Below are 206,791 nucleotides of genomic sequence, written 5' to 3'. Positions count from 1 at the left end.
CCACCTGGTCATCCAGGAACTGGCGCAATAAGGAGTCTTTCTTTCACGGGGCCGCGTGAGGCTTCCTTAGGGTTTGGGTGTGACGCTCCTGGAAATCTTCTGATGAAAGGCATCAGCGGAGGAAAAAAAAGGGAGTGCCAGAGGAGAACCACGTCTTGTGCGGGGCTCAAAGTCCCTTCCTGGTCTCTTACGGGAAGGACCAAGAGACACAAACCCCCAGGCTTTTGGGAGCGAGTTTCTGCTGAATATCCCCGGCCACTGCCGATGGCCGCGCTGTGTGTCAGCCGCCCCAGATCTGCCTGGCCAGGCTGGGCATGCGTCAGCAATGCAGTGAGCTGCGGAGAGTTAAACTGAGCCGATCCGGCGAGCACGGGGGAGGGCAGTCCGAGGGGACTGGCATGGGGAGCAGCAGCAGCCTGACGTGGCAGTTAGTTTCTGTGCATCCATGGGGTGACTGGCACCGTTCTTTGGCCTGGTCTATATGACAGAGCAGCCCTGCTGATGAGGGGACATAAAAGGGGGCAGGTGCCCGGGGGCTCGGTGATTTAAAGGCCTGGGTGTCTACGTCACGGCTGGAGCGCTGGGACCTTTACATCGCTGCCAAAGCTGAAGGGCTGGGGGAGGCCAACCTCCAGCCCTGCCTCTTCCAGGGGCCTGGAGCCAGCTTCCCCCAACCTTGCCCAGGGCCCGGTGAAGTCTGTTGGCAGCCTGCACCGACCTATCTCTGAACGTAGCGGTGCCGTAGCGGGGGGGTCTGCTCTGCGCCCGGGGTCCCCCTGCGCTGGGATGGGAGATTCTCACTGACTCCCCCAAACGTGGATTAACCCAGACACCCAGGCTCAGCCCCCCAGGGAGAGACAAAGGGAGGAGGGCGGAGACCAGCACCTGGCTGGGGGGCAGGGCTGGAAGAGAGTTTTAGTTTCTGGCTGGTATCATGGAGGAAGCAGCCTAGGCAAGGGGCTGGGAGTTAGGGGCCCAGGCTCCCCCATCTCACGGGGGCTGAGGCATCCTAGGCCTGCCCTGTAACTGGATGACATCTGTGCTGTGCTGTATCCTGGTGGAGCAATAAACTCCCGCTATTCTACTGGCTGGTGGAGTCTGTTTGTGCCATTGCGGGGGTGCAGGAGGCGGGGGAACCCCGACGTGCCGTCACAGTAACCCCCACGGATATCACCCGCCTGCTAGGTCGATGTGGTTGGCTCGGCGCAGTTGTCAACCAGAACTGAAAAGAAGCAATCTCTGGCTATCCAGTCCCAACCTTCGCAGGATTCTGCTCTGCACCAAACTGACCTGCCGAGGGCACCTGGAAAGAAGCAGATCTAGCAGCAAACGCATCCTCAGCCTGCCGTTACCCACCTCGCAGAAATCACCGTCCACATGGAATGTCCCTGCCCCCAATTCATTCAAATGAACGTTTGTGACCCTGATCCAGAGCGTTTAACGTTGCTCTGGAAAACCAGTGTGGTGGAGCCGCCTGGGGATTATTTCCCCAGGACATTTGACCAGCTTTGCTCCATTTTCACGTAAGACGATTTTCCAAAGTGCCAACCCTGCAAATGCATCCTGGACGCTGGACGTGACACTTCCATCGAAAGCAGCGGTGGGCAACTTCTGGGAGCCCATCGGGCTCTCGGTGCGGCCCCTGAGACGTGTTATTTTCCGTTGCTCACACGCAGGGTGGCCAGATTCCACTGGTTTCCTTCTGCTTCGTTTTTTTCCTATCGGTGTCACTAAAGTGACATGCACGTAGAGCCAGGGCCAACTGTGAGTCATGTGCTCTCTCTGCGTCCAATCACAGCGCTGCTACGGGTCAATCAGCACAGCCCACACATTCCAGGCAGGCCAGCGCAGGGAGCAAACTGCCCTCGCCCGGGAGACTGTCTTGTTTGGGACAATCTTGCAACCCCAGAGATGAAGGAGGCTGCGCGTGCGGCCCCCTTACTAGCCCAGGTTGCCCAGGGCTGGTCAAGCAAAGAAAAGAAACCGGGCCTGGCTACAAGAGGCTGATCGAAACCCTGTATCTGAAAGAGCAGAGAAGAGATGGCAGCTTGCTCAACAGCCCTGCTCCTCCAGACAAGTGGGAGCGACCTGTGACCAGGGCGATGGTGACGGGCTCTCTGAAGGTTTGCCAGGGACAGTATTTGTTGATGAGCATTTCAGCAACCGGTTCAATGCCAAAAGTACAGTGCTAGAGTAACACTCCCCGTAGCCAGGGACACGATTGTGGCTTGTTCCTGCCCCTTTCTGGTCTCCATGTCTTCGTCAGAATTGTTTAATTTTCTGATAAAAAATACCATCCCGGTTTGCGTCGGTAGCAACGGCAGGGCCAACGTGCGATCATTTTGGGTTCCATTTTGTTTCCAGAGATTTCTCCTCCATTTTAACCTAAGTTCTGAAATCTCAGCACTTTTGGGCTCTGACGGGGGCTGCAGCGAGGGAACATTTGCTCTGGTTTTCAAACTGCTCCGATCGCAGGTGGACATCTCTGAGGGAGACACGGCCACCATGAGAGGACCTGGGTCTGGCCGTCACCATGGCTTGGCTCCTGGAGAAGAGGTGCGGGGGGTGGGCGTTTCTCAGCGCTGGAAAAGGACTCGCATGGCTGTTGTCTGGTTGTGGGCCACAGGTTTGCTATGCTGGCATGTACTTGCATGTACTGTAGTCTGGCAGCTTTTGAAACTGACAGGAAGGAAGACCAAGCCAGACGCACAGCACAGGAAGAGGTGAGGAGTAAAACTGAAAGAGAGAAAGAAAGCTGCTCAGCTGGAACTGCGAGCGCGAGGCGAGGGAGGGAGCCGAGTAACGGCGCACGGCCGAGAGTGGCTCTTGCATTGGCATCACTGTGGCATAGGAAGAACCCGGCTTTCCCTACCGCCCGCTGAGTCCTCTGAAAAACTCTCGCGAGGCCCTGCAGGTGCGGCGGAGGCGCCCTCGGAAATGGAGGCAAGCCTCCTGCACTTGCTTTGGTGAACTTGGACTTCCTGGCAAAGGCGCTCAAGGTGCCATGATGGGCTTGGCTGAGAGAGCGCCTCGGAGCTGATGGGCAAGCTTGGATATTGAAGCGATTGCTGGGTGTGGGGAAGGCTGCAGCAGGCTGGGTAAGTTCGGGAGGCTTCCCTCGGAGCCCTTTTCCTTCCTGGGGTTGATGGAAAGGGGAAGGTTGGCAGGGGATAGGAGACGGGCGGAGGCTGTGGGCACTGTGACCCCGTAGCCCATATGGACTGTCTAACTGCCGTGCCCTGGGGGAATTGCCCGGGCGTGGGTTGAATGTCACGGCTGAGGTGACACAAAGCGCCATCCTGGTGTGGGAGGCTGGCTCAGGTCTGAGATCTGTTGCTCTGGCTGGCCTGGACGGGGTGGAGCGGCCTCAGAAAGTTACAGCCCCACTGACCTAGGACTTGTAGTGTCTGTAGCATGGACAGAAACTAAATGGCGGGCAAGGCCTGAGCGAACCTTGACAGGCCAGGCCAGCCCCCAGTGTCACTCGGCCCTACCTGCGCCATTTCGTGTCTGTGGAGTTACAGATGGAGCCCGAATTGTTTTATCTGAGCTCCCGGTTTTGTAAATCGCCGCCAAGTGCCTACGATTTGGCCGCCCAGAGCCCGTATTGTAAGGTCCCTTGGATCATTTCGTCCTGCTCATCTGATCAGTAAGGGAAACCCCAGTAACAAGGAAGGAAACCGGCCTCTCCGGTACGGCGCTCAAGTCCCAAGCTGACGGCCCCCGCCTCTCGCAGCCGTTCGAACCCTTCTGTGGTTTGGTACATTGAGGCGCGTAAGCGGCAGACGGAGTTCCTTTTCAAAAACAGTCCAAAATGCTTTCCTGTGCTGCAGCCCCAGAGCTGCTGAAATGTTTAACGCACCAGTAACCCTACCATGTGCTTTGGTAGGGCCTTCCCACCCGCAGGGTCCTGGGACACTTTCCATGTAACCGTAGACCTAGGAATCAGGACCAAAAATGCTGAGGACATTAGAGAGGAACAGGGCAGCTGTTTGCCTGCTCCCAGTGATGCAGCACAGCAGTTGAGGGCATGAAGTCAATGCTGAACCCCTGCGCGGGGATTGAGGTATGAAGTTGCTCCTGCTGGAATCTACCTAGGGCACCAGTGTCAGAGAATGGCTCAGGCATGAGATTCGGACAGGCATGTGCATGTCTCTTACTGAGAGCATCACGGGGTCTTTAAAGATCCCAAGCGACCTTGTACTGGGGTGGGGGTGTTGGTTCGTTAGTGCCACCTCCTCGTGGCAACACTTGGGTATTCCGGTGTCCCAAGCACAGAATTGTCCCTGGTTCTAAACCCACGTCCCTTGTGGGAATCCTTGGAGCTCCGACACAAGGACGTCTCCTCAGAAGCCACCTGGCGAGCTTCCTCCTTGAGAAGTTGTAATTGGCCTGCTGAGCTGTGGCTGCCAACAGGCTCTGGCTAATTGAAATGCCCGGAAAGGAGCTGACAGGCCATTACCATGGGTGGCCCAGCTGGTTGCCGTGACAGTTCCGTATTAATATGTCCCCACATCATTTTCCGGGGGGCAGACAGCTGGGATGTGGCTGACAGACGGGCTGACTCGCGTTGCGTGCGGAACGTTCGGCAGAGTTCGCCTGCAAGCACGGGAGAAAAGTGCAGGACAGATGAGGCGGAAAGTAGATTTGCCACTAAATTAAATGCTTTTTGCAGAGCTTTGGCCTAGGGCCAGCAGCCGCTAACTCAGTAAATCCACAGTTTGAACACTCACGATTATTTGTGCTGTAAACGCAGAAGCCCGTAGCTTTCCCTCCGAGGTGAGCCTCTGTTTCCTATTTGGAATGAGCCATAGACTACAGCCTGATTTCCCTGAGTAGATTTGTTCTTTGCATGAACGGTTTTCAGCCTCCGGGTTGTTCGGGAACCGTTCTCCTCCAGTGCTTGCCCTTTGCTCTTTCTGTGGTGTGATCGGGCACCTCAGTCCAATGACGGGAGTTCCGCTCACTGACCGGATGAAACGGGAGTAGCAATCCGTGCGCATGGCGGGACACGACTTTGGGAAGAATAGTCATCCCTGGAAAGCTTGTGAACCTTTTGGACTCACGACCATTTTCACCAGGGCCCATGTAGTGTCCAAATCCTCAGGGCTGAGGAGAATAGGAACCTACGAACAGCAGCAGAGCTCAGCCCAGAGGGCCACGGAAACCGCCGGCTCCCCTGTGCGTTAATGGAGGTGAGCGTGGGGTAGTGTTTGCTGAAGGGGGGGACCCATCCTCGTGCGAGGGGCTGGCTTCTCCCCACACAGAGCTGGCCTCTGCCTTCTCCTCTGCGGTTCTCCACACCCCGCGCCCCCAACCCAGGGCCTCCAACCACACCCCGCGCCCTGCCTAGCGCTAGCTCCTCGGCGGGATCGGTCGGACCGAGCCCAGTGTCCGGGGGACTCCCAGGCATCTGAGTTTGTCTCCTCTGTAACAAAATACAGGACTATGTAGCACTTTAAAGACTAACAAGATGGTTTATTAGATGATGAGCTTTCGTGGGCCAGACCCACTTCCTCAGATCAAATAGTGGAAGAAAGTAGTCACAACCATATATACCAAAGGATACAATTAAAAAAATGAACACATATCAAAAGGACAAATCACATTGCAGAACAGGAGGGGGATGCGGGGGGGGGGGGGGGGGAGGAAGGAAGGTAAGTGTCTGTGAATTGATGATATTAGAGGTAGGGAGAGTGGGATGTTTGTGAGTCAATGGTATTAGAGGTGATAATTGGGGAAACTGTCTTGGTAATGGGTGAGATAGTTCAAATGTTTGTTAAGTCCTTGTTGGCAAGTGTCGAATTTTAACATGAATGACAGTTCAGAGGATTCCCTTTCAAGTGCAGATGTAAAAGGTCTTTGTAGCAGAATGCAGGTGGTCAAGTCATTGAGAGAGTGTCCTTTCTGGTTAAAATGGCAAGAAACTGTTTTCTCTTTGTGATCTTGTCTGATATCTGTTTTGTGGGCATTAATCCTTTGGCGAAGTGTCTGAGATGTTTGTCCAATGTACATAGCATTTATAAATCTCAACTACCCACCCAGAGAAATAAAAAAGCAAATTGAAAGAGCCAGACGAATACCTAGAAACATCTACTTCAAGACAGACCCAAGAAAACCAACAATAGAACACCACTTGTCATCACCTACAACCCCCAACTTAAACCTGTCCAACACATTATCAATAAACTACAGCCTATATTGGAACAGGATACCATACTCAAAGAGGCTCTGGGAGACAGACCCATAGTCTCCTATAGACAACCACCTAACCTCAAGATGATTCTTACCAACCACCACAGGACATACCACACTAATACCAACCCTGGTACCTTCCCTTGCAACAAACCCCGTTGCCAGCTTTGTCCACATATTCATTCTGCTGATACCATTATTGGACCTAACCAAGTGAGTTATAAGATCAAGAACACATATTCCTGCGCATCCAGAAATATAATCTATGCTATCATGTGCCAAAAGTGTCCGTCTGCTATGTATATTGGACAAACATCTCAGACACTTCGCCAAAGGATTAATGCCCACAAAACATATCAGACAAGATCACAAAGAGAAAACAGTTTCTTGCCATTTTAACCAGAAAGGACACTCTCTAAATGACTTAGCCACCTGCATTCTGCTACAAAGACCTTTTACATCTGCACTTGAAAGGGAATCCTCTGAACTGTCATTCATGTTAAAATTCGACACTTGCCAACAAGGACTTAACAAACATTTGAACTATCTCACCCATTACCAAGACAGTTTCCCCAATTATCACCTCTAATACCATTAACTCACAAACATCCCACTCTCCCTACCTCTAATATCATCAATTCACAGACACTTACCTTCCTTCCTCCCCCCTCCCCCGCATCCCCCTCCTGTTCTGCAATGTGATTTGTCCTTTTCATATGTGTTCATTTTTTTAATTGTATCCTGTGGTATATATGGTTGTGACTACTTTCTTCCACTATTTGATCTGAGGAAGTGGGTCTGGCCCACGAAAGCTCATCATCTAATAAACCATCTTGTTAGTCTTTAAAGTGATACATAGTCCTGTATTTTGTTTCAGCTACACCAGACTAACACGGCTACATCTCTATCACTGTCTCCTCTGTGTGAGTCTGAGTCCCGCCTGCTCCGGGTGCCCCAACTCCTTTCCCTCACTGGCTTGCAGTTTCCTGCCGTCAGGCTGCCCTGGAGCGTTGGCCTCTCCCCATTGGCCCTGGGCATTGTCTGTCCCCTCCAGAGCCTCTCTTTTGGAGCCCGTCGCCCTCTCCGGCGGGAAGTTCCATAAAGCAGCAGCCGTTTGGGAAGCCCAGGGACGCAAGGGCTCCAGGGAGCCACTGAAAGAGCCGGGGAAGCCCCACAACAAGCAGCCCGGAGAATCGGAAGCCAAACCCGTGTGAAGCAAGCAGAAGTGGGCTTGTCATAAGCCACATTGGCAGCTTTCCTGGGTCAAAAGTGTTCAGCATCCAATCAAGGCCCAGAAACAAGACCACATGACTTAAGTGACCAGACACACCCCCTGCGTAGGGTTTGGGCAGGATGGTCCCTACATCTAGGGGCTGGTCCCAAGTTCCTCAGCCCCGCGAGCTGGGCCTGGCAGGAGAAGGTGCCCTGGGTCTGAAGGTGCCCTGGCCTCCCGTCTTCTGAGCGATTCTTCAGGGAACCCCCAGTCCTCCTGCTTCGGAGGCAGGCGAGCAGCCGGCCTGTGTTTTGCAGATAAGTCACCAGCAAGGTTGCACAAGGTCATTTCTAGCAGAGGCGGGTCTCTGCTACCACAGGCGTCCAGTTAGACACGTCGCCTTTCAGGGCTGAGTTGGCAGTTCTCTGAGCTCGGGGTTTCTATCCATAACCCACGGCTCTAAGTACTAGGCCATGCTCCCTTTCCAGAGCCAGGAACAGCACCCAGCATTTTCCCATTCTCCTGCAATAGCTGCGAGCCCCCCGGCCCTTTCTAGGGCCGTGTGTGTGTTAATGGCTGCCTTTCCTCGCAGGCTGACTGCTTTTGCTCAAGGGCTTGAGGTCTGTGCTGTGACTCTCAAGGGCTGGTCTAGGCCACCAGCTGAGCCACGATCCAGGTTGGCTGGGATCGTGAGCTGCTGCCATCGGATGGATGTTTGATGTCTTCTATTTGAGAGGGGTTTTGGGGGTCTGTGTTGTCAGTGGCGTGTAACGGAGGCAGGGAGAGGCTCCCCCCGCCTCCGCAAATGCTCCCTGGGCTGTCATTGGGGGGTCTCCAGACTCCTCTGTCCTCGGGAGGCACGCGTGTATGGGGGCGGGGCCTCCGGCAGAAGGGGCGGGGCTCGGATCTAGCTTCCCTGAATGGGGGAGGAGTCATGCACCTCACAGGACTAATTAGCAGATTCATCAGAGGCTAACTACTGGGTGGGCCATAGAGCTGGCCTGCTCCTGTCACCCCTCGAGCACAGCCCCCTCCCCAGCTCAGGGTTGTGGCACGTTGGCAGGGTGACGTGTGTTGGATCTGGGCTGTGCGGCCGGCTTGTAGATAAAGAGAGGGCTTGATTCGCCGGCCGGCCCTTTTCCCCAGCGGGAAACCCCTCTGGCAACTGCCAAGCTGAAATTGAGGGATCCAGGCGGATTCTTTGCAGACACGCAGACTCCTTAAATAACGTGCATAAAATGTTCCCGTTCCGGCGAATGGGTCCTGACAAAAGGGGGCAGCCCGAGGCAGGAATTGCGGGCAGCCCGACGGGGAACACGGAATGGGAAGGGGATTTGCTTCCACAAGCGACTCGGGGCACGTCCGTTCTTAAATGATTCGCAAGCAGGACAACGGCAACTTGTGCCCACTAATGTCTCGGCAGGGAAGATGTCGATCCTCTCCGATCCAGCAGGCAGGGCCGCCCCTGGGCACCCGCAGGATCCACAGCGGCGTCGGGCACCATGGCATTTGGGGCACCACTGCCCCATTTTTGGTGGTGTCCTAGGCAGTGCTGCGTGTGGGGGGCAGCAAGCCCCAGCCCCTGGCCGGCTCTGTCCCACGGACTGCCCTTACTGGCCGTTCACCAGCTGATTCCCCTCCGGCCTGCAGCTTGAACTGCACCGCCCGCTGCCTGGCCCCCACTTGCTCCTCCGCCAGCCAACCTGTCCTGCCCCTGCCCCCATGGCCCTCGGGGTGCAGGGGCTCGGGCTGCATAGGCCACCCCGATTTGTAAGGACAGCCCTGCCAGCAGGCAGCACTTTACAGTAGGGCTGGGGAACCCTTTGTGGGTCGGGGGCGGCTGACCCACAGAAAAACCAGTCGGGGGCTGCACACAAGTGAGAAGCAAAATAAACCAAAAGAACCCGGCGCTGACGTGGCCCCCAGCTGAGAAGGAGAACGCCCCTCCCCATGTTCGCACACCGGGGGGAGGGGGAGGCTAGTAGATTTTGTGATGGTGGGGGGAGGGGCTGGAGCACCAGCATGGGCTCCCCAGTATTGGGTGGGGAGCCTGTGTCTCAGGGGCCGGATCTAGGCAAGCTGGGGGCCACACCTAGCCCCTGGGTCTTAGGTTCCCCACCCTGCTGTACAGCAATGAGAGGTGAGCAGCAGACTCTCTGTATCTTCTGAGTCAGATCTACTGACGTTAGCCGTGCTGCTTTGGGGGACGTCTACCCGGGGGGGTGTTAGCGAATCCAGGTTAAGAACACATCTTAGAATAGCAGTGAGGAAGGAGCAACTGGGCCTCCCTAGAGGCTTGAACAGCAGCGAAAGTAACTTCACATTCTTACAGGTGCTGCCCCATTGCAACGTGGGCCCCTGCCGGCTCTGTAAATAGCTCCCTGCCGGCTTTCGCTGCAGCTCAGCCAGCCCTTGCCGGAGCCACGCACCAGGGCGCCCCCCCGCTGACTGTCACCTCTGGGCTAGAATGAGTAAAAGCTGAACTGCTGAGCCACCTCTGCTGGTCTGACCCGATTTAGCTCCCGGAGCTAAGCACCCGTCTTTTGTGGTGTAGACAGACCCTGTCGCTCCAGTTCACTTTGGAGAACCAGAGCGGCTCTGGGAGCAGCAGCCTGGCTTCCCCATCCAATCGCTAACTGATTCTGAAGCTAAAGATCCCAGGCTGGTTTCTGCTCCGGGGGGAGGGAGGAGGGCTGCCCGGGGGTGGGAGTTTGGCGCAGGCTGTCATGGGGAGAGCAGCAGACTCAGGAGAACTTGTTCCCGGGTCCCTCCTGATGTCGGCGCTTGGCTCTGGCGCCAGAGACACGTTGGGAGAGGATCGCCATGGGCCCCTGCAATGCCCTGTCTGAGCATGACGGAGGACACCATCTGATTCCTATTAATAGGACTTAAAGGACAAGAATTAGACACTGATATGGGCACTCCATGGGATGCTGATACAATCTCTCGTTCCCTAGAATATAAAGGCTCTGGAGAACGCTGAGTTCAGCAGGGTGAATAGTTCACGGGGCTACGGAATACTCCGGTTTATCCCAAATCCAAACCTCCACGCTGTCCAGATCCCGTCCTTGTCCCAGCCGGAGACACACGGTGCACAGGGCATGTCTGATCTGGGGACAAGGACAAGGACACAGCGTTGCAGTGCAGACATAGCCTGACTGGCCCATGTCAGAGGCAAGGCACGGGCCATAGAAGTCCTGGGTTCCTGACTTAGAGACAAACGTACTTACCTGGGCTGGTGTCTGGCCAGGACATTAACTCGGGCCACGGCTGCTCTAGGGATGTAACACCTCCAGGTGGTCACGTCCTCCGTTTTACATGACAGGTGGAAAACGCAACAGCTACTGTGGCATGTCTAGAGCCTCCAGGCTCTGCTGATGTCCATCAGAGCTTGGTTCCAATCAATTCACTTCCATTGGACAGGCGTAGGGAATGGCTCCCGGTGCTGTGAGCTAAGCTAGTCTAGTGCTACTGCGTGGATAGAGGAGCTGCAAAGAAGGGAGATCGTGTTATCTTGGGTGTTGCAAGTGAGAGCCCCCGGTGGAAATGTTTGGTGCATGGTTCAACCAGCAGGCACACGACTCAGCTCCTTGCACTGGTGTTGAGAACAGCCCAGGCATGTGGATGCTGATTGGCCGTGAGAAACCCCTGGAAATGTCCGTGTCCTGGGTGGAGTGGTGGTTTAATCCCTCATCGGCGGCCTGTGTAGTCCATGGTCACCTGAGCCTGAATTATTCCTGCGTCTTCCTTTAGAAATGTCTTTGAGCCAGTCCCGCTGAGCAGGAACGCTGATTCCACTGGGGCTCCTGGCAGTGTCCTCTCTAATCTCTTCCATCCAGGTGCAGAATAATTTTATGTGCACTGAGACGTGGTAGCTGTGTGGATGGAAGAATTCTTCTCTCGACTGTGCACTGTCTACACAGGGACTTCATAGCCTAGTTAAGCCAGTGCAATGTTGTTGTGCTGTCACTGCCTGGAGTGGACCTGCCTGGCCAAGAGATGCACAAGTGTGGAACGGCAGCTGGAGATGCACAGCTCTTGACTTAGCACCTGATAGCGTCTCTGCCTTTCTTGGAAGGGTGCCACTGACCTTTGATGATTAACGGTGTCGCTATCTTTAGCCTGGCTGCTTGTGTGCCACGCTGGCTTCCTTGTGGCGTGCCGGAGGGCTGCAGGGCATGGAGTGAGCACTGCCTCCTCCATGGAGCAGATGGAGTTTGCTTGGGGGGGGGGGGGGGCCCATACCTCTACCTGAAATCCATCACTTGTTTGGCGCGATGCAGCACCCCACTCCAGGCTCTGCTGGAACTGCATGAGCTGTGACCTGGTTGGAAAGACACTTTCTGTCTCCCCCTTTGCTTCTCTCCCGCAGCCAGTCACTGCACGTGGCTGGTGACGGATGGGGAACCATGCAGCTCTACAACGTTTCTGACTTTTCCCAAAGAGCCTATCGCTGCTTAAGCACATAGAGCGGCCATACTGGATCGGACCAATGGCCCATCTCACCCAGGATCCTGTCTCTGACCATGACCAATACCAGGTGTTTCAAAAGGCAGTTACTGAATGATCCACCTCTGTCATCCCTTCTAACCGCCAGAAGCTAACGGCTCAGGACACCCAGAACATGGGGTAACATCCCTGCCCAGCTTGGCTTTGAGGGCCCTGTCCTCCGGGAACTTACCTTGGTCTGTTTTTAATCCCATTATGCGTATGGCCTTCACAGCGTCCCCTGGCAACGAGTTCCATAGGTGGTCTGTGCGTCATGGGAAGAAATGCTTCCCTTGGCCTGTTAATTTCATCGGTGACCCCTGGTGTTCTGTGATGTGAAGGGGCAAATAACACTTCCTCGTTCCTTGTCTCAACACCAGTCATGATTGTACAGACCCCTGCCACATCCCTCCCCACCTTGTCATCTCTTGTCCACGCTGAGTAGTCCCACTCATAGAGCGGTCCGTGTTACTCTGTAACTTTAAAAACAAGTAGTCCTGTGACACCTTCAGGGCTACTCGCTGGCCACATGCAGCCCGCGGCCTGTTTGTTTGTGGCCCTCAGTGTGGTTTGGGTTTACGTGGGGCTCAGCACGTGGCCCGGGGGCGGGATCCTTGGAACGTGGCCTCCACTGGGAACACGCTCCACAATGGCGGGGTGAGCACTGAAAGATACAAGCAGACGGGCTGGCTGGCGCAGCTGGGTTCAGGGTGTCAGAGTTTCTAGCCCCCAGGGAGGAGGTGCCAGGAGTGCCGGGGCATTGTGGGAAGCACTGGATACAGAGCCTGAGAGGTGCTGACTGTCTCCCACGGGCCACGTTTGGGTCCGGCGCTGCAGCTTAAGGGTTAATCTTTGTATTCATGCCCATCAGTGTGAAAGAAGCTATTTGCATATATTTGCATATATATTTGCATGTAATAGCAGGGGAAATTGGCTTTGTAGTGCATTAACCAGTGAATGTCTTTGTTCAAGCCCAGGGTAACGGAGTCAGATTTGTAGATGAATTCCAGTTCTGCAGAGTCTCTCTGTAGCTGGCTGGTGACATCCCTTTGTAGAAGAAGGGCTGCTTTGAAACCCATGACTGAGTGCCCGGGCAGGTTTCGGTGTGTTGGCGTTTCTGGGGTCTGACTTGTGTCCATTTCTCCTTTGTTCATCTCTCCTCACGTAGAAGCTGTTCCATCCCTCCCCCCCCCCCCAGCATTTGTTGCTTTTCTCTGTACCTCATCCAGTTCTGAGCAACCTTTTTTGAGATGGGGTAACCACAACAGTGCACAGTATTCACGGTGTGTGCCTCTGTGGTGTCTCAGCTCTGCAGCCACGAACGAGGGCACCGACCCCACCCCACACGGTCATCGTATCACAGCCGCTGCCGCTCCCACGTACGCCTCGGGGCGGGGGGGGGAGGGGGTTGCTTTGTTTCTTCCTCCTGCTCTTTTACCCGGCTTCCAGCCCCCCGTCCCCGGGGATGGTCCTGGGAAGGCCTCTCCTGGCTCAGCGTCTCATCGGCGTGGGCCGTGCTGTCGGCCTGACCTGAGGGTTGGACTTGGCTGGTAGTTGTCACACGCACTTCCACTGCCCAGGAGCAGTCCCGTGCCTCCCCAGAGAGGGCTGCAGTGACGCGCTCGGGAGGCAGAGATGGTGTCACTTCCTGGCCGACCAACAGTGGCCGACAAGCAGCCACGGCGCCGTGTGCGCGGCCGGGAGCAGCCAACATGCTCAGCAGGAAGTCCCATCATGAGCGCTGACGTCCCGGGCCAAGCATCAGCCGGTTATCAGCCTTCGCCATCCGCCCGTGATGAGCGTCCCGCAGCCACGGGGTCTCGCCAATTCAGTAGGCTTGGGCCAGAAGAGGCGGAATCGGAGAGTCATCAGAGGAGGCCTGTAGTTGTGTAGGCCCTCACGCTCCCCTCTGAGCCAGGGCTGCCAGGTGTCCGGTGTCGACCCGGACACTCCAGTATTTTCTGATTTTTTCCCAGCCAGGAGGCAAAAATCCCAGGTGCTTATTGGTTCTGCAGGGGAGCTGTCTGGCCCGGAGCAGGGAGACAAGATTGCTGATGACTGACAGCAGCCTGTTAGGACCAAAAAGCCTCAAAGTCATTTCTTAAAGGGGCCATGCTGGGAGATTTTTTAATTGATTAATTAATTAATCAAGTAATTAATTAATTTGCTTAATAACTCTCAGGGTCCTTTTTTTTCTCAACAGTTTTGGTCTCCCCCCTTTTTTTCTCAACAGAATTTTTCCCCAGTGGGGTTTTTTTTGGGTGGGGGTTCGGTATTTTTGGTTAAACCATCTGGAAACTCTGCTTTGAGCAGCTGTCGATGAAGCGGCATAGCTAGGGATGGAAATGGGACTGGGCCCCAACCAATGGTCCCTCTCCTTTTTGCCATCCATGTGCAGAATAAAATGTGTTACATGCACCGCGGCGTGTGTGGATGTGCACCACCAATAGAAACACATGCTGCCACCTGTGGGTGCTCTGCTGATCAGTGGAGCAGCATTTGAGTCTCTCCTGGGCGGCCGCCCAAGCACTCTGCTTACAGGGACCACAGCCCCCAACTTACGGAGGGCAGGTAGCTCTGACAACACCACAAATCATTTACATTCCACGTGAAGAAACTGACTTCGACGTGGCCTACACAAAGGCTCTCATCTGGGTGCTGGTTGGATGGGCCCTGCCAACCGTAGCTACACCCCGTGCTGGACCAATGCCCCAGCATGGTGGAAAAGGATACCGTGCCCCGGAGGAGTTGCAATGAAATGCTTCTACCTGGGGCTTTGGAGAAAGTAGGTCTGGCGAGGGCCACGGCACCCCTCCGCCACGCAGCAGGCAGTGCTGGTGAGAAGGTTCCCGTGTGCTTCCGGGGGAGAGACGACATCTCGGCAGCTATTTCTTTCCTGTCTTGTGGCTTCTGCCACATTTAGCTTTACAGAAGCTCTCCAGTGCGCGGGTCTTAGGAGACATGCTGCAGCCGCCACAGCGCGTTCGAGGCCCCCGGCGGCGCCCTGACGCGCAGCCTGTGATACTGTGTGCGCTCGGTGAGCTGCGCTGGGTACAAATGTGCCACTTCAGCTCTTGGCACAGCCCGCGGCCCGGCGTAAGGGCGCAGTCGCGCTGGCGGGGCAGTCGCGTGCCTGGGCAGCCTGCTAATCTCCCTGCTGGGGCTGGGGCTGGCGCGAGCTGTGGTATTTGCAGGAACTCCTGACTCAGAGGCAGAGAAGATCGGGGCGTCTTCTCTGGTCGTCCTGGCAATGTGCAGAGTTCAAAACCGAGCAAGACATGCTGGGCCCTGGGGAACGAGCAGAAGGAGCAAATCTGTGCTGCTACCTTTTGCAGATGGATCCACAGGCCGGGGGTGGCCACGCACATGGACCTTCCCAGCTGCATACGACAGGCCTTAGGGGTTCAAGAGACAGGAGGCACCTGATGGGGTTCGGGACATCAGCCCTACTCCTGCTGAATCTCTGGCCCTGGCGGGTGCAACCCACAGGGCTGAAACCCCAAGGCCCCCCCCTCCCCGTCCTGATGGCTAGAAGTCCCTACCCCCCACTACTGCAAGGCAGCGATCCTGAGCTCCCCCTCCCCTGCAGTCTGGTGGCTGGAGGATGGGGGAGATGGACTCTGTGAGCCAGACTTTAATGGCCAAAGAGCCACCCCTGCCACAGACCAGTTGATGCTCTGGGCTGCCCCAGGTGCTGTGTTGACTGGGGGTGTTTTTCAGTTTGTGGGCGGGTGGCCTACACGTGCAATTGCATGTGACATGGATGCTGCAGTCTGGGTGCTGGAAGAGCCTCCGGACCGTGCATCACACACTGGCCACCACACAGCCAGAAGGAAGAACCGATTCCTTGGTGGGTCGGATCCCAGTGGCTGGGTTAACACGGGACTGATGCGTCTCTGCCCTGGCACCAAACCGCACTGGAGCTCTTCCTCGGGTTCAGACGCTCCCCAGGTGTCTGACGTGGAAATGGGCTCAAGTAGCACAGTCTGATCTGGAATTGGGTGCACATCTGCAGTCTCTTGAGGTCAGGGCGTTCTGATGCAAGCTCCGAGGCCTGGGCCATGAATTGGAGCTGAATTTGAAATTCCTAACGGCAAAGGAGAATGTAAGAACGGCCACACTGGGTGAGATCAAAGGTCCGTCTAGCCCGGTATCCTGTCTGCTAATAGCCAATGCCAGGTGCCCCAGAGGGAAAGAACAGAACAGGTGATCGGTGGACTTAAACTGCAGCAAGAGAGGTTTATGTTGGACATTAGGAAAAACGTCCTGCCTGTCAGGGTGGTGAAACACTGGAATAAATTGCCTTGGGGGGTTGTGGAAACTCCATCCCTGGAGATATTTCAGAGCACGTTGGACAGACACCTGTCAGGGATGCTCTAGATGGTGCTTGGTCCTGCTGTGAGGGCAGGGGACTGGACTGGATGGCCTCTCGAGGCTCCCTCCAGTTACATAAGAACATAAGAACGGCCATACTGGGTCAGACCAAAGGTCCATCTAGCCCAGTATCCTGTCTGCCCACAGTGGCCAGCACCAGGTGCCCCAGAGAGGGTGGACCGAAGACAATGATCAAGAGATTTGTCTCCTGCCATCCCTCTCCAGCCTCTGGTAAACAGAGGCCAAGGACACCATTTTATCCCCTGGCTAATAGCCTTTTATGGACCTAACCTCCATGAAATTATCTAGCTTCTCTTTAAACTCTTTTATAGTCCTAGCCTTCACAGCCTCCTCTGGCAAGGAGTTCCACAGGTTGACTACACGCTGTGTGAAGAAGAACTTTCTTGTATTAGTTTTAAACCTGCTACCCATTAATTTCATTTGGTGTCTTCTAGTTCTTCTATTATGGGAACTAATAAATAACTTTTCTTTATCGGCCCTCTCCACACCACTCATGATTTCTAGATTCTAAGTGCTCCATCACAGACACTTGTATCCGCGGGTGTGTGCCCATGTATGTATTGGCATGGACAGGCCTTGGATCCAGCATTGCAGGTGGGCCTGTCTTGAAGCACTGGAATGCCAAGGTAGGGCTGCCAGTGGTGTTTAGCCTCAGTCGCCGTTAATGTTCAAATAGTCTCATTCACGACCATTATTTATTTAATTGTGACGTGGAGCCAAAGCCCCACTCGGGGATGGGCATTAGAGTGGGCAGGAATTTTTGGCGGGAACACGTTTTCGTTGGAAAAGGGCGATTTGTCCAAGTTCTGCGGGAATGTTTTATCCTGCACGTGGATGGAAAAGCTTAGCGGGAACATTGCCCCACCCATCAGTTTTCACCTCTTTCTGGAGGAGGGATCTGTGCAGAGAGACCTCCACTCGCGATCAAAAGGGGCCTAAAGGTTTTCTTTTGGCGTCTCAAAGGAGACGTTTCTCTCTGCTAAGTGACTTTCCTCCCATCTCCCGCTGCACGGGAAGTTCCTGAGTTTCACACAAAGCCAGGCGACTCGGCGGCGATGCTGTAGCACTGAAGGGGAAGGCGTGCGCTAGCAGGAGCAGGAGTCAGTTGCGGAGTTGAAAATAGAACGAGTACAGAGCTCTGACGGGGCTGGCGGCTAATCCACAAAGGGGACAGCAGGCTTTGATCTGACCTGCTCAAAACGGAGCGAGGCCCTTTGCAGCTCGGTTCCAGGTTTTTGGCTTTGCATCTTTTCCATAAAAGAGGCAAATCCCCACGAAGGAGCAAGGGATTGCTTTGCTCTCCTCAGGCCACAGTGCCTAGGGAGCTAGGGTTCCATAGCACTGCGTGCGGAGTGGGTGGGCGGGCGGGCACTCTGCAGACGGCACTGGGAACGGGGCTGGCAACACCATCGCTTTTCCCAAGGTCTGGCCAAGGCAGGCACTGTAGTCTTGGCACTGGGGCGATGGCATAGGCACTGAAAGCTGGCTTGGGGGGTCCAGTGTAAGCTTTCAGCAGAACACGGCACTTGCAAGAGCAGCCTCACTGGTTCTCGGCTGCACAAGCTGGTCTCCGCCAGAAGCAGCTCATGCACCATGACAGGGCAACCTCTCGGGTCGCGAAATGTTTCCCGGTTTCTCGGGTCGTCCCCTCGTGGTTTCCCAGCAGGCTGCGAGGAAAAGCCCCGGGGCCGGGTGTGGAGCGGTGATGGCCACCGCCCTGCTGCTGATGCCTTTCTTCTCCCTCCCTCAGAGCCATGGAGAAGGGCTAGCGGCCGCAGAGGGAGCCGTGCGTGATGTGCCCTCGCTGGGGCCTGGCCTGAGAGGACAACGCCGGGCAGAGTCAATGGGCAGCCAGAGGCGTCTGCCCGCCAGCCGTCACACTGCAGACGGAAGGAAGGCCCGATCCCGAGGCCTCTAATGCCAGCGGAAAGCCCCCGATGGAAGGTGAGCAGGGGCGAAGGGCGAGCGTGTGTAACGATTCGGGGTCTCTCGCAGGCCGGGCCGGGGGGCAGCGCTGGTGGCAGCTGCCGGGGATTGCCGTGGTGAGCCACAGTGTAACAATTCTGAACCCCTCCCAGGCTGGACCAGAGTCGCAGCCTCTGTTCCGCTCTGGCCTGCGTGGTATCGGGCAGTGCTTAGCCCGGGGGAGCGGGGTTACTGGCCACGGACACGAGGACGCTGCTTTAAAGTCTTCTCGTGTTGACGCTGGCAGCTGCAGAGCCCCTTTCTATTAGGCTGGTCCCCCGGGACTTAGCGTGGGTGCCATCTCCTCCCCTAGCCAAATGCCCAGCGAGCCCCGTGTTCCTTACCCCCCGTGCAGCTGAAATAAGGAGGAGGCGTTCGCAGCGCGGCCAGAGAGGTGAAGACCCCTTGACTGTCCAGCGTAACCACCCGGAAACGTGGTGACCGCTGGGCCTGGCATGTCCTTCCTTTCCCAGACCTGAAGAGGAGCCCCAATTGCCTCTTGCCACCTGTCCAATACACTCTTGCCCCTCCCACCTTGTCTCTAGGCAACGGTAAAGCTAGGCAGGACTACCCACTCCGTCTATGGGGGTGGCAGTCAGACTGGGCGACGTGTCTCCAGTTGATCAGGTTTTTTAAACGAGTTGGAAATCCCAGGCAGATGAGACTTCCTAGCAAGATTTCTGGTGCTTCGCGTCGTCACTGGGGAGGAAATCTTTGCGGAATGCTCCTCGCGGTGCTCTCTTTGGAGTGAAAGGGGGCAGGGCTTACCAAGCCATTTACTGTCATAACTGATGTGCCGGGGCTCTCCCCGCGCACATCACGCACTGGTATGTTGGCTTTTGGCCCAATCCAGGCCATGCACAGGTGCCCAGAAAGGGCTTGAGTGCGATGTGAGTATTTGGTGAAAGCTGACATTGGCTGAAACTGATTTGCCCAGATCCGATGGGCAGAATTTGCATCTCTCAAGATTTTCTGCTCAACCTTTCTCCTTCCAGGGAGGGGCTGGCTTGTCTCCCATGCATTTGTCCCTGGAATGTGTCTTCTAATGGAGGAAGCAGAAACAGTGGGGCAGGAGCGTGGTAGCTCAGCTGGTCCTGGACTTGGTTTGGGGTTCTCCCGCTGGCGCCCGATGGCTTCAGCCTAGTGCCTGGTTTGGACAGAGCTTGTCAGGCCCAGTGTTATCTCCCTGCGTATTCCCTTCCTGGGCAGCTCGTTCTGTCCGTTATAGTCTGTACAGAGACGGCCTTGCCCCAGCCGCGTGATCTCCGAGAAACTCGCCTCTCACCCTTCTGAGCAACATGTCCGGAGCACGTGGCAGGCCCGGTTCCCGTCAGGGACTCCTCATGCTCATTGCTCCCCCCTTCTCTCCCTCCCAGGGGTCTGGATCAACCGCTACCGGAAGCAGCTGGTGAGGTGCATCTCGCCGCAGCTCCTGGGGGAAATCATCTGCTACATGCGGAAGCTGGACCTGCTGAGCGCTGAGGAGGCAGGCCAGGTGCAGGAGGCGAGCTCCCTGTCGGAGCAGGTCAAGGCGGTGATGGATCTCCTGGCTGGGAAGGGCAGCCACGCCTCCCAGTCCCTGCAGACCTACCTAGAGACAACCAACTCCCAGCTGTATCTCCACATCACCGTCTATGGTAGGAGATGCTCTTCTCGGTCTCCTGGCTGAGAGCAGGTGTGCCATGAAAAGTCTGCGTGTGGGCCCACCCGTCAGCACGGGAGGGTGTACCCGTACCATCCACTGAGCCAGGGGCACCCTGGGGACCCCCTTGGAGGAAGGCAGCTAGCCAGGGACACTGAGATACTCCCAGTCCCAGGTTCCACGACCTCTCCAGGCGCTGCGAGGAAGTGACTTGCCTGAGATGTACGTTAGATCAGCTGCGCTCTAGTGTGAACCCCTGGCCTCCTGGCGCACACCCCAGTTTGTCTCCTCGTTTCTCCAGCCGCCTCAGCAGGATAAATAAGTATGAAAGGCTGCTTAATAATGGCCACTCTGAAATGCAGCTTCCTGTGGGAGAGCTTGGACAATGCGACCAGGGTCTGCTGCCTGGCCGATAGCGGATAGCAGCCCTCGGGAACATTCCGGGGAAGGGGCCGCGAGTGAAAGGCAGCCTCACGCAGCCTCCACACACGAAGGCTTGTGCTAGAGTGAAAAAGTAACGGCCGTGTCCTGAGCGCCACAGCCCCCAACCCCAGGCTTCCCGACCGAAATCCAGCATGGGGCGACCAGTGCACACATGGGGCTGCTCCTGTGAGCCACGCAATGGCAAACCGGAGTCATTGTCAGCTGAGGCTAAACAAGTCTGCGAAAGTCTTATCTGGTGCAAGGTGCATCTTCCAGCCCCGTTAATGTTTCATCACCACGGACTAGGTGCCACTAAACTCCCTTATGGTCCACACGCATATGAATTTAAACTGTTAACCGGTATCACCCGAGCATAGGTCTGAATGCAAACACTCCTCCTGCAGTAAAAGGACGGCTTTTGTCTGTTTCATGTTCCTTGCTTGGGAAGCAGTTGAAGTCAAATCTAGAAAAGCCACGAGGAGTAACGGTAGTTCGGATTAGAGATCCTAATTCGAACTACCTGCTCCGTGTCACGTGTAGCTGCGGGCACGGAGTTCGGACTAAGGGACATTTAAAAATGGCGGCGCCTGGGAAGATGCAAATGAAGCCCGGGATATTTAAATCCCGGGCTTCATTTGCAACTTCGAATGCCTACATTAGCCTCCCTAGTTCGAACTAGGGGGCTAGTGTAGACAGACCCTCAGATCCTAATAGATGTCTTAGGTCATGAGCTTTCATGGGTAAAACCCACTTCATCAGATGAGCTGGAGTGGAGATTACAGAATCTGGGGTCTATATAACAGCAACAGCAATTACCTGTCAATTTTAGGACCAATGTTAAGGAACCTAATTAATCAGGGTAGACTTGTGTCTCATTCACAGCATTTGATGTGGAGATTTGAATATCAAAGCTAAGGAAACTGTCTTTGTAATGAGTTGACCAGTTAAGATCTTTATTCTAGCCTAAAAGATAGTGTTGAGCTTGTAAATGAACTCTAGTTCAGCTGTCTCCCTCTGTAATCGGGTGATAAAATTCTGTTGTAGAAGGACGGCTACTTTTAAATCCATTACTGAAGAGAGGTTAAAATGTTCCCCTACCAGTTTATGTGTGTTACCCTTCCCGATGTCTGAAGTGTGTCCATCTAGCCTTTGCCATAACTAGTCAACCCTTTCCAGTGTAGACAAAGTCTTCAAACGACTGAGCGATCCATTCGCTGCCCTGTCGTTTGCAGCCCTCTCCCCTGAATTTGGCCAAGATTTTCTAGCAAGGAAGCAGCTAAGAGGAAAGGGTGTACGACGAGGTACATTAATTCCCTTCTACTTCAATGAGCACGTCCGTCTGTAGGCTCGGTCACACTCCTAAGGGCGTTCCAGCGTACCCACCCCTGGGCCCAGCCGTTAGTGGAACTGCACTCCTACAAACCCAGGCTCACGTGGACGCCTCCAAGTGGCATCTGTCTGGGGAGGAGACTGAGTGGGGACCTTGTGCAGAGGTTGGTAGCTGAACGTGGGCTGGCCCGTGTCTCACGCGAGCGACACTGTGAGCAACTGGCCTGCAGAGCGAGGGGCTAGCGTGGCTACCAGAGCCCTTCCCTGGCGAACGAACGTCTTGCTAATGGACACAGATTTGCCACTTCGGGCTTTTTCAGCTTCATTAGGAAACGTGTAAAACTAGCCTGGACGAAGTCCGACAGCACCTGCCGGGGGACAGTCATACTCAGGGGCGGCTCTAAGTACCGTGAGTCAATGGTAGGTGCTGTCTCCTGCCCTGACATTCAGTCAAAACGTTATTCGACCAAGTGGGGCCAGCCAGCCGCCAGAGCAGTTCCAGCCCCTCCTTTTGGGCAGCTGGTGGCATGTCTGACTGCACGTCAGGGCAGGAGACTGCACCCTCGCCGTCCCGTCCACAGCCCCTACCACCCTCCCCCTTGGTAGCAGGTTTTCATACTCACTTTCCTGGCCTCCAGAAATGCCAGCAAAAACGAGAAAAAGTCCGGCTGTGCCCGTTGTTGATGCTGGTGGTCGTTGTCTCTCTTGACCAGTTTTGCTTCTCTCTCCACAGACCCGATGGTGCAAAGGCATTTGGAGAGTCTCCAGAATCGCTACGGAGCGGGCGTGGAACCTGGCCGGCTGGAGAGGCTCACCAACCTTCTGCTGGTGGAAGGCTTGACCGATATTCAGCAGAAAGAGCATGATGTCGTGCAGATCGAGGCCACCAAAGGCATGAGAAACGTCTCCAAGCAAATCCCTCTGGAGAAACTCTTCCTGCCACTGACTAAGGTCAGCATTCCTCCCCGCATCTCTGTGACTGTGGGCGTGGCCGGGATTGGCAAAAGCACCTTGGTGAAACTGTTTGTCTGCATGTGGGCCAAAGGGGAGCTCAACCAGGATATCGTCTTTGTGCTGCCTCTCGCCTTCCGGGAACTGAACGCTTACGAGAAACTCTCTGCTGAGCGGCTCATCCGGTCGGTGTTCCCTCACATCACAGAACCCAGCTTCATTTTTAGTGGCACGGTCCGGACGTTACTGATTCTGGACGGCTTGGACGAGTTTAAGACTCCTTTAGATTTTTCCAACACAGTCGTTTGCACGGACCCCAAAAAGGAGATTCAAGTGGATAGCCTGATCACCAATATTATCCGTGGCAACCTGTTCCAGGAAGCTTCAATTTGGGTCACTTCACGGCCCACAGCCGCCAGCCAGATTCCAGGTGGCCTCGTTGACCGGATGACAGAAATACGAGGTTTTGGAGCGGTGGAGATCAAGGACTTCTTGGACCAGATGTTTCTTGAGAACAAAGACTTATCCAGTCAAGTCTTGGCTCATCTCAAGGCGAACAGATCTTTGTACACAATGTGTACAGTTCCTGCCTTTTGCTGGATATCGGGCTTCTCCCTGGGCTATTTCCTAAAGAACAGCACTGATCAATCCCAGGAAATGCCAGCTGCTCCTAAGACCTTGTCCGAAGTCTACTCCTATTACTTTAAAATGGCACTGAGCAGTGATTGGCAGGAGAAGCAGAAAGAGACTCCCAGGATAGAGCAAGCTACAAACAGCAGCAAGAAACTTGTCGGTAACTTGGGTCGCTTGGCATTTTATGGTCTGCTCAAGAGAAAGTACGTGTTTTCTGAACAGGACATGAAAGCCTACGGCCTAGACCTCTCGTCACTACAAAGCAGCCCGGGCAATCGGCTGTTACTCAAGGAAGAGACGCAGGTCTCCTCCGTCTACTACTTCTCCCACTTGACCCTCCAGGAGTTTTTGGCCGCCACTTATTACTACGTGTCGGCCAAGCGAGCCATGTTTGACCTCTTCACGGAGAGCGGCATGTCCTGGCCCAAGTTTGGCTTCCTCAATCACTTTAAGAACGCCGTCCAGAGATCGCTGCAGGTGGAGCAGGGGCAGCTGGATCTCTTTGTGCGCTTTCTCTCTGGCCTTCTCTCGCCACAGGTGAACCGATTGCTGGCCGGGTGGCTCGTGGTGAAGGATGAGCACACCAGCTTCCGAGGCCACGTGGTCAGCTTCCTGCAGAGCTGCCTGAACACCGACTACGTCATCTCCTCCAGGACTGTGAACATCATGCAGTGCCTGTATGAAGTGCAGCACATGGAGCTGGCCAAGTCTGTGGAGGAAGCGCTGAAAACCGAGAGTTTAGCCGGGATGCTAACCCCAGTGAATTGCTCGGCCTTGGCTTATCTCCTGCAGGTCTCAGAGGTGTGCATGGAGGAGACCAACCTCTCCAACTGCCTCACCTACAATATCTGCAAAAGTCTGCTCTCCCAGCTCCTCTTCTGCAGCAACCTCCGGTAAGTCAGACTAACGTCTCGGGGAGGCAAGTGGAGTGTGTCCACTCACCTGGGATGCACAGTGGAAAGCGGCTGAGTGGATGGCTGTCCTGCAAAGTGAAATCTACTCAGAGGTTGGCCGTGGGATAGTCACGCAATGTGTGTCGTGTTCAGAGCTGGGGGCTGAAAGTCAAAACTCTTGGGGCTTCTAGTCCTGGGGACAGCAGTAGAAGGCCTATCAAGGTCCCTCCCAGTCCAGTGAGTCTACAGTTCTATTTTCACCTCTGCCACTGTCCTTGGGCAAGTCAGTCCAGCTCTGTGCCTCACTTTCTCCACTTGTAAAGGGGACAGTATACTACCCGTTTCACAGGCATGGTGGGAGGGTTGATTAATCCAGGGTCTCCTGCAGGAGTGGGTGGGTGAGGGGCTGTGTTCTATAATGTGCAGGAGGTCCGACTAGAGGGTCGTGATGGTTCCTTTTGGTCTGTAAGCTCAATAGATTCAAAGTGCCTTGTGCTCTCTGGGTGAGAGGGCTGGAGAAGGGAAAGTGGCAGCGATGAGATGCCAAACATCACGCTGTGATTGCTCTTCTCTCTGTATCAGTGGCTGATGAGCTTTCTGAGGCCATGTCTCCACTACCGGGAAGATTGATGCTGTGGTGGTTGATTTTCTGGAGTTTGATTTAGCGGGTCTAGTAAAGACCTGCTCAATCGAATGCTGAAGGTGCCCCCGTTGATGCCATGCTCCTCCATTCGCAAGGAGGAAGGGAAGTCGGCGGGAATGTTTGCTCCTGTCAACCTCCCGCTGTGGAAAGTTGAATTAGGGAATGTCGACTCCAGCTATGCAACAAAGGTAGCTGGAGTTGCGTATCTTAATTCAACCTTCCAGGTAAGTATAAAAAAGGTCTGAGATCTGCCAGTATTGATTTGTGGGGGCCTCTCAAGAGACTAGAGAGCCTGGAGTTGGGGTTTTTGCTTTCTGGGCTGGTAGAGAGGAGAAGGCGGGTTTACCTGGGCTACTCTCACGCTGGTACCTTCAGCTCTGAGGAGCAGCGGCTAAGTCAGTCGCTTTCACTTTACAGTGCTTGGCCTCTCTGCCGACGTTATCGGAACGGTGTCAATGTGATGGGCTGAGGGGTGAGAGAATAGACTCAGGGGACTGGCAGGGACCTGGAGAGGGCATCTAGTCCCCACCCCTGCCTCCTGGCAGGACTCAGCATTGTATTACACTTCTCCCCTAGGGCGTGGACTTGGGACCCCTCTCCTTTCCCACTGGCCAACTGGACAGGCCTTGAAAGACGGTCGGGTATTGCTGGGCTGGCTGGGGCAGCTCATGGGTAGAAGATTTTGCCTTCCACTCACAGTCCCTGGAGCGATCTAGCCCCGCCTTGGATAGACCTCCCCAGTCGCTGCCCCTAATGTCAGACTTAGTACGTCCAGCTGGCCAGGACTGGCCTGGCTCCAGCACAGTGCCTGGGAGGGTTGGGCATACCTGGCCCGTGGGAGCGATAACCTGGTGCCAGCCTCCACGACTCGTCCAGGAGGCCGCGCAGAGACTGGTCTCGCTGTACGGGAACAGGCTTCGTGCTCCGATAGTGCCCTTCCCGGGAGGAGCCCAGGGCGCTGAAATGTGGTGTTGGTGCAAGGGAAGAGGAAGAGCGGCGCCTCCTGCAGGAATCCCGGGAGGCTGGTGTGATGAGGTTATCCCGGGAGAGCAGCCCCCTCGCGCGTTCCCAGCCAGGGGCAGCAGCGCCCTGGCGCTCATTGCTGGGGGGTGGGTGGAGGTAGCATCTCCGGGGGCATCCTGCCCCTGGCGGAGGCCGCTCTGTGAGCTCCTGCACATGGACGCGCCACCGCTCAGGTTCTTCTGCGAGCTCTCGCGCGGGCCGCTCGCAAGGAGCGTTTTCTCCTGCGCTGCCCACGAGCAACGCGCCTTGTTCTCAGCCACCTCTTCTGCTTCCCTGCTGGCCAGGCTGGACAACAACAAGTTTAAGGACAATGTGATGGAGCTGCTGGGGAGCGTGCTGAGCGTGAAGGATTGTCAGATTCAAAAGATGAGGTACGGGCTGGCAGACGCGAGGGCGAGGGGCCTGGTGTCTGGGGCCGAGGGGCCTGGCGTGTGGGGGCCGAGGGGCCTGGTGTGTGGGGGGCGGGGGGCCTGGTGTCGGGGGGCGAACGGCCTGGTGTCTGGGGCCGAGGGGCCTGGTGCCTTTGGGGGGCGAGGGGCCTGGTGTCGGGGGCCGAGGGGCCTGGTGTCGGGGGCCGAGGGGGCTGGTGTGTGGGGGCCGAGGGGGCTGGTGTGTGGGGGGTGAGGGGCCTCGTGTCTGGGGGGCGAGGGGCCTCGTGTCTGGGGGGCGAGGGGCCTGGTGTCAGGGGCCGAGGGGCCTGGTGCATTTGGGGGGCGAGGGGCCTGGTGCCTTTGGGGGGCGAGGGGCCTGGTGTCGGGGGGTGAGGGTCTTGGTGTCTGGGGGATGAAGGTCCTAGTGTCTGGGGAGCGAGGGGCCTGGTGTCGGGGGGCGAGGTGCCTGGTGTGTGGGGGGCGAGGGGCCTGGTGTGTCGGGGGGCAAGGGGCCTGGTGTGTGGGGGGCGAGGGGCCTGGTGCCGGGGGGCGAGGGGCCTGGTGTGTGGGGGGCGAGGGGCCTGGTGTCGGGGGGTGAGGGTCTTGGTGTCTGGGGGATGAAGGTCCTAGTGTCTGGGGAGCGAGGGACCTGGTGTCGGGGGGCGAGGTGCCTGGTGTGTGGGGGGCGAGGGGCCTGGTGTCGGGGGGCGAGGGGCCTGGTGTGTGGGGGGCGAGGGGCCTGGTGTGTCGGGGGGCAAGGGGCCTGGTGTGTGGGGGGCGAGGGGCCTGGTGTCGGGGGGCGAGGGGCCTGGTGTGTGGGGGGCGAGGGGCCTGGTGTCGGGGGGTGAGGGTCTTGGTGTCTGGGGGATGAAGGTCCTAGTGTCTGGGGAGCGAGGGACCTGGTGTCGGGGGGCGAGGTGCCTGGTGTGTGGGGGGCGAGGGGCCTGGTGTCGGGGGGCGAGGGGCCTGGTGTGTGGGGGGCGAGGGGCCTGGTGTCGGGGGGCGAGGGGCCTGGTGTCGGGGGCGATTGTTGAGGACCTCAGTGATACAGCCTGAGCCGAGGGGTCTGTTGCCGGCGGGGGCAGGGGGTCTGTGGCCTGTGACGGGCAGGAGGTCAGACTGGTGGCTCACGATGGACTCTTTGGAACGATGCCGTCGGGCCCAGGTAGTGGCCGTGTCTGAGCCTGTGACATGTCACTGCCGGTCCCGGCGCGGTGCGGCACCTTCCCGCTGCCCTCCTCGGGCCCAGCAGAGCAGCTGTGGACAGGCTGGGCCGTGGGATCCCCGTCCAGGCAGGTCTCCGAGCAGTGAGCACTCTGCCTGGCTAAGCCCTCAGGCTGCAAAGGACTCAAGGATTGAGTGGAGTTGTACTTGAGCAGGGGCTTGGAGGGAGGCAGCAGGCCAGGGGCTCGGTTTGCTCTTTGGCTCACGGCTAACTCCGGTTTCTCTTCCTGGGCAGCCTGGCTGAGAACCAGATCGGTAACAAAGGGGCCAAAGCCCTCGCCCGATCCCTGATGGTCAACAGGAGCCTGATGGTACTCGAGTAAGTTCCGGGTGTTTCTCGTCTGACGCCGTGTGGCCTGTGGGCACCCGTGGGCGCCTGTAGAGCACTCGCGCGCCGGCCGCGGTTTCCGTCCCGAAAATGGCTGAAACCAAACGGGTGACGCCCACTGACCCGAATTTCTCCGCACTGGAAGATGGCTGCTACCGTGCGTGGTCACTTCCAAAGGGGAGGAATGTCCCCGTTGTAGGGTTCCAGATGGAAATGTCCATCCGCAGGCCCCTTTCCGCTTTCTCAGATCTGCTGTCACCAGATTTCAACGATTCCAACCCCAAAGCGCCTGAGCGGCTGACGTGCAGTGAGTGAGGCTCATGCCATGGCCGCTGGTGGGAAAACCCCCAGGCGAAATCCCTTCCCTGCTTCCCTCGTGTCCGAATGAGCGAGCAGACCAGATTTCAAGAGTCTTCGTAGCGTGGCCTCTGCACGTTCCCATCAGAGCCGCTCTGCGGCCCCCCAAAGCATCCCATAGTGAGTGTGACAGGCAGAGCAGAGTCCACCCCAAAAACGCCTGGGTGTACGTAGGCAAAACTGGTTCCTGGTTTGCTGGTGGCCTGACCCGCTGTCTGGGGAAGGCAATGCGCATCTTGCAGTTGCCTTCAGTGGCCCCGCGAGCAGGCCCTGGTGACGTGGGAATGCATGTGGCAGCCTGGAGCGTCTAGCAATCGGCTAGTGTATTACATGTGCCGGGGACGCCTTGTCACCTGCCCTGGCCCCGGCGTGGAGAACGACCCGTGACAGAGTCCAAATGAGGGACCCCAACAAGTTACTTATGGAGCCAATGTCAGGGGCTGGCTGGTTCCTTCCTTGGCATGAAGAACCCTCGCTGCTCCAACCCCGGCTCCAGAGCCGCTGGGATGCAGAATAGCCGGGGGATCCCAAACGTGGGTGACATGGCCTCAGCTGTTCCCTGCAAAGCTCCACGCCGAGGCACACGGGGCGCAGGGTGCCCTACCAGCGGGGGATCCAGCCTGGGAGCAGTGACCTGACCCAGCCTGGGCCGCGTGGTGGGTGGTCAGCTGCCGTGGCCGGAAGGGCTAATGGGTCTGTAGACACAGACAGGCCACGGGTGCTCCCAGTGCTGGAAGAGAGCCCAGCTCTGGGCTCCCCAGCCCAAGAAGGGAGGGGATAAGTTGGAGAGGGCTCCGAGACGAGCCACAGAGAGGATTGTAGGCCTGGCAAAACTGCCTCCCTGGGACAGACGAAGCTCCTGGCTCTGATTAGCTTAACGAGGAGAAGGCAAAGGGGTGACCTGGTCAGGCAGTAATACCGACCTGGGAAACTGAGCTGACAGTCGGCTCCCGAGCGGAGCAAGGTCCCCCGCCAGGATCGGACGGGGTAATTAACCATTGGCACGACCTGCCACGCGGTGGGTGGATTCTCCCTCACGGGCAAGTTTCCAGCCAAGGCAGGCTGGTTTCCACAAGCTGAGCTCTGGTCAGCGAGGGACTCTGGCCCATGCTCTGCAGGAGGTCGCTACACGATCACAGGGGTGGGGCCCGTCTGCCCTTCGCTGTCTGTCTGTGGCCCGGGGGCAGGTGGCTTTGTCCTCCCAGGAGGATCTAGCAAGCCTCTCGAAAGGCACCTGCCTTCCGGTTCCAGAGGCTGCGCCCCCCCGGTGGGGAGGATCAAGGTTCACAATGAACGTTCGCCCGTAACGCTCTCGTCAGACCAGTGTTGTTCTTGTCTCGATTTTCTAACGTTAGCGTTTCTATCTCTCCCTGTCCCCGCTGGCCCTCCCCCAGCCTTCGCAGTAACGCCATCGGGCCCAAGGGGGCCAAGGCCCTGGCCGACGCGCTGAAAATCAACCAAGTCCTGCTGTCTCTCACGTAAGTGCTGTGGGTTTCCCTGCTCCTGACAGCAGATTGCTTACGGGCCCAATTCCAGGTGGGAGAGACGGCCGAGGGGGGCTGACCCGGCTTCTTCTCCCTGGGCAGCCGATGCTAAAACGACTCGAGCAGAAGGATCGTGGGCAGTAACCCGCTGCCTGTATCCCAGGTCAGGCAGTCAGACAACACCCGACACTCCATCTTCATTTGACCGGGGACCCGAGACAGGGCCGGGGTCAGTTCTCTCCCGGTGCCCAGCCGAGGCGGCTCGCCCTTTGCAGCGATGCCGTGGTTCATGGCGTCCTGTCCAAAGGCCTCTCCCGCCGTTAGAAACACCCGTCCCGCACTGGGCTGGAAGGGCAGAGATCGCTGGCGGCCTTTGCTGAGTGCTACTTGGAGGCTCTCCCGCGGGGAGGGGCACGGCAGCGTCTGCGTTGTCTCTCGGGTTTTCTCCACTACCTCTCTTCTCTGTGAATCGGCCCCGGGAAGGGTCAGATCGGTGACGGGCGGAGGATGTCGGCGTTTCTATGGGGGCACTGCTGGATCTGGGGCAGGCTGAGCCCTGCAGGGGCTGGTAGGCGTGTGGAGGAGACTGGGGGGTGTACACAACCCGGCCCTTTACACGGGGAAAGGGCAAGAGGCTCCGGAAAGAGGCAGGCTGCTCATGGGGGCAGGAGACAGCCCCAAAAGGCAGAGCCAGAGGGGAGACAAGATCCAGCCAGGAAGCTCAGGTGCAGGGGGGTTGTTTTACACCGTTGCCTCTGCCTTCCAGGAGCCGGCTCGTCTAATGCGAGACACTGGTCTGGCCTGTGCCCGCCTCCTGCTCGCTCCCAGTAATTGCGGTGTTTATCTCTGCAGCCTCCAGAACAACGCGATCAAGGAAGAAGGGGTTAAATTCCTGGCAGAGGCCCTGTTGACCAACCACAAGCTGGCGACTCTGCAGTGAGTGATTCTGCACCCTGGTGGTGTCCTGTCTGCTCCTGTGCACAGCCGCCCGCCAAGGGGCAGTCTGCTGCTCGCCCCTTCAGCTGAGAGCGCAGGCCGAAGGAGCCGTTGTCCTCGGCCCCGTCTGACCCTTTTCCGCGTCTGCTCGGACGCTGAGGGCAGGTCGACACGCAGGGCTGAAGTCGAACGGCGTTCGCAACTTCGGCAGCGTCAGTCACGTGGCTGAAGTAGAAGTAGCTTCGCTCGCCTTTGGGTGCTGCCTACACAGCAGGACTCTGGGTGCTGCCTACACAGCAGGCCTGGGGTTCGGGCCAGGCCCAAGAGGCGCGTCCCAGAGAGTGATGTCGGGCGAGGCCTGAGCTGTCGACATGGTAACGGCTCCTAACGTCAGCCAGCCGGCCTCCGCGCCGATGGACCCCCCTGCCCGGGGCAGCCACCCGCTGAGACGTGGAGCACCGGGGCTAGAGCATGACAGGAGACGGGGCGGAGGGGTGCCCGGAGCTGGCCGCGTGAAGGGGGCCGGGCCGCGGTGCCCGCCAGCAGAGGCAGGGATGCTCAGGGGGAAGCCAGGGAGCGCGTTATGGGTGCCGGCTGACCCTGTCTCAGCTCAGGGGTGGTTGTGTCTCCGCACAGCCTGCAGAAGAACGCCATTGGGCCCCCCGGTGCGCGGCACATCGCAGAGGCGCTGAAGCAGAACAGGAGTCTCCGGGAGCTGATGTAAGGGCTGAGGGGCGGTCACATGCTCGGCGGGTAGGAGGCCAGGGGGTCCCTCCCGAGCCCCCTGGGGACTGACACACACAAAGGGCAGACCTCGCCCGGGCCCGTCCCGCTGACACCAGCGGGGTTTCTCCTGGAGGAACAGGCTGGTGGCTCAGAATGGCAGAAGCTGCCCCACATGCCCGGGCTCGGAGGCTGCTGTATGTGCTGGGGGGCAGGGATCCTTCCGTGAGCGGGGGGAGCGCTTTGTCCTCGGCAGCGTCTCCGTGCGACGTGCCCTCTGGCGGATCCGCAGGGACGTTGGAGTCATGCCGACCTCACTCCCTGTGGGGGGGGCAAGGCCTGTGCTTCGCGTGCGGCTGGGGTCCTGGGAACAGCCAGTCGGGACGGGAAACCCTACGGGGCGCCCTGGGCATTGTCCATCGGGAGGCCAGGGGCTGAGCCCCGCTCGCGGCCGACCGCCCTGGCTTCCCTGAGGCTGCGTGTCTGGGCTGGACACGGGCGCGGGCGCAGGGCATCTGGCTGTGGCTCTGCGGCCTGAGCCTGGCTTCCTGCGTGTCGGGGGGCTCCCACTGCAGAGGGGGCAGCTGCCTGCATTGCAGTTCCGGGGGGATCTCTATGGGGCCCATGGCGGGGAAGATCTGCCCCCCCGCAGAGGTGCCTGTCTGGAACTGGGCCTAAACCAGGCGTGGTTTGCTCCAGTACTGGATGGGAGATGCTGCTCAGCACCCCCGGCATTTAAAAATGGCCCCGCCCGGGCAGTGTGACATCACACGCCCCATCTTGTCAGCAGGGGCGGGGCGGGGTCACAGCTCCTGGAAGGACCAGGATTTCTGGTATTCCAGGGTCAGGTGAGTAGCCACCCTACTCCAGAGAACCCAGGGCCTGCCCCATCCTCCCGCGTGCCTCAGTGGGCCTGTGGGAGCCAGGTCTGCGGGGGAGAGGGGGAGATCTGTGTGAAGGGGACCCTCCGAATGCCCATTGGACGGGCACAGTCCGGCCACGTTCACTGTGATGTTAATACCGTGGGCTGGACGTCACCGCACCGCAGCCGTGCCCCCAGACATACCGCTCAGCCGTGGGACGGCGCCGCCGGACACTCGCTTTGCCCACTGGGAGGACACCGCACGGCCCCCCACAAAGGGTGTACAGGGGGGCGATCGGGATCTGCTGCTGCTAGGATGCTGGCTGCGATTTCGCACCTGCCGGCGGCTGATCTTCCTTTCCTTGGCCGCAGACTCTCCAGTAACTGCGTGGGGGACACCGGCTCCGTAGCCTTGGCCGAAGCGCTGCAAGTGAACCACAGCCTCACCACCCTGGAGTAAGTCCCGAGCATTGTCCTTCGCTCCCAGGGGCGTGTGTGCAGAATACACAAAAGCAGCGTGATGTGATCCAGGGGGATCCTCCTGCCCCATCCTTGTCTGTCCCTCCAACTCATGTCCATGGAAAGCAGGAGGGGCTGGTAGGGAAAGTTCCCATTGATGATGTGCAGGGCTGAGGGTAATGACCAGGGACGTGAGGCTCTGCTACTGCACAGCAGCATTTCCAGCAGGGAGTCCATTCTGGGAGGCCTCCCTGGGAATCTCCTTCAAGGTATCTTGGTAGCTTCAGAGGAGGGTCAAGCAGGAAGATTAATCAAACAAGACACGGGGGAGGGGGAGAGAAGGGCATGGGGGGAGAAGGGCATGGGGGGAGAAGGGCTGTTTCCCCACTTGCAAGCCACCTGCGCCCACAGTGCCCAAAGTTATTACCCTGCTTGAGGCTTGGCGGCCTGTGAGTCGCCGTCCGCTCCCTCGTGGGGCTCAGCAGAGGGGCTGCAGACTGACCAGCCCTCCAGCCCCACAGACGCCTCCCTTCCAGTGCAGGCCGGGGGCAGGGTAACCTGGCACGGGGGCAGGGCGCAAGCTGCTCTCGCCTGTCCCGGGGCAAACAGGGGTCTTCCACCTTCGTGGTCTGGCACCTTTCACTGAGAGCTCAGGCCCTCACCCACCTCCCTCCAGTGCCCAGGGAGAACCCCTCCCCCTGCCCCCGTCTGCCTGTTGGGGCTCTGGCTGGATTTCCTGAGCTTTTCCTTTGTGCACCCCACACACATGGCCCCGCCCCCTTCCCAGCTGCCTCCTGGCGCGGCCTTGGCGGTACCCACCAGCCCCAGAAGAGGAAGCTGGACAGGCGTGTGCCCTGCATTTCTGGTGCTTGGATTTTAGCCTCTTCCTGCCTCCCATCTCAGCACGGCTCCTCTGAGAGGCGTCCACGGGCCCTTGGGCGCCCTCCGGGGCTCTCTGCTTGGTGTCCCCAGCTGCCGCCTTCCGAACCTGTGACCCTCCCTCCTGCTCCATCGTTACTGGCAGCTGATTCCTGCTTTGTGGCCCCGCCCCCATGGAGGGCGGGGCTTTCTGTCTCGGCGGGCTCCGCCCACCCAGCCAGGCGGTCCTGTAGGCTGGCCCATTTTGCCGTGGTGCATTCAGCTCTTACACATGCCAGGCAGTCACGGTGACCCCCCCGGGCTGGGCTGGTCCGAGCGCCCCCCCCCCGCATCCTTCCCGTTGTGACCCCACGGTGTCTGTCTGTGTCGTAGCCTCCAGAGCAATTCCATCAGCAACGCGGGGGTCACGGCGCTGATCGGAGCCCTGCGCGCCAACCGGGGCCTCGTCAGCCTCAAGTAAGTCCTGCCCCCGTCCCGCCGGGCCTCTGGCCAGTGCTGCGGCCACAGAACGGCGCCATTCGGTGCCGCGCCGTCTGGGCCGGGAGGTTGTGGCTTTGCACCAGCTTCGGCGTGAGGGCCTTGCTGCTGATACGGCCCCCGCCCGGCAGCTCCTGGGAGACTCAACCGGTGGGGGCAGGCCCCGGGGAAGGCATCTGCCCCCACTGGCTGGTCTGGGTCCCAGCTTGGTGGGTGTCGCCACTTCAGAGTCCATCTAACTCGGGTCAGATTTCCCTGTGGAATGTACCAGCTCAGCTGGGCCTGTCCTAGCCCTGCCGCAGCAGCGGCCCCTGCCAGCCACAGGGGGGAATGTCTCCTTGGCTTAGGCTGGTGATGGGCAGGTTCCCCAAAAGCAGACACTGCTGGGGAGGGGTTATTTGGGGGTGTGCTGGAGGGGGTATTGAGGGGTGTGATGGGGTATGTATGTGCACTGGGATGAGGGAAGGTATTGGGGTTTTTTGAAGGGAGTATATGGGGTTGGTGTGTACTGGGAGGAGGTATATGGAGATGCAGGAGGGATGTGTGTGTGTGTACTGGGACAGGAGAGTGCACTTTGTGTGTGAACTGGGAGAGGGTATTTGGAGGTGCTGGGGGGTTGTGTATGAACTGGGACAGGAGAGTGTACATTGAGGGTGCTGGAAGGTGTGTTTGGGGTCCTGGAGGGGTGTGTGTACTGAGAAGAGGTATTTGGGGGTGCTGGAGGTGTGTGTGAGAACTGGGAGAATTTGGGGGTGCTGGAAGGGTGTGTGTGAACTGGGAGGGGCATTTGGGGGTGCTGGAGGGGTGTGCTGTTCCCACTCCTCAACTAAGAGGAGGGACTCCATACCCAGCGACCAGTCCTGGCTCTTGTCTTTCCCTAGCCTGCGGGAGAATTCCATCGGCCAGGAGGGGGCACCAGAGATCGCCAATGCTCTGTGCACTAACCGCACACTGAGGAACCTAGAGTAAGTCAGCTGGCTTTCCTCTGCCCCAGCTTATGCCGTCCGTTCAGCACTAGCACAGCCCTCAGGCAGGGGCTGGTGTCAGTGCAGGCACTCGTCTTGTTCCTAGAATTGTTCATTCCATTTTAAAATTTTTGAAGCTGTTTGCTTCCATATCCTGCAGCAGTGAGTTCCATTGATTAACCACCCATTACACTGTAAAAACCAATGTTTCCTGTTAATTGCCTTTTAACTCCCTCCCTCCCTTTGCTCTTGTCTCACTGCCAGAGGCAGGTGTGAGACATCCCACTGTGATTAACTCTTTTCTCTACACTCTGTCTCCAGCCTCGCTGCGAATCTGCTGCATGATGAAGGAGTCATGGCCATTGCGCTGGCAATGAAGGAGAATCAGGCGCTCATGTCCCTGCAGTGAGTTTCACCTTGGCCTTGATTTGTGGTTCCTTCTCTTTAGCTGCCTTCTCCGGGCTGTTCTTTTCTGATTTTGCAGCATCAGTCCCAGAAGATTAGAGAGACAGGGTGGGGGAGGTGGTCGCTTTAATGGGTCCAACTTCTGGTAGTGAGAGTGACAAGCCTTGAAGCCACCCAGAGCTGGTCTACAGGGCTGGGAGAGCTGCACAGTGTCACCGCTAATGAGGTGGGACAGATGGTTTAGCATAGTAGTTACCATATGTATTCCGAGACCATGAAAGGAAAAGTGGCCTGTTATCACTGTTGCAATCAAAGGACAAAAATGGGGGAATTACTGGGTTACAGATTTTTGTAATGAGCTATAAATCCATTAACGACTCTTCTTGGAACAGCTAATCCTGGAACCTACAAGGGGAGAGGCAATTCTTGATTTACTCCTAAGTGGAGCACAAAATCTGGTCCAAGGGGGGAATATAGCTGGACTGCTTGGTGGTAGGGGCCGTAATGTGATTGTATTTAGCATTCTTGTGGTGGGGGGAATACCAAAGAAACCCTCCACAGTAGTTCTGAACTTCAAAAAGGTGAGCTGTACGGAAGTGAGGAAGCTAATGAAATGGAAGTTAAAGGAACAGTCACAAGAGTGAAATGCCTGCAAACTGCATGAAAACTTTTAAAAAGCCATCATAATAGAGGTGCAAACCAAATGTCTGTCCCAAACTTAAAACCAACAAAACGGCAAAAGGAACAAAATGTTGGCCACTGTGACCAAACAGAGCAAGAGGTGTGATCAGAGGTGATATCCTTTACAAATGAGAAGTCAAATTCTACTGAGGAAAATAGACACTCAAATTTGACTTGCCCGAGTTTAATCAGGCAGCCCAAAAACCAGTTTGAGGAGCAACAGGCAAAAGGCACAAATGCTAACAGCACAAAACCTGTGTGCATCAGAAGTAGGGAGCTGAACAGTCCACGAGGCCGCTGGACCATCTAGGCCCTACAGGAGCAGTGAAGGAAAAGGAGACTGTTGTGGAGAAGCTACGTGACTTCGTTGCCTCGCCTTCGCCGCACAGGGCGTGAGGGAGCGCCCCGCGCCTGAGCCGTTCCTGGTGGGTGACACGTCTGAGGAGTGGCCCCAAGGGAGGTGCCACTGAGGACACTTCGGAACAAACCTGTAACTGAAGAGTAAAGTCGCCAGGGCCAGCTGGTAGGCGGAGGAGTTCTGACGGAACTCAAATGCGACCCTGCGAAACTGCTAGCTGTGGTACCAGTTAACCTGTCAGGACACCAGCCTGAACCAGGGACTCACCACACGTGAAAGGAACAGGCGGCGGGTCTGACGCAACAGGAAGCACCTCGAGGCAACCCCCAGTCAGCCTGGGGAACGCCTCGCCAGGGGGCTGGGATGGCACACGCAGGCTGACCGGGCTCAGGATGGAGCTAGGAACGCTCCCAGAGGACAGGCCCAGCAACGGCTGGGAGCCGAAGGGGGCAGGGATGCAGCCCCGTGCCCTGGGTGTCTCTTAACCTGCAATTGCCAGATGCTGGGGCTGGACGGAGGGGAGAGATGACGATTATTGCCTGTTCCCTTCATTCCCGTCGCAGCATCTGGCCTGGGCCACTGTCGGCAGACAGGACACTGGGCCGCATGGACCACTGGTCTGACCCAGGCTGGCCGCTCTGCTGTTCCTATGAACCCTCCCTCCCCCAGACATATCCCTGCTGCTGCCATGGTCGGTACCCCCCTGACATATCCCTTCTGCTGCACTGGTCGGTACCCCCCCCCGACATATCCCTGCTGCTGCCATGGTCGGTACCCCCCCAGACATATCCCTGCTGCTGCACTGGTTGGTACCCCCCCCCAGAAATATCCCTGCTGCTGCACTGGTCGGTACCCCCCCCAGACATATCCCTGCTGCTGCCATGGTCGGTACCCCCCCCCGACATATCCCTGCTGCTGCACTGGTTGGTACCCCCCCCCAGAAATATCCCTGCTGCTGCCATGGTCGGTACCCCCCCCAGAAATATCCCTGCTGCTGCCATGGTCGGTACCCCCCCCAGACATATCCCTGCTGCTGCCATGGTCGGTACCCCCCCCCCGACATATCCCTGCTGCTGCACCGGTCGGTACCCCCCCCCAGAAATATCCCTGCTGCTGCCATGGTCGGTACCCCCCCCCGACAAATCCCTGCTGCTGCCATGGTCGGTACCCCCCCCGACAAATCCCTGCTGCTGCCATGGTCGGTACCCCCCCCAGACATATCCCTGCTGCTGCCATGGTCGGTACCCCCCCCCAGAAATATCCCTGCTGCTGCCATGGTCGGTACCCCCCCCAGACATATCCCTGCTGCTACCATGGTCGGTACCCCCCCCAGACATATCCCTGCTGCTGCCATGGTCGGTACCCCCCCCCCAGACATATCCCTGCTGCTGCCATGGTCGGTACCCCCCCCCCCAGACATATCCCTGCTGCTGCCATGGTCGGTACCCCCCCCAGACATATCCCTGCTGCTTCACTGGTCGGTACCCCCCCCCGCAGACATATCCCTGCTGCTGCCATGGTCGGTACCCCCCCAGACATATCCCTGCTGCTGCCATGGTCGGTACCCCCCCAGACATATCCCTGCTGCTGCCATGGTCGGTACCCCCCCCAACATATCCCTGCTGCTGCCATGGTCGGTACCCCCCCAGACATATCCCTGCTGCTTCACTGGTCGGTACCCCCCCCCCCCGCAGACATATCCCTGCTGCTGCCATGGTCGGTACCCCCCCAACATATCCCTGCTGCTGCCATGGTCGGTACCCCCCCAGACATATCCCTGCTGCTTCACTGGTCGGTACCCCCCCCCAACATATCCCTGCTGCTGCCATGGTCGGTACCCCCCCCAGACATATCCCTGCTGCTTCACTGGTCGGTACCCCCCCCCGCAGACATATCCCTGCTGCTGCCATGGTCGGTACCCCCCCCAGACATATCCCTGCTGCTGCCATGGTCGGTACCCCCCCCCCCAGACATATCCCTGCTGCTGCCATGGTCGGTACCCCCCCCAGACATATCCCTGCTGCTGCCATGGTCGGTACCCCCCCCCGACATATCCCTGCTGCTGCACCGGTCGGTACCCCCCCCCAGAAATATCCCTGCTGCTGCCATGGTCGGTACCCCCCCCCGACAAATCCCTGCTGCTGCCATGGTCGGTACCCCCCCCAGACATATCCCTGCTGCTGCCATGGTCGGTACCCCCCCCCAGACATATCCCTGCTGCTGCCATGGTCGGTACCCCCCCCCCCCAGACATATCCCTGCTGCTGCCATGGTCGGTACCCCCCCCAGACATATCCCTGCTGCTGCCATGGTCGGTACCCCCCCCAGACATATCCCTGCTGCTGCACTGGTCGGTCCCCCCCCAGACATATCCCTGCTGCTGCACTGGTCGGTCCCCCCCCAGACATATCCCTGCTGCTGCACTGGTCGGTCCCCCCCCAGACATATCCCTGCTGCTGCACTGGTCGGTACCCCCTCCAGACATATCCCTGCTGCTGCCATGGTCGGTACCCCCCCCCCAGACATATCCCTGCTGCTGCCATGGTCGGTACCCCCCCCCAGACATATCCCTGCTGCTGCCATGGTCGGTACCCCCCCCAGACATATCCCTGCTGCTGCCATGGTCGGTACCCCCCCCCCAGACATATCCCTGCTGCTGCCATGGTCGGTACCCCCCCCAGACATATCGCTGCTGCTGCCATGGTCGGTACCCCCCCCCAGACATATCCCTGCTGCTGCCATGGTCGGTACCCCCCCCCCCCCAGACATATCCCTGCTGCTGCCATGGTCGGTACCCCCCCCAGACATATCCCTGCTGCTGCACTGGTCGGTACCCCCCCCAGACATATCCCTGCTGCTGCCATGGTCGGTACCCCCCCCCCCAGACATATCCCTGCTGCTGCCCTGGTCGGTACCCCCCCGACATATCCCTGTCACGTGTCTGGTACCAACGGGACGGGGGATTCCATTGGGCGGGATGCAGCTAAACCTCGCTGGCCTCCCCTTGCAACATCCCCTCTTCCAGCGGGTCCCCCCATGGCAAGGGCCCCTCCCTGGGCTGGGCTTCCCCTGTTCGCGGAGCCCCCAGGGTTTAACCCTCTGCGCCCGCTTCTCTTGGCACAGCCTGCAGTGGAACTTCATCCAGGCGAAGGCGGCCCAGGCGCTGGCCCAAGCACTACACTCCAACACCAGCCTGACCAGCCTCGAGTGAGTCTGCCTGGCCGGCTGTGGGGGGCCCCAGGGGGCTGGGCGGGCGGGCGGAAGCAGCTGGTGCTGGAGGGCCCCTCCTCAGGGACCGTGTCCTGCCTGCCTGGCTGTCCCCGGCAGGGCCGGCGTGCGGCAGGTGGGCCAGAGCTGTGGCCCGGGCCCCGCTGTCTGGTGAGGGAGAGTCTGGGGGCTCTTGCGCCTTCGCTCCCCCCAGCAAAAATGTTTCCATCCGGGAAAGGCGCCGGGCGCACTGTCCCCAGCCACTGGGCTCTGACCGGCTGGAGTCAGCGGGGGGCCCTGCCGTGCACCCCCCAGCTGAGCTCATCCTGCAGGGGCCTGCCCCCCCCCAGCCAGCTGCCCTGCCGGAGCATCCCCCAATACACCACTCGCTGACCCAATAGCTACCCGTCTGCTCAGGGGTTCAGCTGGGGGGCGTCCTGTGGGTGGTGGCGGAAGGAGAGGGCCATAAAGCCACAGCACTGCAGCCGAGGGGGGGGGGGATTATGAACACAGCCTCCCCCCCGGGATGGCTGGTCACCCCGCGTTAGGTAACTTTGTTGCCTGAATTCCCCTGTACTGAGCGAGGGTCACTGCCTTCGGGGCTGCATCGACTCTGCTCCGAAGGCCAGACGGGAGGGGCCCAGGCCAACCTCCTGGATCCCACAGGCCGGGCGGCTGCCCCCCCCAATTCCTAGAGCCGATCTTTCAGCAAGACAGCTGATCTGGGCACGAACTGGCGGGTGACAGCGACTGTACTGCGGCCTCTGGTCAGTAGTTCCAGTGGCTCGGCCCTCGGAGTTGCTTCACCTTATTTCCAAGCGGCTGGGCTCCGTCCCTGGGCAGCTCCCCGGGCTCTGAGAGCTCCCCGTCCCCGTGGTGCCTGGCAGCCGCAGGATTTCGGGGTGCCCTGATCAGGGAGCCGGCTTGCATTGGGAGCCATTAACCGCCCTCCCAGAGCGCCTGTTCCTGCGTGGCCAGTTCCCCCGCGGGGCCGAGGACGCTGTCCAGGGTGGGACGGGGACGGGGCTGTCACAGGCACACGCCGTTTCAGTTTGCAGGAGAACGCGATTGGCGACGAAGGCATGGCTGCCCTGGCTGCTGCTCTGAAGGTGAACACCACCCTCACCACCCTCTGGTAGGTGTCCCACTAGCGAGCCAGCAGGAACGGCGGTGGTTCCCTAAAAGTGCAGACAGGCCACGAGCACCTGGACTGTGGCCCAGTCCTTGTGCTGCCCCGTTCTCCCCAAGGCCCCCTCCACTGCTGCCCCCCAGCTCCACGTCCCCCCACGCGCCTTTGCAGCTGGCACAAAGTGATGGGGCCGTGCCCCTTGGGGGTGCGTGGTGGGTGGAGGCCGGAGCGAGGTGAGCTGGGCAGTAAGGAGTGGGCCGGAGCAAGGTGATTTGCAAGGAGCCTGGTGGCCACAGGGCATGGCCGGGAGCGACTGCCTGGGGAGCTGTGTGGCCAGGTCTCCTGGGGGATGCGTCTCCGGTTGCTGTTGGCCTGTCACAGGCCAAGTGACCCAGGTGACATGCCAGCCCCTGCGGCTGCTGCAAGTTGGCTCCGGCAGGCTGGTACTCAGAGGGAACAGGCCCTTCGCTGCCAGGCCATGGCGGTAGGTACCCGCCGCACTCCTGCCTGGCGGCCGTGACGGGTGCACAGCTCGCAGAGCCGCGGTCAGTGCTGGCTGCCCCGCAGCCTCCGTCTGTTTCCTGGCGAGTCGCTCAGCGGAGAATGGGCTGCGGGTACCCAGCTCAGAACTCAGCCCCCGGCTGGGTGGGTGCCCTCACTGCAGGCCCCGTCCCTGCTGCTCTGCGGGGGGGAACGTGCCAGGCGGGGACCGACTTTGGCCGCCATCCCCGGCAGCCTGGGCGCTCGGGGCAGCTCGCCATGAACAGCCGTGAACCGGCCTTGTTCTCTTGCAGCCTCCAGGTGGCTTCCATCGGTGTGAGCGGGGCCAAAGCCCTGGCAGAGGCCTTACTTGTGAACAGAACGCTCACCACTCTGGAGTAAGTACCCCTGCGCCCCTGCAGCGCACTTCTCCCCAGCCCCTGCGGGAGACAATCGTCCGCTCACGCAGGAGGCTGGGACCCGTTGGGAGTCCTCAGTTCCAGCACGTCTGAGCCCCAGGCCAGCTGGCATGTGCTCGGTCTCCCCTCCCCCACACCTTAACCTTCCTTCGGCGGGCACTGTGGGCGCCCTTTGTCCTAATGGCCTTTGTGTCTCCTGCGTCCCCGGCAGCTTGCGAGGGAACTCCATCGGTGTGGCTGGAGCCAAAGCCATGGCCAGCGCCCTGAAGGTCAACCGCAGCCTCCGCGTTCTCAAGTGAGTCCCTGCCACGCTCAGGCAAAGGCTACACATCCCGCCAACGGCCGGCCGGCAGGCAGTGCCGGAGGGAAGGTTCCCTGGGCGGTCTGCACTCGGCTCCCTTGGGCGCATGCGTGCGATCCAGGCTCTGATGCTGTTCCCCCACCGGACCCATGTCCTTCTGTGCAGAGGTTTCCCTCTAATCCCCTCGATCTGTTTCGGAAATGGCTGAACGGCCTTTGCTGAACGGCGCCCAACAAGTTCAGCCCGAGGCAGGCGCCTCCCATGGGAAATTTCAACCCAAATGGTCACAGCTCGAACTGATAACGGGGGGGGGGGAGGAGGGGTCTGGTGGTGGAAATCTTAGCGAGGCGCCTTCACCAGCCCGCTCTGAGTCTCCAAACGCTCCCACACTGTCCTGTTTCTTTGCTGAATGTGAACAGCAGCTTTTGCCCCAACCTGGTGGCCTCTGACCTGCCGGCTAGAGAGAGAGCTGTCAGCAAAGGAGCCCTGTGACTGGATTGGGATGTCACTGTTACTGACCCTCTTGTGTGACATGGAGCAAATCGGGCAGCACCGGCAGCACACTATGAAGGAAGAAATTTGAGCCAATACGCAGAGCCCAGAATGGATAAAAGTAGAGGGGGTAAAAGATAAAAGCAATGAATTCAAACCAGGTTTATTTTGACCAATAAGCCTGTTTAAAATGAAATTTGAAATCGCCAGTGTTAAGGCCTAAACGTACTCTATTAAGTTAAAATAATTTTACATTAAAAAAAAATAGCCGAAGCCATATGTGTTTGTAAGAAAGCCAAGGCACTGACCTGGGGGAAGCCCGTGGCTAAGCAGCCAAAACCAGAGGCTGCGGCAGTGTTAAAGCAGCTTTGGAGAACAGTCACTTTTCAGGTGCAGAGAGAACACTTTCCTCCATTCACTTATTCAGCTAGCTCAGTGATTAGCACTCAAGCGAAGCAATGTTTGGGCACTAGAGAAGCGGGACGGGGCGTGTTTCTTTTCCAATCTACGACTAAGAATCACAGGCTCCACTAGTTCTAAAATCTTGTAGGACTGACCCGAATCAATCAGTTCAGTTCATACCTAGGGAGAATCGTTCTGAGGTTTTGATAACTCAATTGGTTTTAGTTACAAAACAGGGATAGTTTTTTCTTATGTCTCTAGCACATTCGGCCAGCTGTAATGGTACCGACCAACACAACTCAAAACTTCCTGTAAAAGGCACAACTGCCAAACAAGCTTAGAACCGATGCTTTGATCGAAATCAGTCCAACCTGACCAGTCTGCAGCGGAGGGGATGAGGGGCTGGATTTGCTTCGTAGTCAGCCTGACAGAAATGTGGTTGGCAGGTTTCCTTTGGGGACCTGCAAATACGAACAGCCTGTTAGAACAGCCGCCAGCCTGTGCCACTGGGCCAGAGGCTGCCGCGTTCGGTTTCTTGCCCCCAGCTGCCAGGCATGCTCCCGCCCATGCCGAGTTCTCCGCCCAGACCTCACTGGGACAGAAAAAGGGGCCCGTGTCCCAGGATTTCTCCCGGCCTCTCTTCTTAACGAGCCTTTGTCTCCTCGCCAGCCTCCAGGAGAACTCCTTAGGCATGGACGGGGCTATCTGCATCGCCACGGCTCTGACCGGCAACCACGGCCTCACCTACGTCAAGTGAGTTGCTGCCGGGTGTGGAGTCGCGTGTGTGGCTGGCAGAGGGATGGAGACGTGGGGGCAGGGCGTGACCTCCCCTGCCTCTGGGAACGCGGCGGCCATGCTAGTGTCCTTGCAGGACTGGCTGACCTCGCCTGCCCCGGGAGGCCCCAGCCATCGGCCCTTCACCCCTGCTTTGCTAAGCTGTCCTGCGTGGGCCCAGCCAAAGCCAGACGTGGGCGTGGCTTGGAGGAGGGAGCAGCTTGGCCCGTGTGGTGTGAGCTTGCGCCAGCCCCGGTTATGGTGTAGTGTGGGCTGTGGACGTCCCACAGCCCCGTGCGCAGTGGGGCAGGACCCGGGCAGCCTGCTCTGCAGCACTGCTGCACTCATGCCTGTCCCGTGTGCTCTCCCAGCCTGCAGGGCAATCGCATCGGCCAGTCCGGCGCCAAGGTGATCGCCGACGCCATCCGGACCAACGCCCCCTGCTGCGTCGTGGAGATGTAGGGCCGTGGCCCCGGGAAGCGCCAGGCGAGCGAGCGGAGGCGGGGACGGGGCAGAGACTGGCTCCAAGGACCCCGTCCCGGCTCACTGCCCCATGTCGGAGCGTGGCAGCTCCGCCCTCGTGGCCAGCGGAGGCCGCAGCACCGGGACCGGCTCTGTGACGCTGAGTCGCTCAGAGTCCACGGGGGTGGGGGTGATGGAGGCCTCGCTCCAGCAATGAAAGCTGCTGCCGTGGCTGCTCCTGCCGGTGAAGGACGCGCCTCTCAGCAGAGCAGGGGAAGGATGCAGCCGGCTGAGGAGCGAGCTCGTGGCAGGGCCTGGGAGGGGCCCGCGGGACGGGTGCAAGTGGGCGGGAGGCAAGGTGCAGGGCACAAGTGCTAAGCCTGTGACCTGGCCCCGGGGACAGAAAGTCCCACTGCCAGCCGGGGTGCCTGGGGCCCAGTGCGGTGAGCAGGGCTGCGAGCACAGGGCACTCAGCGCACCCAGCACAGGGAGCCTGGCACGTAGCCTGCTATGCCCGGACAGCACGGAAACTCGCCAGCCAGCATCTTCCCCTCACGCCTGCCCAGCCCCGCAGGCCTTCGCGCTAGGTAATCCCCGGGGGGTTGCACACGGCCGGCCCACGCAAATCTCTGCTCCCAAGGCTTGTCATGGTCCCTGGAGCAAGCTCCAGGACTGTCCGTGTGTCCTGCTTTAGGGGGTCCAACAGGAAACCTCTTCCCTCGGCTCGCATGGCGCTCCCTGGACACTGAGCTCTAGGGCAGCCACCCAGGAGAGTCCAATGCTGCCAAGCTGAAGCGCCAGCAGCACGTGTTTGTGTGGGTGGAGCACATCCTCTTGGACCTTGGTGCACCTAACAAAATGTGTTCCCCACATGGATGGGGACAATGAGGGCACAGTGCTTGTGAGTACGGCAGGGCCTGCACCATGAACAAGCCACCAAGCCCATGCTGCACCCAACAGCAAGCGGCCCAGCCCCCGGCAGGCGGGGGGGGCTGGGCCCACCGAAGGCCAGCCAGCCTGTGGGCGAAGGGGCGGAGTCGGGCTGCTCTGCGGAGCTGCAGGTGGCAGGGAGAGGGCCTGGCCCCTGCCCAGTTCTCTACTTCCAGGAGCAGTCAGGCAGCTCCTAGTCCCAGAGTCCCGCCAAGCGCGAGGCCGAGCCCATGTTCTGAGGGCGTCCCCTTGTGGCTGGGAGCGACGTGGGGGGTCCATGTCCGCTGCCCTAGGCCAGGCTGGCGCTGCTCAGCTGCCCGCTCTGAACGGGCTCAGGGCAAGCGACCCGCCGCACGGCCCAGCTGCCAGGGCTGAGCTGCAAGGTCAGGCGTGAGGGGAGAGATCTGGCGAGCTGCTCACGGAGTTCAGGTGCCTAAAGGGCATTGAGGGGCTGTGGCGCCCGGCCGTGGCCGTTGCTGTGGGCACTCAGTGCTGTTTGAGAGGGGGAGGTGACACCGGTACCCGGGGAAGAGCCAAGCCGCAGGGCCTTCCTCTGCAGGTGCTGTCGCTCCCACAGGGACAGCGGCTCTCCTGCCGGCGCAACAGCAGACTGGCTCCACCACGGCCCCTCTGCAGGGGCTGGCTGGGGCTGGGAGGAGGTGCCAAGCTCTGGAATAAAGACTCTGGAATAAAGCAGTGGCGGCCCGGCATTCTCCTCTGCCCTCGGCAGCTGCCGTTTGGGACTTTCCAGGGGGAAGCGACAGTCAGTTCCATCGCTGAGGTGTGGACGCCATGTCGGGGCCGTGCTCCCGGCCGGGCGCAGCCTGTGCCAAGCTGCTGCCCCAGTGCAAAGGCTCCAGCCAGGAGGGGCTTTGGGTGTGGGTGCAGTGGGGCAGCGCGGAGCTGGGCGGCAGCACCAGCCCTGCCAGACCCTCTCCTGGAGCAGTGGCACCCAGCACATTTAGTGCACTCGTACCAGCAGCAGGCCAGCTGCTTGTGTGCTGGGGCCCTGCTCAGCCTTGCTGGTGCCAAGCCAGGGGGCGGGCTTAAAAAATGGAGAGCAAATTTGCAGCTTGGGCTAACCCACCCTGCCCAAGACTTGGAACGTGGCTGGCTCCCCAGAGATGGCCCTGTCCCCAGCCAGGTCAGGTCAGTGCGGTTGGAGGCGTGTGGGAGTTGGGCTGGATGGCCCAGCCAGCTGGAAAGACGCAGGCCGGAGAGAGGGACAGTGAAGCAGCAGAGCCAAGCTGGTTCTAGCCATCGCTGTGACCAGCCCAAGCGCCCCACGGGGTTTGTTTGTAAAGGGCTGCACCCAGATTCCCAGCCTGGAATGGGACCCCCCCGCTCCCCGAACGGCCTGTCTCAGCGCCACCAGTTGGTACGCAGGTTCCCAGGCTGGAATGGGACCCAACTCCCCCCCGCTCCCCAAACGGCCTGTCTCAGCGCCATCAGTTGGTACGCAGGTTCCCAGGCTGGAATGGGTCCCCCTCCGCTCCCCGAACGGCCTGTCTCAGCTCCACCAGCTGGTACGCAGGTTCCCAGGCTGGAATGGGTCCCCCTCCGCACCCCGAACGGCCTGTCTCAGCTCCACCAGCTGGTACGCAGGTTCCCAGGCTGGAATGGGTCCCCCTCCGCACCCCGAACGGCCTGACTCAGCTCCACCAGCTGGTCCCCAGGTTCCCAGGCTGGAATGGGTCCCCCTCCGCACCCCGAACGGCCTGTCTCAGCTCCACCAGCTGGTACGCAGGTTCCCAGGCTGGAATGGGTCCCCCTCCGCACCCCGAACGGCCTGACTCAGCTCCACCAGCTGGTCCCCAGGTTCCCAGGCTGGAATGGGTCCCCCTCCGCACCCCGAATGGCCTGTCTCAGCTCCACCAGCTGGTCCCCAGGTTCCCAGGCTGGAATGGGTCCCCCTCCGCACCCCGAACGGCCTGACTCAGCTCCACCAGCTGGTCCCCAGGTTCCCAGGCTGGAATGGGTCCCCCTCCGCACCCCGAATGGCCTGTCTCAGCTCCACCAGCTGGTCCCCAGGTTCCCAGGCTGGAATGGGTCCCCCTCCGCGCCCCGAACGGCCTGTCTCAGCTCCACCAGCTGGTACGCAGGTTCCCAGGCTGGAATGGGTCCCCCTCCGCACCCCGAATGGCCTGTCTCAGCTCCACCAGCTGGTACGCAGGTTCCCAGGCTGGAATGGGTCCCCCTCCGCGCCCCGAACGGCCTGTCTCAGCTCCACCAGCTGGTACGCAGGTTCCCAGGCTGGAATGGGTCCCCCTCCGCACCCCGAACGGCCTGTCTCAGCTCCACCAGCTGGTACGCAGGTTCCCAGGCTGGAATGGGTCCCCCTCCGCACCCCGAACGGCCTGACTCAGCTCCACCAGCTGGTCCCCAGGTTCCCAGGCTGGAATGGGTCCCCCTCCGCACCCCGAATGGCCTGTCTCAGCTCCACCAGCTGGTCCCCAGGTTCCCAGGCTGGAATGGGTCCCCCTCCGCACCCCGAACGGCCTGACTCAGCTCCACCAGCTGGTCCCCAGGTTCCCAGGCTGGAATGGGTCCCCCTCCGCACCCCGAATGGCCTGTCTCAGCTCCACCAGCTGGTCCCCAGGTTCCCAGGCTGGAATGGGTCCCCCTCCGCACCCCGAACGGCCTGACTCAGCTCCACCAGCTGGTCCCCAGGTTCCCAGGCTGGAATGGGTCCCCCTCCGCACCCCGAATGGCCTGTCTCAGCTCCACCAGCTGGTCCCCAGGTTCCCAGGCTGGAATGGGTCCCCCTCCGCACCCCGAACGGCCTGTCTCAGCTCCACCAGCTGGTCCCCAGGTTCCCAGGCTGGAATGGGTCCCCCTCCGCACCCCGAACGGCCTGACTCAGCTCCACCAGCTGGTCCCCAGGTTCCCAGGCTGGAATGGGTCCCCCTCCGCACCCCGAACGGCCTGACTCAGCACCACCAGCTGGGGGTCGCCAGCTTCCAAAAGGGCAGAAGGCTCTCATGGCCGCTTGTCCCGTCGGGCTGGCCTCACCCAGCTGGGCTCATAACTCAGCAGAGGAGGCCGCTGCCCCTGCCAAGTGACATACCGGGTGGGCCCCTCCCGGCAGCAGGACTGGTGTAAACACGGGCAGCAAGGGCGTCAGGAGCCACCTTCCCGCAGGTGAAAGGAGCGAATATTTAGCGGCACATCACCCTGAGTTATCGCTAGGCACCCAGCTTTACTAGGGACTGCTCTGAATGCCAGTCCTGTGTAACCCCGCACAGGGTGCCCCACGCCCCCCCACCCTGCCGCGGGTTTGCTCCAGGCTGTGGGTCGCTCCCACCTTGGCCCGCGTCAGAAGTCGTTATCGCTCTCCTCCAGGGGCTCTGGCTTCCTGGCCCGGCGATTGGCCTTGCTGGGAGCGAGCTCCACACTGTCGTCTTCCAGGTCGTCCTCATCGTCGTCTTCGTCATCGTCCAGGCCAATCTCGCTATCCTCCGACTCCTGGAAGAAAGCAGGGGCCACGTGGCCCGTCCCTTCTCAGCCCAGCACTAGCCTCCATGTCCGGGGCTTCTGCCTGCCCAGAAACTGGCCGGGGCGCCCGGCGCCCCAGGAAGTGCAGGCGGGTTCCCGGGCTGAGCTTAGCCCCGCTGAGCTGTGCCAAGGGGCACCCGGTGGGCAGGATCCCCTTGTGGACCTGGCCTCACGAGCAGGAAGAGGGATTCTGTTTGTGGCCGTACCACGGAGCCAGCGGCCCAGCCTGGAGGTGCTGGGAGCCGGCAGCCCTCCCCCCGGTGGGCACTAACAACACTACCCCTCTGGCGGCAGGAAACCACCTTTCCAGGCCCAGTGAATCTAGGGGGTGGCAGGCCCATGGAGAGAGGCCGAGAGCCCTGGGGGTGGAAATGAACCGCAGGGGACAAACCCACCTGTGCCGTGGAGCTGGAGGTCTTGGGTTTACCTGGTGGGGCTTGGGCAGCTCCCCCCTTGGCGAGCGCGAATGGAGAGAACAAGGCGAGATGGAGAACGGAGACATTACAAAGAAGAGCGAGGGGAGGAGACAGCAGCCGGCGCTGCTGGTGGGGGGAGGGTCTGGACTGGCCGCAAAGCTCCACGCTACAGGACGGGTGCTGGGAACACGGCCCACCCAGGTGGGCCCCAGTCTGGCCGAGGGAGGCCAGGTGGGGGTAAGGAAAGCTGCCCTGGCTCCACTTTGCCTCCCACTGCCAATGTGCTGGCCTGTGCCCCCCTTCCTTCTGTACCCCTGCAGCAACCCACTGCACGCCTGCCCCCAGCCTGCCTGCTGGGCCCTACCCTAACGCTACACAAGCAAAGCAGGCAGGGAGGCCACCGGGCGCAGCACCGGCTGCCACGTATGGCTCTGCCCAGCTGCTGCTCGCTCGGCCCCCTGCCTGCCCTGCTCCCCGGGTGGGTCTAGCCCTTCCCTCCCTGGGGTCCCCTGCTCTCTCTGACCCGTCTTGCCGAACTAGGGTGGTTAATGTAGGCAACCGAAGTTGCAAATGAAGCCCGGGATTTGAATTTCCCGAGCTTCATTTGCATCTTGCCGGGCGCCGCCATTTTTAAATGTCCGCTAGTTCGGACTCCGTGCCCGCGGCTACACGCGGCACAGACTAGGTAGTTCGGACTAGGCTTCCTATTCCGAACTACCGGTACTCCTCGTTCCACGCCTTGCGCCTGAAGGTACCCCCCGCCCCCGGCCCTGGCTACTGCTGCCACAGCACAGTTTGTTCTCCGCGGCCGGGTGGGGCCGGGCAGGGAACGTGCCCCCGTCAGCCTGCACAGGGACGCGGGGCTCTCCACCCTAGCACAAAGTGGACGCATGAGGCAGAAACACAAAGCCCAAGCAATGTGAGCCGGAAACGAATGGCAGAGCAAGGCCTGGAAGTGAGGCTAGTGGCTGGAACTCACGCCGGCCCTGAGCACAGGCCACTGGGAGCTGGCCTGCCCAGCGAGGGCCTCAGTATCTGAGATCTCAAAGCTAGCAAACCCTCCCGGATGGGGCAGCCCTTCTCTCTGCACACCCTCGTGCCATCTCAGGCTCCATGGCTGGACAAAGGAGTGGGAGGGGCGAGGGGTTCTAGGAAAGGCAGGAGTCTGCCATTGCTAAGGAGGTACCGGAGGTAGGGCATGGGGGAAGGAGCGGGCTAAAGAGGTGAATGGGGAAGGAGCGGGCTAAAGAGGTGAATGGGGAAGGAGTGGGCTAAAGAGGTGAATGGGGAAGGAGTGGGCTAAAGAGGTGAATGGGGAAGGAGCGGGCTAAAGAGGTGAATGGGGGAAGGAGAAGGCTAAGGAGGTGAAGGGGGAATGAGCGGGCTAAGGAGGTGAATGGGGGAAGGAGCGGGCTAAGGAGGTGAAGGGGGGAAGGAGCGGGCTAAGGAGGTGAATGGGGGAAGGAGCGGGCTAAGGAGGTGAAGGGGGAAGGAGCGGGCTAAAGAGGTGAATGGGGAAGGAGCAGGCTAAGGAGCTGAATGGGGAAGGAGCGGGCTAAGGAGGTGAATGGGGAAGGAGCAGGCTAAGGAGGTGAATGGGGAAGGAGCAGGCTAAGGAGCAGAATGGGGAAGGAGCAGGCTAAGGAGGTGAATGGGGAAGGAGCAGGCTAAGGAGCTGAATGGGGAAGGAGCGGGCTAAGGAGGTGAATGGGGAAGGAGCAGGCTAAGGAGGTGAATGGGGAAGGAGCAGGCTAAGGAGGTGAATGGGGAAGGAGCAGGCTAAGGAGGTGAATGGGGAAGGAGCGGGCTAAAGAGGTGAATGGGGAAGGAGCAGGCTAAGGAGGTGAATGGGGAAGGAGCAGGCTAAGGAGGTGAATGGGGAAGGAGCAGGCTAAGGAGCAGAATGGGGAAGGAGCAGGCTAAGGAGGTGAATGGCGAAGGAGCGGGCTACAGAGGATAAAGGAAGAAATCAGGGCAGGAGAGGGAGGGGTGGGGCTGAGGCTGGGAAGGGGAATGGGCAGCGAATGCTCGTGTGTTGGGGACACTGCCAGCTAGTGCTGGGGGACAGGTCTGTTGCTGCGAAGCGCCCTTGGAGATGCCCGGCAGCCCACAGATCCTTCCTACTTACATCATCCTCTGTGTCTCCTCCTTGCATTGTCCCCACGATCCGCTTGTTGGGTCTCCCTGCAGCCGAGAGAGAAACAAGATGAGAAAAATGCTCGTTCCTCTACTTGGTTAAAAGAGCAACTAAGAAGCGGCTCGGTGAATGAACCCGCTCTGGGGAGAGAAAGCTCCTGGTTTGCTCTCCAGGGACATAATCATGTGCCCTCATCAAGGCGAATGACAGCAGGGTTGGACCCCAATGCTCCTTCAATGCCATGGGGCTCTGAAAAAAGTGTGGGGGGGATTATCTGCTTACTCATCTTGTTGGCTGGATTTACGGTTAATAGAGCCCTACCCCACCCGCTCCACCACCACCACCGCGCGCCCCTTGATGGCTTCAGACACATTGTTTCTCTCGCTCTAGATTTTTACACCATAGCCCTCATTGGGCTGCTCCTTGGTTTAGACCCCGGTGTGCTACCGGGTCTCTTGGGGTGTGTCTAGACTACCTAGTTTTGTCGACAAAAGTGGACTTTTGTCGACAAAACTATACCAGCGTCTACACTACCGCTGAGAACTCAGCAGTTTTGTCAACGCTGGTAAACCTCATTTTACGAGGCATAACACCTTCTGTCAACAGAACTCTGTCAACAGAAGGTGTTATTGCCTGTAACGTTGCGTCCAGACTACGGAGTTCTGTCGACAAAGCGACTTGCTTTGTCGACAGAACTCAATGTAGTCTAGACGCTCTTTGTCGACAGAAGCCTGTAGTCTAGACGTACCCTTGGAAATCTGCCAGCGGAGGGGCCATCAGCACCAGTCTAGCGCCTCGTCCTGGCTTTCGCTGCTGTTTGCAGCTCCAGTGGCCCCTGCTTTTGCTAAGTGCCTGTGCACGCACTGGTGCTGAGATAGAGCATCCGGTGTGCCCGGAGCTTTGAAGACAAAATGATGCTCCAGCTGTTCACAGCTACCCAGAGCACGTGGCACAGCACCGCTGAGGAGATGGACATGCAAGGAGCATGCTTTGGCCCAGGTCACTGCACCGAGCCAGGCCGTGCGCACACGTATGTCTGTAGTGAGCCTTGGCGGCAGAGTCCGGCTTTTCTCCCACACTGGTGAGACTGGAGTGATGCCACTGAAGGGACGTTACGCCGGCGAGTCAGGCCCTGAGTTTCCATGGCTACCTCCTACCAGTACGCCAGTGCCACAGGCCGGGCCGCACAGCCCACGAGAGAATGGCTGTTCCCGCCACAGTAATCTCCCGCCTGCTGACAGACTTGCCATCAAGGAGCCGCTCAAGTAACACAGCACAATCGGTTTAGTTGACTGAGAGGTACCTGATTGCAGTGCCAGTATCTGCCGGGGGAGGGAATCCTGGCCATTACGGCTCTTCAGCCTCCAGAGAAAGGCAGAGCAAGAGCCCAGGGCTGGACGCTGAAGCCAGACAACTCCAACTTACAAAGCGAGGCGGTAGATTTTCCAACTGCCTCTCTGGGAGATACGCTTAGTGAAACACAAGTCCCTGGCCCTGGGACGGGCTGAAGGTTACACTAGCTGAGCTAACTATCTCAAACATGCTATAGATGCTTATCGGACAGTATTTGGACCAGTCGATATCCCCTCCCCCCTTGCTGCCTCTATGAGCTGGGCAGTGGCGGCCCCCTTTAAAATGCCGCCTGTGAGCCTTTCCAAGGGTCAGCTGTGGAGCTGTCTGACCCCAGACTCCCCACGTCATTTCTCCAGAACCCAGGACTCCCCAGCTGCCCCTGGGCTCCACAGCTGCCCCTCTGAAAGGCGCGGAGGTGGCAGTTCCAAGGGGAAGCCGCTGCACAGCTGACTAGGTGTGTGGCAGCTTCCCCTTTGAAACTGTCGCCTCTGCCTGTTTTAAAGGGGCAGTGGAGCCCGGGGTCACTCCACTGGAAGGGCTGCCAGGGGCACAATCCTGGGAAAGTCCTGGACCAGCAGCGAGGATGGCGAGGAAAGGCAGAGGCAATCCACAAGAGCCTGCTCCACAGATGCAGCTGACACAGTGGGGACCAGGACTGCCCTTGTTGGAACTGGGTCAGCACGGCGGGGTTTCTGCCCTCCCCACTTGGTACCAGAGGCGGGTCAGAGATGCCATGGCTGTCCTGCGCTCTGGAACTGCTCTGTGCCACTCTGTGCTTTTCCTGGGCGAGGCAGAGGCGGCCCGTGATCTGGAGGGATCCCAGTCGGTCTTGAGACTGAGGCGACTGGAACGAGAGGTGTTGGGCTGGCCATGCCCGAGGAGGTTCTGTGGCCTGAAGAGGGCCTCAGCGCCGGTTCAGGCCGGCCGGACCGAGCAGGCGCTGCGGGAGGCAAAGGCGCCACGCCACCTGGCTCCTCTTCCCGGTGGATTTACAAACCGAGCAGCAGTCCCCAGGCTGGGCTGCACCGAGAGGAAGGCAGAATCGTTTAAATAGGGTGAGGGCAGCACGACGGCCTCTCTCTGCTAACTAGCGACACAGTGCGCCAGGCGAAGAGTAAACGAGGCCACAACCACCTGGAGTTCAAACTCCAGCCATGGGCAGTGGAGGGGAGTCAAGCTCACGTCACCTCCCATAGCCGGGGGGAAGGGGGGGTCCAGTCTGTGTAACATGACCCAAGCTAACCTCTGTGGCTCTGCAAGAGCCACCTCAGACTTGTCCTCCCAAGTGTATTCTAAACTGATGGCCAGTCGCGGGCACCTAGCCCAAGGGCGCTGGGGGCAGAAAGCAGAGGGAAAGCCTGGGGGGTGGGGGGTGATTTTTGCTCTTCCTTTCAGCCATGTAAACCAGAAGTAGCTCCATGAAGTCAAGGGACTTGCATTGCTGAGGTGGGATGAGAATCAGGCCCGTGACACAGCCCTCGGGGGACTGTCTGAGCCTGAAGCGGGGAGGGCGAGGGGCACAAGACACCCTCGCGGGTTTTGCCTTCCTCTGCAGCACAGGGCGCAGGTCCCTTGCTGGTCTGAACAAGCGTTCCTGGCGGGCTCGCTGCAACTTGATGTCTTTAAATCATGATTTGAGGACTTCAGTAACGCAGCCAAAGATGATGGGCCTGTTACAGGAGTGGCTGGGTGAGGTTCTGAGGCCTGCAGCGTGCAAGAGGCCAGACTAGCAGCATGATTACCTACAGTCTGTAATCTCATACACCGTCTCGGATTTAACTGGCTGACACAGGGCGCAGGAGGCCCAGGGGACGGACCCGAACATGATTCTACGGAGAGCAGAGTGATGGCTGAAAGGAGAAAATTAAATCCCCACCCGAGGAGCGTTGGTTTGTGTCTGGTTTCTGGGGGTATGTCTACACTACCCTGCTAGTTCGAACTAGCGGGGGTAACGTAGTCATCCGCAGTTGCAAATGAAGCCTGGGATTTGAATTTCCCGGGCTTCATTTGCATGAAGCCGGCCGGCGCCATTTTTAAATGCCGGCTAGTTCGAACCCCGTGCCGCGCGGCTACACGTGGAACAAGGTGTACAGCTAGTTTAGATTAGAAGCCTAATCTGAACTAGCTAGTCCGTGCCGCGTGTAGCCGCGCAGCACGGGGTTCGAATTAGCCAGCATTTAAAAATGGCGCCGGCCGGCTTCATGCAAATGAAGCCCGGGAAATTCAAATCCCGGGCTTCATTTGCAACTGCGGATGACTACGTTACCCCCGCTAGTTCGAGCTAGGGGGGTAGTGTAGACATACCCTGGGTTACTAGAAGAGTCTCGACAGCGAAGGCAGAACATTTGAAAATGCAGCTATTCAAACTCAGCTGTGTGAGCGCCTCTGGGGGGAGGCTAGCAGAGGAAAGGCTGCAAATAGAGGGTGTGTGTCTGCAGCCGAGGAGAGCTGGCACGGAGGGCGGCACATGGCACTTGCAGTTACTCAGTTCAGCTCAGCTTCGCTTGGGCTTTCAGGGCCTGCTGCGGAGTTCAGCGCCACAGAGGTTTCCAGGGCTTCCAAGCGAAGGGAACTTTGCTGTGTTTCCTCACAGACGTGGGTCCAGCGGGGTGATAATTGGGCATAATGCTAGGCATGACCGAGCTGTTACGCTGGATTCCGATTGACTTGCTCTGTGAAGCATGGAGCCGCTGAGCTAGAGAAGATCAGCAGTGAATGTGTTTCCAGGGTTTCACCCAGCAAGCCTTTGCAGGTTTCCCTGTGTGGCTTGCTGCAGCTGGCAGCGTACTAGCTGTGCACAGCCGACCTTGGGGGCCACAAGCCAGCAGTGGACATGGATTAACTCCCATGCCTGAGAACCGATGGCTATAAAATGGCCATCAACAAGTGCAGGCTGGGAATGAGAGGGGTTCTAGCCACCCGGGGAGCGAAGTTCTAGAGCAGCCTTCCACAGGCACTAGTGGGGGCAAAAAACTTCACTTGTTTCAACCCTGAGCTTCAGCAGTTTGTGGAAGGGGAGGGAGAACAGTTGCTTACGCTGGCATGTGACTGCTAGGGGATGGGACACTCGAAGGGGAGGGCTCTGAGTTACTATGGAGAGTTCTTTCCCAGGTGTCTGCCGGTGGGTTTTGCCCACAGGCTCTGGGTCTATCTGATCACCATATTTGAGATCAGGAAGGAATTTCCCCCCAGGGCAGACTGGCAGGGACCCTCGGGGGTTTTCCTCTTCCTCTGCAGCATGGTCCCTTGCTGGTCTGAACAAACGTTCCTGGCAGACTCTCTGCAACTTGATGTCTTTAAATCATGATTTGAGGACTTCAGGAACGCAGCCAAAGATTATGGGCCTGTTACAGGAGTGGCTGGGTGGGGTTCTGAGACCTGCAACATGCGTCTCACACGTTGTCTCGGATTTAACTCGGCTGATACAGGGTGCGAGAGGCCCAGGGGACGGACCCGAACGTGATTCTACTTGAGAGCAGAGTGATGGCTGAAAGGAGAAAATTAAATCCCTATTTCAGGAGAGTTGATCTGTGTCTGATTTCAACATGCAGCCCTTTTCGAGGGCACAGCTCTTTCACTGCCAGCAAGTCTCCTCAAAGACACTTGGCCTCTTGCCACCTGCACTTCATTACCGCTCGACTCAGTAGATCAGCCTCCAGTGGCCAGTGGTACAATTCAATCTGGAGAAGCGGGTTTCAGCCTTCGTTCATTTGTGGATCCCTAAAGAAATTTCCAATGGCGGTGCAGACCCCTTTGGAACGGCTAGATGTAATATTAGTGGATAAAACCACTGCTTTAGAGGGCTCCCAATTCTTCTCCAACAGTCTGTCAAGGCCAGGGAGCTGCAAAGTTCAGATTTTAAAGGGGGCTTCTATGAAGGGTGAGTGTATCAAAATGGCACCTCCTTCCCCTACAGAAGTGGTCTCCAGACTTTTCAGGGTCATGCCCCCCATCCCCTGTGGCCCTTCTCTGGTCCCCCAGAGCCAGGGCTGGGAGCGGGGCTGTGGCTTGGGGGGAGACACAGACAAGGGAAAGGGGGCTGGAACCCTGGCTGTGGGTGGGGCTGGGAGCAGGAGCGGAGCCCTGGTCTGGGGCTGAGGCTGGAGGTGAAGCTAGGAGCAGAGCTGGGGGCGGAGTAGGACGGGGTGGCCTTCTCTCCAGGTCCTGCCAGGCTTCCCAAATCTTTCCCCATGCCCCCCAGAGGTGCCCCACGGTTGGGGGAGCTCTGCTGTACAGGGATACACCTTAGGGGTAATCAGAGTCACACCTGGGGCTTCAAGGAAACAAATGTGACAATGGGCAACTCTGCTGAACCCCAAATTACTACAGTGTCCCTGGGGGTGGAGTTTGAAGACACTGGAATCGGACACCGAAGGCAGAATTTGTCCGGCAGAACCCTTGTTACTGGTAATGATGCGCAAGATGGAGAGAAGAGCCCAACCCCGGGGGCATCGGCAGGGTTTGCTGTGAGACAGGCATCCTACGTCACAGCTAACAGACCGGGGTGCTTTGATATGCAGCACGTTTTCATGTTCTCTGCACTGTGGACCAGCACCACAGGCTAAATCCCCTGGCTCTAGAACCAGAGAGACAACGGCAGGGAATCCCTGGCTGCCAAGCTGTGGTGGTGCATCGGGGTTCCCCCGCCTCCTGCACCCCCGTAGTGGCACAAACCGACTCCGCCAGCCAGTAGAGCAGAGGGAGTTTATTGCTTCTCCAGGATACAGCACAGCACAGATGTCATCTGGTTACAGGGCAGGCCTAGGATGCCTCAGGCCCCCTTGAGATGGGGGAGCCTGGGCCCCTAACTCCCAGCCCCTTGCCTAGGCTGCTTCCTCCATGATACCAGACAGAAACTAAAACTCTCTTCCAGCCCTGCCCCCCTGCCAGGTGCTGGTCTCCCCCTCCTCCCTTTGTCTCTCCCTGGGAGGCTGAGCCTGGGTGTCTGGGTTAATCCACGTTTGGGAGAGTCAGTGAGAATCTCCCGTCCCAGCGCAGGGGGACCCAGGTCACAGAGCAGACAGCCCCCCACTACGCCACACAAGTCAGAAGAACATAGGCCGTAATGGGTCAGACCAAAGGTCCTTCTAGCCCCGTATCCTCTTCCGCCAGTGGCAGGCGTCCCAGAGGGAATGAACAGAACAGGGCAAATATCAAGTGACCCCTCCCCTGATGTCCATCCCCAGAATCCATTTGCAGAGTAAAACTGCATTGAAGATGTTCATTAGGGGCAACTTCGGGTGACTGAGTCCCAGAGGTCAATGCCGGCTCTAGGCTGTGGCTGCTCTGAACACGGGTGTGATGGGACAGAGCTATCCTGTGCTTCATCCACTAAGAACCAGCTGGAGGGGTTCTGCCTCTTAGGCAAGAGCCAAACAGCTGCTCGGCGTCAGTCAGGATCTCCAGACCTCGCCCACGGCAGCCAGTGAGACTCCCTGTAATCGAGGCCTATGTCCATGACCATGGGATGGGAGGCCAAAGTGCGGCAAGATACACAAGGGGCAAAGAGAACAACCGGCACTACCAGGGTCAGGTGTGCGTGGGGGGGTATTTCTAGGGCTCAAACCCACTTCTGTTCGGAAAGACTTGCCCAGGATCTAGGCTGTGCTTTGTAGAGAAGTTGACGGTAGGAGCCCAAATCACACTAACAGGGAAGCTGCCCACTTCACTCCTTGGCGCCCTTTGAAGGCCCAGCCTCAGTCTCTATTGCTCGTGTTTCTGGCCCTCGGGAGAACTGGGCTGTTGTGACTGACAGCACACGTTTGTGTTTTCTAGGCACTGGGTGCAAACAGGATTAGATGCCCTTGAATGAAGGAGCCTTCCTAGTCCTCAGTAAATAAAGGGATGAATATGTAAATGTGTGATCAGCTGGAACAGGTCCACTGGCTCCATGCTGTGGACTTTAACAAACTGCTTTATCAAATATTTATAGGGCCCTTCTGGCCTCTCTGCAAACACTGCCATTTAAACCACCAGCTCGAGGCGGCGTTTGCCAAGGGGTGACTGGAAAGGCTCCAAGGAGCTCTCTGTGTGTCTCGCGCAGGACACTTAGGTTCTGTGGCTATAAAACCAGTAACTGCCACCCCCTCCCTGCACGTGTGAAAACAGCCAGATGAGGCTCAGCAGAGTCCGAGTGACGGGCCATTTTGTCTCTCACGCAGGCTGTTTGCTCACGTCACCCCAAGACAGGGCGGCGGTTCCGCCCTGGTGCATTTTCATAGTACATTCTGTTCTAGGGGTCTGCGTCTGCACACACCAACCCTGCGAGGATGGCTTGGGAATATTAAGGAGGAAGATGCGATCCTGCAATAGGCTACCTGCAGGTAAAAGGGGTCTGTTCACAGGGAGCAAGCTGCAGGACTGGGCCCTAGAGCGCTATATGGCATTTACATCCCAAGCAGATTTCAAGGAGTTACACAAGGGTCTCACAAAACTGGGCGACTGACACAATATGGCAGAAGCAATTCAATGTTGCACAGGAATGCACGTTAGAAACAGAGTCCTAGCTATACACGTACAGTGATGAATTCTAAACCAGCTGTCACCACCCAAGAGGTCTTGGCGCCTGCAAGGATAGTTCTCTAAACATGTCAGTTCGACGGGCAGCAGTAGGCAAGGAACATATGACAGGCAATATCATAACGCTACGATATAAACCCATGGTGAGCCCTCAGCTCGAATACTGCGTCCACGTCTATTCACTCCATCTCAAAGGGATGTAATGGAACTGGAAAAGGTTCAGAGAAGGGCAACAGAGATGATCCATGGCATGGAACGGTTTCCATGAGGCGAGATTCGAAAGCCTGGGATTGTGCATTTTAGAACAGAGATGCCGAAGGGGTCTGGAAATTCACAAATGGCGTGGAAAGAAGGGAATAGCGACGTATTCCTGAGCCTTCTCACAGTGCCCAAAACAAGGCTCACACAAAGAGGTGAAAAGGCTGCAGGTTTAATGCAAACAAAAGTACTTTCCACACAGTGCACAGACTGCCTGAAGATGCTGAGCTCCAAAGAGGATAAACTCCTGGAGGACAGGTCTGCCTGTGGCTATTAGCCAAGATGGTCAGGGATGCAGCCCTGTGCCCGGAGAAATCCCAAAGCTTAACCCTCTGACTATCAGGTGCTACAAGTGGAAGACTGGTGGATCATTCCACACTGCCCTGTTCTGTGTACTCGCCCTGAAGCGCTGGCACCGGCCTGTCAGAGACAGGACACTGGACAAGATGGCCAAGGTGTCACTCTCACGTGCTGACCTTCTGCACAGGAGTGAACTTCAGGAAAGCGCCCACAGTGTAGTGCAGTTGTATAAGGAGAACGCTTTGATCCGCATGTGTTGCTAATGCACACGCATGTCCAGATTCTCCCTTGGGAGGGCGTGGCTTTGGTTTCAGAGCTAGATATTTCTAGAAAATCTAGATGGTTAGCAAGAACCGGAGTATTAATTACCGGATTTTTTTCATATTTTGAAAAGCACAATACCCGTCAGCTCCAGGGGACTGAGCTAGGTGCAAGCTCGTGAACCTAACAGCCAAGTGTCCCACAAAAACTGCGCTGAGCAGCCGGGAGGAGCAGTCAGTACGTCCCGTGGAAGAGGGGGAGTTCAGGGGAGGTGACGGTACCTTGCATCAGGATCTCCATGGCTGTGCGCTGCTTTATTAGCTGCCTGTCTTCCACTTCGCTATCAGAGCCTTCGTCCTCTTGGATCTCTATGTCTGAGTCGTCATTATCTGTTAAACAAAACCACCACAGCAGGGAGTTAATGTAATCAGACGCAAGGCAGCGGTTGGGTGTAAGGCCATGCTAGTGCTCTCTGCTTGCTCAGGGATTCCTGGCACTCCGGGGCCTCAGGGGATATGTCTACACTGCTATTAAAAGCTGGAGGGCTTGGGCTAAGGGGCAGTTTAACTGAAGTGTAGCCAGGCGTTCCAACAGGGGAGGGAGGGATAAAGGGAGCAGCTGCCCTGGGCTCCTGGCCACCGCTACTGCTACAATGGCAACGGCAGCAGCCAAAGCTCCAGGCCCTTTAAATCAGTCAGATCACAGGTGGCGTGGAAGTGGTGGCTGGGGAAGGCCAAGCCCCAGCCCTGCCCCTTCTGCCAGAGGCCTCCACCCCTTCTAGGGGCCTGGAGCTCCCCTCTCCTCCCCCCAGTTTGTCTCCTTGTTCATTGCAATTCATGGCCAAACCCTTAGCTGGTATAAACTGATGTGGCTCTGCTGACTTAAATGGAGCTCTACCATTGACACCAGCTGATCATCTGGCCCTGTATTTTAAAACTGTTCTTTTATCAACAAAGGTTACGTGCGGGCCGAAGAGGATACTGATTACGCTAACCTTCTTGGTCTATGTCCCCCCGGCGCGTGCAGAAAAGGGGCTTTACCCTGTGCACTGTGCACTGTAGAAACAAACACAAAAGATGCGCTGGGGGGAAGATAAGCAATCCTTTTCCAGGTAGATTTAATTACCAAAATGTCATTCTAGAAAATGGATACATCTTCCTTTAATTATGATTAGCGGTAAGCTGACATTCCCTTACAGCGACTAATTACAGATAAATGCTAGCCTGGTTTTTTCCACAGTCATATGATCACAATACCAAGTGACTGAGAAAACAAAGGAAGAGAGGGACCCGAGACATGGGCTGGTGAGGTTATGGAACTAACTGCCAATATTTTCTGTACCAGCCACGTGAGGCAAACCTTTACTGCCCTGTCTATTACTCAGCATGCACCAAATACCATTTCCAGCGAGTCAATATTCACGAGTCCAATTTTATTCAGTCTTTGCTCATGCAACCCCCTCAGTGAGGGCTTGGTATGAAGGAAGGCAGGGCCGTGGAATCTGGTGCTCTACATACAATGCAGGATGCGACCGGCTCACGCAGCTGCTATTAAAGGCCAGTTGTTTGCTTCTTGTTTGCTTTTTCAAGAAGCAATTTTTATCTTTCAATTTCTGAAAACACTGTGTTAATCCGGTGCGCCGAAGGCTAGCAGCGCTGGCCAGAGCCAAGGGCACTCCAGACATCTCCGTGTATGTCCTACCAAAGCCCCACCGTGGGACCTCCATCAGCACACCCCAGGCTTCACATCCAGCACTCCTCTCAGCAGGGACTGCACTGAGCAACGGGCTAATCTGACCTTGCACACAAGCACTTGACGAGAAGGGCGAACTCTAGCCGGGGTACCTCTGGGTGCAGTGACACCTCCAGTGTTAACTCTTCAAGTGCCTCTGGGCCACAGCCAACAAAAAAGCAAAGAAACAACCCACTGATGCCCTGCCTGGCACCTTCACTTTACATTTCATTGTTTGAAAAGCCTTTTAAACGGTCTGTGGCAATGTATGCCATGTATCCTTCCCGTAGGGAAAACCAGCTCCTGGGGAAGTGGGTCTTTGCCCACAAACGCTTATGCTCCTACACTTCAGTTAGTCTATAAGGTGCCACAGGACTCCTCGCCGCTTTTGCAGATTCAGACTAACATGGCTACCCCTCTGATATTTTCAAACCATCCACCTTTTCTAGGCTACCAAACCCAGTTTGCCCCCCTCTTCCTCCAGCACTGGCGGGTGGCCTAACCGCCTCTCCCAACTCATTTTCATTTGTAGAAATGAAATCAATCATTTCCTAGAGGTTTTCTGCTAGGAAGTGGGTTGGTCTTTGAACCTCAGGCTGAATTCTGCTGCAGGAACAGCTAAGATAGCGACTGCAGAGATAGTAAATGGCTAGAGATCTCTATCCTGCTTCTGACAAAATAAGTTCTTTGTGGGGTGGAAAGAGTTTAAATCTTGCTTTTTTCACCTCCAGCTCCTTCCTTTCTTCAGTGCTGGCTGCCGTCCTTAGCCTCCTCAACCCCCCCATACACGCGCTGGCTCTCTTAGCCTTGTCCCCCGTTCACTTTTCCTCCCCCACTCACTTAACTGGGCGCCGGGGTCTTTAAAATGTTTTCAGTGATGAAATCGCAGTGCTCTGCCAGGGAGGGCCAGTTAGCGTGTGGCTTACAAACGGCTCCACCAGCTGGTCCGAATGTGGTTTGGATCATACTCCAGTGAATTTTTCAAAGTCTGCTAGACACTGAAAGTCAGTGGGAGGAGAGCAGTAGCTTTCATTTGTGTCTTTAAAAATCTCACCGCCGATTCCAATAGCAATGAAAGGTGAACCCATTCGCCAGAGGAACGCGCACTGAGCTGCAACTCGGACACAGTTGTTCCCTAGGTACCTAGCAGGCTGGCGACATGTTTCTGGTAACTGTCTGACTGGCACACGTGGGCTAGCCCAGCAAACCGAGGGGCATGCTAAAACCAAAGGATCCTTGTAGAGGAGCTCTCTCCCTGTATTTGAGCAAGTGCCTGATGAACAGGAAAATGGGGCTTACAAAGGAGGAACCCAGCGTGGAGCCGGTGCCTCCAAAGCTCTTGCCACCCCTCGGAAAGCAAGCCCAGCATGTTTTTCCTTTAATTAAAAAACTTCCACTGGCATCTCTGCCATGCAGCTCATTCTCGCCAAAATGAAATCAACTATCACACCTCCGCTCTGTCTTTTGCACATAATCCCCAGAGTTATTAACAACAAACCAGAACTTGTACTCGACTGTGATACTAAGGAATCAAAAGTAGAGACGTGCCTTATTATTGCAAATTACATTTTTAAAATACATGGTGGAAGCCAGCTGTGTAAGCATTCCTTGTGGGACTGAGGCAACACACTTCTGCCACCCTTGCAAAGGGCGACCTTTTTTATCGCCTGTTCCACACGTGCTGGACTATGTAGCACTTTAAAGACTAACAAGATGGTTTATTAGATGATGAGCTTTCGTGGACCAGACCCACTTTTAAGCCTTTTAAGACTGCACTTGAAAGAGAATCCTCTGAACTGATATGCTAAAATTCAAGAAACACTGGAGATATTCCACAGAGATTTCAACAATCTACACCCCACCATCAACCTCAGCCTGGACCATTCTACACGAGAGGTCCACTTCCTGGACACCACAGTACAAATCAACAATGGAAAATTAGACACGACTCTCTACAGAAAACCCACTGACTCATACAGTTACCTACATGCTTCCAGCTCCCATCCAGAACACACCATACGATCCATCGTCTATAGCCAAGCCCTTCGATACAACCGCATCTGCTCTAATCCCACTGACAGAGACCAGAAGCTTCAGGATCGCTACCAAGCATTTATAAATCTCAACTACCCACCCGGAGAAATAAAAAAGCAAATTGAAAGAGCCAGACGAATACCTAGAAACATCTACTTCAAGACAGACCCAAGAAAACCAACAATAGAACACCACTTGTCATCACCTACAACCCCCAACTTAAACCTGTCCAACACATTATCAATAAACTACAGCCTATACTGGAACAGGATACCATACTCCAAGAGGCTCTGGGAGACAGACCCATAGTCTCCTATAGACAACTACCTAACCTCAAGATGATTCTTACCAACAACCACAGGACATACCACACTAATACCAACCCTGGTACCTTCCCTTGCAACAAACCCCGTTGCCAGCTTTGTCCACATATTCATTCTGCCGATATCATTATTGGACCTAACCAAGTGAGTTATAAGATCAAGAACACATATTCCTGTGCATCCAGAAATATAATTTATGCTATCATGTGCCGAAAGTGTCCGTCTGCTATGTACATTGGACAAACGTCTCAGACACTTCGCCAAAGGATTAATGCCCACAAAACAGATATCAGACAAGATCACAAAGAAAAAACAGTTTCTTGCCATTTCAACCAGAAAGGACACTGTCTCAACGACTTAACCACCTGCATTCTGCTACAAAGACCTTTTACATCTGCACTTGAAAGGGAATCCTCTGAACTGTCATTCATGTTAAAATTCGACACTCTCTGGGGGGGGACGGACTGAACAAAGACCCCCAACTACCTTACCCATTACCAAGATAGCTTCCCCAATTATCACCTCTAATACCATTAGCTCACAGACATCTAACTTTCCCCACCTCTAATATCATTAACTCACAGACACTTACCTTCCTTCCTCTCCCCCCCGCATCCCCCTTCTGTTCTGAAATGTGATTTGTCCTTTTCATATGTGTTCATTTTTTTTAATTGTATCCTTTGGTATATATGGTTGTGACTATTTTCTTCCACTATTCGATCTGAGGAAATGGGTCTGGCCCACGAAAGCTCATCATCTAATAAACCATCTTGTTAGTCTTTAAAGTGCTACATAGTCCTGTATTTTGTTGAAGTGAGGAGTTACTGTATCAACCTGATTCTCTGACTAGGACATAATTTAACACAATTCCAATTTTTCACAAAGTTGTGACATGCACCTCCACAAAAATACTGTGTGAAAAATCAGGGCTATTCTAAGTTATACCAAATACTGCTATAAGTCACTTAATACCTGAGCTCCAGATACAGACTGGAGTTTTATTGGTTTACAAGATGAAAGTATTGGAAACCAGGTGCTACAAAGATGATGGTTGTTATTACAAGAGTGATGATACTTACATTGACTGGCACCTTTGATTTCCACACAAAGATCCCACTGACAGACGATTATGTAACAGGATTATTTCGGGCCAACTGTACTTGTTTTGTAGCAAGCAGGGGTTGAAGAGAGAAGGCAAATGCCCATTTATTGAAATTCAGAGCTTGGATGAGTTGAGAACAGCAGCATAAAGACATTTCAAATACCGTGTGACGTACTACACTGATGGGCACGTTAAAAGCCACGGCTAGAACTTAGGACAGATACTGGTTATATATACACAAAGAACTGAGACAGTGTCTAGTTTTGCCATTAGACTGCTCAGTCTGTAAAATGAATGAGTGTCCAAGTCACGGAGAAGCACAGGATTAGTTAAACTATATTCTTTGTCCATCCAGACAGGCATCTGGATTATATCAGGATGATAAGCCTGATGCTAAAATTATTTTGCCAGGCTGATTTTTTGACAGGCAAGCAAAACACCCTTTGGGTATGTCTACACTACCACCCTACGAGGAGTAACGGTAGTCCGAATTAGAAAGCCTAATTCGAACTACCTACCCCGTGCCGCGTGTAGCCGCGGGCACGGAGTCTGAACTACCAGGGTTTTAAAAATGGTGGCGCCCGGCAAGATGCAAATGAAGCCCGGGATATTTAAATCCCAGGCTTCATTTGCAACTTCGATTGACTACATTAACCACCCTAGTTTGAACTAGGGTGGTAGTGTAGACATACCCTTAGTTCTAACATTATGGTGTATTAGAGCTAGCAAACGGACGTGGTCCTTGGGTTTGTACATTTTCATGACTGTTTTGCAAGGATATATATGTACCTGGACAACTGTTTTCCCCAGCCTCTTGTCTGCAGTGATCCCCAGGGATCCGATAACAGTCTTCAGCTGTGCGAAGGGCTTTATAAAGAGGATAGTGATCAGTTGTTCTCTGTGTCCAATGAAGTTAGGATGAGAAGTAATTTTTTTGCTGTTAGTTTGTGTGTCTTTTCCTAATTGATTTTCAAAAACTTTTTTGGCTTGCTTGACTTGTCAGAGTTTATCCTCCTCTCTATTTTCCCCAGTAGGATTTTACTTCCAATGTTTAATGCCGTGGTGTCCAACTGCTAGCCTCTAGCCATGTGCGGGTATTTGACCGGGTGAGTGTGGCTAGTTGGCTTGAACAATATGGCCATTTGGTCGGTTGAGTGTGGCTAGTTCAGGACTGCTTGGACACCCTGGGATGTCTTTTTGTCTGTGCCATCTCTTAATCTGTTGTCAGCTATGGTGGTGATGGTTTGGCCTATTTTTTTAAAACCCTGGGATATACATTTAGTTTGCACCTCTCGTATGGTTTTTTTAAAAAGTTTCCATGCTACTTGCAGGCTTTTCACTCTTGTGACTGTTCCTTTTAATTTCCATTTTACTAGCTTCCTCCTGTTCCTTTTAATTTCCATTTTACTAGCTTCCTCACTGTATGTAGTTTGAAGTTACATGCTGCTATGGTGGGTTTCTTTGATATCTCTCCCTACAAGGATGTTACATTTAATTACATTCTGTCCGCTATTACCGATGGTTTCAACTATATTCACCTCTTGGATCAAATTCTGTGTACAGGCAGTCCCCGACTTACGCGGATCCGACTTACGTCGGGGCTTTCTCGCCCGGAGGTCGAGGTAGCGGATTGCTACCTGCGAGCTCCGGGGCGAGAAAGCCCCGTTCGTAAGCTGCTCCGGTGCCCCTGGTCTGCTGGAGACCGTCTCCAGAAGACCAGGGGCACCGGGCGGGTTCCCGCGCTTCTGAGGCTTTGCCAAAGCCTCAGAAGCGGGGGAACCCGCCCGCTGCTGCCGCTTCAGTCCCCGTGCCTGTGGTCTGCTGGGGACGGTCCCCAGCAGACCACAGGCACGGGGACTGAAGCGGCAGCAGCTGCGGTTCCCCGCGCTTCTGAGACTTTGCTTTGGCAAAGCTGCCGCTGCGGCTCTGCTCCCGTATCCCTGGTCTGCTGGGGGGGGGGGGGGGGGGCGCGGCTAGTGTCCCCGCCCCCCAGCAGACCAGGCTTTTGTTTTGGACCCTGGAGCAGAGCAGCTGGGGCGCTGCCGATTGGTCCTGCAGCGCCCTCTGGGCACTACTAGACCAACCCGGCAGCACCCCAGCTGCTCTGCCCCAGGTCCTGATTCAGCCGCTGCTGGTCAGTTTCAGCAGTGGCTGAATCAGGACGCCTGGGGCAGAGCAGCTGGGGTGCTGCTGGGTTGGTCCAGTAGCGCCGAGGAGCGGTGCTACTGGAGCAACCCAGCAGCACCCCAGCTGCTCTGCCCCAGGCGTCCCCAAGTCAGCCGCTGCTGAAACTGACCAGCGATGACTACAGGAAGCCCGAGGCAGAGTTGCTCTGCCCCAGGCTTCCTGGAATCAGCTGCTGATCAGTTTCAGCAGCAGCTGACTTGGGGAAGCTTGGGGTTCTTAAGTTGAATCTGTATGTAAGTCAGAACTGGCGGTCAGTTTCAGCAGCGGCTGAATCTGGACGCCAGTTCCGACTTACATACAGATTCAACTTAAGAACAAACCTACAGTCCCTATCTTGTACGTAACCCGGGGACTGCCTGTACTATTTAGGACTGTATCATGTACTGTCTCTCCTGTGGGTTCCAAGAAGCAATCATTAATGGTGTCTAGAAATGTTGTCTCTACATTTTGTCTATACAACATTGCCAGGTAATATATCTCAGAATGATAGCCTTCTTTACAACTACATCACTTTCTTGACTAATATTCAATTTGTGATCCACTATAACTCTCAGATCCTTCTTGGCAATTCTACCACCTTCCCAAGTAGCACCCATTTTATGATTTGGCTTTCCTTTCCTAAGAGAAGGCCTTTGCACTTATCTTTATCAAATTGCATCTTAATGTATTCTCAGAAGAACTGTCAAAAAGATTATACGTTATTCTAATATGTTATATCCTGTACTTCCAGTGCTAAAGAGTGTATAGAAAAAATGTACAGCTTGAAGTATATGCTATATGGAGGTGGTAGCAGTGGAGAGAATGAATGAATGAATTCTCTTTCTCTCTTGTGGGCTGGGAGAACAACTGCTGAAAATTAAATTTGTCAAATGCAACTTTTACACTTTCTGTCAATTTTACTTTTAATGGATTTTTATTAATCTGAGCCAGAGGATTAATCCTCATCTATTTTTCCTGCTATTTGCCAATGCATATACTGCAATATTAAAGTTGTGATGGTAATTTACGCAAGAGGGTTCGACTGATGACTAATTACTGAAACAGCAAAATCTTACATGTTCACATTGCTGACAAAACCTCAGGAGGAAAATATTCCTGTCTGATCCGCTGCTAGTTTTCTATTTAATAAAAGTAAAATGTAACAAGCTAGGCCCAGGTTCTGACTTTACTCCCACCCCTGTAGCCCCACTACAATCAAGGAAGATGCATAGATGTAGCTGAGAGCAGACCATGTCATTAGTGACTCACTCATGATTTTCTGAGGAAAGGTTATTACTTCAACCATATGCCATAAAGCAGGGCTGGGCAAAATACAGCCGGGGGGCCAGATCCGCCCTACCAAGCCACCGGATCCAGCCCACCGGCCACCCTGCCGGGATCCTTGGGCACGCAGCTGCCACAGATTAAAGCGCAGTCTGGCAGCTCTCTGCTCTGCAGGGAAGGGGAGGCTCGTGTGATCTCCCACTCCCAGCCCAATCCTCAGCTCCTATCAGCTGGAAACAACCGGCCAATAGGAACTGAGAGATTGGCCTGGGGGATGCGGGCAGCGCAAGCCTCTTCCCCCTCCTGGAGCAGAGAGCCAGGTGGAGGGAGCAGCCTGCAGCTCTAAGTGATCTGGGGTTGCAGCAGGCAGGGAGCCCAGCCTGCCTTGGAGGTGCTGCAGGGTCCCTGGCTTAGGTAAGCGCCTCCCAGTCAGAGCCTGCCTCTGGCACTCCTGCCCCTCCCGAACCCCAACTCCCTCCCCCAGGTCACCATCCAAACCCTCTACACCCTCCTGCCCCAGGTCACGACCCCCTCCTAGACCCTGTACCCCTTCCCAGACCAGAGTCCTCTCCTGCACCCAAACACCCGCCCAGACCCTGCCCCAGGTCACCACCCAAACCCTCTGCAGTCTGCACCCCCTTTTCCCCTTCTCCCAGGTCACAATTCCCCTCAGACTTTGCACCCTCCTGCCCCAGGTCACAACTCCCTCTCTCGTCCAAACTCCCTCCCAGACCTCACACTGTCTCCTGTACCCCACTCTCTTACCCCATGCACCCTTCTGCACCCAGCCTCCATCCTAGACCCCGCACATCCTCCACAAAATGTGCGGCCCTTGGCTACTTTCCAAAATCTTGTAGTGCCCCCCCAAAAAATTATTGCCCACCCCTGCCATAAAGCATTAATATCAATCCACAACCAAATTCCACAACAGTTAAGTGTCATGCAAGCTAATGAAATCAGAGCTGAAACTCCAATTCGGCAAAGTACACAAGCAGGTATGTAACATTAAGCAACCACACAGACCAGGCCTGGGTAAAATACGGTCCATGGGCCGCATATAGCCCGCCAAGCCACTGGATCTGGCCTGTGAACACTGGGGAGCCCCAGGCAGGCTCCCTGCTTGCCCCGTCCCACCCACACTCCGCTCAGAGAAGTGGCTGATGGGCTGTTTCTCTTTAAAAACTGTGAGCCTGGAAGGGAGGAGGGGAAGGCTTCAGGCGCTGCTCCCACCCCCAACACAATCCCACTGGCTGGTTTCTGGCCAGAAACTGGCCAATGGGAGCTGCCTGTTTAAATAACAGGCAGCACACAAAGCAGGCCCACACCCACCTCCAGCTCATAGTCAGTCACACATGTGCAGGGCAGGCTCCCAGTCTGTCTGAGAAACGTGGTGGGCTGCTGGTCAGGAGTCACTCAGGAAAGTCTACTGGCCAGAGCCTGCCTCTGCCACTCCAGCCCCTCTCTTCCCCAACCCTCTGCCCCCCTCTGCTTCAAATACCCAAATGCTCTGCCCCCTTCCTGCATCCATATATGCAACAGCTCTGAGTGGTCAGACACCTTCAGAACCTTATTTGTCCACTCAGCCACACCTGTGAATTAAAGTTACTTTAAATCATCTAATGAGTAGTTGGCTGGTCCCATGACCCAGGTCACAACTGCCTCCTTCACCCAAACTCCCTTCCAGACCCTGCTCTCCCTCCTGCTCCCCAATCCATTACCCCAAGCTCTCTTCTGTACCCAGCCTCCATCCCACACCCTGCACTTCCATTGATATCATGGAAGTGTGTGGCCTTGAGCCAGGGCTGGATTAAGGGGCGCCTGATTGCAGCTCTAAGGAGCGCCGTGCGCCCGACCGCGCAGGGCCCCTTAAGAGTTGCAATCAGGCGCGGTGCGCCTGGGACCGTGCGGCTCCCCTTAGAGCTGCAATCAGGCGCCACGTGCCCGACTGCAGCTATAAGGTGCGCAGTGCGCCGGGGGGAGGGGCACATGCGTTGTGCGCCCGCTGCCCGGGGCACAAGAGTGGCTCGAGCTGGCCCTGCCTCCACCATATTCCAACATCAAAAATGATTGCCCATCCCTGTCCTAGATCCATAAACTAGTGGGCTTAAAGTTACACATATGCTTAAATACCTACCTGGATTGGCGTTTAACCCATGTCACAACACTGATCTTTCTTCAGCAACGCCTGCCCTCAGGAGGGCTGCACAGAGCCTCTGCAGCACACCCAGTCCCTGCTGGCTGCAGAATAACAACTGGAGATTGGGAATGAGGCTCAGAGGGCCTCCTTCATGCTGTTGCAGAGCATGTTACTAGGTGACCACTATCCTCAGCACTGCAGGTCAGACTTCTAGGCTGCAGTCGCACACAGGGGAGGTCAGTGGCTTTGGTAGTCTCTTTTAAACTAATGGGATTTCACTTTTTCTATTCTTCAGCCTACCCAGTAGGCAGCTGATGAAATTCCCCATAGCTTCCACAGGATCTTAATATGCAAAGCTGCTGGCAACGTACAGTTTATTCTTCTAACCCACTCAGTTAAAAAATACAACTTACTTCCAGTCTTGAGGATACGTTTTTCCTCCTCCTTCAGCCTGTTCTGCATCAGGCGTAGGGAGTTCTCTGCTTCCTGCAAAGAGTGAATATTTCAGAATCAGAACTGCTGCCATATTCCCAGGCCAAGTGGCTAATAAGATGCTTCTGTCTTAGCAGATAAGGGCACACAGGAGCAGACTGAGACGAGAGAATTTCAGCCTGAGAAGTGTTTCAGAAAGAAACGGTCTTCATATAAATTGGGGAGTTCATGCCTGCTTTGATCCCAGGGCAAGGATGGAAGGAAGACACAGCGGTAAAGCAGTGCACAGCCAGTCAGCCAGAGTCCTGTGACAAAACCTTCACTCACTGCACTGAAAATGAGCCCAACTGTCTCAATCCCATGTGCAGTAACTGCCCTTACTATGTGAAAGGCTCTTCCTGCGGAAAGGAAAAAGCTGGAAGGTAAGTATGGTACAATGGGACGTGAAGGCAAAGGACAGGTGACTAGAACAGTGGCTGCTGAACTGATGGACAGTGATGAGTTTCTGGGAGCAGGATTCCCCCCAAAACCAGTGATTCACAATTCATTAAAAGGCCTGAGTCTAAGGAGCAAGAACAACACAGAAGGAACTATAACGTGGCCTTTGGGCACTGCCCAACCCTGAAGGCAGGTGTAAATGGCTAGCTAGGAATGGCTCTGTTACACAGTACAGGCAGTCCCCGACTTACGCGGATCCGACTTATGTCGGATCCGCACTTACGAACGGAGCTTTCTCGCCCCGGAAGTCGGGGCGAGAAAGCCCCGTTCGTAAGCTGCTCCGGTGCCCCTGGTCTGCTGGAGACTGTCTCCAGCAGACCAGGGGCACCGGGCGGGTTCCCGCGCTTCTGAGGCTTTGCCAGAGCAAAGCCTCAGAAGCGCGGGAACCGCTGCTGCTGCCCCTTGAGACCCGGTGCCTGTGGTCTGCTGGGGACGGTCCCCAGCAGACCACAGGCACCCGGACTGAAGCCGCAGCCGTGGGGGGTCCCGCGCCTCTGAGGCTTTGCCAGAGCAAAGCCTCAGAGGTGCGGGGAACCGCCGCTGCTGCCGCTCCAGTCTGGGTGCCTGTGGTCTGCTGGGGACGGTCCCCAGCAGACCACAGGCACCCTGACTGAAGCCGCAGCCGCGGGGGGGTCCCGCGCCTCTGAGGCTTTGCCTGAGCAAAGTCTCAGAGGTGCGGGGAACCGCCGCTGCTGCCGCTTCAGTCAAAGCAGCAGCAGCGGCGGTTCCCCGCGCCTCTGAGGCTTTGCTCTGGCAAAGCCTCAGAGGCGCGGGACCCCCCCGCGGCTGCGGCTTCAGTCAGGGTGCCTGTGGTCTGCTGGGGACCGTCCACAGCAGACCACAGGCACCAAGACTGGAGCGGCAGCAGCGGCGGTTCCCCGCGCCTCTGAGGCTTTGCTCTGGCAAAGCCTCAGAGGCGCGGGACCCCCCGTGGCTGCGGCTTCAGTCCGGGTGCCTGTGGTCTGCTGGGGGCCGTCCCCAGCAGATCACAGGCACCCAGACTGAAGCCGCAGCCGTGGCGGGGTCCCTGCCTCTGAGGCTTTGCCAGAGCAAAGCCTCAGAGGCGCGGCACCCCGCTGCCGCTGCGGCTCTGCTCCCCGTGTCCCTGGTCTGCTGGGGGGGGGGGGGGGGGCGCAGCTAGTGTGCTCCCCCCCCCCCAGCAGACCAGGCTTTTGTTTTGGACTCTGGGGCAGAGCAGCTGGGGCGCTGCCGATTGGTCCTGCAGCGCCCGTGGGCACTACTGGACCAACCCGGCAGCACCCCAGCTGCTCTGCCCCAGGTCCTGATTCAGCCGCTGCTGGTCAGTTTCAGCAGCGGCTGAATCAGGACGTCTGGGGCAGAGCAGATGGGGTGCTGCTGGGTTGGTCCAGTAGCACCCCAGCTGCTCTGCCCCAGGCGTCCCCAAGTCAGCTGCTGCTGAAACTGACCAGCGCTGACTACAGGAAGCCCGAGGCAGAGTTGCTCTGCCCCGGGCTTCCTGGAATCAGCTGCTGATCAGTTTCAGCAGCAGCTGACTTGGGGACGCCTGGGGTTCTTAAGTTGATTCTGTATGTAAGTCAGAACTGGCGGTCAGTTTCAGCAGTGTCTGAATCTGGACGCCAGTTCCGACTTACATACAGATTCAACTTAAGAACAAACCTACAGTCCCTATCTTGTACGTAACCTGGGGACTGCCTGTAAATGCAGAAGTGTTGTGTGCTATCTGAGATTCAGGAGAGTGGGGAAAGCTGGAATACAGGAAATTTAGCTGGAGCACTGGTGTTTTCAAGGGTAGCAGTAGTTAGGCCTGGGAAGTGGTACATTCCTCCCAGCCCGACATTCTGAGGAAGGAAACACGCCTGCCCTTGCAAAAAGCATCGAGGATGAGGGCAGATGTGCAGAGCGAGTACCACAGAAAGACAACTGCTTGAGAGCAGTTAGCAGACCCGTTAGCCTGAGTTCGCCACAAAACAGCTGCAGGCAGCAGAGGGCAAAGAGCGCAGTTGAGTTTATGAAGTTTGCTATGCTTTGGGACTACAACAGACCCAAGCCACTAAAGTGCATGCCAGTGTGGTGAGGTTCATGGACACAAGTGGGGTGAAAGAATACAAGCTTATTCTGTGAGGATCGACTAGCTCGTGAGTAAATCGCTGTACACGTCAGAGCAGGACAGCGAGACGCACAGTGCAGACCTTTAGGTAAGGGGGTTACAAATGAATGTAAGTTTAGATGAGGTGGGTGCAGAGTGCAGCAGACAGAGTAGAGCTAAACTAGACTGGATAAACTTGTCAAGGTGTCTAAGAGTTCCCTAAAAGCCTGGTGGTTGTGGTGGTAACGGACTAACATCAGCCCCTTTTATTAAAAAAAATATATGGAAAGTAAAACGAGAGGTGAAAAAAGTCCAGGAGTCAGCTCCTGCTCCATGCTCTAGCTCCTTTTTGCCACTCTGACAATGTTAAGGAGCCATAAAACCACCCTAACTGGGCACCTGAAGGCATGGGAGACTCTCTGGATAGGGCGGACCCAGTGTAACAACCGTATGTCATCCTCCACTGGCCTATATGGTGGTTGAGCCATGTCAGAGGTAAGCCCTGTAGGAGGGGCCAGGCCTGGCTGGAGTGCTCTGCTGTTACAAAGTATCAGAGGGGTAGCCATGTTAATCTGGATCTGCACAGACTCCTTGTTGCTTTCTGCTGCTATAGTGATCCCTGGCTGACAGAACGGCCCTTGGGGGGCTCTGACCAGCTGGGGGAAGTTAGAGCAGCCTCAGTGATGAGAGGCATCTTAGAAACATGATGCATTAGCTAGGATAAGGTAAATAAAATAAGACACAGTGTCACACAACCCTCATCAGTTTGCCAACAATTAATCCAATGATTTAGCTATTCCTCCTGCCAAAAATATAATGGATGTGCAGTCTCTGCGACAGCCCCACAAAAGCAAGAAAGGCAGACAACAGCTTTAATGTACTCTTGGACTGGGTTCTGTCTTTTCTGGGGCTTTGATTTTCCAGGCAGTAACCCACCCGCCTTTAGCAGGAGAGCTAGTGTGCATGTAATTAAAAATTATAAACACAACAAGTGCTTTGATGGAAGCCTATGCTCTGTCAAGCTGCATATTAATATTCATATGTAGCATGAAAAAAGTGTGTGACACAGGGAGCAAGATTAGAAGGGAAGATGAAAGGGCCACTGATCTCAGGAGGAAATTGTCCCTCCTAGAACATATGCGGAGCTACACAGTAAGCGCTTAATGACTAGAACACCAACATATTAAACCTGCTCTATTTCCAAATGTACTGCAAGTATACATCTGAAAAGGACACACTTTGGTTGCATGGTTTGTAATACAACCCTCTCTACACTTTCAGTGAGAACAGTGTAACTTTAACAGCTGTGGCACAGATATGCTATTGAGGGAAGAGCACTTCCTCTCTCCAAATCTCACGGAGCAGCAAAGGAGGACTTCTAGCCAGCGCTTGTGAAAACTGCTGGGAAGGTGGATGGGCTACTGGACGAGTGCAGTGCGTATGGACCCCTTTTAATCCATTACAACGTTATGGACACACCTGCAAATACAGCTATTTTCAAACATTCCATTACTTGATAATCATTTGATGTATTCACGTAACATGATCACAGAACTAAATATTCAATATATATTTATAATTACACAATATACGAATATTTATTAAAGTGCATAAGTGTTTTTATACACTGTACATTTATTTTCATTTCTATTTTATACTTTCCCTGGAAACCCTACAGTACCATCGTGGATCACCAGGAGTCTGCAGACCATACGCTGGGAACCACTGGACCAGAAGAAGCACCTTAGCCCCTCGGGGGCAGCGCCAGGTCACCAGACAAGGCATAAGCTGTGCTTGGCAGGGAGGGCTAGCTGTGTGCACCCCTCATGGAATGTGGGTGTTCGGCTCGCACCCGCGAGGCATTATCTACACTTAAAAGGGTTTGATCAATGGGCAAAACTCTACAGGAAACCCCTTGAGGAATCATACCATACACCAGGAGATAAGTACAGTTCAAATCAGTTCCCGACTCCTGCCGCAGCCCCAAGCCCCAGCAGTCACGCCTGGAAGGCCTGAAGCTCTGAGCTCTGGCAGGCATGCCCATGGGGCTGAGTCCCTTCCCTACTGGGCAGAAGCCAGAGGCAGCACACTGGGGGCACATGGGGTCACACGCCCTCCCAGATTTTTTCCAGGGCTTGCTGGCTCTGCTCTGTCGCACTCCATCATCCCCCCTGTAGCGATCAAGGTGGTATCTGCGACCCTGGGGAGCGGCAGCAGCAAACAGCTGGGAGCTGCAGGGACAGCCACTGCTTTTACTGCCTCCTTTCCTCACAGAGCTAAAGCAGTGGCCCCTCCCTGCAGCTCCCAGCTTGTTGCCATTGCCACGCCAGGAGCCACTGAAGTTTAGAGGGGGGGTGCCTTGGGAGGCATGACACAGGCCAATGACTCAAATTCATTTGCTCAGCACAGCCCTACTGTGGGAACGGAGTGCAGTGCAAGCTGGGTATGGAGGGTCCACGGACAATGGTCCCTGTCCCTGGAGGTGCCAGGAAGAAATAATCCCCTAAAACAGGGAGAACACAGAACTGCAACTGTTCTCCTAGCCAGGCAGCACAAGGAAGGGACCCCTGCACGCTTCTGCTTTGCTTCCTTACAAAAATAACCAAATCACACGGAACGAATGGTATGTTTCAGACGCCCATGGAAATGGCCATAAGGAAGTTTTCAGAGTTTTTAAAAGGCATTATGACTAGGAGAGCTAACAGCTCCACGGAAAGCTGGTAATGATCACTTAGAATTGTGGATACAATACTGCTAAGCCTCGGTGGGCATTATGCGCTCCTGGGGTACAGCAAGAAAATAAAGGTCACAGCACCAAGTCTGAACAGAGCACAATACACTCTGTGGGACACGAAAAAACAGCCAGGTACCGACCTTGCCAATAACTGAAACAAGTGAAGTCACTGGGCCAATACCAACAGGGGCTCCAACTCTGTGAATGCCAATTTTCATGCCTATGTTTTGGTGTGTGCAAATCCTTGCCTACACACCTGCAAATCCAGCAGCGAAGCCTCTAATTGCCCGGCCTGCACACACACGTGCAAAAAGGCTAACTACTGAGCCCATCTGGTACAAGTAAATCTGAGATTCTGTGCAAGAAAACCTGCCGATTTAGAGGCTGCTTTTGGAATAAGTATTTTGAGCGCTGAAAATTCCAGTGTAGGCAACTGAAACACCACTCCATACTCCATGCTCCATACCCATCTTTTCAGTGAGTTGAAGCTTAATTATTATAACATGATTCAGCTAGGAGACATCTGTTTTCTTGTTCACTGAACACAGTTCTTTACATTTACTGTGCATCAGATAGCCAGGCTGAGCACACGCCTAAGTCCCAGAATCCTCCAGCCGCCCACACGCAGAACTCCTACTGTTCCTAGCCTCTGTTCCATGTTAGCCATCGCCCAGTGGGACGCCCAAGAGTCTCCAAGGCAACACAAGTTAGAGCACAGGAGTTCTGAAAGTTAAAAAAAAAAAAGCACTCGAGCTGCTCACAGCAGCTGCCATTAAGTTTCTATGTGAGGTTGGGCTTTTAGCATTTGTCTGCAGTTCAATATACACTTGAACCTCTGTAATCCGGCAACCTGCGGAAATAGGCTATACTGGATTATGGAATTTTCCGGACCATGGGTGTTTTCCACAATGAAGTGTGCTGGGGTGGAAGTGCAGGATCTGGGAGTGAGGGAGGCTGCAGGAAAGTGCAGGGGGTGGGAGTGTGAGATCTGGCTGTAAGGAGGATTGGGGTGGGGCGCTTATCTGCTGCCTCGCTCCCAGGGGCACATGTGGCTCTGTGCCCCCCACCACACCCAGGCAGCGCCCCGATGCTATGGGAGTGGTGGGGGAAAGCCTCCAGACCAAAGCTTCGCTGCACTGCCATTCCCCCAGCTGGGGGGGAGGGAGAGTGGCAGCATATAGAGCTGCTTCCTCCTCCCCCTGCCAGGGTCCAAACCATGGGTATTCCAGGCTCAGGGACACCCAGTTTACTAAGGTTCAAGTATACTCTGCCCCCTCCTCTAGCAAGCCCTATGGTACATTCCAAAGTACCTGAAACACTGATCACTTCAGAGAGACACATGCATTTAGTCGTTTGTTTCTACAGCCAAGGCAGTCGGAGATCCCCAGCAGAGGCAGTACTTCATTTCTTGGGTGCATTTTCATGCCCCTGAGGTTTCTACAACACACCTTTCTCTTTCTGGCTTCCCTTCCTGAGGAATAACAGTTCAGGCATTCTCCAGCGAGAGAGACTGGAGGAATTGTTATTGCAAGGGTGATGAGATCCCTGGAACCAAACCGCAAGACATGTATATAAGAGAAACCACTTCAAATCGGGAGGGTCCTAATTGCAGCACCTTTAGCACCAGTGGGATGCAGCCTCTTTTGGGATGAAGCGAAACCACCAGTACGGAGTCTCAGTCCTGCTAAGACAGTTGGATGAGTGTAAGGAAGCCAGCAGCTGTCCCAACTATGGGGAACCAGCCAGTAATCTTCAAAGTCTGTCCTCTGGGCTGGGAGACTCTTTATGTAAATTTAATGGGGTGCAGAGGTGACGTTCCCAATGGTTTCTGATTGCCTGACAGTTCTGGATGTCCCCGCTGCCGGCTCAAACAGAGGCCTTTAACTAATCGCAGTTGTAATCTACAGAGAACACCCATAGTCTGTACCAGAGACTTTTAAAAAACCAAACCCCAAAATGATAATGACTCAGAGAGACAAGGCAGGTGAGGTAATATCACTCTCTCGCTAATATCCTGGGACTAACCCAGCTACCATACAGCAGATAACGAACCAAGCTATCGCCGGGCCTCTAAAGTGTTAGCTGTCATCTAAGGACACTTCTGACTGTTCTACCGTAACTTCCTGCTATTCCACACGAGCCAGAACACAATTACCTTTCATGGTCTGGGCTATGCCTAGAAGGAACAGAATGACAAATTAGCCTGCGTATCAGCAGTCTGCTAGGAGTCTATAAGGCAAGATGCAAAATGTCAGAGTCTGGGGAGCTGAGTACAATCTATCATGAGCCAAATGGCCAAGTGTTAGAAACTGAGAGAATGAGGGGGGTTATGGAACAGAGGGAAAGCTTCATTAGAGATTTCAAGTGTGAATGAGAGAAAGAATCAGCGAGAGAGAGTGTGTGGAGAGTGAGCGGGGGGGAGGGGGATATCATAGCCCATAATGAGGATTTTCTATCTGTCTTTTTAGATTTACAATTACAGTCCCAAAAACAAAACAAAGAGCCCAAGTTCCTACTGACTGGTGGCAGCTTACTCCCACGAGTGCTGCATGTGAGGGTGAAACACCGGTCGGAGTACTGCACATTGCTCATCTTTTCAACTGCACCAAGCATCTGATCTCATGGGCATTAATATGATGATGGATAATAGAACACTTAGAAACCTGCCCATCTCCTTCTGGGAATGTGCACAAGGTTCTGAGAACAAATAATAAAAGGAATCTTACTGCACGATGGAAATGGAGGCTTCTCCTTCCAAGAATGTAAACCAAGAGATGGTCGTGTCATTACTATTCTGCACCAGGGGGTTAAAACTAACAGAGGCAGCTAAACATTGGGAGGGGACCTGTGAAAGAATGAAACAAAGGCTGCCAAAGCACAGAGAGGGGCCAGGGACCAGCGCATTTGCATAACAACTTAGTTCCCCAGAACTCAATCCATGCGAAACACTCCATCCAAGAAACTGCTTTTGGGGTGAGGGCTCTGCCTAGATGGGCAGGTTCTGGGTGGTGCCAGGGATGAGGGGTTTGAGGTTCAGGAGGGTTCTCTGGGCTGCAACCAAGGGGTTTGGTGGGCAGGAGGGAGGATCAGGGCAGGGGCAGAGGGTTGGGGTGAGGAGTGCGAGGGCTCTGGCAGGGGATGTGGGCTCTGGGATGGGGTTGGGGATGAGGGGCTTGAGGTGAAGGAGGTTGCTCCAGGTAGGAGCAGACTCAGCCTGTTTGCATCTGTATGGCACACTGGTGCTTCCTCCAGAGATCCCGGCTGGCTCAGTAAAACAAGCGACAAAGGGAAATGAAGTAGCTAGGGGCTGGAGGGAAGGGCTGAATGGGAAATGAGAACGACTCTGGGCATAGCAAGTGAACTGTCAGTAACATGTAGCTGCACATGGAGCTCCACCATAGGAAATTCAGTGGGAGACTTGCTGAGCTCTAGCGTAAGTCACAGAAGCATTCACGCAAGCCGTAGATCTGGACATCACAGCTGCAGATTTATAGGACTCTCCCCACCTAATTACATTCCCTTCTCCAAATTAACAAACCTATTTTATGGTCTAATCAGATTTTCTCTAAAATTCTCCCCCCTTAACATCAGAGAGTTCCAAATGCTTTCAAACACTCCAATAAAAGCAAGCTCTACCCTGCATGTGTATTTGTACATTTTTTAGTTCAGTAGAAACGAGGCCTTGCTAGTCTGCAATGTTCCTTTCAGTATTACCCTCGCCATTTTCATGAGATTTGGTACTTCTGAAATGGCAGGAGCTATATGAAAAGACATGATAAAATATAATGGCATGGACTGCTCTTTAACACCCACTGAGACTGCAATGCTATGGTCTTCAATAAGAGATAATTTCACACACAGGACAACAGCAGTTGTGGTGATGACAGTTCTCTAGCAAAGGATCTGGCCTGGCCCTGGTTGAGCAGACATAAGTGACTGACTGAACATCTCAATTAGCAGTAAAAGCAGACTCAGTATTTTCGCTCCATGCTCAGTTTGCCCAGGGAGCAGGAATGACAGTGAAAAACCGAGGCAAGCTAGCACACAATCTTTCTTCTACAAGCTGATTCTGACTAATTCTAAGTGGTATGAACTGTGGAACTACCATGTTGTGTTAATGCCAATTAGTACAAAATTAGGGCTGTGCCTTCAGGGCCTGGACCCCAGCTCTGAGTGGCCCCAGAGGATCCGCAGTTTGGGGATTGAAATCTCTGCCTGCTTCAGAGAGGGCAACCGTCACTGAGAGGAAAAGATCTGGGGAAAATCTCTCGTTTTCTGTCATATATGGTCTGTGTATTTTTCGATACAGTGACATGATCTGCTTCTTAAACTATAACCATATTGATCCTTTTACAAAAACAAAGTAGATATTTGATAGAAAAGGACAGTAAATATGTACACATATTATCTAAGACACTAACAATGTGTCCAGGTCCTCTGGCCTATGCTGAACTAGTCTCATTTATGTGCCTGTCACCTCTTCTGGGCATGTATCTTATCGTGTTTTCTAATGTGCCATATACCTTCCAAGTGCTCTATACATATGGGCTGTGTCTACACTGGCATGAATTTCCGGAAATGCTTAAAACAGAATAGTTTTCGTTATAAGTATTTCCGGAAAAGGAGCGTCTACATTGGCAGGCTGCTTTTCCGGAAAAGCCCTTTTTCCGGAAAAGCGTCTGTGGCCAATGTAGACGCGCTTTTCCGGAAAAGAGCCCCGAGCGTCATTTTCGCAATCGGGGCTTTTTTCCGGAAAAGACTACAGGGCAGTCTACACTGGCCCTTTTCCAGAACAGTGTTCCGGAATAAGGACTTATGCCTGAGCGGGAGCAGAATAGTTTTTCCGGAATAGCGGCTGATTTTGTACAGTAGAGCATCGTTGCTTTTCCGGAAATTCAAGGGCCAATGTAGACAGCTCGCAGCTTATTCCGGAAAAGCGGCTGATTTTCCAGAATAAGTGGCGCAGTGTAGACACAGCCATGCAGTAACAACAGAGATGACATAGGAATATTTGTCTTGCCCTATTAGCACATATACAAATCATCTCACGCACTTCAGTTGGACATGTGCATGCCAACCACACAGTCTGCCCAAATCAGCCAGAATTACATCCATCTGAGGACTTTCGAAGCAGGCAGATTTCAAGCCAGATGTATTTTTCCCCCACTGAACATGGCACGATGGATCATAATATAGACATTTCTATGTATCCCGTGCCCGCTTTAATTGGCACAACAGATGGCCTTGCAGCCCACATCTGTTTGAGAAGGTCTTTAGAAACCAGGAATAAGACACAGTATTTAGAGGAGTTCGGCAACACACTGTCACACAAACTAACCTATCGCTCGACACAAGACCCAAATATTGCCTGCAAACTCCGGAGACAGTGTGAATGGGAAGGGATCTGAAAAGCTATACAAGTTTAGCATCTCCATAGTGATTTTTCACTGACCGTTTGTACCACATTTCCTAAAGAAAACGGCTCTCAAACAACAAATGCATCAGTCTTGGTAAAAGCCAGTGAGTAGACAGGCTGTCATCTAACAATCAGAGAAGGAGGCTGAGCATCAGGCTGGTTCTGCCATGTGACTTTGGACAAGCCATTTATGGCTCAGTTTGCAAAGCTGCCAAGCCCAGGCACTTCCCAGCGACTTCAAGGAGAGCTATGGGTGCTCACGATCTCTGATCTGGCTATGGTTCCCGGCCAATGGGAGTTGCAGAACCAGCTGCTGGCGCAAGGGCAGTGTATGGAGCCCCGTGGTCGCCCTTATGCATCAGAGCCAGAGGAGGGATATGCTGCTGCTTCCAGAGACAGGGAACACATGGAGCAGGCAAGCCCCTGACCCTGCTCCCTGTCGCGAGCTCAAGGGATGGATTCAATGGTCTGATGGAGTGGATGCGGCCCAGGGGCCATAGTCTGCCCATCCCTAATTTATAAGGCAGCTGAGGAGGGCCTGCAAGCCGCTCCAGGCCTTTGAGGCTCCAGTAACTACCGTACACCTGGTTCCCACCCAGGGATCCCAGCAAGTCTGTTCCAGACCCTCCAGGATTTCCTGCAATATGCAAGTGTCAAGTAGTCAGAACAGGTGCAGTGCAGACAATAGAGACCTCTGTAAACTATATAAAACTACATACTGCTCTGCTTCCTGTAAGGTTGTTTCAGCAGAGGTATACACAGAGCCCCTTTATAATAAGTGTCTGTAGGTTGTGACAGCAACTCCGGGAACACTTATACATATCTGAAGTTCAAGGTCCATCAAGCTGGCTTTTCATGCCTATGCTGACAAGCAGTTAGATGAATCTGTCTTCACTGAGACAAAGGCGCTGCTTTACCCTGGGCTTGCAAGTAGGCATGCGGAGGAGATCACAATTCATTTGTCAATCCCCCCATGAAGGTCATGTTCAAATCAAAGGGTTATGGTTCTTAAGACACAATTAGGCAGCAGAATCTAAATAAAATGTCTTTGGGGAACAGTCTGGGGACATAAGCCAGTTCTTTCTTCATTTATCTTCTAATCCTGATTCAATATGCTCCCAACTTGTCTATTTTTTAAATCATTTCCCCCTTCAGGCGTTTCCTAAATGACAGCCTGTACATTTTGTTGTTTGAATCTACTCTGAACATGTCCTTTCCAATGAGACTCACATCTTACATTACAAAGCAATTGAAATGTTCAGATGTCCAGGAGTATAGGATTGGCAACACAAATGTGTGCAGGTTCATTTCTGTCTTTGATTTATCTCCTGATTTGTACTAATATTGAAAGGGCACATTTCCCTTCACTGACAGTCTGGTATTGAAAATACTAGTCAACATTTACATATTTTTTTAAAAATGATTCAATATGTAACAAGTCTAATAAAGAAAGAACATTAAAGCATCTGTTTTCAGCCCGTCAGCAGGTATGTATAAATCAGCACAGTAAACCCTCGCCATTTGCGGTAGATGTGTTCCTTGCAATGGTGTTCACCGCCAATGGTAAAATCCACAAAAACTGGGGGCAGCAGCTCTCGGCCCCTGAGATGAGCTCACTGCGGTTCCCCATCACAGAGGTGAGTGCAGGTGAGAGAGACCATGACCCCCCCTCCCCCCCAGGCTGCATCTTCCTCCCTTCCCAGACCCGGAGACTAGGTGCAATGGGAGGGTGGAGACCTGTAAATACGCGAAATTGTGAATAGCAATTTCACCAATCACATGAATCTCCTGTATAGCTCCACTGATTCTGATGGAGGTAAGCCAATTTATACCAGCTAGGGAGAAGAGCCTCCACTCTTAAAATATGGCCTGTCACAACTTGTGTCCTGTTATTACTGGGTCCCTGTATATCTTTGTGTGTGATCCTCTTTTAAAAACATGACCATAAATATTTTTAAAAAAAAAGGATGGAGGGAATTTGACCATAAATGTTTCTAGTCACATTACTCTTTTTCCATCTGGCTCACCTCCTTTGTTCACTTTGTTGATTTATCAAATCATTTTTATTAGATTTTTATTTTTGGTTAATAATAAATAATTATAAATATTAGTACAATTCAGTCAGCATTTTGTGGGGCACATTCCGGACCTGAGAACAAAGCCATTTTTGGAACGTCTTTGAATCACTGCTCTATGCACAACCAACTTTCAGTTATTCCAGAAAACAAGACTGTTTTTCTGCATGCTCAGTAGAAGTCTGTCTACAATTTGGGAGTTAGTTGAGAAGACTAGTTAAAGTAATGTGACAGGGCAATTTACATGAAGATTTCAATCCATTAGGTAAAATCATGCTGAAGTCAAGGAGATGAATTTCATTTTGATTCCAAACTAAGTATCTGACAAAATTCTAACAACACCCGCAGAGCACCATTTAAACAAAAAATCACCAAGAGGGAGGCAACTTTCCGAAAGCTGGAATAATTTATATTTCTAAGTAACACCTGGTGGGTAATAAGGGGCCTGAGTTTGACTTATATTTTTACTCCACCAACAAAATCTTAAAAAGGAAATTTACCGGGGGGGGGGGGGGGGGGGGGGGGACACAAAACTGTAGCATGCCTTAGATCCTACACTGCTGGGATACATCACATCATCTATCCATCCATGACCTCCCTCCCCCTCCCCTGCCAGTGACCTTTTCTTTATACGTGCTATAGAAGCTCTGAAGCAACATCTTCGTCCCAAAATACTTTCTCACTGTTGGCACGTTGGACCAGAACTGAAGCTGGAAACAGAGCAAGCGCCTCCAGTTCTTTCTCTCTGCGTATGTCCTTTAACAGCTGGCAACTGTCTATCTCTATGACCCACGTCACCAAAGTCTCTGGGCAAAATCACATGCTTTAGTGCAGGGGTCTTCAACCTTTTTAACCACAAGATTACTTTTTCAATTTAGGTGCAATGAAAGATCTACCTCAAACCCAAATACCTTTGCCCCACTTCTACTGACCACTGTTCCCCATTACTGATCAATGGGAGCTGTAGGAACAGTGTCTGTAGGCAAGGACACATGTGGAGACCCCCTGCTCTGCCTCTCTCAGGGGCTGCTGGGACATGCCAGCCACCTCCAGGAGCAATAATTACCATGGGGATAATGACTCCAGCCATGACCAGTCAGGCATTTTAGAACTCACTACTCAAAGAATTACATTTAAGTGTAAGAGAAATGAAAATTATGCAGTGCACAGACCAGCCAAAAACCCAAAATAACAGAAGTAACAACTACCCCCCTTGTACGTGTTGGGTCAGTAGATGAGAGGGAAGGACAGTGTATGTTTGTGAGAATGACACACAAACACACAATATGTGAATGTGCCAGAGGTTTGCATTGCCAAGCTCCCTGCACCCCCTTCTCTTCTGTGTGGAGACAGGGTATAGAAGTGGGGGGAGGCGGGGCACCCTGACATCAGCACCCCCCTCTTCTCCCTCCCACGCCATGCACAGCAAGCAGGAGGCTCCCTGGGGGGCAGCTCCAAGGCAGAGGGCAGGAGCAGCAAGACAGTGGGTGGAGGGGCAACTGAAGTGCCAGCACTTGATAGCTTCCTGGCCAAACCAGCCAGGGTCACCTGTCAGAGGCTCCAAGATCTACCGGTAGATCCTGATCTACTGATTGGTGACCACTGCTTTAGTGTATTGAACCCCGCAACGTCCCACGAGGCAGGGCAGTGCTACTGTCCCCGTTACAATTGGGAACTGAGCCCAGAGAATAAGTGACTTGCAAAGCTCACACAGAAAGTCTGTGAAACTGCAGAGAACTGAAGCTGGGTCTCCCAAGTGCTAAACTAATGTGTGCATGGACTGAGGCTTGCGACAACAAAACTAGTGTCTTTTTATGGACAACAGCTCTGGGGACTTCCCAGCACTGGACTGTCTGTGCTAATCCTTCTGGTTCGTAATCTGAATCATGCCCCAGATCAGCCTCTGTATTTCTCAGTGGTGCTCGTCTAGTCAATAGAAATCTTACATGGTATAATCAGGATTCTCTGAGACATCTAACTTTAGCCCATTTTTCTAGAACTGGATGCAACTGTCTGCTTCTATCCCTTCACATTTTCTAGTTCTAAGTTCCTGGTTTTAGAATCATTACCAGTAAAGCCTGCAAGCAACGGGACTGTGTGAGCCACCTTCTCTCCCTGGGGATCGCAGCATTTACTGCTTTCATATCCCACCGCATCTCGTCTCCCGCAATCCTCGCGAGCACATTCAGTGCGCGCGCACGCACACACACGATTCCTTTGCAGCTCTGTACAGAGTTGGAATTGTTACTGGTAAGTCTGGAGGACTCAGTTTGATTCCACAGCTGTGGCTGTCAATCAAGTGTCTGTAGCCCCCAAAAGAGAGAATACCACCAGGCAGCTTGGCTTGATGCATCCTTGAGAGAAGTCCAGCCAAGAGCGTTTAAGTTTGCTGGGTCTGGGGCATGGTCTGCTTCTCCAAAACAAGCTCCAGGCTGGCAGGCACATTTTAGGGAGCATCTCCCTCCATGTCGAACTGTAAATGGTGTATTCCTGGTTTTCTAAAACAGAGTTCAACTCTAGGCACCTGCTTTTTTAGCAGATCGGCTCCACCTGGGCCTCTCATTTTCATGTGAAAGCAAGTTGAATCACTGCAATAAGAGGTTTCCAAATATTGGCATCTGATGCTCAGCCTGGTACAGCAAAGGCTGTTTTAGGCAGCACTTGACTGGAAAGCTCTACAAACTGGCATTTCTGACCGTAGGGAGTCCGGTTTTATAATGTGGCTGGCATGAGGCAAGCAGACTCCCTGCCTGGCTCTACATGGCTCCCTGGAAGCGGCAACATGTACCTGAAGTTCTTAGGCAGAGGAACAGCCACAGGGTAGAGCCATGCACTACCCCACCCCACCCGAGTGCTGGCTTCACAGCTCCCAGAAACCCCCCAGCTAGCACCTTCATCCTCTCCCCCACTTACTCTGGTTAACTCTTAGTGAACCAGTATATCTGACTGACTAGCACCCTCCCCCCGTCTCCTCCACATGCCAGATAACAAATATTGTATTGTCTTTTGCAATTACCAAGCAGGTCACAGGCAGAAAATGAGTAACAGCTACTTTGGACTATGTCTGCCTTATCAACAGTGGCTTTCTACTCCAGGAGCCTGTCAGTTTCAGCTCGCCATTCTCTTATCTCAGCCCACAACAAGGGACAGAACAGGCGGCTTCATGGCAGGAGCAGCATGACTCAGAGAGAAGACTGAGGCCATCTGATGGAGCTACACTCCAGAAGCCCATGCTTAAAATTGGTGGCTACAGAAGAGGTCTAGCCAGCCAGTTCTTGTGATTTTAGCACAAATCTCAGGGCATTTTTCTTAACGCCTCAGCTGCTGGAAGCAACTGATTGCAGGAGCAGATCAGCTTTCATTAAAAGAAATTTCTTACAAATGAGGTGTCTAGCTCTCGCGTGTGCAAATACAAGCATGAGCATGAAAAGCAAGTGTGACCAAAAGGGTCAGTAACAAGAAGGAAAATAAAAAGAATCCCACATTGTCCCCCGCAAAAAACATCTCATGATTTTGCAAAGGGGCGGGGGGACTGACGTGACTGTTGAATGCTTGGAACACTTAAACTTTGTACCTTTGGATCACATCCCCGAGAGTTTGGTCTGCAGGAACCGGCCAGCTGGCCAGCGGACACGTTTCCCCTTCCCCACAGTGGAAGGGAGAGAAAGAGATATGGGGACATCAGGGAGGATGAGGAAGGGGAGAAGACTGGGTAAGAGTTGGAGAGATAGCAGAGCAGGGGTGGGCAATAACCAGAGTTAGCCCCTAGCAGGCTGCCAGACACTTCATTTACCTGTGTGTCCTGCAGCTCATAACAACATAAGAACGGCGATAATGGGTCAGACCAAAGGTCCGTCCAGCCCAGTGTCCTGTCTGCCGACAGTGGCCAATGCCAGGTGCCCCAGAGGGAGTGGATCGAACAGGTAATGATCAAGCCATCTCTCTCCTGCCATCCATCTCCACCCTCTGACAAACAGAGGCCAGGGACACCGTTCCTTACCCATCCTAATCTTCATGAATTTATCTAGTTCTTTTTTAAACCCTGTTATAGTCCTAGCCTTCAGAACCTCCTCCGGCAAGGGGTTCCACAGGTTGACTCTGCGCTGTGTGAAGAACTTCCTTTTATTTGTTTTAAACCTGCTGCCCATTAATTTCATTCGGTGGCCTCTAGTTCTTATATTATGGGAACAAGTAAATAACTTTTCCTTATTCACTTTCTTCACACCACTCATGGTTTTATAGACCTCTATCATATCATAGCTCCAGCTGGCTGTGGATCGCTGTTCCTGACCAATGAGAGCTGCAGGAATCCACGTCCCAGTCCAGCTCCTATTGGCTGGGAACAGAAATCACAGTCACTGGGAGTGGGGAGCGGCTGTACCTGCAGATGCACAGGTAAATAAAGTGTCCGGCGGTCCGCCTGCGAACCACAGACACCCCACGGGTTCCCTATTGCCTCCTGAAGTAGAGGAACAGAACCTGCTTTCTTAACTTAGTTGTTAGGGCAAGTGCCTAGAATTTCTATATGCCTAGGAACAGGCCACTCCCTTTCATTACTCCCTCGGATTTCCTCATTATCCCCGTACTGTCCCAGGGATGTGTTTCCCTACCTGTGCACTTGCTAACCTCTACACAGGAACACAATTATCCCTGTTTCTTCTTATGATTAGCTGAAGAATGGCAATAATTTCTCCTGCTTTGTAGTATACTCAAAATAAACAGCTTTGAAGAGGGATTTAAATGCCTCAGCTCCACTTCGACTATTAATCAATCCCAGCAGCTGTTTATTGCTTTGTATAGAACAAAGCAATAAAGATCATCCCATAATATATGCACAGGATGAGATTTCTTTCATAATAGAGTGCTGCCACTCATTCAGCAAGGGAGACCGAAGCAGCACTGAGATGAAAAAGGAAAACTGGGTGGCACCTGACTCCAGAATGTGCTACGTACGTTTAGGTAACATGCAAGAGAATGCAATATTAAGGATGTACGCCTCTGGGTTTGAAAGGAACTGTAATGGGTTAGTTCTCAGAGATGGCCAGCCACCATAAGTCTTATACAAATTAACAGCAGCTGCATATGTTCAGCACCTCTAGAAAAAAATAAACCCCTCAACCCCACAGCATCTATTGTGCTCTGAGGGACTGAGATTATTCCATTACAGAATAACATTTACATTATAAATACTAAGTCAAATAAAAGCAAGGAAACTAAGATGGATTTAGAGTGTGAAGATGAATCCATTAATCATAGGGAATGAGGTGACAAATTACTAACAAATCGAAGCTCTGTGGTGAGCTAACAGATTACTGATAGGAGATTTGCATACTCTTCCTTCAGCTGTCATTTTGCTTCTTTCAGTAGCGTCCGTTACTTGCACATTACAAGATGAGAAGCCCCAAATGAGCATGCTCATGACAGTTTGAGAAAGGATGATTTCCAATCAAATGCACAGAGGAAACAAATATGGGGAGTCCAGTGATTCATAACACAGTGTCTTCTGTGGACAGAGGCACTAGCTGAGGGTAAGTCTACACTACCCCCCTAGCTCGAACTAGGGGGGGGTAATGTAGTCATACGGAGTTGCAAATGAAGCCCGGGATTTGAATTTCCCGGGCTTCATTTGCATGAAGCCGGCCGGCGCCATTTTTAAATGCCGGCTAGTTCGGACTGCGTGCCACGCGGCTACACACGGCACGAACTAGCTAGATTGGATTAGGCTTCCTAATCCGAACTAGCTAGTTCGTGCCGCGTGTAGCCGCGCGGCACGCAGTCCGAACTAGCCGGCATTTAAAAATGGCGCCGGCCGGCTTTATGCAAATGAAGCCCGGGAAATTCAAATCCCGGGCTTCATTTGCAACTCCGTATGACTACATTACCCCCCCTAGTTCGAGCTAGGGGGGTAGTGTAGACATACCCTGAAGGAACAGTGTTTTCAGGGGAGTGCTAGCATTAACAGAGATGTGGTAGCAGGTTAAAATTTGTACAGCTCACGTAGTTAAATAATGGCCATTAATTAACTGCCACTCTGGAGATAGATGAGCACTTGACAGCATGTTCTTTTATCATGACTTCTAGGCTTTTAAAAATATTTTGAATCATATTCTCAACAGGTCATATCGCCTCAGGAAACAGCAAGCTAGGCACTGCTTGCATACAGCATGGCATTTCTGCATTACTACTGTGCTTTCCTCTCTCGTGCAAACCAATTTGTAACAGCTTTCACTTTCCTGGAAATGTTTGTTGAAACTGTACATGAAAAAAGCTCTGTTTCCATATCAAATGTGGCTGCATTGTGTAGATACTGCGGAACAATCAGCAAATCAGCTTAATACTGCTTGGTAGAATTAGTCAGGACTTTTAGGTAAAAAATACACCAGAAAGTATATCTCATGAACGCTACGGAGGCATCAGCAGTCAAAACACTGCTATCACGATGACATGGCTTCCTGATGAGTTTATGTACAGAAAAAAAAAATCTCTGAAATTAAGTTAAACTCTTGGGCTGTGTCTAGACTGGCAAGTTTTGCGGAAAAACTTGCCAGCTGTCTACACTGGCCGCTTGAATTTCCGGAAAAGCACTGACGATCTCCTGTAAAATCATCAGTGCTTTTCCGAAAATACTATGCTGCTCCCATTCGGGCAAAAGTCTTTTTCTGAAAGACTTTTGCGTGAAAGGGCCAGTGTAGACAGCATAGTACTGTTTTCCGCAAAAAAGCCCCGATTGCAAAAATGGCGATCGGGGCTTTTTTGTGGAAAACCGCGTCTAGATTGGCCACGGACGCTTTTCTGCAAAAAGTGCTTTTGCGGAAAAGCATCCTGCCAATCTAGACGTGCTTTTCCAAAAATGCTTTTAATGGAAAACTTTTCCGTTAAAAGCATTTTCGGAAATTCATGCCGGTGTAGACGTAGCCTTGTAGTTTGGAGAATGTGATTTCAAATGAATGAGCATCTGCCACAAATGCAAAGCTCAGTTACAGTCACCTCTCCAAAGCTTATGCAAGTTGTTCCAGCAGGTTCTCTGGATCCATCAGTAAGGATTATTATAAACATTCAACATACATTTGTAGTAGGGATATGAATGGTTAACCAGTAAGCCTCAACCTTAATGGACGAGGCTTACCAGTTTCTCCCCACCCACTGCGAACAGGGAGATGCTCTAGCCACATAAGGCCCATCATAGGCAAAGCCTGCTCCAACCAGCCCCCCCTTTAATCGGTGAACTGGTTAAACAATGTTTAACCGGTTTAACCAATTAACCAGGATTTTAAATCTCTACGTAGTAGATCAACACCACTCTAGGCGGAGGAGCATCTGAAAATGACCAGCTTTTGCTTTTCTTATTTTCTTGAAGTTCTGTTTTTCCTATATGGGGGGCATCAAGATTCGGCCCTTAACATTCACAGTCCATGTACTGCATCCAAGCTATAATTATTGAGGGAACCCATACCTATGAATTTCCACACTTTTGTGCATTTAGAGTAACCGCTCAGTGGCTGCATTAATTGGCATTTATTCCCCCTCCCACCAGGACAAAAGCAGAGAGACAGAAAATGGAAAAGCACTAGTGCATATGACCGTGTGATTGTCAGATTGCATTTAGATAAATTCATGTTTAAAATGTGGAGCCATGAGACAAGACATTCGAAAACAAATTCAAGCAACCCAAAAAGGATGCTCAATGTAAATGTGAGCACTGGAGCTCAGTGTTAAACTTAACCATCGCTTACACTACCAGCCAGGCCAGAGAGATTTAGTCTGTACAGCCAATGAATGAGCAAACTTGGACTTTTCACTGCAGCCAAAGTAGCTCATGTTTTGAGATGCAGAGGGGCCAGGTGTGATCCGCACTGCTAATGACCCACACAGGACATTGAGTTCCATGTCTACCAACCGGAGAGCATCTTGCCCTGCCATAGAAAATAGTGTAGAACTGATTCTATTTGTAGAAACTATTTATAGCGTTCTTCTGTGGAGTGAAGCACACTGAATCATCCCAAGCTGTGTAATCCTGCTTCATTTCAGTATGTTTCATGGAGGAATTTATACAGTCCAGACCACCACTCCAGCTCACCCACACAAATCCAAGATCAGACTTCGGACTCTACTGATGTGCCTATGACATTTCACAATAAAGGAGCTTTTAAAAACAGGGCAAAAATGGCAGTCAGAGACTGTCTGAACACGCGAATTAACTATGCAGCTGGCTCAGCAAATGTGCCTCTTTTCAGAACTCAGATAATATACCTGGAACAGGACCTGCACCCACACATCTGCTGCTTTTCCTTTAGAACAGGCCTACAGTCCTACTGCCTCTCCACTCCCTGGCGTGCACTGAGCATGGGCTCATTCTATTCAGCGGCTGGGGCAGACAGCAGCTCTAAGGCTGGGCCCATAGCTTCTTTGGCTGAGGACTTGTGCTGCTGCTGCAGTAGCTCAGGCTGATCTAAAGATTCTCTGTTGCCCTCTGAGCTGAAGATGCGCCTCCATGTCTCAATGCTAGTTCGCATCGAGCGAGACAAGCAAAAGCTCCTGCTGGTATGTTCTAACTGGGCCGCAGGGGCCCAAATACAGGTATTTCCTCAGGCTGCAAGGGAAAGCATCTGGCCAGTATTGCCTATGAGGGAAAATAAGTATTTTTTGCACTAGGCATCCAATGCAGGTGGTGAGCTCAGAGGAAGAAATGATCTCTCGCATTGCCAGGGACTGAGAAGCTCGCAGGGCCAAGACCTGGCACCCAACCACAGCTAGCAAAGGAAAAGTAAAACCCCAAGACCGATATTTTCACAAGCACCTAACAGTCTTGTCACACATGGGACCACAGCTCTTTAAAAGTCACTCCTCAAGTCAGTGCAATCCCGATGGTCTGACCTACTGTGTGAAATAATAGGAGAGATCAGGAACCTTCACAATAGCTTACTACAACTTACCTGCTTATTTACTTTCTTTTCTCTCCAGTTCTGGGGAAGGTATGAATTGTAATAACTCAATAACAGCTCATTTGCTGTTCCCTTGATGTATTACAGCATTACTGTGCTAGTTTTCAAGTTATATTGGCTTGATGTGTGACATTTATATGAATGAAGTTATGATTCTGGAGTGTAAACCTCAGGTCAGTTTGCACTGTTTAAAGAAATGTTATCATTCAAATTAATATTGACGGGAAATTACTAGTCACAGCTGTACTTCCCATAGCCCCATGAAACATTCACCACCACAGCTAGCATTTAAAGTTAACATTATTATGTCTCTGTCAGAGACAACGCAAACATTTAAAAGCACTCTACCTGGAGTCAGGGTTATTCACTCTTGCAGGTACAGTAGAACTGGTTTATCTGAGCTTCCATTATCTGTATTGACCGGACAGGGTGGCATAGCTCAAGCTGTCAGCCCCACTGCCTGGGATGGACAACCCAAACCCCACCACCCCTGGAACTGACAGCCCAAACCTCACCCATTCTCCTGATTATCCAATTTGGTAATTATCTGAGCTGGCTGACTCATTGGGGATGGGGTGTAGTTATTGGCCCCGAGCCACAAGGATTGAGAAGCACACGGGGTAGAGCACTCTTTGGTAGGCCTTCGAGTCCTAGTACCCTGCTCCTGAGAGGGGACTGGATGGACCCACCCCGTGACACTGAGTCTTTGAACATTTTTAAGAATGAATCGCAACTACAATCAAACATCTGGCTACACCTTTGAATCAACGTGTGTGTGTGTGGAGCTCAATAGTCACAGAGGCTCTGTGTAACCACTCCTGGGCAGAGATGGGGGACTCTTCCCGCTCAAGATTTTTTTCTCTCCTTAAACCCAGTGCCTGACCTCACTCTGGTGGCTTTGAAAGTGCATGACTCAGAATTTGGCCCACTGGTGTCTGGATGTTAGAATGCCTCATTAAAGGACCATGAGGCTCTTCATGCATTATTCAGAAAAATACAAAACAAAGTATGGTAATTCATACTAATAAACAACGTACCATATGTTTGCAAAACAGGACTCAGAGAATGGCTTGTACGTAAGAACTTAAACTTGTAGTTCACATTCACAGAAGAATTATAATATAAAAATTGTTATTTCTATACAACCAATAATCTGAGGATTATTTAGCCACTAGAAACTCAAGTCCCTGTTTTCTTTTATGGACTCACTCCTGTGAAAAGTCTATGTGAAATGAAATTAAATGAAAAGTTACTATTTATAGCCACTTTGGTAGGATGTTACAGAGGCACAGCTGTACCACTGGTGCTGTATCAATGGTGCTGTACCGCTGTTAGGTCTCCTGAGTAGCTGCTCTAAGAGCTCTCTCACTGGCATAATTAAACCATAATTTTTCACACCCCTGACTGACAACAATTTTGCCAAATAAAGTGCCAGAGTATGCAAAGATTCGGATGCCAAATACATCATTATAACACAACCTATTGCTGTCATTCTGTGCCATATAGTTCCATCAACCAGGGACCAGAAGTATGTAAGATTTAACTACGACTTTTTCTTTTAATGAGTTTTCTTGGTTTTTATATCACTTACACTACAATGGTTTCGCTGAGTGATTTCTGATTCCATAATGACTTCTGACTCGGAATTTTTGATCTGCTTGATCGATGCTTCTTGAAATTACATATGGTTGTTCTTTAGTTTTAATGAATTCTAGGCTAGCCTGATTTCTGTTTCACAATTCGAACATTAATAGTACTTTAAAAGAATATTAATAGTGTGCACAAATCAGTAAATATAGGGAAAGTAAGAGCAGACTGAAAACCAATCAGCCCTTTCATCATACTTCTTCTATAACAGTATCAAGAACAAGATACTTCATGAAGTGAAAGGGCAGTATATCTGGAACTTACTAAGTGGACATACTGTTTTAATTAGTGTATGGATGCTACTGCTGCAGGAAGTCAAAAAGTCAATCTGTGGCTGGGTTTTTTAAAACGGCTGAATAACTGTATTACTACTAACAGAATTTGCAGCTCTGCAAGCTAAGTTAATAATAAGGGTAATTCAATCTCATGCTTCAAAGAAGCAAACTAATTGTTTGTGGGGTTCAGGATAAATTCTCCCCCATCTCTTATCCCTATGCAGTATTGCACAATTGACCAAGAGACAAACATGCCCTCCAACTCCCACCCCTTCCACAGCAAGGGAGGGCCGTGGATATCGTGAATTCCGAGTGGCTCTGCTACAATGGGAGGAGGGGAACTGGATTTGGTGAGCTATGAAGGAGTTTGCACTCTGGATATTGCAGAGTACAGAGCTGCAGGGACTAAATCCATCTGCATCCCTGTACAGTGGGGTGTATGGGTTGGCAGCAGAGAAGCAGGGGTGGAGCCAGTGAGTCTGCTGCTACACAGATCCACCAGCCATTGGTGCCTCCCACACAACTTTCCCAAGCTCTACAGCTGCAGGAACCATAGAACAGTTCAGCTGCCACTTGGCAGATTCCTCTCCTCTCAGCCACTGTGGAATCCTGCCCTCTCCCAGAACTTCTCAGGTTTGATACAGGAGCAAGCTCTGAGTGCATCTTCCTCCACTGCACCTCTCCGGAAGGATGGGCACTGGACCAGATGAACAAATGCTTTGATGTGGAATAGCAACTCCTATATTCTATGACCACTTACTTTGAAATGTGCTGTATAGCTAGGCTCAGCAGGACACTGTCTACATGGGTTCCTTGTTACGAAAGGTCATGAAAATGGCAAGTTTTCCTATTAACTTAGATATTTTAACATCGCAGCCTGAACATCAAAAAGCTCAAGTTTCTGAGTTAAACCCAGAAAAGCAAGGGAAGGGTGCACTGTGAAACCATAAACCTCCAGCCCTACTCCCTTCCAAGAGGAAGATTCTTCATCCTGGACCCTTGTCTCCATCGATACTCTATCTGGGGCACCCACTGCTACTTTCAACCTGAGTTCTTTTCTAGTTCCTTTATTACCTACCTCTGCCTATCTTGACTTTGTTAGCTTCTGGCTACCCCAGTAGTGAGTGCTTCAGACACCGGAGTCTTACTTCTGGATCCTACATCTCTGACTTAGTTATCATTCTCCTGTATTCAGATTTTTACTTCTAGGCAGAAATCTTGTAATCGTCCTTTCCCTTCCACCATTTCTGTCTGTAGCATCCCCTGAATCCCTGCCAGGATACATCTCCACCGTGCTCCTGCCGCTGTGGAAGTATCCATGTACTACAAAACTCCGCCCTTGGCTGCTGCACTCTTTCTAAATCTCTGTTTTGTAAACTTCAGTCACATGCAGACAGGATTCAATCACCCCAGCAAGGTGACCATGACCTTCACGAGTTGCCTCTCCATTTTTGATGTAATTCAAAGCTCTTTGGGGGGCTCTCTGACCTACAGTGTGTATGAGAGTCCTCCTACCAGCTCCATCAGTCTTGGTTCCCACCTCTGTCTGCTCCCCCAAACCAGTGCTCCTCTCTCTGTCCTACCCTGCCATCCTTGAGTCACTTTAAATTAGGGCTGTCAAGCAATTAAACATGAATCGTGATTAATTGCAGTTTTAATTGCACTGTTAATCAATATTCGCCTACCATGGATTTCAGTTGGAGGTTTTCTATATTTTCAAATACAGGTTCAGGGGTCGGGGCTCTGGGATAAAGACCTCTTGGGTCACAGGGCTCAGGGTTTCAGATGCTTGCAGGGCCTGGAATTCTGGAATTGATCCGACATGGCGTTCAAAAGCAACCATGTTACAGACAGACATAGAGAACTGCCATGGAATTGAGTGTAAGACCTTGCTTCATTCAGACATTTGCAGCATGTATTCATATTCATGGTTGATTGTGTGCTGACCTGTATGGTAAAGGGTTAAACTCCGAAATATCTTTCCCATGGGACAAGAAAATGAGGAGCTGCACTCCAAGGCCATCGTACTCGCACACCAGACTAAGCACTGCCAACATAGAAGCCATTCATAATTAAGATTCTGTGTCTATGTTTAAATCAGATATTTAGTAACATTCAGCTACACTGGACTGAAGTGGTCTCCTGGTGCCTGTAAGAATGCTACTAAATACGCGTGATTTAAATGTGCTTAGCTAGAGAATTGAAGACAATGACCAAATGCTTTTCATATTAACCTTGTGTCTGACTGCTATAATAAGGAGCCTGTGTGGTGGGGATTTACAGATTAAATCTTTCTAATAGGACAGGTAGGTCAGTGCAAAATGTATCAAAAGCACAAAATGAACAGCACTGACTCAAGGCCAGAGCTAGCACTCAGACTACAGGGACAGCTGCACTGAAAATAGTGGAATGTATTTTAAGTGAGCACTGATGAAGAATCAATGGTTTAATGAACAGTGGTGGAACAGAAATGTACTCCAGATATTTGTGGTTTCCTAGTAAGGGTGATCTCAGGTTCAACTGTATATGATTAAAAGCTTTTATTAAAGCTTAGCACTTGCAGGGTTTTCTGCCATTGATCTCAAACACTTTGCCAAGGTCAGTAAAACCCCTCTTCTATAAAAGATAAAGTGAGACGCACTCTGGGTTTAGCCAGACTTGGAGCTAGGGATGTGATTCCAGCGGTACAGACATACTCACACTAGCGCACTATAAACAGTGGGGTAGCCATTCAGGAAGGTAGGGTGCTGCCAGCAAACTAAAATATTTGCTTAAATCAGAACAAAAGTTTCAGGATCCAGACGATGAGTTTTTAAATGCTTTGGGAAGTTCAATCCCCAGGATTTGCACTTGAGAAACACGTTCTTACACGGTGGGGACGATTACTGGTGCAATCAAGTTAAACTGCCAGCGCTACTGGATGTTATTACACACACTGTCGGGGGGGAGATGAACAGGAGGCTGGGGACTAGTATAATTAAAGCTACAACATACTCCTCTTTATAAAACTGCATCCTTTTGAAATGAGTCGATAACAGCACCGTGGTTTGAATGGGATGATGCGTGTCATCTGCTCAGTGCCACTTTAATTAAAAAACCTGCACTTGGGTGCAATCTTTAAAACACTTTTCTAATTAGGAAACATCAGTACAGTACATGTAACTGCTTTGTGTCTAACTGCACTAGAAATTACTGTCTCATTATTCAACCAGTGCCTAGGCTGGAGTGAGATTACACCCTACAAACCATTCATTTGTTCGAGGAAGGTCAAGTAGGAAACAGTTCTCAATATTGAATGGCTCCTGGGGGTGCTGAGTTAATCTAATTATACAACAGTTGCTCATTTTGCTAGCAAGCTATTTAACAAAACACGCAGGCAAACATAACAAGAGAACTGACTAGCATTTCTCCTCCAAAAGATCGTTAAGTTCTGTCTGGAAGAACAAAAGGCAAATAAAGCTGGAAAATCAATGCAGTGTTTAGGAAGAAGTTGAGACAGTTCAGAGGAATGGGGATTGCAAGGGATTCAATGCAATTATCTAGCACTTCAGTCATTTTTCTTCTTTTGATTCTGAAAAGGATACAATAATGAAGTCCAGAAAACACATTCCACATTAGGTGTGCAGGCTTGCCATGTACACCAGTGTTAGAAGTTACTCCCCTAGCACAGGGGTGAGGAATCTCAGGACTGGATACAGCGCACCTCTCCCCTCCCCCCCATTGCCCCGCCGTAGGGCTGGAGCATGGGTGTGGGTTTGAGTGTTTTTTTGCTTCTCACATGTGTGCGGCCCTTGACTGGTTTTCCTGTGGGTCAGCGGCCCATGACCCAAAAAAGGTTCCCCACCCCTGCCCTAGCAGCAACTGTAGGGGAGCAGCTCTGGAAACCCGTGGAGTGGCACCACTATGGCGTGGAATAAGGGGCGCTGGGCGTTCCTCCCACCTTTCTTGTCGGAAACTCTGACAGCACTCCACACATTGCCAAGCAAACGAGAAAGGGACTTTCAACATTCCCAAGGAATGTAAAGAGCAGGTCTGAGAGCTGGTCACCTGAAGGCAGGGCAGTAGAGTTCAAGCCAATAACCAGAGAGGCAAGAACAGGCATTGTGGGACAGGCAGTGGGGGCCAGTCACAGAGCTGTAGTACACCAGGGTGTCTGTCCACATCGGTACCCCAGTGCTGTAACCACTGTGCAGCAAGATCAATGCTTCTTGTCAAGGTGGTTTACCTAGAATGCAGCAACTGTGGAGTTAGTGCGTATTAAGTGCCTTACCGGGATGGACTCCTGGGAGCTGATTTACTGCCCTGTAATTTGCCAGTATAGACAAGGTCTTAGACACACTCACTGACAAAGCACTGAGAAAACAGTAAGCGTATGTCTACATGACAGGTTTCTGCACTGCAAGCCGGGGTGTGACTCTACAGCGCACCAGCTGGCTGCACACCAACATGCTGTGTGGACACAAACAGTGCCCAGGAAAGTGAGCTTGCAAAGTGGAATATGCTCAGCCACACTCTGGCACTTCCAGTGCACTGTGGCAGTGTCCACACAAGATGTTATCTTTATGAAACAAGCTGGGGAGCTGGAGAATAACCTGGTATGCCATGTAGAGATGCCTTAAGGATATAGAAAGTACCTCCTAAGTGTAAATACACCCACTGTCAAGCTGCAAGCTGCGCCCACTGGCTTTAAAAGAACTAGACAGTGGGAGTTCAGAACTGCTGAAAATTAGTTTTCCATGAACCATGGCAAATATGTGGGATACAAATGGAGAAATAAAAGACGCAAGGGGAAGAGTTGCAGTGATTGGAAAAGGCAGCAGTTGCCTGCTGCTGATCTAATTTATGCATATTTTACAACAGCTTAACTCCATTAACTCAGGAGTTACAGTGTGTTCTCTTGTCGGCTCGAGATCCCTCAATTCAAAACTAGACAACACGAAGCCAATGACCTTATCACTGGAGACACAGCTCTGAGGGTCTGCATTCAGGGACAGCATGTTGTTGTCGGAAGCAGCAAGAGGCAAGGAAAGTCCTTTTGGCTATTGCTAGGTAATAGACAGTGGTATGCATCATGGGGCAGAGGATAAAAAACACATTTAGTTAAATGACTGTATTGTCCAGAAATACAAAACTTTCTCACCTCAAACCTCTCCTGCTCCAGCCTGTGATGATCATCCAGTTGCTGTTCCAGATAGGCCAGATTACGGAATTTTTCCAGATAACTGCTGTACTGTTTCTGCAGCTCCTCCTCAATCTTCTCGTACTCATCCATAAAGGCCGGTCTGGAGAGCCCACAGAAAGGAAAATGACTGGAAGCTGCAGAATGCTGCATTATATACGTTCATTTTCTCAGGTCTCTCTGTGTTTCTACACTATTAGCCCTTACGGTACTTCTACACTGCGGAGCTATTTTGGGATACCGGAAGTATCCCAAAATAGCTATTCCACGTCTATTGAAGCAGCCCGTTACTTCGAAATACAGGCAGTCCCCGAGTTACGCGGATCCGACTTATGTCGGATCCGCAGTTATGAACGGGGCCCTCCTTCTCCCTGGTCTCCAGCAGACCAGGGAGAGGAAGCAAAGCGGCGGAACACGCGGGCAGCCCAGACGTGTCTGGGCTGTCCGCTGCCCGCGTGCTCCGCGGCTTTGCTCTGCTTTTCTACCCTGGACTGCACAGGTGTGCAAGGACAAAGGAGAATGGCAGGCAGCCTTCTACCACACCCGCCCACATAAGCAGAAGGGTGGCATTTTACCCTGGCAGCGAGGACAACACTAGCAAGAAATTTGTTTTCCTGCTGATCAGTGCTCCATGCCTCAAAGCAGGCATCGTCCAGGCCCCAGCAGGCTTGCTATCTGTGCCTGCCAAGATATGTTAATTCTCTGCAACAGAATTGTCCTAATAATGTGGCTGGCTGAGTGCCTGTCCTCCACCAGCAATGAGCCTTCAGGCAAACCTGTGCTAGAAGGATGCTCTTGTACCACGCACACCAGTTCTGCTCGGCTGCCCACGCCCACCCCAGACACTTCCATCTTGTAAAGTCAGGGTTTTTAACCACGAGATTTACATACAAACAACACAGGCACTTCCCCCACCCCAACTTCCTTATTTTATCTCATCAGTGAGCTCACAGATGAAGGAAGTGCTTATGCTCAACACAAGATCTCTGAGGGTATGTCTACACTAGCCCCCTAGTTCAAACTAGGGAGGCTAACGAAGGCATTCGAAGTTGCAAATGAAGCCCGGGATTTAAATATCCCAGGCTTTATTTGTAACTTCCCGTCCGGGCGCCATTTTAAAATCCCCTTAGTCCGAACTAACTGCCCACGGCTACACGGAGGACTTAGTTCGAGTTAACGTTTGACTGCCGCGTGACCTGTTTCTTCATCTACTACCCAACAGCAGCTGTAAAGTTGGAGACATCTTAGAACTCAACAGCTGGGGTGTGTGAGCAGAACGTTTCACCATTATTTCTCTTGGGAGCTTCCATGCGCAGAGATACCATTTGGGTTGAATGACTTTTTTAAAGGCTCATCATTTTGAAAACCTGGAGTGACAATTTAGAAATAAAGTAACATTTTGGCCACCTTAACAATGACAAAATGTTTGTTAGTTTCCAAACCCAATGACTGGAAAACTAATCATTACAGCCTAGCTTGGGCATTTTTGCAATGGCAAATCATCTTATTTGTTGCACTCCTCAGAGGCTATCACATTGATTGGAAAAACAACAAGTAGTCCTGTAGCGCCTTAAAGACTAACAAATATAAATATAACTACAGCATCAAGAGCTTTCATGGGCAAAACCCTCTTCCTCAGGTGAGCAGAAGCATGTTTCTTGGAGTCCTAACAGCTTAGTCAATCCCCATTACACTGGGCATTAAGAATATGCTTTGACACCATTTTTACCAATTCTGCAAGGATAAATGGTACAGTCTTTACCGGACACTCTGTAAGGTTTGTAGTCGCTTCTGGTTTCTTTCCAGTTCCAGTTTTCTCTTTTCAATCTTGGCTTCCAAGTTGGCTTCATCCGAGGCCACGTTATTCAACATGTCCCTTGTCTTCTGGACTTGCTCCTGGAAGAGAGAATGAGTGGCTGAGCCGTGGCTTGTAGCAGTGTAGCTCCAATCATCTTTCAGACTCCGGGTCCAATTATGCATTATCTTGCACCTTGTGTCATCACAGAGTTTTGTAACTTTGAGCCACGTCTTGTGATCGGGCTCAGGCAAGATCAGTCTCCCACCAGGTCTCCCGTGTGTCACATTCTTATTACAATCATATGCCATAGGTCTCACTGACAGCATCAGAAAGATCATTATTCTGCACAGCTGAGCACTGACACAACATGAAAGTAAGCCAATGCCATTGTCTTGGGATCAAACATGCATGCATGCATTCTGCATTTACAACTGGCTAGTGTGTTCTTCAGTTCCTGTCCTAAACCGTTGCATGGTACTGCAATGCACTTTTGAATAGCTGTCATACTCCACTCCATGCCCCACCTCTGGCCCAGCTCCCTCCCCAACTCCTAACCCCACCCTATTAAGTCTTCTAATATGAAGTACAATGGACCATAAAAATGAGAGGGCTGGTGCTATAAATCACTACCAGGCATTCAGATTCTTGGGCCCAGGTGCAGTGGATAGGAGTGAGCAGAGAATCTTCTCTCTATTGCACGGCCCACACCCAGGAACTAGCTAAATTCATGGAAGATCAATGGCTGTTGGCCAGGAAGGGCAGGGATGAGGTCTCCAACCCCTGTTTGCTAGAAGCTGGCAGTGATCGACAGGATCACTGCTACTTCCTGACAACTACCACAGCAAAAAAGAACATAATCGGTCTTGAGCGCTTTGGTTTTTCATAGCCCTGCCATGGCCATCTTTTCCAAAATAAACTGCAGTCAGAATAGTGCTATGTACTCAACTGCAATCAGGAAAAGAGAAAGTAAAAAAAAAATCCCCTTCAAGCATGTTAAAATGTGCTGGGTATGTTCAAGGCATTTACATCTTTGAAACTTGGATCGTTTGAGAGTGGCTTAATTGAGAAAGAACGATGTGTTTGCTAAAATGCCAGCAGTGAAGGTTATATGCTGTTCAGCTACCCTAGATCATTTCATTAATTGGTCTGCAACTAACCAGCTGAGGTGGGATTGCATTATTGATATTTGCCATGAACTATCCACTCTAATATGCCGAGACTGGCTTATAAGAGTCACTGCCCCAGATATCAATCCATATTAACAGCACGTGGGATGCACAGAGACTGCAAACAGCAGAAAAAGCAAATGGAGGGATCACCTAGTGTATCTATTGATTTGGCATGGTAGTTAAACCTGGAGCTCTGCTTCCTCTCATTATACACACAGGTGTTGGATACAGTTGGCAGTTCAATAATTTAATTTGTTTGGCCTTGAGTCCTTTACAAACCAGCTGGGAGGGCAGCTATGCTTCTGGATGGGTGTAACCCCAGAGCAGCATGGGCAGTGTCTGCCTACACTAGCCATGTCAAACTTGAAGCCTACTGAGGGCCGCACTAACGAAAATGGATAGCTTTCAGGGCCCCCAAAGAAAATGTACTTCTATCAGAAAGTCGTAATTATTTATTATTATAGATTATGTTTTAGGTATACTTTATCATATTTTTCAGGTCTTGTTTGACTATAATACAATAATTTGATGTGTAAATGTGTTATTTGCATCCACAAAGACTTTGAGTTTAAGGTGCTTTAACCCCCTTGCTCTAACCCAATGCCCTCCCCTCCTCCTGCAGAGCTAGGCACTCAGCCTCGCTGCTCTAACCCAATTCTCCCCCCCCCGCCCCAGAGCCAGGCACCCCCAGCCCACCGCTCTAACCCAATCCCCCTCCTCTCCCGCAGAGCCAGGTGCCCCTATACCTCCATTCTAACCCAATCCCCCTCCTCTCCCGCAGAGCCGGGCACCCCCATACCTCCATTCTAACCCAATCCCCCTCCACTCCCCCAGAGCCGGGCACCCCCATACCTCCATTCTAACCCAATCCCCCTCCTCTCCCCCAGAGCCAGGCGCCCCCATACCTCCATTCTAACCCAATCCCCGTCCTCTCCCCCAGAGCCAGGTGCCCCCATACCTCCATTCTAACTCTATCCCCTTCCTCTCCCCCAGAGCCAGGCGCCCCCATACCCCCGTTCTAACCCTATCCCCCTCCTCTCCCCCAGAGCCAGGCGCCCCCATACCTCCATTCTAACTCTATCCCCCTCCTCTCCCTCAGAGCCAGGCGCTCCCATACCCCCGTTCTAACCCAATCCCCCTCCTCTCCCCCAGAGCCAGGCGCCCCCATACCTCCATTCTAACCCAATCCCCCACCTCTCCCCCAGAGCCAGGCGCCCCCATGCCCCCGTTCTAACCCAATCCCCCACCTCTCCCTCAGAGCCAGGCACCCCCATACCTCCATTCTAACCCAATCCCCCTCCGCTCCCCCAGAGCCAGGCGCCCCCATACCTCCATTCTAACCCAATCCCCCACCTCTCCCCCAGAGCCAGGCGCCCCCATACCTCCATTCTAACCCAATCCCCCTCCGCTCCCCCAGAGCCAGGCGCCCCCATACCTCCATTCTAACCCAATCCCCCACCTCTCCCCCAGAGCCAGGCGCCCCCATACCCCCGTTCTAACCCAATCCCCCACCTCTCCCCCAGAGCCAGGCGCCCCCATACCTCCATTCTAACCCAATCCCCCACCTCTCCCCCAGAGCCAGGCGCCCCCATACCTCCATTCTAACCCAATCCCCCACCTCTCCCCCAGAGCCAGGCGCCCCCATACCCCCGTTCTAACCCTATCCCCCTCCTCTCCCCCAGAGCCAGGCGCCCCCATACCTCCATTCTAACCCAATCCCCCTCCTCTCCCTCAGAGCCAGGCGCCCCCATACCTCCATTCTAACCCAACTCCCTCCGCTCCCGCAGAGCCAGGCGCCCCCATAACTCCATTCTAACCCAACCCCCCTCCTCTCCCTCAGAGCCAGGCGCCCCCATACCTCCATTCTAACCCAATCCCCCTCCTCTCCCCCAGAGCCAGGCGCCCCCATACCTCCATTCTAACCCAATCCCCCTCCTCTCCCTCAGAGCCAGGCACTCCCAGCTCCCCGCTCTAACCCAATCCCCCTCCTCTTCTGCAGAGCCGGGCACCCCCATACCTCCATTCTAATCCTCAGGTTCGGTCACTTTGAAATCCTACCGATCTAAAGCTAAATGCTCCCCCAGTTACAATGTAGGGTCAGCACCACCGCCAGCTTGGAAACAGACCTCTTCTCTTCCAAGTGGAGTAGTGTGGGAGAATTTAAAATGTGTGTGTCCACCCTGCAACGTAAGTCAGTTAGTGAGACTCCAGTCAGCTGATCAATGGTAGGGCTGGACCTAAGCATCTGCACTGTATTGTAACCCTAAATTAATATTATTCTGTTCAGTGCTCAAACCAGAGGCTCTGGCATCTGCATGGCACAGACTTGAGTCAAAGTAACCATCTCCCAGAGACCCCAGTGCCATTCCAGCCCTAGGAAATATGGGAAAGCTTTACTGCCTGCCCTGTGCATTACCAGGAAGCAGCTGGCTTACAAAAGGCAAACGCAGGAGGCTACTCTGCGAGGGTATGTCTACACTACCACCCTAGTTCGAACTAGGGTGGTAATGTAGGCAACCGGAGTTGCAAATGAAGCCCGGGATATGAATTTCCCGGGCTTCATTTGCATCTCGCCGGGCGCTGCCATTTTTAAATGTCCGCTAGTGCGGACTCCGTGCCGCGCGGCTACATGCGGCACGGACTAGGTAGTTCAGACTAGGCTTCACGTGAAACGAGGAGTAACGGTAGTTCGGAATAGGAAGCTTAGTTCGAACTACGTAGTCCGTGCCGCGTGTAGCTGCGCGGCACAGAGTCTGCACTAGCAGACATTTAAAAATGGCGGCGCCCGGCGAGATGCAAATGAAGCCCGGGAAATTCATATCCCGGGCTTCATTTGCAACTCCGGTTGCCTACATTACCACCCTAGTTGGTACTAGGGTGGTAGTGTAGACATACCCCGAGTGTACTTGCAGATTGCTGACCAAAACAGAATGGCTTAACGCTGACCTGAGCTGCTGCCATTTGCAAAGGGGGAAGGGGCTTCTGTTTTCAACAGAGGAGGTTGCAGACAGCTGGGAGAGAGAGGACTAAGGAAGTTGTCCTCTGGAATTGTGGGATACTACCTACTGACTTGGGGTTGAATCAAGCAGGGCTGTGGCTGCACTGCAATGCAATAGGACTCAGATCCTGGGTCCCTCCAGCCCTGCAGGGCCCTAGGGCCCTGGGTCAGGACAACTGCAGTGTATAGATGCAAGGGGAGTTAGCCTTGTGCCAGGGATCAAGTACAAGCTTATGCTGCAGGGCAGACCTACCATAAGAGACCTGCCCCGCTCAGCTATCTCCTGGCCATTCAGAGACACAAGGGAGTGGCAGAGGTGGGACACGCAGCGTTCGGATGGGGCGGGAGTGCTCTGTGCTCTGGCACTTCAGCTGCCCCTCTACCCACTGTCATGCTCCTCCTGCCCTCTGCCTTGGAGCTGCCCCCTGGGAGCCTCCTGCTTGCTGTGCACGGTGTGGGAGGGAGTGAGGGGGGTGCTGATGTCAGGGTGTCCCTCCTCCCCCCACTTCTGTACCTTGTCTCCACACAGAGAGAAGGGGACGGAGCGAGCTTGGCAATGCAAATCTCTGTCGCTCTCACACAGTGTGTGTGTGTCTGTCATTCTCACAAACACAGTCTGTCCCTCCCTCTCATCTCCTGACCCAACACACGTGTGGGGGGTTGTTGTTACCTCTTTCACTGCTTGCAAAGTGGGTCATGTTTTGGTTTTGACTAGTCTGTGCATTTCATCATTTTGATTTCTCTCTTACGCTTACATTTAATTCTTTGAGTCGTGAGCTCTAAAGTACCGAGCCAGTCGTAGCTGAAGTCATTATCCCTGTGGTATTTGCTGTTCTCCAGACACCACTCCTGCAGCTCCAATTGATCAATAATGGGGAACCGTGGCCAGTAGAAGCTGTGGGCTCAGTGCCTGGAGATGAAGGGCAGCACATGAAGCCATTGCTGTACATGCCAGCTGCTTCCTGGAGTGGTGCCAGGGCAGGAGTGAGCCTGCCTTAACCCCACTGCTCCATCATCAAGAAGCCGTCTCAGTTAAACGGTGTCCAGCCAGTCTGCTTGCTGAACCGCTGTCCCAGCTCTGAACCTCCTCCTACACCCAACTGCCTGCCCCAGAAATGAGTCCCCCTGCACCCAAACACTTCTGAGAGCTTGCACCCTGAAATCCCTCCTGGACCCCAATCCCGCACTCCAAACCCCTTTGTCCAAGCCCAGAGCCTGCATCCCAACGCCCTACTCCAGCCTGGTGAAAGTGAGGGAGGATTTGGAGGCAGGGGGGATGGAGTGAGCAGGGTGAGGCCTCGGAGAAGGGGTGGAGGAGGGGCAGGGCCTCAGAGAAGGGGTGGGAAGGAAGTGGGCAAGGGTATCTGGGTTTGAGGTAGATCTTACATTGCACTGAAATTCAAAAAGTGACCTGGTGGTTAGAAAGGTGAGAGACCGCTGGTCTACTGGCTCTTTCCAGTGGAGGATTGGAAAAGCACTGCCAGGCTTCTGTGGACACTTCATCAGCCAACCCGGACAGGGAAAAACGTCCATGGAGGATGGAAAACCGAAGGGGGTAACTGAAGAGATCTGCCAGATCTCTTCTCCCCAAAACACAGTTATTCAAAAGGCTCTCGGCCTTTCGGCAAAGATCATGTATTTTAACACACGTGCTCTGGTTTTCGTTACACTATCAATAGACAATAGCCAGCCAAGCATGCATGCTTGCCCTATGCAGCACAATCCCATCCTTGTTTAGCCAGTATTCAAAGGTATACAAAGTCCAAAGGGTGTGGGAAAGAGATCTGCTCTCTTCCACAGTGGCAGACAAGATGCTACTTCAGGGGAAGCGTGAGTATAGGCAGTGCTTTGCTAAAGGGGGTGAAAGATCCCCCAGATCACGGAAGCATTGATTTGCCCACTGCCTTTAAGGCACTTCTGTAAATTTGAGCAAATGATGGGAGCTGCTGCTGGCACAGTGCAGCACTATAGACAGACTGTGGCTTTTGAAAACCAGCCAGGAGTCAATAGGACACATATACCTGGGCCTACACAAAGTCAGCTGTTTCAATTCAAGGGTTGAGTTTGTCTTAAAACCAACAGATTTCCCAAGGAAAAATACGTTATTAAGGGTCACACTTTATTTACATGGAGAGAGAGGTGAACACAAATGAACCTCCCTGTTGGAGAACTTGTATTTATTCATTTGCCAGGAGCAAAGATGTGGTGGATTATCTGAGCTATCAACTGCAGTTCAATATTACTTGTTGACGCTGCTCTTGGAGTGGGATACAAGCCATACATACATATGTTTTCCAATTCCTATTCACTGGTAAAAATGAATCTTGTTCTACCTACACAAATGACAGCTGGAATGGAAATTCTGTACAATAAAAATTAATAATAAAGCAAATTAATGAACAGCAATATGCTTACCAGAACATCTTTGATGGCAATTTTCATCACCTTTTCAGTCTCGTTTATCTCCAGAGGTCTCGCAATGGATTCCGTTCTCAACTCCTAGGAAATAAAAACCCACCAATGTATTCAAGCAGCCTGCAAAGGCATTAACAGTCACAGAACTGGAGCCGGTCAAGCAACTCTGACAAAGGCGTGTGCGTAGTAAATGGAGTGGGATTGAATATGGATGCCTCACTGCTTAGAAAGCATCATAGCATGGGAAGCACTGAAAAAGGACAGAGTTAATGGAGGCCAGTGTTAAGAATCAGCAATGCAGACATCATTTCAAAGTGGGATAAGACTTACTGCCCTAACTTGGGCACACCTTTAAGGGCACAATTTCAGCCTTGTCATTAATATGAAATTGCAAAGGTTAAAACCCCACAGACCTTCCTCAAAATGTACCCTTGAAGGTTAATTTCATTATCTTGAATAAAAACTGAAAGGCTCACAAACGACGATCATACGTCATATCTACTTCAGCACTACGAGCCAAATGCCTCGGTTAACCAGACTAAGGGCTTGTCTGTGCAACTGGGGCTGAAGCTGGTCGCCAGAGTGTGGAGCTATGACACCAAACACTCCATAGTGTAGACGCAGATTATAGTGACACAAGAGGGTTTCCGCCGCTGTGGGAACTCCACCTTCCCAAGCAACAGTGGCCACCCTGAGGGAAGGGTTCTTCTTTTGCCCCACAGATTAGGCCTAAGGAGCATTCAGAACCACTACCATTAACTTGGCTAGCAGGAGCAATCAGTAGATGTCATGTTCTGTCCAGTTCCCTCTTCCTAATTCAGCTAAGGCCCATGCCAGAGGGAAAAGAGGTGCTGACTGGAATTCAACAGCCCTCACCAAAAATGGTGCTCTGAGGTGAACAGCAGAGGCTACTGAAAGCCTTGTGAGCCTGGTCAGTTTGCGGGTGGAGGAGGGTTCAACGCTCATCTGTACGGGCAGATGTATGCTGGTCCCAGGAGAGTTGAGAGAGACGGTGGGGGAGATATTTGCTTTCATTAGATCCACTTCTGCCGGTGAAAGGAAACAAGTTTTCAAGCTACAGGAAGCTATTCTTCAGGTCTGGGAAAGGCAATCTGAGCGAAACAGCTCAATGCAAGGTGGAACAAATTGTGAAGCTTGAGGAGTTGAAAGAAACCATTCAAGGTTATGTGCAGAGGTCACATCTCTGTGGTCAGAGGACAAAGGAGGGTTTGTGGGTTACACATTGTTGTAATGAGTCAGTGTCCAGTGTCTTTTTTGCATCCAGGATTTGTAGTGTCTATCAAAGTTAGACATTTAAGCTCCCAGAGTCTTCTTTTGAAGGTATCATGCAGGTTTCTATTGAGAGTGAGGACTGACAGGTCAGATATGAAGTGAGTGACTGCTTTGTGAAACATGTTTGCCCGTACACAATACAGTGGTTTTGTTTTTCGTCTTTTTCATTCAAGGGAGCACACATAGGGACCAGGTGGTGGGTTGTCATGCCTAATGGTAAGAGTCAGGAGCCCCTGATGCCATGCTATCCTTACTTGTGCAGTGTTGCTGGTGGTGGCAGGTTTCAAACATCTATGAAAACGTAATGTGCTCTTCTCTCCTGTCTCCCTTAATGCCCGTGGCTGCATGAAGTTTCACTCATCCCCTCACTGAGGAAATCCATGCAAATCTCTGCAGTGAGGCTCAATACTGCAGTCAGAGCCACGCACACAGCCTCTCATGCTGAACAGAGTCTGCATTTGTAGATCTGACTACAGGACTGGAAACAAGAGCATCACTGAAGTTGTTTAAAAAGTCATTTAGAGGAGAAAGGAAGGAAGACCTGAGAATTCTAGTGGACTTTTACTGCTTCTTTATCGGGGAAAAAAGAAACCAAGACCCCAGATCCCACATACTCTTGTGTAATTGCTTTATTTTACTACCACTACTAATACCACTGTCTTCAATTGGGATTTACTCGCAGCAGTACATTTAGTTATATAAGTGCTTGAAGATTGGGAGGGGACAAATCTTATCAGAAATGTCCAGCAATTATATTTGCTAAATGACAAACCCACTGATATATTTTTAAAAATAGATTTTCAGAACAATCTTTATACTTGCCACAGTGCCACTTAACTCCCAAGAGCTACGCATGGTCTTGCACAAGAACTTAGCTTTGAGGAGAAAGATCTAGCTTGGTAGTGCAAACTAGGTCTGAAAAAAGAGAAGATCTGACCGATTTGTCTGGGACTGCCTGAACTGTTGTAAGGTAAATTTCATTTAACAAACCAAACAGGCTAATTTAACGTTATTAAGTTATTATGAAATTAAGCAAAGCTTTTTACGTGACTATAACTCCTGTGCCCGCCCGTTTTCCCATGAACGTTGACAGCTTGTACTTTCTTTCAGTCTTCCTCCAAATCATGACGGCAGCTGCTTCTTTTATGGTTAATTGTTTCTTTATGACTTGGTGTTTATGACATTTAGGGCCTGAGTCTTAAAACACAAGCTACCTTCTTGTGCTGGTAATTTGCAGATGCATGTAACTGCACTTTTAATTGTCTGCAGGCACAACTAATGTCATTGCCCAATTCTGTGTACATCCCAAGTAGTCACACACCACAATGACATCAGCTGTGCCAACATTTATTCGTGCTTACAAAAAGGTAGGCCAGGCTAAAAATCAGGCTTTGAACATTTTCTTTTAAAGTGATTTGCTCTTTGCAATTAGATGTGCTGATCAGGGTATATTTCAAAATACACAAGAGTTTTCTTTTAAACGAACTCTTAAAAGGAAAGCTCTCAAGAGGGATGAGAATTATAGAAAAAAATATTAAGCTGAGATGGGAACAATTTAGACATGTATCTGATTAGTAGAACCGTTAATGAAAAGAAAACACAAACATTCTGAACCAGAGGGGTATTCATGAGCACATTGATTGTTTGCCAGTTATCCATGCTCCCTGTTCAAGTGCCCAAAAGCTCAATGCTGCTCAATAAATAAACACTAATTGGAAATCAGGGAAGCCAAGTATAAAAGTAATTTTGATTAACTAAAGCTGACAGTCATTAAAAAGGACACTACAAAAACCACATGAGACACCATTTACAGGTGCCTTTAGTCCTCTTTGCTTTGACTCAACTTTGGAACTATCTGGTGAAAGCAGAAATTTTAATTCAAATTTTAATTCAAAGAAATTTTAATTTGGCTATAATTTATGAATAAAGTTGGGAAAGATTTCAAACTCCATGGGCCAGATTCTTATTCTACTACTGTAGTTGGAACAGGCATCCCAGAAGAACTGACTAAGCCACTTTTGGGTTCCCCATATTCTGGGGTTGTACATGGTCTGCATGACACTCACACATAGATTAGGATAATCCCAGGCCTGCTCCATTTTATGTTCTGCATCTGGTGGCTCCACAGCAAACAGCAGTAGTGCAGTGTTTCAGCCATATCCCAGACACGCTTGTCTCCATTTACCCTGTTCCACAGATCAGAAGCAGGACCAGGGCAAAGCCTTTGGACTAGCTCTATACTGAGCTGAGAACTTCCCTGAGCTGGAGGGCTGGGAGGTGCCCTGCCCAGAAGCCTATTTCTGCTCAATTCAAGACTTTATCAATCTTTCAGGGTGGCGTAAAAAGGCACCAGCAGAGCTCAGAATGAGGCTCTTTATGCTTTAAGGCCTTTTGATTCAGCTTGGTTAAGCTTAGGTATTGCAGCTCACCAGACCTCAACCGTGCCTGTGCTCGGAACATAAGGCTGATAGAGACCTGGGAGGCACTTTACCAATCGACAATAGCAGAGCAGACAAGACTGCCAGCCATTGCCATCCGATTGGGATTCCAGCAATTCTGAGGAGGTTTCAACTTATCCAATGGAAACATGATGAAAGGCGCCAACCCACAAATGTTCCCTTCAGAATGTCCATTATGTCCTACAACTGTCAAAGAGGCTGAATGAAGCCAGAAAGATGCTGCCATTTACCTTGTGTTTGTTTGAAACCTTCACCAAGCAATGCTTATAGGCAAAATGGGCACCACTCTGTGGTTCAGGGGAATAAGTGGGGCACATGGGCTGTGAGAAGCAGCAGAGACATGGCGAAAGGGAGATGGGGAGAGGGAAGGAACACCATGAATTGCAGGGAAATGGAGGAGAAGAGGGTGGGCTCTGGAGCCCAGGGAGTCAGAGCCAGGACAGCAGGTATGAGTTGGGGTTGGTCCTGCTTTGCACAGGGAGCTGGACTGAATGACTCCTGAGGACTCTTCCAGCCCTTAGATTCTCTGATTCTATGGTATAGAGTGTGGGGAGGCAGGGATGGGATGGGAAGGGAGGAGGCAGGAGGAGGGGAATGAGGTTCTGGAGCACGAAGCAGAGCAGAAGAGGAGCAATGCTGCCCACTCTCGGGCAGAGAAATGGGTGGGAGTCAGAGAATTTATCCCTTGCACAAGGCTAAACCAATACGTATTATTTTTAAAAATGTATCTAATGTGTCTATGACATTACTGCTGATATGAGTGATGAGAGAATTTCTTTATTATGAGTAGCTGTAATCATCAACCTTACCAAGTAATATAAGTTCTACCGGGGAGTGTAAATCATGGTGCATTAATTAGGTCAGAAGCTCTCAAACTATTTATCATCCAGCTCTCCTTTTAGCAAAGGAAATGAAATAGGAGGGGGGAAAGTCAAGATGGTAACAGGAAATGGATGGTAGCTCCCCGTCTTAAGAATGAGGAGGCTAAATGGCATCTCTAAGCTGCCAGAGAGAAGTATGCGTTCTGTGGACATTAACGAGTCACTTTTTAATCTGATATTCTCACACACACTGGCTGAGGACAGATGGAATCTAAAAAGTCAAGACATAGAATAAAAAAAATATCCCATGGGTTTTTTTTATATTCCTGATGTTTGGGGCCAATGGGATGATTTCTGTGGGCCTGATACATGACTTTCAATCTACTGAGATTCGCAGTAAACACTACCATTCGTAAATACAGGGAACTGGTACAGTCAGATGCACAGGCTCAGTTTCTACCAGCACCACCCCGGAGTCCCCAAAAGGGGTCATCTGGATCAAGAGGGAAGCCCGGCCAAGCCAAAGGGATGCTCTGAGCGCTGGTGAAGAGGAGAGCTGCCTTTTCTTGCTCGCAGCTGCAGAAGAGGGGGGCAGTGAAAATACTGCCTGTCCTCCTTTGTGATGGAACCCCACACAAAGCCCTCGCTGGCACAAAGAGGGACTGCGTTCCCCTTTCTAGCAGCATAGATGAATCTGACACACTCACAGCAGAAACAGGACGTAAGCAATCAGAAATCAGCCAAGCTAGAAGAATTGCTCTTGCCCAAGTACAAATGGCCTAACAAATAAGAAAGTGTTTCAGCCAAAGGTCTAAATTCTCACTTTGGGATCTAGAACAAGCTATGTCTGGTTGCTGTGCTCCAAGTATAGACACCTGGCATGCAGACAAATTTAGGCACAATTCTGTTTTCATTTTATCACTGCAAAACTCCTGCATTTCAGTTGCTTCAGAGAATATTGTTGATAATGAAGCTATTAAAATTCCAGTGTGTCCCGAGTGTACCCATCTCAAACTTGCATCACACTGACAGACGTTTCCAAGGGTCAAGAAAGCCAGTCAGGAAGACTCAGCCACAGTTGATCTCCACATCATATCAGGGTGAGAGCTGAGGCCGTGCCCACAAGAATCAAATCAGCAGCAAGCCTTCTGCAAGAGACAAAGTACTAAGGTCCTGACCACTTGGGGCACTTTTTGCAGAAGCCAGGTTGCTAACCCTGGTCACATTATAATTAACTCTTGTCTACCTAAAATCTCCCCTAAAGTTAAATTAGATACAAGCTGCTCCACTTTCTGTCCTAAACTGTTGTGTAGTGTGGTATGCAGTGTTCACCAGTTTGCTGCCTTTCTCCCTAGAGCTGGCTGCACTTCAGTGGTGCGTGGAAGCAATGCAAACTAAAACGCAGGAAACGCACTGTGGGATCCTTTTGCCTAAAAGGTGCAATACAAACAAAAGTCATAAAGCAGTGACAGCCCAACATTAGCCAGCTATTTTGAGACCAAACAGGGCAGCTAATAACCCTTCCATTTTCTCTGCAAACGCTAAAAGCAACAAACTTGCTCTTAGTGTTGAAATGGCCAATTCATTGACACAATACAGACTTAAGGAAAAGGGGTAGTAAAGCCAACAGACCCAGCCAACGGGGAATCCCTTGCTCCCCTCAGCCCCAACCCCCCCGCTTAGTTTAAGGAAAGTCCCTGAAAGCCATAGTACTGAAGTGAGAGTTTTACACCATTTCCTCTCTCAGCTCCCGCCTCTCCCCCCCATACAAAAGGTGTACAGCTGGGAGAAAGCAGACAGTGCTAAAACAGAGAAGGGTCGAAATGGCGTGATGCCATCATTGGGTCCTAGATGAAGCAGAGCTTAGCCACACCTGAGAATGAGCCTGTGCTGTGTTCTCCAGAGGATGTTTATAATTGATATTCTGGCTTTATGTCACTCAGCAGCTTTGCCTGCTCCCTGAAGGCTTTTGGAGAACATCTGCTTTTTATTTTTAGAATGCCATCTACTCAATTATGCACCAATAGCAAACAGTTCTAAAAAGCTTGTGTTAGTTCCTGCAAGTCCAAACGCAGGGTGAGAATGAAGGAAAAGAAATGCTACTGTCATCTTCCTGAGTAAGCAGCTAAAAGGGCTCTCTGGCACTAAGGAACATGTCAAAACAACCACAGTTACAGCAGTGTGAGAACTGGTCAGATTAGCTTACCATAATGGCCTTTTCTGGCCTTAAAGTGAAAATGTCTGGCCCAATCTGGTTTTCCTTTATAATTTCATTGTTTGTGTTTTAGAACAACAGTGCATGGCTGTGAGATTCACACTGGGTCCTATGAGAGCACCTGCCAGCAGTCTCAGAAGGATACACCCTAGAAAATGGGAGAAAGAGCAGCCCAGCTTTATTCCCATGTTCAAGGCAGAGTCCGGGGTTGGAGGCAGTTCTCAAAATACTGAATATCAGGCTAGTCAAGGGCCCAGAAGAGATCCATAATCTGCCTCCAAACTAACATGACCCATACCACCTTCTCAGACAGCAGCCCTCCTCTCTCTCCTGCTTTTCTAGTGCGCCCCCAGCAATACTTTCCCACTGAGCCATGTGAAGCTTTCCACTCACTCATGCTGTCCGCACTAAACCACACAGCAGCCAGGACAAGAGATTCTGGGATGATCTAGGACTGGAAGACTTGGGGCTGTCTCATGAAAGACTCTGCAGATAGAATAAAAAAGAATCAGATCTGCTAAGCTAGGTAAGGGACTGTGTAAAACAATGGTCCCCCAAACTGAGGGACACGCACCCTAGAATGTCCAGACAGTGTAAGGGGGTGGGGCCAAAGTCAGCCCCCAGGGAGTACAGGGGCTCCGCACCCAGCTTTGCTCCCACTCCATCCCCAGCTGCAGCCCTGGCTCTGGCCATGATTCCCAGCCCCAGCCGCCGCAAGCAACACCCAGCCCTTGGCCCTGACCACAGCCCCTGGCTCCCAGGGAGGCACAGACAATTTCCAGGACAGGAACAGGCGGCATGCCACAATATGTCTGAGGACCACTGGTGCAAACTGATGCTTCCAAAGGGGAGATTCCCTCATGGATACCAGCACAACTGGGGAACAGAATGATTAGACTGGCAGACAAACAGGAGAAGAGAATTTAAACAAATGTGTGACAAGTAGGGATGTGAAAGGTTAACCGGTGGGGGCAGGAGCAGCTTCTTATCCCCGCGGACCCAGGCACGTCACAGGCAGGGGCTGCTCTGGCTGTCCAGAGCAGTCCCTGTCCACAGTGGAACCGGGTGTGTCATAGGCAGGGGACGCTCCGGCTAGGCTGCTCCAGCCCAGCCAGGCTGGAGCAACCCGCCCTCCCCCACAGCGAGCAATCAACCAATTAAACAGAATTTTACATCACTAGTGACGAGCCTATGAAGTTCTACTGCATCCTCCTGTGTGCAGCACCCAATCGCAGCCTATATTTCCAGAGCTAGTCAATTTCATTGGGAGAGTACAATTGCTTTCAGTGCCAAAATCTCAGCAGGATTCCTAGAGGTACCTTCACGAACCTGACAAGAGGGGAGATGTTCATAGTTTATACATACTACCAATGCTCTGCAAGCCACGTTCAGGCTCCAGAATTGTACAGGGTTTTTGACTTTACTGTCAAGACTACAAAAATAGGAGTCCTGTGACATGTTAAAGACTAACAGATCTATTTGGGCAGGAGCTTTTGTGGACAAAAACCCCTTTGGCAGGTGCAAGGGTTTTTGCCCATGAAAACAGATGCCCAACTAGATCTGTTGGTCTTTAAGGGTATGTCTAGACTACATGCCTCTGTTGGCAAAGGCATGTAAAATAGGCTACCCAACACAGTCAGTGAAGTGGGGATTTAAATATTCCTGGCTTCATTAAAATAAAAATGGTTGCCGCACTGTGCCGGCTCAGCTGATTGCTGGCACAGCGCAGCAGTCAAGACGTTGATCGGTCGACAGGGGAAGCCTTTGTAAACCTTGTTCCACGAGGCATAAGGAAGCCTTGTTCCATGACCGCTCCTGTAAACCTTGTTCCACGAGGCATAAGGAAGCAGTCGACAAAGGCTTCCCCTGTCGACCAATCCGCGTCTTGACTGCCGCGCTGTGCCAACAATTAGCTGAGCTGGCACAGCGCGGCGGCCATGTTTATTTTAATGAAGCCAGGGATATTTAAATCCCCGCTTCACTGACTATGTCAGGTAGCCTATTCTACATGCCTCTGCCAACAGAGGCACGTAGTGGAGACATACCCTAAGAGGACACAGCACTCATTGTTTTGCAGATACAGATTCTCATGGCTCCCTCTCTGATCCTTGTCATGATTAGTTTCTTTAGCAGGCTGCCATCTGCTTGGTCTGTTCCACAGTGTGACAGAAGGGCAGAGCCTTATTTCTTCTAGCCCATGGAAAGACATATCTGTTATAATGTCTGAATTCTCTACTGAGTACACATGCTAAAGCCACTGGGCAGAGGTTCCTCTTTGGAATTACAAGCGGAGGGTGACTTTAAAAGAGGAGAAATGTCTGGGGAACCTTACGAAGACAAACCGCCCAGCTAGACAATGAAACAAAATTGCTTTCAATATCATAGAATCATAGAACTGGAAGAGACCTCAGAAGGTCATCAAGTCCAGCCCCCTGCTCTAGGCAGGACCAATCCCAACTAAATCAACCCGACCAGGGCTTTGTCAAGCCGAGACTTAAACACCTCTAGGGATGGAGACTCGACTACTTTCCTAGGTAACCCATTCCAGTGCTTCACCACCCTCCTAGTGAAATAGTTTTTCCTAATATCCAACCTGGACCTCTCCCACCACAACTTGAGACCATTGCTCCTTGTTCTGCCATCTGTCACTACTGAGAACAGCCTCTCTCCAGCCTCTTTGGAACCTCCCTTCAGGAAGTTGAAGGCTGCTCTCACATCCCCCCTCACTCTTCGCTTCTGCAGACTAAACAGACTTAACTCCCTCAGCCTCTCCTCATAAGTCATATGCTCCAGCCCCCTAATCATTTTGGTTACCCTCCGCTGGACCCTCTCCAATGCGTCCACATCCTTTTTGTAGTGGGGGGCCCAGAACTGGACACAATACTCCAGATGTGGCCTCACCAAAGCTGAATAAAGGGGAATAATGACATCTCTGGATCTGCTGGCAATGCTCCTCTTAATGCAACCTAATATGCCATTAGCCTTCTTGACTACAAGGGCACACTGTTGACTCATATCCAGCTTCTCATCCACTGTAACCCCCAGGTCCTTTTCTGCAGAACTGCTACTTAACTGGTTGGTCCCCAGCTTGTAACTATGCGGAGAAACTAAATGATTTCTTTGCTTCAGTCTTCACGGCTGAGGACGTTGGGGAGATTCCCGAATCTGCACCGTCCTTTGTGGGTGGTGAATCTGAGGAACTGTCCCGGACTGAAGTGTCATTAGAGGAGGTTTTGGAACAAACAGAAAAACTTAATGTTAACAAATCTCCGGGACTGGATGGCATTCATCCAAGGGTTCTAAAAGAACTCAAATGGGAAATTAGTGAGCTATTATCTGTGGTTTGTAACCTATCCTTTAAATCGGCTTCTGTACCTAATGACTGGAAGGTAGCCAATGTGACACCAATATTTAAAAAGGGCTCTAGAGGCGATCCTGGCAATTACAGACCGGTAAGTCTAACTTCAGTACTGGGCAAATTAGTCGAAACAATAGTGAAGAATAAAATTGTGAAGCATGTAGAAGAACATAATTTGTTGGACAAAAGTCAACATGGTTTCTGTAAAGAGAAATCCTGTCTTACTAATCTATTAGGGTATGTCTACACTACCCCGCTAGTTCGAACTAGCGGGGTAATGTAGGCATACCGCACTTGCAAATGAAGCCCGGGATTTGAATTTCCTGGGCTTCATTTGCATAAGCGGGGAGCCGCCATTTTTAAATCCCCGCTGCTTCGAACCCTGTGCAGCGCGGCTACACGGGGCTCGAACTAGGTAGTTCGGACTAGGGTGCCTATTCCGAACTACCAGTACACCTCATTTCACGAGGAGTAACGGTAGTTCGGAATAGGAACCTAGTCCGAACTACCTAGTTCGAGTCCCGTGTAGCTGCGCTGCACAGGGTTCGAAGCAGCGGGGATTTAAAAATGGCGGCTCCCCGCTTATGCAAATGAAGCCCGGGAAATTCAAATCCCGGGCTTCATTTGCAAGTGCGGTATGCCTACATTACCCTCCTAGTTCGAACTAGGAGGGTAGTGTAGACATACCCTCAGAGTTCTTTGAAGGGGTTAACAAACATGCGGACAAGGGGGATCCAGTAGATATAGTATACTTGGATTTTCAGAAAGCCTTTGACAAGGTCCCTCACCAAAGGCTCTTGTGTAAGTTACATGGCCATGGGATAAGAGGGAAGGTCCTTTCTTGGATTGAGAACTGGTTAAAAGACAGGAAACAAAGGGTAAGAATAAATGGTAAATTTTCAGATTGGAGAGGGGTAATAGTGGTGTCCCCCAAGGGTCAGTCCTGGGACCAATCCTTTTCAACTTATTCATAAATGATCTGGAGAAAGGGGTAAGCAGTGAGGTAGTAAAGTTTGCAGATGATACAAAACTGTTTAGGATAGTCAAGACAGAAGCAGACTGTGAGGGACTCCAAGAAGATCTCACCAAACTGAGTGATTGGGCAACAAAATGGCAAATGAAATTTAATGTGGATAAGCACATCGGGAAAAATAACCCCAACTATACGTACAGTATGATGGGGGCTAATTTGGCTATGACAAATCAGGAAAGAGATCTTGGAGTTATCGTGGACAGTTCTCTGAAAACTTCCACACAGTGTGCAGCGGTGGTCAAAAAGGCAAATAGGATGCTAGGAATTATTAGGAAAGGGATAGAAAATAAGACCCAGAATATGTTACTGCCCCTGTATAAAACTATGGTACGCCCACATCTTGAATACTGTGTACAGATGTGGTCTCCTCACCTCAAAAAAGATATTTTGGCCTTGGAAAGGGTTCAGAAAAGGGCAACTAAAATGATTAGGGGTTTGGAACGGGTCCCATATGAGGAGAGGTTAAAGCGACTGGGATTTTTCAGTTTAGAAAAGAGGAGACTGAGGGTGGATGTGATAGAGGTCTATAAAATCATGAGTGGTGTGGAGAGGGCCGATAAAGAAAAGTTATTTATTAGTTCCCTAAGTAGAAGAACTAGAGGACACCAAATGAAATTAATGGGTAGCAGGTTTAAAACTAATAAAAGAAAGTTCTTCTTCACACAGCGTGTAGTCAACCTGTGGAACTCCTTGCCAGAGGAGGCTGTGAAGGCTAGGACTATAATAGAGTTTAAAGAGAAGCTAGATAATTTCATGGAGATTAGGTCCATAAAAGGCTGTTAGCCAGGGGATAAAATGGTGTCCTTGGCTTCTGTTTGTCAGAGACTGGAGAGGGATGGCAGGAGACAAATCGCTTGATCATTGTCTTCGGTCCACCCTCTCTGGGGCACCTGGTGTTGGCCACTGTCAGCAGACAGGATACTGGGCTAGATGGACCTTTGGTTGACCCAGTACGGCCGTTCTTATGGGATTCTTCCGTCCTAAGTGCAGGACTCTACACTTGCCCTTGTTGAGCCTCATCAGATTTCTTGTGGCCCAATCTTCCAATTTGTCTAAGTCACTCTGGACCATATCTCTGTCCTCAAGTGTATCTACCTCTTCCCCTAGCTTAGTGTCATCCGCAAACTTGCTGAGGGTGCAATCCATCCCCTCATCCAGGTCATTAATAAAGATATTGAACAAAACCGGTCCTAGAACTGAACCTTGGGGCACTCCGCTAGAAACCGACCGCCATCCTGACATCGAGCCATTGATCACTACCCGCTGGGCCTGGTCTTCTAGCCGGCTTTCTATCCATCTTACCGCCCGTTTATCCAATCCACATTCCCTTAACTTGCTGGCAAGAATATTGTGGGAGATCGTATCAAAAGCCTTGCTAAAGTCAAGGTATAAAACATCCACTGACTTACCCACGTCCACGGAGCCAGTTACCTCATCATAGAAGCTAATCAGATTGGTCAGGCACGACTTGCCCTTTGTGAATCCATGCTGACTATTCCTAATCACTTTCCTCTCTTCCAAGTGCCTCAAAATGGATTCGTTAAGGATCCCTTCCATGATTTTTCCAGGAACCGAGGTAAGACTGACAGGCCTATAGTTCCTTGGCTCGTCCTTCTTCCATTTTTTGAAGATGGGCACTACATTTGCCTTTTTCCAATCATCCGGGATTTCTCCCGATCTCCACGACTTTTCAAAGATAATAGCCAAAGGCTCCTCAATGACATTTGCCAACTCCCTCAGTACCCTTGGATGCATTAAGTCCGGACCCATGGATTTGTGTACGTTTAGCTTTTCTAAATAGTTTCTAACCTGTTCTTTACCCACTACGGGCTGTCCATCTTCATCCCATCTTGCGTCACTTAGTGCAGAAGTCCAGGGGCCGACCTTGTCCGTGAATACAGAGGCAAAGAAAGCATTGAGTACTTCAGCTTTCCGCACATCATCTGTCACTAGGTTACCTCCTTCATCCATTAGGGGCCGCACACCCTCTCTGATCACCTTCTTCTTGTTAGCATGCCTGTAGAAACCTTTCTTGTTATCCTTCACATCCTTAGCCAGTCGCAATTCCATTTGCGCTTTCGCCTTCCTGATAACCCCCCTCCTATTCTAAGACCTCTGGTTAATATTAGAAATAGCATTTTCTTTTCTTGGTTAATATAACAGAGAGAGTTTTATGAAAGCTTAAGATCCCCTCAGAATAGTGGATGATAAAAAATAATGGATTTTTCTAGAGCGCCGTTCAGACTGGAAGCATTCAGAAGCACAGTGTGGAGCTATGGTAGGAATGTAAGCAGATATTGTGCATGGGACAATAGCTCAAACAGGCACAGTTTAATTTTTTTCTCTCTCACTAGTTGATTCAGGCCTCAGACTTGAGAACAGGGTCATCAGACTGATCACAGTTTTCATTCTCAGCAACGCTTCACCTGCGGCAGGTGGAGCAGACGCAATATTCAAGCAACAGGAACATTGTACAGCTCTTTGCACAAAGAAGTCAAAAGCAGTTTGTGTGAACATGTTTTGTCACAATTTACTCACAATTTGACACAGCCTTGTTTTACACCTGTGGTCTGATGTGGAAAACTGGATAATAAGCAAAAGAAACCTCATTCAATAGGTACAGGACAGGGTATATTATTTAGTGCTGTTAGAATCTTGTGCACAGTCATACAACTTTAGACAAATATTGTGGAAGACAACAGATGACTGTGAAGACAGCTCCCATTAAAAGTGAGACAGCACGTGTTTAATTGCAGAATCTTTGTAAAATTCTCTTTCTAGCCAAGCTAGATGAGTTTTCTAGATAAATCTGTAATATTAGACTATAAGCATTCAGATGTCTCAGCTAGCTGACAAAACTGTCAGATGCGCTGCTGCAACTAGTCCCCAATCAGCAACAGAAATGCCTCTTATTTGTCTGCTCCCAAGACAGGAGGAGGTTGGGGAGTTGCATTTCCTAGCCAACTAGCCAAAGCATTAAATAAAAGGTTGCTCTGAAACTCATCAAGAGGTAAAATGGATCCATATGGAATTTGAATATATATGTTGAACTTCTCTAGTCTAGCACCCCGGGACCTGACTGGTGCCGAACCGGGGAATTTGCCAACCCATGGGAGGTCAATATTGTCTAGCAGCATTACCGACTCTTTCACTGCTTGCTAGGTTTTTAGAAGACACTGAGGGGTAAATTAGAGCTAAATAACAGCACAGACATGGAGAACCAGGACTGATGGTTGTAAACAAACTTTATAGGACTGCAGGATATTTGGCCACACCCATGATATAAGTGGACATCAGGCTAACTAAAATAATGCGGGACCACCGATGCTGCTGGTTCTTGGACATTGCAGGAGCAGAGAGTGCTGGACTAGGTATTCATAAGAATGTAAGATTATGGTACAATAACTGTCTGCCTGCAAGTTGCAAGTGAGTTTTTATTACATGCTAGATTCTGGCCTCCCACGCTAAAAATCTACCAAAAATATTTTTGCTTCAAAACTGGGACTAGATAGAATATTTCTGCAGAATTTGAAGTGAAGTAGAAATGGTGCCTGAAGTATGACATCCTAAAAATCAGAACACAAGTGTTTGCCAGAGGTCACATTTATTTTTATTTTTCTCTTGGTCATTTTGCAGCCAACGCAGCCAAGAGTGAAATAAATTCTTGATTTACTGGACTCCCATGAGTAGGATGTAGAGCCAGAACAGATATTTAGTGGCTTGAAGACTAACTGAAAAAGTTATTAATTTTTGAATTTGTAATGTAGCTTACATACACTGTAGGACTGGGGAAACTTTAAGATTTCACTTCAAAAAACCCAATCTCTAGCTATTGCAGAGACTGACGCCAAAACACAAGAGCACCAATCAATAGGGGCAAAAAAGAACTCATCAGCCAAAAGGTATGAGAGAAGGGGGCCAAAAAGTCTCCTAAGACATGCAGGTGGCATTCTCCCCAATTAAGACCTCACAAGAATCCTTCAGAAGGGGACGTTGCCCCATATCCCTGAAGCCTCATGTTCTCACCTAACTCCCACAAAGATAACTAATACCTGGTACAAAGTCTGGCTCAATGAAAGTCACTGGGTTTGAGACCCGACTAAGGGAACATTGATAGCAACCATAGTCACCGTCACTGATGCCCTTTCAATGCTGCAGCATGCTCTAACTTCCACTGATTTTTATGGGCGGATGATTGGGTTCTTGCCATGCTAAAGTCAGCAGACCGACTCCCACGGACTCCAACCATTTTTGGATTAGGCCCCCACTGTGTGCATTCAGTATTATTTTAGCAACACTTTTCATTTATTTAGCACTTTCCATCCAAGGATTTCAAAGCACGTTAAAAACATTAATGGATTAAAGTTCCCAGCACCCCTGGGATGCATGGTAGTTATTGGTAGTTATTATACTCACACCAGGAGAGGCTCAAAGCCAAGCTCACAGGGGGAGTAAGTATTAGAGGTGGGAGAACACACACACACACACACACACACACACACACACACACACACACACACTCACTCACTCACTCACTTCTTCTCTTCATAGCTATACATGTATTAGAAGAAAGATTAAGAAAGATTATTTTCACCTTTTCTGGCTTTATAAATTGTTTATAACTAATTGAGATGTGGCTAAAATGAAAGCCTTGTAAGGCTGGCAATTTTGGCCTGCCATCAGCATGGAAGTGGTTTATTTTTGGCTTTTTTGTTTTGTTATCCTGTTGTGTGTAATAATTCAGCATGTCCAAGCAAGGTGGTTTCTTGACAGGCTCCTGCTAGCACATCCACAAGACTTCTGACAGATGTCGAGATGGCAAGCACTCTTGAAGTCAATCTGTTCAAATGAGTTGTTACAAAGGGCCTGGACTTCTCCTTTTGGCAGCTCAGGGGCCCAACCCATGAGAAGTTGGGGCTTCCCTTACTCCACTGACTACAGCAAGCATGTCTACCAAGAGAACTCATTATATTCCAAAAGGAGCTATTCGTCCCTGCATTCAGCACCCTCTAATTTGCTGTATAATTTCATCACTTCTCCTGCTATAGGCACTGTTACCGCAATGCTCCTTCTGTGCATGGAAACAATGGCAGTCTCCAAAATGCTACTGTGTGGTTAGCTGTTACGTGAAACTGAAGGACACCTGTTTCTGAAACACATTGTGGCCCAGCATCGTAAACAGCCAAAGCCATTAGGGCACCTCAGTGCTGATCACTAACGAACTTCTATCAATAGGCACCCCCGTCCCCAGCTCCATACACATACTGAAAAAAAAAGCACACTGAAGGTATAGCCTCATTTTGCCCAGGTACTAAATGTCTGGTCATTAGCTTTATGTGACTGTATTTTGTTTGGTCAAGATCTTGAAAGATTGAATTGTGAAATGGGAAGTTTAATCTTCTAGCAGTCTGTGCAGTTACTCATACAAATCTGGCTGTTGTGCATTAAAATTCAAGACACTATAGTTGTACTAAAAGAATTTCTAAAATGTCCCAAAAGCAGCAAAAATAAAATAGCCAAGATAAGTACAAATAATAATACTTTGTACATCCATAATACATCATCTGGGGATCTCCAAGTGTTTTACCAAGAGTCAGCCATTAATCCTCAGCATACCCGCATAAAACAGATCAGTATTATTACTATTGTTTTGCATGGAAGTAAAATGAGGCACAGAGTGGTAGGTGACAGGGCCAAGTAGACACGGTAAGCAGAATCCAATACAGAACCTAGGCGTTCTAACATCCCCTTCTAGTTCTACCCTTAGATCACACATATGTGATCTAAGACCAACCAGAATGGGATCTGAAGAACAAACTGTAAGAGGCAATGCGTAAATGCATTTTGTAACAAAATTACTTGCTTATCACATTTCATTTTCACGGGACATGCACACCCCACCCTCAGCTCATCTACAATCACTTCAAGCACATGCAGCCATGTACCACCAACGTCTAGGCAATTCCATTTTTCACTTGAGTTAGCCTCTCTCCAAAGCAGGCTCTTCAGCTGTTTCCCTGTTAGTGCTGAATCCCCTCCCATAGTTAATGGTGGCCCAGGGCTCACATCTATTTAACAGTTACCTAGCCCTGCAGTTGACACGGTCCTAGCAGACGAGCCTATGCTACAACAGTATCGCTTTCCCCCAGTACTGCACAGCACATGTGAGAGCTTCATTGGCATAGACCCTCTTGCCAGTCATGTCTGGTTGAACTGCATTTACTGGGGCTCAAGAGCAAAGGTAAATTAAAAGGTACTTTCCTTGCTGCAGGTTTAAGAACTGTAGGATACTCTTCAAACAGTTTCTAGGTGGCAGCCTTGTACCCCCTGGGTTTGTTCATTATATGTTTCAAAAAATGCGTCACTCTGTCCTAAAATCAGGGCTGGTGTTTTTAAGATAAGAGATGTCAACTGTGATTCTCCCTTCATGCAAAAAAATGTAGATTTGCGCAATTTTTCTGACTGTTAACATTAAGATTTTAATCCAGACAATCCAGATTCTTCTTACTGTAATTCTATATATTCTTTAAGTGACAAAATATATTCTCTTTAAAGAAGAAGGGACTCCAAATAATAACCAGCTGCTGTGATGCTGCTTTTATCCCACAGAAGTTAAAATGGTGCAGACCACTCAAATGAATAGGACATCCCAGGAAGTCAAAATGCACTGGCATTCTGTAAACATTCCCTGAATGTATCCCAGGCATTTTGCAGCTCTAACGAAAGTAACAAATGTGTATTTTGTTTTTAGTGCCTTCACACCTAATTTTAATACCCACAGCCTTTATAAAAGGAAGTAAAAAAATACCATGCACCCAACCAAGTGTATAATTGGAGCAAAAGAAAAGATGGCAAAAACAAGGAAATACAATGGAAAGTTGGCCACATCCGTTTGTATCAACAGAAGTCAGCTTTTAATTGGGAAAATATTTGCTTGGCTATATTCAATGTCAAAGAGTCTAAAACGAGCCGTGTATTTATGTACAAGACTTCGGATGGAAGCAGCGCTCCTTAGTTTGGAAGGATTCCTCAAAAGGTCGGAACCAGTCCAAATCATTAGTAACAAAACACACAAGGGCATTTCTAGTGCTACTGGGAAGTTTTCACTGGCTGTCACTGTGAAGTATCACGCCTTTAGGATATAAACTCATTGCTAATGAGGTACAGGTCATTTCTCACCTGACAGGATTTCTTAAGGACATGTTCAATCTGTTAGACATCTGTGCAGAGCATAAGCCCTGCATTTATATTAAATTGACTAGTCTCAGCTAGAGCAATGAGTCATTATGCCATTGGGAACATATGGTCTCTACGGGATGTAATAATTCACACCCTTCTGGAAATTGCACCTTTAAAGAGGCTTCCAATGAAGAGAGCTCTTGATGGGCCCAAGGAGAAGTGGTTGCACTGGAACACTCACTCATCCCGGATTTTCACTTCACACGTTCATCACTCTACTCTCGGACATGTTCCTCATTAAGTGCCCAACCCTGAAGTCAAATAGACTCCTAAAAGCTGTAATTTGGCCAAAATGGTTAAATGACGCCCAATTTCAAAGCAACAACCAAGTGCTCTTTTCAAATCTCCCTAAAATTGACATATTCTTGAATTTTAAACTGGCTTGAGTTGTGCAGAGATGTGTGTATGCAGACCAAACCCGGTCACCAATTCATTAATCAGGTGCCTTGTGATATATGCTTCCGTAGCCAAGGGATTAGACAAATACACAAAGGGAAAGGAGATACATAAAAAATTGTTTTGTTTCATTAACATTTTTGGGATTAAAATGAGTTCTGTTTTGCAGCATGTTCAGATGGAAATTAAAAGAGCTTCAGGGGGTAGCCGAGTTAGTCTGTTACAGAAAAAAACAGCAAGCAAATAGTCTGGTAGTACTATGGGGTATGTCTACACTACCACCCTAGTTCAAACTAGGGTGGTTAATGTAGGCAACCGAAGTTGCAAATGAAGCCCGGGATTTGAATTTCCCGAGCTTCATTTGCATCTTGCCGGGCGCCGCCATTTTTAAATGTCCGCTAGTTCGGACTCCGTGCCCGCGGCTACACGCAGCACGGACTAGGTAGTTCGGATTAGGCTTCCTATTCCGAACTACCGTAGGTGTAACGGTAAAAATGGTGGTAAAAATTCAAATCCCGGGCTTCATTTGCAACTTCGGTTGCCTACATTAACCACCCTAGTTCGAACTAGGGTGGTAGTGTAGACATACCCTTACAGACTAACAAAACATGTAGATGGTATCATGAGCTTTCGTGGGCACAGCCCACTTCTTCAGATGACCGAAGTTATGACTAGGGGATAAGAAAACTCAAAATAAATAGGAGAAGGGAAGGGGGAAGAAGAGAAAGATGTTCTGTAGCCCACCCCCCACCTCTATACATAAAGTATCAGGAAAAAGGATGCTAAATCTGAGTAGATAAAGATCAAAGTCAGTGGATAGATTGGTAAGGCAGGAAGGATACCATTCAGAAAGCTGTTAGCACCTTCAGTGATAAAGGGTCCACCATCTTGATTAAGTTCGGTAGGGATCTGGAATCCTATTTTCGCCGCCTCCGCCTGAAGGAATATTTCCAACATACCGATATACAACATACTGACCTCACTGCTCCCCCCCGGCAACCCCACAAGAAGGCGGCTTCTATGTGGACCCCCACCAATGGACGTAATGAAAATCTGGACTTCTACATCGACTGCTTCCGCAAACATGCTCGAGCTGACATTATCAGCAAACAACAACATATTACATACAACCTCAGTCATGCAGAACACAATGCTACAATTTATTTCCAGTTTTCTTATCCCCTACTCATAACTCCAGTCATCTGAAGAAGAGGGCTGTGCCCACGAAAGCTCAGGATCCCCTCTACATGTTTTGTTAGTCTAGAAAGTGCTACCAGACCATGGAAATTAAAGACACTTTGAAAAATGGTAGAAATTTGCGTAGATTCACTACAGCCCCAGCCTCCAATGCAATGCTGTGTTATTACCTCTTACAGCAATTCTTCCCCTAGACTTCCTTGGCTACCACGCATTCCAACTCGTACCACACAACCTCTGTCAGAGGGTGATTCATGCATCACTGTCTCTTCAGCTGAGGAAAATGATATATGAATGGGCATCTGCTGCACTTCCTCCTAGAGTCCTCATCTGAAGAAGCCAAGTTGGTGCCAGGCTTGGCAGCTACAGGTGGAGGAGGATGAAGTCGAAAACCTGGGCCTAGAGGAGTTGGTTCTAGGGATGTTAAAATACATTTACACGCGGTGGGGGGGAGGGGCTCCACGGGAACTGGTGTGTGCAGGGAGCCGGTTTTTAAGAGGCAGCAGTAGGGGGAGGGGGAAGGCAGAGGCCAGTACTTAAAAGGCTGGCTCCCCACAAGCACCAGCTCCCATATGCCCCCCACCTCGCTCTGCTGCCTCTGATACAGCATGGGGGGGAGGAGGCTGTGTGTAACCGTAAAGGTTAACACATCTAGTAAACACATTTGTAGCCAGTCGTATTGGATGCCAGAAGATAACATGGCATGGGGTATGAACCCCACACCTCCATACGTACACATAGGCATGTGCAGCACATTTCATTAGGGTGTGCACCCAAAGAATTTTTTCTAAATGTACTCTTTGACCCCCATTAGCCACGCCTCTGGATGTAAAACTTTTGGGGCAATATGGACACTTGACCAGAAATAAAAGGTGTCAGGTGGACCCCTTCCCCCAAGACTTTTCCCACCATCCTCTTACCAATAGGGATTAGTTTGGCCCTCACCAAACCCCCCTCATGCAACTATCCTGCAATTGCATGAACCCAATGTGTGGGACATTAACTCAGGGGGTGGAGAGGCTGGGGGAAGTGTTCCCTCTTAAGAGTTTCCTCCCATGAACAGAATAAATTTTGTGTTGTGCACCAGTACTGAGTTTGTGGCTTGTTTGGATGTGCCACTGTGGCACCCAAGTTATTAATAAATATCTTATGAACCTCTACCTTTCCCCTCTGCTGCCATGTCTCCTCCCCTTGCTCCATCAGCTCCCCTGGTGCCTGCTGCACCCCCAACCCCTCACCCACCTCTGCTGTCCTGACTCCTGCCCTTCTCACTGCCCTCAGCCTTCCTGAGACCTGACCCCCTCCACCAGCCTCTCTCCCCCCTGTGCACACTCCTCCAGTAGCCCCACTCTGATCATATGAGCTCCCCCTCCTTCTCCCCTCTCCTAACACCTCCCTCTACACACCTGCCCTGCCTCTCTCCTCTGGTGCTGGTCCCTCCCCTGCAGGTGTCTGCCCTTCTGCTTCACCACCCGGAATCCCCTGGCACCTGCACCTTTCCTTACCCCTGCACCCTCCTGGTGCCTTCCCTCTTCCCTCACTGCCCCTACCCCCTTTGCCTTCTTTTTCCCTGATGCCCACCCCCTCACCACCCTCTGCCCCCATTCCCCTCCTGCCCCTCTGTGCTCTCACACGTACCTTGCTCCATCCCCGCGTTCCTCATGCCCACCCCTTCTTTCAAGCCTTCTCCCAGCACCTCCCCTTCTCCCCTTTAGCCCCCAAAGCCCTTCTCCTCTCTTCTCCTAGCATCATCCTGTCCCCCCCCACTGACACCTCCCCTCCTGCCCTTTTCCTCATTGTCTCAACTTGGCCCCCTGGCATTTGTCTCTCTCCTACACCCTGTCCCTTGGTGCCTTCCCCTTTCTTCTCCTGACCTGCCCCCCTCCCCTCAGCACAAGCCCCTTCCTCTCTGACCCTTTTCCCCTATTTTTCCCTCCTCTTCCAGCAGCCGCCAACTGGTCTGTAACAGAGTTCTAGGGTCGCCCTGACTGTCACCCTTCTGGTGCTCCCCCTACTCTGTCTTTCTTAGGTTTCTCAGCCCCCTTTTTGGGCCACAAACTCTCACCCTGCAGTCTCTGGTTCCCAAAGTTCTGGCAGTCCCTGTCACTTGGTGCCTGCACCAGGTCCGACTCATAGGGTTGCCAGGTAGACCCTCCCCAAAAAAACCGGACACACTTGATCTTGGGTGGGGGGGGGAAGGGGAGGAAGAGGGACTGGCTGGGGGCCAGGGACTAGCCGGGGGGAAGAGGGGATCCGGGGGGAAGAGGAGGTGGGAAGTAGATCTGGGGGGGGCAGTCATGCTGCCCCGGCCCCCCCGGGGCCAGCCGCGCTGCCCCCAACCCCAGCACCTTCTCCTCCCCAAGGCCAGCCGCGCTGCCCCCGACCCCCTCCTCAAGGCCAGCCATGCTGCCCCCGAGGCCAGCCCCCTTCCTCCCCGAGGCCAGCCGCGCTGCCCCTGACCCCAGCCCCTTCCCCTCCCCGAGGCCAGCCGCGCTGCCCCCGACCCCGGCCACCCCCCAGGCCAGCCGCGCTGCCCCCGACCCCGGCCACCCCCTGGGCCAGCCGCGCTGCACCCGATCCCCTGCCCGGGGCACCCCGCAGCCTTCCCGCCCAGGGTTTAAACTCACCTCGCTTGATGGGGCGGCCGGGTGACATTGCTGCGTCCCTGCCGCCTCTTTCCATGGGACCCTAAGACCTGCTGGTTTTGGCCATGCATGCGTGGCAAACCCAGCACGGTATCCGTTCCCCAGAGTGCCGAAGCGGCGCTCCTTCGCTCACGCCCCCTTTGAAACATTAGGGTGTGCCTGGGCACAGCTGGCACACCCCGTGTGCACACCTATGTATGTACACTAGAATCGCAATCAACATCCCATGAAATTAAAGATGACATTAAGATGTAAGTGGATGCAGTGGATGCATACTCACCAGAGCCAGAAAAGAGAATACGCCACTACAAAAAAAAACCATCGTGACAGCTATGCAACTTCAGGACATACTAAGTTACTTTAGAGGGGCCCAAATAGCTAAAGGACACTAAAGAAGTGACAAGAAACTACTTTGCAGTGCCCGGATAAATACACAAGTCAAAAGACTCATGATTAAAGGCAACTGCAGCACAATTCCAAACAAAATGAGAGACAAAATCCTAACCCTCATCCATGAAGGACATCAAGAATTAACTAAATGCCATGAATGGGCCAAGCAGTCATTTTGGTGGCCAGGCATCAGCATGGACATAAAGAGTAAAGTATATGTGTGAACACTGCAAGACTAACAGACAAATGCATCACAAAGAACCTTTCATAACACCACCCCTAACAGACAGACCTTGGAAGAGACTAGATAAATATTTGTGCAAATTCAGGAGACATCATTACCTGGCCATCATGGACTGTTTTTCCAGATATACAGAAACCATCTCTTTAAAAGACATAATACTGAAGTATTACTGAAAAACTGAAGTGTACTTTTGCTCACTTCAGTATTCCAGAACAACTAACGATGGACAACAGACTACAATTCACGGCAGCAGAACTGAATTCATTCTGAACAAAATACGATTTTGACCATATTACTAGAAAACTGCATTGCCCACAGACAGCAGATGCAGAACAAAATGACTCAAAGATTCTGAACTGACCACAGACAACTGTTGCAACTAACAGACAGCCTGATGACCAAGTTGTCATGCTTTGGGTCATGTAATTAGGAAACCAGTATAATTCAGGGACTCTTAGCAGACTGACACATGCTGAACCTCAAAGACAGTGCGATACTGTACATACTGCATAGGGTAGGAATGTAGATCTTAAAGGGGGAGATGTAATGGAATGCTGAACAGACCTGGCAGAGCAGTAAAGGATCTTATTATGAACACAGCTGGTGTGTATAAGCAAGCTCCTTAGCCAGTCTGTATCTGGTACAGGAACATGACAAAGTATATATACGCGCTGTTACTGACAAGCTCTCAAGCAGTTCTTTACAAAGCATTTCAAATCACCTCTAAATGCAAACTGTTATTCTTTTGTACTTATGAGAAATAATTATATGAATGAGATGCTGGGTAACCCATCTGACCTCGCTCCATTCACACATGGAATCTACATCCCATACATTCATTGCAGCTGTTGGAATCACTCATCCATACTTGTTTTCCTCTCTATATTTGCATCATGTGACAAGCCCAAGTTCCCTTCCTGCCGAGCATATTTACCCTCAACTCCACCTCTTTGCCAAGTAAATCATACAGCGATGCTCCTCGGGATGTGATTTCTGAAGCAAGTTGCCTGGCTGCCTTCAAATCAGCAATCTAGAAAAACAGCATCAAAAATCAAACAACAGAAGAATCTCTTTGCCATCACGGACAAAAGTTGTGACAGGTGTTGTCCCCTTTCAAATTAAAACCATACGTGTGACGAGCACAGTGCCTGAATCTCTCCTAGGCTACATCTACACTACACACCGCTGGCCACATCATGCAGAGTTATATGTAGTTACACACGGCAATGTTATTTGTGAAGCAATTTCCATTTTAAGTGCTTCTATGGGTCCTGGTGCACTGCCCAATAAACTTAAGGGAAAGACTTTGATTGACTTCAACGGGCACTGATCCAGACCCATCTTGTAGTAAGTACTCCCCACGCTTCTCAAACACAATTACCCAAAACACTTCAGTTCTCCCATACCACACTCCCTCCTATTCCAGGCTTGCTCCGAAGCAGAGGTAACTGATTCTGTACTAAACTTCAATACCGTTATGAGCCAAGTTTTTCTCATATGTATCGCAGGAGATACATTCAGAAAGGGAGAGTTTGAAAAGAGCACACCATCAAGTACATTCTGTGTATAGGCTTATGAGGCAAATGGATTTGATTTCTATGACTACAAAAAAAATCATATTTTCCTTACTTTTGAACCAAGGTCAAACTTGAATTTGCTGCTTTCTTCTTCAGCCACTGCGGTGGTCTCCATTCCTTTGGTTTTCATTGCATTGTAAAGAACAGAAGTTATTTTTAACAGCTCCTTCACTGCATAGCCGTCTGCTTGGTAAAGCTTTTTTGTGTTGAGCTTTATATGAGCTTTGGTAGCCTGTTGGAAGAAGACACAAAGAAATATTTCAGTCTCATATGGAAGATAGGTTGTCAATTCTCTCGTCAGACATCTTCCTAAAAGTGCTTATTTTGGAACCACCATGCTCTTCTATATGTAATTGAAATTTTCTGCTCAGGAACATGGGATTTTCAGACAAGGATGACATACACACGCTTTTTGTGAGTCATTACATTTTTAGACACATATACAAGAAAAAGCTCAAACCACCCCTAATTCTCTGAAGGTGAAATTCATCCCTGTGCAGAGGGCCAACAAAACGCCTGTGTACCACTCACTTCTCCTGTAAAGTTAATTGGGACTTAAGCAGGTATGAACTTTTCAGACAGAAATGTGATTAAGTTGACAGTGTCCCTTTAACACCTATTCCATAAGGGAGCTAGAGTACCACATTACAAAGAGCACTGCTCTGAACAGGAATTCCCATTTCAGTCCATTCAAAGCATATGGGGGAAAATGAATGTCTAGTAAAAGGAAAAACATCTTTTTCACTTGGCAACTGTTCTCTCGCTTTCCATCAAACACATACACAGTCACAGCCCATGTGAGCAGGAAAACACAACTGGCACAAAAAAATCATCTGCATTCCACAGCTTTTCCTGATCCTGGATCCCTGCCAGAGCATCCCCTATCTACGGGGCCTGCTACAGAGGCTGCTCTTGCCAGGACGCTGGAGCAGCCCCTGTTTGTGACAGGCCACCTGTGGGACTGAGGCAGCCGCCTGCCTGTAGCAGGCAGGAAGCTGCTCCAGCCCCCACAGGTTAACCAGTTAACCATTCACATCCATATTGCTTATGATCATTACAATCCACACTCAACAACATAACTGAATGCAAGATGTGTGATCCCAACAAGGAAAGAGAACTCCACTGAAGCAAAGCAGAGAAGAGTAATTGTGCCATAGTATAAAGATCACCTGGTGAACCACCCAAATATTTGAGGCACTCAGATACTGTGGTGATAAGTACCAATGAAAAACCTCCAAATCTACTAAAGGTCAAGGCATATTGTCACCTGCCAGGACTTCAGGAATTCTATTGCGGTTGCTACACTTCGAAGGTGAAAGCGCTGCGTGAGCTCAGGGTCAGCTGACCTTGGGCTCCATGCAGTGCTGCCGCTTTGAAACACCATGGGGATCCCAGCGTCAGGCTCCTCACAGCGTTTCAAAGTGGCAGTATTTCATGGAGCCCATGGTGAGTGCGGGAGTCCCCAGATGATCCCAGGTTCCATGCGGCACTGCCGCTTTGAAATGCCACGAGGAGCCTGACGCCGGGCTCCCAAAGCAGCAGCCCCACACAGAGCCTGGGGTCAGTGGAGGACTGCCCCGCTGACTCTGGGCTCCACGTGGTACTGCCGTTTTGAAATGTGGCGTGCAGCCTGGGGACACCCCAGCTGGCCCTGGACTGAACATGGCGTTTCAAAGCAGCAGCGCCGCTGGGAGCCCAGGATCTGGCCCCAGGCTTCAAGCGGTGCTGCCACTTTGAAGTACCCCTTCCACTTCCCCCCACTTGCTGCCTCTATTTAATAGAGGCAGCAAGGGGGTGGGAGAAGCGCAACTAGTCGACTATCCTGCCGACTATCTGACAAGCATTGCCAATCTAGAGTGGCTGAGCATCTTATATTTTAAGAGACAATCTTTATTTAGTGTCTAATGTCCTTCTAGTTGTATCCAATAAGCAATAACCACAAAGCTTTTGATCTGATAAAACATATGCATTCAGACAATAAGCACAAACAGGATCACACACTAGGATATAGATATTGATTATAGACCAGAACTAAAACATTGTTAGGCCCACATAGCTTTCTTATTTTCTTGATATATAAGTTGTTACCCTTTCACAGAATCAGGCATACAATTTTAGGAGAGAGATGGTCATATTTGTTACAGAGTTCATCCAAAAAGCCACTTTGTTATTTTTGTTAAGAACACCTTATTTCTGCATGTTAGGTTTTTGTAGTGTGAAAAATGGATAGGCAGTAGTGCATGAAGATGACTTTATGGGCTTAATGCTAAGTAGCTGTTAAAACTCCAGTCCTATCAAGACTTTCTCCCATACTTCACTTTGTGTGATGCGAGCAGTCCCATCCAAGTCATTGGCTGGCTTCATTCATGTCAATAGCAACATTGCCATCGAGTTTCATCCAGGGACTGCAATGGGACTAAAGCATCATGTAAAAGTTAAATCTGTGTTTAAGTCTTCGCAGGATCAGGGCCTTCACTGGAGCCAAGATTTAGTCAACTATCAACTGTAAATAAATCTTTCTGGCTCTCACTGTTTTTTTATTCTACCCTGAAAATCAAATTTAGGTCTACCAAAGATGTCCTTCTCTATAATAAGTTGCATATGGCCATTTCAAAACATTACAGAAATGATAAAAACTTTTGAAATCTAACAAAGTACAGGAATATAATACATACTTAGCCACATATTACAGGGGAAATCAGAGGAAGTCAAAAGAAAAAGCATTAGGCTTCAGTGTGCTTTAGATCAAACCCCAAATGAGATTGCCTAAGCAGACTCACCATAAACTGAGCTACTGCCTTAATGAAGAAAATCCGGTCTTGCTCTGTCTCAACATCAGAAGGCACATCAGTCTGTGGTTCATACCTACCAATGAGAATATTCATTGAGTCAGACAAGCAACATGCATGAAGTATTAAACAGATAAAAGCCAATATTCATTTAGGCAACAAACTCAGGCATCATGAAGATCCTGCAAACCAAATGTTCAGCCGCAATACAGGTGAAGAAACACTAGTTCAGTATCTAGGATCTGGAATGTATAAATTTAGAATGTCATAAAAATTTCATGAGCCATAAATCTTGAGCCATATCTGCAAAATAAATTGTTAAGTTCAGGTTCTGAAACTGTTTTTGGCTCAGTCTGCAAGAGCCACCAGACCTAGCTGAGTCACACAAATCAATTTCAAAGCTTGGCTTCAGGCTTTAAAAATGGAATATTTATGAAGAGAAATAATTTACTATGTCAGATTTTCAAATTGCAAGCCACACAGATAAACCAAACTCATCTTAATCAGACCTGACTATGACTTTAAAAAAAGCTTTGGATTAACTGAACATCCCTAATCTTTCAGAGATCAGCTAAAATAAGGAGCAGTGAAACTGTTAATAAAACAAACAACACTGACATTTAAAATATCATCATGAAAGTAAACACCCTTTTTGAAATGAACAAGGACAGTTGAGATCTCTCACAGCTATCATTTTAAGCTAAGGAAGATTAATTCCATATATGAACCAAACTGAAGAGTTACCTTTACAAAGCTAGACAGTGTTTTATATGAAAGTTTAGATTTTACAGCATATTTACAGCAATTGGCAGGTTCTGCAGCGAAGTCTCTATACACAAAACATAGGAAAACACAGGGCCCTGGTTATAGTTAATACTGTTGCTAAAATAAGCTTTTTTGTTTCACTAATAATAGATTAATATTTGTATAGCACCTTTCGTTTTGAGGATCTCAAAGCACTTTACAAACAGCAGCACTAGAACATAGCCATCTCTGGAGTGGAAGTCACCAACCAACTTGTCCACAATACATTAGGTATCAGTACCCTTGGGAAGAAACAATTACGGAAATCCCCTACCTCCTAACTTTTATGGAAAAGTGCCATGGGATCATTAATGTTCAGACAGAATCTCCACTTTAAAATGTCATTTGAAATTGAAAACAAGTGATGTTTAACCTCTCTACTGTACAATACAATTACAAGAGTCCTGGAACCAGGGTAAGCTGTTTTACTGGGTACCTGGTACAATATCGGTTAATTTCCTAGCTTCCTGGGATGTAAATGAGACACTTCACTTAAAAGCAGAGTACTTCCAATCACCTTCTAATATACACTTTATACTGTTCAGCTTAATTAGATGAACACTCATACTCCTTTTTAGAAAAGTAATACCTCTTTGTGTAACAATATGTCTTTCTCACTGCTTTGTTCTCCGTGCTTTTTGTGACTTTTGTTTTTAAATTTGAAGTAGAAAAACCCAAGTAATTTAGAAACCAAACTTTGGGGAAAGTGAAGCATTGTTAAGGATTCCCAAGGCCTGATACTTATATGTAATATAAGTATAAAAATCAAAGCTTGTTTATTAGTTTTAAACTGTCCTTGCAATACTTGTAGCCCAAAAATTGCAGCACTGAGCTAGTGCACCATAGCCAGAGAGCTAAAGATTCTTGAAACTAACCATGAACAAAATGAAATGCAAAAGAGTAAGCAAGCAGCAACTACGGTCATTGTTAAATTTCTGCCCATTGCGAATCTGTAAGGTATCATAACTGAAAAAGGAATTGTCTTTTTGTATATACACACATGCACACACACAAAAGAACATTTAGGGCTTTTTGATTTTGATGATATAATTAAATACACACATAGAGAAACAGCTTGATCTACCACTGCAGTTTCACAAGCGTTTGAAACCAAGTGCATTACACTGACATAAATCTATACTAAAATGGTACTAGACGAGGCCCATGCTCCCCAACGGGTTCCATCTTCCACTACCTTTCATTGTGACATTGGAGCAATGGAATCAATCAGAGGAAACAGAATGTAATATTAAGGAAAAACCATTACTGCACATTTCAAACACTGATCTCCTCTTGCATGTTGAATGTGATTTGTGATTTTTCCTTTTACAGTATGAGTTTGTCTGTAAAGTCTGGACTACGCCTTAGATGCAGAAATCCACTGAAAGAGCCAGTGGGGCTGAACTCAGCCCAAGGCAGAGATGGAGAAGACCCCACTTCCCTTTGCAAACAATACTTCTAGACAAGACTATGTTTAAAGATAGTCTCAGTTAGTCATAGACTCATAGAACAGTAGTGTTGGAAGAGACCTCAGGAGTATCAAGTGCAACCCCCTGCTCACAGCAGGACCAACCCCAACTAAATCATCCTAGCTTTGTCGAGCAGGGCCTTAAAAATCTCTAAGGATAGAGATTCCACCACCTCCCAGTAGAACCCATTCTAGTGCTTCACTACATTCCTAGGCTGCGTCTAGACTGGCAGGATTTTCCGCAAATGCTTTTAACGGAAAAGCTTTTCCGTTAAAAGCATTTGCGGAAAGGAGCATCTAGATTGACACGGACACTTTTCCGCAAAAGCACTTTTGCGCTTTTGCGCAAAAAAGCCCCGATCGCCATTTTCGCGATTGGGGCTTTTTTGCACAAAACAAATCTGAGCTGTCTACACTGGCCCTTTTGTGCAAAAGTTTTGCGCAAAAGGACTTTTGTCCAAACGGGAGCAGCATAGTATTTCCACAAGAAGCACTGATTTCAGACAGTAGGAAGTCAGTGCTCGTGCGGCAATTCAAGTGGCCAGTGTAGACAGCTGGCAAGTTTTTCCGCAAAAGCAGCTGCTTTTGTGGAAAAACTTGCCAGTCTAGACACAGCCCTAGTGTAACAGTTCTTCCTAATATCCAACCTAGACCTCCCCCATTACAACTTGAGACCATTGCTCTTCATTCTGTCATCTGCTACCACTGAGAACAACCTGGCTCCATCCTCTTAAAATGCCAACTTTAAGCACTATATGGTCCTATATGGCACTCAGAACAGTAGAGCTCTCAAAACAACTAAACTTCAATTTCACCAAGTTCCTCTTTAAGCCACTCAATACAACTCCACTCTGAAACATCATCTCCAAATAGCTCTTTAATGTCAGGTCCAGTCACCGACTTGACATTCTTTCTTGCACTGAAATAAAGCACCAACCTTTTGCACAGCCAAAGAAGCACCTCTGAAACCAGCATGAAGTTTGGAGTGCGGAAATTCTCCATAGAGATGAGTCGCGGATATCCCAGAGCCCTCATCATCTCAGTAAAATCTAAAAGACATGTAACAAAAATAATTCATTCTTTTCACTATAGTCAGCAAAGATGCTCAGGTCCCACAATGAACTGGTTATGTCCACCAATAAACACACTAGACTGAATCTACACAGAATTCAGGAAGTGATCAAAGAAAAAAGTAAATAAAAATTTACTAGGAAATTCAATGAGAAATGTTCCTAATAACTGATAAGTTAAAATTATTTACCTTTACAAATACACCCTTTAAATAAAATCAACTAAGGGTTTCAAACAGACTCCTTGTTGGGTGTAACAATATGTCATCACAGCCAGATGTGGAATTACGGTGTGGGGACTTTTTGCTATATAAGAATTTGTTGTAGTGGTGCAATATGAGGATAGTATGTGATGTCACTATGGTGCACCATGGTGAGATTTTCAAGCTGCAAGACACAATGTTGTCAGCATGTGACAGAATTGGGATTTGAGACAAAACTGTGTATGATAAAGCTATGCTATGGCATACCCCCACATGCCAGGTGACTATACCCATAATAGTGCAATACAGAGGAATGACACCAAGCCACCATGCTGCAGCTGAGTGGGCTAGGTGCTGTAATGCCAAAATGTATTGTGATGCTGCTATGTGGCGACAGCAGGCTTTCATATGACCATGGCATGAGAGAGCATAATGCCACATGATATGTCATGGCACAAGATACAGCATAACCAGACTAAACAGGAAGAGAACGCTGCATCATGTGGCGATGAGCTTTAGCGTGATAATAACTAGGGATGTGAAGGACCAGTCGACTATCCGATAAGCAAATGCTTATCAAATAGTCAACAGGATAGTTGACTAGACTCTTCCACCCTTGGTGCCTCTATCAGATAGAGGCAGCAAGGCGGGGGGGAGAGGAGGAAGAAGAAGCAGCTTGCAGCTTGGGGCCAGAGGTGGAGCTTCAGCTTTGAAAAGCTGTGTGTAGCCCAGGGCCAGCTGGGGTCTCCCCAGGCTGCACACTGGAGCCCAGGATCAGCTGGGGACTCCCCAGGTGATCTTGGGCTCACTTTGAAACCCAGTGGGGAGCCCAGCGTCAGGCTCCTAGCGGCATTTCAAAGCAGCAGCGGTGTGTAGAGGCCGGGAGACCACCCCCCCTCCCCCCATGCAAATGCAAAATGCATCAACTATTCAATTAGTCAATTACCTGATACTTAACATCTTTAATAATAACAAGACACAGTATAATTAGGGCCCTACCAAAGTTACAGTCCATTTCGGTCAATTACATGGTCATAGGATTTTAAAAATTAAACTTCATTTCAACCATTTAAATCTGACATTTCAAAGTGTTGTAATTATAGGGATTTGACCAAAAAAGAGTTGTGTGTAGGATGTGCAGGTCACACTCTCAAAGTTATTATAGGGTGGAGATGGCAGAACAATGGGACGGGTTTCTGGTGATGGTGTGGAGATTGGGTTGGTGTGTAGTTGGTGTTGGGGTGCTGACCAGTGTTTCCTGAGAAAGATTCAAATGTTTCCCAGCTGATTAGCAGAGCACCCACAGCCAGCAGCATGTGTTTCTACTGGTGATGCACATTTGCACTTGCCTCAGTGCACATACAAAATTGATTCCACACATGGATGGGAAAAATTTGAGGGAACATTGGTATTGTCATGGGAGGGGTGTTAGCAATAGAGTGAGGATGGGACAGATGGATGGAGATGATACAGACGGTGATGGGGTGGGAGTGTAGCAATGGAGCGGCAATGGAGCAAGTTTGTAGTGATGGGGCAGCAATGTGGGAGGTGTGTAGGCAGCACAAGTGTGCTGACGTGGGGCAGGCATGTAGCGATGGGGATATTGGGGGGATGGGGCGGGCAGGTAGCGATGGGGGGACGTTGCAGGTTTGGGGTGGGCTGGTAGCAATGGGGATGTTGGGGGGGTGGGTAGCGATGGTGGACGTTGGGGAGATGGGCGGGTAGCGATGGGGGACGTGGGGGGCTCGGGGGGCGCGGGTAGCGATGGGGGATGGGCGAGTAGCGATGGGGGGGCGTTGGGGGGGTCGGGTAGCGATGGGGGACGTGGGGGGGTCGGGGGGCGCGGGTAGCGATGGGGGGACGTCGGGGGGGATGGGCGGGTGGCGATGGGGGGACGGGCGGACGTTGGGGGCATGGGCGGGTAGCGATCGGGGACGTGGGGGGGTTGGGGGGGCGGGTAGCGATGGGGGGACGTCGGGGGGGTCGGGTAGCGATGGGGGACGTGGGGGGGTCGGGGGGGCGGGTAGCGATGGGGGACGTGGGGGGGTCGGGGGGGCGGGTAGCGATGGGGGGACGTCGGGGGGGGCGGGTAGCGATGGGGGACGTGGGGGGGTCGGGGGGGCGGGTAGCGATGGGGGACGTGGGGGGGTCGGGGGGGCGGGTAGCGATGGGGGGACGTCGGGGGGGCGGGTAGCGATGGGGGACGTGGGGGGGTCGGGGGGCCGGGTAGCGATGGGGGGACGTCGGGGGGGATGGGCGGGTGGCGATGGGGGGACGGGCGGACGTTGGGGGGATGGGCGGGTAGCGATCGGGGACGTGGGGGGGTTGGGGGGGCGGGTAGCGATGGTACCGCGAGCGCTGACACCGCCCCGGCCGCGCGCGCGCCACGTGCCCACAGAAGCAGCCCCGGGCCCTGGTCCCGCGCGCGCCCCCGCGGCGCCCGAGCGCCTTCTCCTCACTCCTGAGGTCCCGGAACGACATGGTGAGCGCCCCGCGCGCCAGCCACGCAGCAACTCCCCGCCCGCGCGCCTGTCTCGGCGTTAGGCCGCGCCGCCGGTCCCCATGGCAACCGCCTACGGCGGGGCGCGCGGCCCAAACTGCGCTGGAAAGCGAAGGGCTGCGGCGACAGGCGGGGCCGAGGGCGCTGTTGGCCGAGCGGTGGGGGGAGGGGCAGAAGATGGCCCGGGGCTGTCTCGGGCCCGCCCCGGGGGCGGAGGAGGCTTGGCAGCCAGGGCCGGACAGCTCGCCCCCAGCCCCCCACCCCAAGGCAGGGAGCAGGCCCAGGAGCCAGGCTCTCTGGGCGCCTTGGCCCGGCCCCCCCACGCTGCTCCAGCCTGCCCAGGCCCCGCGCTGCCAGTGCCCGTAGGGACCCGCCTCCTGCCCCGTAAAACCAGAAAACACCGGACACCCGGCAGCCCGGCCCCTCCCCACAAGGGCGAACCAGGGGTCCTGTGCGACGTGCAAAGCCCCGCGACCCCTGCCAGGCCTAGGCCGTGGAGTCGGGAACTCCAGTCACTCCTGGCCTGGTCTGGCTTGAGACTCGTGACTAACAAACACTCTGCACAGTCCCACCCTCCCGCATCTGCTCTAATCCCACTGACAGAGACCAGAAGCTTCAGGATCTCTACCAAGCATTTATAAATCTCAACTACCCACCCAGAGAAATAAAAAAGCAAATTGAAAGAGCCAGACGAATACCTAGAAACATCTACTTCAAGACAGACCCAAGAAAACCAACAATAGAACACCACTTGTCATCACCTACAGCCCCCAACTTAAACCTGTCCAACACATTATCAATAAACTACAGCCTATACTGGAACAGGATACCATACTCCAAGAGGCTCTGGGAGACAGACCCATAGTCTCCTATAGACAACCACCTAACCTCAAGATGATTCTTACCAACCACCACAGGACATACCACACTAAAACCAACCCTGGTACCTTCCCTTGCAACAAACCCCGTTGCCAGCTTTGTCCACATATTCATTCTGCTGAAACCATTATTGGACCTAACCAAGTGAGTTATAAGATCAAGAACACATATTCCTGCACATCCAGAAATATAATCTATGCTATCATGTGCCGAAAGTGTCCGTCTGCTATGTACATTGGACAAACATCTCAGACACTTCGCCAAAGGATTAATGCCCACAAAACAGATATCAGACAAGATCACAAAGAGAAAACAGTTTCTTGCCACTTTAACCAGAAAGGAAACTCTCTAAATGACTTAGCCACCTGCATTCTGCTACAAAGACCTTTTACATCTGCACTTGAAAGGGAATCCTCTGAACTGTCATTCATGTTAAAATTCGACACTTGCCAACAAGGACTTAACAAGACTTTGAACTTTCTCACCCATTACCAAGACAGTTTCCCCAATTATCACCTGTAATACCATTAACTCACAAACATCCCACTCTCCCTACCTTTAATATCAGCAATTCACAGACACTTACCTTCCTTCCTCCCCCTTCCCACCCCCCCGCATCCTCCTTCTGTTCTGCAATGTGATTTGTCCTTTTCATTCATTTTTTTTAATTGTATCCTTTGGTATATATGGTTGTGACTACTTTCTTCCACTATTTGATCTGAGGAAGTGGGTCTGGCCCACGAAATCTCATCATCTAATAAACCATCTTGTTAGTCTTTAAAGTGCTACATTGTCCTGCATTTTGCTTCAACTACCCCAGACTAACACGGCTACATTTCTATCCCACCCTCCCGGCCGTCCTGTCCCGCAGTCGCCCTGGGATCATTTCAGGTCCTGGGTTGTTTGGACTTTGCGTCACAAGCACCTCATTACAAAGCACTCGTGAATTTTCGCACTGACACTTTCAGACCAATATGACATGACGTTACGAGATACGGATGCCACACCACAAAGTGAGACACAATCAATGCGAAGACAGGGTAGTGTTGCAGGCTGATTATTTGTGTGTCAGGAGGAGCAAAACAAAAAAAGAAGGAATCCTATTAATGGATGTAGTGAGATGTTTCAATACAGGGACTTTCTGCCAGGCGTAGCGGTCATGGTGACCCTGTACTAGCAGATGAATCCATTAAATTTTAGATGCCATGTGTTCCATGCAGGCTGTTTGACAGAACATCTTCGCACTGTCAGTTTAACTCTTTTGCTGAGCCACAGATCAGGCACATCAACCACTTCTTTCCCGAATTCGTTGCATCTGTAAGCAGAAATGCCTGTTGGATTTTGCGGGTTGAATTGTTCCACATATTGATTACCAAGATGTTGGGAGGCATAATTAAGCAATGTTTGTAAAGTGATAGAAGAGCTAGAGAAGGGCAAAGTATTGAGACAAAACTCTCAGTGGGGTTGTATGCTGATCATGCCACTGACACCCACTTTCCTGCCCTCTTCGGCTCCCCACCACCCAGTCCTGCTGAACCAGAATCTCTGGTCTCTCTCCAGCCAAAGTGCAGAGTTCCAGTTCCGGCCGCTCACCCCTGCTGCAGAGCAACACAGACACAATGAGTTCACCTCCAGGAGGACTCAGCTCTAAGGGCTCCACACCCTGGAAACCAACCCCCAAAAGGAACTGAAACTCCAAATAAATCTGTTTTACAGCGTGTGAAAGTTTTACGTAGAGAAAGTTGATACGGTCAACTCTCTTTATCAATGAAAGGGAGATCTGAACAGAGGTTGCTCCCCCCAGCTAACAATTATTTACACTTGATAATAAACAAGTGGCAGAAAGCGAAGGGCAGATTTTTTATAAAGTAGGATTTAAGTGGCTGCAAGTTTAAACAGATCAAAATGAGTTACTAAGCCAAAATAAATAAAAAATACCCGCTACTCTTAATCCACTAAGAAGCTTGTTACATGCAAATTCTGACCCTAAACCAGGAGTGAGGAACCTTTTTTGGGTCAGAAGCCACTGACCCACAGAAAAATCAGTCAAGAGGCTGCACACAAGTGGGAAGGTTTAAAAAAAACCCACCTCACTGATGTGTCCCCTGACCAAGAAGGAGAAAGAGACTCCCCATGGTCCCCTCACACACCAGAGCCTGGGGGCTGGAACGCCAGTGCAGGGCTCCACAGTGCTTTGGGGGGGGGGAACCCTGAGCCTCAGTGTCCACATCCAGGAAAGCCGGGGGCCACATCTGGCCCCCGGGCTGTAGATTCCCCACCGCTGCAGTAGACGGTGCTAAAATGCCTAGTTACGGCTCTGCTCTCTGGCCAAACCCTTGGACACAAGAACAAGGGCTATTGTTAAGGGGCACAATCCAATAGCAGGCTGAGAACAGGGGGTAAGAGATGGATCATCAGAGCTGGCCCTTGATTTTGCCTGGCTCTGGTTCAGGTCATTGAGGACTGGCCAGCCTCGGGCAGATGAATGGAAGTGAAGGTGAGAGGGAAAAAGGAAACTTTTTCTGTGAGGCTCTGGTTTAGTGGGCAGAGGGCAGGTGGGGAAGTGCAGGGTACATTACAGATAAGCTGCAGAGCTATGCTATGCATTTTTTATCACAGGGTTCTACACTTTATCACATGAATATCTCCACCACGTATGTGTGGTGTGCGCGAGCATCTATTTAAAGTACAAAAACCAAATCACTACATGGGATGCATCTCAGGGCACCCACCCAGGGCTGCAAGTCACCTTCTTACCACCTGCCAGTCTTACTGGGGGTTAGCCCCGAATGCCACCTGCCTGTCAGCCACTCATGCCCCCTCCTCTGAGCTGTCGAAGTCCTTGCAGGCTGACCACAGATGCACCCCCAATACTTGTGCAGCCCCCGATCGCTGGATACCCACAGAAACGCCAGTCCCTCTATTCCCAAGGGAACAGTGTGCCAAAGCTCACCAGCTTTACATTTGTCCATCGTGCCTGGATTGGTGCCTGGATTGCGCACAGCACTTGGGTTCAGTTATAAAACAAAAGGAAATGGCATGGATGGCAATTCAGACAACGACCAGCATGGGAGACAGGAACAAATGGCTACACAGACCACACAATCCACAGAATATGTTCTAGCAACTACTCTTAACTAACAAGCCTTTCCCCATCTCCTACGAAACTGGCAGCTTACCCAAGTCCTTTTCCCAGCACGGTTAAGACTCATCCATGTCAGCTCCAAACCTGCTTTCAGCTTGTCCTCTCACAGACAGAAAGGGGGTTCCAGCTGTACCCTGATGTTCATTGCACCACCCCAGAACAGGATAACACCTATATCTATCTATCATCCCATAGAGCTGGAAAGGAAAGGACCTTGAGAGGTCATTGAGCCTAGGTCCCTGCTCTCACAGCAGGACCAAGTACCATCCCTGACAGATTAGCCCCAGCTCCCTAAATAGTCCTCTCAGGGACTGAACTCACAACCCGGGGTTTAGCAAACCAATGCATGAACCACTGAGCTATCCCTCCCTTCTAAACTTCCTGTTTGCCGCTACCTATTAATTTCTTCTCTTTGGAGATTTCACAGTCCTTCTTTCCCATTCGGCTCAGCCTTGTGAGTGGGGGCCTATTATGGGCCCGCCCTGACCAGCCAGAGAGAGTGAGAGAAGCATCTCTTCCCGGCTGCCTGCCAGAAGTATGCAGATTACCTTTTGGTGACCTATCTTCACTCAGCTACATTTATACCACCAGTATCCCGAAATAGCTATCCTGCGTCTTCATAGCAAGCCCGTTATTTTGAGCCATCACGGCGCTATTCCGACGTTCCTGTAAACCTCCTTCCACAAGGAGTAAGGGACGTTTCGGAATAGTGGGTTATTTTGAAATTTGGCGTTGTTTAGACAGTGCCAAATTATAAAATAAGCTATTTTGAAATTGACTTGAAATAAGCTTTGCAATTTGCATAGCTCAAATTGTGTAGCTTGTTTTGATCTACGGGTGCAGTGTAGATGCACCCTCACAGACCTAGAGAACATGTTTGGTAAAGACACACATAACTTGTCCCCTATTTCCTGTATATAAATCTCACAGGAATCATGACGACTACTGTGATGCAGACATTCTTTAGAGACCTCATACGACCCTCTTCAGTGAGCTAGTATATAAATATCAGACCCAGAGGATTCCTGTAACCCTTATGTCCTCTGCCAGCCAGCATCAAGAGATCCCTGGGGCACACTCCAGTTGTGATTAGAGACAGGGCCCCATATGCCCCATGGCACATTGGGACCCACAGATTCGATGTCAGTAAATTCTGTGGCCAAGTTAATTTAGCCTACACTCAGGTAATAATTCCCATCCTCTTTATCGCCATGCAATATGTACACAACAAATAGGGCAATGGCCAGTCTGACACTGATTCTTTTTGAAGGGGTGAGTTTCTCACGATGCTCTCCCGTTGTTCTAGCTGTTTTCCCTGTACCTTAGCTCCCATGGCATTGTCTGGGCATGCAGCCTCAGAATTTCCTTCTACCTGTGTGTGCCTGGTAAGGACCGAGTTTGCATCTGGCGAGGCAGTTCATCTCCCTGCCTCTCCAGGGGTATGACTACACTGCACGGCTATTTCGGGATACTGGAGGGATCCCGAAATAGCTACCCTGCAGCTACACAAACTGCCCATTATTTCAAAATATTTTTCGAAAGAATGGACACGCTATTTCAGCATCCCAGTAACCCTCGTTCCACGAGGGTTAAGGGATGTCTCAAAAGAGCACATTATTTCAAAATTTGGTGCTGTATAGATGTGCCAGATTTTAAAATAAGCGACTTCAAAATAGATTTGAAATAAGATATGCAATTTGCGTAGCACAAATTGTGTATCTTATTTCGAGTTTTGGGTGCTGTGTAGATGCACCCCAGGTCTCAGCTATTTCCACACAACTTACTAATGTAATCTGCTGGCTCCCGGGCAGTAACCTGGATTCCAGCTTTGGCTCCCAAGACTTCTATTGCTTGACTGGAGCATCTAGTTAACTCCCCTGGTGGGGAAATCTGGTAGGAAGGTCCCAGCAGGGGAGGGAGACAAAACAGAATGCCAGGTGCTTGGTTGAAGAAAATGGCAAATTCTCAGCAAAAATGCTGACTTCTGGGAAAACAATGCCAGCATCCCCAATCATGGAAGTGCTCTGATTGAGGTGAATGATGCAATTCATAACTTTCAGAGGTACTATTGCAAGCTCTCTGCAGACTCACGCTGAAAACTCTGCATCAGTCACAAGCGGTTCATGCTTTTGAGTTTTTTTCTGCAGCCATAGAGGCTAGAAATACATTTTTTCAATGAAAGCTCGGATTCTGCCACACATTTCTGAGTCAGGGGATGAACTCTATGGCAAATTTCACAGCCACAATATTTCCAGGTCCCTGGATACAGCAGAGGCTGGTAATGTGTTCTCTGCACATCTTAAGAAGTGATGTGTCCTGAGTTAAACAGCAAATTTTGTGACAGTAACAGCAAACGGGGATGAGTAATGGTCCCTTTTTAGGGCGGTACAGAAAGGGGTCCCAGGAAGAAACTATGTATGGTAGAGAAGGAGGCAAAATGAGACGCTGGTAAATGATGCCTAAGGCATTTATGAATGAATAATTGATCACTCTAATTGAAAATGAGTATTTTATACTCGTGGAAAAATGCTCCAAAGCATGAACTACATGTAACTGATTCTCTGCATGAGGCTGCGGAGAGCCTTCATTCACAAAGGAGCTCCCCTTCTTTTGTTGTTGTTGTTTGAGTAAAATTGGCACAGAGGGTGGATTTTGAAAAGCCTTTCCCAGGAGCGAGATTTTTCACGGAGGTGGCAGCCCCTCATCTTAGCTGGAACCGCTGGTTATTAATTAATTAGCAGCCCCCGCTGTGACTATCACAGCATGGAGTGCATGGTTTGACAGGAGAGAACAGCTCATTAGTAACAACAGCCATCACTTTAGCATCTCATGAAAGAAACATTTTCCTGTTCCGGTGTCTCTTTTCATATTATAGTGTTAATTTTCATGGCTATGAAAGTGAAACATTAATACAGCGCTGGCTAGAGCTATATGGGCAAACCTTCCCCACATAGCTCTGCCAACACGCTTTAACCCCACCTGCTGCACCCCTTTTGGGTCTAGCACCGGGGGCGGTCAGAGTCCTGCCAGTGAACCTAAGTCTTAATCTGCAGCCTCCCCCCTGCCTCCACACCCCTCACCCCCAAAATGGGGCTCATTAGTCTGACTTCTTAGCATCTATGAAATGACAAACTCATTTAGAAATCTTTATACAGGGCAGACTCAAAAGTATTCACTCCTGCCATGTGCCCAAAGCTTGCCTTTGGCTGTAATTAGTGCATTACACATTTACAAAGCATTGCAGTACAAATATACACTTAAAAGCAAAATCTTCTATGACAAAGAGCAAGCTGCGAAGGGATTTTCCTTATTATCTCCTGGTATATCCTGAGCATTGCTGGGAAACTCATATATTCTCCTTGGATTAGCTCCTTTACACGTCCGATTTATTCCAGGTCAATTTGAGATGTTTCCTGCGAAGACATCGGACGCCCACCCACAAAAGGGTTTGTTGTGAATCATCTGGCTTCTCATTCATAAACTTGGGAAGCAAGTTTATTTCGATGCTTTCCCGACAGCCAAGTTGGTGTGGCTCGTCCACATTCCATCACAAGCGTAGGACATCTGCCAAGTCCTTTTGCCAATATCCCACCCTGTCATACTCCTGACTGCTACCCCAGTGATGTATGGGGCTGCTGCATCAGGGGACGGCCCAGAGATTCTGGACTTTATAGGCTTCTGGGGACAGGAGCTTTAATGTGCCTGGCAGTAACTGAGCACTGGTATACAAGCAGGTGTCATGGCAAATGCTCTGCAAGAGGCACAAAGTTGATACCCTCCAGCAAGGCAAAGCAGCTCTGGCTAGACTATAGCCTCTCGAAGCCCAGTTGGACTGTACCGAGAGATGCCACGGACTGCTTTTACTATCAGGAGCCTGACCACAGCTTTGCTAGGTGTGCCACCAGTGGACCAGAGGCTGTTGTTCACTCCTTGACTAATCTACAAACCCCAACTGTGGGCTTCCCATAAATCCCAGTGAGCTCTGAGCTGGACAGTCACAGAGACCTAGCCCCGGTCTGCAGAACTCTCCAGTCGTGCTGGTCGGTGCTAGCTGGCTGAGCCCAGAAGGGGTGCCCCACCAAGTGAGTCTGCTCCAGGAAATGGTGTAGAAGTGACAGATGGCTCTCATCCTCCTCATCTTCTTCAGCTGCCCATGTCACTCCGGTTCTAAATCACGCTTGGCTTTAGATGATAATGGTCTGTTTATATTCACCAGGGGGAGGTTTGCAGCACTCAACCCTGCTTCTTCCGCACTGCCTGACAGGGCTTCGAACGTGGCTCTGGGTCTCCAGCAAGAAGGAGGATGGGATGAAACAAGTGGAATCTTGGGAATGATTCTGCTGGACCCCAAACCATCGAATTCTATTACCTTCCGGTCGAAATCCCAGAATGTGAAGTGAGAGAAATCCCAGGAACCATACAGCACAGCAGTGAGACAATGAATCCTGGGAGCAGGGCCAGCGCTAACCAACTGGCGGCCCCAGGCGACAGCCCAGCTCGCCCACAGGGTTGGTTTAAAAAAAAATACAGGATGAAAATTTGTCGAGAAAAAAAAAGGTCGGGGAAACCTGGGGGGAGGATTCGGGAGGTTGCGGCCCACCCCTAAGACCGGCTCTGCCTGGGAGGTTGGACCGAAGCGCTGAGCACGTATTCCCAACAATGCTCTGGTGCATCACTGCAAAGCTAGGAGGTGGCACACGACTTGCACAGCAGTTGTGGAACACAGCATGGACTCACAAACATGCAACATACTGAAGGTGTAGACATGTCCTAATACTTTCTGTGCCAGAGAGCATCACAAACGGTTATCAGCGGTGACAGACTGAGGAACACAGAGAGGCTCTGCAGAAATACAACTCTTCTGTGTGCCACAGGTGGAAAACAACAGCGAGTATGGCTGTGGGTATGCTCAGACCCGGCTCCAGTCTGCCATCCCTTCACTAATTCTTCTTGATCTGCTGTTTCCTCGCTAGAGTTCCCAGACCTGAAGAAGCTCTGAAAGTTCCAAGACGTCTCACTCACCAAAGGACATTGGCTCAGTAAAAGCTATTACCTCGCTCACATTGTGTCTCTAATATCCGGAGACTGAGACAACGGAGCAGTGTGCATTTCCTCCCTCAGGCATGTTCCGAGGACTAGCAGAAATGAAAGAAAACACGCCTGTTAGATCTCCTGGGTCAGGGTGGCCCCTCCCAGCCCCCCCCCCTACTCTTCCTGGGACACTCTTAATTATCTGAGGTGATGAAGCTGGAGACATTTTCCCCCAACTTTGTCGGTACATTTATACCTCTTTCATTGCCGTGCTGTCCAAACAGCCCACACGGTCCAGCTGAGCTCTTTCTCTCTCTGTTTTCCCTGACATTTGGCCTACGTTTCCTCTCAGCATGGCTGGCTTCACTCCTGAGGAGCTGTTCCCCATCCTTGGCATTTACACACTTGCGGGTGTTTTTATTCGGAGCCGTCCCTTTTCCAGCCTATACATAATGGCTACGTCTAGACTGGCATGATTTTCCACAAATGCTTTTAACAGAAAAGTTTTCCGTTAAAAGCATTTTCGGAACAGAGCGTCTAGATTGGCACGGACGCTTTTCCGCAAAAGCACTTTTTGCGGAAAAGCGTCCGTGCCAATCTAGACGCGCTTTTTTGCGCAAAACAAACCTGAGCTGTCTACACTGGCCCTTTTGCGCAAAAGGACGTTTGCTCGAATGGGAGCAGCATAGTATTTCCGCAAGAAGCACTGATTTCTTACATGAGATCGTCAGTGTTCTTGCGGAAATTCAAGCGGCCAGTGTAGACAGCTGGCAAGTAGTGCTCATCCTTCCTCCTGACTCAGCCCCCCTGGGCTTCTGGGCTTTTCTCTTGAGCTCTCTCCAATATCTTCCTGGCGGGGAGGCGCCCAGTTTTCCCAACAAATCCAAGCATGGCTGTTGGGCTTTTTAATGGGAAAGCTGGTGTGACATGGTTTCACTATAACCTTTGTCTCTTGCGAGTTCCCTGTTTGGGGGCGTTCTCCCTATTATCAAATAAAATGTCCTGTTGGAAATTGTTGCCTCGTGGTTTCTTCTGGGGGAGCAAAACCCCTTTTGCTTGGTAGCTCTCAGCCTGCAGCTGCCACAGGGTCAGGCTACATTCCTGCGCCGGGCTATTGAGAAGGCGGCTCTTGCTGAACAAGTGGGCTGGCAAGCCGCTTTGGCGGAAAGAGCCCTAGTTGTGGTGTGAAGCAGAGGAGACGGCTCACTCTGGCTTGCAGGAGCCCTTTTCCAGCAACCACACGTGGGCTGAAGCCACAGCAGGCCTGCCCCCACGAGATCATTCAAATGGATATTTGGATCCTTGAAACTCCAGAACGAAGCTCTGCTCCATGCCCAAGCAAGTGGGTGTGTGGGAGCTGGATGAAAGAACGTGACGGCTACTGAGGGAAACCACAGCACATGTGGTCCAGGGAACAGGCGCGAGGCACAGCAAGGGGCTTGCTAACTGAAGTGTTGTACCCGTCACACCTCATGGAAACACACCCGACAGTCCACCCTAAGCCGTGCACTACCGTCGCTAGGCAACAGCGCATGGCTCCGTGGAGCATTCGGTCCCGTGGCTGCTCCCTGTGAAGACAAACACATTCATCTTTAATGACAGATGATGTCATGTGATTAAGTCTCCAGGCATATGCCCAGCCAGCACTGGCAACCCTCACGGACTCAGCCACACAGACATTCGCCCCCAGTGACCTGCCAAGAGCATCCTCCAGCTGCGACAGGCTACACCTGGCTCTTGGCGGGCTGCTGTCTGAGGGCCGGTTGCAGTGATGAAGGCAATGCCCATTTGCACAGAGCACGTCTGGGCAGCAGATGGGGAGCTCTCTGGTGGCTCGGCCTTTAGCAGTGTCTGGCTAGGAGCATTTCCTGGCCGGTGTCTTTAAAGGAGACCAGCAAAGGAGAAGCCTTAATTAGCTTCTGCCTTGGGTGCCTAGATTTCCCCATGCTGGATATGGGACACCTGGCACGATTATCCAGAGTCAAGCAAGTTCAGCTGCAATCAGTCAGAACGCTGCAGCACCAAGGTTCAAGCTGACTGAGCCCCTGCTAAGAAATACCGCGGAGTCAGAGTCTTTTGATTTTCCTTCTTCTCTTTAAGGCCTTAGGGCTCACACAAGGAGGGGGCGCAGACCCTCTCTGACCCCCCGACCGGGCAAGGGGACACCCGCACACTCCCATGCGCCTCTCACACAGGGCGGGGGGAATGACAAACTCAAACCTCGGACTGGTGCTCTCCACCCTCCATGCCTGGCTGGGCCCCATGATGGACCGGCCTCCCCTGCTACCTGGCACCGCACCTTCCCCAGGGAACACATGGGGAGGAGGCGCACAGGGTCGCAAGGCCCCTCCCCCAATTTCTGCCAGAATTCACCCCAGAATGCAGCCAGAAGCAGCCTTTCAGCACTGGAGGAGCAGAGGGGCTGGGGAGTAAAAGCAGACAGCAGAGAGAGGCTGGGGAGAGGGAGAGAGGATGGTGGGGGGGAGAGGACGTTGAGAGGGGAGAGGATGGTGAGAAGACAGTGGGGGGGAGAGGATGGAGAGGGGGAAAGAGGACTTGGGGGCAGGGCGGTGAGAGGATGGTGAGGACAGTGGGGGGAAGAGGACCGTGAGGAGGGAGGGCGGTGAGTGGGGGAGGACAGTTTGGGGAGAAGAGAACAGTGAGGTGGGAGGATGGTGAGGGGAGAAGAGGACGGTCGGTGGGAGGACTGTGAGGGGGGAGGATGGTGAGGGGAGAAGAGGACAGTGGGGGGAAGGACTGTGAGGGGGGAGGACAGTGAGGGGAGAAGAGGACAGTGGGGGGGAAGGACTGTGAGGGGGAGGACAGTGAGGGGAGAAGAGGACAGTCGGGGGAAGGACTGTGATGGGGGAGGATGGTGAGGGGAGAAGAGGACAGTGGGGGGGAAGGACTGTGAGGGGGAAGGATGGTGAGGGGAGAAGAGGACAGTGGGGGGGAAGGACTGTGAGGGGGAGGATGGTGAGGGGAGAAGAGGACAGTGTGGGGGAAGGACTGTGAGGGGGAAGGATGGTGAGGGGAGAAGAGGACAGTGGGGGGGAAGGACTGTGAGGGGGAGGACAGTGAGGGGAGAAGAGGACAGTGGGGGGAAGGACTGTGAGGGGGGAGGACGGTGAGGGGAGAAGAGGACGGTCGGTGGGAGGGCTGTGAGGGGGGAGGACGGTGAGGGGAGAAGAGGACGGTCGGTGGGAGGGCTGTGAGGGGGGAGGACGGTGAGGGGAGAAGAGGACGGTCGGTGGGAGGGCTGTGAGGGGGGAGGACGGTGAGGGGAGAAGAGGACGGTCGGTGGGAGGGCTGTGAGGGGGGAGGACGGTGAGGGGAGAAGAGGACGGTCGGTGGGAGGGCTGTGAGGGTGGGGAGCATATAAAGGGCCGATGGGTGGGCAAGAGGCGACATGGAACGGGCCACTGCCTAGCACCTGCTGGCACTCGCCAACCCCGCAGCTCGCAGCAGACAGCCGGTGCTGGCTGGAAATGGATCCAGACCAGGGCCCTGCTGGCTGAGAAGTGGCACAGCAGAGGCTGCGCTGATGGACCAGCCCCATGTGCCACATCTCCTCCCTGCCCCCAGCCTTGCACAGCCACCCCATCATCCCTCCGATGGGCAGGCAGCTGGCGAGCAGGGACCCAGCCACACCAGGAGTGACCTGCCAGGACAGCTGAGGGGAGACAGACAATATTAGACAATTTGCCCATTTTTAAGAAAAAGCCAGGACCTGTTCCAGAGGGCTTAAGTACAGAACTGTCCCTTTCAAAAGGGGACATCTGCTCACCCTACTTATGCCATTTCTGCATCTTTAGAAGGATTCCATATTGTTTCATGGCCTCCCTGTGCTTCTCCGTCTGTTGGGTCTGGCTCCACCTTTATCCCTCATCTCCTATTGAGACGGCAAGCGCTTTGGGACAGGGGCTCGCTTTTGTTTTGTGTTTGCACAGCATCTAGCACAAGGGGGCTCTGGTACAGGAGGGAGACTCCAAGGCACTACTATAATGCATATTCTTTATTATTAATAAATAATTAACACAGGAGAGCCTAATTGAGTTACTGCATTTGTTTCATCTGTCTGTTGTAAAAAAAAAAAGGTAAAAGCTTCTCTTAAATTAAAAATTCAGGCCTTAATCTTATAAAGGACTGGAGAACTGCCGGTTTATTACACACTGGGCCCGTGAAATCTGATTAATTGCGAAAGCAAGGCATTTTGATTCTGATCATGTAAAAGGTTCCTTTGCAGGTCTATTTAACTCAAACAGGGGGCTGAGAAAGTCTCTTTGTTCAAGATTTGAAACTTACTCCCCACCCTGTCAAATCAGGGCGGAGAAAGATCTCAGTCCACCTCTGAGGCATCCAGGAAAAGCAAAACAGGAAAGAACAGACAAGGCATTTATAACATTCCCAGGATTAAAGAAAATAATGACAGATGTATTACCACTTTCCTCTTTGGGAGGAAGGGGCATACTAAAGTTTCAGGCTGTCATTTTATGCCATGAAAAAGCAAAAAGGAGCTCAAACCCATCTTTTTTTTCTTTTCAAATCACTTTTCAGGTACCTGGAGTAAAAAGCCAGCCATGGCTGATGAAGAGCTGGCCCTATCAAATGATAACGAGTCCTCCTGTGGCACCTTAGAGGCTAACAAATATATAGATAGTACCATGAGCTTTCATGGACAAAACCCACTGCCTCAGATTTGCTGGTGAGGAATAATAGAAAAAAAGGTTCCTATCAATTGTAGGACTGGTGCTAATGAGACTAATTGAGGTATAAATGTCTCATTCTTAGCTTTTGATGTAAATTAGATGTTAAATGCCAGGAAGAATGACTTTATAATGTGAATCCAGTTAATGTCTTTGTTCCAGCCCATGGTAACAGTGTCAGATTTGCAGATGAATGTCAGTTTCACACTCTGTCTCTGTAACTGGTTGGTGAAATTCCTTTGCAGAAGAATGGTGACTTTTAAACACATTGATGAGTGCCCAGGCAGGTTCAAATGTTCCCCCACAGGTTTCTGTGTGTTACCATTTCTGAGGTCTGACTTGTGTCCATTTCTCCTTTGTCGTCGAGACTGTCCAGTTTGGCCCACGTTCATGGCAGAGGGGCCAGAAGAAGGAAGTGTGTCCAGAAAAGCAGGTGGGTGGAGGAAGTATAAATGAAATGTTCTTCTGGCCGGTCATTATGTAAATGACAGCATCTTAGAGCCTTTTACACCCACTTTCTAACATACAATTCCTACTCCCTCTGAACTGAGCCCCAGGATCACCCTGACTTTGCTCGGCCCTCTCCAGCTAAACACCAGGAAAACTTCGTTTCTGCATAAAGTCTCAGCCGAGTTGTCACGGTCAGTGCCCCGAGTCACAGGATCAGAAACTCCTGTTTGCAGCTGACGATCGGTCTCCGCAGGGGGCCCGTCTTGAATGGTTTGGTGTTCACATGTCACAGAAGGCCAAGAGCTGCCCTTTTCATCCCAGCCTCCTTGCTGCTGCTTAAGAAGTTTCCCTCAGTTTAAAGACTCAAGTGGGAAAATAATTGCTGCTTCTATATGCAAATAAGTGTGCTGGGTGAGCTCCGCTGGCAAGAAGATAAACCGCTGTGGCTCATTTACTGAATCCAAAAGTACTGCTTATGTTTGGAAACTTGTGGAGGTCTTAGCTCTTTAATCATTGAGGGAAATAGGTCCAGGAATTACCTGGCTCGAGCAATTACACGCACAGCAACTCACAGTTACTGTACACAGGCATTCGGAAAAGCTTTGAGAGCAGACTGTGACAGCCAGGATAACAAGCAGTCCACACATCAAACTGAATGATCAATATCTCATCAGTTGCTGTTTGAGCTCTGAGTGAACAAGCAAGAGAAATTATTTGGGAAGATAAAACATCTCAAGCAAGGACATTTCCAAATCCATCTCAGACGTTGCATATCAGAAAGGGAAGGGAGATTAGACCGTCAATTATTTGTGGTGTGGCGGGAGGAACAATGAAACACTTGCACAATGGTGTTAAAACTCAGCACTGTTAATCCACTCTAAAGTTAGGAGTAAGAACTTTAAAAACTCTAGTTTTTCTTTAATGGCCTCCCAATTTTTGGATGCCCAATTTAAGATGCTCTAGGCCTGAAACTCAGAAATGCAGTGTGCCCGCTACATTACATCAGACGAAAACAACAGGCACTGCAAACAAATTGGACCCAAGTTGTCTCTGGTTAATAGACACCCGAAAATGAAAGGACCCCAAATCATCTGCCACTGATGGAAAACGTGGATCCTGTACTTATGCACTGAATGCTGCAGCCCCCACTCTGAATGTTTTAAAAGTGCTTGATAAAGATACAGGCCCAGTTTACAACTGTACCTGCTCCAATTCCCCAAACAGAGACAAACACCTACAAGATCTTTCTCAGGCATTCTTAAAACTGAAATACGCACCTGGGGAAGTGAGGAGACAGATTGGCACAGCCAGATGAGTACCCAGAAGTCACCCACTTCAGGACAGGGCCAACAAGGAAAATAACAGAACACCACTGGCTAGCACGCACAGCCCACAGCTAGAATCCCTCCAGGGCATCAATGACAACCTACAGCCTCTCCTGGAAAATGATCCCTCCCTCTCACAGGCCTTGGGATCAGGCCAGTCCTCGCCTACAGACAATTCCTCCCCGCCCCCCACCAACCTGAAGCAAATACTCATCAGCAACCACACACCACACCTCAGATACACTCACCTAAGAACCTGTCCCTACAACAAATCGCACTACCAACTCTGTCCACACAAGCGACACCATCACAGGACCTACCCACTCAGCCACACTCCCAGTGGCTCATCCCTCTGCACAGCCACTAACATGATCTTTGTCATCATGTGTCAGCAATGCTCCTCTGCCGTGTGTTTTGGCCAAACCTGCCAGTCTCTGCGCCACATCCACCATACCTTGATATCAGGACTGGCCCGATACTTGATAAGCAGCTTTTTCCTTCGGTTGTACTTGTCCATAGACCCTGCTGCTGTAATTTCCACTCCAATTCATCCGACGACGTGGGTTTTACCCCTGAAAGCTTGTGCCCTAAGAAATGTTTAGTCTTTTGTATGTGACTATCACATTAGGACCGGACTGGGCTGGCCTTACCCCAAGAGGAGGCAGTTGACACCAGGAGGTGCCTTGTGGAGAGTAGCACATTCGTGCCCAGACGGCAATCCAGGGATAATTGCAGCTATATATCAGGAAGAGGCCAGAGAGGGTTGTCTTAACCCTCCCTGGCTATCAGAGCACTGATAGCCATTAAAGGGCCCTGGATCAAGCCGGGTGGAGTGGAAGGGACCAGGCTCCTCTACCAACAACCCCCCTTCGTATCATTAGCCTAAGCTATAACCACTAGGCAGCGCTCCTCTCCCAACCCACCCCAACCAAGGGGTCACCACAGAGCACTGTTTGTTTTGCACAAGCTTTGTCCCTGGGGAAGCACAAGAAGGAAAGAGCCCATCTTGACTCCCAGAGCCCAGTTTGAGCTTTCAGGCCTGGCGGCGAGGAAAATCCCCATCCTCTGATTAAGCAATGCCCATTTGATAAAAAAACCACGGCAACAACAGAGAGAGACTCCACACTGCCGCTTTTCTAGGGCTTCTGCACACCTGCTGCAAGGCAGGATGGATGGAAGAGAGGAAACATCCTCGGGTCTTGGGCATCTCACACCAGACTGAGTGCAGGAGGGAGAGTCTGTCTCCTCCCAGCAAATGAGGACAGGAAGTGCGGAAAGAGACCTGCCAGTTACAGGGCTGGCGCCCTGAATCTCGACATGCTGTCCCTGGAATCTCCCAGCAAAAGTTGCCTGGGGGGATGGCTGCATTTTTCCAACAGGGGCTGTGTTTGCGAAGATCTGAGTCACCCGCAGCCAGCGTGTGGGGGCGATGGCGCTCTGGCCGGGAAGAGTCTATTACATTGGCAGGAGAAGAATATTTCAGCCTCCCCACTGCCAATTCCACAGAGAAAGGTTTTGTGATCAGAATGAGTCAGAGCAAAGGGCTCGTCCTACTTTAGCTTCCTGCCGTTTTTCTGGAAAGTTGGTGGATTTCTATTAATAACTAAAGCCTGGCATCACCACTTGCCTCACGGGTGTCAAGCAAGAGCTACAACACAAAATCCAATCCTCTATGACTTTCTGCCCCCCCGGCTCTGAAATAACCCCGATCTTGTGTCCTTCCCGGAAGGCTGCAAAAGACACCTGCTTTTGGCGAGGGCTGATAGAACAGTGACAGGGTGAAAAGCAGCATCCGTAGATGGCCGGCTGAATTCTGTGGACGGGCACCAGTCTCTGTCCCTGAGGCCTCCCTGACAGTTTAGGAAGGTGGCAAGTTGCCCCCCCCAAAGTTGAGAAACACTGGCCTAGGCCCTTGGAAAGGTGGGATTTTATTACAATTTTAAGTCTAAACCGACAGGCAAGCTTTCCAGACATGGGGAGAGGGACAGAACCGACCTGCAGGCATAACGGTCTTAGCTCCCTACCCCACTCAAAGCAACTACCTACGCCCGGTGCACCAAGCTACGGACGCGTCAGGACACTGCACCGTCAAGCCCCTAAAGAATCTTCGGTCTGGTAAGGGCGACTGGCCTTGTGTGTTCAGGCTGTTGCAGAGCACACACACGCCCACAGAGTGTGCGGAGGCCTGGCCACAGTAACCAAAGCGCAGCCCGGCCTCTCGCATACAATTGTTTCTGCCCGTCAGTGGAAGCTGGAGAGAGGGTGCTACTCTGGGTGGTTTAAGTACCCGAGCCAAAGGGTCTACAGGGCTCCTGGTGAGAGACCCCAGGAGGAGTCGGGAACGGGGAGATGTTTGAAGTTGAAATCACTGAAATGTGTTTTGATCGGTGAATGAGGTGGGAGGAGGTTGCCTGCTTTCCTGGGCACTATTTATGGGGTGGGGAGGCAGGAAAGAGAAGCAGGGGACAGGTGGACACAAGCGGTGGGTAATGTAGACAAGGGAAGGCATTGCTTTCCCAAAACTGCCCGCACTGCCAAGCCGCCCGAGGGAGGCTGGGGCCATGCTACGTGGCAGCCCAGTGGCTGGGGCCATGCTGCACATGCTGTTGAATGAAAGGGCATGGTCTCGGGGAAAGGGGTGTGGCTTTGGGCAGAAGGGGCAGGGCTTTGGCTGCTTTCCCCAGGTGAACCTTCACCCGCCGCCCATGCAGGTAGACTGAAAGGGACAAGCTTCACCACTGATGGCTACCACCTCCACTAATGCCAGGGACCCCAGGATGGGTTTGTGCGGTCCTGATCCTGAACCATGTGCTGGCCAGACTGAAGCAGGCCAAGGGAAGCACGTTGTCAATCATCTCCTTCAGCTTCAGCTAAGTGTCAGCCAACACCTGGCCTGTCAGACCCGGGTCCTGCTTTGTTCCCTCCGGCTGGCTCCTTTCAACAGCTCATATACGTATTTTTAAAAGAAAAAAACCCATGAAGGCGCCACGGCGGAAGACAGGTAACCATGAGGAAAGCCCTCACCATGGCTAGCAGCTGCGTTGGCCACCCTCGGGTACCCTGTGGGCATTTGCTTTCAGTCTATTTAAACCCCTCCTGACAAGTGTTTCCTGAGCAGAAAAGCAGAGAAAAGGATTGTTTTAAATTGTCCCCTTCCCCCAATCCAGTTCACTATGTGCATTTCAAAACACACCTGCCGTCTCTCCTGAGATAGACGAAAACCACATGATCTGAACTTTGCATAACCCAGACCCAGCCTGAATGGAGAGGCCTCTGATTTTTATACCAATTAATTGACCTTTTATAGAGAGAGGCTATCACATAACTAGCGTTATGAGATAGCAGCTCTGGCTAAGGAACACAAAATCAAAAGGGTATTTTCAACCAGGCTTTCAGCTTCCTATTTATAGCTTTACAATTATTAAGATTTTGGGCAGATGCAGAAATCCATGACAAAAGAACAATAGCAAATGCTGAACAGTCCGGACTCTTTGTGTTGTACCCAGGAGGAACAGCTCTTCATCTGAGGCAGCTTCTAAGCACAAGTCTCCCAGGAGTAACAAAAGACAAAAGGAAGAGTCTGCCTGAAACAGCAAAGCTTCTCATTGACACCAGAACGCAGGCTACTGTACAAACCTAGCCAGTGGGTGTCTGGTAACTCTCAGTGGGGCAGCCTACCAGCTCAGAGCGGTACCGTGGGAAGATACCACTCGCTTCTCCAGTGCAGCGACAAGCGGGGAATTGAGAACAAGGGAGAGGGCATGGCAGCCAGAGATAACAGCACGCACTAGTCCCCACTGGCCTGCGCCACTTGGTGTCCAAGATGGGGGCCCTACAGTAGCTCCTCGGGAGCCACAAAGAATAAATCCCCTGATCTGCACTGCAAACAGCCACCCAGTTGTGGATCTCCTCTCTTCTGCAGCACCGTCCGTCCTCCATTCCCTCCCTCCAGTCCCCACTGCCCAAGCCATGGGAAGCGAGGGCTCTGAGGGGACTGAGAAGGGCGGTAGTACAAGAGTGTAGGGCAAGTGCTCTCAGACATGGAAAGCTCCGAGGATGCCAAACTTGATTCTAAAGGCAAATGAGGCGCTCCCTCAGCCACCTGCTCCCACCGCTTCTTAGAAAGCAGGACACGCAAGCCCCATTGCTCCACTCCCGCCATCTCCTTTCCCTACAAGGGCCTCAGCCCTATTGACATCAACTGGAGTAGCATGGGTGTAAGGAAAGAATCGGCGCGCGAGCATTATAATGCAGGAAACTTTTCCTCTGAAGACACCACAACAGAGACATCAAATAGCTTTGTCACCGGGCACCCTTCACTAGAGAGGGGCAGGGTGCTGGGCAATCAAGCAAGTCGGGGATGGTGGCCAGGACTGACAGGCTGGACCCCGCAGGCGGGAGGCAGTGTGGAGCAGCCACCTGGAATGCAATCACAACAGCTTTTTTGTCCCAAAGGGTTATCAGTGAAGCTCAGAAAAAGCAAAAAGCTACACACCAAAGATTGGAATTTGTATCCCCCTGGAAGCTTCAAAAACTTCCAACTTTTCTTTTTCACTCTGAATTAGGATGAAAAGTGAACAGCAACATTTCTCTGGTCAAAACATTTAGAAAAAATTCAATGTAGAAAAGAGCAAAACTTTTTCTGGCATTTCCAATAGAAATGAAACATTGTGCTGTTGCCACATTGAAATATTTCACTTCGGTTTGCTGAACAAACACACTTGGGCTGGATCAAGACGTTAAGCTGAATTTCCCTTTGGTGCTGCGCAGGCTTATTTGAGATGTAACTTGCATGCCCTGGCTGGACTACATTTCCCATGATGACTTTGTAGCCCAAGACAGGAGAGCATCCTATGGTACAATCAAATGGGAGGCCACATTGCATCCTGGGAGATGTAGTCTACCCAAAGAGCCAGGGCTATAAGTGATGATGGAGATCATGAGGCCCCTGAACAACAGCTCCCATGAAACTCAGGCAATCCAGCAGTGTGGGGAAATGAATGACGGTTACAGAAGGCTGCAGTTAGTAGAACACTTTATGGGCAGCCGCTCTAGGGATTTTAGAAGAGAGATGATCATGATGGTCCTGTCTGACTTTGGAGACTGAGGGGACCTAACTCTGCCATTCTACCACAACACCGGGCGGCTGTGAAGGACGAGGGGCAGGTGACCCAGAGCGAGGAGGAACTCCGTCCCCTTGATTATGGGAGCCAAAATGATGTTTGTGGGAAATTTCATTGCACAGTGAGGACCGCGTGCCGTGCCGAGTGCCTGTGGCATGCACCCAATGCCTAGGTGTCAGGCACATGACAATACTCGGTACGTACAACCAACTGGGAGCTATTACTGTCCCAGACACCTTGGATTCCCTCCAGGAGATTACAAGGGGGAAAGCATCAGTGCTTTCCCATCAGCAGACCTCTAACGTTCCCAGCGGCATGGCTTACGTGCCACATTACGGAGCAGATGCTGACAGAGCAGAAGCAAGGCGCCATACTTCAAGCAAGAGACGAGCAGCGAGGATCCCTATGTTCTCTCAATTGGCAAAGCACCTCAGCTCCCCAGGTTCCTTATCGTTCAAACGACACTTACCAACTTCGCTGAGGCTGGGTAAAGAAGTGCCGGCAAAGCCCTGCGAGCACCTCAGAGGAAAGGTGCTATCGGGCTAGTGCCTAAGGTTTATCCTTGCGACTCCGGGATAGAGAACAAACCCGTGAGTCCCCAAAGAGCAACAGGATACAGTGTGAATAAATGCCGGATGAACTACAACCCAGGGTAAAAAATGGCTATGGAGAGGGGACAGGCGGATAGTGTGTCCAACATATGGATAATGGAAACAACCACACCTAGCCCTATGATGGCCGGATGCTGAATAAAAGACGCAGCTTCCTACCCAGTCCTCAGATGACCGATGATTAGAACCCAGCGATTCCAGCCAGCTGTTCAGCTGGAGAAGATGGTCCTTTGCCTTGAACAGAGATGGCATGCAGTGACGCCCACTGCAGGGCAGACAGGGAGCATACATTACGGCCAAGGAAAATACAGGACAGGCTTTCCCCACTCGCCAACACCTGCACATACACTTACTTGCAGCCTCGGGGGAGCAGGGGCCGGGTGCAGCCCCCAGTGTGGGGGAGTGGCAGGGGGATAGGGCTGGCCACAGGAACAAAGGTGGCAGCCAGGGGATGCCCATCCTTTCTGGATCTCTGCCTGCCTCTTCATCCTCCTCGAATTAAACCTGCCTTTCCTCAAGCACCAGCACTTGAGGTTTTAAACCCCCCTATTTCTACTATTTTTCATTGCAAATAGATGGTATTTCAGCCACATTATGGGTTACATAGCCTTTTGTGCACTAACCAGGGACCCTAACTACCATTTATAACATTGTTCCCATGGGAAAATGTGTTCCGAGTTCCAAACAATTGACTGACAGCTGCACTTTTGGGACACCACCCGTCCGTACGCCGGGGACTTCCTGTAGCTGAATTCTTGATCGTATTACTCAGCCTATCCATGGGAGTGAGAAACATACATTGAGGGGTGGGGCGCAGGGTCCCAGTCCAGTGGGTTACTCAGTCCAAACACTTTCACCCAAGAAAAGCACTCCAGGAGTTTCCCTGGCTAACTGGTTTAATTCAGTAATTGCCTAGTACCTTGAGAAAGATCATTTATCAAAGGGCACCAGGGGAAGCTGCTCGAAAGCTAATGAAATGACGGTGACCTTTGATGTAGCAGCTAATAGCCTGTCAAGGAAAAGGAAGTGTGATGCTCACGGCAGGTGTTGCTTGTTCCTCCACAAGGAGCGACAATGCCGGATTTACTAGTCACTGGCAAGCCGCAGTGCTCAGGACCTGTACGGCGAGTGGGATCGAGGAAAGGCCCAGACCCGCCATGTTTCACTCCTTGGGAGTGGGTGTTTCTCATGCCAGATGAACATTCCGGCAGATTTAAAAGCATCGTGGGGTTTCGCACTACTGGGCCACTAAGCGGAGCTATTCTCACTTCTGAACACTTTCAGCACAGACCATCCGTTCCATGTTCCTTCAGACGGCGTCCCTAGCCTGTTTGCCAGAGGCTGGGAATGGGTGACAGGGGAGGAGTCATTTGATGGTCCCCTGTTCTGTTCCCTCCCTTTGATCCCCTGTTCTGTTCCCTCCTGGCTTGGCCACTGTGGGCAGACAGGACACTGGGCTAGATGGGCCTTTGATCTGACCCAGTCTGGCCGCTCTGATCCTCTCAAAATAATCTCAGCACACAAGGAAGCCCAGAGCGAGACAGATGAGACGTAAGGACTCAGGGAAGATTAGGCCACTGTTGGGATCTGGCCATTCAAAGGAGGAAGGGGCACAAAGCTTTGAGCTGGGCATCCAGAGGCATTGGGAGTCGGTCGATGTAACGGTTAGTGCAGGATACCACCACCGATTTACACTCCAATCCAGAGTCTGAAGGGTGTTTATACAATTGCTCTACGCGTGACCAGAAGCATAGATAATAAACAGCTAATATTCCCTCCGAGGCTGTACTTGGCCAGAATGCTCATGAAAGACTCATTCCTAAGGCGCAGGCCCCTCACGCCGGCTTGCTTCCGCATGATCGGCTCAGCATCCCTAGGAGGCCTGGCCCTCTAGTAGTGCAACTAAGCAGTGAGGTCACATTGGCTCAAATCGTTGGTAACAGCCAGTTTGGGGTTGACCCCTTTCTCAGTCTTGTCTAAAGCCAGCGAGGCCTTTGTCCTAGCTAAGACTGGTAAGTCAGGGGGTCATTACTGGCTCCGTATGCACAAGCCTTTATTGATTAAACTAGTTAGAACTAGCGATGTGAATGGTTAACCGATGAACTGGTAAGCATTGCCCTGAATGGGTGATGCATTCCAGTTAACCAAAATGGGGGGCTGAAGCAGCTCTTTGCCCACCGTGGGCAGGGGGCTGCCCCAGCCCCATCGGGCCTGCTGCAGACAAGGTTGTCTGAGGTTCCTGGGAGCTCTTAAAGTCAAGCACTGAGGGTATGTCTACACTACCCCGCTAGTTCGAACTAGGAGGGTAGTGTAGACATACCCTGAGATATTAGAGGCCTCGCCCACCTCCTTCTCAGGAGCATACATCAACCCAGAAAAAAGCACATTCCAGCTTGGGGGATAAAATTCAGCCTCATCTAAGTGGAGTGTTCGCACGAGTGAATGTCCTAAGGCTCTCTGGGGAAAGGGACTATTCCGTGCACATGTTAGTACAGCTCCTGGTGCAATCCATTGCTAATGGAGAACATTTGGCACGAGGGCCATATAAATACTGAACAATAATAAACCTTGAGTGCTTGTTGCATTCTAGCTGAAAAGGGCATGAACACCGTCATGTCAAAGTGTTATTTGAAGTGCAAATGAATATTCACAGACAATTTCCCCTCTCTTAGCTCATCTCTAATAACAAGGTCCAGACTGTAACGATGGGCTTTATTGACGATGTCAGCCCTGGATGAATATTCGCACAGCACTGACCAAGTCCTACAATCCAGTTCCCACAGGAAATAGGTTCAGTCTAAAAGCTGGGATGGACTCTCTCGGGACTGGTCTCTTTGATTGCTCCAAAGGCATAAAATAGCCATACTGGCTACATCTAGACTGGCATGATTTTCCGGAAATGCTTTTAATGGAAAAGTTTTCCGTTAAAAGCGTTTTCGGAAAAGAGCGTCTAGATTGGCACGAACGCTTTTCCGCAAAAGCACTTTTTGCAGAAAAGCGTCCGTGGCCAATCTAGATGCGCTCTTGCGCAAAAAAGCCCCGATCGCCATTTTCGCAATCGGGGCTTTTTTGCGCAAAACAAATCTGAGCTGTCTACACTGGCCCTTTTGCGCAAAACTTTTGCGCAAAAGGGACTTTTGCCCGAACGGCAGCAGCATAGTATTTCCGCAAAAAGCACTGATTTCTTACAGTAGGAAGTCAGTGCTTTTGCAGAAATTCATGTGGCCAGTGTAGACAGCTGGCAAGTTTTTCCGGAAAAGCGGCTGATTTTCCGGAAAAACTGGCCAGCCTAGACACAGCCACTGAGTTTGACCAAAGGTCCATCTAGCCCAGTCGTCTGTCTGCCGACAGTGGCCAATGCCAGATGCCCCAGAGAGAGGGAACACAACAATCATCACATGATCCTTCTCCTTCCATCCATTTCCAGACAAACAGAGGCTAGGGTCACCATTCCTGCCCATCTTGGTAAACAGCCATTGATGGACCTAACCTCCATGAATTTATCTAGTTCTTTTTTGAACCTTGTTAAAGTCCTAATCATCACAACATCCTCTGGCAAGGAGTTCCACAGGTTGACTATGCACTGTGTGAAGAAAAACTTCCTTTTGTTTGTTTTAAACCTGCTGCCTATTCATTTCATTTGGCGACCCCGTAGTTCTTATATTATGGGAACAAGCAAACCTAGAGGGGATGTCCTCCAGGTTCTTGTGCTTATTACAAAGGACCTAGGTCCAGTGTTTGCCTCCACTGAGCCTAATAAAGAGCTGAGTGTCCAATGAGGTGCATGCGTCACTGCCGCCAAAGAAGCTAACCACTCTGACACATCAAAGTCGTTCACCCCAGCAAAGGAAAGGAATCAGCTGCCATTGCCTCGGCTTTGAGAGCTTTCTCCAGGATGTGTATATGCGTGTGATCTTTCGACAGCTGAGTCCGACCATAAGTTCCTTGAATTAATTCTAAAAGAAGCTGCTCTCTGTTATATCAGCCAGCTTAGAAAACCTGCCGCAGAGATGCCACATCCAGGATGATTCCATTTTTCCCTGGATGCTGCATACAGGAGTTGACCAGAGGTTCAGAAACCCCCAACACCAGTGAAGGGATGAGACCGTGGTTCCCTCTAAGCTGTGTGCTCGTGCGGCCACTCAGGAGAGAGTCAAATGCTGCCCAGCTGATTAGCAGAGAGCCCATAGCTAGGTTTTTGTTTCGACTGGTGGTGCATATTGGCCCATGCCTCAGTGCACATACAAATATATTCCGCACATGGATGGAAAAAAATCTGCACGAATGGAAAAGAGTAGAGGGAACATTGGATGAAAGAGGGATACAGGGTACTCCAAGGTCTGCCAGGAATGACAGAAACATGACAAATGAGAGATAACCAAGCAGGCGCGTGAGGGAACGTTGTGGAACAAGCAATGCCGGCTGGATGGCCAGATAACACCTTTGCATCACTCCAAACTCTGGGAGTCTGGGACCGTCGTACGGCGCTGTCGTTCGGGGCTGGCAGTATGGTGCCTCTCCTCAGGTGGTGGGAGATCGCTGCCCTGTGTCAGGGGCATCTGCTTTAAGATGCAGAGAGCAGGTGCAGCACAAGGAGACGCTCCATCCAGGCCTGTCCACACTGCTAGTGTGTTCAGCAGCCCCACCCAGAGCTCCCCCACTCCGCAGCCAACCCCTCTCCCAGCCTGAAGTAGGTGTTGCAGGAGCGCTACCCCACTGCATTGTGAGTCAGTGTTGCACGGAGGGGCCTCGAGCGTGGGGGGTGTCCTGCACTAGTAAGGCTCTTGTGCCTGGGTGGAGGGTGCAGGGGGTTGCCATGGCAACCCTTCTTGTGTGGTCACCAGAGCCCATTGGGAATTAGGAGCCTAGCTAGTGTGAGGCTCTGGGCGTCAGTGCAGCGTGCAGGTGCCCGTCTCTCGGGCACACGGGGAGCGGGGGGGCAGGGCGGGGGCGGCTGTAAGCCAGCGTGGCGCAGGCTGGCTCTGACGTGGTCCGCCCCGGGGTGCTGCGCTGCAGCGCTCCACTGATTGGGATCTGACTGAGTCAGGTGGCGCCGCTCCTCGAACACCCTGTACCTCACCTGTGTGCTCCTCCTCACGTCCCGGTCCAAAGGGACCGGCCAGGGGCGTCTCCTGGCTGGCTGGGCCTGCCAGCCCCACGTGGGCACGGTCTGGAGGCCAGGGCTTCGGTGCTGGCCTGCCCCTGCTGGCCGAGCTGCCTTCCAAGGGAGCCCCGGGCAAAGCAGCACAGTGTGAACAAAACCCTTCCCGTCCTGCTGACACCCGTGCTCCTGGGGCTGGGAGAGCCCTGCCGGAAGGGCCAGATTAACTTTGCTGGGGACCTGGACCTGTCAGATTGGGTGGGGCCCCCTAAGCTCAGGGATGGGGCCAAAATGAGGCAGGGAACGGGTGCGGACTCTGACTAGAGGTGCAGGCTCTGGGGAGTGCTTGGGGATGAGGCATTTGGAGTGCAGGAGCGGGCTCTGAGATGGGGCAGAGGGGTTTGGAGTGCGGGAAGGGCTCAGGGCAGGAGGTGGGGATAGGGGTGCAGGAGGGGCTCAGGGCAGGAGGTGGAGATGCAGCATCTGGGAGAGAGTTGGGGTGCAGGAGAGGGCTCTGGGCTGAGGAGGTGGGGAGAAGGAGCAGCAGCCCCTGAGGGGCAGGAGGGAATGGGCACATGGACTGGGCCAAAACAGACAGCTGACGGCAGCTGGCCCAGGGCCAGGAGCCAGTCTTGAGAAACACATTCAGACAAAGGGACCAAGCCCTGCGCCGGAGCTGGGAACAAAGGAACAGCCCGGGGCTGGGTAAGGAGGGATGTACGGCAGCGGCAGGAAAAAAACTTGGTTGAGGGAAAAAAAAAAACGGGAACTATAGGACTATAACAGAGTTTAAAGAGAAGCTGGATAAATTCATGGAGGTTAGGTCCATAAAAGGCTTTTAGCCAGGGGATAAAATGGTGTCCTTGGCCTCTGTCTGTCAGAGGCTGGAGAGGGATGGCAGGAGATAAATTGCTTGATCATTGTCTTCGGTCCACCCTCTCTGGGGCACCTGGTGCTGGCCACTGTCGGCAGACAGGCTACTGGGCTAGACGGACCTTTGGTCTGACCCAGTACGGCCGTTCTTATGTTCTTATGTTCTTATGAACCAAACTTGTTGAGGGAAAAAAAACGGGAAACAAAAATTGCTGAGCAAAGAAAAACAACAACAACAACTGAGAGACCAAAAAAGGTCGCTGCGCCTTTAAGAATCCCTGTGCTCCTCGCTTCCCCCCACCCACGCCAGACGCGGCAGGGGAACAGTGTCCCCACCCGCCTTCCATTTGGTTATTTACCGGACAGGGGCCAGAAAAAACGGACTGTCCGGGCGAACACCGGACACCTGGCAACCCTAGATGCAAGCTGGACATGGAAACTGCAATAACAGAAAGAGCCCTTGCTGCCGAGGGATTTCATTGAGCGGGGGCTGAAAAAGGCTCCCTGGAAAAGCCACCCCCCCTCTCTCCTTTTCTCTCGGTGCCCTCGCACACTCTCCCGTGCACTTGTTGGCCAGATTCCTCCGTGCTGAGCCATAAGCAAACTCATCCCAATGAAGTTGATAGGTTATTAATGACCCGCTTAGTTTCCTGCCCTGTCATTAATGTTCAAGAGAATTTAAATCAGAATCCCAGAGAGATGATTAAGCCCCACGATGAGAAGAAGCCTCATCCAAGAACAACGGTGGGGAGGCACATTCGAGTCAAGTGGGAGCGAGGATCACAGGAGCACGTGTGTGGGGAAAGGACTGGAAGGGCTGGAGAGGAAATCGGGTCACTCAGTCCCCGTTTGCTGAAGGACTTTGGGCAGGGACAAGGGGAGGTGGGAGTCCTGCTGCTGGTGGAAGAAGGTAGCTTGACCCTCCCGTGTCTCCAGAACGCTAGAGCATTCAGCGCAGGAGCGTCCGCTTCCCCCACAGATCACACGGGGAAAAGAAAAGGAAATTCCTCTCTCTGAAGCAGATCTCTTCTCCAGCCCTCCCGTTCACCCGCAGCTCAGGCAAGCACAGAGGCTGGCCAGGCAAACAGCTCCCTCACTGCCCCTCCAATGTGCTTCCCTCAGGGTATGTCTACACTTCAGCGCTATTTCGAATTAACTTAATGCGAAATAGTTCATTCGAATTAAGCTAATTCGAAATAACACATCTACACACAAAAACTATTTCGAAATAGCGCGTCCACACTGAGTGGCCCCTGAACCGGAGTTAAGGCTGGCCGGAACCAGTGCCGGCAGGGCATCAGGTTGGGACTTAGTGTGTGGGGCTGCTGCCTGAGGCTACTGAGCTCCGTGCTTACAGGGACCCGACCCCCACCCCGGACGGACAGTTCTCAGGGTTCCCCGCTTGCTTGTCTACCTCGATGAGGGACAGCAAAGCAGTCTTGGCTTGGAGTGCCCTGAGTGCCCGCACTCGGGACACCACAGCACTCGGCCACATGGAGCCGGAGCTGCCCCTGGGCACGCCGGTGCGTCTCGTGGGGTCGTTGCCATCAGCCCGGCTGCACTTGCTGCAGGCTGCCATCCGGGGGCCCATTGGGGGGCTGTCAGGATTCAGGAGACCCTGAGGGAGAGTGTCCACCCCGAGGAGCCCTCAGAGCCTCCCCGGTCCTCCCCACCAGGGGCTCATGCCCCATTCCTCCCTCACGTCCTTCCACTTACCCCTCCCTATCCCCCCTTCCTGATGTCAAATAAAAGACACGTGTGTTCAAAAATAGAAACTGGGTTTATTGAACAAAACTGGGGGGGATGAACCTCTGGTGAGACTGGGAAAAGGAGGTGGGAGAGGGGAAGAGAGAGGGTGGGAGAGGGGAGGGGGAAACCTGGGAGGAGGGAGCTGGAAGGGGGAAGCAAGGGGAAGAAGGGGGGAGGGGAAGCTCAGGGCTCAGGGTGGGGGGTCTCACTGGATCAACTTGACTTTCATGCAGACCTGCTCCTGGGTTCGCATGTGGCCTTTGGGGGCCAGGCTGGCAGCTATCCTACCATAGACGGCCGTGTTCCTCTGTCTAAGGCTGAGATCATGGACGTTGGGGGCATCCCCCCAAACCTGAATAAGGTCCATGATCTCCACCCTGGACCAGGAAGGCGCCCGCCTTCTCCAGCCCCTGGGAGCTGGCAGACTGCTCCTGGGGAGCGGTGGAGGGCTGGCTGCCCGTGGCTCGCTGGCTCATGTTTTGGGGCCACTGGGTCAGGGGTCTCGGTGGCCACTGCTGGCTCTGGGCTGGCAGGCTTGGAGCTGGCACAGGCACTGTGGCCAGGGTCTACCCCTTTAATGGCTCCGGGGCTGGGAGAGAGGAGAGGAAGTTTTCCTGGTTGTGCCCAGAGTGGCCACCAGGGTCCCTGGCAAGGGCTGGAGGCTCCTATTTCGAATGAAGTGTCTACACAGCTCTTCATTCCAAATAGCTATTTCCAATTTGGCGTTACTCCTCCTAGAATGAGGGTTACCAAATTCGAAATAAGGGCTCCACTATTTCGAATGTATTTCGAAACGCGGTTTGCCTGTGTAGACGCTATTGAAGTGAATTTGAACTAACGGCTGCTATTTCGCATTCCCTTTGTAGTGCAGACAGGCCCTCAGGGACGCCGTCTATGGCTGCAGGCGAGCGCCGTCTCTGGGTCCCGTCAGGACTGCTCAGGCATTGCTAAGACAGCCCCACTCCTGGCAGGAAAAGGACCAGCCTCTCCGCCAGGCCCTGGATTCCAGCCGCTCCCCTGCCTGGGACCGTTTGTGGGGCGTCCTCCCGCCTGACGCAGCCAGCCCGGCCTCAGAGATTGTGGCGGTGTCTTGGGAGCCAGCAAGGGCCGGCTCAGCCCTGCCAGCACCTTCCGCCGGGCGCCGGAGCACAGCCTTGCGCTAGCACGGCATCCATTCCAAAGCAAAGGTCAGACGCATGCAACTGGCCGCTCCACAGGCTTGGTCTCTAATTAATAACGAGCAATGAGGAAGCTCATGTTTTGCAAGGTCTCAGCAGGCAGGCGAGCCCGGGTCAGGGGCTTGCTGCTTTCCGACCTGCCACGGTGGCCGGACAGGGCCATGGGGAACCAGAGACAGGCCAGGGCGCCTGCGGCTTGGGGTGGGCGCTACAGGCTGTCCAGCAGTTCCCAGTAGGAGGCCCACAGGTGAGCTGAGCCAAGGGGATAACTTGGCCCCGGAGTAGAGGCTGAAGCTAATGCCAGCGGATTGCAGGATGAAATGATACCGCTAGTCGGCCCCCCGGCACTCACGGCACGACTAAGTGTTGTCTGTTCCAGAACGGCTGATCAGTAGCTCTGATGTGAGGTTTTTGTAAGCATGAGCTGTGTGTGCGCCAGGCCCCTACCGTTCCCATCCTCCCCCCTCAACCCTGACTCCCCCACACACACGTCCCTGGCCTTCTGCCCTGTGCCTCCCACATCCCCAAGTCCCTGCCCTGACTCCTGCACCCCCTCCACTGCCAGCCCCCTGCCCCGAAAGACCCCAGTAATGCCCAGTAAATCTTCTAGTAAATAACATTGCCTAAAATTGCATAGTTATATTTTATAACCTTGCTACTATGTGATCTCTTCCAAATCACTGTACAAACCCTAAATCGCTTCATCCAAATCCTTTCGGGATTAGGAGCTGACAAAACAGAGCTATTCTTTGCCATTTCCTCTGTCCCCTCCCACTCCCCCGCCCCAAAAAAATACTTCATTGAAATCAGCATCTTAAAAGACCCATTAAGGATCTTTCAGAAGCACAGTGCGACTGAGGGGGCTGTAGTGATGCCGGTTAGCGTCAGCGCTGCTGTGGAATGAAGGAGGAAGCAAACTTTGCTTGTTTTCCCCTTGAGGTGCTCAGAGTTTAGGGGAGGAAAGCGAGTGAGATTCGACTTGTCCAGGTGGGAAAAGCACAAGGGACCAAAATCTATTCTTGCACAAAACTCTGTTCTCCTGGAAGGCAATAATGCTACCAGGGTGCAACTGTCAACAGGAACCGGCCCCTTGTGGATCATAATCGACATCTGAACCCATGACCTTCAGCTCTAGAAAGCTTGAGTCGCCCCCGCTTGATCAAGTGAAGCAGCTTCATGAACTTGCAGCAGCAGTAGGGTTTTACCCTCTGTACAGACAAGCCCCCAGTCGGGAACTCAGCAGCTTAGCGAGAGTGCCACAGGCTCTTGTACTGTTACGACCATGTTTTAGTCCTGTCAGCGCTCAGAACTGTTTGATAAGCACGTTTCGTACAGTTTAACAAACAAGCAACACACATGCATAGTCCATAGGCCGGTCCTGGCTGTCTCAGTCTCTCAGCCAAGCACCGTACTTGCGCTGCTTAACCATCGGTCACTAACCCCTCATCGTGAAAGGGGCCTTGGCTGGAGGAATTCCACCTCCACAGTGCAACGGGAGGGGTGATTGTGGGGCTCTGGGGTGCTTAATAGCAGGGCATAGTCTGGCCAAAAGAAGCAGGTGCAGGAGAGGAAAACAAGAGCAAGGACAGTTGATATCAACCCCCAGAGCTGTGTGATTGCCAGTTGTAATGACACGTGCAGTCCTGACATCCCTCACTGCACAGCATCTCCCTGCCAGGCTCCATCACAGAGCAGGAGGCTGATGCTGCCAGGCACCCAGAGCCAGCACTCGGCCCGGGGAATAAAGGCTGACGGGGAAAGCAGACCGGGGGGGCAGCCAGCAGGGGTCCTGGCCCCCTGGTCGGAGCTGGGCAGGGGAACGTGGCGCCGTCTCCAGAGGGCCAGGCAGTCCAGATGAGAGAGGAGCAGCATGCCTGGAAGCGCGGCGCTGTTCGTCCGGCTTGGCGGTGCGCGGCGAGCTCTTCCTTGGACCGTGGGGATTGTCCTTCATCCTTGTTCCTGAGCGACCCACCGCATTTCACACAGCTCATAGAGCCCTGGGGCGGGCAGAGCCCTCCGGAGGCATCGAGTCCAGCCCTGCCCAAAGCAGAACCAGCCACAACTCAACCAGCCCAGCCAGGGCTGTGTCACGCCGGGTCTCAAACACCTCGGCTGTGTCTAGACTGGCCAGTTTTTCCGGAAAATCAGCCGCTTTTCCGGAAAAACTTGCCAGCTGTCTACACTGGCTACTTGAATTTCTGCAGAAACACTGCCGATCTCATGTAAGATTGTCAGTGTTCTTGTGGAAATACTTCGCTGCTCCCGTTCGGGCAAAAGTCCTTTTGAGCAAAACTTTTGCGCAAAAGGGCCAGTGTAGACAGCCCAGATTTGTTTTCCGCAAAAAAGCCCCGATCGCAAAAATGGCGATCGGGGCTTTTTTGCACAAAAGCGCGTCTAGATTGGCCACGGACGCTTTTCCGCAAAAAATGCTTTTGCAGAAACGCATCCATGCCAATCTAGACGCTCTGTTCTGAAAATACTTTTAACAGAAAACTTTTCCATTAAAAGCATTTGCGGAAAATCATGCCAGTCTAGCGTAGCCCTCTAGGGATGGAGATTCCACCCCCTTCCTAGGGACCCATCTCTTCCCCACCCACCTAGGGAAATCGTTTGTCCTAATATCCAACCTAGACCCCCCCCCCACGGCAACTTGAGACTGGCGCTCCTCGTCATGGGCATCAGGTGGCGCGCCCTTCTTCCTGCCCCGGTGCTCCGGAGAGGCTGGGCTGTGCCAGGTCGCACGGTGCACCTTCCTGAGGCTGGGGCCATGCCACGCACCCTCTGCCCACCCCAGGGCTGCGGGGGCTGGAGCGAGCACATGTCCGCCTGCTTCCCTCCGCTCCCCATGGCTGGAGGGCGGCTGCTGTTCATAAGCTCACAGGAACCCTGAGCATGGCTAGGGGAGGAAAGGGGGAGTACTGTGGCTATGAAGAGGCGCCTTAAAGTGGAAGGAGACGACGTGTCGCTGGAATTCCCTGAGGCTAGCGCCTGAATTCCAGCCCTGCTATTGTTGGTGGCCAGGAGTGACTTGGATTCAGTGCTAGCTCAGACTGCAGCACCCCACCCGCAGCAGCACCCTCCTCTAGAGGGCGGGGGGCTTGCCACAGGTCTCTCCCTGGACCCGGAAAGGTCAAGGCAGGAGGAGCTGCAAACACTCTGGAGGAAAGGGGCTTGAGGGGGGAGGCCTCCCCCTTCCCCCCGCATAACTGAGCTCCAGGGGCAGGTTTGCATTTAGTGCTGTAGAGCAACCCCCAGCGGGCAGATGAGGCGCAGGGCTCCTGGCCGGGGCTGGAGGGAGCTGGGCCACAAGCAGCACTAAAGTCAGGGGATGCTCAGGGCAAAGTAGCAAGAGATCAAAGCTGCCAGAACAGGAGCCTGCAGCCCCAAGTGGCCTCTAGGATGAGCCTCCGGTGCAGCGTCTCTGGGGCTTTGAACCAAACAGCGAGGCTGGCAGCAGGCGGCAGAGCAGAGGGGGGCAGGCTGGCAGCAGGCGGAGGAGCAGAGGGGGGCAGGCTGGCAGCAGGCGGCGGAGCAGAGGGGGGCAGGCTGGCAGCAGGCGGAGGAGCAGAGGGGGGCAGGCTGGCAGCAGGCGGAGGAGCAGAGGGGGGCAGGCTGGCAGCAGGCAGCGGAGCAGAGGGGGGCAGGCTGGCAGCAGGCAGCGGAGCAGAGGGGGGCAGGCTGGCGGCAGGCGGCGGAGCAGAGGGGGGCAGGCTGGCAGCAGGCGGCGAGCAGAGGGGGGCAGGCTGGCGGCAGGCGGCGGAGCAGAGGGGGGCAGGCTGGCGGCAGGCGGCAGAGCAGAGGGGGGCAGGCTGGCGGCAGGCGGCAGAGCAGAGGGGGGCAGGCTGGCGGCAGGCGGCGGAGCAGAGGGGGGCAGGCTGGCGGCAGGCGGCGGAGCAGAGGGGGGCAGGCTGGCGGCAGGCGGCGGAGCAGAGGGGGGCAGGCTGGCGGCAGGCGGCGGAGCAGAGGGGGGCAGGCTGGCGGCAGGCGGCGGAGCAGAGGGGGGCAGGCTGGCAGCAGGCGGCGGAGGAGCAGAGGGGGGCAGGCTGGCAGCAGGCGGCGGAGCAGAGGGGGGCAGGCTGGCGGCAGGCGGCGGAGCAGAGGGGGGCAGGCTGGCAGCAGGCGGCGGAGGAGCAGAGGGGGGCAGGCTGGCAGCAGGCGGCGGAGCAGAGGGGGACAGGCTGGCAGCAGGCGGCGGAGCAGAGGGGGGCAGGCTGGCAGCAGGCGGAGGAGCAGAGGGGGGCAGGCTGGCAGCAGGCGGAGGAGCAGAGGGGGGCAGGCTGGCAGCAGGCGGAGGAGCAGAGGGGGGCAGGGACGTGGCCGACAGCGTGGCTGGCACAGCAGTGGTTACATCATTTCTTTTCTTCCCACGGTGCAATACTAGACACCCCACCCCCGGGACAAATGCCACCGCAGCCCACCCCTCTCTTGCTCATAGACTGCAGAACGGGGGAGGCTGCGTCTCCAGAGCATGGTCCTGCATCCCCCAGCTGCCAGCAATGGACACTAAGGAAGGGTTGTAGGCAGTGTTCCCTGTAAGCTGAGCACTTGGGCGGCCGCTCAGGAGAGAGTCCAGCGCTGCCCAGCGGAGCACTCCCAGCTAGGTCTGTGTTTCTAGTGGTGGTGCACACTCCTTCAGTGCACACACAAAAATTATTCCACACTGGGATGGAAAAAGGCTGCAGGTGGCTGGAAAAGATTAGAGGGAACATGGGTTGCAAGTGTCAAGGGAGGGGCTGTACCAGGTGAAAACAGGATCGGGCTAGAAGATAGTGGAAAGGACAGCAAATATCTGCAGTCTTACCGTGTCATCCCCCACCCCTGCCCCCCTCAGGCACGGCTTAGCCACGCCGGGCTGATTTCAGAGCCTGGCCTGCCCCGGCAGTGGTGGCAGGTTGCGTTAAGAAGCACCTGCGGTGGGAGGTGCAGGAGCACAGGGGAACGGCCCCGTGTGGATGAGACCGTGGCTGTGGCAGGGCTCGCTAGCAGGACTCAGCCCTCAGTTGCTCCTTACCAGGCTCACGTGGCTCCCTCAAAGCGTTTAGCCATCCCTGTTCTGAATCCGCTTCCCTGTCCCTCTAGGTTTACGTGTGAGCCTGGAGCGGGCCCCTCTGCACGCAGGATTGGGCCCATCTGCACGCAGGATTGGGCCCATCTGCACGCAGGATTGGGCCCATCCGTGTGCATCACTGCTCTCTGCTGCAGAGCGCCCCTGTTTGTCTCTGGGACGGCGCTGCAGCGCCCTTGTATCAGACACAAGCAGGGGTGCTGGGCCTGGTGCGGGGGAGGGGAGCGGAGAGCCTGGGAACCCAACTGCAAGCTGGGGCCCTGTGTCTGCTGGAAACCACGTCAAGTCAGGGGGTGCCGCAGCCCCTGCTGAACCTCCCCTCCCAGCAGCCCTGGCCGCAGGCTGCAGCTGAGACCTTAGCCCGAGGCAGCCCCTGTGTCCCGCGAGTTCTCGGCTGCCGCCCTGGGGAGATGACCAAGGTGCATTCCCGGCAGACGAGGGCGTCTCTGCCATTCTCAGGACACTGCACTGCCCTGCCCAGCCAACTGGGAGGGAATCGGTCCCGGATCGTCAGTCGCGTGGCCCCCACTCGAGGGGCTTGTGCGTTGCTAGAGATCCCAGGGGAGAGACTCTGTCAGCAGTGCTCTGGGCACGGCGCTGCTGGAACCGAGACCGTTTGGGGTGGTGGGAGGTTCGGATGGCCCGAGGGAGCCAGGGGTGATTGGGAGTCTCAGAGCCGCTGAACGTCTCTCTGAAATCTGCCAGGGAATTGTCTCAAGCTCAGCTCTTTAAATCCTGCGTAAGCGCCTTATTTTTAGCAGCCTTTCCCACTGCACCGAGCAAGCCCTGGGAAAGCGGTGTAATCCGCTTGCATGCCAAGGCACCAGCTAGGCTAGGGAGCCCAGCCCAGCCCAGCCCAGCCCAGGAACAGAACCCAGGTCAGATGCAAAAGCACCATCCTTTCTCCTGCCGACAAGGGCAAGATTTTCCCAGACTGAAAGCCAAGGCCCCCAAATGACGCACAGCCGGAATCCTCTGTGCTCCACAGCAGACACAAATCTAGCTCTTATTTTATTATTCTGGGCTGGGCGGGTTTGCTTAATTCTTTAAAAATCTCCATTGGGGTTTTTATTTGAGATAAACAACCCCGCAATCTTCTGTTTACACACACAATACTGTTTACTAATTCATCGCAATTACTTAACCTGTTTAAAGCCGCCCAAGTATAAAAGTTGCCATGTTTCACCTGTTGAAATAAATGGCTTCTTAAAAGCCTCTTGCAGCCCTCATCATGATGTGCACCAGACAGATGCAGGGACTCGTTTACTACAGAAATGCAGCTGCTTCTGGCGTGGGAGGCAGCAGCTGTTCTCAGCTCACAGCACCACTATGCAATGACTTAAGTGGAGGAAAGCAGCATAGCTCAAGAGCAGAGAGATTCAAAATGTCACTGGCCATTTGGAGCTGGGTCACTGAAGCTAACAGGCTGGCTATATGTTCATAGGAGAATTAATAAGCACCAGTGGTCAGGAACACAATTTTACCCACCCTGGGCACTGGAATCGGCTACTTCTCTCAGCCTGGAGGTGTGGTCTCTCTCCTGCAATTTTGATCATGCTGGTCTTTGGGGTTTCCTTGTACCCAGGCTGTTCACTTCCCAAATGTCCCCTCAAAGTAGCAGTGCTGGACCTTGCCTCAGTTTCCCCTTCTGGTCAGGCCCCTTTAAGAACCCCGCATCACAGTCCAATGACTATTAAAACACTCTCCCTTCTGCAATCCAATTCCATTCGGCCTCCTACACACGGGCCCTCCAAGGCCCCATCCCAGCATAAGGGGGCTGGCTGGCTGGCACTGGCTCTCTCTCTCTTCCCCTGAAACAAGAGGCCTCACGGCTCCTGCCCAGCACCGGATGCAATTCAGGGAGGCCCTTTATTCCCTGCAGGACTCACCTGCTTCCTCCCAGCCTGTGGCTGCCCCACACTCCCACTCCTCCCATCTGCAGCACTAGGCTCCTGCTCAGGTGCCTTTTAAATCCCACACCTGAGGCAGGTGTGGCAGGGCAGGGCTGGCTGACCCTAGGCCTCCTGGCTCTTAAAGGGGCAGGCTCAGGGTTGTCCCTAGGGGGCCCATAGCAACCCCGCCCCCCGCAGGCCCTGCCTTCACCTTTGCTCCACCCCTTCCCCAAGCCCTGCCCCTGCTCTACCCTCTTGCCCCTCCCCTGAGCAACGAGAGCCAGGAGATTACCGGGGGCCCTGGAATAGGGCAGCAGCAGGGGTCCCCGGCTGCCCTCCCCCAGCCCACTGCTCCATGGCGACGGGAAGCGGGCGTCCGGGGGCCGGGGCGTCCTGCTTCCTGCTGCCGCGGGGGGCACAGTGGCCTGGGAGAGGGCGGTGCGGCAGCACGGAGCAGGCTGCCTGGTCGCTCCGGCTCCCACGGCCACAGTGAGTGGGGGCCCCCCTGCTGCCCCCCACATCAGGCCCCTTGGGAATTCCCTGGATCCTGCCCATAAGACACTTGAGGTAGCTGCTGGGAAGCCCCCCAAAGTGCGGGGCCGGAGGCAGCCACCCCGAGCCGTCCTATGGGTGGGGTGGCCCTGGTCCGGCTGCCCTGGTCCTTTCCTCTCGGGCTCCTTGGGAAGACCTCAGGCCTCTTCGGCACACAGAGCAGACCCATGGCCCCGCTCCGCACAGCCAGGCTCCCTGTTGCTGCGGACGGCCGGCGTGCGGAGCGCCCCTCAGCACTGCGGCCTGGCCGCGTTCCCGGAGCAGCCCCCGCCCGTCCAGGAAGGCGCTCACACAGCTGCCCAAGCCGAGCGGGGGAGGGGGCTTGCTGCACGCGTGAGTCCCGCTTCGAAAACCTCTGGTTTGGCCCAGCTCCTGCGAACAGTCCCTGCAGGGCCCGGGCTGACTCGCTCGTGCAGGGGCAGACCTGTCTGCAGCACGGGGCCTGCCTTGATTTACTTCCCCAGTGCCAGGCATTGTCCTGGGGGGGCCTCCCAGTTGTTGGGGCAGCTGGGGCGCTGTCGGGCCCTCGGCAGGACTCAGAGGGGCCCTGCCAAGAGGAATCCCCCCTCCATCCACCTCACACTGTGTTTTGCTTCCTCCAGATGCGGGAAGGGCTGCCAGGTTTTCCGAGTGCGCGTCGCTTTCAACCCTTTTTCTTCGCGTTGCTTGAGGAGTCTGGGCCAGGACCTGCCTTCGGGAAGTGAGAGCTCTGGGCTCTCCCTAGACTGGACCCTCGCACGAAACAGGCTACCCAAAAGAGCCAACGACGCCAGGGTTTAAACAGCCCCTTTGCCCCCCCTTGGTGGGTCACTCGTCACCCTCCTGCTGCTTGGGACAGCGGCAGTCCGGGCCGGCCCACAGCATTTTGGCACCTGAGGGGGGAGCTCGAATGACGCCCCCTCGCTTGGGCCAAAACTTTGAAAGGGCTCACTTCTCTGGGTCCTAGTGGCACCCCCCCACACACACACAGCCGCCTCTTGGTAAGGCCAAAGCCTTCCTCTGCCCCAACAGAAAACCCCAGGGGCTGTGAGGTACAAATGCCCCGCCCATCCAGGCTCGCCTCCCCCCTGGGGACTCGACTGGGGTGCCCACTGGGGCCTGCTGTTCCTGGCAGGGAGCGGCCTGTCGCTCAGGAGCCCAAGGGCCAGGAAGTGGCGGAGGAGAGGGGAGGGCGAGCACCCAGGACAGCTCTGCCCCCACGGCCCACCTGGAAGCAGCCACCAGGGGCCAGGCTGGACGGAGGGAACGTGGGTCTGAGCGGAGCTTCCTGCGCAGAGGCTGGGAGGGGAGTGGGAGCGGGACTGGTAGAGACAGTGGCAGGGTGACAGCTCTCAGACGCTCACACACACGCTCGCTCTCTCACACACACAGACACACACTGACAGACAGACAGACACACACACACAGACACCCCCTCTCATACACACAAACACAGACACACACTCCCCCCTCTCTCTCACACACACAGACACCCCCTCTCACACACATAAACACACACAGACAGACACACACACACACTCCCCCTCTCTCTCACACACACACAGACACACACACACTCCCCCTCTCTCACACACACACAGACACACACACACACTCCCTCTCTCTCTCACACACAGAGACACACACAGCCCGGCAGCTCCAGGCAGGGTGCGCCAAGGAGGCAGGTTCCCTGTCCCTGTCCCTGTCCCTGTCCCTGTCGACGCCGGCTGCAGATAACTCGCCTGGCAGCGGACTCTCCGGGCGGTGGTCCCCAGGTGCCGGCCCTGGGAGCGGAGCAGCGGCCTCTCCCTGCGCCTGGCTGGGCAGGCTGCGGTCCGCCCCGGAGCGGGGGATCCGTGTCCGAGGCAGACACAGGCTGCCTGCCCGCAGCAGCCGGGCTGAGCCGGGAGGGCGCGGGCCTTGGGGAAGGTAAGTGGAACTCAACCTGCTTTCAGAATCGGGCCGGGAGGCTCGGGGCCGGGGGGGGGGAGCGGCTGGGAGCGGCTGTGAGTCAGGGCAGGGACCGGGCACCTGCAGTGGCGCTGGGCATCCCGGTGTAAGGTACCGCGGGGAGAGACTCCAGCCGGCGCGCAACGCGCCCTCCTGCTCCGGCTCCTGCCTCAGCGCCGCACGTGTCCAAAGCCCGCGGCTCCTGCTCAGCCGGGCGCGCTCGGCGATCGCTTTTCGTCCACTTGCCGCCCGCGGGTTCACTCGTTAATCCGGCCCCTGCTCGCGGAGAGGGGGCGTGAGGGGCTGACAGGGGCCGGCACCGCGCTCGGAAACCCGGCACTTCCCTCGTGGGGCCGGGCAGAGCGCGCCGGCGAGCGCCGCTGGTTTCTCTGCGCCGGGGCAAGGGTGGCTAGGCAGGGCCCGGGCACGGAAGAGGGGACACCCCGCTGGGCAGCCAGATAACCCCCCCCCCCCGGGGGCCCGGCGTGAGTCTCCCTCCCTTCCGGCGAGGCCAGGGACACCCGCGCCTGCCCCGGGCTCCTTGCTCGCCAGACGCGCTCGGGCAGGGTGGCCGGCGGCTCCGTGCGCCCGGCGCCAAGTGTCCCGAGCAGAGCAGCTGGCGAGAGGCAGGAGCCGGCTCCCGGGGCGAGGGCGGGGAAAGGCCGGGCTGTGTGGCCGCGGGCAGGCAGCAGCCGGGAGGGAGGGGACAGGCGGACGCGGGGACCTGGCGCTGGCAGACAGCCCGGACAAGGGCGGCTCCAGGCACCTGGCGGGTGGCGGTGTCAATGCAGCACTCCTCCAGCTGGCGGCCCTGACCCCAAAGGGGCTCGCGATCCTAGTATGGGGGTCACGGCCTTGTCCCCCGACTTCTGCATGGCCGGCAGAGCTGGGCAGCCGCAGAGCCGCAGCTGCTGGCCGCGTGCCACGCACTGAAGCAGAATTCAGGGTGGCAGGGTGGGAGGAGGGTGCTCATCACTTTGGGGGGGGGGGGGCTCACCGGCTAAACTATTTTCAAAGGGGTCCCAGAAAAAAAGTTGCAGCCCTCCTGGATGGCATGCTGCCCTGCATTGTGCTGGGTAACGCAGCCAGAGCGCTGAAGGATCTCAGCGTGATAGAGGTCTATGAAATCATGACAGGTGTGGAAAAAGTGAATACAGAAAAGTTATTTACTTGTTCCCACAATATAAGAACTAGGGGTCACCAAATGAAACCAATAGGCAGCAGGTTTAAAACAAATCAAAGGAAGTTTTTCTTCACTCAGCACATAGTCAACCTGTGGAACTCCTTGCAGGAGGATGTGGTGAAGGCTAGAACTTTAACGGGGTTCAAAAAAGAGCTAGATGGATACATGGAGGTTAGGTCCATCAATGGCTATTAGCCAGGATGGGTAGGGATGGTGTCACTAGCCTTGGTTTGTCTGGAAGTGGGAGACGGGAGGGATCAGGTGAGGATTCCCTGTTGTGATCCTTCCTTCTGGGGCACCTGGCACTGGCCACTGTGGGCAGACAGGACACTGGGCTAGATGGGCCTTTGGTCTGACCGTCTTATGAACATGTCTTGGGGCACGCCCAGCTCTGCAGCCAGTCCACCTCTGGTACCGGAACACGACAATGGGGGGATCCGGTCGCGGTGCCCCGGGGCTGGCTGTCGCCCCCAGGAAGGCCTGGTGCGGGATGAGGGGAGGGGCTGGCCCGGCACCGGAAGCAGCCAGTGCGCAATGTCCAAGGTCACTGGAGAGCCCTGTTGCTAATCGTGTGTTGCCAGCTGATCCCCTGCCGGGGGGGGGGGGGGGGCGGCAAGGGATGAGCTCGGGGCTAGGGGCTGTGGGTTCTGTAGACCCTAGAGATCCACGTGCTGCCAGGCTAGGGGCTCGTCCCAGGGTCCTTGCCAAATTTCCCCTCCCACCCACTGGGCAGGGAAGTTTTAATGCCAGAAAGAACCACTGTGATCATCCAGGCTGACCCCTTCATAAACCCGGCCGCGGGAGGGCCCTGCTGACCCCACTCCCGTGGCTGGCTGCTGCCCGGGCGGCTGCCTTCAGTGCTGCAGCGCTGGCCGCGCGCTTCGGGGTCCTTTGGGCAGGGAAGTAGCCTAGGGATCATCAGAAAGAAACGTGGCTGCAGGAAGCCGGGGAGGAACCGCCTAGCCTGGGCTGAAGGCTTCACCCAAACAGCTGCGAGCAACCATCATCCCCCATGTGCTAAGGGCTGAAAAGGTGTTTGGGGGCTGCTGGAGACCGAGACCAGACTCAGGAGCGTGAGCGCTGAACCAGGGCTGCCAAATCCGGGAACAGAGCCGCCGTCTGGCCACGCGCCCTTCGGACGGGCACACAGGCAGAATATTGCCCCTCCTTGCCCCGCCCCATGGGCAGTCCTGCCAGATGGAAGGCTGCTCTGCAGCCCCGGAGCAGCCCAAAGCAGCCAGAATGGGGCTGCGAGTCGGGCCTTGGCAGGCCTGGGGGCTTAGAAGTCTAGCACTGATTCTCATCAAGGGACGGAGAGGCAGGGGCTGCAGGCATGAAGGGACGGTGGACGGACACTTGCCAGGGTGACAGAGGGCACTGCGCATGGCGCCAGGCGGGGGGGACACTTGCCAGGGTGACAGAGGGCACTGAGCATGGCGCCAGGCGGGGGGGGACACTTGCCAGGGTGACAGAGGGCACTGCGCATGGCGCCAGGCGGGGGGGGACACTTGCCAGGGTGACAGAGGGCACTGCGCATGGCGCCAGGCGGGGGGGGACACTTGCCAGGGTGACAGAGGGCACTGCGCATGGCGCCAGGCGGGGGGGGACACTTGCCAGGGTGACAGAGGGCACTGCGCATGGCACCAGGCGGGGGGGGACACTTGCCAGGGTGACAGAGGGCACTGCGCATGGCGCCAGGCGGGGGGGGACACTTGCCAGGGTGACAGAGGGCACTGCGCACGGCACCAGGCGGGGGGGGACACTTGCCAGGGTGACAGAGGGCACTGCGCATGGCACCAGGCGGGGGGGGACACTTGCCAGGGTGACAGAGGGCACTGCGCATGGCGCCAGGCGGGGGGGGACACTTGCCAGGGTGACAGAGGGCACTGCGCATGGCGCCAGGCGGGGGGGGACACTTGCCAGGGTGACAGAGGGCACTGCGCATGGCGCCAGGCGGGGGGGGACACTTGCCAGGGTGACAGAGGGCACTGCGCATGGCGCCAGGCGGGGGGGGACACTTGCCAGGGTGACAGAGGGCACTGCGCATGGCACCAGGCGGGGGGGGACACTTGCCAGGGTGACAGAGGGCACTGCGCATGGCACCAGGCGGGGGGGGACACTTGCCAGGGTGACAGAGGGCACTGCGCATGGCACCAGGCGGGGGGGGACACTTGCCAGGGTGACAGAGGGCACTGCGCATGGCACCAGGCGGGGGGGGACACTTGCCAGGGTGACAGAGGGCACTGCGCATGGCACCAGGCGGGGGGGGACACTTGCCAGGGTGACAGAGGGCACTGCGCATGGCACCAGGCGGGGGGGGACACTTGCCAGGGTGACAGAGGGCACTGCGCATGGCACCAGGCGGGGGGGGACACTTGCCAGGGTGACAGAGGGCACTGCGCATGGCACCAGGTGGGGGGGGACACTTGCCAGGGTGACAGAGGGCACTGCGCATGGCGCCAGGCGGGGGGGGACACTTGCCAGGGTGACAGAGGGCACTGCGCATGGCGCCAGGCGGGGGGGGACACTTGCCAGGGTGACAGAGGGCACTGAGCATGGCGCCAGGCGGGGGGGGACACTTGCCAGGGTGACAGAGGGCACTGCGCATGGCGCCAGGCGGGGGGGGACACTTGCCAGGGTGACAGAGGGCACTGCGCATGGCGCCAGGCGGGGGGGGACACTTGCCAGGGTGACAGAGGGCACTGCGCATGGCACCAGGCGGGGGGGGGACACTTGCCAGGGTGACAGAGGGCACTGCGCATGGCGCCAGGCGGGGGGGGACACTTGCCAGGGTGACAGAGGGCACTGCGCATGGCACCAGGCGGGGGGGGGGACACTTGCCAGGGTGACAGAGGGCACTGCGCATGGCACCAGGCGGGGGGGACACTTGCCAGGGTGACAGAGGGCACTGCGCATGGCACCAGGCGGGGGGGGACACTTGCCAGGGTGACAGAGGGCACTGCGCATGGCGCCAGGCGGGGGGGGGACACTTGCCAGGGTGACAGAGGGCACTGCGCATGGCACCAGGCGGGGGGGACACTTGCCAGGGTGACAGAGGGCACTGCGCATGGCGCCAGGCGGGGGGGACACTTGCCAGGGTGACAGAGGGCACTGCGCATGGCACCAGGCGGGGGGGGACACTTGCCAGGGTGACAGAGGGCACTGCGCATGGCGCCAGGCGGGGGGGGGACACTTGCCAGGGTGACAGAGGGCACTGCGCATGGCACCAGGCGGGGGGGACACTTGCCAGGGTGACAGAGGGCACTGCGCATGGCGCCAGGCGGGGGGGGACACTTGCCAGGGTGACAGAGGGCACTGCGCATGGCGCCAGGCGGGGGGGGACACTTGCCAGGGTGACAGAGGGCACTGCGCATGGCGCCAGGCGGGGGGGGACACTTGCCAGGGTGACAGAGGGCACTGCGCATGGCACCAGGCGGGGGGGGGACACTTGCCAGGGTGACAGAGGGCACTGCGCATGGCGCCAGGCGGGGGGGGACACTTGCCAGGGTGACAGAGGGCACTGCGCAAGGCGCCAGGCGGGGGGGGACACTTGCCAGGGTGACAGAGGGCACTGCGCATGGCACCAGGCGGGGGGCACGGGGGCACAGGGGGGAGAACGCCCTCTGCTCTGGTGAGCCAGCCCGTGTGGCGCAGAGATAGACCCGTGTCCGGTTCCACAGTCGTGTGCATCGGGGCACAGGCCCTGCTCCAGGCGCGGGCGTTCACACTGGGCCGGCTGAGCACAAGAGCCAGTCACCCGTTAGGGTGGGAAGTGCGCGAGGGTTCCCACACCCCAAGACTGAGTGACAGCCGGGGGCGGGCGGGCACCGCAGGTAACGGAGGAGGGACCGGGATTAGGAAGGCAGCGCCCCAGGCTGGGCAGCAGGGACGGTTTGCTGGGCGCGCAGTCGCCCGGGCGCCGGAGGGCGGGCAGCAGGGACGGTTTGCTGGGCGCGCAGTCGCCCGGGCGCCGGAGGGCGGGCGGCAGGGACGGTTTGCTGGGCGCGCAGTCGCCCGGGCGCCGGAGGGCGGGCGGCAGGGACGGTTTGCTGGGCGCGCAGTCGCCCGGGCGCCGGAGGGCGGGCGGCAGGGACGGTTTGCTGGGCGCGCAGTCGCCCGGGCGCCGGAGGGCGGGCGGCAGGGACGGTTTGCTGGGCGCGCAGTCGCCCGGGCGCCGGAGGGCGGGCGGCAGGGGCGGTTTGCTGGGCGCGCAGTCGCCCGGGCGCCGGAGGGCGGGCGGCAGGGACGGTTTGCTGGGCGCGCAGTCGCCCGGGCGCCGGAGGGCGGGCGGCAGGGACGGTTTGCTGGGCGCGCAGTCGCCCGGGCGCCGGAGGGCGGGCGGCAGGGACGGTTTGCTGGACGCGCAGTCGCCCGGGCGCCGGAGGGCGGGCGGCAGGGACGGTTTGCTGGGCGCGCAGTCGCCCGGGCGCCGGAGGGCGGGCGGCAGGGACGGTTTGCTGGGCGCGCAGTCGCCCGGGCGCCGGAGGGCGGGCGGCAGGGACGGTTTGCTGGGCGCGCAGTCGCCCGGGCGCCGGAGGGCGGGCGGCAGGGACGGTTTGCTGGGCGCGCAGTCGCCCGGGCGCCGGAGGGCGGGCGGCAGGGACGGTTTGCTGGGCGCGCAGTCGCCCGGGCGCCGGAGGGCGGGCGGCAGGGACGGTTTGCTGGGCGCGCAGTCGCCCGGGCGCCGGAGGGCGGGCGGCAGGGACGGTTTGCTGGGCGCGCAGTCGCCCGGGCGCCGGAGGGCGGGCGGCAGGGACGGTTTGCTGGGCGCGCAGTCGCCCGGGCGCCGGAGGGCGGGCGGCAGGGACGGTTTGCTGGGCGCGCAGTCGCCCGGGCGCCGGAGGGCGGGCGGCAGGGACGGTTTGCTGGGCGCGCAGTCGCCCGGGCGCCGGAGGGCGGGCGGCAGGGACGGTTTGCTGGGCGCGCAGTCGCCCGGGCGCCGGAGGGCGGGCGGCAGGGACGGTTTGCTGGGCGCGCAGTCGCCCGGGCGCCGGAGGGCGGGCGGCAGGGACGGTTTGCTGGGCGCGCAGTCGCCCGGGCGCCGGAGGGCGGGCGGCAGGGACGGTTTGCTGGGCGCGCAGTCGCCCGGGCGCCGGAGGGCGGGCGGCAGGGACGGTTTGCTGGGCGCGCAGTCGCCCGGGCGCCGGAGGGCGGGCGGCAGGGACGGTTTGCTGGGCGCGCAGTCGCCCGGGCGCCGGAGGGCGGGCGGCAGGGGCGGTTTGCTGGGCGCGCAGTCGCCCGGGCGCCGGAGGGCGGGCGGCAGGGACGGTTTGCTGGGCGCGCAGTCGCCCGGGCGCCGGAGGGCGGGCGGCAGGGACGGTTTGCTGGGCGCGCAGTCGCCCGGGCGCCGGAGGGCGGGCGGCAGGGACGGTTTGCTGGGCGCGCAGTCGCCCGGGCGCCGGAGGGCGGGCGGCAGGGACGGTTTGCTGGGCGCGCAGTCGCCCGGGCGCCGGAGGGCGGGCGGCAGGGACGGTTTGCTGGGCGCGCAGTCGCCCGGGCGCCGGAGGGCGGGCGGCAGGGGCGGTTTGCTGGGCGCGCAGTCGCCCGGGCGCCGGAGGGCGGGCGGCAGGGACGGTTTGCTGGGCGCGCAGTCGCCCGGGCGCCGGAGGGCGGGCGGCAGGGACGGTTTGCTGGGCGCGCAGTCGCCCGGGCGCCGGAGGGCGGGCGGCAGGGACGGTTTGCTGGGCGCGCAGTCGCCCGGGCGCCGGAGGGCGGGCGGCAGGGACGGTTTGCTGGGCGCGCAGTCGCCCGGGCGCCGGAGGGCGGGCGGCAGGGGCGGTTTGCTGGGCGCGCAGTCGCCCGGGCGCCGGAGGGCGGGCGGCAGGGACGGTTTGCTGGGCGCGCAGTCGCCCGGGCGCCGGAGGGCGGGCGGCAGGGACGGTTTGCTGGGCGCGCAGTCGCCCGGGCGCCGGAGGGCGGGCGGCAGGGACGGTTTGCTGGGCGCGCAGTCGCCCGGGCGCCGGAGGGCGGGCGGCAGGGACGGTTTGCTGGGCGCGCAGTCGCCCGGGCGCCGGAGGGCGGGCGGCAGGGACGGTTTGCTGGGCGCGCAGTCGCCCGGGCGCCGGAGGGCGGGCGGCAGGGACGGTTTGCTGGGCGCGCAGTCGCCCGGGCGCCGGAGGGCGGGCGGCAGGGACGGTTTGCTGGGCGCGCAGTCGCCCGGGCGCCGGAGGGCGGGCGGCAGGGACGGTTTGCTGGGCGCGCAGTCGCCCGGGCGCCGGAGGGCGGGCGGCAGGGACGGTTTGCTGGGCGCGCAGTCGCCCGGGCGCCGGAGGGCGGGCGGCAGGGACGGTTTGCTGGGCGCGCAGTCGCCCGGGCGCCGGAGGGCGGGCGGCAGGGACGGTTTGCTGGGCGCGCAGTCGCCCGGGCGCCGGAGGGCGGGCGGCAGGGACGGTTTGCTGGGCGCGCAGTCGCCCGGGCGCCGGAGGGCGGGCGGCAGGGACGGTTTGCTGGGCGCGCAGTCGCCCGGGCGCCGGAGGGCGGGCGGCAGGGACGGTTTGCTGGGCGCGCAGTCGCCCGGGCGCCGGAGGGCGGGCGGCAGGGACGGTTTGCTGGGCGCGCAGTCGCCCGGGCGCCGGAGGGCGGGCGGCAGGGACTGTTTGCTGGGCGCGCAGTCGCCCGGGCGCCGGAGGGCGGGCAGCGCTCTCTGTGCTGGCCTGGCCGTTGCCGGGCGGCTGTCAGCCGGAGGACATGGAGCGGCTGGGGCCCGCCAGGCCCTTTCTGGCTCTCTGCTGCGACCCTACTCCCTGGCCTGCTGGTGGGCCCATGGCAGGGGAGTGATGTGCACCTGCCCACTAGGAATAGGGGGAGGCGGGGGGGGGGCCGCGGCTCGCTCCACAGCTCGGGGGGAAGGGGCCCAGCCTGACTGCACGCTCTGGTCGGTCCTGCCCCTCCCCAGAACCAGTTTGCAGGACGCCCCGGTTGGCTGCTCCGTGCGCTGGGGATGGCCAAGGGGGTTGCTTTGGCAGGGGGGCTGAGTGCACGCCCCCTGGCTCGCCCCGCCTGTGACGTAGTGGGGGTACCTGGCTGGTTTCTATGCTGCTGGCTCTGGGGTAACCCCCACTGGCTGCCGTGGGTACCACGACCCAGCAAAACAGGATGAGTCACTATGCAAACCAGTGGCCAGACACCCCCCATGGAGAGGAACAAAGGAAGGTGGATGCTGCCCTGGCTGGGGGGCAGGGCTGGAAGAGGGTTAGTTAGTTGCTGTCTGGGGGCATGGAGGAGACAGCCTAGGGACAGGGGCTGGAGTTTAGGGGCCCAGTCTCCCCCATCTCAAGGGGGCCTGAGGCATCCTAGCCCAGCTCTGTGACCAGATTCCATCTGTGCTGGGCTGTATCCTGGAGAGGCAATAAACTCCCTCTATTCCACCGGCTGGTGCGGTCTGTTTGTGCCATTTCGGGGTGCAGGAGACGGGGCAACCCCAACGCGCCATCACACCGCCCCAGCATGCTGTGCCTGGCTCCTTCCTGCGCCCGGCCCAGGGGGCCTCAAACCGCCCCGGGGCTGCGGCAGGAGAGACGAAGTGCCCCTGATCTTCGGAGCAGAGGGGGAAGGCTGCTTGTGCCTTCGCCATTTAACCCTTCTAGTCAGACCCGCAGGGCCTGGCCAGGCAGGGGCTGGCGCGCTCTGGCCCCTGGGGCCCTGGAGCCAGTCAAGGGAGGGGAGACTCTGGTGTGTGGTGGGTCCCAGATCCTGCTGGTCGCAGTGACTCAAGGGGGCTCATGTTGCCCCAGGGCTGGCAGGGGCAGGGGCAGACGGGGTGGGTGGCAGCGAATTGCCCCAGCCTGTGCCAGAGGGTGGGGAACTGTCTTGTCCCTGCAGCACAGCAGGAGGGGAGCAGCCCTCCCAGGCTAGGCTGCCGGGCAGCTGGGTCCGGGCTCCAGCGCCTGTGTCCCACCTGGGAACCCTGGAGAGACTCTTCCCCTGCTGCCGGCCGGACTCGGGCCACGCTGCACCCGGCAAGCTTAGCGCCCTGGGCTGCTGCCAAGTGACCACTCCCCCCGCCCCTCTCTCCTGCAGGCGCCCAGTGCCCCGCTCAGCTCAGCGGCCTCACTCAGGGACAGCGGCGGGGCTCTCGGCCCCAGGCGCCTGCGAATAGCCGCGAGGGACATGTCCTGCCGCGGGCTGGTTCTCCTGGCCTGCATGCAGGTAAGGGCGCGCACCTGCCACCTCATCAGTGCGGAGGGTGGCCCAAACCCAGGATCCAGGGCCCCTCTTCCAGCCCGTCCCGCGTAACCGTTTAGCAATGGGGGAACCGTTTCCCGAGGGTCGCGGTAAACTCCAAAGGGAACGAGGGCGGGGCTGTTCCATGGCCGCCTGAGCTGCGCAGCCCGGACAAGACGGGCACAGCCCGTCCCTGCTGGCCCGGGCGCCGGTGACGCTGCCCTCGCTCACTGCTCTGCTCTGGAAGGTGCTTCGCCTCCGCCCCGCTCAAACAGCCCTCGCCCGGCTCCCAGCCAGTGAACCCCGGGGAGCTCCGGGCCCAGCCGGGGAGCGTGACCTGGCTGCCCCGCAGACAAGGGCAGGGCAGTGGGTGAAGGCCGGGCTGCCTGAGGCGCTAACCTGGGCTCTGTCCTCCCAGCACTGTGGCGCCAAGGTCCTGGAGAAGACGTTCGAGGCGTGGCTGAGGTACCGGGACGAGTGCCTGAGGAAGCTGGCAAACGAGCCCTACCCCACAGGTAGGGCAGCCTGGGCCCGGCGCCGGGGGCGTTTGGAGGCCGTGTGTAAAGGCAGTGGATTTCCTGCCTCTGGCCTCGTTCCCACAGGGGCCGCTCCCTCCTGCCGGGGCTGGGCGCTGCTCTCGGCACCAGGGAGCGCTTGGCTGAGACCAGCGACAACGGCCACAGTGAAATCTGGGGCTGTGGCCGGCCGGGACACGGGGAGCTGCCTACACTTCCCAAGGGCAGCCAGAGAAACCTGCGGGGCCAGCGCTGTCCTGGGGGGAGGGCCAGGCGCTGGGATGCCTCATGAGACAAGGGCCCCTCCTGCCACATGTCCCCCGCCTCCCACCACTTCCAGGGGCTCCCCGCCGGCTCCCGAATCCCCCCGCAGTGCTGACTGGCAGAACCCCCAGGCCTGCCTCGCGGCCGTTCCTCCCGCGCCTGCTGCCTGGGCCAAGGGCGCCGGTTGCTGTGGCAGGGCCCGCGGCTGCCGTTATGGACGTGGGTCGAGTCGCCCTCGCTAGCCAATGGCGGCTCCCAGCTGGGCCCACCCCGGGCAGCATCTGCTCGGCCCGACTGCGTCGCCACCGTGGGCTCACAGGGCACCATGGCAACCGGCAGTGGGTCCAAGGGGGGATGCAGAGCCGGCCTCATCCAAGGCAGGGAGGAGACGAGACCCACCCATGGGCAGAGCCTGCCGGGGCACACAGGCGGCAGGTGGCTGGCTCCCCACAGAAGGGCCCTTGGAGCCCTGGGTGCCGAGGGGAAGCAAAGCGCCGTGCGGGGCCCCAGCGACACTCAGACTGGCCCACGGCAGCTCCAGGCCCCGGCTGAGTGCGCTGGTGGCCAGGGCTCTGGGAGTCTGGCCTTGCTGGGACCTGGGGGCTTTGGCCTGTGCATTGTGCCGGGGGCTCCAGTCAGGTCAGGGCCCCCGGTGCCAGGGGCAGACAGTCCCTGCCCCGAGCAGCTGGCGGTCCAAGCAGGGAGGCCCCCAGGGAGAGCGCACAGTCGCTGGCTGTGAGAAGGGAACAGCCCACAGGCCGGCAGCAGCCCCCGGAGGCAGGCGAGGGCCTGAGCCCAGGGACGTGAGGGCCCGACTGAGTCCCAGGGCTTGGCCCAGAGCAGCTGCGGCTGGCGGAGGGGGAGAGCTGTCTGCAGAGCGGCTTGCGTGGGGCGGCAGGCAGAGTGGCCCAGCCCCCGGTGCCTCCGAGGCGGCGGGCGGGGGAAGGATGCGGCACGGGCTCAGCTTAGGGCGCAACCCCCCTGGCTCAGCCTGTGGGAAGAGACAACGGGGATGCGCCCCACTGCAGGCCTCTCTCCACCTGAGCTTTGCCTTTATCCTTCCAAGGGCTCTCCTGCAACCGGACCTTCGACATGTACGCCTGCTGGCCGGACGGCAGCCCGGGGAGCGTCGTCAACATTTCCTGCCCCTTCTACCTGCCATGGTTCGAGAAAGGTAACCGACCGGTGTCCCGGCAGCTCAGCGCTCCCCTGCGAGTCGCAGTCCGCTCCACTGGAGAGATGGGGAAACTGAGGCACGGCCTAGGGCGCTGACTTGCCCAGAGTCATACAATGAGTCAGCAGCAGGGCAGAGAGTAGCACCCAGCGGATCCACTTTCCCTAAGCACCCTCGGGTGCCTCTTCCCCTGCTAGCAGGAGAGGCTGTCGTGGGGACACACCTGGCATGATTCCAAGGGTCCTGGGGCCCTGGTCTTGGGGCCTGATCCCCCGGAGCCGGGCGGCTGGGTTGGGCCGGGTTGCTCCATTCCAGGCTGGGAGAAGCATCTGAATGTTGGGTCCTTTGGGGCTCCCCCAGCCCTAGGCCCCAGCCGAGGGGGTCGCGGTGATAGTGCCAACCAGGCGCACCCCAGCTTCTTTGAGCAGCAACAGGCTTTTTATTCAGGCAACAGCTCCACAGTCCACGACTCCCTGGGCCCCCTCTCCCCCTAGAACTCCCCTTTGGACTGCGCAACTGCCCTCCTCTCTAGGGAGCGATGGTAGAGCTCCCCCTGCACCCCATCCTACCCCCAACTTCCTCCCTTTAGGAGCCTGGCCCGGGTCTTCCCTCAACCGCTGGCCCTTCTCAGTCCTGGCTCTCCTCCCGGGGCCCCTCATCCCCAAGCACACGTGGCCCTCTCTGACTCAGGCCTGCCAGGAGTCTTTGGAAAGAGTGGGGGCTGAGGACCCCCAAGGGAAACGGGCCCTGGGGAGTACTGACAGTGGCTTGCGGCTTTGTCCTGGAGAGAGTCCACCTGTGGATAGGCAGGGTCGTGCTCAACAGGGCTCCTGCTGCAACAGCAAGCAGACCCTCAGGCTCCGGAGCTGAGCGCTTCTGAGACCGGCGTACAGGTAACGTGCGGTCCCCGTGCACGGCGTGCAGCGCCCTCTGGCTTCCACAGCATCCGTGAGCCAATGCTGCAGGCCAGTGGAAGGGAAACCAGCGCACACTGGCTCAAAGTGAGGGCACCGGTGATGCCCCAAAGATCTGGCTGAAGCTCCGCCGAAGGAAGGCCGGAGTTTCGCCTTGACCGTTGGCGAGGGGCTGCACCCCCCTGCAGGCGGCACCCGCAGAAGGTGCGGGTAGCTCCTCGGCGGGTGCAAAACTCCAAGAGCTGTAACTGTGGGGCGGTACGCACCGTGCAGCGCAGCACGGACGCCGGCCCCAGGGGTCCCCCCGCTCCCTCAACCCATTAGAAAGGCTTTTGAATGGCAAGGGCCAGTTCTCATCCCGCTGGGCCGCTTTTCAAAATCCAAGCGAACGGAGACCAGCGGCCCCCGGATACCAATTGCCCGTAGCCCTTTTAATTCGGCTTCCACTTTTCTTCCATAGCAGGGGGCACAGGGCTGGGTCTGAACTAGCGAGGCCCGACGTGTGTGTCGCTTTTTAGCAGTTGTGCCTGTTGAAACGGCCTGTTCATCTTGAAATCTCCCTCACGCGCACTTAAATCCATTCCAGAACTTGCATCATCTTCTGCTTGCAAGCAATGTGTCTCCCTGCCCGTCCAGTGAAAGGTCGGCCGACCAGCCTCGCCCTTTGGCCAGGGCCTCCAGCCACCAATGACAATGGAGCTTGCCTTATTTGAGTCTGGCGGGAAACCTTTGCCTGACGGCTCCCAGTATCTTTATTGCTTCTCTGAGGCTTAATTGTACCCTCTGCTTCAGCACTGGAGACGGTGGCACAAGCCTCTTGGCTCCTAATAGCCATGCTGCATCCCGGGTTTGCGCTCAAGTCATGCACAAGCACCCGCCCCGTAGTCAGGCCAAGATGAATGGGATCGACTTCAGAAAGATTTGTTTCATTTATAGCTAGTGGAAGACACTTTCTCCCCTTTTCTTTCCCTCTTTCCTTCTCCAGTGCGTGGAAGACGCCACGGGCAGGTTTTGATCATGGTTTTATGCACCTGCTCGTTTGGTTGGAGTTTGATGCAGTCGTCTAACATGCCCAGTCGATCTGTGGATGTGACATTTTTCATGTTTAAATCTGCAGACCTTTGGGCGTGTTTGCCTGCTAGCTGATTGGGTCGCTTTCCCAGGTTGCATCCTGTGTACCCTTGTCTGTCCTGCTTGCTTTTTCCCTTTCCCCAGGCTTCGGAAGGTTTTTTCCTGGCAGATTCCAGCGCCAGGGCCGATTTCAGAGCCGTTTCAGTGCTAACCTCGGCTCAGACAGTAATCGCCTTTGCATTCTGGCGTCAGGGAGGGGACACACTAATCTCTCTCCTGGCATGTGTGTCAGAGGGACACCACAATTACAATCCCCCGGGAACCTCCTCAGGCTGACCACAAAGGGTACGTCTAGACTGCGGGGTTTTCCGGGATACTGGAGGTATCCGGGAAAAACTCCGCCGCATCCAGGGAACGTGTCTGCTCTTCTGGTTTTTTTGCGGAAGAGCAAATGTGCTTTTTCGGAAGCCCTGTCTTCCTTGTTCTAGAGGAAGAAGGGTCCTTCTGATAGAGGGGGATCGGTAGATGGGCCACATTTTGGAAAAGCCTCTTCCGAAAAGAAATCGGAAAAAGGCCTAGTGTAGACCTAGCCAAATTCCCCAACTATTCCCCACCGTTTCCTTGGCTGAGAGTTAAACCAAGGAGGTGAAGAGGCCCCGGCCGTGCGGCACATGAGGGTTTCTTCTTACCTTCCTGGGGCGTAGCATGGGGAACACACTGTGACGGCGCGTTGGGGTCCCCCGCCTCCTGCACCCCCGAAAGGGCACGAACAGACTCCTCCGGCCGGTAGAACAGAGGCAGTTTATTGCCTCTCCAGGATACAGCACAGATGTCACCAGGTTCCAGGGCAGGCCTAGGATGCCTCAGCCCCCCTTGATATGGGGGGGGGTCCGGCTTCTAGACCCCCCCAGCCTGTTACTGAGGCTGCTTCCTCCATGCTCCCAGAGAGAAAACTAACTCCCTCTCCTCCAGCCCTGCCCCCGGCCAGGGCAGCATCCACCTTCCTTTGTTTCTCTCCTTGGGGGGTAGCTGGTCGGACTGGTTGAGAGGGCCTCTTTGCATAATGTCTCACTCCCTGTCCTTCTGGGCCGTGGTACCAGCAGCAGCCAGTGGGGTTACCACAGAGCCCGCATAGAAAGCAGCCCGATACCCCCACTACGTCACACACACGCTACCATTTTGCAGCCTTCTGCCCACGGCTGGGGTGAAATGGTCACAAAGCTGCAGCCATTTATTTCCCTGTGGTTTGTAAGGGAGCGTAGGCCAAACCCCCGCACGCCTTCCTAGCCACTGACGGGCCGGCTCCTCCTCTTCACCCCAGCCTGTTGCTTAAACTAATTCTACTCCAGGGTCGTTGAGTATTAACGGGCTCGTTCGTCAGCCAGCTCGCCCGGCCCCTGCCAGTAGCTCTGCAGACCCACACGTTTCCACCGGGGGCACCGTCGTCTGCCTACTCCCCCCGCTTCGCCAGGCTGGGAGCAGAGCCGGGCCCGTGGAGGCGGAGAGCTTGTCTCTCCCAGAAACGATACGACCTCAGCCGCTGTGTCCGTGTCTCTGTTTTCTGGGACCGACACGGCTGCCGCCCCGCACACGAACTCCCTTCCAGGCGGGTTTGTGATCCACATGACAGCAGTGCCCAGCTCTGGGGAGGCCCGGGCACCAGGCCTGCCGGAGGGGGATCCCAAGGGAAGGCAGTCAGCCTGAAAGGGGACCCTGCTCTGCTCTGTGTCCGCAGTGAAACACGGGCTGGTGAGCCGCAAGTGTGGGCCGGACGGGCAGTGGGTGATGGTGAACGGCACGCAGCCGTGGCGGGACTACTCTCAGTGCGAGGAGGAGATGGAGTCCACCTTGGAGGAGGTGAGGCTGCAGCACCTGATGGGCGGTGTCCCTGGCTCTGCCCACGCCAGCCCCTGACACACCAGGCCCGTGCTGGGTGCAGAGGAGTCTTGGTGTTGGGGTCTGGGGGTCACAGGAGACGGAAACAAAAGGGATAGATGGGGGGGCGGGGTAATAAAGCACAGGAGGAGGGATGGAAGGTGGGCATGTTACAACACATGAGCGAGGGGGATGGGCATGTTGTAAGCAGGGGAGGGGGATGAGCATATTATAACTTGGTGGGGGGTTGGGCATGTTATAATGTACAGGGGAGAAGGGGAGGGGCATGTTATAACGCACGGGAAGGGGGAGGAGCATGTTATAACGCACAGGAAGGGGGAGGGGCATGTTATAACGCACAGGGGAAGGGGGAGGGGCATGCTATAATGCACGGGAAGGGGGAGGGGCATGTTATAATGCACGGGAAGGGGGAGGAGCATGTTATAACGCACAGGGGAAGGGGGAGGGGCATGCTATAATGCACGGGAAGGGGGAGGGGCATGTTATAACGCATGGGGGGGACCATTCAGAAACAGAGGTCAATGTAAACACACATGCACAGCTCCCTTCCCTCCCCCTTCTTGGGGTGCTGACCCCCCCTCGTGTCTCCCTCCCGGACTAATCCCATTGCCATTGTCTGGCTGGGGGCTGGGCAGCCCAGGCCTCTGCTCCCTGGGGTGGAGGGTGTGAGGTCGGGCCCAGCAGCCCAGAGACAAGGCCGCTGTGGGCCCGGGACCCGAGCCTGCCGTCCCACGGGGCCCTGCTGCAGGAAGGCAGGTGCCCTGGGGGTGCTCAGCGCATGGGGGAACCGCCTGCCTGACCCGGCCCTGTGCCCTGCCAGGAGGGGGCCCGCCGGCTGATGGTGAGTTTCAAGGTGCTGTACACGGTGGGCTACTCGCTGTCGCTCCTCGCACTCGTCTCCGCCCTGCTCATCCTCACCGTCTTCAGGTAGGGCCCGCGCTGGGGGCGTGTGCGGCTCTCCCGCGGCTCCGCACGGAGGGGGACGGCCACCCGACGGGAGCACTGCAGGGGAGCGCCTGCGCCATGCCCCCCAGCGCCTCCTGCTGGGAGAAACAGGCAGTGCATGGCCTGCAGCTCGCCTGGCCCTTTCCCTAGTCCTGCCTGGGGAGGGGTGGCTGGCAGGGCCGAGAGCTCCCTCTGGCCGTGCTCCTCTCCCCTGCCCTGCCGGCCCGAGAGGCTGCAGCCCTCTCCGAGGGAGGGGTATGTTCTTTCGGCTCCGTCCCCTGCTGCTGAAAGCCACCTCTCGCCCCGGCCCAGGAAACTCCGCTGCACCCGCAACTACATCCACGCCAACCTCTTTGCCTCCTTCGGGCTGCGGGCCGTCTCGGTGATCGCCAGGGACGCGCTGCTGGAGAAGCGCTGGGGCATGGAGATCCTGCAGGTGTCTGACTGGGAGGCGCTGCTGAGCAATGAGGCAAGCCCAGCAAGGACCCACCTTCTCCTTGGTCTCGCGGCCCGGCCTGCGCCCCCCTCCCGGGCGAGCTGCAATACCCCAGTCCAGAGCCCCACCCCGGGCAGGGAGACTTGATGTGGGGCCGGGGGGGCGATCCCTGGGTGCTGGTGGAGCTCAGTCGGGATCACCCCCCCCCCCCAGCCCCTGTGGGCGGGCCCGGGGAGAACTCAGAAGAGCCCTCTGGGGGAAAGTCCATTGACAGCCTGGGGGGGGCTCTGCCAGGCTCCCAGAGGTGAACTTTGCAAAGCTGTGGAGGTGCGAGCGTAAAAACCTCCAGCTGCACAAAGCGGGAGCCGGCTCCTCCCGACGGACCCCCCGGCCCCTCCCACCCACAGGGCGGCTGCCTGCTAAGTGCGGGACCGGGGGGCTGCCCCGAAGCGTCCGCGGGACAGGGCGGCTCTGGCGATGGACACGTGGGGCTGCGGTGGGACAGGCCAGGCCAGGCGGATGGAGACTCCCCGGTGGGGACGGACAGTCTGGGCTGCGCTGCTAGCCCCAGGTCCTCCTCCCCTCTTGCGGCCCCGTCACTGTCTCTCTCCCTGGGCGCCTCTCCGCAGGCCTCCGCCGGCTGCCGGGCGGCGCAAGTGGCGATGCAGTACTGCATCCTGGCCAACCACTACTGGTTCCTGGTGGAGGCCGTCTACCTGTACAAGCTGCTGATCGGAGCCGTGTTCTCCGAGAAGAACTACTACACGCTCTACCTGTACCTGGGCTGGGGTGAGGCGGGGACGAGCGTGGCCAGTGGGGGGGGGCGAGGCGGCGTAGGCAGAGGGGGGATGTATGGAGGATGGGGGCATATCGGGTGCAGTCAGGCGGCATGTAGGGGTGGGCGTGGGGTGCTGGGGGGCAGGCAGGTGTCTGGGGAGGGGCGTACGGCCTTTGGCGATGGGTCTAGAATTCCAGAGGCCTGGCAGGGAGGGCGGGGGCGTGAGGAGCTCCCAGAGGGCAGCGATTCGGCTGAGGGGGCGGCTGGGCAGTGGGCTGACACCCAAGTGGTTTCCAGGTGGGCGTCGGTGCCCCGAGAACCACGTGGGCGGGTTGATGACGCAGTGACAGTTTCAGAGGGGAGGCCCCGTCAGGCTGTTACAATCAGGAGTCTGCTGGCCCCTTACAGGCTAACACGCTCGTTAGTCCTTACGGGGCCACGGGACTCCTTGCTGTTGCAGTGACGTGGCTGAGTCATGGCCCCAGTGGCGCGTGCTCCGCACAGGAGCCCCTGCCTAGGTGCAGAAAGCAGGGGAGCGGGGCTGAGGCCAGCCTGCAGCGCCCCAGGGCCGGGTCCCCACGGCACGGGGCCTGGACGGGGGAAGGACAGGCCCTTGGTTTGCGAGAGCCGCTGTCTCAGCTCAGGCAGGCGCTTGGTCTTCACAGGGGTTGCTGTGTGACTTGCAGGGACCCCCGTGGTGTTCGTGGTGCCGTGGCTGGTGGCCAAGTACCTGAAGGAGAACGCAGAGTAAGTGCGGGCGCGCCAGCGGGCTGGGGGAGCGGAGCCAGGCCCTTTGTGCCGCCGGGGGGCCATGCCCCGGGAAAGGCAGGGAGAGCGCTGAATGTGAGTGGGGGTCAGCCCAGTCCCCCGCCGCCACCGTGATTGGTCCAGCCCCGCCCTGGAGAGACCCCCAGGGGCGAGGGAAGGACTCGGCCTCCCTGGTGAGGTGGGGCTGGCCTTAGAGCTGGGCTTGGGCTCTGCCCCATGGGAGTAGGACAAAGACTCACCCACTGGCCACCAAGCAGGGCTGCTCCCCAGGGCCCTGCAGTGCACAGCTCCATCGGCCAGGCCCTGGGGCTATGGCGGGGCTACGCTTTCGGGCTCCACAGCCCCTCCAGGGGGAGACGTGGAAAGGAGCCGGGCCCAGTGGTGGGACTTCCGTGTGGGTGACTCCCGGGGCTGGAAGGAGCACAGGCCTGCCCGTCCAAGCGCCCACGGCGGCACGCCAGGGGCACCTCCCGGGTGACGGCAGCGAGCGTGGGGCAGGGAGGAGCCCGCAGGCCCCCGGTGGCACTTTCCTCTCGGCTCGCGGGGGCCCCCCAGAAGGGCGGCGTGGCTGGAGGAGGTGCTGCTGCCCGCTGGCTCCGGGCTTATCCGCGCGTCTCTCCGGGGCCGCAGGTGCTGGGCGCTGAACGAGAACATGGCCTACTGGTGGATCATCCGGATCCCCATCCTGCTGGCGTCCCTGGTAGGTGACCTCCGAGCCTGCGATCGGGGCCCACGTGAGGTACCGTGCCTTTAAGATGGCAGCAGAGTCTCCTGCTTGGCTCGGCTCAGCGGTTGAGTGTAGCCAAGGAGAGCAGCAGCTCCTGCCAGAGAAATTCCCCCCCTCCCGCAAGCTGGCCCAGGGAGGGCGCTGTTCCCCCACTCAACAGCTGGGGAAACTGAGGCACTGGGGAGCCAGTCACGAGCAAGCACCTACATCCCTGGCTTGCAGTCCCCCGTGTGACCACTTGGGGGTGACAGAGGCAGCTTGTCCCCTCCAAGTCGCTGCACCGCTCTGGTTAACAGAACCCCCGCAGGTGGGCTCCTGGCCCCGGCCCCTCCAGACCCCTGACCTGGATGTCAGGGCAAACAGAGCCAGGCCCCCAGATGCCAACCCACCTGTTCTGTGGAGCCCAGTGCATGCTGGGAGAGAGCTCTGTGAGGCCGGGTGCCCCGAGGCCGTACCGATGGGCTCGCTGGCCGGTGGAAGGCCCTGGCGACGTTCCTGCTGCTCCCTGCCCCACACATACTCTCTGTTACTCGTGGCGTGTCCCTTCCCCTCGTTGCCCCAGGGGTGCTGAGCTCAGCCCCCTTCCCTCCATGGGCAGCCGAGTGACCCTGGGAGCGGGGCCTGGCTGAGCGGGGAGCTAACCTCCGTGGCCTCCCCAGATCAACCTGCTGATCTTCATGAGGATCCTCAAGGTGATCCTGGCCAAGCTGCGGGCCAACCAGAAAGGCTACGCGGACTACAAGCTGCGGTGAGCGGGCGGCGGCCTGCGGGGACGGGCTGGCTGGGGAAGGGGCTGATCTGGGCTACGGCTCCGCGGCGGAGCTAGACCTGCGCCGCGTCTTCTGAGCAAGCCCCTTACTTTGGACTGTCCCGGGCGCGCTCCCGCCGTCCCGGCAAACCTTCCACCCGGCGCAGGGCCTCTCGGAGCGGCGGCGTCTTTCCAAACCTGCGCCAGGTTCCGAAACAAGCGAGTTTGGGGTTAACTCGAACTAGGCGCCGCCGCTTCGGGGCTCACCTTGCGCGCGTCTCCCGCTCCCGGCGCAGGGCAGATGCACCCGCCTTGGAAATCCAGCTCTGACTCGGTGTGTCCCAGACCGGGATTGTGTCCTTCGGCGCTGTCCGCATGGGTGGGGTCTCCCAGCCCTGCGCACCCCTCTAGACTGCGCTATGCAGACTGCCCGAGTCTGCGGCTTGTGCTGCGTCCACACTGCAGCGCGACAGGGCGTGGGGGCTGCCCCAGGGCTTGCTGCAGAGGCTGACACGTGAGTGTCGAGCGTAGGGGGTGGGACCGAAATCCGAGCCTGAGCCAGGGTCCCCAAAGCAGTGTAGACGAGACCTGGGAGGCCTGGCCCCGCAACCCACGGTCTTGCAACCAGGGTAGTGATCTCATCAGCCATTCCAGCAGGCTGTGTCGGCGAGCAGCCGTTAGCCCAGGCAGACGCACGCTACGTGATCGAGCCTGAGTAGGGTTGCCAGATACCGAACACGGCCACATGGCGAGAAAAAAATTGGTAATTGGTTAAGAAAAAAAAAAAAAAGGACGGGGGAGAGGGAACCAAAGTTGTTGTGCAAAAAAAGAAAAAAAAAGTCACTTCGCCTTTAAATCCCCACGCTCCCCTCGCCCCCACCAGATGCCGCAGGGGAAGAACATCTCCAGTGGCCTCCCGTCCCAGAAAAACAAACAGAAAATACCACCAGACATCTTACATGGCCGGTATTTTCTGGTTTTTAAGCCGACAGAAGACGCAGTTACCGGACTGTCTGGGCCAATACCGGGCACCTGGCAACCCTAAGCCAGAGCTGTGTTTCACAAGCCCCATAAGCCCCCTCCCGCTGCCCCACGCAAGGGCATCACCTCCCATCTCCCACCAGGAGGGGCCCCACTCCTCCCGTCTGCCCCCAGAGCAGCCTCTGCTGCCGTGTGCCTGGGAGACACTGCCCAGCTCCAGGCACTGCCCCCGGGAGCTCAGGAACCCCCCACTGCCCGGCAGGGCCGGCAGCCATCGCCCCTCCGTGAGACCCCCGCCCTCAGGCCAGGCTGGGACCAGCCCTCCATCCAGCGTCTCACTGGCCCAAAGCGTGGCCATTCCCATGTGTCTGCTCACACAGCCCCTCTCCTGCCCCCACCCTACGAGCTGAGGGATCTCGTCCCCTTTCAGGCTGGCCAAGGCCACGCTGACCCTCATCCCGCTCTTCGGGATCCACGAGGTCGTCTTCATCTTTGCCACGGACGAGCAGACCACGGGCATCCTGCGCTACATCAAAGTCTTCTTCACGCTCTTCCTCAACTCCTTCCAGGTGAGCTGGGAGCCCTGGGCGGCCAGGCGCCAGCCAGCCCGTCCCCCACGTCCCCTCCTGGGAAGCGTGGCCCTTTCCCCTCCACTCTACCCACGCTGGCCTGTCAGCCCTGCTAGCCACGCTGCAGCTCCCTGGCCCGCGGCAGGGAGTGGAGCTGGGCGGCTGCGGGGGAGCCACAGGACCACACAGTCCTGTGCCAGCCGTGGGCCGCAGCGCTGTCACAATCGGTGTCTGGCAGCTGAAGCGCCGCGCTGCGCACACCCCACGCACCTGTGACCGTGTCCGCTCGGCCAGCCCGTCAGCGCACCACTAACCGCCCTGTGGGGCAGCTGGGCCTCCCCCTCACCCCATCGCCAGGCGCAGCCACAAACCGCTGGCAGAGGGGCACACATCTCATGCTGGGCTGGTGACGACCTCCGCATGTGCGGGCAGGAGGGCCCCGTTTGGGCCATGCGTGGGGCTCTAGAACTGGGAAACGATCTCAAAATCCTTCCCACCCTCCTGTCCCTGGGGAAGTTACCTGGGCAGGGGCAGCCCCTTGGGAACCACGTTCAGCCTGTCCCAGTGTAAGGCTGCAGCTGCCGGCTGGGGGATCGCGGGGCGGGCGAGCGCGTCGGGACAGGCCGCCGGGCTGGGGGATCGCGGGGCGGGCGAGCGCGTCGGGACAGGCCGCCGGGCTGGGGGATCGCGGGGCGGGCGAGCGCGTCGGGACAGGCCGCCGGGCTGGGGGATCGCGGGGGAGGCGAGCGTGTCGGGACAGGCCGCCAGGCTGGGGCATCGCGGGGGAGGCGAGCGCGTCGGGACAGGCCTCTGGGCTGGGGGATCGCGGGGGAGGCGAGCGCGTCGGGACAGGCCTCTGGGCTGGGGGATCGCGGGGCGGGCGAGCGCGTCGGGACAGGCCGCCGGGCTGGGGGATCGCGGGGCGGGCGAGCGCGTCGGGACAGGCCGCCGGGCTGGGGGATCGCGGGGGAGGCGAGCGTGTCGGGACAGGCCGCCGGGCTGGGGCATCGCGGGGGAGGCGAGCGCGTCGGGACAGGCCTCTGGGCTGGGGCATCGCGGGGGAGGCGAGCGCGTCGGGACAGGCCTCTGGGCTGGGGGATCGCGGGGCGGGCGAGCGCGTCGGGACAGGCCGCCGGGCTGGGGGATCTCGGGGGATCGTGGGGTGGGCGAGCGCGTCGGGACAGGCCGCCGGGCTGGGGGATCGCGGGGGAGGTGAGCGCGTCAGGACAGGCCTCCGGGCTGGGGGATCGTGGGGTGGGCGAGCGCGTCGGGACAGGCCTCCGGGCTGGGGGATCGCGGGGCGGGCGAGCGCGTCGGGACAGGCCTCCGGGCTGGGGGATCGTGGGGTGGGCGAGCGCGTCGGGACAGGCCTCCGGGCTGGGGGATCGCGGGGCGGGCGAGCGCGTCGGGACAGGCCGCCGGGCTGGGGGATCTCGGGGGATCGTGGGGTGGGCGAGCGCGTCGGGACAGGCCGCCGGGCTGGGGGATTGCGGGGGAGGTGAGCGCGTCGGGACAGGCCTCCGGGCTGGGGGATCGTGGGGTGGGCGAGCGCGTCGGGACAGGCCGCCGGGCTGGGGGATCGCGGGGTGGGCGAGCGTGTCGGGACAGGCCACCGGGCTGGGGGATCGTGGGGTGGGCGAGCGTGTCGGGACAGGCCGCCGGGCTGGGGGATCGCGGGGGATTGTGGGGTGGGCGAGCGCGTCGGGACAGGCCTCCGGGCTGGGGGATCGCGGGGCGGGCGAGCGTGTCGGGACAGGCCGCCGGGCTGGGGGATCGTGGGGTGGGCGAGCGCGTCGGGACAGGCCGCCGGGCTGGGGGATCGTGGGGTGGGCGAGCGTGTCGGGACAGGCCGCCGGGCTGGGGGATCGCGGGGGATCGTGGGGTGGGCGAGCGCGTCGGGACAGGCCGCCGGGCTGGGGGATCGTGGGGTGGGCGAGCGCGTCGGGACAGGCCGCCAGGCTGGGGGATCGCGGGGGATCGTGGGGTGGGCGAGCGCGTCGGGACAGGCTGCCGGGCTGGGGGATCGCGGGGCGGGCGAGCGCGTCAGGACAGGCCGCCGGGCTGGGGCATCGTGGGGGAGGCGAGCGCGTCGGGACAGGCCGCTGGGCTGGGGGATCGCGGGGGATCGTGGGGTGGGCGAGCGCGTCGGGACAGGCCGCCGGGCTGGGGGATCGCGGGGGATCGTGGGGTGGGCGAGCGCGTCGGGACAGGCCGCCGGGCTGGGGGATCGCGGGGGATCGTGGGGTGGGCGAGTGCGTCGGGACAGGCCGCCGGGCTGGGGGATCGTGGGGGATCGTGGGGTGGGCAAGCGCGTCGGGACAGGCCACCGCTGGCTGTCCCAGCTGGGCATCCTGTGCCCCGGGAGCTGGCCCTGCGGGCTGCCAGGCTACTGTGACAATGGCTCACCCGCTCTCTCCCCAGGGCTTCCTGGTGGCGGTGCTGTACTGCTTTGCCAATAAAGAGGTAGGTGCCTCTGTGCTGCTTTCTGCTAGGGCAGCTCTCGGGGCGGGGCTGTAACCCGGGGCTGTGCTCTGCAGCCCATCTGTATCCTACTGCTGCCACCTCCAATTACACAAAGGGGATGCCCCCCACAGCTCCCACAATGCAACGCTCTGCCCCACAGCACTGCAGGGCGCCTCTGGGCTCTGTGCGCAGGCAGCCCTAGGCCATGGTGCAGACCTGGCGGGGCCAGGCTGGTGGCCACACGGCTGGGCCAGCTGCCCCGCGGCAGCCATGGAGCTCCGTGTGTCTGGGAATGGCCGTGCTGGGGCAGGACCTGCCTCTTCCTACTGCAGAGGCCAAACCCATCCCTGGAGCAGCTCTGCTGCAGCCCGGGGCCCTGGACCTTTGCTGGGTTCAGCCCGCGCCTTGGGGCCCAACCCCGACCGGCACCCCGGGGCTAGAGGCACGTGAGGCCACTGCAGGCCTGGGCAGCAGCCGGGACCCTCCCGCAAGGCTGGGCAGGGCAAGCGCCGCTCACTGGCCCTTCCCTCCCTCCTAGGTGAAGTCAGAGATGAAGAAGAAATGGCAGCTCTGGAAGCTGGACCACCCCACGCTCTGCTGCACACAGTGACGGCTCCCTGGCTGCAGCGGCCGCTTGCCTAGGAGAGCCGCCGGACAAGGGGGCGCCCGCAGTTCTGTGGCTGGGAGAAGGCCCCACGGCCTGCCCTGCTCCTGGGGGGGATGGTCCGTGGTACAGCACCTCCGCCACGCAGGGCCCGGGGAGTCACTCGCCCAGGTGCCAGGAGGGAGCACGAGGGGCCTGGCTGGACGTGCAGCGGGGCTAAGTCCCCGGGTCCAGAGCGTGGCAGGCTCTGGTGCCAACACTGCCCGAGCGTGGCATGAAAGCCAGGACCCTGCAGGGCCTCAGCAGAGCAGCCGCGTCTGAGGCATTGCTGGGCCCTGTGGACACGGCTGTGAAGATCCCTTGAAGACCCTGGAAGCGCTGGGCTGGGACCCTGATGCACTGCGGAACAGGACCCCGAGGGGGCGGGGAAACACCCCCCTGCTACTTGACCCTCGGGCACAGCACCTGGAACCTACCTCCCGCTGGAGCGAGACCCATGTCTCAGCACGCGGGGGTGGGGGTGGGCGGGCCAGACTGGCTGGGCAGCCAGGAGACACTGCTAGGACGTGTCGCACGCCAAGGCACACCTGGGCTAGGCCCTAGGCACGGGTCAGCCTGGGCGGAAGGCTCACACAGCTGGTCCATGGGGCGCTAATGGGGCAGGGTCCCCTCTCTGGGCGCTGCTCCCGGGGCTCATTCCGGCAGCGGGAGGGCTGGGTGAGGCCTGGCTGCTTAGCCCCTGGGATCCTGGCTGTGGATCCTCTTCAGAGATCTGTCAGCAGCCGCCCCCCTCCCAGCGCCCTGCCCCACGCCTGCTCCGCTGAGCCGGCCCAAAGGAAGGGTCTGACCGGACCCCAGCGCTGTGGCCCTGGCGCCTGCCTCGCCGGTGGAGAGCTGAGTCTGGAGAGGTCCACGTGGGAGTCCGGCTCTCGCCTGCGGCTGCTGGCCCCAAGCCCCGTGTCAGGGCAGGCAGGGGCCCAGGAGCGTGTAGGGGCAGGCCCCCCTCACACGGCCTGGTAAGCTGAGGGGAGTGCTGAGGGCAGGCTGCATTGGTCATGACAACCCTTACCCCTCGGGGCTAGGCCTGAGCAGACCTGCTCCCGCGCCGTCAGCCAAAGTCCCCCCGCCCCTCGCTTGCCCCCTCGGCCGCAGCGACTGACCCGTGGGGAGCAAAGGCTGCTCCCTGTGGCCAACCCAACTCCGGCAGGAGAGCCCGGAGAGCC

At 54.4% G+C, this 206,791-nt stretch overlaps 3 protein-coding genes across 7 annotated transcripts; 2 read left to right on the top strand and 1 right to left on the bottom strand.

Moving 5' to 3' along the window:
• The first annotated feature begins 2,580 nt into the window (after positions 1 to 2,580).
• On the top strand, positions 2,581 to 45,590 carry NLRC3 (NLR family CARD domain containing 3). 2 transcript variants are annotated; one of them, XM_075899081.1, is made up of 19 exons: positions 2,581 to 3,098; positions 18,042 to 18,235; positions 19,633 to 19,893; positions 22,384 to 24,127; positions 26,078 to 26,164; positions 27,624 to 27,707; positions 29,468 to 29,551; positions 30,410 to 30,493; positions 31,130 to 31,213; positions 32,451 to 32,534; positions 33,789 to 33,872; positions 34,775 to 34,858; positions 35,180 to 35,263; positions 39,425 to 39,508; positions 40,560 to 40,643; positions 41,432 to 41,515; positions 41,748 to 41,831; positions 43,401 to 43,484; positions 43,877 to 45,590. In XM_075899081.1, the coding sequence occupies exons 2-19, from the start codon at positions 18,229 to 18,231 to the stop codon at positions 43,965 to 43,967; spliced, it is 3,282 nt and encodes a 1,093-aa protein (XP_075755196.1). In that variant the 5' UTR covers positions 2,581 to 3,098; positions 18,042 to 18,228; the 3' UTR covers positions 43,968 to 45,590. The 2 variants fall into 2 exon arrangements, with proteins under 2 accessions (XP_075755196.1, XP_075755197.1); XM_075899082.1 differs by lacking the exon at positions 2,581 to 3,098 and adding an exon at positions 3,126 to 5,195.
• CLUAP1 (clusterin associated protein 1) lies at positions 42,468 to 141,950 on the bottom strand. Of its 4 annotated transcripts, none has more exons than XM_075899090.1 (13): positions 141,653 to 141,950; positions 138,925 to 139,036; positions 135,707 to 135,791; positions 132,979 to 133,158; positions 132,284 to 132,379; positions 108,060 to 108,143; positions 101,442 to 101,575; positions 99,641 to 99,782; positions 70,827 to 70,899; positions 59,918 to 60,025; positions 50,937 to 50,992; positions 48,202 to 48,362; positions 42,468 to 43,192 (listed from the first exon to the last, which is right to left on the bottom strand). In XM_075899090.1, the coding sequence occupies exons 2-12, from the start codon at positions 139,023 to 139,025 to the stop codon at positions 48,213 to 48,215; spliced, it is 1,209 nt and encodes a 402-aa protein (XP_075755205.1). In that variant the 5' UTR covers positions 139,026 to 139,036; positions 141,653 to 141,950; the 3' UTR covers positions 42,468 to 43,192; positions 48,202 to 48,212. The 4 variants fall into 4 exon arrangements, with proteins under 4 accessions (XP_075755205.1, XP_075755203.1, XP_075755204.1 ...); XM_075899088.1 differs by having other exon boundaries at positions 141,720 to 141,948; XM_075899089.1 differs by having other exon boundaries at positions 141,611 to 141,731.
• A 48,711-nt stretch (positions 141,951 to 190,661) lies between these two features.
• LOC102456517 (glucagon receptor-like) lies at positions 190,662 to 205,634 on the top strand. The gene is made up of 13 exons (XM_075899378.1): positions 190,662 to 190,700; positions 191,068 to 191,230; positions 192,561 to 192,668; positions 196,389 to 196,510; positions 197,370 to 197,476; positions 197,807 to 197,963; positions 198,560 to 198,719; positions 199,395 to 199,455; positions 200,107 to 200,176; positions 200,863 to 200,951; positions 202,363 to 202,501; positions 204,923 to 204,964; positions 205,503 to 205,634. The coding sequence occupies exons 1-13, from the start codon at positions 190,662 to 190,664 to the stop codon at positions 205,572 to 205,574; spliced, it is 1,329 nt and encodes a 442-aa protein (XP_075755493.1). The 3' UTR covers positions 205,575 to 205,634.
• Positions 205,635 to 206,791: the final 1,157 nt, after the last annotated feature.

Source organism: Pelodiscus sinensis, chromosome 16, assembly GCF_049634645.1.
Source record: "Pelodiscus sinensis isolate JC-2024 chromosome 16, ASM4963464v1, whole genome shotgun sequence".
In the NCBI taxonomy this organism is placed as follows: Eukaryota; Metazoa; Chordata; order Testudines; family Trionychidae; genus Pelodiscus; species Pelodiscus sinensis.
This window is presented reverse-complemented; position numbering and strand designations above follow the sequence as displayed.

What these genes read in the sequence shown, in the direction of transcription:
- NLRC3 (XM_075899081.1), top strand. An exon ending in AGGAGTCTCCGGGAGCTGAT is followed by an intron (nt 31,214 to 32,450) that starts GTAAGGGCTGAG and finishes CCTTGGCCGCAG; the next exon opens with ACTCTCCAGTAACTGCGTGG. An exon ending in CGCAGCCTCCGCGTTCTCAA is followed by an intron (nt 41,832 to 43,400) that starts GTGAGTCCCTGC and finishes TCTCCTCGCCAG; the next exon opens with CCTCCAGGAGAACTCCTTAG.
- CLUAP1 (XM_075899088.1), bottom strand. Translation starts at nt 141,741, where the DNA reads ATGTCGTTCCGGGACCTCAGGA. An exon ending in AGGCAGTAGCTCAGTTTATG is followed by an intron (nt 133,159 to 135,706) that starts GTGAGTCTGCTT and finishes TTCTTCCAACAG; the next exon opens with GCTACCAAAGCTCATATAAA. An exon ending in ACGTATCCTCAAGACTGGAA is followed by an intron (nt 60,026 to 70,826) that starts GTAAGTTGTATT and finishes TTTGTTTAACAG; the next exon opens with ATAATGACGACTCAGACATA.
- LOC102456517 (XM_075899378.1), top strand. Translation starts at nt 190,662, where the DNA reads ATGTCCTGCCGCGGGCTGGTTCTCCTGGCCTGCATGCAG. An exon ending in CTACCTGTACCTGGGCTGGG is followed by an intron (nt 198,720 to 199,394) that starts GTGAGGCGGGGA and finishes TGTGACTTGCAG; the next exon opens with GGACCCCCGTGGTGTTCGTG. An exon ending in ACTGCTTTGCCAATAAAGAG is followed by an intron (nt 204,965 to 205,502) that starts GTAGGTGCCTCT and finishes CCTCCCTCCTAG; the next exon opens with GTGAAGTCAGAGATGAAGAA.